At 38.8% G+C, this 288,358-nt stretch overlaps 2 protein-coding genes across 5 annotated transcripts in view; both read right to left on the bottom strand.

Moving 5' to 3' along the window:
* Positions 1-9,803: 9,803 nt before the first annotated feature.
* GRIN2A (glutamate ionotropic receptor NMDA type subunit 2A) lies at positions 9,804-201,434 on the bottom strand. Of its 2 annotated transcripts, XM_032197371.1 has the most exons (14): positions 201,158-201,434; positions 199,060-200,249; positions 91,377-91,969; positions 79,744-79,858; positions 66,708-66,913; positions 65,001-65,169; positions 64,723-64,876; positions 60,210-60,335; positions 57,425-57,654; positions 50,677-50,837; positions 31,622-31,809; positions 17,232-17,470; positions 14,106-15,766; positions 9,804-10,614 (listed from the first exon to the last, which is right to left on the bottom strand). In XM_032197371.1, exons 2-14 carry the CDS (start codon positions 199,462-199,464, stop codon positions 10,599-10,601), a joined length of 4,263 nt encoding a protein of 1,420 aa, XP_032053262.1. In that variant the 5' UTR covers positions 199,465-200,249; positions 201,158-201,434; the 3' UTR covers positions 9,804-10,598. The 2 variants fall into 2 exon arrangements, with proteins under 2 accessions (XP_032053262.1, XP_032053261.1); XM_032197370.1 differs by lacking the exon at positions 9,804-10,614 and having other exon boundaries at positions 13,522-15,766.
* Positions 201,435-280,013: 78,579 nt separating this feature from the next.
* The window catches only part of EMP2 (epithelial membrane protein 2), a 20,480-nt gene continuing 12,135 nt past the window's right edge, over positions 280,014-288,358 (bottom strand). For 2 of the 3 annotated variants that reach the window (XM_032198021.1, XM_032198023.1), the window contains exons 2-5: positions 285,117-285,228; positions 282,670-282,763; positions 280,865-281,011; positions 280,014-280,309 (exon numbers count right to left, since the gene is read on the bottom strand). In XM_032198021.1, coding sequence (XP_032053912.1) covers positions 280,125-280,309; positions 280,865-281,011; positions 282,670-282,763; positions 285,117-285,194 — 504 coding nt within the window. In that variant the 5' untranslated portion in view covers positions 285,195-285,228 and the 3' untranslated portion in view covers positions 280,014-280,124. Of the gene's footprint in view, positions 280,310-280,864; positions 281,012-282,669; positions 282,764-285,116; positions 285,229-286,909; positions 287,087-288,358 lie in introns of those variants that run through there. The other variant, XM_032198022.1, reaches the window with a different exon arrangement.

Here is a 288,358-nt window from a genome sequence, read left to right on the forward strand (position 1 = left end):
TAAGTAAGTTTTGAGCATACTGATTTGAAAATAATAGAGACAACTTCTGTAATGATCACAGAATCACAGAATCACAGAATTTCTAGGTTGGAAGAGACCTCAAGATCATCGAGTCCAACCTCTGAACTAACGCTAACAATCCCCACTAAACCATATCCCTAAGCTCTACATCTAAATGTCTTTTAAAGATTTCCAGGGATGGTGATCATCCTATGTAAGCTAACTAGTGGAAAATAAATTATCAGTAGATTAGAAGTAGACTGCAAGTTGGAGAAGAACAGAAGTGGTACAGGATAGATAGATTGCACAATAGACTTGATGCAATTTGTAGGAGCCATTATTTGATTTTTGTACTGGAACAAGTCCACAAAGGGAAGGTAAAGCTATTTGTAAACTGCTGGGAGAGGCAGAGAGACAAGTGGTGAGTGTGACCAATGAGGGAAAAAAACAACACAATTAGGGTGCTTGGGGTTCCTGTATATAGAGACAAGTTGACCTTAACAGTTGGCCATAAGACAGTTGGTTTTGTGTCCAAATTACTTGTGTTCATACCAAGCAAATGGCTTGCTTTGCTATGAACACCGCTGCCAGTACCATGCAGAGTATGTCAGACTTAAAATGCTTCTGTTTCCCAGTCACCACTTAATTTTATTTTAAATGAGCAAAGTTGTGGAGTACTTGCAGTTGCCAAAGGCACATCAGCAAAGATTCAAAAAAGGGTTCTGGGAGAACATGACTATCTTAGAAACAAATCCAAAGGGAACTAAACCTGAAGTTGACATGACTTGTATATGCACTGATGGAAATGAACTATTACAGAATCACAGAATCACAGAATTTCTAGGTTGGAAGAGACCTCAAGATCATCGAGTCCAACCTCTGACCTAACGCTAGCAGTCCCCACTAAACCATATCCCTAAGCTCTACATCTAAACGTCTTTTGAAGACTTCCAGGGATGGTGACTCCACCACTTCCCTGGGCAGCCTGTTCCAATGCCTAACAACCCTTTCAGTAAAGAAGTTCTTCCTAACATCTAACCTAAAACTCCCCTGGCTCAACTTAAGCCCATTCCCCCTCATCCTGTCACCAGGCACGTGGGAGAACAAACCAACCCCCACCTCGCTACAGCCTCCCTTGAGGTACCTATAGAGAGCGATAAGGTCACCCCTGAGCCTCCTCTTCTCCAGGCTGAACAAGCCCAGCTCCCTCAGCCGCTCCTCATAGGACTTGTTCTCCAGGCCCCTCACCAGCTTCGTCGCCCTTCTCTGCACCCGCTCAAGCACCTCCATGTCCTTCTTGTAGCGAGGGGCCCAAAACTGAACACAGTACTCGAGGTGCGGCTTCACCAGAGCTGAGTACAGGGGGATGATCACCTCCCTAGCCCTGCTGGTCACACTGTTCCTGATACAAGCCAGGATGCCGTTGGCCTTCTTGGCCACCTGAGCACACTGCTGGCTCATATTCAGCCAACTATCCACCAATACTCCCAGGTCCTTCCCTGCCAGGCAGTTTTCCAACCACTCATCTCCCAGCCTGTAGCTCTGCTTGGGGTACCCTGGGTGCAGGACCCGGCACTTGGCCTTGTTGAACTTCATGCAGTTGACCTCAGCCCATCGGTGCAGCCTATCCAGATCCTCCTGCAGAGCTTTCCTACCCTCAAGCAGATCGACACACGCACCTAACTTGGTGTCATCTGCAAACTTACTGAGGGTGCACTCGATGCCCTCATCCAGATCATCGATGAAGATATTAGAGGACCGGCCCCAGCACCGAGCCCTGGGGGACGCCACTAGTGACTGGCCTCCAACTGGACTTGGCTCCATTCACCATGACTCTTTGGGCCCGGCTATCCAGCCAGTTTCTAACCCAACGAAGCGTGCGCCAGTCCAAGCCAAGAGCAGCCAGTTTCTTGAGGAGAATGCTGTGGGAGACGGTGTCAAAAGCCTTGCTGAAGTCAAGGTAGACCACATCCACAGCCTTTCCCTCATCCACCCAGCGCGTCACTTTGTCATAGAAGGAGATCAGGTTCGTCAAGCAGGATCTGCCTTTCATAAACCCATTCTGACTGGGCCTGATCGCCTGCTTGCCCTGCAAGTGCTGCATGATGACTCTCAGGAGGATCTGCTCCATGAGCTTCCCTAGCACTGAGGTCAAACTGACAGGCCTGTAGTTTCCCAGGTCTGCCCTCCGGCCCTTCTTGTAGATGGGCGTCACATTTGCTAGCTGCCAGTCAACTGGGACCTCCCCCGATTGCCAGGACTGCACTGTCAGGACTATTGTGTCAGGTAGAGATGGCAGGAGCAGTCTGGATACAAAAAACAGCCCATCTCTTCAGCCAGAAAACTATTTCCAGATTAGAGTCACACCAACTGCTTCCTGCATCATCTGTTTCTTTTACAGGCCTCTGCTTCTTTCAGATGACTGGAGTACTTGAACTGGGCCTCTGGGAGACAACACTGCAGGGGAACAAAGCCAGTCAGATCACTGAATGTTATTTTACTTCATGAAGTGGGAATTTTAGACAAAAATTGAGAGAAGTCCCTTTAAAACTGTCTTCTGGCAGTTGAGCATAAGCCCAGCAGCCTTCACCCAGCAGTCTTTACTCATTAAAAACTTCATTAAGAACAGAATTTCAGTTTTATCTCTCTCATTTTATCTGTGCAGTCATGTTTATCATGGGAACAAATGAACAGGACTGTTCTATTCAGAGATCTGTGAGCAACTTTTCACCTCCCATCCATTACTTTTATATTCTGCTCATAGAATCATGGAATTATTTAGGATAGAAAAGACCTCCACAATCAAGACTAACCATTGCATAACACACTTATCAAAATGATGCTTAAAATTTATATAATGTCTTTCATCCTACTGTGTCAAAGAAATTATTCTAACTGCTGAGTGATTGTTTATGCCCCTGTTAGTGAGTAAAGGAAGACTTTCATTAGCTGATTTGAAATTCTGGAAAATGTGGTCATACAAAACTACCTAGGAGCTCCTTATGAACCTTGCTCCTTCAGGTCCACTGGCCAAGCAAAAGGTCAACTCTGAAAATACTTTTATTGCTTCACTAAATCCCCTATTTTAAGTTATGTCTTGATTAAATAGAACATTAAACAAGTTTGCTGATATCAAAGACACTGAACACATCTGCCATTTTCTACCCCTTGGTTTGCTCTCTCCCATCCTCACCTTATCCATCTGTGAGAGCACTGTCACGGCAGGAGCACTTCACACCTGCACCTTTTAGGAACAGAAGCCTTGACACCATTTTCTCCTCAGGCTGGATGCTGCCTCCACACTCATCCCAAAGAGATTTTATATTTCTGCAGACAATAAATATTTGTACATATATATTTGTACAGGCCCCTTGTATTTTGTGTGGCTGCTGTAGCTCAGAATACATGAAAATGGTGCCACACCATCCTGGACCATCCTTAGCTTAGCTCCTGTGCTCCCTCTGTCGAGGAGCATCATTCAAGCTAGACTTCTCACATTGAATGAGTTTTTCCTAACTTAATTGCCTCTGTCCTTTTCATGAATTAAATAAAACTGGGAGCATCAAGTATATGCTGTCAGGTTTAGCTTCAGGCATCTTCACCCTTAGATAATTTCTAACAGCAAAGGATGACTCAAAACATGTGCTCGTTAACACCTTTCAAATCAAATATGAAAAAATAAAAGGTAAGTCTTATTCATAGATGACACTTTATCTCTTACCATTTAACAAGGAACACAGACAAGAATGATTCAATTGTTCATTTTCATATCAATTGGCAGAAATTACCTTTATTAGAAAAATGAATTTTTCATATATTTACATTTTTTACATCTTGTTATACTTGGCACATGTGTTTTCTCCAAATAGTTATATACATTTCAGTACACACAGACATTCAAGTCCCCCATTCCCTTAATGTTTTTCTACATATTTAACAAAAATGAAGAACACAATACAATTTGTAAGACAACCATAATATTATATATTCTTCTATCATAAAAAGTTTGAAGCAAACATATGTTTTAGATATGTTTCAAAATATTTATACAGTATTAGCACTCAGTCATGCACAGGGTTAAAATATGGTTGGGGTGAACTGCTGTGAGACGGTATACATAATGCAGGAGAGAAGTGTATGACTCCCAGCTCCTCCAAGTTGCAATGTGTGCTGTTGGGGAAGTCCTACTGCCACCAGGGTTTTAAAGGCATGGATGGATGGATGGATGCAGGGATAGCCAGGTGTATGCATAACTTCATAGCACGGCAGTTTAAATTGTTTGTGCAGACACTTGCATGTTAAAAATAATTTCATTCTCCTAAACCTATCTAATAAAACAGGCAGTAATTGGAATGTCAAAACTAGTTTTTAATTATTCTCTTTTTCCCCAAACCTTTTCTTTTGAAGAATCCATTAAACTATCAATTTTATCATAAAATTCTGGATTCACTTAAAAATTATTTTTTTTATGCTTTATTCCAAAACCAATATACTTTTACTTCTACTGTAACATCTTGATTTATTTCTCAAGGTGAAAAGAGGACTTCAAACCTCTACTGTTCTTTGCTAGCAATTCGAATTTTATGACTTACCCTTTGTTTTGAAATATTACACTCTTGAGAATGTTACAGTAAATTGTACTAGTAAATAAAAGAAGTGATAGGGTTTTTAATTTACTGTGTATGGAATCAAGTGGTTCCAAGATTTCTGGTAAGATGTTATTCATGGATTGCAAATCTCTTCAACTACAATGTAGATTAGTGTTCTGTGTAACCAGTACAAATTGGCACACTTGGACTATTTTCCCCATCAGAATGCAAATATTTTTCCAAGTGTACTAATAATTAATTTTCTTTGTGAGCAAAATCTAAATCTAGTATTGTGAATTCTTCTCAAGATACACAGAAACTAACCCGAAGCTTTAGCTTGATGACCAAAGATCCAATACTAATTTTTCTCTCTTTTTTTTTTTTTTGAGTACAATTGCAAATAGCTTCTATCAAACTCAAAATATCAATGTGTTACTTGAAACTTTTAATAAATCTTTCTCACAGTGCTGCATTTTTCTCTTGCTCCTCATGTCTCCAAAGAAAACCCCACCTTTATACATATATAAAAGCTTATATATAGCTTTTATATATATACATGTATGTATAAAATTTTGCATTAAAATAGCATACTTAGTAAAAAATCAGGTAGGAGTATGCCTAACACATTAATGAATTCTGTTTGTACCTTCTGGCTTGCACAGGGAAGACACAAGATACACTGTGTATGTGGGTGTGAGGTGTGAAGACAGAGAGATCAAGCTGTTCTTCATCAGTGCAGAATGGATGTTCTGAAATGAATATGACTACTTCAAAATAGTAGGCTGATGTAAAGTATAAATCATAAACAGTTATTAAAAATTGCACAAGTTTCATTTCTAGCTGCACACAATTTTATATGATGCAACTGCCATACTTTTGCAACATGAGATTTGGTTTTCATATTTTAATTCCAAGCATGAATTGCACTAAGGATCAGCTGTGCCATCACTCACTCACACATCCCTGTTTAAGTCAAAAGGTGTTTTGGAATCCAGACCTAGGCCACGTAAAGACAAGGTAACCAAGATTTAAAAAATAAAAAATAAAAATAAAAAAAAAGCTCAGGTATGACTTCAAATACATCAAGCCAAGATATCTTTTATCACAAATTTTGAATCATGTGGAAATAAGAAAAAAAAAAAAAAAAGATGAATACCACTATCTGTTGGTCAGGATCTCCACATCATCAGTAATAACAAGTTCAAATGCCTATGCATTGAGAAAAAAACATTTTTGACTAACACAACTGCTAAATACTGCCTCTGTGTGCCACATCCATTTCGAAAACTGTGCAGTCTGCATGGACAAACACAAGGGCTGCCGCTGGTACACAGACCAACTGATCTTCCCTGGTAAGTTTTGGGTTTTAAGTATCCTTCCTCAGCTGCTTTAAGCAATGTGTTTAATGGCCAGGTGCGGGTCACATAAACTCATACAAGCTTTTAAAGTCAGAACCATTGGGCCAAAAGACCATCTCTGGGCATGAATCTTCAAAACAGCATGAGAATACATCCTTTTCCCATGCCTAGCTAGATGGAAATGATAGCGAGCATCATTTCCAGCTCTTTCAGACAGGAACTCTCCTTTAACATGTTTTTTCACGTGTCCTGGCACTCCTGATCCCCAGAAAGTCTTTTAGCCTCTTCAGTAAATGTTTCTAGGGAGTTTGGATTTAGGAGGTTTGGAAAGGAGAGGAGAGAATCACTTAAAATAAAGCACTGCTGAAATGCGTTCTACGGCTTGGGGAGATTACTCACACATGGCTAGGTGGGAAAGGGTAAGCACGCACACGTGTATACTGTATATATATTTAGGTTAACAAGTTTAAACAATTAATAAACAGCTTCTTATGTTATTTGGTAATTAAAATATCAGGTTTGTATCATTCAAAATAGTGCAACCTACATAGTAATATACAGGAAAATTACACGCATTGCTCCTATTACCATTAATATGCTTGTGCATATCAGGATGACAGGATATCCTTTTCCATAGGATTAACCTTTTGCATATTTAATTGTATTCTTTGGCCCATTTTCCTGTGAAACTTTGTATGACAACATAAAGACTTTGGCTTGGAAAAAAAAAATATTTAAAAAATCCCTTTTTTCTCAGTGACTTAAAAACTCAAACAGAATTCAAATCACCGTTGTTAATAATTACCACCTCCTCTAGAAGATGCCCATCACAGAACATTTGCTAATGTGAATAACTGTGAACCTCCAATTTCCTTTCTTTTTTCACTTTTGAAGATCATTTATACTTCACATATTGCACAACATGTCCTCCAATTTTATTTTTTTTTCCAACTCTCTTAATCTTGTCCCATCAGTGAACAAGAAAAGCCTCATTCCCCTCAGAGGAGGACATAGGAACCTTGTGAAGGCCTGCAGTTGCATAACTGCAAGTCCAGATACAGTTTGGCGATGTGAAACAGAACCTAGAATATATTTCCAAACTGTTTGTTGCTATTAAATGGGCTCGATAAAATATAATCACACTAAAGATTCCTTTAGTGATGATGTAACATAAATCTCTTCAAAAAGGCTATTCTTATGTACTGCAATGTACAATACTCAAATAAAAAACTATATCATCCTAATGTTGTTGCTGAAAAAAAAAAAAAAAAAACAAAAAACAAAAAAACCATACCATTTCTTTTAATAGTACTAGAAGTGCAAAACAAGACATTCTCTATTAAAATTTCATGTCACTGTCAATTTTACCATTTGCCCACAGTACAGCTTTATACCATTGATGAGAAGTGAGGAAACCTTCATCAATTCCCAAACAGTCTCACCTCATTCCGAACTTTACAGTGCATTGGATAAGTATCATAATATTTATTGGTATTTATTTTCACAGTTTTAGAATGTGCACATAGAAATATAATTTTTGAAATAGATCAGTGAAAACAAATACTAATACAAAAGGGAAAAGAGAAACCATCCAAGAGTGTAACCACTTATTACCACTACTTTTGAAGAGCTGAAGAGTTAAAACCATCTCTCTTTTAAATATGTAATACTATAGTTAATGTGGTTATCTACTAATAAAGGCATCGCATGACAACATTAGAGCATGGTTATATACTCTACTAATTTAATATAGGTAAAGAATTGAGTAAAAGGAGTAAAACGGTGTCACTTAAATGCAAAACAACAAAAGCCTTGTAAATAGTGAGGTAACTTAATTTTACTTGTATTATTTCTGGTTCTTAAATTATAGATATGACAAGATCATCACATAATCAGCAGTGGATTCTTACCACTGTTTAGACTTGTATTCATTTTAAAAACAATTTAAACCACAGCAGATACATCCTGCAGGATGTAACCAAAATGCTCCTGAACCTGCAAGAACAACAGAGTGCATTTTCACTGCCCTGCAGGGTGATGCACACTTGTAATCCTGACTTCCAAAGTCACAGGACATCGGAAGAGCACATATTATTCTTAGAGAGCATACTCTGTACACAGGTGCAGAGAAGCAGAGGGAAAAAAAAATAAAAATAGTGAAAGCTTGATTTGAGTGAGGAGCTTATTTACAAACAGTGCAGTAACTCTCCTCCTGCAGAGCAGAGAGAAGCAAGGCAGCATTTCTGCTCCCAGTTAACTGAGGAGCAGTCACCAGTGAACATGAACAACCACTTCTCCATCCCACGAACATTGCTGCTACACTGCAATGAAGGTAAACAGGTGAACATGGGATTAATTCCATGATGAGAGCTAAACACCAACAAGAATTTTACACTATGTACAATATGTGCACATCAGACAGAGAATTCTGCATGATCTGAATGATGGAAGAGATGTGACAGTTTTGAGGCTACTCTAATTTGTACTCTAACAACCTGTAATTTAACCACAGCTTTGTAGGTGACTTCAGCCAGAGCAGGTTGAGCCTTTTCTGTATCATATCTTATAGTTTCCTATATTGCATACAACTCCATGGATAAATACATAGTTGTGATTAAATTGTAATTCCCTCCTACTGGTAGCAATTACTAACATTTTGCTAATACATTTAAATGAGATAGTACAGGCAGGCTATACGGAGAAGGAGAATGGCTTGTACCATAAAAGTCATACTTAGAAAGGCCTTTGTGCTCTTTCAGATGTTCCTTCAGCACTGTTATATTTTGAAGGCTCTGCTCTCAATATGAAGGAAGTCTAGATTAAAAAAATAACATCAGTAAAATTATCAAATTAGGTATATCAGCAGAAAACTGTTTTTATATTGCAAACCAGATTACCCTATATAGGAAATATACCTATTTCAAAGGGGCTTTTGAGCTAAAATAGACTTAGAGCTGGGAAAGGTAAAGTTTAGAAAGGAGATACATGACATAAATACACTTTGTCTTGAAAGAAGCACATGATGTGATGACCAACACTTAACACAAACTACCCAAACCACACCATGGTTGCTGTTCTATATTAACTAAGAGATGAGTTTATCGTAAAAGATTTGTTTTCACTAGGTTTCATATATAACATATGCTAAAACAACAAAAAGATTCACCCTTTAAATTCTTCCTAAATCAAGATTGAATCTAAGACTCTTAGATTCGTATCACAATTCCTGTTCTGCATTGGTGAACCCAGGGGAGGAATAATACCAAGGTCTTCACCAACAGCGTTGTGTTATGTACCCTAAGATACATATGCTACACTGCCAAAATATAAAAATAGCAAGTTACTCTACAAGGAATAGATGCTAACACTCTTATTTCATGCTGGACAGTCACATGGTATAAAGAAAACAATGACACTGACTAGGTTAGAAGTACTGAAGAATCCACAACAGAGAGGTGCAACCTTAGTAACTACTTGAATAAGCACAGGAATCCATATGACCTGCAAGTTTTAAACTGTACTCACCTGCAGATTCAATTTAGCAGATTTAAAGGCTGGAGATAAATAGATCATTACTTTACTACGCACGCCTATTTGAAATGGCTAAGTTAGAAGCCTGTAGCTTCTAAAAAGTCAACAGAAAGAGAGAGAGGAATACTTTCAGGAAACATCACCAGCATAACTGCTTCCAAGCCTTTAGTGCTCTGAACTGCCATCAGGAGGGAGCTTTCTCTCTCTACTTCTCTCCCCCAGCTGGTGACAGAAAGAGCTTAGCTTTCCAGCACAGAAATTCAAGACTACACAGCTCTAGTTTTTGCTACCTTTGGAATTCTATGAGATTTATTTTCACCAGGAAAAAAAAAAAAAAACACCACCACCTTAGTTTTATATATACTAATCTTAGTTTTATACTGGTCTATATTTCCCTCAGTTTTATTGTAAGCCTTAATTTACCTCATGTTCCTGAAAGATCACAGAAAGAGAGACATGTTCATGAGATGCTGCCAAAACATGGTGAGCTGGTGGTGATTGGGTTTCAGTTTGTCCACAGCACTCTTTTTCCTAACCAAGCTTCTCAAATAGCAGAATAATGAATTCTGAGCAAAAGCTACCAAAACATTAAATGAAAGTTTCCAGAAATACAAAGAACTCTCAATTTTCATTAATTTTATCTTATATATTAACGTATCTTATTTCCATGCTTTTAAGTTAGTGGGTGGCTACACTGCTCTATGAAACACAAGCAGAACACAAAATCCATTTGAAAGAAAAAAGTAATTTTACTGTGGTGAAAAGGGAATGACAAAAAACATGAAGAAATTCTACAATGTTGTTAAAAGAGGAAAAAAGCAAGAGGCAGGCATGTCTATGTAGCTGTTTTTACCTCCATGTACCTACTCCATTCCTCAGCAACTCAATATCCTGCCTCCATAAAAGTTGTCGTCCAGGAGCAGTGTAACACTACGGGACATGCTAACAAGAATGGCCCATATCATTTACAGCCTGATTCAGTTCCAGCTGGAGTCACAGGAAATCTTGGTGATAGACAATCTGCTAGAGCTGTAATCAGGAAAATGTAACAAGTCACCAGCACCATCCAGAAAGGTACAGAAAGGATGGCCACTTATGCAGGAAGATTCTTTTCTCCTCTTCAAGAATAGCAGCAGCTAGAGTGAGAGAGAGGGAAATACAGAAAGACTTGATCTCAGTTTAATTGAAAGTCAACGCAAATATATCAACAAAGCTCAGGCAATATTCAGAATTCCACACGTCTGAGTCTCGCAAGCTGTGGCTTATGGCTCTACTCTTAAAAGCTTTTCCTTCAACTTCTCAGCTTCATCTTCTTTACATGTATACATCAACAACCTCACCAACTACTCATCTAAAGCCCTACATTTTAGCCTTTTCTTCCCCCTGGATTCAGTCATAATATATGCCAAGATCAAAACCACAAATGCATGCAGATTCTTATCCCTCTACTTTCAGTATCTTTTTTTTTTTTTTTTTCTTATAAGGCAGCATTTTTTATTTCCATGTGAGCAACTGCTGTGCAACATTGTCAAGTCTTCCGTTTGTCTCTTTAATTTGGTTTGGTGTGGGATTGTTTTACACATTTGTAGCTAATAACAAATCTCTACTGTCACCAGAAATCTGCTCAAATCAGAAACAGCAAACACTGCAGTATAGTTTTTTTTAGTTAATTTGCTTGTACATTTCACAGAAGGATAAATCCACCTGGGTTTAGGATGTTTACATTTGGATTTCAACAGTTTATTTAGAAAATGCTGTAATTGGGAATTTTTCCTTCCCAGAACGTTATATACAGTATTTGTCTACATATTGAAGTATGGGCATCTAGCTGCAGATAGAGATAATATTACAAACAACTTGGAGTCAATGTTTTGAGTGCTTTAAGATGATGTGAAACACATAAGCCACCACGGAGCTTCACGATTTGCTTGGTAAACTTCTCAGCAACTTACAACCTAGTTTTTTGGTATGACACCAACAAATTGCCGGTCTGCTGAAACACACCATGTGGTTCAAAATACTTAAGATTTTACTTAGTCTACTATGATTTGGATGGAAAATGAAAATTTGCCTCAAATATTTTAATTAATTGTTACAACAATATTTATACCTTTAGTGCATTTGCCTTCCTGTAGACCAAAGACAAATATTTTATACACATGGGAGAGGGTTTTCATTTATGACAAGTAGTGTTCATCCCACCCATAAACATCCTAGCCCTGCTTAGCTCATACAACTATTTCTATGAGATACGAATCTCTGCAAGGGCAGTCAAGGATCTTCTGTTTATAAGAACTGGAGGCAGTGAGGCACCAGAAAGCAGATCATGTTAATGACATAAAATAATTATGACTAAATGTTGAATAAGGAATACTCAGAAGATATTTATTCTGGACAGAGTGAAGATGGCCATACATATGCTTTCTGAACATAGATGCAATAAAATATACTAAGATTTTTGGAAGCTGGGAAGGGATTTGGAAAGCCCAATTCCCAGTGCATTTCATTCCTTCAAAAATATCATCCTTCACCTTTATGGTGAATGTACAATTAAATTTTTTAATACTAAGAACTCATTGTGGACTGTTTGGTAGTTAAAATCAGCTCAAATCTGTTTAATTAAAGAATTGTAAACAAAAAAATCAATAAGCCATATTTGTCTATCCCTATGCATCATCTATATTACTTCCCATTTGCAGCTCTCCTCTGAATTATGCTACTCCACACTAACCAACTTGCATACTGTACCTCTGGCGTGCAGATATACAATTACAGCTGATGTAAGTATTTTTCTATTGAGAAGAATTTTAGTTCAGGGAAAAGTTAGGGTAATATTTACATTTTCCAATTCACAGTGGTAATGGTTTCCCTGTTCACTGATCTTCAGTGAAATGTAAGGAATAACACTTGAATAATCTAAACTTCCTCTACACACACAGAAAAATAGATCAATTCTTAGAATACCAGGAGAATGGCAGAGCACCACCTGTTGATGCTTTCAGTATTTAAATATATTACCAATTTACTTCTTTAGTTTAAATAGAATTTACAACTATATACTCTACTCACAAAAGACTTCCTCTCATCCCTGCCACACTCCCTTATGGTTATAGGGCATGGAGAGAGGTGTGTACAACACATTTTGTTTTTGTAACATCCTGATTAACCTTTACTAAAAATAAAAGTCATCCTTGTTATGTGAATATCTTTACATATTGGTGAGTGATGATACTCTCCCTTAGCTGTGTGCACATATTCAATTTATATGACAGATTTGATTAGAGAGGTTAAGAAACTGGTCGGATGTTCAACAAATATGTATGATATTCCAGAAGGAACAAGTCCCTTACAAGGTGTTAATCCTTCACGGTGTGTGCAAATAAACAGTATTGCGTTCCTTGCTGATAACACTGAATATATGGCTGTTGGTGTTTGATACTGTATTAACAGCTTTAGTAATATTAACATACAGTTAATTAGATATCACTAACATGCTAAAAACAAAGAACTACTGTGGGTTGGGATTTGGTTTGGGAAGTGAAGAAATAAAAGAAATACTATACAACCCTGAGTAATCACCAGTAAGGGGCAAATGCAAACTTACATACATATTAGGTCTCAAGGTTACTAATGATGACCACAGCTCCACAATAAGTGACACATACTGCTTGTTAAAAATATATACTCTGGATTAGGCAGCTGTGAATTTTTTGACAAGATGACTGCAGACTTTTCAGTGAACCTAGCTTGTAATGGCAAGTGCATGTGAAATATAAGAACAGCATTTGTATATTAACATTAACCAAAATCTACAGGGCTTCCTTTTGGTACACAGCAGTTCACATGTTTGGGTCTATGGTCTTCCCATTTATTTTCTATCAGTCTAGAATGAAGGTATTAATTTTGTGCTAACATATTGTGTTATATTAATTAAGGTTCTGGGGCTTGGAGTTTTTTTTTTTCTGATTTTTTTTTCTTTGAAAATGATCATGAAGCTAAAATATATTTTTGAAAGCCTAGCTGTCTGTTTAATCTTTTTTTTTTTTTCTTTAACTGTGCAAATGCATTCCTAATTCTTTTTGTCTGTGTCATAGTACATGCATACCATATTGCTTATCCAGTACTAAAAAATCATTAAACATTTCTAAGGACAAAAGTACATTGAATGATACTTAGCAACAGAAATTAGAATAACCAAAATATAAAATAATTAGATACAAAACAGCATAGTTGCCAACATATATTGGGGCTATTCCCGTACAGCTCGCCATTTATATAAAGTATACATAAATGGCTATTTTTTTCTCCTTTTCAACAAGACATATTTTAAAAGGATGGTTGAGAGCATACTAGTTTACCTATTCATGTACAAAAGTACACTGAGAAAGGGAGAGGTTTACATATCATTTACTACAGCAGGATACTATTAAAGAAAATATTCTCCCTCTAAGATGGTGGCAACTATTTTTCCCTATAGATAAAGCGTTCATGGAAAATTTAAACATCTGATTCAATGCTAGGCATTTTCTTATACACACGTCTATTGCTACAGGAATTTGAAACCCTTGGAGTTGAGTACACGCTATTCCTATTTGCAACATAAGGCAAAACATGCTCTGAAATGTACATGTCATTATGGATCCGACCATCCCTCGAACAGTATGATGCTGTAGACTTTATGGATGACCTTAAATAATTATCATTTCTTCCTTTGGATGGTAATGAATATTTATAAAGATCAGGTGGATTTCGCCTAAGAGATAAGTGCTGGTCGTCACGATACGAGTGCAGAAAGGGATTATCTTCTGAGTGAACAGGATACAGGGACTTGCTCCGCTTACTGTCCTCCAGAGCATGAGTTAAAAGTGAGGCTTTGTTGCTCAACAGTTTGCTTGAGGGAACACTAAACATGCTTGCATATGGACTACTTTGTAGAAACTTTTCTTTTTCTTTCAAGCTTATACTACGAGCAGGTCTTCCAATATCAATTTCCCTGGATTTATCAGCAATATTATCAAAAGAATGTTGCCTGCTAATCCTCAACTTGTTTTTTTTATGATACTGCAGAGCATTATTATGTGACCAACTATGTTCATATATTTCTTCAGGAAGTGATAAGTTCGTTGTATCCTGCAGCATCTGATCTTCCTCAATATCATAGAGGTTCCCCATCCGCAAGCATGCATCACATTTATAGGGAGATCTGCCTGAATAATGTCCTGTATAAGTGGGCAAATTAGAAAGACAGCTCCTACAGTGGGTGGAATTCTGTCTGTATCTATCATTCATGTCAACTAGGGAAGCATTTTTATCTTTTAAACTGTAGTGCTTTGCATAAAGTTTATACTGGTCATTATTTGGAAGACTGTCTTCATTATGTAGGGGAGTCCTGTTAGCATGCTCTGCTTTCCTGTAGTTGTCATTGTGATCTTGATAAACATCAGGAAGTTCTATAGTTTCTGGAAGGACAATGTTTTCAATGTACTGAGGTGTGTCCAAGCGGAATCCTGGCTCATTGTCAGCATCAATTGTGTAGATTTTATCCCGTGGAGAGCTCTGCTTGGTTTTCAGATATGTTAGTTCCACTTCACTACAGTCTTTTGGGTATTTTGATGCTACTGTTCTTTTTTTAAAATTGTCCTTGGTTTTGTGGTGCTTGTTGTTATTTTCTGGTTCCATATGGCAAGTAGCTCGGCTTGATGTCTCTGATACATCTGAATGGACAACCTCTTCGGGAAGGTATCTTTGGCTTTTCACTGAAAGTTGCCTGTTTTCATCTGACCCATTTTCCCTCTGGGAACCTTGGCTCTGACGTACAGATTCTTGACGTAAAGATTCAACAGATTTCCTCCAAAGCTGCCTGGGTCTGGAGTTCACTTTTGTTTCTGCTGTTACTGCAACCTCTACTGTATTTGGATTGGACTCATTCAACGTGAGAGGATGCTGACCTTGGAAAACATAGTTGTTAAGATTGTCCTTCTGCCGATTGCCTGGAAGTGTCTGCAGTTCACTCACATTTTCACCAAAAAAGTTGTCCTTTGTCTGAAAGGATCTGTTATCAGAAAATACCAAGTTTCCCTTATCCATGACCATGTCCATAACCAAGGAACCCCTCTGAATAAAATCAGCTGTTCTTTTGGGGGAGTTAATTCTTGAAGGATTGATATTAGTCATATTTTTTGCTGTTCGTAGTAGTTTTAACATGTTGGATTGGGAATTGGTCAAAGTAAAGTCAGGAGATTTCTTTTTTTCTTCTATATGTACTCCATGAATGCAGCTGTAAATACCCTGTAATATGAGTAATATAAAACAAATTAATTCACTAGATGTAAATTTAAAATACTTTCATTCTATTTTTATTGGAAGTAAAGAAAAAATAAACAGTGCTTATTTAATTAATAGAAAGATTAAAAGTAGATATCTACCTTTCTGGCATTTGTTTTCATCTATTTGGAAGGATAATTTCTGCTATATCTGTTGGCAATGTAAAGGAGAAGGAATGCCAGTATTTTACAAACCAGTGGTCTGTGTTGGTCTCCCATGCTTATTCCAGAAAAAAATAAAAATAAAAATAGACTTGACCTCAAAAGGTTCCCTAATCCCATCACAAAATGTAACTAACCTTCAGTAATGGAAACACTATTATTCTAAACCAGTGATTAAATTACCACTCTAAAAGAAGCCTGCACTCAGGCTATTTTCTTTGATATTATGATATTCTTCACTTTCACTGAAAAGAAAAAGTTTCCAATCATGGCATTTTGCTTTCCTGTTTCCTGTCCTAGCACATATGAAAAAATCCTGATTCTTTCTAAGCCTGAAATTGAGTTCATTTTGAGCAAAACTGCTGAAGTCCATCCTGCGACTCTTACTTGAAATAAGTATTTATTTTTTTTTTCACCAGAGAGGTTAAAAGAATTTCACATGTAAAAGGCCAAAAGAATAAAGTTCATATATAAAATGTGGAGGAAAAAATATATATGCCTTACTAGGCAACCTCCAACAGGCTAGGGCAGAGTCTTTTTAATGCAGTTCCAATAAAGTCCAATTTATTCAAAAGGGTAATTTCAGTATATTTTTAATCAATTAGGCAATTTTGTACCATTTTCAATTATCCTCAGCTATATAGAAAAATCTTGCAAAGTCCATTAGCTAATGAAAGTACCACATTAAAAAAATAGACAAGAAATACTCATTTGTCAAAAAATGTAACAGCACCTACTTCCTTTATCTTACTATTCATGTAAGTTACTTGGATATGTAAATCCACTTTGGATTTGGTAATATTACCCCTAAAAACTGTCTTACTATCTAACCAAACGTAGTGACACTTGTGTTTGACCTCTTCTCATATGGGTTATTTGAATTTGCTATGAAGAAAAGCCTATATAAAAATTAGCTCAGTACTTTCATCACTTAAAATCCACTTGTATAAGAAATACAAAAACTGAGAGCTAATGTCTGCCATTAGCATCTCTACCTTTCTTTCATGAAAATTTCCTCCAAACATATTAGATTTCAGCATTTGATTTTCAATTATCCTGACAAATGTTCATTCATACCCTAGAATAATTCAGTGGAGAAAAGACTTCCCATGGAGTACCATTACATCCTAAGGCCACTGATCACTTTGTTAATGCTCTAAAAAAGTATTTCAAATGTCTAAGTGGGAATAAAAAAGAAAGGTGATATTTTAGGGAGGCAGGCTTATACTGCCTATTGCCTAAAGCAGGAAAACGAAAGCAATACTAACCCTGCTGATTGAGAACAATAATCCCGGTCTATCTGAGCAGATTCCAGTGAAGCAGAATCTAAGTTTCCAGTAAAATAAGTGTTCCCAGATAAAGGTTATTAAACTGAGTGCCATGGCTGCTGCAAGCATGTAAAACACTCCTGCCATGTTGTCAATATCCAGCTGGCTGCTCATGACTTCATTCTTCTCATTGTGGCAAATGCCAGTCAGCCAAAGGGTTTCTAACTCTTCCATTTCCCCTAGGGACAGCAAGGAGTCAAAACAGTTAGAATGCAAAATTTATGCATCTTATAATTTATAAAATGCAAAAATTAGTGCTCACAATAATAGAAAGCCTTTGCAAGTTTAAAAATACAGCACCTTTTAATGTCTCATTTGTGAAGCACTTATCTACAAAGTGTTTGCAAATATAACACATTTCACATCACAGCACCCTAGTCACAGATGTCCTCACATTTCATTAATTACTTCCTAGAGCTGGTTGCTCTAGGAAGCAGGACCTGTGACATTTTAACTTCTTTCTGCCTACTAACACTAGCACCACTTGTTACTGAGAGGGGATGCAGAGGGCTCCCACCCCAGGGGATTGGGGGCCCCATCCACCAGGGCTGTGGTTAGTGCCTGCTTAGACCCAGGAGGCTCTTCCTATTCCAGTCCAATAGATGCCATCACTGCTCCCACCTGCAAGTCCTGCCAGTAGAAAGCCTGAGTTTGTACTCCAGAGGTGCCAATGCACACATGGACACACGGAGACAACCTTACAGACCAGCACAGACAGCAGGGCCAGCAGCAGCACCCTCATAAAAACAAATTGCACTCATGTAAGCACAGATGGCCTGATCCTCTTCCTCCTGTCCAGCTGATGAGGACTGAAGCTTGCTGGTGAAGCAGGCACACACTCCCATTTGTGTGATTCACCAATATTTACAGATCCCTCAAACAGTGGTGTGGGCTAAGTCTGTCCAACATCCAGACTCTATGCCCCTTGCCCAGGCACTGGCTCAGTCCTTCCAGAAGTCCACTAATAAACCACATCTGTCCCCACACTTGTACACACCAAACAGAAAGTGGGATCACACCAAAACCAGCTAGGAGTTGAGTTTAGTAAAGAGATGGGACATACTTCAGTAACCAGACACAGGGCTCAGTCAGATAAGTACTTGACCAGCATGGTTACATACCAGCAGCCCTTTTTATACTCCCCTCCTCCCATTTACATACACTTGTTCCTGATCCACTTTGACCATTTCCTTTCCCTGCACTTGGCCCTTCCCCTAAACATCCTAAAAAACATTTCACACTTTCCCACAACCCCTTTAAAACATACTGTAAGAAGTTTTCTCTTTCCTATCAGACATCTGATAACCTTACTTCCCCTTCTCTTACAAAGTTCTGTTTGAACTTCTCCCGACAGGTGTGGGCTCTGCTATCATTTCTGATATCTCTTATTCCCTACAGTTTCAGTATCTGGGGATTTCATTACTTGTTTTCCTCTCTCATTTTATTTTATTTTTTTTTTATGTTGAATAGCCACTAATCAAGTAGCCTCATAGCCCCTTACAATCCAGACATTTACATATCCTTTATATCCACCTATCCCTTACAATAAATATTTTTACACCAGTCTCCCAACCAAAGAAGATAATTTTGGATGTTAAAACACAGACAATCCAATCAACAAAGATTAAATTCAGTTAAAAAATTCAGTGTAAGCAGTAACGACCAGGTTCAGTATTAGGCTGCCGCAAGGTGCTGCAACGGGCCGTCACTGCAGTGCTTACCAGTTACATTTCATCTCATAGTTGGCTTCATTTTGGTAGTAGGTAAACTGATCCAGAGATTTAGTTTTTAATCACTTCCTGATCTACAAGCACTTCAGGAGAAAACGATTCTATTTATCAAAACTTTGTGCCCCCACCCCCCCAATCCTTTTATGGCAAAGAAATGACAGTCACCAACACTGGATGCAAAATTACCCAAAGAGTTGTGTTTGCAGGTGACACTAATGTACAATTGGAAATATGAAACTTGGCTAGCATCCTATACATGCAGCAAATGAGGAAATATGGATGCATCGGATATAGTCTTAAGGAAAGTCTACTGTGTTCCATACACTGACTGCTTTCAGTAGAAAGCAACATTCTGACAGCAATGCCTGGGATACTTGTAATACACCCCTTTTTCTGTTTAAGTTTCTTTCATTTATTTATATATGCCTAAATCATGATTAGCAGTCTCTCTCAAATACAGTCCTTTTTGTGCTTTCCATCTGTTTTCACTTTCTCTTTACCCCCAGAGCCCTGGGCAATGCAGTAAACACAAACCCTTCCCACCTCCAGTGCTCACTTCTGCTCACTTCCAGCTTCTCTCTTGCTCAGCCCTGGACCTCTCCTGCTCCCTCCGTATCCCATGGACCATTCTGTTTCTTACTACAGCCTCCTTTGGCCTCTTGCTGCTGCTACTGCCTGCCTCCTGAGCAGCCACAGGAAAATAAATAGCACCATCACACCTGAAACAGCATTCCTGCTTTCTGGTTCTGACTATGCAATATCTTACTGCAATTAGACCACTTCATTTACTCAAAGCTAAGGAAGCAGATCAATTCTCTCCCCCTGATGCATATTCTTAGCCTTAGCATCTGTTTCTCATAGAAGAGATTTGGCCTTAGATGAAGGATGTTATCATTTAGCAGTGGTTACTGCTGCCAACATGGACAGATGTGTGCAAGAAACTGCAATTGTTACTGCAAAGATTGTTTTATTTATTGCACGATATGACATTTTCAAGCATCATTGTTCTTCTACTTACTGTAGCATTGCATATACATACATGCCTTTTTACTCTCTTGAGGATATAGTCAGCTGAGTAATTCTATTATTATTTTTAATGGCATAAACTTCATTCTGTCTAGAAAATACAGCAGGCAATACAGAGGACCAAAACCATTTAGGATATGCCTCCAATCTGGGGGAAGAATTCCCGTGCTACTGATCCATAATCTTTACCAAGAGATTAGGAAATGCATTTTCAGCACTGTAATCCATACATCATGGGAGTAAACATCAGGGAAAAATCGCTAAAAGCTATATTGACATTTCAGCTACCTTCAAACCAGACTATAAGATCAATGACCTGCTGTGAAAAAGCATTTTACAGGATAGAGTGCCAGGCCAATGGGAAAGCTGAAGTCCACTGACAATTTTCACGTGTGAGTTGGAAGTGGAAAACAAAACTGCAATGGAGAAGTCGGTTCTCAGAGAGTGTAGAAGAAACATTGAAGCAGAAAGGACAGGTATGGGGGCACTTTAGCAAAGGCATTTCACAAATTTTGCAAGAGATTAAACTCATAATTAACTAGGAACTGAATAGTTTTGTGCTTGAAGCATGAACTGAACCTCTACATCTGAAAAACGCAGAGCAAACCTTCTCCCACATTACATTGCTCAGTCTTCAAAACACCTTAGAGCATTCCTAAAGACAAAAGTCTATCCTAATGCATATTTAAAAGACTTCTAATCCATGACATAGACACACTAAATTATTAATTGTAACAGTATTGATATTGCACTGTCACTACATTGGTACTTGGGGTTTGTTGTTGCATTTCTATGTCCTGGAACATTTGGATTTCTTTTGTTTAGTATATATGCAAACATGCTAAATCTCAATGGATTGTTCCTCTTAAATGTCTTCCAAGCCCTCCCAAGGTCTATGAATAAAACTCACAGAGGCTATGGAACAGTCCAAAGAGAGAGCAATATTTCTGGTTTGGGTATTATTAGCTGAAGCTCTGACAATCAGCCAATATTACTTCCCAGAAGAAAATTCACATCTCCCAGGATTGTCAAACATCAACTTGATTTGACTGCTGTGCCCTTTTACAGCAGGAATACAAACCCCTTTTTCATTAGTTTTCCATGCATTTCTTTCCCTTTGGCTTGTACATCTAAAGTGACTATTGATAATCCACTAACCTTTCCAAAAACATCACTACAGAAACAAACCAAGCTTGTCCAGATAAATGACAGTGTCGTGGCAAGTTGTGAAGAGCAAAGCCTCCTAGAGTGTTGTGGACCATGCTGTTGTAATAGCCCTTTCATTATATGTGACAATGACAGAAAAGACTGTTAATTAGTAGTCAAAAGTAATGTACCACAGTGTTGTAGATCATAAAGCACTCTGAATCATTGGACTGTCATATTTATGAAATTATATTATCTAGGAATGGACAGATTAGGCTAATTCTGGTGTGTATATATAAAAATTACTCATTTCCAGTGTGTAGATATATATATGTGTATCTATATGTGTGTATATACATACACACATGTGCATGCACACAGACACACAAACAAAACAGTTATTCATTTAACTGTAATAACACTTCAATACAGCTGATTCTATAAAACTGAAAAAAAAAGCCTTATCTATTTGATGCCATTGCAGCCCACTTTTTTTAACCCAAGATATTTACAGAAGGCGAATATTTCATGTTTTCTTTGTTATAGTTGGCAATCCAAAATAAAATAGCTATGGTTTCTAAAATGCATTAGGATATGATTTTTCTCACAAATACCTCTGGTATAAGGAATTTTTGAATGGGGGTGTGGATTCATTCTTTACAAAAAATCAACCATTTAGAAACTTGGCCTGGAGCTAGAACTCAAAACATCATTGAAATTCAGTTCAATTTGGGGTTAGAAAAAAATATTTGAAAGTATCAAGTGCCTTCTGAGAAATTTTCTTTCAAATCCTCTTGGATGGTCTGACTTGTGAGGTGAATGTGTAGGGTGATGACACTTATAGCCATATACAGTCTCAGCACTTGAAAGACCAGAAATGTGGATTATTAGGCATTGGAGAGTGCAGTTGTCTCCATGTGTGCATGATCCTAATTAGCAAGCGCAAGCCTCAAATCTTCCATGAGACAAACCTTGGAAGTCAACAGCCTCAATATACATAAATGTCGGGCTTCAACAAGTCCAGTGTTAATGGAGTTCAAGTCTAACAGGGAGTCTCGAGATACTTATAAATATTTATCAGACTTATTTTAAAGCTTTTTGTTTTCATTTTTGATGCTTACTAGAAGCAATGTCACACCACAATCAATTTCTATATCCATCCATTTGTGGGTGAGATTAATGATTACATGAATTGTTATTCTGTGCTGCACAGGTGACGGAGCACTGGCACAGGTTGCCCAGGGAGGCCATGGAGTCTCCTTCTCTGGAGATATTCAACACCCACATGGACATGAACCTGTGCAATGTGCTCAAAAACAAAACAAAAAACAACAATAAAAATAGTAGCATTACAGTAAGTTTTTTTTTGTTGTTTGTTTGTTTGTTTTTTAATTTACATAGTGCTGTGTCATAAAAAGTTTGCCTCATTTACAGCATAAGACTCAATGTTAGCAATTATTATCAAGATCCATATTTCAGCAGTGTTGACACTCCACATTATTCATTTAAAATGCAGTATGCTCCTCTCAAGCAAACTGCAAAATTCTAGCTCTCAGTGGTAATTCAAGACTATTTACAATGTTTTTAGGTTACAGGGCAAACAGTACAAATATTGTTTTGACTTTTGACTTTCTCTTGGGTTTGCTTCGGTGTATGTGGTGTGCTCTGCTTTGGCTGCTATTTGCACAGAAATGTGCTGTTTGGCCATTCTGACTCTGCCTTCCCCAGAAGTGCCTTTCTGTCTGCATTTTAGTGCAGCACCTCTAGCATATTTGACACTTTATCACTCTGGGAAGGAATGATAAACTATCCAGCGCATCCTCAGAACAATTTCTTCACAATAAAAATGTCATTATCCAGACACAGACAAGGTATAGGTCCAAAGGTAGAATTACACACTTTTCCTCATCATAGTCTTTAACCTTTTTTGCAAGCTTTGGGAAGTGACATCCATCCCTGCCATCGTCCCCTCTGAGCCGAAAAACATGCTCCCCTCCTGCAGCCCCTGGACCTTTCCCTGCAGATGGGACAGCTCTCAGGGTGCCTTTTGGAGGTGCCAGAGCCCTCTGTTTCCTGGGCCTCTTGTAAGGGCCTGGCATCTTCTCCTGGTTCTCAGCTTTTTTCATTAAGCCACCTTCCTGTAAGAGCCAGCAACTTCCCCAACGATGGCCCAATCATGCTTAAAGCTACTTGCCTTATGCGTCATTTCACGGATGTTATTTCTGATGTTATTGATGCATCCAGAAAGATGTGCACATGCTAAAAATAAAAAATCAAAACACAACAAGAAGAACAAAACCAACCCAAACCATAATCCATCATTCACTATATGCACTTACAGAAAAGCAGTTTAAAGAAAAGCTTTTTGTTTGTTTTAGGGGAAGACAACAGCTTTTCAATATTTGTCTGATGTGTTCCTCATATTTAGTTAAAAGAAAAAAAAAATCATTATCATCCAAATAGCTCCCTAGTTAAAAACTTGCCAGAAATAAACAAGGACAAAGTTTTATAATTACATCCAAAAAAAGAACAAACAAACTATGATAGCCTTCTTTGCTGCTTATTTAAAAAGCAAATTATAAAATCAGTTTGCTGCTCCATTCAAGAGAAGAAAGCAAGACCTCAAACTTGACTGGCACCTGAGCACCTTCTTCCATTCTTCCTGAGGATACAGGTGCAGAGAAAAGGGTCAGAGATGGAAAAGGCAATGCCTAACCCTGTATCCTCTTGATGGCAAAACTAAGAGCATACTTCAATAGTCAAATGTAACAAGCACCAGAAATGATGCACACCCAATAGCGCCTTCGTCTACCTTTTCCAAGTCCACAGCCACAGGGCTTTTATCCTTCTCCTCCCCAAAACTCTGAGAAACACCAAAGGGCATCACCTCAGCCAGAACAGCTGTGGGGAGAGCTACATTGTGGAAGAAAACTACCCCAAAAGCAAAGCAAGCCTATGATTTACTCACTCTTTGAAGTAAGCCAAACCTGAACTGGGTTTCAGCATGGCATGGGAGCACAGCTAGATGAACCACAGACTCATGACAGTCCAAAATATCACACAGAAACCCGAGGCACCATTTACTTTTAAAAGTTGTGCTGCATTCAGCCAGCCCCCGGCAGGGAGCAAACACCACCAGGAGCTTAGATAAGGTGTTTGATGGAGGGAAATGGAAGAAATAATAACTGACAGAGATACGACTTTGGAATTAGCTCTACACATGAGAAATGCTTGTCAAGAAGCCATTAAATGAAAGTTGAGGGAGGGAAGAATAAGCAGCTACTTACAAACAGTCATCACAGTCAAAGCACTAACCAAGTGGAAAAAGAAACAGAAATGCTCCTTGTGAATTCACTATTTTGTTGTGTTTCACTTCTTTATATTCCCTGCAAAAACACTTATCCTATCAAGTAAGTAACTTACAGTGATTTTACAATATTTGTAATTAGAAAACCTGCCTTTATTCTCATTTTCTTATTATGCTCCAAATGATCAAAATAAAATGCTAAATAATGTGTTTTAATATTCTTGTATGCATTAAAGTCTATAACTCACTGAGTTCTTATTTTTCTTCTTTGGGAGTCAGGTGTTTTTCTGCTCTACTCAAACCATCTAGGTTCCTGTACATCCTCCCTGGGTTGTTGGCGATAATCACTGATGACTCACAGGCTGCTTCACTTTCTTGGGCACTCTAGAGGGATTTTTCATCAAGTCCTTACCTTAATTTTATTCTATTTAATTATTCTCACACAAAGAGGGAAGAAATCTATTTCATATCCCTTCTGTGTTCAAAAAAGGTGGAATCTGGCTTTGTTTTATTGGTGAATTATGGTGGACTCCTGGTTTCAGCACACCTCCTAGGCACAGTGCAGGAGGAGACCACCACAACAGGAGGCCACAGCACATGTGGCAGCAGAAGGCGCAAAAAGGCACAGGCTATAACTAAAGGCATGTATGATGGATAGTGACTCCTGTACAAAGTGCTAAGCTGAGGTTCAGCCTGAGGAGAAAGCATGCAAGTAAAGAAATCAAAATATACAAATTGTGTATCTTGAATGAAGGGGTTAAATATTTGTGTTCACATTGGACAGATGTGGGGGATCATTTTCAGAATACTGTCGCTGCACTAGCAGAATCATCTGCTTATTCGTACTGGGCAAACCAGGCAGTTATCAAACATAGGGACAGACTCACACTTCTCGTGATAGCTCCCACTAAGTGTTGGTGGAGGAAGGTAGCACTGCCTATTTTGCAGACCCCAAAAAAAGGGGCTCTTTAGCCTAGTCAGAAGCCAAATGGGGTGATGTGTGTTTGGTTCAATAAGCTTATCAATTTCAATTTGACCTAGTTATGAATGATAACAGCACGATGCATATAAGAACTTATATAAAAGCACCATAACCTCTCAAATTCAGCCTGGAATCCCCAGAACAATCTCTCTTACCATGGAAATCTTCTAAGTTATCTCCCCTTTTAAAAATAGTAAAAGGAACACAGATGACTGACAGCAAAAACCTTATGGTGAGCTAATGATTGCGCTCTGCATGCCCCCATTAGTCGCAGATGAATTAACAAAACTGTTAAGCACGACTTTCAATATTACAATTCCTCTCACTCTTGTTCAGCTACACAAACAGCCTCCTCTTATATGCTCTCCAGTCACATTTGTTCCACCCACTGCTTAAGAAGGACACTAAATATATAAACAGAAAATCACTGGGATTGTGGGTGTATTCTGCCTAAGCAGCACACACTGAAAATATGTCTTTATAATCAATCACATACGTATTTCCTTCTTGAGTTTTAACAGCCAGTGTGAGTCACACTGCTACACTTCCTCATAAGTGAGATTTAGAAGGCTTATGCTAAAATATGAAAAAAAAAAAAAAAGCACTTTCCTCTTCCAGATGTAAAGGGGCAAATCTTACTTCTACGGTTACCTATTACCCCTAAGGAGTGGGAAGCAATTATCCACCCAGGAAAATAAATCTTTGTGTATTAAGCCATCCTAAAAGCACATAAAGATTAATCAGAATTTAAAGATATTAGGAAGGGGATAACAGACTCTTTGTGGAAACTCAAACCAAAACCTGTTTTCTTCTTTACATCTTTTTGTCTCTAATTGCTCTAAAGGTTGCAGCTTTAAGGGTTAAGGATTTAATACAGAGATACCATTTGCCCCTCTTTTCCTGGAGATATCTTCCCAGATCTCCATTTGAGCTGAGCTCATTGCCTGTAGGTAGCACAGTAAGTCAAAAATACCTTACATGTAGTAGGTGTTCGATCTGGACAGCTGTTTGATATTCTCCCACTCCTCTCCATACTTGCCCTCTTTATGCAGCATTTTTCTGTCCTCCATTTCCACCGATTCCTGCTGTCATGAGTCTTTTGTCCCTCTGTTCCGATTGCATCCACATAATTAAAGGTTCCTTAATATCTTTCTCTTTATCCAATGCACCCTTTGAAGCCCTCTTACCCTCTTAATCCCAAATCAACTTTCCTGTTTGCAGTTCAGTATTCTCATTTACTCAAAAATGCAAAAGAGAGAGAGAGAATGAGAAAGAAATAAAAATAATTTCTCCTCACCTACTAGGCCCTAGTGATTCTGCTCCAAATCCCAAACAGCACTACAGAAGATTTCAGAACCAACATCTTGCAAGCCAGGTTGCAGTATGCTTTTATCACAGTACCACTCTGCTCTGTCACACCATGCAGCCCAACCCAGAGGAGCACAGGGAATACCTGGGCCTTCAGACAGCTGGCCAAAAGGCTGTAATACTGAAAGATGGAGGAATATGAGTGCCATCACAACTGTTGCAGTCCAGCAGTTACAGACTTGCTAAATTACTCAGCCTGTGTGCCTGAGTCTGTAGGAACCTATCAAACCACAAGCTAACACAGAATGACCAGTTGACAGCTCCTAGGGTAACAGGCTGGATTAGGGGTATGTCAGCCTGCCCAAATGCTCCTTCCAGAGGTTTATGAAAGAAATGAAAGCATGTATTGTGCAGCTCTTCAGTGTGCAACCTTTCTGTTCTGACACATCACTGCTGTTGTGGACAGAAGATCCAAACAAAACAAATGTGGTGTTTCTTAGCAGCCGTATCATAGTTGTTTTTGAACTTTTGGGTGCTCCTATTTCTCAACAAAAGATTGAGAAATAGTCTTCTGCATCTCAGTAGGAATATTTTTATTTCTCAGTTAAAAAAAAATAAAATAAATTTCCTCCTGGAACTAAAGCAAGACAAAAAGAAGCACAGCCACCACTGTGCCACCACTGTGCTTTAGAGAATTACCTCGATGATCAAGATGCTAGTTGTCAATTGCAAATCTACACAGATGAGTTGTAATGCAATGAGACAGTAAGATGTACAAAAACAGAAATTCACTGATACACTTCACTTTGTACAAGAAAAAGCAACTCCTAACGCAGTATATTAAAAGGGCTCAGTGTTCCCAAAGCAATTAAAGTTATTAATAACATAAAGTTATTAATAATATTAAAATGCATATTCATCTTGACTTCCAATGAACTTGGCTATTCATATGAAACTGCACAGACTGACCAAGTGAAGAAACACTTTGGGTCTAATCTTATTTGCAAGACAAGTAGCTATTCTCTATACTTCAAATTCCTCAGTAGCTCCTTCCCATGCTCCTTCCCTCTCTCTCTCATTTTCTGATAGTTAGAATAATAAAGTTGGCAACTTGTAGATTGCTTCCTTCCACTGAGACTTCAGAGTTGCTTTCCCAATGTAATTGGCAATTGGCAATACAATTTGTCCACCCAATAAGAACTGTCCTCAGGATCAGATCCCTACTCGTAGATACATATAACTCATCCAGTCTAAGCTTAAAGCTATCCCTAACACAAACTCATGTCCCTTTGTATTTACCTTAATTTTTTTTCTAGTACCAACAAGATACAAAAGAGGGTTCAAAGCCATTTATTTTAATGTAAAAAAAGCACTGTATTGTGGAAATTATGAAAAGATGTTCTTGCATGAAAAGTCAGTAATACTTGAGTTGGATGTTTTCCATCACTGGGGAAGAGGGAGAAGGTTCCTATCAACTGTGCAAAAAATTTCATTTGAATGAGTAAGTGAACTCATTTTGATATGAGAATAATGGAAGAAGAAAAGAAAAATCAAATGAGAAAAATCACAAGGGAAAGACACATGCAGAGGAAATTGAAAGTCATAAAATACATTTCAAGATCTCAGCATAGTGTAAATGTAAAAAAGAGATGAAATCAAGCTTTATGTCCGTGTAATCAGATATGCTTTTAAACAAATTACTTGGTCTTATCCAAATATCTAGCATCATATCATCCAAAAGGTTCTCTCCTTCACTCATTAACATAACAATTGTATCAATAAATTGTTTGTTCAACTCATTAGTTTTTTTCTTATATTTATGAAACTCATTAGATTTATAATCATTCATTGAAACCAGTCCACAGAGATGAACACCCTATTACATATATTGCATAATGATTCAATACTTCTAGGTGCTTTGCTATTTTATAGGCATAGTGTTAAAGAATAATAAATTCTGCAGAAACTAAAAATGTGAAAGAACTGTCTACTTTCATTTGGGTATGTCTATTTATTTAAAGAACCTCATTCAGATTCCAGTGTGAATTTCCCAGCATTTTCATCTTAAGATGAAACTTTCAGCCCAATCATACTTGCTTTAGTCTAGAAAACTTCAAAGAGATTTTTAGTGATATAGCAAAATGATGTTTGTCTGAACTTTGTGTTCATCCCTTCTGATTCATCAAAACAGAGTTATATAAGTTTATGGATAAAAAGATTGCCTACCGAACTACTCAGGTTAGACCTAGAATATCACTATTGGGTCATGCTAGTTCAAGGCAATCATTCATTACATTTAATTTCCTGGTGTTTTGTTCCAGTTCACCTGCCATGTGCTTTACAAAGTAGTATTTTCAACCTCATAATTATTTTTTGTATTTATACTTTTTTTTTTTTTAATTTATATTCTGAAAATTATAATCTAGATCTGTGAAACAAAGAAGTGAGATAAGGCAGCAAACATTTGTAGGGCTAAAGGAAACATACCTATTTCTACCCACAGGTATGTCCAACTGCTATCCTCTTACACCATGCATAAACCATTTTCTGAACAAGTTTAGGAATTCTTCACAAGAGAAAATGATCTTTTTAGAATTCCAGGCTCATTCAGAATACATTGTAAAGGTATTGAAAAGTACTACAGAAAAAATACCACAAACACTCATAATCCCCAAGGCTTGTGTATTCAAAACTTTTGCTTATCTTCTGAAGTAATCTAAGCATCATTGAACATGGGAACAGATATTTCATGATAAGCTTACATTCAACTGGATGTTATCTGTATCTATTGCTATTCTGTAAATTATTCATATGGAGGTTTTAATACCAAGTTTTGTAGATGACTCAATTGTTTTACTTTCAGCTACTAAAAATGGACTAGAGAGACAAGCATTCATATGCTATGTAAGTTCACAGGTCAAAGCATAAATACATGATAAGATTTTCCCCTCTTTCTTCCCTTCCGTTTTCTCCCTGATATTAAGGGACAACATGATACATATAAATGCAGTACCTTTGGTATTTTGAGGATTTTTTTCTCGAACGGGTTCAAATAATTTCCTTTCTATTTCATTTATTTTCTTTCCCTGGAAATTCATTTATTTTTGTTGGATGAGAAAGTATCATAAATAATGAAAGAGCAAGCAGGAAGAAAATGCAAGATGAAAAAACAAAAACCTCAGTGATGCTCTAACAAAATCTAAAGGCATTAGCCCATGGCCAAGAAAGACCTCAGATCCTCTTTCAGGATGAACCAGTCTTTTTCTCCTTTAGTTTGGGACAAATAATTCTATTTCTCTGATTCTGTTTCCCTATGTAAAATGGGTCAGAATTACAGCATCTAATACTTCTTAATACTATTACAAAAATAGAAAAATATTCTATTCACACAATACTCACAAATAATAAAGCAAATGTTTTAGCCAATTACTTCCAACTGTTTTAAAGAATGTCATTACTTGAAACCTAGTCACTGTGGGTCATGTATTCATTACTTAGCAAAGGAAGAAAATATTTTTCCATAAACGTCTCGAAGTACAACAGATTAATATTGGTGACACTAACATCTCTCCATATTACCCAGAAAAAATCCATCAGTCATGACTATTAAGTCTCTTCCAGACATCATTTAGTATTATAATGGAAATAAAATCCATGTCCTGGAACACTAACACATTCGGTGTTGTTAGTTAGTTCATTTTCTTTGTTGTTGTTGTTGTTTTGTTTTGTTTGTTTGTTTTGAACAGGAGGCCACTATGCTACATGTATTTAAAAATTTACCATTCTTATCCTCTATGACATGCTGTTAGTGACCATAAGTGCACATCTCTTTTACAATGAAGGCCTCTCTTTCACTGACAAAGAAATGTAAAGTTAATACATGTATCTATGTAAAATAATCAAAATGATAATGTAACACACACCATATTCTGATCTGAGGGAGGAGTTTAGCCAGTCATAATACAAAATACAGAAATTTTGTTAACTGTCATGTTTTTATTCACATGTACATGTGAAAGGTTTGAATTTTCACTGAGGCAATGTTTCAACAGTCAAAATGTACTCTGAAAGCCCCACGTGATGAACAAGCCATTATTACTCTCTACAAACATATCAAAGATGTATAGTGGTTTTTTTTTTCCAGTAGGGGAGAAGTGCCAAGAGGGCCTATGCATCTTCTGGTTTTGTGTTAGAATGACAAATAGGTGGTTTGAAATCCAATAAAACCAGTCAGCCTGCTTCAATTCCTACAAACAAAAAATTTGCAGTCTTTTTCTCTTTTTACCACAAAGAAAACCTCAAAGAACTTGTCAATGAGGAAAAAATTTACATGAATTCCTCTACCTACAAGTTAGGCATGGATGAGCTAACTTGGTCATTCTGAAAGAATACCTGTGTATTAAGAAAAACTCCCCAGGAACTGCTCATTAAAGAAAAAAAAAAAAAAAGTTTTTTTTTAAAAAAGGAAATAAATTAATTTAGAAAAATAAATTTAGAAATGCTCTTTAACATTGAGGACAACATTATTTTGTGATATATATGGAAACACTTTCTGAAAACAGATATAACTATCCATGGCAGTAAAATGAATTATAACCGGGTGGAAGAGAATTCCTGTCTTAGCATTGAGAAATAATTTTACCCATTTGTTTGTGTGTTTTGTTGTTGTTGTTTGTTTAAAAAAAAAGAAAAAGAAAAAAGAACAAAATACAACAACAACAACAAAGAGAACAGCAGTAAAAGGCCCAGAGCTATTAAAACTGAATTAACAGTGCATATACAAGAAAAGAAAAGAAAAAAAAAAAAAGAAGGAAAAAAGATTGGTCCCTACCATCACCAACAAATTGAAGGAGGGCTAGATCAATTTGTCTCTTCCAAGGTGATCCTTTCTGAAGTGCTATTCCATAGCCCGTAGTGGCAAAGATGTATCCACTGCCTATTGTGACAAGTTTGCAGCCTTCATCTCTTCCTGCCTTGTAATTCAGCACTGCTGCATCATAGATGAAAGCATCCAGCTTCCTGAAATAAAAGAAAACATTTTACAAATCAAATCATAGGGACAGCTGTTGTCATACTTCTTTTGTCCTTGATGTTAGGACCCTGTTGAATATCATATGGATTCTTTGATATCATTAATTACATATCCTGCTCTGCTGTATCTAAAATTAACAAAAGGCATCTATTTTAGTGAGGGGAAAGTAGGACACATAGTTTTGCTTTTCTATTTTAAGGGATGCTGTTAAAAAATACTGAGAGCAGGAGAAATGAAGCTACAGAATGTCTTGGCCTGTTATCTTTGTATCTCAAAATAGGTAATAAATATATTGAGATGCAAAATGGTGTCCAAACACAACAGAAATAATGACAGAGAATTTAGAATCAAAATAATAAGAACCAATTCATTTATTTAAAATATTGAGAAAGACTGAAAACGTGACTTCTACAGTTTTTCCCACAGACAATTATCATTACATCTTTTTCCAAAAACAAACAATAAGGTGGAAGTCCTTCTTACGACAAAGGAATGCATTGGAATATATCTGATACAGCTATGAAATTAAACTTTAAAATCATAGAAAATATTTCTTTATGATTTGCAGTTACAAACATATTATTTGTGTACCTGGAACAGAGCAGGGATAAAGTGACTTATGGAAAATGTCAAGTCTTTCAGCCCACTTACCTAAAAAATGTAAGAATGGGACAAACCCATTCTCCAAGATATACAGGGAACACAACAAAATAATGGGAAACAGAAAATCAACAAGGAAAAGAAAAGAGGCAGTGTCCTTTGGGGATAATTTTAAGGAGTACTACAAAGCAAGGGTTAGACAAGAGAAATGCATGGATATTTCACAAATGAAGCCAGTGCACATACATGAAGAGGGCATTTGGAAAGACAATTACTTGCCAACAGAAACCTCAATCATCGAAGACATTCTGATACCTACAGAAATTCATATGCACTATTTAAAAGGGAAAAGAGAAAACTTAGGTATGTTTTATATTAGGTACCCTAATATGTAGCCAAAACATTTAAGATTTGTACCACTTGCACAGACTAGCAGAATACAGAGGCAATAGGAAAAATATAGCATCTCTGCTCAAAACCCACCTAAATGATACACTAAATCAAAGTTATTACTCCCCAGTAACACTTTTCCTTTTCAACATCTTGGCCCATTCCTTAAGAGTCAGGAGAATGGGGAGGACACAGCGGCACAACTGGATTCACAGTTGGGGGTTAGAGGGCTCTTCTCCCACCCACCCCTACTGGCGCTGCAGCTCCTGGGCACTGTTGCTCTGCTCTGCCTCTGGAGAGGCAGATTACAGCACATTACTATGGAGCACTGCTGAAATTTTCTGAAGAGATGCAAATGACAGAGGCTGGCAAAACACTGTTCATAAACAGCTGGGACCTGTCTTCATGGGAACGGAACTGTAAAAATAAATTCACTGTGGCACAAACAGGTACGAGGGCATCAACTTCAGTTCTGTACGCCGTGTAGTATGTCCCAGTAGTGAACTCAGTTGCTGTTGAAGTTTTGGAGTCACACTTGCCACTATCTTAAGTTTTTATTGATAAAGCTTTTCATTTATAGCTGCAGAACAGAGCAATACCTAGGCTTATCAGATTTTGGCTATTGACAGAGGAAAACAATCTTTCATGCACAAAATAATCTGATGTTTGTTCTTAAATATTTAATCAACAGATTCATACAGAATCCTAACTTTTACAGAACTCTAGATCAAATAGCAACTTTGGCACTGAGGAAAATGCCCTATCCATCTCATGTTAAACCAAGGAAATACCAGAGGAGAGTGAGGTTGTTGGATACTGTCTGCTGTTATGAGAAAGTTAAGAGTTTCTCTCACTTCTTACTGCACTTTATTGTGTCCCTTCAAGGATATTTCCTCCAATAGTCACCATCCAAGTCATCAAACCAGAATTTAGTGAAGTAGTTACTTTAGAGAAACTGCAAATGGCTCATGCAATCATTAGAAGAAATAGCTGGGCCAACATTTTGTTTTCTACTCTTCCCTAAAACTCTGTTGGTGCAATCCTCAGTTTAAAAGTCAGTTTAGCTCCATTGACTCTAAATATATCTTACTGTCTCCTTCCTTTAAATTAATTAATTGATATGGAGAAAACAATTGTTAAACATCTGGAAGGTGTCATGTCACAACTTCAGTCTGGAAATGAGGTATGGCTTCCTAGCACTGAGGGGAGCTAAACAGGGCCCAGCTGGCCTGCTGGGGCAGAAGTCACCTCAACACAAGGCCAGACAGTTCTTTGGGCAGGCACACAAGGAAAAGAAAGAAGAAAAACTGTTTGCCATACTCTCAAGATATTTGTAACATTTCTGACCTATGGCAGGCAAGTACCATAATCAATATACTCCAATCTCATGCTTTCAGCCCTCTGCAGTTATCTGTGGGGAAGGAAGGATACTTCCCTGCTGGGTGGATGCCTTTGGATCAGGCAAAGTACTGGAAGGTGGCACTCCTCCTGGTGGGTGCCGTCACTGCTGCAATAAGCCGAACTAAATTAAAATACACTCTGGAGGTTCTCATCTCTTTATTCTGGGGTTTATTGTGTGGTTTTATTTTTTTATTTCCTTTTCAGTGTAAGCATGTAAAATGCATGCTGGTAAACATGATGAAAATATAGAGTCAGCTCTTCTTCTGTCAAAAGAGACTCAGTCAGAACTACAGAGGAAAGAAGTGTCTTTGCTAAAGACTTCAGGGCAAAAGCCTTGTGCTACCTTAGAAATCACATTCTATATGCAGCTTGTCTCAGCTGTTCTGCACTCTACCAGCACCTTGGGAAGAAAGTCAAGGCACAGTCATAGTTTCACTCACTCACTGTGGACCCTCCCCAGCTTCCCAGTAGAGCTTGGCGTCAGTCAGATGCAGTGGGTGCACAGCAAGGAACGGAGGTTCTGAAATCACAGGCAGCTTTACTTTGAGGAGCTTTCTCTCACTACTATGTCTAGAAGGTCACAACAAATCTTATTACGCAAACCAATTTATAAACATGAGGTGCTTTCCTGACAGGGGCTGAGGGCTGAAGGGTTCTGCACTGCTGCCCAATGACTGAACTGTAAATCAAAACGCTGATTGCCCTGAAAAAATCTTGCTTTCTACAAATACAAGCTCATATTCAGAGTATATTTTCTCCTATTCCAATATAAATCCTATAACCTCTCAAGGCTTAATTATCTCCTCACCATGTGCTGATTACAGAAGCACTTTTCCTTGCAAAGCAAAGCTTCGGAATGTGATGTACCCCTGGAGCATGGGTAGGGAATAAGCCATACATGAAACTCTCAGATATTAGGCAAACAAATCTTCCATCATTAGAAGGTGGATTTTCTGACACACTGAATTTTCAAGAACTTTCAAACAACTTTAAATATTCCTCAAGAAGAGTTTATGAAAACTGAGAGAGCCAAATCTAGGCAAGTCCAAAAATTTGACCCTTTCCCTTCCTCACAAGCACTGGAAAGCCTCAGCATCCTCACTCTTGTGGCAGCAAAATGCAGTTGAAAGCTGAGAAACTTTCAGATGGCTTGAGTGTCAATCACTCTTCTAAGTCACATAGCTTCTGAGTAACAGCTTACATGCCTAGAGTACAGCAACCCACATCAAGAAAGGCTCACAGCCTCTTGCAAACCTTAGTCTCATAAAGATGAATCAATTAAACCTGCTGCTTCAGTTCAGCCACTTCAGGGGGTGAAAAGCTTTGTCACATTGTGTAGGTTTAAATAAACTGCCAAGAATTACAAGAAAGATAGAAGAGAGCTATAGAAACTGGAATGCAGCAAGAACCAAGATTTATAGATACCAGATACTGGCCAAACATGCCAGGAATTTTCAACGAATGTAGAGGAACAGGATTACAGTACTATGACTCATCTGAGCAACTGGCAGGTTTGTAAGCTTTCTCTGAACTACTGCAATAATCCCAGGTAGGAGAGAAAATACACATCCTGAAACATTTGTGTAAGAGCATCTACATGGCAAGTGTCCTTCATTACCTAGCAAATAGAGAGGAATGGGTGGTGGGGAGAATTTTAGCTCATACAGCATAGACAAACAGCGGGTGTTATAAAATTATGATTTGGAATAGTTCTAAAATAACCAAAAACATTACTGAATGCAATAATTTGAAGTGGGTGATCTGTGAAAAAACACATTTGGACAGTCTTGTACACAAACATTTATAGGACTGCATGAAATATAAGAGTTGAAAAATCATTCTCTATGTGCTGCAATATACAGACCAAAAAAAATAAATAAATAAAAATATCCTGTTTAAAGAAAATTAAATTTAGATGAGGAAAAGGTTCAGAAGAGTAATTTCTGAAAAGATTAAAACACTTCCCCAATGTAAAAGTGATTTTCCTTATCTTCAGAATTAGCACATACTTTTAACAAAATTTGCATAATGGAAATTGAAAAGCAGGATTAGGAAAATGCTTCTTTATTAGTCATGGTTTCTTCCTCAAAAAACAAAAGGATAGTGCATTTGGAAAATGTTTCTTTTCTTCCTTAACCAGCCACATGATCATTCAGGAATTTTGTTTGTTGTGATGGAAAGAAGAGGGAATAATCAAAAATGACTATCTGCTCACAGGAAATCAACTTCTTCCAATTACTTTGTGTCCTACTACAGCCTGTAGTGAAGAATTCGGAAAATGAGAGGGATGCTTTTATGCAGTTCTGTTTATTCCCATTATTCTTCTTTATCTTCAGTCACTGAGCCATATGGAACAAATAATATTGTGTTTCCATTCAGGATCAGAGAAACTGGATTATGACTGAAGTCACCTTCCAGTTTTCAACTAGAGCAGTAAATCCAATCATTCAATATATACCGCAGAATTAATTTCTCGCTAAAGTGGGCAACACTCGATGATGAACAGTGTTCATCTGTCAGATCCACATTAGCTTCGGAATCAGTTCCTTTTCTTACATTTCTTTATGTTTTCTGACACCCCAAATATGTTATTTCATGATCACACAAAAGCTGTGTATTTGTTACTAACACAGATTTGACTTACACAAAACAAGAATGCATAGAATTTACTAATTGCACCATCACAGAGATTTGCTTGCACTGCATTTTGCTGTAAACAGCTCTATCTCAATGATTTTTCTACATTATTCTTGATGAAGAGTGCCTTTTAAATCAAACATGCACTTCCTGGTTGCAATATATGATGGATTTACAGATTTGTTTTGTTGTTTATGTTGTTGTTTTGTTTTTGTCACATCCACCAAAGAGATAAAAGAAAACATGACAAGAGTGCACAGTGAGAGACACAACCTCATCTGTGCCTCTCTAAAAATGTGTCCAGGAGTCTAATGCCAAAAGGTCACTAGAGAGTGATGCAGCAATCAAAGCAAAGGAACACTGCTCTAAACACGAGGCTTCAATAAAAGCACGCTAGCATGACACTTAGGCTCACCAGGCCAAACAACCCCAGTTCTCTCTGCCTTACTCCAGGCTATCTGATGGCACTTCATTACAGTGATTCTTGAATATATCCAAGTAGGTCCACACAAATCTTAAATTAACTTAATTAACATATACTGGGTGGATTCCTTGACATTCCGTGACATTACCAATTCATTAGGGGCTAACTTAATGACCACCCCTGTGCCACAACACAGGTTAGCAAAGTTCAACCCACCTAAATGATGAACTCATTAGCAGGGAGTGGATCTCTCCCCTTCCAAGTTCTCTCCCAACTCAAACTTGTCCTCGCTTCAATCTTCACACAGAAAATGCAGGCGCAAAACTTGAAAGGCACAAAGATCTGACAAACATTATTACCATCCTGCAAAACCTGAGAGATTGTAGAGGCTCACCTCACCTGTCAGGGCCATCTCAGGCTGCTGGAGGAGTTCCTGCCTGACTTGCCCATAGTTACCTGAGTGCACATATTCAGCCTCTCACTCACAGGAGTTCACAATCCCCACCCCTCCATGCACCCTGCTTCCCAGTCCCTATAATATTTGCCTTAGTGACAAAATGATGGAAAATGTTGCATGCCTTTATGTTAATTTTAGCAGTGGAATAGTGTCCCATTTCGGGTTGCAGAAGCCAAGCAATGAAGTACTTCTAAAGCATCAGTTTATCAAAACACAAAATTTGAAAAGTCAAGTAGGGGGGGATATATTTTTAGATTAAAGGTTTTGTCCCAGTTACAATAGCATAATGAAGGATGAAATCAGCACATTTCACCAAGCACCTGCTCTGCTGATCTGCTCCCCAAATCAAATGAGCATTAAAAGTTAGAATAGCTTCCTCTCAAAAGAAGAGCAGTTAGATGGGGTATAGTTACCTTCACCTGCTCATTTTATCTCCAGGTTCTTTTTAATATTTAAAGACACTAGGCTGATAACTACATTATGTAAAATAATAATAATGATGATGATGGTGATGGTAACGTTGACAAAATGAATAATCTTTTTAAAAATATACCAGAGGAGCACACTACAAGCCATTTTTTTCCTGGAGGCAACTTGTTCTGGATAAGCTCAACAGAACATTTATCTGAATGGCCATGAAGAAAGCCCTGATAATGTGGCCCAGCTTTACTGGACATGATGATGTCTGCTCCTGTTTATAGATTATTTGAAACTATTGAGGTATGATCCTCCCCAGACATTTCAGTGACTGCTTTGTCAGATCCCAATAAGCACCTAAATTGTTATTTTCCTCTTCATCAAAACCTGTAAAAAACAACCTCACCCCAGAGTCCCCTGGAACAGCACATAAAGTCCTACACAGTTCATTATTTATTTAGACTTTTCAATACATGGAAGAAATACAAGGATGTAAGAAGCACTGTATTTCCTGAAAGACTGGAAAGTGATGGGGAAATAGGGATAAAACATGAGAAAAACTGATGCCAGAAAATCCTGCTGTGAATGGAGATACCACAGGATGTCCTTATCACCATGCTACCAGCTTGGTGGGACTTTGTAGTACAAACACTGTACTCAGCTCACTTCAGCAGTAACACCAGCAAGAAGCAGGAAGCTATGCTGATTCAGGCACAAGTTTCTTTTAAGCTATTAGAATTGATCAGAATTGATCCTTGAGTGAACAGATCCCCAGGAGAAAAAAAAAAAAAACACACTACCACCACCAAGAAAAACATGCCTATGGAAGAGCAATCTTAAATGTCTTCATATCTCCACAGTCTTTCAGCACAAATAGAAGTTGCCCAGTTGCAAACTGGCTTTCCAATTCCTATTTTCAGTGTCTATGGTTATAAGTTCACTTCAGAATCTTTTCACCCACTGTAATAGCAAAAAAAAATATTAGAATGAATACTGAAATTGATATTAGAATGAAGTCCAAAAGAAAGCAGCATAATGTAAATTGAAATTAAACTACCCCAGCCATTGAATGCCAAACTAAATGAAGTTATTGATTTCAGAAGTTGACTGACCCTAGCCAACCAGGAGAGAAAACTGTTTAGCAGAGAGTTTTTTTACAGAATGTCAGGAAGGAGATCATTATTCACATTATTAGCTTCTTCAGATGGTTTTAAGGAGAACGTATTTGTATTTGTACAATAATTTAGTACTTACTGACAAAATTGGTAGGGATAAATAGACATTCTGGAACATAGCAAACATCTTGCTCTCCCAGGTAGTTATGGATCTTTACTCAGGGCTGTTTGACTTGCAACTTTACCCAGTTTGACTTTGACTTGCCCAGACATATCTACAGTTAGGAATACTTATACATAGGCAGTAGATCTTCACTGGCGTAGATTTAAGTCCCAATATCTCTGACATAAGCAAACTATAAATGTTTCAGAAGGAATAAAAGAAACAAGACATGTGGATGCCATTTTCCCTGCGTATCTTCTTGGCTTCAGATGAATGGAGATTTTATGAGCTAGAGATTGTATTAAATCCCCCAGCATGTTTTACAGCTGCCAGATAATTCACCTTCCACCAATTTTTTCAGTTTCTTTCTGAGCTTGTTTTAATATTGGTATTCTCGACACCTGATCTCCAGAACTATGCCAGTTTAACTCAGAAATTTCAGCATAATGTCAGTCACCACTGAACTTGAAAAATCTGGTGCCAAACAGGAAGGAGGAAAGAAAGAGACGAGAGAGAACAAAAAGCGGAGAGCAAGAGAAGGACAGTCCTATGTTCACTTTCACTTAAATAAAAACATCTAAAATGGTCAACAGTTGTGATTATTTTAACTTGTTGCCACTAAAGGCTTCTACAGAATTATAATTTCTGAAAGTATTTTTCACCTCTACTTCTAGTCTAGCTACAAAGCAGAAAGTATGAAGGCATAACACATGACACTCTGTATATTATTTAAGGCAAACATTGCCTGCACTTCAGATGTAGTCTATCTTGGTTTTGTGTTTTATTTGGCTGAGAAAATTAAAGTTCAGTTCATGTTGTTTTTTCTTAGAAGGAGTTCCCATGTTTCTGTCTCACAATCTACTGCCTTTTTTTTATTATTATTTTGTTTTTCAGACAAGCTGCTGAAATGCATGCTTCTTTTCCAAAAATGTCAAAAAGTTATAATAAAACGGTCTAGTGTGTGGCTTTTTATGAGAATAGAGCTATCCAGAAGCTAGTTATATCGGTCCTCTAAGCTATTGTATATTCCTTACTATTAGATATACGTACCATTGACAGAGAATTATCTGAGATATTAATTTCCCATCTTCTTCTAGACATTCACATTTTGGTTTTATCACGCCTCTAAAGGCATGATCACCTGGCACAATAATTTGGTCATTCAGGGACTGACAAAAGTCTCTTTAAGGAATATCTTATAGATCTGATGAAAATATGGACAGTGATTTTCTCCTTAATGAAATAACATTGAGAGATACAAATTAGATTCATCACTCAATATATTGCTTAAAAAAAAAAAAAAAAAAAAAGGCTAAAGAGCTAATTCCTAAAATAAAAATATTTATATTTTTTTTGTTGTTGTAATAAGAGCAGATCAATGAATATATTTTTCCAAATAAACAAGTTTCAGTTACAGTAATTTAAACCAGTGAATTCTGAGTATCCCAAATGGCTAATCTCTAAGACTTTAAGTCCTTGAAAGACACTTTGAAAGGAGAAGGAGACACTTTGAGGGAGAACCACACTCCCTCTTCATTAACATCAGCACATACTTAAACTTCAGATTGTAGTTTCAGTGGTATCTTAAAAATGTGATTGGAGCAAGGATCGCCCATCTGAATACTGGTTATTTCAGATGAGGTACTGCATTTTTTAATCCTGTTTTCAAAGATTTTAGAAAGCTTTGCAAAACCCAAGCAGACTTCATGAGTAGGCCATAAAAAGGCATGAAAACATCATTCTTAGAAAGAGAGCTGAATACTAAGGGTTTCATATATTATTTTAATATTCATTTGCATAAACTTGTGCATCTGGTAAAGACGTCTCCCTTCATGTATCGCAACAGGCACCCAGGAGGGTTGCAAGCAATAAATGATTACAGACTACAGATATCTCATGCTGTCCACTCACCTTTCCCTTCTTCCCTCAAAGCCAACCACTTTAGGTAGTTTTTCCAAAATTTGCTAAAACTATTGCTATATGAGTTGTAATATTAGAAGTCTAAGAAAAGGGTGAATAGTCTCAATTACAAATATTGGAAGGTGTTGTCAATCAGAAACAGTCAGAAAATATTGAGCCACTAGATTAAAAGTTTAAAAATTTATGTCAGCTGAATGCTTCTTTGAGTTCCAGTTACAAGCTGTTATTATCTGCCCACAAGAATGATGAAGATCTTGTGCTTTTTATGTAAAATGTAAAGATATAATTTTTCTCTCAAACAGGCAATTTATGTCATAGTTTTACTCCTCATTTTAGGTGAAAAGGTATGAACTTCAGAAAGAATAAAAACTAGAAACTTTTCCTTTGATGAAAATTTTGATGAATTTTTTCTGCAGAATAAATTGAGAGCAATTGTAAAAATGGGTTTGCATCCAAGCGAAGAAGTCAGCTGGCTGTCCAAAAGACAAGCTTCTTTTGTTGTTGTTGTTGTGTTTTTATTTTAGGCACACTACCATGTTAATTGACAGACCTAATGAACAGAAGGACCTGCCGGGCATAATCTGAATTGTGTTCCACCTGACAGAAATGGAGATGTTTGCCTCCTGGTTGTGCCTGTAACACACTGCAGAAGCTGCCAGCACAGCCTCTGACCAGTCTATATCTGCTCAACAAATAATGGGATGTGCAAAGCTGTGAATTGGACATGATTATAAGCATTGTTAACACAACAAATATCCAATTCAGGTCAATAAGCTTAGGGACTGAGGGTTAAAAGGGCATCAGAGCCTTCTGGGGTTTTCTCTTGCACTTTCTCTGTTCAGTACGATTGCATGCTTTAAAATAATTAAAACTTTTTATTGTTTTCAGGTGGGAGAGTGTGTGTCTGTGGGGCAGAGAGAATAACTTCCACACATTTCAGTTAGCCTCTTCCAGGTGTTTTGTCTAGCACAATTATCTGTCATTAAAAATGTTGAGGAGTAGATTGGTCACCTCTTCCTATCAAAGCAACTAACAGCTCAGGCCACATCTGCAGGTCAATAACATATTCTTAGGACAGTTCAAATTTGATAAACCACTGCATGCGAGGCCATACCTGTCCAGTGTCTGGCAGAAAGGCTGTCACCATGGCATTCATTTAAAGCAGCTTCATATTTCTGCCAGTATGCCACAGACAAGGAGGGAATAAGACACTGACCTTGATGTGCATAAACTACCAAATATTGCAGTCATTAACAGGAAGGCAGATGGAATCCCAAGTAAACTTCAGCATCAAATCCTTGAGTTTATAGTCACAGCTGTGGCTGCAAATAAAAACTGAAAAACGTTCATGGTAGCAAAGGGATCTGCAGGTGTATAGCAAGGGATTGCTTGCCCGTGGAACACAAGGGATTCATTTCCGCAGTTTCCTTGAAACAAGCTCTATTGACAGCTTTTTGCAATGAAACTGAAATAAAGTCCTCACATCAATATGCTGCCAGAAAACAGCATCAACTAAATAGGCCATCCTCTTTTCACAAAAAAAAAGATACACGCTGTGATGCTAGCCTGTGTTCTCCCTATCCGGCAAAATTAAGGAAGTAAATAATAATAATAATAAAAAAAAAAAGATGGATTCATCAGTGACGAGGAATAGGCAAGAGAAAGCTTCCTATCTTATTTGTATAGTTGGAAAAGAATATCCCAAAGAATTTTTCTCATTTCAGCCATTAGCAGTTAAATTCCAGACAATACACCACTGCAGCTGTGCTAGGGCAAGGGTGAGAACATTCAATGCACTTCCAGTATATTGCTGTTGAATGTTCTCCTCTTTACACTTTTACACGGCAGCACAACAATCATACATGGAGAAATGTTACATGCAAACACAACTCCAAGCTGACACAACCCACACCAAAGCATTATAACAAATAAGGTTGTTTGCCTTGGAAAAGGACAGCATTATCTATCTTTAACCTCGTCTAGAAAAGGTTGGAAAAATACAGCAAGGCAAATGGAAACAAACACACCCAAACAGCCACTGTAAAAACAACTTGGTTATGAATTCAAAGAATTGTTTTCTCTTCAAGAAATAAAATGTTAATTGTCTGTCCTGTGCAGTGGATTCAGGAAGGACAGTTTGATTAAACACAGCATGGACAGAAATACTTCTAGTGCATTTTAAAAACTTTGTATTATTAAGAAGTATCTGAAGAAGATGAAGAAGCCACCATGACTCTAACAGAGCTGGACTTCTCCCACGAAGAAGACATTGGCTAACATAGTCTCTTGCACTCTTCACTATCTGGATAATAACTGCTGTTTCGGTTTTCATTGAAGAAAAGGAAGAAAAACCTGAGGAAAATTCCTGAACTTCTGTCTAGAGAGATCTACAGGTAGCACATCTGGTTCAGCTGCCCACTTACGTGCATGAAGTTTGGAAAAAAAACACCAGTACATTTTTGGCAAGCTTGTAAAACTGTGACTACTTTCAATACTGTATGTTGTTGAATCTTTTATTTTACTGTTTTGAAAAAAAATATTAAGCAGTGCTCCAATAACAAGGTACATGAATTTTGTTCCTTGTCAACAGGCATAGGTGGAAATTGCTAGTTTTAATTAATAAAGGGAATACAAAAAGTTCTTTGTTTTGTTGAAACAATGTTTCGGCAGCTTTCTGAGAAATGTATCTCTGCCTCACAGGACTGAGACCCTATTGACAAGAGGTAGATATTACTGAGACTTTACAGATAGTATTTTTTAGTGTTGTCAGAATCAAAGATTGATTTTTTATCAAACAAAGGAAAAAAGCCAATACAACTGATAAATTTGCCTCCACTACTGATAGCAACAAGTCTTCACAGGTACATTGCAATGAACCAGGAACTTCACCTGCAGGAGAAGGTTTAACGTCAATGTCAGCCTAAAGCACAAATCGTCTTTCCCTTTGAGTTTGCAGTATTTCCCAGTCATTTCTTTCTGAGAATGATACTTTCCATGTAAGCTGATTTTGAAACACTGTGCATTTACTCTGTTAATGATGCAAACAGGAAGGGTCTTGGCGTTTTATTCAAGGCTTCCTTGACACAATAATGTGCACATGCTCATCTCTGCATGTACTGCAATCCTCCAACAACAGAACCTATCAAACCCCTAAACCATACACATTTCATACACATTCCTATTCATATTTCTGCCCCTGGATTTTTCCTGGCCATATCAGTGACTCAACTCAGACAGCTGAGTGCTCACTTCTTGTGAAAAGGCAAGAAAACAACCTTTTTTTTTTTCTTCCCGAAACAGATAGAGACGTGCATGTCTCTGACAAAAATTTATATATATCTTACAGAAATCTGCGCACCTGAAGTATTATGCCTGTCTCCTTCCTTCTTTCTCCATCCAGTTAAATTAAATGACCTTACATATCAAACATGATGGTCTCAAAGAAGAAAATATTTCCAACACATCCCAAGAGACTAACACTAATTAGAATCATAGAATCATAGAATCACAGAATATCCTGAGTTGGAAGGGACCCTTAAGGATCATCAAGTCCAACTCTTGACACCGCACAGGTCTACCTAAAAGTTCAGACCATGTGCCTAAGTTCACAGTCCAATCTCTTCTTAAATTCAGACAGGCTCGGTGCAGTGACCACTTCCCTGGGGAGCCTGTTCCAGTGTGCAACCACCCTCTCTGTGAAGAACCCCCTCCTGACGTCAAGCCTAAATTTCCCCTGCCTCAGCTTAACCCCGTTCCCGCGGGTCCTGTCACTAGTGTTAATGGAGAAAAGGTCTCCTGCCTCTCAACACCCCCTTACGAGGAAGTTGTAGACTGTGATGAGGTCTCCCCTCAGCCTCCTCTTCTCCAGGCTGAACAGGCCCAGTGACCTCAGCCGTTCCTCGTACGTCTTCCCCTCAAGGCCTTTCACCATCTTCGTAGCCCTCCTCTGGACACTTTCCAACAGTTTCATGTCTTTTTTATACTGTGGTGCCCAGAACTGCACACAGTACTCAAGGTGAGGCCGCACCAGCGCAGAGTAGAGCGGGACAATCACCTCCCTTGACCTACTAGCGATGCCGTGCTTGATGCACCCCAGGACACGATTGGCCCTCCTGGCTGCCAGGGCACACTGCTGGCTCATATTCAACTTGCTGTCTACCACGACCCCCAGATCCCTCTCTTCTAGGCTGCTCTCCAGCGTCTCATCGCCCAGTCTGTACATGCAGCCAGGGTTTCCCCGTCCCAGGTGCAGGACCCGGCACTTGCTCTTATTGAACTTCATGCGGTTGGTAATTGCCCAGCTCTCCAACCTGTCCAGATCCCTCTGTAAGGCCTTTACGCCCTCATTTGAGTCCACAACTCCTCCAAGTTTGGTGTCATCAGCAAACTTGCTCAAAATACCTTCTATTCCTACATCCAGATCGTTTATAAAAATATTGAAAAGTACCGGCCCTAAAATGGAGCCTTGAAGGACCCCACTGGTGACCGCCCGCCAGCCTGACACAGCCCCATTTACCATAACCCTTTGGGCCCTGCCCGTTAGCCAATTGCTCACCCATCGTATGATGTTTTTATTTAGCTGTATGGTGGACATTTTGTCCAGTAGGATCTTATGGGAAACCGTGTCAAAAGCCTTGCTGAAGTCCAAAAAAATCACATCAGCTGGTTTCCCTTGGTCCACCATACGGGTGATCTTATCATAAAAGGAAATCAGGTTAGTTAGGCAGGACCTACCCTTCACTAACCCATGCTGGCTGGGACCAATGACTGCTTTGTCCCCCAGGTGCGCCTCAATAAGTCCGAGAACCATCTTCTCCATGATTTTACCAGGCACTGACGTGAGACTGACAGGCCTGTAATTGCTAGGGTCTTCTTTCTGACCCTTCTTGAAAATCGGCACAACATTTGCCAGCTTCCAGTCTACCGGGACCTCTCCAAATTCCCAGGATCGTTGAAAAATAATTGAAAGAGGTTCCGCGATGACATCCGCCAGCTCTTTCAGCACCCGGGGATGAATCCCATCCGGACCCATGGACTTGTAGGGATCCAGGTGGAGTAGCAAATCCCGCACACGTTCAGGGGCAGTTGGGAGTTTGTCATCCCCACCGTCCCAGTCCTCCAGCTCAGGGCACCCTGGGTCCCGAAGCCCATCATCGGCATTGAAGACAGAGGCAAAGAAGGCGTTAAGCGTCTCTGCTTTGCATATGTCATCGTCTGTGAGGAGACCTTCCCTATCAAGGAGCGGCCCTATGTATTCTTTAGTTCTCCTTTTTCCATTTACATATCTAAAAAAACCCTTTTTATTTTCTCTCACAGACACAGCCAGCTTCAACTCTAGCTGTGCTTTGGCCACACGAACTTTCTCCCTACAAACACGAACAGCATCCCTGTATTCTTTCCATGACGCCTGGCCCTCCTTCCAGTAGCGAAACACTCTCTGTTTCCGCCTAATCTCCATTAGAACGTTCCTGGTCAGCCACGCCGGCCTCCTGCCCCGCCTGCCTGACTTGCGATATTTAGGAATTGCCTGATTTTGTGCTTCAAGGAGGCATCGCTTAAAGAGTGACCAGCACTGGTGGACATCGAGGCCTTCAAGAGCAGTTTCCCAGGGGACCTTGCTGACTAGTTCCCTGAGCAGCCTGAAGTCCGCTTTCCCCATATCTAGGGATGAGGTTTTGGTGGCACTTTTCCTTCTGTCACCATAAATTTTGAACTCAACCACTTCATGGTCGCTATGACCGAGGCGGCCACCAATCACCACATCTCCCACCAGACCCTCTCTGTTTTCTAGCAACAGGTCTAGGAGGGCACCTTTCCTAGTTGGCTCCGTTATCACCTTAATTAATCTAGAAACTTAAGAGTCTGAGAAATAGCAAAACTATACTAACTGTCAGAAGCAACCACTTAAAAGCTTTATTTTATTTAGATCAGATGCCATATGGGCAGTATTTTTCAAACTCTAAGTATTGCCTGATTGCTGGTATTTTTGCTACACCCTAAAACTGGAATCAAACACTGTATATGAGGAGTCAAATGTGACTAAATCTTATGTCTTAATTAAATAAAAGTAGTTTTTAAAGTGATATTCAAAATACATACAGGTTATATCAAAATTCTTCATGAGGAACACAGGCACTGTTTATTTTGACTGGCAGCAGCAATATCCATCAGCCAATCTTTGTAAGTCCTTACCAGGTCTATAGTCTAGGACTCTATAATTATCAAGTTGTTCATCTTCAAAAAGCTGTGCAGAAGCAGCAAGCTGCTTGATATGTAAGAAAAATTGTTTGCTATATGCTACCAATGATGACGATGATGAAATGAGAAGAAAAAAAAAAATCTAGGGATAACTTTGACAAGATATACAGATGAAAACAAATGAAATAGTTGCAATCAGGACACACACATGCTGAAGAAGAAAGTAGAAATTATATATTTGCTGGGAAGCAGAAAAAGATTGTGGAAGGAATGATATGTCATTCTCAAAAAAGCAGCAGCAACATAGACTCCAGGGGGCACAAAGGATCCAAACCCATGGGCTCCAGTGAAGTAGGGAAGGTGACAGCTTGATCTATTCTAGAGAAGGACGAGAGGGCAAACTTCATATGAAAGTGTAAAATAATCTGCAATCTCGTCAAAAAAAATCATGATGGAGAAAGGAAGATGATGGGAAGGATGCCACAGATGAGAAAACATATATACTGAGGAAGAGAACAACAACAACAACGACAACAAAAGTAGAAAAAGTGAAAAATGCTGTTTTTGAAGAATATAAGACTGGACAAAAAGAGAAGAGGCAGGCAATTGTGATACCCTGACAAATACCAGTTCATGCTTTTATTGTCTTTCCTACTGAGAATGCAAATTATTACAGTCCCATATTACACAGGCTCATCTCCTTCGCTCAGGACACTTTAAGCTTCACAGATTCCTGAGGTGTCAGCCACTGGAACTGCCTCACATCCTCACCAAATGTCTTTGCAAAAAGGAGAAGATGAGTGGGACAAAGGTGCAATTGACAAGGGACAACGACACAGGCTGATCGGTTTGGTCACCTAAATGAGATCATCTTTCTAGAGAGAAACTACTCTGAGTCAAAAAGAAGATACAGTCATGCTGCCTGATCCGTAACTGAGCTTATTACCCACAATTACCACAGAGATTAGGGCTTTGCACAGTTTTTGCTTGGCAGAAAGTACAGGGAGAAAATACATAAGCCCATTTGACACTACTTTTCTGCTGGAATGTCCAAAAATGTGATCTAAGCAAACTCAACATGACAATTGTATCATAGGAAATTTCAGCAGCTGATGGCATGCTGCTTAATCTTGTAGGTGCTATGGGACAAAATACTAAGGAGTGCAGCAGTATGTAGCAGTTACACTGATGCAGAAAACACCACACATGGCAGCTTATTTGTACCATTTGCTAGAGAAATGTCAGTCAAGAGGAGCAAGGTAGACACTTAAGAGTATTCACACTGGGAAATCACTTAGAAGAGGAAACTCCAGTGGAAACAAACATCTATTTACAAATGAATGGTTTATTGCTGTCAAAGGACTAAAACATTTAAGGAAGAGCAGCTGGAAGAGCTGGCACAAGAGCAGCCAGCCTGAGTTTTAGTGAATGTCCTGAACTCCCTTGCAGCCAGGCAGCTCACTCCTTTTCATGATAAAGTGTCTGACAATTGGCCTTATTTTAAATCTAACACTCTTTTTTCAGGGTCTCCAGTAGCACAAATAGCAGATGAAAAGTACAAAGAATATATATCCCCTAAATAAACCCAAACAAGCCCTAGAAATGGCTGAAATTAAGGATAGCTACCTGTTCAAAAATTCACAGCAGGAAAATAATTCAGCTGAGTATCTACAATGCACAATTTAGCTGTCTCCCAGGAAATACAACTTGCACAGGCTGGCAGGAGCAGTAATTCTGCCCCCAGTTTGGAAGACCTTGGGTGAGGTCCAACTCACCTTAGGATGGGACAAAGCCTGCTTGAGAAATGCCGTTTCAGAACACCTTTAGAAATGGCAATGCAGGGAGTACATGGAGACAGTGGCAAACAAAACTATACAAAGGACAACTTTTTAAGGAAGGGAACCTGGATACTATGAAAAAGTTTGGAGAAGTTCAGTTTTTTTCACAGAAGAAATATGTTACAATCCCCTACACATCTGGAGGAAGGAGAGCAAAAATTTAAAGGACAGGCAGTTCCCACACTACGGACTAAAAGTAACAGCTAATTTAGTATAAGATGACATATCCTGTTCTCATTGTAAGTAATAACTGTACCATCAAACAGCCACTGGGGCTGATGTACTTAATCTGCTATTGGTAATTTAGTCTTCTCACTTAAAATAAATAAATAAATAAATAAATAAATAATAAAACAAAAACAACACATGACAAACAAAACAAAAAACACTGATCTGGATAAATTCTGTAATCCACTATTTTAACAGAAATACATGTTATTATCAAGTCTGTATGTTTAGAAAAGATTATTAAAACCATTATACATGTATATCATGCTGATATATAATGATGAAAACTGTGAGTCATATTCAAACTTTTTGACAATTAAAATGAAAAATCTGTCATTTTGACCAACAAGGCAGAATGAGCCAGTTCAGAGAGGGAAAAGGATGGATAGCACCCAAGTCTAAATCGCTTAGCATAAGGAAGAAAGACAAAATTTGCCAGAATATTTGCCAAGATTGTCAGAAACAGAATTAGGTAACACGCTTTAGAATACCTCATCTCAACAGATTTTATTAAGGTCAAAGTCAAGACTTTAGATCTGACAGCAAGAGGCCATGCTGATTATAAGGGGGAAGAAAATCTAAGAGTGCACCTAAAAGCATGTCAAAAGGATGGGAAGGTGAAAAGAAATCTTAGGTAGTGCACGCTGCCCAGACAAACAAGCCTTGTCAAAAATGCACCTTTTGAAAACACATTGCTATGAGAGAGTCCTCCAATGATAAGCAGGGACTGTACAAATCATGATACGTGTTGAGCCCACACCCAAATCCAGGTGCAATTGTATCCCTTCTCGTAAAATTGGAATAGCAATTCTGTCCTGTGCATCTATCATACATTGGGCATTGAAGCTTCCATACAATTTTAAAACAGTCATACAAATCACAGGCGCTCAATTTCTTTTCTGATATCAGTACAAAGAAGTTTAAAAAACAAAGCAAAACAAAGCTCCATGGACTACACGCCATGCCTGAGACCACTGCTCAGTAAGTATCACAGTAAGTACAGATCAATTTTTCTCAGTTTCTGCAAAGTGTATAGTATTCTTTAAAACCCATAGAAGAAGCTTACCCAGTTTTCAAGCTGACCAAGGCATCTTCAACTCCTTTCTGATTATACTTTGTCATGTAAAGGTGCATATCAGGGTAGTTGTTTCTGATATTCCTCTCTGTGCTTCCATTTGGGACCGTTCCAAATCGAAAAGGAGGTGAATAATCATGTGGCCTTTGAAACTAGAGAGAAAAGGGAAAAGTAAAGTCTTTCAGGCCTCAAAATGGGTATCCATGAAGATGTCAATTAAGGAAGTAATATCTATCAGGGCGACTGGAGGTACAAAAGAAAAAAACTGTATAGGCTGCCTCAAATTTATTCCAGGCAAATAATGCCTGGAGTTAATTGCCAGCTCTATTATAACAGAAATTATCTTCACACTGGTTGAACGACACAGAAACATCTACATCCAAATTAAAAACAGCTCAGATTTGCCACTCAATACGACTTTCTCCTGTGCATTGCAATATGGCAGGACCACAGCATCTGGAGCAGAGAGCTACTGGAAGATACTCCCCATCTGCCAGGATCTCCCTAGAGAAACCAAACTCTAGGCAGACCTACTGGTACTTAATGATCAAAATAAAACAGTATCTTTGTTGAAATTCATTTCCAACCTTCATCTCAGTTGAGACATGGTGGGTCCGCACAGGCAAAAGGCCCATTTTCAGTACTTGACACAGAGCCTAACACTGCTCTGGAGGGTGACTGCAGGAGGCTGGTGCCCAGGGAGGGAAAGGGTGAGGACTAGCTTTCCTTCCACCTCTGTGATTCAGGGGGAAGAACAGTTCTTCTATCTTCCCAGGGGCTAAGCAGTTTCACCACTTTATATGAAGAGTGATTCTGGAGCTCGAGCACCTAGAATCCTAAGCACAGTTTATTCCTACAATTTAAAACTACAAACCAATTGCCTGAGGGCATATAGATTTTATTCTACAATTTCACCCTCTCGATCAGTATTGCATCAGCACAGACAAACAAGCCAGGAAGTATCTCAAAGGGATTAGCAACAGCTCAGGGCACACTCAGGTTTCAGACAGTCTCACACAAACACTTGCTAACAGACCTGAAAATTATATATGTGGCTTTTCAAGATCTCTCATTAGGTACCATGAAACACTTTAAGATCAAGGTAAAATGTTTCTTTAAGAAATAAATTTTAGAATGCTGTTCAACTTAGAGGAACTATTGGCTAATAAGGAAATGCAATTGAGTATTGATAAAAGCAGTCACCCATGAATTACATGGTAAAATGAACTCTATTTTTATTGTCAAAGTTAGAAGAGCAATTTATGTATCCCGTGCTGCAAGAGAGAGCTAATATTTATACAGCTGCTGCTTCCTTTGGGCTATGTATGCACTAGTCCTCTTCTTAAAGTTTAGTCTCAGGGCATTAAGAATTCTGAGGATCCAGTGCCAGTTTGGAAAGAGAATACAAATAGGCTTACACAAAAAGTGGGAATGTTTTCAATTCCATCAAACCCTGACTGTGAAATTATGGCTACAACAATATTTTCATGTTACAGAACTACAATTAAGTGCTCCATTTTAATTATGCAGATTTTGACAAAGCATAAAGGAATGAACTTTGTTTTTCTCTGTTCATCTAGCTAACGGATGTTGTACTTTTCTCATTTTCCCTTTTCACAGCTTTACCATTTAAATTATTACTTTACTAATACCTTACACATATTAATTGACCCATGCACCAAAATTGCACTGTATACCAGTCATGGTTCTTAGTCTATGTTTGCTGTCTCGTTTTTTGTGTTTAGGATGTGGCACTGAGGCTAACCCTGCTCTTAAGCTAATGTCCAGAGATTCCACTGATATAGATGTCACTTGCTATTAACTTTAATAAAATGGTCAGATAATTAATTCCTGAAGTAGTGAGATGGCTTTCAGTAACTCCTAATATATGTTTCAAGTTTTCCAACCAATAAAACGGGAGAGAAAAAAAAATCAAAGATCACTGCCAATTTCAAGATCTGTAAAAAAATGATGCTGGTCATGCAGTTGGTGGTTTTGGAAATTCAACTGTGGTGAGAATTCTGGAACCTCAGATCCTAATTCTGGGGTATGACAAGGGGATTGAAGAGGAAGATCATGGTGGAGTATCAGGGTGGTTTACAAATGGAGTTTTGGTTTGCGTAGTCTCACTTTTCAAGAACATTCATCGATGTGAAAGTTGTTAGGGGCAGTTTTCTCCCATGGGAATGGTTGGAGGAACTGAGGTATCTGTCCCAAACTGAACATTCAACAGAACACAAAAATATTTCTGCAGGAAAGCAGAGATTAATAGAAAGTGCTGGTTCATTTAAAGGTCATAAGGAGAACAAGTAACTCAATTGATTAAAAAAATTGTACGTGGAATAAGTACAGAAAATTCAGAGACTTGAATGGTTCCAAACACCATCCATTGACTAGATTTTTTTGGCACAAGGCACTCAACCAACAAATTTTAGCAGTCATGAGGAGTTTGTTTTTGTTTTTGTTTTTGTTTTCAAATGATTGTTACTACTGCCTGCTCATAGACTCTACTTGAATATTACAAAGAAACAGTTTACAATGTTTTTAAAAATGTTGCATTCGCGTCTAAGTTATATAAATTTCTTATCAGCAATTTTAAACTTGTCTTCTGTAAACTGACATGTCCTAGAGAAGTATGGAGGCTCTGTGATTCAGCACACATCTATGGGACAGGCATGAAAGAAAGAAAAAAGCATTGAATCTATAGATGCAGTCATTTTCCCTGATACCCCATGATGGAAATTAAAATATTTAATGTCTGTTAGGAAACAATTTCCTTCCTAGAATTCTTTTGAAATATTTTTGTTTTTGTTTTAATTGGTAATAAAATCCTTAAATATAATGCACAAACCCCCTACTTGAAATGTAATTGGGGAGATCTACAATTATTCAGATGATTAAGCAATTCATTCCTGTTTCCCCCTGCTATGCCTGCTGCTAGATCTGTGGCACACAGTCCTAATGATCTAGAAATCCCAAACAGAATGTTTGGGCTGAGAAAACACTCCTACCATTTTAGTTTGTTTTATCTACATGCATTAAGAAAAATGACAATTTCATTAAAGCTAGGAAAAATATCTTTCACTAATGTTTAATACTGATTTAGTATGCTGATTTACACACCTGTCTGAAAAGGCTGGTATTCAGAGCGGTTCATTATTGTTCTGAAGTATTTTAAGGAACTGTGAAGAAATTACTACAATAATAGCAAATGGTAAACATTTTCTGTCTGCTAACAGAGATTTTTATGGAAGTTATGGATGGTGATAGCGGAGAAAAAATAAATAAATTGAACTCTGTTTTCTCCCTTTACCAAATGGAAAGCACTGACATTCTGATTTCTGATCATGAAAAATATAGCTGCTGTATTTAGTATTTCCAAGATTATCATTATAATCATTGTTCAATATCTTTGTCCAACAAGTTTCAAAAAGTACTGCATAGGTCTAATATTGAAGTGGAGAGATGGACTGGGGTGAGAGGGTCACCCTAGCTACCTCATAATCCATACTGACTTTTGAGTTCACTCTGCTCTGTTATGACACAAACCAAACATCTCTCTAAGTAACTAGAGAGCTCATACTATCTTATTCCACAAAAAAAAAAATAAAAAAAAAATACTATGAATCTTGCAAAATTAAGGAACCTGCAAATGGCATAATTAAGGCTTCTTATTAAGGCTAAAGAGAATCCCCTTGAGCACACACACATGGGACACATTAAAATGTGACTGTGTGGCAGAACCACAGCAGACAAAAACAAAGGCTTGCTAGACAGTAGTCCAGTGCTTTGTACTCTCTCATAGTGATCTTGTCTCTCTTTTAACAGACGAGGTCTCAAAAGTAACAAGTGCCATGAGTGCCAGCTTTGCTTGATACTTTTGGACTCATTTTCTGTACCTTTTTATGAAGACAAAGCTTTTAGAAATCTTTTACATATACGAGGATGTCAAAATATAATTTTCTTCTCATCTTCTGAATCATTTGAATTTATGAACACCCACTTCCAGTAATTCCAGTACACGCTGTGCCATGTGTTTCTGGGTGACACACAGATGACACAGCATTCAGAAGTTCATTAGCAACATTATGAAGGATGAGGAAACTATCGAGAAGTCTTGAAGCCAAGGAGAAGGGTAAGCAGCATGTCACCATGTGTTCAGCAAAACGACGGAACTAGATGATGGTGGAATACATTCCCTGTATGGGAAGGTTTTGAAGGATGAGGGTCAGGGATGACTGCTCAGAGATGCTTATTTTCCTGGTTTATCTTCTCTATTATCTGTCTTGAATGGAGCTGGATTGAGAACCGCCAGCACCTCCAATTGGGAATGCTTTATCGCAGGGCAGCACTGACAAAAGTGCATGACTTTTCAGTTGTGGGAGTAGGAAAACGGGTTCAAGGGAACTGAAATGGGTTCAATGAACTGATTTACCAGCCATGCATGAGTTTTGGAAGGCCAATTCTACTAACAAAGATAATAAAGGAATCTTCAAGTTTATGGGTTAAAATTATGCTCAGTCATTAAAAAAAAATAAAATTAACCAAAAAAGATAGCTTTGATAGGTCCCTAGTTATGTTCCTATTTAAAAAGTTGTCAATTGTTCCAGAATTTTGTGGACTTCTAGATATTACTTCTTTACAATTAATTTAACTCATATTCACTTCTGTCCCTTCACACTGGCTTTTGCCCATGACAGCTTTGCTTGCAGCAAAGGACAGAGTTATTCACCAAGCAACAGTACTGCAGATTCCTAACTGATCTACTACTAACGGCATTGCAGCAACATGGCTGAGAGGAGTAAAATTATTTAACACGAATCATTATATACCCATAAATTATCCCTAGTTATGTGAAATTTTGAAAATCTGAAAAAGCTCAGCTTTGTAGAGGAGGCAAAACCTGTGTATGACAAAGAGTATTTTAAATAGATTATTGCTTTTCTGGATTTCTGGCTTGTTTAACTATTTTAATCACAAAAGGTATAGCTCCCCTGATATATCCCTGTATAATTCAGGCAGGATTTGAAGAACCATACAATAAAATAAATTAAAAAAAAGATAGAGATCAAACAAATCATGAGAAGACTGCACATAAGCAGATGCTGTTTTCCAATTCAAGTATTTTTCTATTTTTATTTTGTCCTTTTTTACTTTTTTATTTTTAGAAATAAAATCCTGTTTAGTAGACAGAACAGGAAAATTACAAAAATGAGGAAGATATTAGCCAATGGCTACAGAACAAATACTGAAATTTACCCAGCCCACAGGTGAGAGTGGCAAATGAATTGGCAGACCTGAACACCAGCACTATTCCAGGTGAAAGCCAAAGCCTGCCCTGATCAGGACTTATCAGGAAAACATTCTGTACTTAATCACAAATAGTTGAACAGATTTTTCAAATCCATCTTTTTAATCCTCGTTAGAAAAATACCTTTTATCTGTATCATATTAAGTAATATTTTAAAATAGAGGTATTATAGTATTCACATTCTTTCAAAGGTTTTGCTACAACACAACCTAATGAAAACAAAACTACTACCATTTTTCTTTTCTTTATATCTATCTTTCCCCTAGCCATGCTTGAAATTCATACTTTGATATTTCAGATCACTGAAAACAGACAAGTCTATCTGAGCTGTTGCCCTCTTTTGAATAACAATTTCCTTTGTCTTCTGTCCTTTGAAATAAATTCCCTGTAAAGTTCTCCCTTGTGCTATAGTCTATTGAAATATTATCTCTCGATGTTGAGATTTAGTTTTATTTTTAAACAACTGGGCACAAACTTGAGAACAGCGTGCCCTTTATGTGTTTTGTGTATATCCATCACTACAATAATTTTGCAAACAGACTTCAACCACTTTCTGCAATACCACTTCAACAAAGTGGTCACAAATGAAACAAGAAATAATTGCTGGGTTTCTGATTTATAGGACAATTGATTAAAATTCACAAGTACCAAGACCTTGAATACTTTCAGCAGATGAAAATTCAGTCAAGCTAGAACAATATGCAAAAATAAGCATATTTATTATCTATTTCTGTGAAACTTTAGCAAGCTTTAAGTGAACTATCAGAGTCTACTGCTCAAAACAGAATTCTCACAAAAAGTTCTTGAATTGAGGAAAGCCACTTCCACAATCAAAATTCTGTGCCTTATCCCAGGTAATGTACATCTCAACTTTATTTTTACTCTTTATTCTTCATATGGTATACAAGGAAAATATTCGAGTGTCCACAGGGAACACGTATGGATTATTATTGTTTCTATTTGTCTAGTTATGCTAGCACCACTCTAAATCTGAACTCTCTATGACTTCCTTCCACACTACATGAAAAGCAAAAAGACATATTTTTTTTTCAGGAGCATTGATTAGTAATTTGTATTAGTAATTAGTATTTAGTAATTAGTATTGATAGTAATCAGATGATTACTAGATAGTTTCTGGTTTAATGAATATTCTGCCAATTAATAAACTACTAACATTTTAAACAGAGATGTTTAAATATTTTTAAATGTATTCCATGCATTCAAGCTGACTTTTCAGTTTTTTCAAGCTTTTGTATGTTCATGAAGCATTACTTTTAATCTAACAAGAACTTATTTCCATTTTTTTCACAAAATTAATGTACTTTTCAATTAATGCAGTTTTAGTTAATGAGGTTTTAGTACAGAGTACAAATTTGTATAAAGATTACGAAGAACAGACACTGATGTCTTTTAAGGTAGAAGAGCTACCTTTTTATCACTCAGTCCAGTCACTTGGTCAACAAATTCCTCTTGAATCATAAATGCAGCTAAGTTGGCAGTATAACTAGCCAGGAAAATGACAGCAAAGAAGGCCCAAACTGACACCATGATTTTACTGGTCGTCCCTTTGGGGTTTTGCACAGGCACAGAGTTGTTGAATACCAAGCCCCAGAGTAACCACACTGCCTTGCCAATGGTGAAGGATGGTCCATGGGGATCTGGAATTGCAAAGAGCATTTGTTTTAGTTGCAAGTATATTTGTGGTAAGATACCACAAATACATAACTACACGATAACAACAAAGCACTCACCAACACATTACGAAAAATATTTTTATACATATTCATTGTCCTCCCAATGTAATCACAGAATTTAGCGTCGGTACTTTCTGCTGTAATGACATTTATTTCCATATTTGTTGCAAAAAATATTTCAACACTTCTCTACGTGTATTTACCTCAGCAGTTTTCAAATGGAGACTGCAAACATAGGTTTGGAGGAGACCAAACTGATGTCTCTTGCAGTAAGGTGTGTGCCACGCTATGTCCCCTTTCAGTATTCTGTACCAGCTGACATGTAAAATGGAAAACTGTGGATATAAGTCTTAATGATTTGATTCCAATACTTTTCCCACCCAAAGTATTTTTATAAGCTCCTATCTTCAACATTATATTTTTTGAACTTTATGTACTCTCAGATAAGCGTATCAAAATGGGTAAACATTTCACCTACTTTTAAGCAACACTGCACTCAGAAAATAAATCAACAAAAAAGAGCCACCTGTACAGTTACATAACTTATAGCTAGACTCAGGCTACCTCACAGGTACAAATGCACTGGTATTACAGGCAGAAACCTGGCCCAGGTAATCTGTGCAGTTCTGTAATTTTTTTCAGTCAGCTTTGAATTCATCCGAAGGCACCCAAAGTTGTCAGCATAATGCCCTCACTTCATGCCCATGGACTAGCAGAAGCAGGTTAGCAGAGATATTATCCACTAAAAAGACCATATTTGTTGAGTCCTCTGAGAATAAAGGGAAGATTCCTCTTACCCAGCTTTAGGTTAGTACAGTGCAGACATCATCTAGATCCCCTGTGTGTTCAATGGAGAAACAGGCTGCTCCTGAACGTGACTCATCCAACTTTTTCAAAAGTACTCATTTTTGAATTAAGGGACAATTCAGACAATAAGCTGTTATGCAGACTCCTCCAATATTACCTCTATTCCTGCCTATGGGTATGCACACTAAAACTCAGATTTACTTGTTAACTTTAGTTTACATTATTAAAAATAATTATTAAAGGAATAAAATCCAAAGTTGGTATACTCAGTGCATATTGTCATTTCAGTAGAAATGCTCCATGTAACAGTGCAAATTTTCTTGATAGACTCAAACACATCTTAGATTATCTTTTTTCTATTTTTACTGCATTGCTAAGATAGACCGCAGTAAAATAATCATAATGGAGCTGGCTTTTGGTTTATGAAGCTATCCTATAGGGCCATTTAAGATTGAGCTGATGAATAGTAAGTATTTTCTGAGCAGTAATACGAATGAAAGTATATACCAAGAAAACTACTGAAGATTTTACCACCATTGAGTTTCATCCTACTAAAAATACACAGAAAATACAATAATCTACATAAGGAGTCACATTATTTTTAAGCTTCCCCAGCTTCAAATGAATAGCAACTGGATTTGTGGCAAGCCTCTACTGCTAAGTTATGATGTTGCAGTGCCATAATATAAATTTGTAGCCACTACATAATCACATAATGTGACAGAGAAAAGAACAGCCCAGGCTGCAGATCCCCAGTGTCTGTACAAACTTCTCCTTTCCTCTTCCTAATACAGTGTTTATTTTGGACATAGGTTACAAATTTACCAAGTTATTGAAATGTTGACAATATCTGAACATTACAAAACCCTCCTTGTTCAGGGAACAAACCAACCACCAACTAGAAGAAAACATTAGCTTGTTATAGTCTCTAGGACTATGTTCACCAACCTGAGAGACATCGTTATAAAACAAGGTATGTTTCAGAAATTAAAAACTGTCCACACTCTGAACTGAAAGTGAAGAAAGGGAAGGATGAGGGCACCATGGTACATGAAATCATCATTCTCAGGTCAGAGTGTTAATAGTATAGAACTGTATCTTTCACTGAGAAAGACGTGTTCTGTATTAAATTTGTTGTGTCACTATATTTTCAAAAAGAAGTTTCTACAGCCACAAATGCTACAAAGTAAGAAATTATGCCCTTCTGCCACTGGCCTCATTTCAAGGATGAGTTCACCACAAGAGAACCATACCTTTTTATATGGACTATATAAAACTATATACAACGTAACAGCTGCTTTTCCAGATTAGCCACCAAACCTCACCATTGGAGATCATTATCTCTGAACTATCTGTGAATTCATAAGTCAGGAGACTGAAGAGTATTTCAATGCCTTTTTTTTAAAGCTGACGCCCTACAACTGATACAGTATACTAACATAATGCTGCCTGAATACAACTCTCTTTAATATCACTTATCCTTCTACATCTTTATTGCAATGAATTAGAATATAGACATGAGTATATAAGGCCTCAAGAAATCACATTTTAAATGAAGAGCAAGCATGCTTTCATAACTGCTTTTACTGTTTTATTCCTACGTTACATTTATTTTAAAAGATACAGGGTAAAGGATGGTAAATACATTTTGTTTGTTTGTTTGTTTTGCTTTGTTTTTATAGCCCTAAGGTTGTGTAAATTGCAAAGCTTACCTTTCCCTTGTGCTAAGTTCCTGTTATATCCTACAGGGCTAAAATACTCAAATATAAAGACAGCCATGGCGGACACAATGAGAAGCATCACAAACATCATCACCCAGACGGAAGCACTAAAAGGCTCTGCAGCAAAACAGACAAGAGAAACAGAAACAGTTCATTAAACCAGTCACATCACAAGAATTCTAGTGTCTCAGGCTAGGCAAGCCCAGAGGCTTTCTTTAAATTAGCTTTTACCAACAAAAATGCTAGCATTACTGCTAGAACTAAGCAGCAATATACAAAGAACTGCTGTTAGTATCCACAATCTCCATACATCTGAAATCATAAATGTGAGTTGCAATTCAAACATGAAGTCTATGTACTTGTCTTCTTTAACAAAGTCTTAACCGACACCGAGTGGCAAATAATTGGTTTGACTTGCGGCTCATTCAGTTTACAATCCTTTTCTATTAATCCTGTGATGCATGCTTTTATCAACAGAATACTCCAACCATTATGACAGTTTCTGTAGAGAAAAAGCAATTACGCATATGCTTAAAACATTTGGTGTTTCAGTGAAGTACACCTCTCTGATTTTCTATCCAACAGAAAGCATTAGGGAAAAAAGCCAAATGCTTGCATTCATTGTTTCCACTCATAGCAAAAACATTCTTTTGCAAGTTTCACTCTCATCTGGGAGCAAATTTCTGAAATCAAAAGGTTTTTATGGAAAACTGAATGTCAGTTTGAAAGGTAGAAAAAACATAACTTAAAGAAGTAGGTTGGAACAGAAAACTAAAAGTAGTTTCAAATACCAGAACAAGCACCAATTTTTTGAAAGGATTGGAAATACCATGTGATAACACAAAGTTCTTAAATTTCAGCTTTGACCGATTACAAATTCTCTGTCATTTCAGGTGTTCCTGTGGTAGCTGTATAAGGATAAATGCAACAAAAGTTTGGTATGGCAAAGTAATATATCTTTATTAGGTCAGCTTATCTGGGGGCATATTATACTCTAATTTTGGTAAATACTGGTAGCGTGAATGTGCTCTGAAATGTGAGAAAAAAATCTTAATAACTATTTTAAATTAGAACAGAACCAAGAAGCACTGAAAGTGACAATAAATGAATTTGCTCCCATGCTTTGCTTTTTTGAAAGCCCAAGAGACTCCTCCATCCTAATCTCTTCATCAAAAATGAAAATTCTTCTATCATTGTAGGAAATGACTCTGAGCAAGAGCTAAAGTGAGCTGAGCCCAATAGCCCAGTCTGAACCTTGCCCACGTTAGCATGAAGTATTCACCAAGAACTGGAATAAAGTATCATAATTTGGGCCTAGATGTGAAAATCTTATGAGATTGGTTTCGTTTGCTACAATTTCTTCATAAATTTGGAACCATGAAAGACCAAATTCCAGATAGCCCCACTTGTGAGTTTGAATGTGAACTGACAAGACAAAGCAGGGAATTTTCAAACCAAACAGTTCTCTTTTTGATTTTAAGAGATGATTAAGGAACAGGGGTTTTTTTGGTTTTGTTTCTGGTTTTGTTTTGTTGTTATCTTTTAAAGACAGTTTATAAAATTCTTTCAATTACTAAAGACATTTTTTGGAAGAGAATAATAAGTTAGCAAAATAACAGAATGTTTAAAAGACAAAAATAAATCCATTCAGAAACAGACAAGTAGATGCCACTTAATGATAAATATTCTATGTAATCACATATTAATTGGAATTAATTGGAATTCACATAAAACTATCATACAATATTGACAGCATTCTCATAGAAGACAGTCAGCAACCCTCATAAAACTCTTATGAAAAGCATCAGGGTAAAAGCAGCAATGGTAATTTGTCAAAATTTAAATTAGGCAAAGGGCAAAATAAGCTAAAGTGAAAAAGCAAGCTATAAACAACAGTTAATGCAGAATGGTCCTTAATAATTTATGCAGTCTGGTAATGAGGAGTAGAAGCAACAGAAGCAACAGCAAAATAAAAGCCATTTATAATAAGTAGCAAGATTGAACAAGTACAAAATCAATTGAATAATAAAGTTGATGTTCCTGTCATATTACAGATCAAATTGTGCATTCAGCACTGTTATTCTCAAAGGACAGAAGGAATTTTTCCCCAGGAGGCAGCAGGTTTTATAAAATTTTTAAGTAGAACAATGATATGACGGAAAAATACTAGCATATGACTTGTTAGTGTACATTGCAAATTACTGGCAGTGGAGAAAATAGAGCAATGAAAAAGATTTGCCATTTTACCAGAAGAAAAAAAAAAAAAAAAAAAAAAAAAAAAAAAAAAAAAAAAAAGACAAGTAGCCTCACCTATGAACTCTCTTTCTCTTAAATATATAGAAAAGTTGAATAAAGCCCCCACTGATTTTTTTAAAAACTAACGTCGTGGATCTAGTATACATGAACAGTAGTAATACATGAAAAAGTTTTATCATGGATAAAATTCTTATTTTTTATTCTAAAATTCTTGGTAGGAGACACCTTTGGGAACAGATAATGAGGGAGAGGCTGTCAGCCCATCAGTTACTTAAATCCATTAGACACAATCATTGAATGGAAAATCTAGTTCAGACAAATTTTGTACTTGCATACAGTGATGGCAGTAAATCATAAAAACAAGTATTTCGTAAACTTCATTGCTATTTAATAGTATTGTTTTTCACAGATTAAAAAAAAGAAAACATAAAAGTTACATAAGACAACTCAGTTGACACTCAGTTAAAAAAATTAAATCTGTCTATGAATAAATTCAGTTATCTATCTGATACTATTTTGCATGGCAGAGCACTTTAATACTACTCCCACAACATCGAAATACACAAGCAGTTCCAGTGATGTGACAGTTTCATCTATGTCTAAATAAACAGAAAGTACATCTGAGATCACAGACTTAATTTATCAGTGCAGTAGATCAGATTTCTACAAAAAAAAAAAATCTGTTCTATAGAGCTTGACAAGAAGGCATCATTTTTACTTTTTAAATTCTGTACATATCCAACTAAACCAAAAGCATTAAATTAATTGTAGAAATATAACTATGATGTTGTGAAAAAAGCACAAAAGCAGTCTGTTTTGATGATAGCTGGAAGCAGGTAAGAAGTAAGCAAAGTCCATTAAAAAAATTGCCAAAAATTGGAACATATTTAGGAAAACACCGTATAATTCAAATGATAACTTCAACACATAGAAAGTACAATTTAAAAAATAAATTAACTGTACAAGTCAATTACTTATAGAAATAAAAAATCATTATCTGAGTATTTTCATTTAAAAATGCAGCCTCTCATAATTTCATTAAACAGTCTTCTATTCAGTAAACAACAAAATTAATCACCAACAAAATCTGTTTAGGTATTAACAAGTTAGGTAAATTATTTGATTATTCACTATGTTACACTTATGAGCTATTGCTTCATCTCCGCAATGTGCATTTATGGAACAGGTATGAGAAATAAGCTCTGTGTATAAATGATGACAATGGCTATGAGAAAAAACAATTATTTGCCCACTTGTATCTGATACTCTAGTAACAATCAGTTCCTCAATGGCTAAAGGTGATTTGAATTGAGTGAAGAATTTACACTTAATCTAAAAAGAAACTATACTGATATAAATATATATATATATAATAAATATATAAAATAATAAAATGATTAAAATGTCATAATTGCTCACCATATTGAAGATGTGAAACTGTTCTGTAAGATACCTGTAAAATACTGATTTTTCTTCAGTTTCAATTAGATTATTTTATCTCCACTAGCACTATTTTTCATTTGCAAAATACCTTTGAAAAACTCAGGCAAACCACTAAATATAAAAGTCAAACATAGGCACTACAGTGGAGAGGCAGATAATGAAAGGAGAAACGAACAATAGAAACAAGTAGCAAACAAGGGAAGGAGAGAAGACAGAGATCTTTACTTCTTTGTATCCCACCTCTTTTCTATCGAGCCTTTCATTTCCATGCTGAATCCCCATTGCTCAACTCCATCATCACAACACAGAAAATTGAAGAAAACACTCAGAAGCTTTGCAGTGCGGTAATATGGTCTTTGGAAGCCAGATCTGTTGCCCATTTAGTGTCAGATCTATTCTAATAAAGTCTTCTTTTCTACGCTATTCTACGAGGGGGGAGTTCAATGATTTTGTGAATGTGAGTGCTAGAAAAATATGAGACAATTTATTATGGGCTAAAAAGCACGGGTTAATGTGTAAGCAGATCTTGAGGAAGTAATTTTCCTAAATGAAGGTGCTGGGGAATTCTTTTTTGTATTCAAATCATTATCATTTGGTTTCCAGTTACTGCATTTGAAACCAACAGCACTCTCTTCATGTGTTAAAAATCACATTAATCAGTTTGCTGACACCATACAAACTTCCTAACATGTAATTCAAAAAACTAAGAAACATGTCAACACACTATTTAGCTTAACTAACAATGAAAGCTATCCCACTCTACAGAATTGCAATTAAATGATCTTGAGGGGTTGAAGAACCATACCTAGAAAAGCAGATGGTGAAACTGTGCCATTGCTCCGTGACACCATGACACTAATCCCAGTCTCAACAAATGGCACTGAAAAGTCAACCACTTCAGAGCGCTCTTCATTAATAGTGAGAGACCCCACAGCCATAACTGCACGATGATATACCACCTGATCCACAAAGAGAAGACACCACCAATATTACTCAGTAGAGAACACCTCATTTCTCCAAATGAATTTAAAACAAACATTGCTAGGTTCTTACTTAAGAGCTCTTTTACCTAACAGAACTTACTTCACCAATCATTCCATTCCATACATTATTGACTTTTTTGCCATGTTTCCCATTAGTCACCAAATACAGGTCATACGTGAACTTGACAGTTTTAGACAATTTCTTCAAGATATCAATGCAGAATCCTTTGCAGCACTTCTTTACATTAGTTCCCTCATTAGTTGAGTTGCTGTTAAAAGAGAAGCAAGACAAACATTTCTCCTGGGAAAAACAGAACCACCACAACAGCAAGAGTCAGCATATTGTAAAAGAACAATTTTTCAAACTTCCAAGTGACCATTTTTTTTCTGGAATGATGGAGAAATAAAAAACCATGGGATGCTTTATATGGTGCTTATAGCTCTTACTAATCATATTACAGTGGCTTGACAAAATAAATAGAAGATGGTGGTAGACCTTGTACAACATTTTCTGCTTCAGTTTCTCTCCTACTGGACTTCACTTCTCCATCAATTCATACAGTCTCCACTTACTGATGTTTCTTTGATTTAGATTAAACATTTATTACTTCTGCTCTTAAGATATTATGTACCACACATAATTTAATAATTACTGAACTGCCCAACACATAAGCTGTGTAAAGGCATGGTAGTACACAGCTCTGGAAGCAGTGGGTGCTATTATATCTTTTCCTGCAGTTTGAGAAGGTGACGTTCAGGCTATCTTTGAGTGCAAAGACCACTCTGGAAGGTCAGAAAAATCCTGACAACAGAGAAACCAGAGTCCCAAACTGTGATCACCCATGTAGGTCTTAGACAAGAATTTTTTTATTTTTTTTTAAATAGGCAATATTTTACAGACTTTGAAGAAATTCAAATCACAAACAAAATGTTGCTTAGAACCTGACTAAGAAGTTCAGATATGTCAATAAAAATGTCCTGGACTTCAGAAAGTATTCAGCAACTTCTGGAAAACTTCAGAAACGTCAATTACATCTTCTAACACCTGCTCAATTAAAAATGTTATACTCATTTTGGAAACACGTAGACTGAAGCATATAATGGGTGAAGCATATAATGGGTGAAGAAGCATTAATGAATCCACAATGACAAATCTTCCACCGTTTTCTAATGATTACTCCAAAATTACAGAGCAATCAAAGCAATGGACTTTTCTCTAGCTGGTATGTCATAGTATTTTGTGCTGGAATAGTTTATCTTGTACCAAATTTAAGCATAAATGCATTATTTTCAATATATATATATATATATATATATATATATATATATATATATATTTTAATATATATTAAATAATATAATTAATTAATTAATTAATATATATTAAAATAGGTGCATTTCAACATAGCAGGAAACCATTCAAAGAGGACTCATTAAAACAATCTAGTTTTAGAATATGCTATCTTCTTTCATGTGACTGAGAAGGGCCATTTCTAGTTGATTTTGAATTTACTACATACATACTATCTTGTCATTGACTCAATGTTACTTATATGTATATAACCAGAACCTTCTGATGTATTGAAAGGGAAGATGTGCAAAGAAAAGCATGCTGTGCAGGAAAGAGAAAAAGAAAGAGGAAGAGAAATACAGAACAAAAAGCAAAGATAGGAATCAAGAACAGCAAAGTATGAGAAAAAATGTATATACAACAAAAGAAATAAGGGAAAGCATTAATGAGAAAATAGATGAACATTTTGCACTCAAAAGCAAACAAACAAAAAAGGAACACTGTGTATTTACTTACTTAATTTTGACAAATTTACGACATGGCACGGTGTTTTTTTGGCAACTTTCCATCAAAGGATCCACATCCTCAACAATGACAAAGGGAGCCTCCTCCAAGGTGACAATACTCAAATGGTTATCATCCGGTTCACTGTCTGCAAAAGAGCTGTACCTTGGCCAGACAGAGTACTTCAGGCTCAGTGAGTTGTTCTCCCATTTCCCCACCTGAAAAGCCAAGATACACAAGCTGGTGATATCTGATTGCTTGTATTTGACAAATAACATCTCATTAAATACACAGGGATATAGGTACGGGAAATTAGAGTAAAAAGACAGCAGTCCTAGGTTTTTATTATCAAATAAATTTTATTATCAAAATTACTTTAGAAATCTTTAGTAGTCATATGAAGTGGGAAAATAAAGTAAGGTAAAGTTATTTAAAGACTGGATGATACCAGTTAACATGAGCTTGGCTATAGGTGCACTGAAATTTGATATTGTCATATGCAATTAAACCAGAACAGCAACCAGACACTCCATATGTAATTGGGACCAATTTGCAGTAACAAGAAAATAGGCCTCAAAAGAAAAAAAGGACAAGAAAAAGAAAACTAATTCCCACCAGGCTAATGAACAAAGTATCCCAACATTATTTCTGTATGTTCTGTAAAGAAAGGACTCTTCAACCATTATTGTTTGAAAAGTCATGGTGAAAGTATTTTACACCCTAGTCCTAGGGTTCCCAAGGTGGGCCAGACGAGGGTTTTAGTAAACACAAGCAGAATTTTACATGACACGGTTTCATATTAGAAATAATGTATTTTATTCTGGTTTAGTTACTGTGAAATAATCCTAAGAGTTTAGCAAGTAATCAAGCAAACACCAACCTTTAGAGTAAATATGCAGTTTTAAGATTTTTGGGGGAGCATAACCAACTTTACTTTAAAATCATCTTTTTATTCATTATTATAAATTACCCAACCTTAATTAATCTGCATTTTTTTCCACTGCCAGAACACCAGCAAGGGGAATATGGTTAAAAAATTATTTAAATATTTTGAAAGCTCTACCATTTTATTTCTAATGGTTGTTTAACTACTTGATATCCATAAATCTAATTGTATGGCTTATCCGAGCAGTAATGACAGATAATATAAATGTGCTACCAGTCCACATAATTTACACCAACACATTTTAATAATCCTTCAGTTACTTTAGCTAAACAAATTATAACATAATCATGAGACTGATAAAATATTTGTTTTGCAAGGAAAACAGTAGGAATTAACAGTACAATGAGAGATTCGGGTCCTAAAAAAAAAAAAAACACAACTGCACAAAATTGTTATTTTCCTTCTGTCTTCTAAAGACTTTAAAATGAATCACAAAAGTTCCTGAAGAACAAGATTTATATCCATTCCTATTTGGGAAGCACATAAGTACATGCCCTTTTCAGTTTCCTTTCTGTCCTGTTTTTGAGGCAAGGTATTTTGCTGAACTTTAATGTAGGAGGCAGAAATGCCAAATCTCTATATACTTTCATTAGGAAATTAAAAATATCCCAAGGGAATTAGGAAATCACACCTAAATCACTGGGAATCAGGAACTGGATTTATACTGCTTAAAGTTTTAGCATGAAGTTTAACCAAAACACAAGGGATTAAGCCTTTGTGGAATAATAATAACAACAACAATAATAACAATAATAAAAATAATAATAGTAATAGTAGTAATAATAATGCAAAATAATAATTATCTACTTAACTCTATGAAACAGATACATTGCAAATAAAAAAGTTTGATTGTCAAGTTATGGTACATAATCTCATTCACAGCAGAACCTGTGCTGGTTTATGTTAGCTTACAGAACGTAGTTTATATCTACACCCTAAGTATGCCACAATGTTGGCTGCCTAGAGCAGGGACAATTCCAGACAGATCACTACTTTAATCTAACAAAAAACATGCCAAGTACAATGATGAATTTCAGCAGTGGAAAATGTGCCTGCCTGCCTGCCTTTTCCAACCAGCAATAAGAAAAGAGATGTGACTGGGTCTCAGTTTCACTTCCATGTCCCAGAGTATAGCAGTAGCAGCACTTGTCACTACATTACACTACATTACCTGATACAGGTCTATGTAATTCAAAGCGTTTCCCCCTGCAAGCCATCTCCACTGTATATTGTTGCCACATGGATCAACTGGAATACAAGCAGCCCACCATAATACGAGTTTGTCTGATCTTATCAAAAATGTGATGATTGCTTTGTTTTTAAAAGAGGACTCATGATATATTTTCAATAATTCACCCACATCTTATTGTTTTGAGGAGGATACACCCACTGATGATTTTAAAGGGATGAATTTGTTGAAATGCTAGTTTTTTAGACAGATGCATCTGTACAGAAGTGTGTGTTGAGCAGGTCTCTAAAGTTAGGTTCAAACATTTTTATCCTCTTCATTCCATTACCTCCATATTCACTGATTGTACCTTTATGAAAAAGTAATTAAAAATTAAGACCTTCACTTCGGTCTCAGGGCCATCCCTACTACTCTGCCTGAAGATGTCTACTGCTGCACTTCCAGGGAGTCACACTGAATTCATCAGGGCTTTATACAGGCACAAATCTCATGTCCATTGCAGGTCATCCCTACTTTGTAGTCAGGAACCCTCAGCATCAGAAAGCACAATGGCAAAAAGTACAAACAAAAGATTTCAAAGTCATGAAGAATAGCAGAAAAGCAAATGGCAGAAAAGTCCTGAAAAGCTTTGTTGTTTGGCTAAGAATAGTAAATGAGGAAGAGTAATGCCTTTGAGTCACTCCTTTTCCTTGGGAAATATTTGTGTTGGATTTGCTAGTTCTGATTATTAAATGGTTAGAATAGATGATGGATTTGCTCTGTTGCTGATACTAGACTTGGAAGTAAACAGTTTTCTTCATTTGGTATTTTGATTTTGCAATAGTAATATTGTTGAAGAACACATTGCACTTTCTATCTTTCAGCTACAGTTTTGAATGATTAAAATGCTTTTCCCTTTTTCGTTTATTTTAAAAGAAGGGTAAGAATTTAGTTTTATGCAATTAAAGCACATAGTCAAAATACACAAAGATTTTTATACTTACATTAGAAGACTTTCAGCCTCTGCAGAACTAATTATAGCATTGCGAATAAGAATCTGAAGGGTATTAATTATTTACATAATGTTTTGTATCCTCGTATATTATTTAGATCCTTCAACATTTTTGTGCTACCAATAGTATCAACTCTTTTACAGAGTGAAGGATTGAAATGAGAGAGGAAAGCTGTAGATTAAGGAAAACTAAAACATGAATATGTTTCTGTTGAGATTAAGAGAATTTATGAAGTTGAATACATATTTTGGTGTCTTGCAAGATCAGCATTTATGTCACTTCAGGAAAAGTCAGATCTAGTTCTAGATCCAATCAGTACCTGTTCTGAATGCCTTTAAAACCTTCAAAAGCTTAGGGAAGAAAAAACAAGTTATAACACATGTTGAATGATTTCAGAACTTTATATAGAGATATGTTTATAAATTGTAAAAATTTCTGTGCAAAGTCAAATGTTAAGTCCTTATTCAGCACTGACTGTTAAAGTGACTTGACTATAACAAATATATATATATATATACATATAAAATTAACTGAGTTTAAAAAAGCATGCAAGTCCTGACTTCACCTCTGAAGGGAAGGCCACTATAAATACTCCAGAAATAAATAAAAAAAAAAAGTTCATATGTAAAATACAGAAAGTAGGATATGAAAAGTTCAACTGCTATTTTCAGTAGGAGACAAGTGATATTTGAATAAACCATTTTACAGTGAAATAGCTTACCTACCTGGACAGCTTCAAAATTCAGCTGTCTCCAGTGTTTTGCAGTGCTTGTTTTTAGAACATGCTACTTCGTGTTCATGATAGCTACTCATGAAATGAACTAAACATGGCATCCTCCAACCAAGTTCAAGCATCTAGATTTGAGGTAAGAAAGTGCTCCTGTTTAAATTAGCATGCTTACCTAATAATACTGGTATCCCTGATACAAATATTCATGAAATAGCCATGAAATCTGAAGTTACCATTGTAATGCGGACTATGCTAAACCATTGATAATATGAAGGTAAAACTATGAAACAGAAAACAAAGATACTGCTGTTACATATCAATGAAATGCAACCTGATGCTACTAGTTTTTATCTAACAATTTTAATTGTCTCACATCTTGACTCATTGGGGTTGATTTTCAAAGAATTCAGAATAAAATCTGATCTATTTGAATCACACAGTACAACAAAATGAAATAACTGAAAAAAGCAAGGCAGGTGATTGTAAAAGTATAAAGGCTTAATATCTACATTGTTTCTTGTAAATTACCACATGATGCAAAAGTTGCAGAAAAAATGAAGCACTTACTAGAAGCTTTATATTTTAAAAGCAAATGTCAGCAGAATACTCATTCTTACAGAGAGAGAGAAACAAGAAGTGGAAAATACTGATCATTTGCTCAAGTCTGTTTAATCTTTTGTTCAAATGGCTGTTATATAAAAGGAATATAATATGCAGCACATAAAAACTATAGTGCAGTCACAGGAAATCTGCACGTTTGAAGCACTGTTGGCAATATATCCTTCATCTTTGCATTCTAACACCATGCAACTTAATTTCTCTGCCGAAGCCTTTCTCTGGTGAGTGCTGGAACCATATAGCACTAGAAGCCTTTTCACCTAAAAGTTCCAACTTGCACTGATCTCAAGTGAACTCTTTGACATTCAGATTGCCAAATTTCTATTTGATAAGGTGGAACAATGTTATAAAAGAACTTTCCTGAGAATAATTTCCATTTTCCTCATTTCTTGAAAGAAAATTGTTCCTCTAGAAAGAACAAAAATTGAAAGAAATTTGAATTTGAAAGAAAACTGAAGTAAAATTGAAAGAATTGTTCCTCTTGCCCTGAAGTGGTCAGGCAGTTGAACTAGGTGATTTTTGAAGGTCCTTTCCAACTGAATTACTCTATTCTATTGATCAAAGTGCACTTTTGTGATGTCCAAAAAGATAAATAAAAAAGGTGCTTTAATGAAGAATTTGCATGTATTGTCCTGGGCTTGCTATATAGAAATATATGGTCATTTATCAAAATATGTTGAGATAAAAGAATTTCAGCTGTCCCGACTAAATACTTTTTTTTTTTTTTTTTTGGCTTGAGTTATTAATTCATAGAATTTGAAATTTTAATTTATTTTTTTTTTCTCCAAGACAGACTAGAAACTTTTTTTAAGATTTCAAAACTTAGCGTGGGTCAGAGAAATAATTTCCACTAGCTCCTGGAAGCAAGACTACCGTTCCAAAGAATCCAGCTGAAAGCACAGCTCATTAATAGTAGGCAGCCAGAGACATATTCCAGCTGCATCAAGGTGAATCTCACATATTTGAAGTGGTGTGGCAGGCACAGCCATCCTGCATTTAAAATGAAGCCAACGTAAGATGCAACATCTATACTTGGTGTAGCCACTCTGTAATGACAGGAAACTTTGCTATAGATGAATCAGGATGGTTTTCTCTGTCTCATCTGCCTTCCTTTCCTCTTTCCTAGTAGATTAAGTCTATTTAAAATCAACCCCCATTTAAGTGTAACACATCCATCTTTGTAATACACAATAAATGTTTGTTCATTGTCTTTTGTATTATAAAACAAGGAGTTCCGTTTGAGGAGCGGGAGTTGCGAAAGCTTTCTGCTGAAGTAAGATGTATAATACTTGGCTAGACACTATGAAAATTCTTTTGCTTAATGTAACAAAAAAGAGAACCCTCTCCCCTTCTCTCCTTCTGCATCTCAGTTGCCTCTTTTGTTCAAAGACCCTGCTGCAAAGCTCATGTAACCATCTCCTGATAAGTTGCTAAACTAGTGTATCAACATCCTGCCTTCCTGTCTCACGCTGGGCCAACATGACCAAATAAAAAAAGAAGTTGAACCACAACGCTGAGGAAGACTACGGCCTTCATCTTCACGACCACCAGAGGGACAGAGACGACCCCCTAGCAACAGTGCGCGCAGTCGCAGAATATACCAGGATGTGCTGCGTAATCCCGGAATTACCAAGATATAAAAAGGGACCCTGGCGGGGGTGAGGTGCACGCCGTTGGTGGAGCCGAGACTCCCCGGCCGCCCAGCGCTGTTTTGCTTGCTGTTGCTTACTCAGTAAATTCCTTTCTATTATTAATGCAATGCTCTCTGAAAATTAATTAAGGGGGCAACTTATAACAATCTTCACCTGCAACCACGTGCTGTTAGAAAATCCCATGTGCTAAAGAATTATTTCCTTCTCTAGGTACATTAAGAACACAGGAAAAATATAGACTTTTTTTTCTAATATGCGTTCTTTAAAATCTCTGTTTTTAGAATGACAACCATTTAATTGAGCATTAAATAAAATAGAGAAGAAGTATTTGGACTTCTGGATTATGCAATGTGTAAAATGGAACTACTGAATAGTTCGATGAGAGGTCTGAAAATTTGATTTATTCTCCAAACAAACTCAATTAACTATATTTAGTTACAGTCTATAGCAAATCAAGCAAGCTACAAAGAAGAGAATAGCATGCTTAGAGTGCAAAGGCATAGAAGTATGTTTAGAAGGTGAGTTCTCATTCTGTCTAGACCTCCAAAGAATTCAATTAACAGTACTAGAGTAGCTATAAGTGAAATTGAGCTTATTTTCAGTGGATGCTTCATTTCAGATATCTGCATTGCTAGATTCAAAAACAGAGGGGGAATGTAAAAATGCATTGAGATGGAGCTACAAGTAATAAACCTGATAGTGTGTATTTATAAAGCAAACTTTTTTGAACCAGAAAATTCAAGCTGAGAATAATGTTCAAAAAAGGCAGACATGCTCTGCTATGGAACTGTCAAAAGCTGCACCCAACTAAGCTTTACTCTGCTGTATGGAAAAGCCAGGAAATATCCAGATGTTTCTCATAAATTTCTGTCATTCCTACCTAGATTGCTAACACAGCAGTGTGTGGCCTCAATCCCAGAGGAATATGGAAGATGACCCACACTTGAAAAGAGGGCAATAGGATTGTTTTTGGGAAGGATCCTACCCCAAATGATAAAACCTCTTATTTATGGCCAAAAGACTGGAACTCTTAAAATAAATACCTGCATACAAACATACATAAAGTTGCTTCACACATACAGGGTTTGTTTCACTATTGTCGGTGCAAAACCTATAAAACTTTCAAGCGTGGACTTCAAAGCAGTGCTCCCATTATACAAATACATGTACATTTATCGTTGTGTTTCTTTGAAACATCTACAGTCTTTCCTGTTTCCTCTTCATGTATGCGCTGGAATTTTCCTGTTCATTTAATCTCTACAGTATAGAGGACGAAAAACAGAAAATAGTTGAGAATATGGAAGAGTTTGTTTGATGTCTGCCTGAATTAGCAATGATAGGGTCCTCATCTCACCCTCCCTTCATTCATTTTCTGAACACTGCAGCAGAAGAGGGCAATAATGAACTATTTGGTGTGGTTTTGTGTAACAGCTACAGATACACAGCTAGCGTAAAGAGAGGAAAAAAAGTTGCAAAGCTACTTATTACTGTACCCCTCAGAGTTCCCTCTCCTGCTGCACCCTAAGCCAGTCTCTAAATAATGTCAGTGTTGGCATGAAAAGAATGTCTGTCACACAGGCATCTCAGAGAAAACAAACAAATAACTCAGTCCTATCACCCTCTTCCCAGCAGATGGGAACTGTACGCAGTAACACAGTCATCATCCTTTTGTAAGGAAAAATGTCACATGATGACACAGATGCTAAATGCACTCCCAGGATTACCCGACCAAACCTTTGAAAAGATAAAAAAAAAAAAAAAAAAAAAAAAAAGTGATGTTTTTTCTGCACCAAACACACACATATAGCAAACATACTTTTTGAGCTGTCACACTTCGCACTTTTGGGAAGAAAATAATGCTGAGCAAACACAAAATCTAATTCATCTTGCTTTATAGAAAAACTATTCGTTACTTTTATTTCACCACACTTTTCCACTTACAAGGGAGAGCTACTCTGGCAAGTCTTAACAGAATAACTAGGAAGCATAAATTGACTTTGTCAGGTTAGCAATAACAAGTAGCTGCGGAACAAAGCACACAAGCAAAATCCTTTCCCCAGAAACAGCATCTGTTGTATTCCTTCTGCTGCAAACTTTTGTGCCTCTGCATGTTGATCAAGGTCCACATTTCACAATGACATTCTAAATTTAAATGACAAAATACGATGAGAGCACTTTCATATCTTATTAATGGGGAATGGTTTAAAGTCCTAGTTGGTTTGAAGGCATCCATTTTAGGACTTTGACGTTTTCAAAAATTGCTGCAAAATCTCATATGGGGTATGCAAATGTACTGCTCTTCCCTCATGGCGGCTCCTTACACTGACAGGAAAGCACCAACACTGGGACCATCAGGGCTCAAAGGAAAATTAAGTACCCACAGAGATTATAAACAAACGGGAAGAAAGAAAAGCTACTAGCTCCTGTAGCCTCGTTTTTAATACAGAATTATTAATCAGCACTCCCCAGATCCTCAGTGGTTGATACAGCTTTGGTACTGGGAAATGTCCCAAATAACTTTGTGTAGCACAGGAGTTCAAATTTATGCCAGGGAAATCATTTTATAAATTAATTATGTCATTAGAAAGAAAGGAGATGAACAAATGGACGGCCTTTGCTCCACCTGCCAGGTAGGGAAGACTTTTTGTCACCCTCGGCACATACTGAATATCTTTCAGCTCTCCATGTGTCTAAATGGCCACACCTTTACTTCCAGAAAGGAAGAGCTGCTCTGAAAGCAGCTCCCACACTACTCCCATAATCTTAACTATTAGCTATAAATAACAGGAACAAAGTACACTTCACCACCCCTTTCCATGGCATTTACATTTCCTTTACAGCAGCAGAGAGAATCTTTAAATCCTGCATTGTCTTCTTGGGAATACAGGATTTAAAGAATGCTGCATAACAACTGGCACAATTCAAACAATTCAGCATAGTAAAAGCTTAAAGGCCTTTCCCTTAACCAAGTAAAAGCCACTAATACATAAACAAGATACAACTTGCATGCAACAGCAAGTGTTAGGATAGAGTAAGTCTTTACAGTAAGACTAAATACAGTAAGCAACATGGATGAAACACTGAAAGTAACAACCTAACACATGTTAAGAAGCATGCTGTATCTGCTGTAGCCGTCAGGTTAGGCCACAGAGCTACTGACAAAAGATACACTAGCAAATGGATCATGCACTTTCATCACAGAATCACAGAATCACAGAATCATCTAGGTTGGAACAGACCTCCAAGATCATCGAGTCCAACCTCTGACATCACACTAACAAGTCCTCCACTAAACCATATCACTAAGCTCTACATCTAAATGTCTTTTAAAGACCTCCAGGGATGGTGACTAAACCACTTCCCTGGGCAGCCTATTCCAATGCCTAACAACCCTTTCAGTAATGAAGTTCTTCCTAACATCCAACCTAAAACTCCCCTGCCACAACTTTAGCCCATTCCCCATTGTCCTGTCACCAGGCACGTGGGAGAACAGACCAACCCCCACCTCGCTACAGCCTCCTTTAAGGTACCTGTAGAGAGCGATAAGGTCACCCCTGAGCCTCCTTTTCTCCAGGCCAAACAAGCCCAGCTCCCTCAGCCGCTCCTCATAAGACTTGCTCTCCAGACCCCTCACCAGATTCAATGTCCTTCTCTGGCCTTGCTCGAGTACCTTGACATCCTTCTTGTAGCAACGGGCCCAAAACTGAACACAGTACTCAAGGTGCAGCCTCACCAGAGCCGAGTACAGAAGGACAATCACTTCCCTAGCCCTGCTGGCCACACTGTTTCTTATGCAAGCCAGGACGCTGTTGGCCTTCTTGGTCACGTGCCTTGTCAACCTAATTTTGCCACTGCTATTTATATTCAAGTATATGATTTTAATATTGGATTGATTGGTTTTATTTCAATTAATTTTCCAAATTCAAGAAAAAAAGGAAAAGACTAATGGACTGTGAAGTCTGCACCTCAGCGAAGTTAATAGGCTGGGTGAGATGTCCAGGTCACACCTCACTGAGATAAGCTTAATGGGGGACTTGCAGCTGCTACTGCTGGACCTCTGAGACTTTCTTCAGCACTAGCAGTGTTCCTGCAGACTTTTGGTGATAGTGGGGCAGCACTGTTAATTCTGGCAAATTTATCAAGTTTCATTGAAACAAGCACATTAAGCTTGTCTTCTTAAAAATCTCTTGCCTAAGAACAGCAGCCCCATCAGCTGTCAAGATATAGCAGGAAGACTATGAATGTTGATGTCAGAAGTTTGAGCAGCTGCTCTAGGATCTGTCAAAATAACTTGCTGGATGCCTGCTGAACGTGCCCAAAAGTGATTTTCAAACTATTATCATCCAACCAGAATCAGTTATGGGACAAATCCCCAAGTCAACCCCATTTACATATGAAGTTTCCGTTTCAAAGTATTGATACTGAGTCATTTGTAAAGGAAAAAAGAACTTATTTTCCTAAGGATAAGATATATGCTCTTCAACTATGCTTGAATGTATTTTCTATAACCTCAAGCCCTGAGTCAAATAGATCAATTTTTGAGACCAAGGAAAAAAATGTATTTAAATAAAAGCATGTTATTATACTAAAACCACAGGAAATTGAGTTTTCATATTAAATCTTGTATTTTCAGGAGAATACTGGGTAAAAAATTGTCCCATACAACACAATTATTCTTTCTTACATGAATAATAAAGTAACTATTTGCAATTTCTGTGTACATTAGTTACGTTACTATTATTAGCATCCTGTTGCATTGTCGGTTTTTCACATGAGTAAATCATTTAATTAGGTTCTAGGACTTGATGTTTTCCTTATAGGATTGAGAACATTTAATAAGACTGTAATATACTGTAATTAGAAATAAAAGCATGCACCTGTCAGGAAACTCAAAGCAGAAAATGTTGTATCTCCGATGACTAACTTTGACAGTTTTGAAACCAAGCAAAACAGTGCAAGGAGAAAGCCAATTTCTTTCTCCTTGTTTCTACAAGATATGGAGTGAGGAAAGAAACTTGGAAGGAATGTCAAGATGGCACTACAGATATGTACAAATAAATCAAGAGGTGGTCAAGAGTCTTCTCATGTCTAAGTCAGAGGAACATTTCTGCTATTTCTGAAGCGCAGAGTGATATTCTACTGCTATAAATGTGGGGTGCTCCAACATGGCCGAGCACTGCCTCCAGTTTGCCAGGATAATTGATTAGTCAGTTTATTTGTCTTCATCCACGGAGGCAGAGATCAGCTTGAGGTTGGAAGAATAATTCTGGTGGTGACAGCCCGTTCTTGGCTGCCTTTTGCTTCTGCCCTCTGACATAATTAAACCTGGCTGCCTTCCCATAGGACAGAGGCATATGACAGAAGCAGATACAAAAGCTGCAGCTAGGGGCAGGTTGTCTCTACCAAAGTAAGTTGTCTGGCCTGCTACCAGAAGGGCTCTAAAGCAAAGGCAGCAGCTAGGAGTAGATGCATCATATTTTCTGGGCAGCAGCACCCCTTCAGTTACTCTTCATCTTTCCAGAAACCCCTCAAACACGGAGGGATTTACCAGATGGAAGATGTAAGCCTCAGCCTACAGAGAGCCTTGTAGCCCAGTGCAGCAGGTGTACAACATGCTGTACAACATGCATGGTTAGATACAGAAAAAGCTGGACTAAATCTTCCATTCTCTCATATGGGAGACACTCAAGGGTTAACAAAGGCCCAAACTATTTACTGGAAATATTGTTGATTCATATATTCAGCACTTCTTCTCATTTGCTAGTTCATTTCAAGAACGTCTATGTCCTCTTGTCCTGTGAGCAGCCACTTTAGAGAAGTCTCAAGAGACTAAATGTATAAAGTTATGATACCGTGAGCATTGTAGTCTGCCTCTATAACCATTTTCTCCCTTTGGTGCCATACTAATATTCCCCGTGTAGAATAACATTTTTTTGCAGAACATTATATGTGACGTGCAGACCATTGCAGAATTATGAAAATTTCTTAGCTTATTTTAAAATTGTTACTGAGAAAGAGATTCCTCCAAAGATTCAGATTGACACATTTCAATAGAATTAAATTTGTCAAGAGAATTAAATTTGCATCAAATGAACATCAAGAAATACATAGCATAATCTACAACTACTCTCAGTGTTTTGCATGACTAGCATATTTACTGAGATGTCCTACAGTAATTCTTATTTTGTCATTATTATTCAACATCATGAAGAGCCTGGCAGTCTTACAAACTGGATTTGAACATTTATGGGATCCTAAAACTATAAGACAAAAGAGCTCATAGATTTCAGCAGCAATTTAGGTAATGCATGATCATGCTTTATGAATTTAAAATAAATTGGGGGTGGGGTGGTACAGCTGTATTTTTTTCTTATAGTGTAAACAGTTTCTAAGGTCCTGTATTTTTAAAACATGGGACTACAAATAATCCTGCAAAACATCAGAGCCAAAATTGAGAATAAAATCTGCTTAAAACCTGTAGAAAGATAAGAAAGAAGGAAAAAAATAATTTAATAAAAGCAAGTAAAAAGGACTTTTCTGTAGAGTTCCTGGAGTATGTCAAGATATATAAATCCACCCAAGCTTCAGTAGTTAAAGTTAGTTAAAATTCAAGTTTCAGGAAATTTTTCAGTTCACCATTTTATTTTACCAAATTGTGAGAAGAAATGTAATGTACATTTCACATAAATCTTCTGAAATCCATGTGGCCTACCTTCATTGATATGTTGCTTTCCCTATTAAAATTCATTAGACCTACTCAGAATAAGATAAAATTATTTTCTCTGAGCTGTTGTGACAAACCTGCTACAGCAGAATATCATCATTGACATGTGTGATGTTAATCTGTCTACCTGTCATTAACAGGGTTCTACCAAGTCTCTCCTACCTCCTCTCAATCTTTTACCTACAGATGATGCTCACCTTCTCCCATTCGCGATCTTTGTTCAGTACAATCACCACCAGCCTGGGATGTGCCTGATAACCATCAGCTGTGAAGGACAAATCTTTACCTTCCCAAGTCACATTCATCATAAACCTAGGAGAAAGGAAAAAAAAAAAAAAAAAAAAAAAAGGTACAGTGAAAAATTAATGAGCTGTCCCAGCAGTTAATGAGCAAGCTAATTCAGTCATCAGAAGCACTGATGAAGTCCGTGCATTAAATTCTGTTAACACTGTAAAAAAACATAAAGTGTTTCAGTACCATTTTAAGCACATCCACATCAGAACTGTGTGTAACATCACACTTTCGTCTCACTAGTATAATACTCAGAGGTCACTGTATCTCTTCTGGCTTCATCTGTTTAGACCTCCAGGAGTCCTATCAGCCCTTCCTGACACTGCAGCTTTGCATGCTGTCTCTGAGACACATGAATAACTTCCACTAATAACTTCAGAAAAAAAAAAAAAAAGACAGACATAGAAACTTTGAAGTTCATTCATTTCAATATTTTCAAGAAGAAAAAAGATTTATATTTTTATTTAGGTTAATTTTCAGTGGTTTACAAAACATATATAAGCTAATTAACATTTCAAATGAAAAAAAGAGGGAGGATTTTGTTGTTGTTGTTGTTGAAAATGTTGGTTCAATCCCAAATTTCCTGCCTTTACACTTGAGCATTGAATCAAGAAAATTGTTTATTTACCACAGGCTCCTGTGTAACTTTTCAGCTTCAAAAAGAAAACATATCCAACTGAAAATTTTGTGTAAATTTCTGTCAATGGAAGGATATTACTCAGGATACTACAATAAGAGGAGCCACAGCACTATTGCTTGCTTTCTCCATCTTCCTCCTCCTCTACTGCCATGCTAACCTATATGTTCTAAAGACAGAAAACTACTCCTTATAAGCAATCCTGGCATCAGCAGAGATTACATCATCTCTACCAAGTCATTCCCGTTGAAGGTCTTAAATGCCTTACTTAGTTTTTGCTAATTTTAATATAGTCTACTTTCTAATTGCTGCTTTCCATTCATCATTGAGACATGTAGCCTCTTTTCAAAAGCATTGTGCTTTTGGTGGTTCAGAAATGCCGGCATTCTGACTATCTAATAAACTCTTCTTTTGGTCTAGACTTTTCACACAAAATAATTTTCTCTCAAAATTTTCCATGGAATTGTAACATAATTCCATATTTATATTTGTTCCATTTCTACATAGCTTCAGTAAATCTCAGCAAGAACAGATTGTTTCCACTGCTCCAGGGTCAGAAAGAGTGATGAGAAACTGCAGTTTTTATTTAAAGCACAAATATGGAAACTTGCTGCCAAGAGTCTGCACACAGGCCAAGCTCTCCCTGGACTGTGATATTGCAAAAATCTATCATTTTGCACATTGTCTGAAACTCTCTCACCAAAGAAATTTGGGAACGAAAGGGAAGTGAGTAAAATTATGGTATTGGTGTTGATGTACTTCAGTCATATTGAAAAAAAAAAATCTAACTCTAGGTTGTCAACATGAGCCTGACCAAGCTATCCTGCGGGTGGGAGGAAAAACCTGAAGTCCCATCCTACTTGAAGATCTTATGGCACCTCCAGAAGATAATGTACCCTCCACCATATATCCACAGTCTGAAGAGACCTACACCGATTCTCAGGGTATTCCACTGGATGAATTCAGTCCAGGTTTTCTCTTAGGTGCTCTCCTTCTGGAATTCCCCACTTAACGCTTTCACGTCCTATCCCTCAGATGGGTGTGCTATGGAAGGTATTAAAGTTACTCTAGATATTCTTCGTACATTCTTCTGTAATGTTTTATCCACAAGAAACTGATATATTTTACATGGTGGGTTTTTTTTTCTAGTAGCAGTATGGTCTCCTGGTGAACCTGACATCGAAATAATTATTTTGTCTCTTGTTCAAAGGAGGCTTAGTATAGACTTAGCTGACCGAAAATCCCAGCAGCAACACACTAAATAAAACAACATAGACCCAGAAGAAATAATGACATTGCATCATAACAGTTAATAATTAAATGTGCACTGCCCTAAACAACCATATTAACACAATTCAGTACCGGTTTGACAGTAATTTGCAAATTCACCCACTGCAATAACACATATTTTATGACAGACTTGCAGCGTGAAAATTCTCCCCTCGGCAGAACTTTGCTTTTCAGTTGAACTAATTTCCCATATACTACATTTTTCATCCAGCACTAAAAGAGCTTGCTCAGGAATAAAAAAGCTTGTTTGCCACCTCAAGAGCAAGCGGCAAACCACTGGACAGAACTTGTGCATACACATAGAAAGCCAGCAAAACGCTCACTCACTGCTGAAAATCAAGTGCATTGTGACCCACGGAACAACATGCTGAGGAGAACACTGCAAGGGAAAAGTAAGGACATAATGTGAAAGCATGCGCTACTTGTATTCATATTTATGCACCCTCATTCACACGTCTCTCCTTTGAAATTCCTACAGATGAAATAGCCCCCCACAAGGAATGCCCACTTCTTATAGGGCCAGGCACAAATGAGCTCATCTCTACAAAACTGGAGGCTGAGGACTTTGTGTCTGGCTAAGGGCTGGACCACAAATAAGGCTTTGGTGTCCAGTCAGGATTTTAATTACAAAGCCTGGCGATCAGGCTTGAGTTGAATACTTCTTTTGTGAATTTTGTTGGGATTGTTACCCCAGATTTCAAACACCACTTATCACATTTTGGGGATTTATGTGCAGATCCTCCAGACTAGAAGCCATTCAATGGCCTTAAGAAGATGCAGTGCTGTAGCTGCAGTAATGTTCAAGCACTTCAAAATACAGATGAAATCTAAAATGAAAAACTGGATTCATTGTATATTTTAAACTGTGAATTTTCAAACCGTTGAGTAGTGAAATCTGCAAATTAAAAAATGGCCCCTAATCTGTAGAAGTCTCTTAAACACATATTGCCTGACTCATCTACAAAGGTATCAGTGAATGAGCAGTCTGAGCTACCCCAGTTTCTCAAATTGCAGCAATAAAAAAGAACTTCAAAGGGATTCTTGTTTTCCCAAGCAGGGTCTCCTGTACAAAATTCATCAATTGCCTGTGTTTTTCAGAAACCAGTGACTAATGTCTACATTCACTTTTGAATTGTATTTTTCCTCCACGAAGGACAAGACGTCCTGCTCTGCTTTTACTGGCAAGGATCCTAAGGTACCTGTCTCTCTGAAAAACAACTGCATGCTACTCTATTCCTGGATAGGAAGAGTGAGGAAAAAATAGCATTTATAGTCTACGTTATTATTACAAAGTTCTAAATTTGCCCAAGATTAGGTCTGTGGAAGATGTCTTTGGTTTCTTAATTGGTCAAAACATATTTCTGAAGTAGTTTTGGAATTGCCTATTCCTGTTCTTAAATAATTGCAGTGCTTGATTACTTGAGCTCCTTACTTTAATGGGGCAATTCAGCATACACCTTGGATTAGTAGTTAATCTGCTTTCACACCTCATTAATGCTACAACCTTTGCAAAGACATGATAGCAGGAGGCCTTGTGATGGTGGTATGATACTGAAGTGTTAATTGACTTTTGAAAATCCAAGTTCATGACTAAGACTCCCCAGGTGAAACATGTATGAAAGATGGGAATTTGGGGCAGAAGTTAAGCTATTCTCATACTGAATTCAAAACAGGCTTTTATCATAAAATGGGCCAAGCCTGTACTACATTTCATAAGCATTTTTAAACATTTATACTTTTTTTTTTTTCACCTTCTTCAACAAAACTGAAAAAGAGAAGTGCTAAAACACAACGGAAAACTGTTCACGTTGAATTTACAGCAACCATCTGAAGCACCAAGGTTACAAAACCACTCCTCTGAAGATTTCCAACTTAATTTTTATAGATTCAGAAAGATCAAGCGGTTCAAATAAGGCATCGGATTAATGCCAAAACTGTGCAATATTTACCCAAATTAAAAGTCAGATATTTTCCAGAAGAAGAACACATTTCAGTAAGGTGGGATTTCCTACACTTTAAATATTATATCACAACTTCACTGACTCCACTTTCTATTATGGGGGAAGACAGCAGAAGGATGAGAGTGCTACCTCAGTTTTTAGAAGACTGCTTTAACGGTCAGCTGAAACACCTGCAATGCTGTGACCACTCCTGGAGCAGAATCTTTGAGGCTTTTTGTTCTAGTTACACAACAGCAAACATGCTTCCAAACTGTAGGATTTCTTCTGATGTTTAACACATGTATGTATATGCAAGATACACAAGCATTGCCCTAATAGATTAAAGTATTTGAGAGCAAAAGCAAGGTTTAGTCTATTCTGTGGCAAGCATATATTTTAAGTAAAAATAATGAAAATTATAAAGATCGTTTTGTCGCAAACAAAGATCATTCCAGTATTCAGGGAAGTCCTCACTTGGGAGTACTTTTCCCCATGCTGTACCTCTGGAATGCCAGGCAGGGAACATCCTTGCAAATATTAATTCATAACAAGCAAGCATGCCTGGGCTGAAATCAGTGTGAAATCCACCCAGTGCCCAGCTCCAGAACAGATCACCAGCTGGGAAAAAAAGAATGGGTAAGGCAGAGGCAGTAATGAAAACTTATCACTCCTAAGCTACCTCCAAGCAAGGGAACTTTGTTATCAGACCTGAGAAACCCATCACAAGACCTGATGGCTGCATGGAGCAGAAAGCCCCCGGGACTCCAAGAGCTCAAGCCTGTGACTCCGGTCCTTACCCTGCAGCGGAAAACAGCTCAGCAAACCCAATAAATCCCTCAGATGCTATCACTGCAGACAATCATTTTTTTATTTAGCGCCTTCCGCACCATGGGGCAGTGTTTCAAATCTGTGACAACTGCAGGCAATGAAGAGAAACAGTGGAGACTTCGGGAAATAAAGGTTTCATAAAAGCAGCTCTCTGCCTCCTTTCCCAAAGAAGGGACTTCCAACATGAGTTTTAAAGTAGATGAAATACCTCATAGGTGCTGCTGTGAAATCTGGAAAATACTTATCAAGAGAAACCTGACAAAAAGTGATTTATCATTAAGAAACAGATTTCTTAAAAATGTCTATAAAATTAAATTGAGAAACTCTGTACATAAAATACGTAACAGGGTCTGAAGTATGTACAGAAACAGATCTGAATTAGATCACTATTAACCAAGGTAGTGATGCATTTTTCAAACAGATAAGCATTTTTTCAAGACAATTTTATATCTTAGGCTATGTGGGATTTTTTTTTCTAACTTCAGATCCTTCCCAATGATGCAAATACAGAGCCTCCTCTTCCTCTTCATGCCTCCTCCTCCTCCTTCACGTCCCCCAGCCCTCGCTCTCCTGAATATAACTCCTGTTCCTGGAGCTGCATCTCCCTAGGCCTTGAGCCAGCATGGATGAATCAAATTTTGGGAACAATATGCTCGGTGACTGTGAAAAAGAAATGGCACGCCAACTACTTGTACCTTCTGCCAGCTGCTCCTTAAAGCATGAGATGCCACCAGGTCTGAAAATGTCATTTTGCCCCAGTTCTGCCAGACCAGAAACCAAACTTTTGGAGAACCCTTCTAAAAGGGGGACAGGGTGGGAGCAAAATGAGAAAGGGCACAGCTGGCTGGGCAGGTGCCACAGACTAGCATAACCCATCAAACTCCAGAAGGTTTAGTAAGCTACTTTTATTAGTAGTAATAACATTTTGTAAAAAGTGCTAATATGTTTATATTTTGCTTCACCATTGCAGCAGCACCCCAGACTCATCCTTGAGAAGCCTGCCTGGTTCTCTACAAGGAGGCAGTCTCTTCAGCAACACCACCTCCAATACCCTTCACGTTTATATTTTTGATTTCAAGGCCTGCTTCCAGCCCTGAAAGCTGGCTGCGTTCAGCTGCAGAACACAGGCCATGCTTGCTCTTTTGTTGTTGTTGTTGATTTGCTTTTGTTTAGCATCCCAATAAAGGGTAAGTGTTCTAGAAGCCCTTAAGCTGCTACCTGATTCTGCTTCCTAAACTGATTTTGCTTCCTAAAATGACCTGACCTGGGAAAAAATTCTGATACAAATTTTCTATAATTTCTTCATTTTATCAGCGTACCAGCATCACATAAGGATGCTGGTGAAGTTTAGTTTTACTACCAGATGAATGTGAGTTTCATCAATTCATTTTCTGCTGTTTAATGTACAGAGCTGTTTAACTGTACAGAGCTACTGCACTATACAGAACTTTTATGCTATAAAAGAGGGCACTTAGAGCACATGAATTAAAATAAGCAAAAATAGCTAGTTGTTAGTGTTTAAAATATGCTCATCGGCAGGAAGTTAAATTTAGCGTATCCCTGTGTGCCAACCTCACTGCTACACCACCATACCATATCTCCTGATCAGAAGTCATTCCCACACAAACCAATCGAAGTGGGATCCTGCCACTACCAAAAATTCTCTTCTCCAGAGCATCTTTTCTCATTTAGTGTTTCACGTTGCCAATAAATTCTTGTCATCCAGGATGTCTGAACTCAGCTGGTAACATTGGTAGGGACTTGCAGCTTGATCCTCATTTGAAGACCCTCGTCTAAATGCACTGAGAATCTGAGTCTCCCTGCATCCTTGTGGTCTCATCAGCTTTATTCCTGCCATCAGCTGTTTCGGTTTTCTGTTTTCCCCTCTTTTGGATTTCTGTTTCTTTAGACCAGCAGATGCAGTGGCAAAGAAGCAGAAATGAGCAAACCCAGCAGTGTTCAAAACCTGAAATATCTTCAAGTCTTAAAATTGCCAACCGCATCCTGGGCTGCATCAAAAGGGTGGCTGATGGAGGTAATTATCTTCCTCCGCTCTGCCCCTGTGAGGCCCTGCTTGGAGTGCTGCATCCAGCTCTGGGGTCACCAGCACCAGAGAGATGTGGACCTGTTGAATGGGTGCAGAGGAGGGCCACAGCAATTATCAGGGGCTGGAGCACCTCTCCTGTGAACAGAAGCTGAGAGCATTGGGGCGGTTTAGCCTGGAGAAGAAAAGGCTCCGGGGAGGCCTTATTCCAACATTACAGTACTTAAAGAGGTCTTACAAGAAAGACAGAGAGAGACTTTACAATGGCATGTAGTGATAGGGCAAGGGGCAACAGTTTTAAACTTAAGGAGTGTAGATTTAGATTAGGTATTAGGAAGAAATTGGCAGTGAGGCCCTGGGCCAGGCTGCCCAGAAGTGCTATGGGTGCCCCATCCCTGTCAGTGCCCAAGGCCAGTCTGGATGGGATTTGGGCACCCTAATCTAGTGGGAGGTGGGAGGTGTCCCTGCCCACAGCAGGGTTTGGAACTGGGTAGTCTTTAAGGTCCATTCCAACCCAAACTTTTCTGTGATTATATTAAATAACACTTGCTTTCCTGCACAGCAAGTACATTAATAGTGAAAAAACATTTTGCTCTATATATAGTTATTAAATAACAATACATCTTCAAACACGCAATAAAGCAGATAATACTTTTTGTTATCTGCTGTTTGTTTGTGGGGTTTTTTTGTTTGTTTGTTTGTTTTTCCAAGTCTTTTGACAGAACTTAATGAAATGGACAAATCTCTGAAAATTGAAAACATTAAACAGATTTTCTGGATTATTCATCAAACCATCGTGTCCAAGTAATACTTGATTTCACTTGAAAGAAAAAGAGGAAAATTAATCTGTCATTGCTAAAAGCAGACATCAAAATATTGAACCTGATGAATGAATACCAGGACTTCAAGGAGAGCACACCCTGATCTTCTGGAGCAGATGTTTCATAGACACATTGCAACAGCAGCACAACAGCAAGGCTAAGGAGATGAAATGTGTGGTAGGCCGTCATCTGGCCATCAGACCAGACCCCTGTGAACTTCAGGATGCTGCTGCTCTCTGGCTTAGGTGATGATCACAGAATCAACTAGGTTGGAAAAGACCTCCAAGATCACAAAGTCCAACCTCTGACATCACACTAACAAGTCCTCCACTAAACCATATCCCTAAGCTCTACATCTAAATGTCTTTTAAAGACCTCCAGGGATGGTGACTCAACCACTTCCCTGGGCAGCCCATTCCAATGCCTAACAACCCTTTCAGTAATGAAGTTCTTCCTAATATCCAACCTAAACCTCCCCTGGCGCAACTTTAGCCCATTCCCCGTTGTCCTGTCACCAGGCACGTGGGAGAACAGACCAACCCCTTAGGTCGGTCTACAGGTACCTTAGGTAAGGTCTACAGGTACCTAAGGTACCTGTAGAGAGCGATAAGGTCACCCCTGAGCCTCCTTTTCTCCAGGCCGAACAAGCCCAGCTCCCTCAGCCGCTCCTCATAAGACTTGTTCTCCAGACCCCTCACCAGCTTCGTTGATAAATAATGGAAACAACGCCTGGTGAGAGTATGAAACCACAGCCTGCCCAGAGCTATTTGGTCAGCTTTCTAGTCTAACACCTTCACTACCAAAGGTAAAATAAGTCTCCAAATCCCATATATTATTTGGTTGTAATTGGAAATTGAATGTAACTAAACGTAAACACAGCATGGTCAACAACTGACCATGCCTATGGACAGGCACATCTTGCTTTCCAGGAGAACAACAGAGCAACAGCTTTGTCACCCCTCATCCATTCCTGTAAAAATCGGAGTTATTGTAAATGTTGGGAGATGTCACTCCCAGGGTGTTATGACTTTTAAACACAATGTGAATACACTCCTAGACAAAGCAGAAATTTCTATTCATAAAGCAGCATTTACTGTTTGTTTTGATTTTTTTTTTTTTTTTTTTTTTTTTTTTTTTTTTTTTTTTTTTTTTTGGAAAGAGGGCAAGAGAGAATTTGTTCAATTGACATTGCATTAGCGAACTTCTAATTCTATCTATCCTGCTGTGGTGGTGCCAGTATTTCACGCAATGATATTTTTCTGTCTTGGGTGATTCTAGGTCTTCCATGGTTGGGAAAAGAGTTGAATCAATACATATGCATTTAAAATTTATATATATATAGTGTTGGAAACAATATTTTGGATTAAATCTTTAATTCATATAGAAACACTATTTTATGTATAGATATCGGAAATTAACGTTGACTGGATCATCTCAAAAGCTAAAGCAAACTGGATTTTTTCAGGGTCTGGTCTGGAAAACCAATGAAAGCATCTTAGAATTGTAGTGGCAGGAAGAATAATTTATGTGCTTCAGAACATATATATCTTCAAGTTAATTTAATACTCAAAGGATTTAAGAAAGAGGGAGGAGGAGCTTTCACTTCAGAGCTTCCTTTACATAGAATTTCTTCATAAGTGGAGATGAACCTTGCTATCTAGGTGTGGGAAGCAGCACATAAAGCATTACCTACCTCCATTTACACACAAATTAGCTATTATGGCATAGCCTTAGAATACTATACTGGGTTTAAAGCTGAATTTAGACTGTCATTGTAGCAGATGAAGTCTAAAATCCTCTTTCCTGCTCTATTTTTGAGCTTGATTTTCCTCAGGCATCACCTTATAGGGCTACTTTCCTGCTCTCCACTGAGTGGTCTGCCCCTGAGTTTGCCAGCAGTGCTCCGCTGTGTGACCCCACTTCTCCTGCATGTTCCAAGCATGGACAGGGAGGCCCAGTACAGCAATTATTTTAGCCCTTTATCATTGTAAGTATGCTCTGAAATCCTTTCTTCAAGTTCGTTCCTTAATACAGCATCATATACATTTATCTTTTAGTTTAAAATACAAAGCTGCACTCTCTGTGGCCTTGAACTGTGAAGATGACATTTCAGAATAAAACCCCAATTTAGGCATTGATTTCTAGAGGACACTTTGACCTTCATGTAGGAAGAAAACTGCAATTGAGGAATGAGGAAAAGAAAACTCAATTAATTTATTTTATTCACATTGGCATGGAGAGACTGGTCAGCTCCCAGAGATTACTTAGCAGTGCTAAATGCTTGCATAAACTTGCTTTTCTTGCTGATTATATGTGACAAGAATAGTCTTGGGGAGTTATTACATAAGGAGAACTATTTAAAGTTTATACATTCTAGTGTAATTCTGACATTTCTAAATTAAAAACAGCCTGTTTCTTGTTCCTATGTTGTTGGAGTAGCTCAAAGCATCTTCTGTACGTTCTCACATCAGTGCTTTGCATAACAAAAAGACTTTATTAACTACAGTGCACTATATCCAAACAACGCCTATTAATAATTTCTGTGTGCACCATGCACTGCACACTGCAGAATCTTCTGGTGAAGTCTCATCTCACTACCCTAACACTTGCAAGCCCTGTTCTTGTAGTCATACACATTTAATGAGAAAAAATGATTGAAGAAAGACAGCTTGTGCTGAATGCCTAACTCAAATCTACAGCTGTGCACTGCCAACCCTGTGGGGTAGGAGCCCTTTTCAAAACAGGTTCAAGTTGTTATGGTCTGTCCAACTGGACCTCTGTATTTTAAGCACCAACACTTGTGATGACAGAACACTCTAAGTTTTATGGTTTATGAAATACATGTATGAAATGTTAAAATCCATTTACCTGTCAGTATTTGGCCTCTAAGAGAGCTTCTGAAGAATGCTGTGCCTGAAGATGCCGTTTTCATAGAAAACAACAACTGTTCCAGGACATTATACAGCAAACAACTCCTATTCTAAGTATGCACGTACAGCTCGGAAAATTAAAAACATCCCATAAACTCCTATATGAAATTGGCACTGAGTTTCCTTCTTGTGCCAATTCCAACCTCCTTTTCTGTAAAGTGCTGCATCTGGACTATTCAGTCAAAACAAATATAATAAATACTGCTTCATAACTTTCCTATGATATATTATAAAGAGTTATAAAATATGCAAGATTCCCTTTACTTCCTCTCACAAAACATATAAAGAAATCTATTTCTGTGGCATGTATTATGCAACATTTTGGATACAAGTAATGAGGAGTACTACTTCCAATGGGGATATATAAAAGGCCCAAGATAATAAATAAACGACAGAGAATCCCGATTTAAACCTTGTCAGTTCCCATATGACAAACTGTTTTGAGGAAACTCCTATACCAACTTGGATTAGTGCAGATGAAGTTTTACAGTTATTCTCGTAAAGGCAACAAAAATTAAATCCTCACAAGCAGAAGTGACATATTTCAGTTCCGGTTGTAAAAGCTGCCTAACTAATCTAATGCTTCTACAATTTCCAGGGACACCTCCTTTACTGCTTTTTTCCTTTCTTTCAAAATGTTACCAGCTTCCTGCAAGTGATAGTCCCAGAGAAACTGTCAAGGCCTTCATAGCATTTTGGAAATTGAATTCATAGTTAAGGTACACAATGGAGCAATTTTATTAACTAAGTTTCATACCCCCTAACACTAATTTCTATTGCCTTCTACATCAGGCCCAGAGCAGTGTCTATTCTCCACAGCACGTAACATCATTTCCATGTGCACAGTAAGCATTGTGGCAAATCTTGAGTGAGCATTGCACATTCTCTTGGAACATCTGAAAATCATTGCTTAAAAAGAGTGTGACAGGATCAACAAAACAAACAAAAAAACATTATTCTCCTTCAAGAAACATATAATGGCACTAGAATGGAAAATTATCACGGTTCTGTAGGAAAAATAAACAAATAAATAAGACAGTAATCCTTACTTGTGCAAGGTGTGAGATGGCCGGTCGTTTTTCTCCAGTTGACCATAGCAGCTAGTTTTTGCTTCAGGAATGAAGGAGTATTTTTCCAGCATGGCTGATGCAGCAGTGGCAATAATCCCAAGGCCGTCCCGCACCCGAGCTTCTAAGCTGTAGTCCCACTCATCATAAGATGCTGAAATGAGTCCTGAAGGAAACTCCTTGGGGGTGATTTCTGTGTTACCACTAACCAGGCTGGGAACTATCCAAAAGAAATCATAGCCAGTAAGGCCCAGGGAGCGAGCCTCATCCAGTATGTAGATAGCTTCATCTTTGGAGCAATACAGCAGGATGACAGATGAATGAATTTTCTTCAGCTGAATTTGCGTCTTGGCATCTCCAAAGGCAGTATCAAGTACGATGATGTTCTGCATGTCCCAGCCCACAAAACTATTTTCCACTGTGGTCTTAATGACATTGATGAAGTCTCGATATCCAGGGAAGGTCGTGGTCACCAGAGAAAACACGTGCCAGTCATAATCCTGCATGATCTTCAGCATGACAATGGCCTCCTGCTGGATAGAAGCCCCAAACTGGAAGAACGTTGACATCACATCCTAGAATACCAAATACAGCGGAAGATTACTACTTTGGGACAAGTCTAAAAAGAAGAGAATCTCTACTTCTTTTTTGGGTCCATTGTGGCTACCAAACTTTTGCTGTATTCAAAGACTTTTCTGTGCCTTATTGTATTCATATCATTAATAACCTATGCTGATCATAAGTGAGTACCACAGCAAATTAAAATATTTGCCAAAGAGTATGAACATATATTTACATAGGAAACTGACCCAATAAATTAATATCAATTTTCAGACACAATGTAAATAAATTGCAATGTGCATGCTGTACAGATATGAATGACCTCTGTTACTGCCAAACCTAATGTCTGAGTGATACTTCACTTCCCATAAGTCCGTATTGGTGGACACTGTCAAACTCCACAGAACTATTTATCGTCCCCACGTGCCAAGCTCACAAATTCTCACGAACTCACTACTGCTCATGCTCCATTCAGATCACATGGCCCATCGATGCCTATTGTAGAATTAACAGGATGGTACTCCAGGGACAACCTGCAAGCTGCTGGTGTACTCATTAAAGGGCTGAAATGGGAGAAAATTCAAACAATGATCTCTTAGTCTGTAACTGGAAGCTGCATTGCCTTCCTGAGGGATACAGCTGTGCAATCAATTTGCTGCACAACTTGTTTCTAATATTTGTCTTGGGCTTTTACGGTATTCACAGCATTCTACATGGCTTAAGGGAAGGTACCTCTTATTTTAACAACCTCTGTCAAAAATAGGGACACATATATTTTGTGGGCACTAAATTTAAAAAGTTTTCAATTGGTCTATTTTTGCCATGTTGCAATAAGTTCTAAATTTATTTCTGAATTTTGCATTCTGGATTTATATACATTGCAATTATTAGAGTATCAGTGTATACACCTTCTTTATTTTCAATTTACTTCAGTATTTTTTCCAGACCAGCAGAGGCAACTTATATGCATCATACATGAAATTATTCTATGCATCATACAGAAATTATGCTGAAAGAAAAGTTTATCATTTAAAAAAGGAACCAATCATATAAGATTTCTTAGGTAATGTCCTGGTTTCAGTTAGGAGACAGTTGGTTTTCTTCCTAGTAGCTGGTGGAATGCTGTGTTTTGGCTTGGGATGAGAGGAGTGCTGATAACATGCTGATGTTTTAATTGTTGCAGAGCAGTGCTTACACCAAGCCAAGGACTTTTCAGCTTCTCACTCTGTCCTGCCAGTGGGCAGGCTGGGGGTGCAGCAAGAGCTGGGAGGGGACAGACCCAGAGCAGCTGACCCAAACTAGCCAAAGGGGTATTCCATACCATCTGGCGTCATGCTAAACAATATAGAGGGGTGGCTAGCTGGAGGAAGAAGGGCCAGACTGCTCAGGGTTAGGCTGGACATTGTTCAGCGGGTGGTGAGCAACTGCACTGTGTTTTGTACACATTGTTATTAGTAGTACTTGTTTTGTACACATTTTGTACTATTATCATCATTATTGTTATTACTATTTTCTCTGTCTTAATAAACTGTCTTTATCTCAACTCACAGGCTTCACTTCCCTGTTTCTCTCCCCCATCCCAGAGAAGGAGGGGAGAGGGTGAGCGAACGGCTGTGTGGTGTTCAGCTACTGGTCGGGTTAAACCACAACAGGTAACCTTTAAAGGAGAGAGATTTTAACTCTATTACTAACACACAGCGTGTTTAATTTCAGTTTTATGAATGCGGTTGTGAACTGCTATCCTTTTGCAGGTGAGGAGAACAGAAGCAGATTAATTGACTTAGGTTTCAAAGGAAGGTGGTGTTAAACTTACAATTATTAGTGGGAACAATAACTCAGCTCTCCAAGTTCTGGCTTTTATCTACTGAAATCTATTCACAGGAAACTGAGTGCCTGTATGTTTTATTTTAATAGAAGATGAGGAGTGTTATTACTTTCAGAACATTAAGAACCTGACACCAGGATTTTATATAGCTTAACAGCAATACCAGTCTTGCAACTGGTGTCAGACCATGAAGACTGATGTCGAAGGTATAAAATACACATCACTGGTGGTAATGAAACCATCTGCTGTAGCACATTTGTCACATCAAAGGCAGCATTCTGAATGCCAGTACCAGATTTCACAGAATCATAGAATATCCTGAGTTGGAAGGGACCCATGAGGATCAATGAGTCCAGCTCCCAGCTCCACAAAGGACAACCTACATGCTAGATAAACCAAACAGCTGAGAACATTGTTCAAATGTTCCTTGAGCTCAGGCAGGCTCGGAGCCATGACCACATCCCTGGGGAGTCTGTGCCAGTGCCTCACCACCCTCTTGGTGAAGAACCTTTTCCTGATATCCATCCTGAACCACCCCTGTAGCAGCTCCATGCTGTTCCCTCAGGTCCTGTTGCTGTCCCCAGGCAAAAGAGATCAGCACCTGCTCCTCCGCACCCCTCTAACCATTTTTGTAGCTCTTCTTCAGACAGACCCTAATAGTTTTATGTCCTCCTTATATTGTTGCATCCAAAGCCCCATACAGTACTCGAGGTGAGGTGGCACCAGTGCTGAGTACATTGGGACAATCACTTCTTTCCAACATTAAGCTCTTCGGTGCTTGATAGACCTCAGGATATGGCTGGCCCTTTTGGCCCCAGGGCACACTGTTGACTCATACTGAGCTTGCCAACCAAAATTCCCAGATCCCTCCCTGCAGAATGGCACACCAGACACTTGTTCCCTAGCCTGTATGTACATCCAAGAACAATAAAAGTGCAGATACAAATATCACAAGCCAAATTCTCCTCTGAAGAAATTCCACGTAGCTCCACTAACTTCATGTGATGCTTTTATAGCAGCTGAAGATCTGACTCTATGTGTTTACAATGATTTTGAAACAGATGTTAGACTGCAAGTAAATTCTAGCTTTAGGAACCTTAGCAGATATTTAAACACCTATGAAGAGAATATTCAAAGACACATTATCCACTATGCTTAGCCAAAAATAAATTTAAAAAATTGTGAAGAAAACAGCAAATAATTAAAACTATAAGGGATTCTAGAGTTGTATCCTTAAACACCTACAGAAGTATTCATTTGGGATTTTTTAAAGCTTCACATTCCTCCCAAAGAGTACAATTATTACTTTGCTTTATACAGACTTAGTATTTTATTACACATGCAAAATCTAATTGGTACTTTTCTATATTCAAAAAACAAACTGAAATGATGTTTGTTAAAAAAAAAAAAAAATCAGCTATTTTCATTTAACTGTCATCTCATCACGCATTAAAGTCATTTCTAAAGGAGGAATATAGATGTTATATCAAAGGTGCTTTCGATGTACATCAAATGAATGTACTTTTTCTTTTGGCCCCATATTTTGAAATTATTGGTGGAGGATACAAGAAAGCTATACCAGTTACCCAATAAAAGAGACTTTTATACAAAGGAATTCTGTAGATAAATCTCAAAATATGAAAACCCCTAGATGTTACACTGATATGAGCAAAAATTTAGTTAGTAGTAGTTATGGAAATTATTAAGAAATGCTTTATTCAAACTGACTTGATTTTTCTAGCTTCTTAGCTGGATTCTAGCACAGCATTGTAAACAAAGAAACAGCAATGATAAGAGAAAGAAAAGAATAAATGAAAATTTTATTTTCTTCTATCTTGCACATTAACAGTTTATAGCTATACTGAGCAGTCAGGCATTGGAATGGGTTGCCAAAGGGAGTGGTGGAGTCACCGTCCCTGGGGTTGTTCAAGGAAAGGTTGGACGTGGTGCTTAGGGACATGGTTTAGTGGGTGACGGTGGTAGTAGGGGGATGGTTGGACCAGATGATCTTGGAGGGCTTTTCCATGGTTAATGATTCTATGATTCTGTGATCTCCCAGTATGTTTCACACCAAAAATAAGGAATCCTTCAACTGTTTTGTTGTTGCTATTGTTTTAACAGTATTCTTGAATTTTGTACACAATGTAAAATTGTCATTACAGACCATAATTTCAACATTCCCTTGTTCATGCACAGGACAGCAGCTCTCTTTAGAGCTGTCATTTGACAGATTAGTATATTAGATTAAGATGCTTTTTAATTAGTGTACTGAGCCTATAACTCAGTCGCTATCATCAGTATTGCACATTTCACTTCCCTAATTCCAAGAAATTACATGAGTATTTCTCTCAAAACCACATCCTCAGCTATATTCATGCCATCTTAGTTTCCAGCTCCAGCTTTTTCATGAGATCAGCAGGGCAGATTCACTGCTGCTGTAACAGCAGAGGTTAGCCCTGACCGTGGTTTATGGCTACTGGGGGAAAAGCTGCAATAGTTGGTTGGTTAGAGAAAGGAATGCTTATATAAAATACTATACTACTTTTATTAAATGAAAATGAAATGCTAAACCAGAACAAAATTGGGGTCAACTTAAGACCAAAATCAAGTTTCCACTCGGTGGGCTTGTAATATTTCTATTTAATGATATTATGACAAGAAGCAAGAAACAATATGGAATATGGTTTAAAAAGCAACCCATGGGATGACTTTATTCAGTTAAAAATATTATTATTACTATGAGACAACAAGTAAAACTTTAAAGATATCTTAATTACTTCATTCTTTCTCACTCTATATCTTCCAAAGAGATATAGAGAAATAATTGTTCTATTTTATGCCACTGTAATGCAGATATTCTGTTTTTATAACAGTTTTAAAGCATGTGGTGCTAGGTCTACATATACAGTGCAAGCTGTTTCCTGTTTAATGAATTATAGTAGATATTTGGCATTCTTATGAAGACTGAAAATTTTGAAAAACAGAGATTAGTCATGAATTTAAGCTGAATAATTTCACATCACATCAAAAATATCCAGAAGGAAATTATTTTTATGAATCTCAAATGTAGGTGAATAATATATCTTGCAGTGCATTACCTTGGTACCATTTATACCAGACTACTTGAAATGATGCAATGATTCCCAGGTAAAAGTGAGGTGAATTGTGTTTAGATGTGATTAATATCCAGGTTTCAGACATACAGTCTCTTCCCTCCATAGAGACCCATAGAAAAATTTCTGTAAATGCAGACACCAAAATAGAGGAGCTGAAAGGAAAACCCTTCCTCTCAAGACACCCTGCACACTTTTAAAGTCTCAAGTTATTACATTCCTGTCTCAATTCATTAAGAGTATGGAACATGCAATTCCCAACACAAACATCTCACAGAGGTGCCCAGGGAGAAAACTCCCCCATTATCACCATGGGACCAATTTGGGGGGAAATTATACAAAACTATGTACTTCCAGGCAAAACAGAGCAACATGTGACTGTGGAAATAATTTAGTAATTACTAAAAAGAGCAGAAGAGACTTTCTTCCCTAGGACTTGTCACTCCACTTCCACACATGGCAAGGCATGCTGCAGGATAGGCAGGGCAGGAACTCTATGGCCAAGGATAGATTTTATGTTCTCCAAATCTGCCCACACATACCTGTGAAGATTTTGTGTGTTCCACAATTTGGTACTGAGAAGATGAATACTCTCTGACAGAGCTAGAAAAAGGATGGAAAATTTCTTACCATGTAATTTAACTGTGCAAATGCAGAGCCACAAAATAGTAAAGGTCAACAGAAAGGACGAGTGGAGGGCTTTTTATTTTAAAAGTTTGCTCTGGGAGAGGAACACTCAAGTTAGAAAAGGGCAGTAGCAAGCAAGGGAGTACATTATGGCTTTCGTATGTCTGACATGTCCCCTTTTATTATTTCAAGGAATAAATATCAGAGAAGCATGATTGTCAAAGATTAGCACCAGATTAATCAAGCATGTTCTCTCCCATCTCCTGAGGGAGCCTGCAGGGATTCATTTTGTAGAGGTTTCTTTATTTTCAGGTCCTGGTTTTATCCTAAGAATTTCACTAGATAACATTTTTTCTTCATTATATCTGCTTAATTATAATATACTTCTTTGGCTTATCAGGGCCTGCTACAAGAGTCAATGTTTGTCACTGATTTTACATTTACAAAAATTAGCAAATAAATACCAAGGGATGGAAACAGGGTTTCTAACGATCATTGCAGAGTCCAATGGTTTTTAATCCTTTACATTCTTCAAATACTAGTGTCATGTCTAATGAATTTAAAGTAACTCAACATGCCATCATGCTGAAACAGCATAACGTAATTATGAAAGATGACTAGTTTTGTATAGAGGTCATGAACCATTCCCTAGGCTGGAACGCACCAGCTGGGTCTTCATTCATGGACTGCGCAAATATTGGAAATTGAAGTCTCAGCCTCAGCTCCTGGTCCACCACGATCAGGGAAGAATGCTTTCAAAGACTGAAATTACATCAACAAGCCTCTGACTGAACCTGATTAAGGGGGAAAAAAAATGATGTGAAACAGCGGGGATTTTCATGTTACTATTTGATAAAACATTTATTCTCAAGATGTCCCCTTTCCAGATAATTTTCATCTTCCACTATTACAGAAATGGCTTACACTTATCTCAATGAAGGAGAGAAGAGTTGACTCATGTAGTTCTGTTAAAAGCAGTGTGTAGCTGGCTGCACCATAGCTACTTGGATGAATGATGGCTCATAGAACTTCTGGAGTGAAAGAGAATCCCAACACATAAGTAGTACAGAACTGATGCCTGCATGAAAGGTAAGGGAGGACAAATATTTCCTGAATACAGATCAGTCCCTCTTTTACCCATGCGGGTCCATGACATGGTGCTGAACATCAAGGTGAACTGTTAGCACTAGCCTAATATTTCTAATTTTTGGAGAAAAAGAGATTTGTACAAGTTCTGTACTTTCTCTAAGTATTTCACCGTGAAAAATATGGCAACATATAGTATATCCATTTTTTAGCAAGAAAGAAAGATTTTATGCCATATATTATAGCAGAGTATGATTTCTCTTATGCCCCTTGTTGTAATTGCAGATTAATATTTTGCCATTTATCTAATTTAGATATCTTATTTTCTCATGGTATGTACAACCAGTATCCTTATGCTTTATTCATGTAATTAGTCAGCACTGATACAAGTAAATGGTTTCCTGAACGGTCCAGAGAGACATAATTTTCCATGGGGAAATGACTTGAAATTAGCCATTTTACGGAACACCTGAGTTATTTGGAGAGCTCTTGAGTCTGTCCCTTCAGTGAAAACCCTACAAACAGTTGTTATGAATGACTAGGAAATGATCAGGAAAGCTGATGACTTTTCAAAGACAGAGAAGACCATTGCTGGGAAGTTACTCCAAAGACATAGGGGAAAGTAACAGACTTTTTGATGTGTGGAAACATTAATCTGCCAACAGTTCACATTTGATGCATCACAACAAAATTGTGACAGAGCTAGAAGTAAATGAGGTCCTGTTTCTTATCATGTTGCTATGCAGAAAAAAAGTTTAGAATATGCTGGTGATGATCTGTTCTGTATGGGTTACCTACCTAGATGAGGCAAATAATTCGCACAAAATGATGCTATAAAATTAGGTAGAAAGAAACCTGAATGCATACCAGAAGGTCTTGAAGTGTTGTTAGCTACCATGATTTTACCACAAAACTTTCAAAACAGAGGAGGGGAACCAAAGGTCCACCTCTGGTGTCACGGGATCACAATAAATAAATAAATAAATCGTAAGTACAGTGGTTTTATTTAAGAATTTTTCCAGTTCTCATGGTTGTAGGGAAAAGTATCAAAATGACTCCAGAGCACATTAGGGTCTGACAAACCCAACAGCAGGTAACTTTACACCCAAATCTCTTTAGTTTCCGGGCTTGGATAATAAATTTTTACAGTTAAAGACTTAGGAGCAGCTCAGGATTACATTGCTTCTATGTACTTTTGCTGAAAACAAAATGATAAAATCCCAGATTTATTTTCAGAAACACAAAAATGCATTTTGCAAACTCATAGAAATCTTTTCACCAGGTAACAGAAAAAAAAAAAAAAAAAAAAAAAAAAAAAAACAGTAATAGAGGGCACCAAAAAGCTCGTGAATCAGCCTGGTGCAAGTCCAAGAAATCCAGCAGGCATAAATGCAGATGTTTCAGGAAGGAAAGTCTGAATAGCTTTCCTCTTCTAGTACTGGTATTTCATTGGAACTCACATAATTTACCTCCTCTAAAAATAAAACACCATAAAAATGTAGGATGAATGAAGGATATCAGCCAAATAAAGGTAAGTAGATGAGCCACATAAGTAAATAAAAAAAATATCTTGGGTCACAGACTATTCACACCCAATATCCTCACTCTCTTCTATTCACACTAGAGCATTATTTTCCAATATTCATGTTGCTTCTTATCAGTATTCAGATACTACATATTTTGCTAACAAAACAACATGCTGAGCTATGTGGAAATCCAATCTGTAAGCTATTGAGAGTTATCTATCAAATCAGTTAGTTCATTTACTTTCAACCACAGCTGCTCCTATAAGGCCATCAGAGATGAGCTTCTTTTGATTCATGGGCAATCTGGGGAACCTTAGCAGATATAAAAGTAAAGCATTTAGTTTAAAGCAGCTCATATGACTTCTTGGAGCAGACGTATAGTTCTAATTATAAATCTTGAGAACAATCCCATTGTTAATGGCCATGCTTAGTGAAAGCAACCTTATATAAGGTTTAACTGTCTGATTTTAAAATGAGACTGTGACAGGCAAAGTTCAGTACAAGTAGATGGATCAGACACAAAGGATGACTTCAAAATTTCCAAGGGGAGGGGAGGGAACATTTTATCTTCCTTTTTCCATAAGAAGTGAAGTGTGCTGATCTGTATTTTTCTTTTTAATTTTTCAACAAACAAAATATCATTCTAAGATTTTAATCATACAGATCTCATTGCCCCAAAGAGTTACATCTTTAAAAAGTGTAATGCCCAAACTTTGATTAACAGCTTTTTACAACACCAACCTAATTTATTTTTTTCCAAAATCAGCCACCCAAATCAATCTTGCTCTAACCTAGCCATAAGATTAAACATGCACGCAATTTACTGTGTGCCATCCACAGAACATGCTGGGACAGAATCCAATTTGCTTAGCATTTTAACAATCTGTTATATTAAAGTAAGTTGATTTTAAATTTTGTTTGTTGTTTTTGTTTAACGGTAATATTTTATGTGTTTACATTACTATTGCCATGGAATCAAAAATACATGGTGCTCAAATAGTTTATGGAAATTTTCAAGAATCAATGCTATGTGGAAATTCTTCCCTGGAACAAACTTTCATTCCTGCTTTTTGATATCTTATACACAAACCATTTTACGTAACTGTAAAGTGATATCACATAGGGTAATTAAATATGTACCTTAAACACCCAGCCTATAGGAAAACTGGTTCAGAACAAGGGGTTTAGAGTGCTTGAGGACAAGTAGGATTTTCAGTTAAAATTTTGTATCTTATCTAGTACAAGTATTGCACAGTAAAATTCTGCATAACCAACTGCTTGCTAATGCCTCACACATCAACTCCTTTTACAAACAGTTTTTTTTGTACAGTTTCTACTGTTGTTCAGAGCTTTAATACCCACACAAACCAAATTTATTAATCCTGTAAACAGAATCAAAACTTCACTTACCCATGATCCCATTAAAATACACTATACTCAAGAATCCAGTCTTAAATTCAGAATCTGTAACAATTTGTCATTAAATGGCAGCTGAACCAAGCCAAACAACCTGATTACTATTGTGTAAGTGCACTAAGAGTGCATAAAAGCCATAAATTATATAGAAAGATATGCATAATTAAATATTGATAAAAATGCCTGAAGACATCATCTCCTTATCTGAAAACATTTGGTTTCAGATGAATGCTAAAATACTTCTCACTTGTGTTGGGATGAGATGCCAGAAAACCATTAACTAAGTCATTTCCATACATCTACACTTTAACAAGTAAAAATGAAGGCAACAAACAACCTCCCCCACCACCCCCTTTCACCAAATGGTGAGTATAAAATATTAAGCAAATAAGGACAGTTTATTTTTTTATTGTGTGCTTGTAACTCTGTGCTTTTCCCCTGTGAGCCAGGAGTGTAGGACTGGCCACCTCTGTGCACCTATTTGGCCTTGGCCACATTGGACTGAGGAGAGAAATCCAGCAGCATGAGGCTAGCTGACAGGATAAAGACATAGGCAGATGGGTAGGAAATCTTTTAAGAGAAAGGATAAATGTAGTTCAAGGAGCCACTCAGAACAGCTACAGATTTGTAGGAGATATCCAAGTAACAGAGGATGACAATGATAAGACATGAGATTCAAGATCCCTCTTGATCTCTTCAGGAAGGGAGACGCATTTGGGTTTCCCAGGTAGTTTAAACAAGAAGAGGTGTGAACTTGATTCATCTGCCTTTGGAAGGTAAAGTCACAAAAACTTCACAATTTATCCAAAACATGCATGCTGCTTTTAAATTCTCCAAGAAGGAAGTGATACTTTAAAGTACTCAGAATGCTCCTCTGCTCTGATGTACAATCAGCAGATCTGAAGAGCGTTCTCAAGGGAAATACCATTTATGCTTATCTTCTTTATATTCTCACTTCAGGCATATTTGGCCTCTGGGCAAAGCTACATCTGCTCTTTTGTTATGCTAATAGAAATTACATGCTTTCTCAAAGGGAGTGATCAGCTCATGGCAACAAATACCTTTTTCCATTCTACGTGTAATAGCAGCAAGTCAGAAGTAACTTCAGTTACAAAAATTCTAAGATGAATGATCTGTATCAATACTTACATATCAACCTAGCTTGAGCGGAGGGTGGCTAACTGTGAATCTTAGACTGAATCCCACTGATGAGAACATAGCCCAAAGTACCAGCAATTCATCATGTTCCTCTCATATTCATTTAAGAAACTTTGAATAATCATAGTTCAAATCACCCTTGCTGAAACAAACAAACAAAACACAATGGTGTTGGAAAATCTCCAGTACTCAGAGCTCCCACATCCATATGAGAAGGAAAAAAGAGTGGTAAGGAAGGCTCAGCTATACGTAGATACAACAGTTTTACAGTATCAGTGTGCTAACCAGACAAGGACATGGTGCACACTATGACGGATGGTAAGTAAGACAACAGAGATATGCAGAAAAAAAAAAAAGCGTTGCACATACTTCTTCCAACTACCCACACAGTTCCACACCTTTGAGCTGAAACTACATTTTATTTTTGGCATTCTGTTTAAGGATGCATTGATTTATTTAGTTTCAATAATATCACACATCAACAGCTTTGCCAAGCATAAGCATAAGCAAATAATATTCTGGGCAGAAAAGCTTTACCTACACATATTCAAGTCACTGAGATTTTTATGCAGGCAGTAAAACTATTTCTTGTATCAAATAGCACAGTTCAAGTTACTATTCGTTAGTTAAGTAGAAGCAAAATATCTTTAAGCATGTTTCTGATTTGCAATAAATATCAGCAGGAAAGCAACTTCAAGAAAGGAAATGTTCAAACTGCTAAGCTTAGGTCCTTGCAAGGCACAGTAATTCTTTCTGGGAATGCTTTCAGATTTGACAGTCATACTAGATAGAGCAAATACTGCGCTGCTGTAGCAAATTGAGTATCTCATTTATAGCCATAAAAAATAAAAAACATGTTTGCACAATGTTCAGTACAGTACGAAGAGGAATGAAGCTCTCTTCTTTAGCCTGCACAATAATGTTATACTTTGAAGAGAGTGTCATGGTAATCCTCATAATGAATATGACTAAGCAACCATACATATTAGTTAGGTTGATGTTTTTAATGCCAGAAATTTCAATTAGTTGCTCTTTACAACACTATGCATATAGCTATTTACTGAAAAGATACAGTACCACACAATCAGTGACTTCAATAGATTCATATTAAACATATCCAAATAAGCTTCAGAGTTGTTCTAACATATGTAGGAAACATGAAAGCTTTTTAACTAGTCTCAATATAGACAACAACAGATAATAGATTTTTTCAAATATTCATAATGCAACTAAATTGTAAGTGCTCTCCCATCTGAAGTCAATGGGAGCTCAAGGTGCTCAGCAGCCTACATGGGTGGAGATGTTCACACAGGAAGGAGAGTTTGTGAGAGTCATGTGAGAGTTTGGCTGTGCCCATTTTATTTACACTGCTACATGAGTCCCAAAAAAAAAAGGTGTTTAAGTACTCACTTAACTGAAATAGATTGTCTACCAGTATGAAGTGTGGGCACTTGCTCATTTTCTTTAATGGGCCTGTGCACCAAAGGAATTTAGATGCTTGTTAAAGTTGCAGTTGCAAATTAGATTTCAATATAAAAGGCACAAGGAGTTGTGCTTTGCCTTAAACTCATATATCTTGATTTGTCTCCATGCGTGTCCCCTAGTGCCATACTCTAGAATAACATTTCTTAATTTACAGACTACAGGATTGCTAATGTTTTGCAAGTCCTTTAGAAATAACCCATGGATCTTTCACTGTCCAAAATCCAGTCTGAAAAATTAATACCGAGACCTGAAAGCAGCACCCCAGCCATCTCCATCCAATACTTGCTATTCAGAGCAGGTGTAACATTTCACTATGATCAAAAAATTATTAAAATACAAACTTTAGGTCTGATCTTCAAACTTGTCATGGCTTACTGTCACATGATGTGACCAAAAAGAAAGAGAGAAAGCAGTGACATTACTCTTTGCAATATACTCCACCAAAGGAAAACTCCTGGAATAAGGCAGAAAAACAGAGCTAGACTTCATTGCACAGCTCTCATTGGGCTCTCCTGGCACTCCTTTCCCTGAATCACAATCATCTCTTTAAAAGCAATGTGTCTGAATTTGCCAGATTATGATATTTCATGTTACATTAACAGATAATTAAAAGAAGATGAATAATAATACTGAAATGGATCTCCCTTCTTTTGGGCAAGGAAGGTGGATTTGTGGTGCAAACAGGAATTGTGCTGCGCTCAGGAGCAGATACTGCTTGTTTTATTAAGAGAGGTGTTGATTTTTCAAATCCTTACCAAGTAAGACAATCTTTCTGCCCAGCATATTGACAAAATGAGAAAGAAAAATGAGATGTATAAACTCTGCTGGTTGTTAACAGTCTCCATTCCACGCAATAGAATCACTCTCTAAAACAAAGCTCTTTGGGAGGCACACACTTGGCTAAATGGAAGTTCGTATGAGATCTGTGTTTCTTCTCAGTGAGCAAATATTTATTACCACAACTGCAATGAATTGTCTGTTCATTAGAAAATTCAGACAAAGAAACAGAAACAAGCTCATATAGAGAAAATCTCTGTTTTGACCCTCACTGGTTTCTATGGCAGTAAACTCAGTTGCTGATGGAACAGGTACAAGGATCAAAAATACCAGTGCAAAGGATGCAAAGAGCTGTGTTTGTATTACCAAGCACATCCTGCAGGGAATGGGTCAGAGTCGTGCAACATAAACCTTTTTTTCTTCTCAGCTGTCCTTGCACAGGGCAGCCTGTCAAGGACTTCAAAATCTGAGCTCCTGCAAAGGACCTTGGAGAACAGGACTGGAGGAGAGGGGCAAACTCCTGCCCTCTGAAAAGCAAGCAGTTCATCTGCATCAGCCTGGACAAGAAGGACAGATGTTAGAAAGCACCACGAGAGGGGTGGAGTTGGGTGTGCAGGTACCTACAGACCCACAGCTCAGCTCCCCGCTCCCAACCTACGCCATTAGAAATTGATGAATAATGCAGCAAAAATTATATCCCTAACAGGCAGCAGCAGATATTTTCTTTCAATATGTAAGGATCACATATTATTAATAAATATTTAGACACTCACTGGTTCTTGATAGAAATAATTACTTTGAAATTTTTACCGATTTTAAACAAAGCACCTTGATAACACAGACACGAAATCCTGACACTGAACACATACTTTTCTTCAGAAAATACCAAAAGAAAAAAGCAGAGAGCAGAAGTAATACATCGTGACGGATGACTAGACACCATTGTTAATTTCCTTAACACCATTGTTAAGGAAAGTCCTTATTACTAAGCAAAGTCCTTATTATTAAGCAAATACTAAGAGTAACATGATTTCAGATAAAATCAGTGAGGGTCACTATAAGTATAACCCACTGAATTAGAGCAGTAATTAACAATTATTCTCAGCAATGCAGCTCAGCTAGCAATAATCTGTCACTTCAGATTGCACAATGACCATTTCATAAAAAGGCATTTACACAAAAGCTGCAGTTCAGCAGCTATCAATTTTCAAAGATATAATAGTTTCCTTAGTAATTAAGAGTACAGCCTTAGAATAAGCAAGTATAAATACTTTCCTTGTAAACTTTCCTTTCTGGAACACTCATTTATCCCCAGGTATACATAGAATAACTTGGTGCAACTCATGCTCCAGTGCCACACCTCATGAAAATATCTTGAAATCAGCCATACAGGAAATAGATTCTAGTATCCTCTTTCACATGGTCGTAAGTCTAGTCCAAAAGTTGTTTTACTCCTACAGACAGATGATATGTTGTATGTATATATGCCTATGTACAGGATGTGGCTGTACTCAATTTTATCTCAGTGTATCAAATGATAACATATGATCTGATTGTGGGATAAAAATTAAAGCCAAGTTTAAATGCTAGCTCATTTACAGTGCTTAGATCAGCAACAGCTTTCCTCTGTCCAGAATAAGTTTTCTTAAGCTGAAAAAAAAAGTTGTAACTTCTATGCTGATAAAAAATTCAAACCTGTGAAATACATGATGTATAGAGTTATGTGCACTGAAAGACTTCCGCACACCAAATGCTTCATTCCTCTTCCGCAGATGAAGAACATTTTCCTTTGATTTTTGCCCAACTAATCACATCAGAGAACAGATTTATTATCACACAGTCACTCCATAGAAACAAAACACATTTTCTTGCTTACTACAAAAATATATAAAAATATCAATGTGCTTGGGGAGATCCGTTAAAACGTTACATTAGATTATTACATTAGATTAGATTATTTCTGACAGCCTCACCTAAACCTCCAGGAAATAACAGATTTTATAGAGCATTTGTAAGCAAAATTGAATGCAAAGCATAGAATGAAGTATAAATAAAAATGGAATCATTAAAGCAAAATAGAAATGTTTGGTGCTATGGCAGAAATAAGCATATAGGGGAAAGTAGTGCCTGCTCCAAAGGAAAGACTTAAATTATTACTTGAAAAGTAAACAACTATATCAAAATGAGAGTTCAACAGAGCAATTATGCTTATACATACATCGGTACACTTGGAAATCAACTGGATGTATAAGAGAAATTCTCTTTGACTCATTCATATAAATTAATATACAATGATTAAAAGAATTTGAGGAGGGAGAGTGCTAAAAATGGTGGTAGTTGCTTCAGCAAACAAGCAGAAGAGGTACAACTGGGGCCTGATTGATATCACTATGTGGGAAGACTAGGTCATCCCTTTGGTTTCTTTCAGATAGCTAGTTAAGTGCACACGTGCATTGTAAAGCCCAGAACTAGGTGCCTATTCCTATTTGTGGATATGATGTAATTTCACAAGCTATTTAAATATTTTCATGGTTTCTTAATGTCTTTAACACAGACTTCTTCCTGTTCCCACCAAGCAGCAGCTGAAGAGAATGTTTCTATGAAAACAGGAACACCTTTGTTAACTGCAAGACTTAGGACAAATTCCTGCCCGCTTCAGAAAGATTGAGCCCGTCACTTAACACTTCCAAATCTCCAGGCAGACTCAGGGGTATTTGATGGCCAAGAGAAGCAGAAGTTTATTCAGAGAATGTGATTCAGTCAGCTATATACTCATACATAGCATAAATCAGTTTCATTTATTCCCTTTGCAATACAAATTAGGGAATTCAACCTCTTTGTTGCTCACCACCTGGTTTCCAGAGCTCTGTCTCTACACAGAGACCCATACGCAGTCTCATGGTTAATGGGACCTTAATGTATCTTTGAAAGAGTGTGTTGATCAATTTCTATGTACTGAAGGACTTAAAAAAATTTGGTTGAGAAACAAAATAAAAAAATCTAAGTCATTACATGTAAGCCATGGCATTTAAATAACTGCTGAGATGCATAGCAGTCACACCACTAGCAATTTACAGGTAACTGTTGGTTATCCCATTTTAATTGAACATTCTACAAATTATATTCATCTTTGCATTATTATTTGAACTACCTTTACTTTCTTGCCAAAGTACATGGTCCAACTGCTAGAACTTCAGAACACCCATTTCAACTATGAAACAAAGTTTGAAATAGTTCATGGCCCCAAGGCTGTCTCCTCAACACCTTTTACCACTGCCCAAGTTCTATACTCCACGATCTACTGCAAAAACTTACAAGTCATGAGAACAGATAGTCTGGCAGACTTTGCTCAGGCTTCTCAGGCCAATGAATGATAATCAGTATTAAAACTGGCTGTGTTCAAAATTGTTTAACTGATTTGTCCCATTCTCCTCCTCTCATTGCCCTCTAATTTGTTACCTCCCATTGGCAGCTGTCACCCTGATGGTGCAGCTGGAAGAAAGATTCCTGTGAATTCTCGTTGGTTGCTTCAGTGCAAAGTCAGTCATATTATTTTAAACAGGCTCTTGTGTCTCATTCATCTCAAATGGCCAGATCTGCTCTGAAGAAGATGAAGAATGTTCAGTGATTTTCAGTGCTGCCAGGGCTGTTACCCCTAAAGAGAGGGATGGTATTGAACACTGCAGGGATTGCAGCAAAGGATGCTGACTGAAGTGAAATAAGCTAATTCTGCAATTATTCTTTGATCACAGACTTAATCTCCTATTACTGAAATCTATTAAAGTTGTCTACACCTCTGTAAAGTTTAGGTTAGATTCAGAGTCTGGATAGATATAAATGAAAATTTCCTAGTGATTCACTGACATTTGTAGTGATATAAATAACTACCTGCAAAGCAAAGAAAAATTATATCTCATTCCAATTCAAAAAATCAAATCAGACAGACTATCTTAAAAATTACAGCCTCCTATTTAAATTCATTTTAAGGATTTGTGTTTTCCATTTTTGAGTTGTAGAATTAAGAGACTATTTGGAAACATAAAACACTTGAACAAGCTTTGCATTTATTTAGTGCAGTTTTTACAGGTAAAGTATTACATGTCATCTGTTCAACTTCCTTTTGCTTTGTTCTTTTATTGAGCAAGACCTTGACATCAACCAATGATTATTTTATAGTTTTTCCTGACCAGCATACACATATGGTGTCCTCTTTTCATATTCTGAACAGATAATCCAAGTAACACTGTTACATTAGAAGACAATGCAGGTCTCTCTCACCATCCTTTGATACTTCTGGTTTTGGCCACACAGATTGCACATAGGTGCCATTTATTTTTTAATATCTTTGCAGAGAAATATGAAAATCTCGACTTTTAAGAACAAATACTAATGATGTAATTAACAAATCAATGCAACTAATTGAACATATCAGGGAAACTTCATCATAAGAATAAGCAAAAAAAATAAGAAAATGTCATTTCCGTCAAAACAGATCACAAAATGCACACCACCTTCCAAAGAAGCACTGGTGATGGCTGTGACATAAGCTCGTTACAGTTCATTAGGCATGATTAACTTACTTCCCCCTTGCATAACAGAGTGCTCACTAGTACCCAATTAATTTAAGTTATGAGTAAGTGCCATCCTCTGATTGGAGTTATAGGATTAAAAGTGAAGCCTGAAGTTACAACCACCTCTGGAATTATCTGCTCCTCGACCAAGTTATACTTTCTAAATGGTCATAAAGCTATTCTATTCCCTGCAGGATAGTCACTCTTTTCCATGTCACATCATCACACATATCCAGGTGCATCCAACAAATGTGTTTCAAAACAATTTTGTGGACTCTATTTGTTACATAACAACTCAATATAAAAAATGCAAACAACAACACACACAATATACACACACAGAAAAATCCCTATATGTACATGGTAGTATCTATGTGTTTTAACACACACACATATACATATGGCAACAAAATATTCCTAATGTCACAGTCACTCCATCATAGTAAGTGATGCTTTAGCAGTCATTCATCTTCAGTCCTTAAAAACTTAAATATCAGACTTCATTTTAATCAAGCAAGTTTTATAATGCCAAAACTATTTCAGTTATTTTCCACTGGAGGACAGAACAGTGATTTCTAGGTCACTTTCTACCATTGGAATGTTACCTATAATATACCCATCAGCCAAATTAAGCACTGGCATAGCAATGCTAATCTAAATGGGTGTTTTGAAGACTTCTGATGAAGGTAAGCAATGATACAGCATTTTGTATGTTGTTTGTTTGTTTTGATGTGTTTGGTGTTTTTTTTTCAGAACCTAGATCATGTCCTGAGCTCTGCAGGTATCAGCTATCCAACACAAGCCACAAACTCCCTTCATATCCCAACTCCCTTTCCACAGTCCTGCTCCTTCAAGTTTTTTGGCAGATTACACCTCAGACTTGCCGAGGCCATGTAAAGTTAATGAAGGTGGACTGGCTGAAGTTTTCTTCAGGCTACAATTCTTCCACAGTGCCTTCATCCCTGTCTCTCATGTCAGTAATACTCTATGTACTCAAAGAAATTTAACTTGGCTTTACTACACTTGCACATAGGCAGACTGATGAAATACTACAGAAACGAGTAGCAAATTTCATAACACATCATGCAGATCAAGCATACATATCCACATATAAGATTGCAATAAAGTTCTTTCCTTTAGTGCTGCTAAGAAATTAGACTTCTTCAATTTCCAGCATAGCTTTTCTAGCAGTTTTCTAGAAGCTAGAACTCCTATCACAGTCGAGACCTGATCCAAAATTCCACACAATTCTAGAGCTGACCAACATTCATGGCTGTAAATTTGCATTCCTAATAATAAAAGGAAAGTAAATACTTGCAAATACTCTTTTTAATTTTTTATCTGTTACATGAATTATGCAAGCTTTTTCTATAAGACTTTAACCTAAATTATTTTTGAATTTCTAGATCTGAGGGATCCCAGTAAAACCACTCAAATTATTAATTACTATTAATCTATATATTTGTACTATAACATACTAAATAATACTAAGTAAATATACATATATATTATTTAATAATGTGATTTACCATTTCTCCAAAATATAGAGGCCCTTTTCTTACAATATATTTATCACATTCATCACTACTAACAGTCTTAGAGGTGTTGACCTATTCAGACTTGCCTCTGGAAAAAAAAAAGACCCGCCAGACCCAGGAGATCGGCCTGTGCCACCAGAAGGCAGCAGGGAAGGCAGTGGACTCTACTGGAGTTCAGTAGAAGGACTATCCCAGAACTGGCACGTTTGTAACAAATTCCAGATGTAACCCATTCTAAATTTTCTTGATGAGGAAATACCATATTGTGGTGGTGTTTTTTGTTGTTGTTTTGTTTTGTTGAATTGAATGACAGATCAACTCAAGATTTTATAAACATATAGGAACACTTGCAAATTGGTATATATGAACAAAAAACAGGGGAAAAAAATACCTTTTATACATCTATTCAGATCTTACATGCCCTGTTTCAATGTATGACAATTCCTTATTTATTAGGAAACGAGAGTCCAGATTTAAATGCAAAACCTCACCATACCTGAGTGTTTAGCTGGTTAACAAGCAGGACTTGGAAGAATTTACTTCTGCTAAAGGAAAGCAAGTATCCATCTCTCCTTTGTGACAAAAAGGAAACAAATCTCTTCCATGAAATGTTAAAATAAGTGAGTATTTAATTTCCAGATCAGTGAGGGACCCCACTAAAATCTGGCATGATGTTTCTTGCTTGAGGAACCTTTGTGGAAGATCTGTGGAAGGCTACGACAGAAATCACTTTTGGGCTTTTTACAAATAATGAAAAGAAATTAAATTCCTACGCTTTTAAATGAGTTGTTTTAATTACAAGTGGAAGAGAAACATAGCTCCCAAGTGACCAATAGTGCATGGATCCACTTTTCATTTGAGACAAACAAAAATGTTGTTTCCAGCAAAAAAAGCCTGTTGTGGGTGTTAAAATCCACATGCACTGAGCCATAATGATGATTTCTGGAGTGCTCAAAGCTAATTTACAGGCTTTCCATGAGCATAGCATTACAGTGTTTGAATTCTTCCTAAAAACAGAGAAGTTCATCCCAACATGTCTGTCGGTAATTACCTTGCTGAAGGAAAGCAAAGTGGAGTGATCATATCTCAGGAAAGCGATTCACGAGAAAATGGTGTAAAAGCCTTTCCTATTTGTTTCTTTCTTTGAAAGCCCTTTCAAGTTTTTGTTACTTAATACATTTTAAAACCTCTAAAGCTTTGCTTTAATTTTAAAACCATGTGGCTTTTCTCTGGGAAGCTCATTGCCTAAGGAAAGGTCTAGCTAGGCATATCCACCTTAATATATATCGCACAGAAACTTCCACAAAAAAAAATGGATCATGCTAAGTTATTTGTTTTGGCTTAAGATAAAATGTCAGACTGAAATCTCTAATTTTCCAGCAAACAGGAAGCCTTCATTTTCACATTAGAAAAGCACCCACTGATTAATATCGGTGATTAGAGAGTGATTCAGCTTAAGATACAATGCTTGTTGCAGATTGATTGAAAACTCTCTCAGCTCAGAATTTATTATGTTAGGCTGTCCAGATCAGCTTGCTCACAGGCTTGCCAGCTAATGGATCAAGAAAAAGATGAAGCAAGTTCTCAATTAAAGATGAAAGAGTTCTGAATCACTCCCATCCTTCTCCTCGCTACCAGACACTGAAACTTGGAATGTATATGTCTCGGGTGGCCAAGGCAGCTCTTTGACTGAAAGACATACTTGAGAGCACAACTTTCTGATGTGGCAAGCAATCTCCCACCTTCAAAGATAATGCAGTCGTGCTCACATTGTGCAGTGCCAGCCTTAGTAGTCCCCAGAAATGACAATTTGGATAACCGCAGCCCAAATATCATGAATTTATTTCATTTAAAATATAAATCAAAGAACCAAAGATTATTTAGATCCTCTCCCCTCCTGGTTCGCCACTAATTCTTGCTGTTTTCAACTCACAGAAATAAACTTTGGCAAATCTAAATCACAAACTGAAAAACTTTACTCTCTGTTTTTATAGGAACTAAGTAGCAAGTAGCCAGGTTTCTACTCAAGTCCTCCTTAAATTTTAGAAAAAAAGCAACTTCAGCATTGGTCAGATTTTTCACTGCCACCAGGAAAAATGAATACTGTTTTTATGAACCTGCATTTTCTAAATTAATCTTAAATTAGTTACTACTATCTATATTATACATATATATGTACTAAATAATAGCAAATAAAATTATTAATAATGTATTATGTATTACAGATGTATTACTATTAATGGCACCAATTAGTGTGATCTTTGCTATGCACTGAATTTTAACTATTGCATGAGAGAATCACAGAATTTCTAGGTTGGAAGAGACCTCAAGATCATCGAGTCCAACCTCTGACCTAACGCTAGCAGTCCCCACTAAACCATATCCCTAAGTTCTACATCTAAACGTCTTTTGAAGACTTCCAGGGATGGTGACTCCACCACTTCCCTGGGCAGCCTGTTCCAATGCCTCACAACCCTTTCAGTAAAGAAGTTCTTCCTAACATCTAACCTAAAACTCCCCTGGCTCAACTTAAGCCCATTCCCCCTCGTCCTGTCACCAGGCACGTGGGAGAACAGGCCAACCCCCACCTCGCTACAGCCTCCCTTGAGGTACCTATAGAGAGCGATAAGGTCACCCCTGAGCCTCCTCTTCTCCAGGCTGAACAAGCCCAGCTCCCTCAGCCGCTCCTCGTAGGACTTGTTCTCCAGGCCCCTCACCAGCTTTGTCACCCTTCTCTGCACCCGCTCAAGCACCTCGATGTCCTTCTTGTAGCGAGGGGCCCAAAACTGAACACAGTACTCGAGGTGCGGCCTCACCAGAGCTGAGTACAGGGGGACGATCACCTCCCTAGCCCTGCTGGTCACACTGTTCCTGATACAAGCCAGGATGCCGTTGGCCTTCTTGGCCACCTGAGCACACTGCTGGCTCATATTCAGCCGACTATCCACCATCACTCCCAGGTCCTTCTCTGCCTGGCAGCTCTCCAACCATTCCTCTCCCAGCCTGTAGCTCTGCTTGGGGTTATTGCGCCCCAGGTGCAGGACCCGGCACTTGGCCTTGTTGAACTTCATGCAGTTGACCTCAGCCCATCGGTGCAGCCTATCCAGATCCTCCTGCAGAGCTTTCCTACCCTCAAGCAGATCGACACACGCACCTAACTTGGTGTCATCTGCGAACTTACTGAGGGTGCACTCAATGCCCTCGTCCAGATCATCAATGAAGATATTAAAGAGGACCGGCCCCAGCACTGAGCCGTGGGGGACTCCACTAGTGACTGGCCTCCAACTGGACTTGGCCTATTGGACTATGACTGTATTATCACACCTTTGATTTGGCTGCCCAATAATTTAATACTACCAAAGCCCAAGATAATGCATCAAGCCAGGCAAAACATACACTTAACACCTAAGAGGTACCCAGGCCTGAAGGCCTGGTTTTTCTTGCTACAAAAAGCTTGCAATCCTGTTCTCTTGCTAACATCCAACTCTTTGGTCATTGCCCTCCTTTAGCTCCCTTCTGCTTTCCATTAGAGAGGAAAACATAAGCAAGCGAGAAATGTAAGGTTCCGAGGTTTGCTGATTTGTTTTTTAATTTTCCATGTATTCATTTATAATTATCTAATTAAATCAGTAAATGTTGCCACATAGCAAAATATGTTCAACAAAAACACATGATTTAAGAATGTACCCATTTTTTCAAAACTGTGAACTGATCTTTCCATTTAACATCTATGATTCTTTACATTGGAAAATAAGGTGGAAATATGTACGCAAACACAATTAGGTTGCATAAACTTTCATTATGAGAAGATGCAATGATGCTACTTTATTCAACAAATCTGTTAAAAATCCAGATGCAGAGTTACTGATTTGTCAAGTTTTCACATGTGGAAAGTCCCAATCAAGGTACTCGACCACGGAACTTTCTAATATGCCACCAGGAAAAATTGCCTTTTGCAAACCATACATTCTGTATTTATACAGATACTCTTTCCGTATGTATATACACACTTTACGGAAAAGAAAAGAAAAGAAAAAAAAAAAAAAAAAAAAACACTTATGACAGATAATAGATTTTAAAAACCAGGCAGTACTTTCCTTTTATAACTCTAAACCTAAATAGTGCCTCCACAAACATTTTTTATGACTGCATAAATTAAGTTTGCAAGGTCTGTAAAACAGTCTAAAAATCGATGTCCAAACTTCAGAAGACATGTACGTATTTATCTGTGCTTTTGCAAAACACTACATGAATGCTGAACAGTGCAATAATTTAATATGATATTAGTATAACCTATCATTACTCCAATCAATGAACAAAATTAGAATAATTTACTCTCCTACAACTTAATGCTGAATTTAGCAGTTTTTGCAGATACAGAGACAGATGAAATCAGAGATTTAATTTCATTGAGTGGTTTTTGCTGTGCTCTTCTAGAACTTTCTCATGAATAAGCACAGCCATTTAAGACTGCTTTGTAATTTTAGAGAGCTGTTTTATAGCTAAATTGTCCATCAGAATAATAATAAATAGATCGTATTCACTTCTTGTTTCACCAAATACCATTCAGAATAACAAACATGGAAGAAAAAAGCTCACAGCACTATTATTTCAATGTTATGGAAAATGTTGTATTTGCCCCATTTCACTATGGTGGGACTTGATTGAACTCTATTATCCTTGCATCCAACGTATTTTAAGTTGCCATGCACATGAAGCATCACCAGGACCAGCTGTGGTTTGAATCAGGCCAAATGAAGGAATTTGTCTGCCACCACTTTCAGAGTGGAAAGCTTCCCTCTAAAACAGGATGTTGGCTGTCACTTAGCACAGCAGGGAGACAAAACTATCAAAGAACCCACCCATCATTATCTTTTTTCATTTGTTGCTTCTAACTCTGTGCTTTGCAAAATAGAGTTTGTTACTTCTAACTATAAAGGTTTTAAATTCTTTCTTCTGTAGGAAATTGTGTCTTACAAGAATAAATTATTATTCAGTTTAATCCACTCAACAGGAGAGAAGTTCTTCTGAAAGCTAAATGCTGTTCCCAAGGCTACATGCACTGCAGGAGTAAAACATCCTGAGTCCAAGGCTCAAATTCTCAAAGATATTTAGGTAGGTGCTCAGTTTCATGAAGTCCAAAGGGAGATAGGAGCCCAAATTCCTCCATGATCCAGACCTAGGAATATTGCTAACAGACTGGTATTTTCAAAAAGTACTCTGAGTAATCATTGCCAGTATTCCCCTGAGAGAAATTTCACACTTACCTAGTATCATCTATATCAGCCAACAAAATACAATAAACATAAAATTGTGTGTACCCTATGGGTGACATTTCAGCATCCAGAGAACTAAGCATATAGAGGCTACAGACTTGAGGTAAATCCTACAGCTAGCTGCTTTTGTTGTGGCGATAGCATCTCTGAAAGCTGCCAAATGGCAACTACAGAGCCTTCAGGCCCTCACAAACTTCAGAAGAACAACTGGAATAAGCAAAACCACTATTTGTAGACTTTGCTTTGGAAAGCTGCTGCGATTCTTTACTCTCATCCCTGGTAAGTGCAGGTTCACAGTTTATGACACCCCCACAAGTGCCTGACCTCCTCTATTGCCGTTTATCTTGTATGTGACATATGCTAGATGTTTGATATAATTACAAGTTGTTTTTTTTTTTTTTTTACCACATCACAATGAGCTTTCAAGCTAGTTTTAAACATGACAACGTGGGGCTAGAGATAAGGAAATACATGTTTCAGAATTACAGAAATAATACATTTTAAAAAGGAAAAGAGAGGAGGGAGACCAGGAATACCGAGTTTTTTTGTTTACCTTAAGTATTTGCTGTCACTAAATCCAACTCTGTATGCAAACCACAGCCTCACGGCCCTCCAAAGGCTTGGAAATTTTGACAACAAATCAGCCACAGACTTCTGAATCTTAACAGCAGCTGATGCTTTCAGAAAATAGTTTCTTGGTCTGCTCAGCTACCACAGTCACAAATCTGTATCTTAAACACATACTGAGAACTCTCTCTCACAGTCCAGCCCATCAATCAGTCCTTAACTCCTGTATTTATAGCCCTGTCCTCCTTCACCCACCCTCTGCACTAAGCCCTAGGGAAGACCCAGAATAAATCTAAACAAAATTTTCTTTTGCAAGCTCAGAAATGGCTAGCTCAGGAACTACAACACCTTAGTACAGGGGGTTCTAAGCTTCTTGGGGTTACTCACATTTGAATTATGCATATATGTATTTCTCATCCTCAACAAAATCCACTGCTGTAGATGCCCTATAGCCTCATCATTGGAGGCTCCTTCACCAGAGGGACAAATTAAAATGCATTGCAATGCATAATCTATTAATTGGTATGATGAAAGGCTTTCGGTATTAAAAAACACTATTACGTAAGACAAAACAAAGGAAAATGGGTAGCAATGTGTTACAAAGCGAGATCTAATTAAGAATCTTACTAAAAATCATTTCAAGTAAAAGTAACTTCTCTTGCTAGAAAATAACTAAATCTTTCCCTGATAGGAGAAAGGAAATGTTTGAAACATCAATTAAAAACTTTATTTTAAGAAAGAGAAGCTGTGGCATCCTTTTAAAAAAAAATAAATAAATAAATAAAAAATAAAAACACATTCAAATCCCTAACTGGACTAAGGTGAGGGATGTCTGTTGATCAATCTCTTTATTTTTTTTCTTTTAATAATACTCTCTTATCTCCAGAGAGAAAGGAAACTAAAAAAAAATTCTGTTTATCGTGGAACAGTCTCAAATACATACTGTGACATGAAATATGTATATTGACAGGTTACTTTTAAGTCTAAAGGAGAATCAAGTTACTGGATATGTGCATTTATAGGCACATGGAAAGACATATTAGAAGATACAGAAAATTCATGGTATTGATTAAATAGTCAGGACTACAAAATAACCCTTAAAAATAGACCCTTTCCAGCTAGGCAACACAATTCTTGTGGAAACAATATAAGCAACCTGAAGCTTTTATTCCAGTTCCCTGGAATCTTAAAGTTGAAAGAGATATCAAACTGAGCATCATCTGAGTGTCCTGTTCCCTGGACCTTCTGATCCAGCCTGACGCAGCCCCATTTACTATAACCCAACGGGCAGGGCCCAAAGGGTTATGGTAAATGGGGCTGTGTCAGGCTGGTGGGCGGTCACCAGTGGGGTCCTTCAAGGCTCCATTTTAGGGCCGGTACTTTTCAATATTTTTATAAACGATCTGGATGTAGGAATAGAAGGTATTTTGAGCAAGTTTGCTGATGACACCAAACTTGGAGGAGTTGTGGACTCGAATGAGGGTGGAAAGGCCTTGCAGAGGGATCTGGATAGGTTGGAGAGCTGGGCAATTACCAACCGCATGAAGTTCAATAAGAGCAAGTGCCGGGTCCTGCACCTGGGACGGGGAAACCCTGGCTGCACGTACAGACTGGGCGATGAGACGCTGGAGAGCAGCCTAGAAGAGAGGGATCTGGGGGTCGTGGTAGACAGCAAGTTGAATATGAGCCAGCAATGTGCCCTGGCAGCCAGGAGGGCCAACCGTGTCCTGGGGTGCATCAAGCATGGCATCGCTAGTAGGTCAAGGGAGGTGATTGTCCCGCTCTACTCTGCGCTGGTGCGGCCTCACCTTGAGTACTGTGTGCAGTTCTGGGCACCACAGTATAAAAAGGACATGAAACTGTTGGAGAGTGTCCAGAGCAGGGCTACGAAGATGGTGAAAGGCCTGGAGGGGAAGACGTACGAAGAACGGCTGAGGTCACTGGGCCTGTTCAGCCTGGAGAAGAGGAGGCTGAGGGGAGACCTCATCACAGTCTACAACTTCCTCGTAAGGGGGTGTCAAGAGGCAGGAGACCTTTTCTCCATTAACACTAGTGACAGGACCCGCGGGAACGGGGTTAAGCTGAGGCAGGGGAAATTTAGGCTTGACATCAGGAGGGGGTTCTTCACAGAGAGGGTGGTTGCACACTGGAACAGGCTCCCCAGGGAAGTGGTCACTGCACCGAGCCTGTCTGAATTTAAGAAGAGATTGGACTGTGCACTTAGTCACATGGTCTGAACTTTTGGGTAGACCTGTGCAGTGTCAAGAGTTGGACTTGATGATCCTTAAGGGTCCCTTCCAACTCAGGATATTCTATGATTCTATGATTCTTTTTGTTAAGCACTTGGTGAAACAAGAGTCCATAAGACACAAAAATAATGCATTTTCTAACACTGCAACAGAGGCATATTTCCTCACTCCCACTCTCCATCTTTAAAGCAGCATATGGTTGAGGGGGAAATGACTTTGAACCTGACACTGAAGGACTTCTGCCCTAAGCAGGAGATGTACAGTCTGAAAACAGTCTGATGCAGGAGTGCTTAAGAGAGCACAGTACAAGAGCATTACCCAAACAAACTTTGTAGTCACTATCACTTCATCCCCAACTGCTTGTTAATTCTTCCCCATCTGCTTGTTAACAGGTTCTGAGGTTATTTACTTACTTTACTCTCTATCATTTGCATTTTCACAAGGCACACAAAGGGGCTCACATTTCATTATACTTACGAGAGAACTACATGTTAAAATCTCCAACTTCTGGATTGTTGTGGTTGCAGCATGTAAAAGAGAGAGGAGATTCTGCTCCCTCAGCAGAATTTGGAGAACTTAAATCAAAACAACACAAATCAAATACAGTACCAAATCTTATCTTTTTTCCTTGGCAAGAACTGAAGAATTCAGGCAGTACATTACCAAATACCCAAGTCTAAAAGGCTATGCTGGCTGCCAACACTTCTTGACCTGTTTCTTCATGGCTTGCCAGAAAAGGACAAACAGTACAATGCTTCTGATTTACTGCTATGCAAGGTCCAAATGTTTGCTGACCGCACAAGATATAAATTTTACCTCCATTTCTCATACATATTTCAAGTTGTTAAATTGAATTATCCTCAGTAAGATCAACTGTGCCTAAATAGAGCATTCGTGATTATAAATGGCCTTAAATAGACCATTCTGCAGTGGAATGCAAAGTTGGTATCACAAGTTTCACAAAAGCAATTTCTTTTGCTCAGTGTCCATCTTTCTAACAGCTGGCTGCCTGAAGCACGAGTGTTTCTCCCGCTTTTCCCACTAAACTCTCAGGGAACAATTTAACCTCTGATATTCCAACTTATGAAAGAAGGAAAAATGTCACAATACTGAGATCATTGCAGTCAGAGCTATGGATAGATTTCAGGTAACAAGACCTTTAAAGGAAGGTTCAGCATTGCTAGCTATCTAGGTGGGGAAGATTGAAGAGAATCCAATAAAGAGGAAACTGATGGAAGACTGCAAGCCACCTCATCTCCAGTCAGAACCACAGAATCACAGAATCACAGAATTTCTAGGTTGGAAGAGACCTCAAGATCATCGAGTCCAACCTCTGACCTAACACTAACAGTCCCCACGAAGCCATATCCCTAAGCTCTACATCTAAACGTCTTTTGAAGACTTCCAGGGATAGTGACTCCACCACTTCCCTGGGCAGCCTGTTCCAAAGTCTAACAACCCTTTCGGTAAAGAAGTTCTTCCTAACATCCAACCTAAAACTCCCCTGGTGCAACTTTAGCCCATTCCCCCTCGTCCTGTCACCAGGCACGTGGGAGAACAGACCAACCCCCACCTCACTACAGCCTCCTTTGAGGTACCTATAGAGAGCAATAAGGTCACCCCTGAGCCTCCTCTTCTCCAGGCTGAACAAGCCCAGCTCCCTCAGCCGCTCCTCGTAGGACTTGTTCTCCAGGCCCCTCACCAGCTTCGTTGCCCTTCTCTGCAACCGCTCAAGCACCTCGATGTCCTTCTTGTAGCGAGGGGCCCAAAACTGAACACAGTACTCGAGGTGCGGCCTCACCAGAGCCGAGTAGGTTTAGGGAGGTGATCGTCCCCCTGTACTCAGCTCTGGTGAGGCCGCACCTTGAGTCTGTTCTCCCATGTGCCTGGTGACAGGACAAGGGGGAATGGGCTAAAGTTGTGGCAGGGGAGTTTTAGGTTGGATGTTAGGAAGAACTTCTTTACCGAAAGGGTTGTTAGACTTTGGAACAGGCTGCCCAGGGAAGTGGTGGAGTCACCATCCCTGGAAGTCTTCAAAAGACGTTTAGGTGTAGAGCTTAGGGATATGGTTTAGTGGGGACTGTTAGCGTTAGGTCAGAGGTTGGACTCGATGATCTTGAGGTCTCTTCCAACCTAGAAATTCTGTGATTCTGTGGTTCTGAGTACAGGGGGTACAGTGTTATGTTGAGCAAGTGATGGGAACAGACACCTTTCAGAGGTCCTTTCAAACCTGTTTTTTTCTTTGATTAAGCTCCTCAGTGACTAATGAAGACCTTTGTAATTAACAGAATGTGGTCAGACTTAGAAACCTGTACTGAAACATCTTGAGCAATCACAGTACTCTGATTCAAACTATTACAATTCTGCCCTATTTGATACCCTTTTCAGTTTTACACTTCGATCTTTGAAGAGGGATAGTTAATGGTACTGAACCAGTCTGAGGATGGCGCAATAAAAATTAGTTCTTAATGAGCTTCAGATACTTCACAAGTGGTTGTTCCACTGCATCAGAATTTCAAATTATTTTAACATCAGTACATGTGTATATCAATATGAAGTGGTACATCACCCATAACTCCTATTACTTGAGCCAGTTTGTCAACTCAAATTTGTGGGAGTCTCTTCAGAGCATGGAAATGTAAACTAAAATTATAGCATCATGCAAAATCTCTGCAAAAAGTTCTGTCACTGAGATGACACACCATTCTCCCAGCCCCAAGAGGGCTGGTGGTCTTGTTCATCTCACAGTGATACAAGCACTTCCCCATAATGCCAACACAGAATTAAGTCCCAAAGTTGATTTAGTCCCTGCAGACTAAAGTAATAATATTTGGTTGAAAAACACTAAATTTCCCCATGAAGCTTGCTTTTATTTTTTTATTTTTTTTGCCAACATGGCTTCGAAAGCTCTTCATTCTTCCAGCCTTGGTTCCTGTTAGTTTTGAGGTATGACCAGGAGAGTTACATTAAAAGTCTAGCAATATTAATAAAAGGGGGGTTGCTGAACTCCATAAGACAGCAATGAAATGTGGAAGATACTTTCTAATTGCTGAGTGGTATTGAGCCCACAGTATTCTCCCCATCCACAGGTGATAGAAATAATGCTCAACAAATATTCAATGAAAGGAAAAATTCCTCTGCACCTGAGATCAGTGCCATAAGACAAAACAAAAAAATCTTAGCTGAGAATGCAAAATGGAAGAAAATACTTGTCTTAGATCTGCAAGGATATACCGAAAGTGTTGAATACACTATAGCAATAAAAAAAAAATACTTTTCAAATAAAGTAACTTTTTCTTAGAATATTTGTACACACACAGAGGAATTCTCAGAATGATGGGGTCATTCTTGCTGTTCTCATATCAAAATCTTTTAGTCTTTCCTTGTGAAAGGACTGATGAATCCATTAATAGTTGCATCCATCATGAAATACGTTTATCTAGGAAATACCTATATGGGCACATTCAAAGTTCATTCACATTTTGGAAAGAGGCCAGATGTCATACAGTCTTCACAAGGTTGCTTTAAAAGCTAGCTCAGTTCCTTGATCTGGTTCACAGCACAGCCGTACAAACATTGTGCTGGCACAACAGATGTCTGAGGGAAGGTGAGGAAACAGGCATGCTTTATGTCATATTGCTATCAAAAACAACCTACTGTGAAGCCATAGCCCCTGTGTACAGACAATATACAGATACCTTCAGGATGAAGTCATCTGAAAAGAAAAATTTACAACACCCTACAGGAAGAAGGCAAATCATAAGTTCTCTATCTTCCATTTTCTGTAGCCTATTGTTAAACAATAGTAACCTTTCCAAGTATTAGCTTAAATGAAAAGAAGCTACCTGATACAAAAAGGGGATTAAAAAAAAAAAGGCATCCAAATGCTATATTAGCATTATAATCAACAGGAAAAGCATTGCCATAGGCATGATACCAAAAAAAAGAAAATCTGTCAAAATTGCATATCAGAAGTGATGCAACTACAAATCTATTATCTAACTTTGATATTAAGCAGCGCTACTTCCTGCCTCGGACTGGACCAAAGAATGTGCTATTTTTGTAAAAGGCATGTCTATCTGAAGCCCAGAAAGGGCCACTGTTATCTAGCCAGATTTCTGGCACACAGTCCTGACTTGGATTTATTCCTACCGGGACTACAGTATGTACTTTGGAAGGAGATCAACCTAGATTTCCACATTTTCAGTGGAGTATTCATCTCAGTCCATCCATCACAGCAGTAAAATCTTCCAATATTTAATCACTCTCGGAGTTAAAACCTGCCTGTCTTCTGTCAATTTAAACTCAAATACCTTTCATCCCAACCCATTGTTACTCAGCTGAGAGAAAGGTCTGTTGTCCTGTTGATTACAGGTCCAGACACCAGCTCATTTTATTTTGCCTCCCCACCCCAAAAAAAAAAGAAAAAAAAAAAAAAAAACAAAAAAAACACTAATAGCTTTGAATTCTTGCTGAAGCAACATTTCCAGTTTAAGTCTCCCGTGGTTCACATGGGAGAAAGTGAGGTTGGTTGATTTTGTTCCTGATGGATTTCCTCAATCAAGTCAATGTTCACACTTAGCCAGGAACAGGTTCACTATTCATTCTCTGAACTCCTCCACTAGTAAAAAGATTACATTAGCTCTTTCACCTGTAACAGAAGAGTTTCTGGTGGGCAATCAGCAAATATAAACTGTTTTAAAAGTCAAAGAGTGACCTTTCTGAACGTGCACCCACAATCGTTGTTCTAAATGTCCAGACTAGGCTGGTCCCAGGCTTGCTAGAAGTACCTCTGCTGAACACACATTTCCATTTGGAAGCTATCCATTTGGATATTTTGTAGTGGTGGTTTGTAGGATATCAATGCTGTTAGTCAACTGAGTGCATGACTTCTGGACACTGTAACTTTCTCAAAAACTCATGAAGCATAACCAAATTAAAGGTCTTACAGAACCATATTTAATCAATACTATTACTTTTAATCTCATTACAAATTATAATTAGCTTATTCTTCATTTTTATTGACACTAACTATGCTACTCTCCTAATTCTCTATTAATCAAGTCATATAACAGCTGTTCCACTATTTTTACCTGAAACTGATGTAGGGTTGAGGCAAGAAATCCCTGCCCCATTCTGTTTGCTTTCTTTGGTACACATTTACTGTTCCATAACTTATTTGCTGAACAGAATCCATCAGCTTTAACACTACAGAAAACTCCTTGTCCAGTTCTTCAGCGTCAGATGCACAGAACTACTGATTTTTAAGTCTTTTTAATAACATTCATGTAGCTTGAGAATTACTGATAAAAAGTATTTCACTATAATTATATGAATGAGTTTACCTGATTATTTTTCAAAAGATGAGCAAAAATAGCTTCTAAATACTTCTGCCATTTCTCATTTAGTCCTTGTGTCCCAAGGTTCAAAGAGAGGAATGCCACTAAAATACTCCAGTTCTACTGATAACCTACTTTTGATTTTACTGAGATCTATTTATATGGAAGATGCATTCTTACCAGTCTTCTGTGCAATTACACACAATGTAGGGCTAAGCAAAATTTATAATAATCTCAAATAAATGTTTTTTATGGATAAAAGCTATAAAAAAGCATCTATCTTCTTGCTGTCAACATGCCACAGGATGCAGGAGCACCTTTGGGAATGGTTTAGCTGTAGGTTCTTTCTATGGATTGTCTCAGCATCAAAACACATTGCTGACATAGTCCATTCTCTCAAAGATGTATATGTATAATGATGAATATACTGTTAATTAGCTACTGCTTAAAACTGTTCATTATTGATATCCAGACTGCTGACTGGAAGAGAGAAAAAGTATTCTGGAAGGGAACAAAGAAACAGAACCCACTTATCCAGCCTGCCTACAATGAGAAGATAAAAAAAATAAATAAATAAATAAATAAATAAATAAATAAATAAATAAATAACTCAAAATGTACTGAAGCTTCTCCTTTAGCTGGTGCAAATGACTTGCTCCTTAATTTAACTATAAAGTGTAGTACATTTATTTTCACTTCTGGAATGGCCCAAACTAGGATAAAATAGAGATTTACCTCTTGGCCGCAAAGCCCACCAAGAGATCTCTTTTATCCAAAAGTGACTGATTGTACCCAAATGATGCACTGGTCTTAAGAAAAACTGGGGATTTTCACCAATAAAACTTAGATTTGCATTATATACACTATCAACACTGTTATTACTAAGTCTTACCTGCTGTGTAAACTACCTCACTGCGGGACTAAGGTGGGGATCGATCTCTTCTGCCAAGCACCAAGTGATAGGACGAGGAAATGACCTCAAGTTGCACCAGGGGAGGTTTAGATTGGTTATTAGAAAAAAAATCTTCACTGAAGGGGTTGTGGAGCATTGGAACAGGCTGTATCACCTGAACAGGCGAGCCACCATCCCTGGAGGTCTTCAAAAAACATGTAGATGTGGTGCTTAGGGACATGGTTTAATGGTGGAGTTGGCAGTGCTACATTAATGGTTGGACTTAATGATCTTAGAGGTCTTTTCCAACCTAAATGATGCTATGATTTTAAAAAGTCATGGAGGCATCCAACGAGATGCTGTTGTGGAAAATATCAAGTATACAGCAATCAGACACCATCTTTGAAACTCAATTTATATATATATATATATGTAAACAGGAAACAATTGATGGAAGGAGGAAGAAAACAGTTTGTAAGGAATATTCTACAGCCTGTTTTCATTTGTCCATGGAATTGTTTAAAGTGAGAAATTTCAAAAAATTGACATCCCCAAAAGAAAAGAAAAGATGGTAAAAAATTGCAATCAGACTTAAAAAAGAAAAAAAAAAAAAAAAAAAAAAAAACCTCTCCCTGCTTCTGCACCTCACAGAATCAAACACATAAAAGAATAATAATGGGACTGAAATAGCACCTCAACACATTCAAGCCTAAAATGAACATTAAAAAAAATAAAAATCCATTTTGTCAACATGCAGACTATTAAGAAGTTCTCACAAAAAAAAACAAACAAAAAAAGAACACTTGAAAAGACACACGCTCAGGTTATGAATATAGATGAAAATCAGGTGTGCAGGCAAATTATCTGAACAAGCTGCTTATGCTGATCTCCCATTTCTCTCTGTTCTGCTGTTCTTCTTGCACCAAGCCATGCCCCACACCAACCACCGACTTTATTATGGCCTCATTATGATGAAGAGCCAAGTGAGCTCAGTGCCCCGTAAGCCAGCCCTGAGCAGGACACAGCTGCTGGTGGTCCACAGGCTCCCCTCTGCTGCTTGGCACACAGCAGCAGGACCCATGCCTGTGTGGGTTATTCAAACAAATATTATTCACAGGGTATTCAAACAGATTTTCCTCCTTGCTACTCAGTATATCTTCAGTCAGCAAATACCATTTGCTTCATTGAAATTTGATAAGAATGTTTCTGGGCATTCACTATCCTTATTTATTTCTCATCTCTCCCTACCAGGGAATGCCAGCTTATTTATACCAAGACCCTGATAAAATCTGTACAACACCTGTCATACTGGAGTCTTCCCCAACTTTGGCTGAGCAAGAGTCTAATGTGACTTGATATACAAATTTCACTTTCTACACCGCTGCTAAAAACTGCCACGCTGGCTGGAGGATTGCCTAGCCAACTACAAAGATTGCTTGCAAACCTGTGGCTCCCCAAAAAGCCATTTTTAGACTGGTTTGTGATCCAGTGGCTCTTCTAAGCAGCTACCATCAAACCTGACAGCAGCAGAAGCCCCTGTCACACAAGCTTCCCATTTGATAAAGTCTGCAGTTTGATGGCCCATCCTACCCACAGGTGCACCTGCAGCACATACAGCTGCCGCCACAACACTTTTTATAAAGCTTTTTATAAATATTTATACATATATATATATATAAAATTATATTTTTTATAAAATTTTATAAAACTTTATAAAAACATTTTTAAGTTTATTTATAGCATCTGTTATACAGATGCTATCTAAATATATATACTATCTACAAACTTCCAAATACTCATAATTTTTACAGAAACGTACTGCTCTTTAAACTGTTTTAATAAAATGAACCTATAGCATTTTTTCAGTAGAGAATGAAAGAAGTTCAATACTTTTCTTCCTTTAAGAGAATTCCTTCCAGCATTGGATAGAAATCCACAAATAAAGATAAACCAGGAAGGAAAGGTCAGCATTAATCTGAAGTACAGAGGGTTAAATGACTAAGACAACCTCACAAAACTTCATAGTCACCACTGCACCAGGAGCCCAGCACTGCTCATCTTCCATGTACTGCTCTGGCTCCTTGAGAAAACATCCACTTTGCAATATTTAAATTATTTGCAATAACTCTGTTTCCTAAGCTCATGAGTTTCCTGCTCATAACCCTGCTCCCCAGGAGAAACATAATTTAGAGAGAGGATCTCAAACGAACAGAGCAATACGCTAAGAAAATAAGAAGACTGGAAAAGTTATGACTAAAGAAAAACACTCTAATGACTACTCTGCTAGCTTGGGATGCAGTAGATCTGCTTCTTCTCCTATTTTCCCTTCCCATCGCATTAATAACTGCAAATGAAATGTTTTGATGTAAGTTACATGTAAAATCAGATTACCTGATTCTTTCCTGCTGCTATGTCCATCTAGAAGTGCATCAGATGCAGGTGACTACTCAGCTCCAAGGACAACCTGCAACCATGTCAGCTGATGCGCCCACAGGTGCTGGACTGGGGCTTGGAGGGGAAGTGCTGACCTCACCATCGTGACCTGGAGCATGCCATTTTCTCAAAACTATTAACACTTCACAGGCTTTCGTACAATTTAGTTCTTGCAAAGCAGAGACGTTTCCAGGAAGACTCAGACATCCTGCACAGGCACTTTCAGAAGCACGGGTTAAAAAGTTCCAAATGAACAGTGGTACCACAATGAGCAATAATTGTTGCCACTTTCTTCAGAATGCCTGCAACTTTAGATTTCAAATCACCAGCATTCAATGTTTATGAAAATTATAATCTTAAACTGCTCAGTGTTAAGGTGTACTCCTCCAAGACTTTTAGAGTGTTTTATTATTATTTTTCTCAAAGGGAGACAACGCTGAGCTGTATGGTTTGTTATAGTCACAGTTATCAATACAACCATGTGAAACATCAATTCTCATTTTTACCAGAAAATTCTGTGATAGGCCAGTCCACTCTAAGAGACATGTCAATCCAAACAAAAATATCTACTGAGGATGTAGGGACCAAATTACGTTGTCAGTTCTACTACATTATTCCTGTGTATCTAATAAAGCTTTTAACAAAAAGGCACCCTAGGACCATTGTCTTTTCATTCAAAATTAATGAGCTCTATTAATCTATCAAATATGTATTTTTATTGGATCTCACATAGTTCCCTCCAGGCAAGGGCACTTTAAAACTAATTAAATAGAAACCACCTCATTCACTGCAGTCTGTGCTCAGCTGAGGACACTGCTTCCATGCTCTGCTACTCAGCCTTTTCCATTAACATGCCATCAAACTTTTTCAAATTATGTGTAACTATACAGACTGATATGAATTAACAAATCTGAAGTTAATCCTTCATTTTTATCCATCTGCCTATAAAAAGAAGATAAGTACCAGTTTCATAGAAGCACAGAATATCCCAAATTGGAAGGGACCCACAAAGATCATCAAGTCCAACTCCTGGCTCCACACAAAAAGCGTAACAGCAAAAAGCATAAATTCTCTTCAGGAAAGCTTAAGAGTAGCCATGAATGCCCTAACAGATCAGACAATTAATTAGCTATGGTCTTTTGGGGACAGCAAACACATCTAGCTGGAGCATACTATGAAGTGATACATTCATGCTAATTCCTAAACCTTCATCCCATCTTTCCTCTTTCACACACCAATGGTAATGCTATATGCTGTGTTGTTTATTTCTCTAGATTACAGACAATGAGCATACTGAAGCAATGAAGGATATTAAAATACAACCAAGCTGCTGTGCATCTGCAAGGGCATCTGACCAGCATGACTAAGGTAGGCAGTATGCTTATAATGATTCTAGCAAACAAACACTAGGAAGATGCAAGATAAAATGAAATTACACAGCCAAATCTCACAAGCAGACAGTGATGTCTTCAGCTAGGGCATTAGACAGACAAATGCACAGAAGTACAAAGGACAAGCCCATGCTCACTGATGTCCACAGGACAGGGGAGCCAGCACTGTGTCAGCTGAGACAAGGGCAGGCAGTAGGGATCAGTTAAGACCTTTGAGCTCACTGGCTCTGTTGTAGGAAGCCAAATAACAAATAATTCAACTGATTCACCTTCCCTGATATCTGTGAAGAGAAAATGTTTCACAAATAATGTGGAAAGCATTAAGATAATACTTGCAAGTTGTTTAAAATATGGCTTAACAAAATTGCTAGGTGTCAAGCTTGCCTTGTGAGGATAAGCAGACAACAACATCAGACCCGGATGGGAAATTTCTTAATTTATAGAGAGATCATTTTCACATGGAACTTTGAAGTTTGTTGAATTCTTCTTTTCTGAAAGTGATCCTATGACAAAATAGTGCTTTCCTGTGATACAGAGATTTCCTAACTGAGACACAGAACATTTCTGAGACATTTTGGCAATCTGAGGCATAGATTTGTTGCCACTCTTAAGGAGATTTTCAGAGTTTGTATAGCCAGGTCACTTACATTGTAAACAACAGAGGATTTTGCTGTGGATCCCAGGATTTTACAAGCAATCTATCCAAGGAGAGAAACTTTAAAGTGTGAAATCAGGCCTCACCCAGTCAGATGGAATCTCAAGGCACTTCCCAAAACTCACCAACACACTCAACAGAAAACGTCACAGTTCCCTATTACAGGTGAGACGAAAGTGCTAAACAGCTTACCAAGCAGCATCAGGCTAATTAACATCATATCAGCTCTAATTGGAAGTGATTCAGCAATCTCAGCCTTGCAGTAAAAGTCGTTTCAGGACTCACTGATGTGAAAGGCTAATACTGACATCAAGAAGTGTGCGGTTATCAAGTGCTCGAATCCCAAAAGAAAGCTGTAATTATTCACTAGAGAGCGGTCTGCAGTCACCAGCAAGAGATAAACCAGGCATTATGTTGCTATTTCCTTCATGTTACTTTATTCAAAGTTGCTTTTGCAAGCACATGGAACAATGTGTGCCCGCTAAAGCACCTCTTTCGTACTAGTGAGGGGGACCACAATGGAGAACAAGATCTAAACGTCAGTGCCTGTAACATTTGGAGGTTCACTGTTCTTCCCAAGTTCTTTCACACAATCCAAGACCCTCATACATGTATTAACTCAACTGTCCAGGCCTCATAGAACAACATCCATCAAAGTTTTAATGAAGATACAATTGATGCTTGCGTTCTTTAGGTCATGCAAACTCTGACCTACATCTATGCTATGAGTAGTGAGAACCTCATCAGTTTGACAAACTACTTAAAGTTAAGTTCTGATGAGCATCTTTGTCTAGAGTGTGGACATCAAGGATGTAGCCAAAATAGGCAAAGAATGAGATACTTTTAAAACCAAATAAATTTCAGCCGCCTCTTACAGCACACACTTTACTAGTTACTGCTGTTTAGTTAAATGCAGAGGGATGAGGAAAACTAACAAATTAAACAGCCCACCACAGTCATTTTGTATTAAATCATAATGAATTATCCCTTCTTTGCTAGCAGATAAAATTTTTAGAGGATTTGTTCTGAAGACTGAGCCCTTCATACAAAACTATATAAAATCCACCTTATTGTGCTGTGGTATAAATACGGCAATACTTCCTTTCTAAACAAGCTATTTAAGCTGAAGTGTTTAAACTCCAGTTTAAATACTCCAGTTGTTTTCCAGAGTTGCCAACAGGAAAACTACTCTCAGGATGTAATACAACAGCTTAAACCCAAAACTGCTTCCAAACTCAGGAGTCAGTGTGTGGAGGCACACAATTGAGTGTGAAGGTATCCCACGCCCCTTTCATCCCACAGAAGCCTTGCTTAATACATAACAAAAACTGTTCAGAAGAGAAAGTTCAGAAGTACTAATGGAAGCCTGAGCTATTTCCAGGGTACTCCATTGGTTTTAGCAATTACTTTTGCAAAAGGATATCTTACACAGAAAGAGTATAGCACTGTAAAAACAAGCTCCAAGGACACATTTCACATTTAAGTATAGTCTATTATCAAGATATAACATTTTCATGCATGATTTTATATTAAGGGAAGTTGTGTAGTCTGGGAAATAGCAGTGTAGCTCTTGCTGGCATAAAAGTCCTCATCTGTGCAATGACAGAAGAATAATATGAGTCACAGATGAAAATTTAGCTTCTCTTATACCTGTTTTTGTACCAAGTATATGTAAGTCCATAATTTTATGACTTATTTCAGAGACAGCAACAGATGGACAAAACCTTTGCTTCCATCATGGTGTTCACATGCCCTGTGACAGTCTGGTCCTCCACTGAGGCGTCAGCAGTCCTCTGCTGCCATGCTTACCCCAGGGAGATGTGTCACAGAGCAACATCATCACAGAGCCCTGATGTCTGCTTTCCCCATCTCTGTCATTCCATACGGTCCTTAGATATCCACATTAACTGTCTTGCTCCTTGTGTGATATCTAGTTTAAGCTGTATTTCAAGATGAAGCAGTGATTTAACAGAGGAAATATTGAGCTAAAAATCTAGATCTAAATTCTAAAGATCTGTCAGCTGGAGTAATTCTTCTTGGCCCTGGTCTCTATTGCAGCCCATTAAATCACTGTGATGGCAAGTTATCGCAAGTAGCAAGGAAGCATATGATGTAAAACACCATCAGAGTAAAAAGGTTAGAAAAGAAATATGACAAAAGAACAGAAGCCCATCTCAAGAGAAGCAAAATGAAAAGGTGAAAGCCAGCCTGCTCCATGGAACAAGAGTGACTCAGAGTCACTGCTTCCTCCTTATCATGCAGTGGACAAGCACCACTTTAGTGACAAGCTTTTGCTTTTAATGTCTAATACTGATACATCACTGAGGAAACAATGGGAGAAATCTAAATGATTTAGTACTAATGCCTAAATGATTTAGTACTAATCACACAAATTCATTTGTCATTTTAGGAAATCCCACCCTAAGTGATTTAATTAATTAGCTCTACTAATGTTATGGAGTTCTTTTTTGGCCTTAAAATTATACAAGGCAAGGAGAGGGAGCATCATGTACTTTAACAGGGCCAGTGCTATTTGCACAATCATTCTGAAATACTTTCTCTCCACCGTTGTTTCTCTTCTACAATCTTACTAGCCCATTGGACAAAAAATACTATCTCTATGATGATGAACAGTTAAATCGGAACTTTCCACTGGAAAAATCTGGAGGTCCCAATGCACTTCCAAGCACCAAACCCCTCTGCTGAACACTTCTTGCTACGCAATGCAAGGTCCAAAACTGAATGACCAGAAATACTATTTTCTCAGAAATTTTAGAATAGGGCTCTGCAAGTCAGACTTCAGGAATACAAACAAAGTTGGATAAAAATAATATAGCCTGCTATTGCCGATTTTGTATCTCCACCTATACCGAAATGACTTCAGTAGGCAGAGTGTGTGATTTCATTAAGCTGACAAACCCAGCAGCTAACATGCAAGCCAAAACTTTCTTGGAGTAGTATGCAGTCTCAGAGGAAAATGCCAGGAGTGTAAATGTTCTGTACCAACACACACACAATCAGCTACAAAACCCTTGCTCTCCAAGCCAGGAAGGCTTATGCAAACTAAATGAAAGGAAACTAAAATGGACACAACAGGCTAACAAAAATATGCTTCTTTCAATGAATAAAACATTCCAGACTTTAGCATGTAAAAATTAAAAAGTTAATATGACAATAGGCAAGTGAAGTTCATTTATTTTTGGATTGTGCATTTGTGTCACTTCAAGTGCGCATAAAAGGTTCTTCCCTAATTCATATGGCATTTTAGTAGTCTGCATAATACAAGAACTAACTGTAGAAACTAGGAGTCTAGAATGACTTCATTGCAGGTGATAGAAATGGAACAGCGAATGAAGTATCCATCCAATATCTGCTCTGAACTGGAAGATGATAAGACTTACCAAATTATGTTAGCCTAATTTGGAGGAAAAAAAAAAAGTCATTATAACTTAAATCTTTGCTCAAAATTACTGTCAGAAATCCATGTAGTCATCGAAACACTACTAGAATGAAATCTTAAGTCCTGCTTCATTATTAATACAACTTCATTAATACCTTTTGTAGTAGTGATTTCTATGTATATGAAGAACAGGCTTTTCATTTTTAATCTCTGTACATCGCGGCCTCTCAGTCTATTCTGTGGTCCTGTGGCAGAGCAGTTAATGCTGTGCTGATTTTACCTTCATACCTGTGTTTTGTCACATTGACTGAAAAATAATCAAGACAAGTTTATGCTTATTTGAAGCTAATATCTAGGCTGCCTCACTTGTAAATGAAGGTGTAAATAGACTGCTTAGCATGTTAATAAGATAACATTCCTACTTCACTTCCTGGGAGTCTCATGCTCTGAGCATTTCCATCGGTGATTAAAGTATTAAAGCTACAAAGATGTTGAAGGGCCTAGAGGGGAAGACATATGAAGAGTGGCTGAGATCACTGGGCCTATTCAGCCTGGAAAAGAGGAGGCTGAGGGGAGACCTCATCACAGCCTACAGCTTCCTCACAAGGGGGAGTGGAGGGGCAGGCACTATTCTATTCTCTTTAGTCACAAGTGATAAGAGCCAAGGGAATGGAGTCAAGCTGTGGCAGGGGAGGTTCAGGCTGGACATTTGGAAGATGTTCTTCACCAAGAGGGTGGTCAAGCACTGGAACAGGCTCCCCAGGGACACAGTCACAGCACCAAGCCTGTCAGAGTTTAAGAAGTATTTGGACTGTGCACTTAGTCACATGGTCTGAATTTCTGGGTAGACCTGTGCGGTGCCAGGAGTTGATGATCCTTGTGGGTCCCTTCCAACTCTGGATATTCTATTATTATATTACTACAACAATTAATACTTTTCAGTTTCCTGACAGTCTTCTGACTATTCTGTTTTGGATTTCAAAGCAATTTAACAATATAAATGAACAAATTCTCAATACCCACATTGTAAGACGTATATTTGTTTTTCCAGAGAGGAGAGTGATGTCCTGAGTGATGCATGCAGACACATTTGAAACTGGCCTCAGCTTGCATAGCCAGAGAGCTGACAAAATACTTCACTGCTCCCACTGTGGTTCAGGATTTGTTTACAGTCCACATTTCTGAGTATGAAGGCCTACATTTCTCACTTCACAGGTTGAACTGGCAGTCAAGAGGGCAAACTGCATTTTAGGATGCATTAAACACATCATACGCAGCTGGTAAAAAGAGGTGGTTCTCCTACTATATTTAGTGTTGGTGCAGCCCTATCTTGAATATTGCAGACAGTTCTGGGCTCCACAATCTAAAAAAAAGATGCTAAAGCCCTTAAAAGAGTCCAGAGGATGGCAACAAAACTGGTAAAAGTGCTGAAGGCATGTTCTGTGAGGAGAGGCTGAGGGCACGTGGGTTGCCCAGTCAGGAGGAGTAGAGGCCGAGTGGTGGCTTCATGACTCCACAGCTCCCTGAGGAGGGGAAGCGCAGAGGGAGGTGCTTGTCTCTCTGTTCCTGGGAACCAGCAATAAGACGCAGGGCATGGCTCAGAGCTGTGCCTGGGGAGGGTCAGACTGGGCACCAGGAAATAATTCTTGCCCAGGAGGGTGCTCAGACACTGGGCTGGGCTTCCTAGGGGGTGGTTGGTGCCCCATGGCCATCAGTGGTCACGAGGCACATGGATAATGCCCTCAGGAACATGCTTCAACCTTTGGTCAGCCTTGAAGTGCTCTTGAAGTGCTCAGGCAGTTGGACTTGGTGATCTTTGTAGGTCCCTTCCAACTGAACTGTTCTATTCTGCTCTAAAATAAGAAAGGACTAAGGAAAACATAAGAATCAGATGAATAACAAATGACTATTAGATTTCCCAGCCAAATTACTGTGTTTTTTTTTATTTACCAAATTATGATAATACTTAATGTAACTGGAGGTAGGGAAGTTATCTCATTTCATGTGTATTCTCAACTCAGATAATTCAGGGTAAAAATAATAACTACCAATCCACAATAATTAAGACTCTCCCTCAAAGACTCTTCCTCAAAAATAAAATTGTGTAAATATCAGCAGTTGCAAATTTTGAAACTTGAAACCAAATTAAAAAAATAGCTCCATGTGTGTATTTTTTCTAATGCAACTTTTGGCATCTATAGACATCCAAAAGAAGACAATTGGCTATCTTTTTGATATGCCCTGTAAGTTCAGAAATAATATTTAAGAATGCATTAGCACACAGGTGACCCAAAAAACATCAAGCACTTTATCACTGTGCTTCCCTACCCTATTAACAGAAAAAGAAGCCCCCAAGCAAGAAGAATATAACTGTTGCAAACAAATGCCAGTAAAGTTGACTAACTTCAGGCTGCTGTTCATTAGTCAGCACTAAATGGTGGCTCTCTCTGACATTGTAGCCAAGTGAAATCTTAGGTATAGCTTTCCAGACCAATAGAAAGGGTAGGATGACTGATACAAAGATGACATCTCAGCGTCATGCAGCTTAATGTGCTGTGCACCTTCTAAGGAAATATCTATTTAATTAGTCAACATATTTTAAGCACCTGCTACCGCTTCCTTTAAAACCCCAGTTTCCTTGTGCCCTTAGTAAGCCCTGTGGCTGTTTCAGGAAACATCAGCACAGATAGAAGATAAGGTTTGATGCAGACAGACCACGAGTGGGGAAATCTAGGAATATTTCAAGGACCTATAATTTCAGTGAACATGATATGTGGCTTCTAAGTGACTGTGATACGTTGCAAAATGAATATCCTCTCTTTCCTAATAATGAAGCTCATCTAATCCTTAGCAAGAAAAATGTCTTAATGTAGGGAGGTAGGGGAAGAACATCCTGAAAGTCTTAAGCTTTTGGAAAGGCTTTCACTATTGCTCAACAAAATATAGGATGTATGAATGCCTGAAAACTCTAGGTATACAAGAATTCAGGCAGAGTAAGTAGAACTATAATGATGTCTGTGATTATACCAGATGTAGAGTCAGAAATTCTTTCACCAAACATCTAACCAAGTAATAGGACCAGTAACTGATCTTATTAATTCCTGTTTCCACAAATAAATACATGTCTCACAAATACAATTATCTCATGCAGTGTGGAAGGAAAAAAAACAAACATATATATGCCCTGCTAAAAGTGGAAGTTGTAAATTACTAAAAAAATGCTACTTATATTAACTATAGCTTTGAAATGAGTCTTAAGTCACTGGACTATGAAGCAACTTCAATTTATTATGTAAGCAAAATGCCAAGTGCTACTTCTATGTTTGTATAAAAAGCTACTAAGAAAATGCCATCAGTTAACCACTCCTGTATGGATTTTCATTTGAGAGTGAAAGTAACTAAGGCCTCATCAATGCTGCCATCTACAGAGCATTTCTCCTTCCTAAAAGGATTTTTCTAGCTTTAAATTAGGACCTTGAGATTTTGCATTCCCTGATAACAAGCTGTTTGGGAACCAAGTGCACATCACTTGATCTTTCCAGTTGCAGCAATCCCAAATAAAGCTACACCCTATGCTTTTTTTTTTTTTTTTCCCTTGAGAGAAAAAAAGAGAAAAGCCAGGGCATAACCATGACTTCCAAACAATCTCAGAGACAGTCATACCAACTCACACTGCTGCAGCTAACGTCACCTGCAGTAGTAATGCATCACAAACCTCAGCAGTTTACAGAGAATATAAAAATCAAGGAAGAATAGTGAAAAAATAGCACATAGATAGCTGAATGAAAACTATAAATAATGTTTTCATAGTAGCCAGGAACATTTTCACCTTTCTTATGCTTAAAAAAAATACATAAGTAATAATAGAAGATTTGTAAGTAAAATAAATGATTCTTTCTGATAAATGCATTCTATCTCAAAACATAACTTTTTCTATCTCAGCTACAACTGCTCCATGAATTCATAACTTTCAGGAGGTACAAACAAATTTCTAAGTAGTAAAGAACTAAGTGATGAATATGATAAAATTAGTATGTAAATACAAATAGAAACAGATAAAAGGATCTCTAAGGCATCATTCTGTCTTGTTTTACAGTTGATATAACATATAGTTTGAAAGGGTGTTCTGAATTACATTAGCTACAAACCCAGACAGCTTCCTGTAAATACAGAGAAGTCTAACTCTGGGAGGTACCATTATGGTGAAAAACTTTGTTTTGCTGTGTCTCGTCTTCAGTCAGCTCTTCTACAAACAGGTTTCACTTGATTAAGGAGACGTTGGGGAGGCAAGGATAATAGACATTGGGGAGGCAAGGACAATCCCCAGACAAGGACTGTATATCTCGAAACAAGACACTGGAACTCATGATAAGGAAGCGGCAGACAGACAGAGAAACAAATGTAAGGACTATAAATCTCGAAACTGGACATTGGAATTCATTATAAAGATACAACAAATGGAAGAATTAGCAAAAGCCAGCTCTTGCAATTAAGAAACGTGCCAATTCAGCAGAATCCTGACCAAAGGTGAAAAGTACATTGTGAGGAAGACTCAGGGTCTTCCTCCCAGTGCCCACGTCCCAAAGACCCCTACCCGCAATTCTTGGGAGGCTCAATGCAGGCACAAGGTGCGAAAAAGCTAATTAGCATGAGAAGCGAGGGAAGACGGGGTGGGGGGGGGGGGGGGGGGAAAAGGTGATGAATATGTATAGGCGTTTGTAGAATATTAATAGATTGATTGTATAAATTCAAGACTGCTTTCCGCTTTGGGTATGCACAATAGGTGGAGAGATCCCCCGTGCATCCAGCACGGCAATAAAGAATATATCACTTAAAGGAATTTCGGCTTCGATCTTTGAATCAATCTGTGTAAAAACATGTTTTAGCCCCAAATCACACTTGATGTGTTCTCTTCCATAATCACAAAAAGCACTGCAATTAGGAAATTAAATCATGCATTTCCAGTGCTAAACCTTTACTAAATATACTATATCAGCTTAGCTCCACAGCCCCAGAAGTGTTGTTTGTTCTGGCAGAGGGAGTTGGCCCCACTCCTCACCTCGCCAGTCCACTGCAGACATGGCAACTGAACACAGAAAAGGTTGATTTTCTTTCGTGTATAAGGTTCCTGATGAAGTATAATTAGTTATTCAAGCTGCACACTGCCACTGCCAGGACAGGTTGAAAAGCAGGAAAGCAAATGAAGCTTTTATCATGGAGCATTTCCAAAGGCTACTGCTCAGTGAACCAGGTGTATGGCTTGCTTGGGCTCCTCTTTTGGGAGCAAAACACTTCCAACCACAATACCGGAGCTGTTTCCACAGCTTCTGCTTCCCTTGTTGTACAGCTGACTCTGTCCTCTTCCACCTACAGCTCCTTTTGTCCAGAGGATCCCTTAGGAAAAGTGATCCTGCCTTTTCCAAGCACTACTCCTGCTGAAAGGCCTTCCCAGTTCTGGAAGGGGAGTCAGCAGGGTCCTGTAGTGAGCACACACACCTTGGAAACTAAAAAATATTTATGAAAATGTTCATGGAACTTCAATAATCCCCAGTATAAGTGAACCCAGCATGTAGGTGCTTGACTTCCACAGTGGATTTTACAGTCACACATGTCCTGTCACGCTGGCCAGGATTTCCAGTGAATGACACTTAAAAGCAGAACTTGTCAGTAAAAGGAGTGGCATTAACAGACGTGTACATGCAAAGCTTATATTCATTAGTTTGCAAAATTCAGCTACTAGACAGTAGTGTTCCAGTCACTTCTGTACAGCAACATAGATCAGAGATCTGAGCTGCACGTGGTAATGAAAACATAATGCTGCTGTCACACACGCCGAGCTACTGGACATCAATACCTTCCCATTGCTACTAACCAAAATAAAACTTACAGTGTCTACCGGGAGCTATTTTCTGCCATTTGGCCTGCAGCACCACACACCTGAGGCTGCATGGAAGATGCTCCTGCAGAGCACCATGCAGATAACAACAACCCAGCTCATGTGCAAGGACGTTTTTCCATTTTACTGCAATGTTCAACAGGGCCTGAGCAGAAATAAACAACCTGCCCCTGATAACTTAAAGAAAGAAATCAAGAAAATTTAAAAGATCATGAAGGCCCTTAAGAGCCATTTCTAGCTCGTCCCTCCATTCATGATATACCATGGCATGGAAACATGGAAGAAGATGAACACAGGTGGAACAAGACATGTCCTCCACACCATGTATCACGCATCTCACAGAAAACGTCAGCAAGCCCAAACAAGCAAAGTTGCATTTGCTTTAATTTCATATATACAGTTTTGCACAAATCAAATTTTGTAGAGGAGTTGCTTCTATTCAACTTCATATGAATTTCAAATACCTAGTTTTATTTTTAAGATGATGGATATCTAGGAGCCAAAGATTTAGGCAGCACATCTGAGGCTTGAAAATACAAAATCTGTTGAAACCAAAATTGGCTAGTCCAGCTCTGAAATTATCAGCAGAGAGAATACGCTTTAATTAGATATTTTCACCAGCAGGTTCTTGTAGACAGCAAGCACCTGCCTAAAAAAATACAGTGTAAGAAGAAAAGCTGTCAAAAGTTTTCAGCAGACATGCAGGCATCAGATGGATGAAAGGGACAAATATTTTTGTAAAAGGTCATTGCAATCAATCATGCTTGCTGCTACTTCTGCTACTAAATTCCATTTGTCTTTCTTTGCTGCTGGCCTTCCAGGGGAGTGGTAGGAGCTGGGGTTGGACTAAATGATCTTCAAAGGTCCCTTCCCACCCAAACCATCTCATAACTCTATCATTCATTCAACTTTTCCTTGTGTATTTATATATTTGAGTCCCTGTACAAACATTCAAAACTGGAATGTCTAATGAAAGCCATTCAGGCACTACTTTGCACCTCCAGCCCAATAACCTGCAGCTTTTCCCTTTTATTACATTCTCAAACTACAAAGGAACAACAAAATGAAAAATCTAACTACATAGACTGCTAGGAAAAGTATGCCAGCCCTTATCATATCCATTTGTTCAATTTAACAGCAAAGGATGCCCTTTTGCAGTTCATCCCTCAAAACAAACACCAACTCCGCTGTGCAAGTACATGTGCAATCTTTCTTAACCTTTAAAAGGCTTTGAGCACAGAAATGTAAATAGTTACTAACAGCATTACAAAACAAAGTCAAATTATTTTGCTCTATGCGTGCCAGACAATAAGTGTGGAGGAAAATGCAAAAGTAGATCTTTTTGCCAAGGGTCTGGAACAGAAGGAAAACCCAACAGGTATGGGTACCTGTGTCTGCACTGAATGTTACTTCTGATCTGCACTCTTTTTTGAGCTTTCGTTTTATTGCTAATAGCATTTTGCGTTCTCTGGTTAATGCAGGGTTAAGGAACAGAAGATATTATGAATTGTCACTAAAATGTATTATTAAAGGTAGTTTCCAAAACCTGAAAGCTGTATGGAACAAACATAACAGTAGACAGCCCACTACATCTCAATTAGGTAGAAAAAAACTCTTGTGTAAAACTTTATGAACATAAGTTTAAATGATTCCCCCTCCCTTCAGGAAGCTGAAAAGCAGCAGCAAGTAATCAGTGAATTCTGACACCACTGAATTACCATCTGCCTAGAGAGATGAGAGAACTGGCAGAGGAGCTGGCCAAGCCACTATCCATCATTTATCAACAGTCCTGGCTATCGGGGGAGGTCCCAGTTGACTGGTGGCTAGCAAACGTGACGCCCATCTACAAGAAGGGCTGGAGGGCAGAACCGGGAAACTACAGGCCTGTCAGTTTGACCTCAGTGCCAGGGAAGCTCATGGAGCAGATCCTCCTGAGAGTCATCATGCAGCACTTGCAGGGCAAGCAGGCGATCAGGCCCAGTCAGCATGGGTTTATGAAAGGCAGGTCCTGCTTGACGAACCTGATCTCCTTCTATGACAAAGTGACGCGCTGGGTGGATGAGGGAAAGACTGTGGATGTGGTCTACCTTGACTTCAGCAAGGCTTTTGACACCGTCTCCCACAGCATTCTCCTCAAGAAACTGGCTGCTCTTGGCTTGGACTGGCGCACACTTCGTTGGGTTAGAAACTGGCTGGATAGCCGGGCTCAAAGAGTCGTGGTAAATGGAGTCAAGTCCAGTTGGAGGCCAGTCACTAGTGGCATTCCCCAGGGCTCGGTGCTGGGGCCGGTCCTCTTTAATATCTTCATCGATGATCTGGACGAGGGCATTGAGTGCACCCTCAGTAAGTTTGCAGATGACACCAAGCTATGCACGTGTGTCGATCTGCTTGAGGGTAGGAAAGCTCTGCAGGAGGATCTGGATAGGCTGCACCGATGGGCTGAGGTCAACTGCATGAAGTTCAACAAGGCCAAGTGCCGGGTCCTGCACCTGGGGCGCAATAACCCCAAGCAGAGCTACAGGCTGGGAGATGAGTGGTTGGAGAGCTGCCAGGCAGAGAAGGGGAGCATCCCGTTCTCACAAGGAGGGGAGCATCCAACACCACGATGTGCTCAGCACACATAGGGTGCCAGGCACAGAGCAGTCCCTGTAGGTTCCTGGGTAACGCTGTAACCTTTGATTAGGAGGCTGGCCACTTACTGTCACTGCAGGCTGACGGCTAGATTCAGCATGAATCTAGTGTAAAACTTCTATAACTGCTCGGTCATAACCAAATATCTGTAACAAGATCACTGCATTACCACAACTCTTCCTCTCAGTCTTGATATTCAGTGAAATGTTTCCTTGGAGCCGGCCACACCTCTGTTCTCCTCCTGACTGCTGGATCACTGCCTGCTGCTTCAGTAACACTGAATCCTTCTCATCTGTAAGCTCCTTTGAGGTCTCCAAACAAAAGGCACCTAAGCAAAGGCTCACTTGCTTTAGGATCGCTGCCCATGCGGACAGAAGCAGGCCCATTTGTTTCATTGTAGTGAGTAAACAGCCCTTGCATTAGCACTAACACATGCATCTTGCAGCCTGGTCCCACTCGCAGTCACTGAAGCATCATTTCTCTGAGTCTTTTTCACATTCACGTTACCCTCTTCCCCAAGCAATATAAAAATACATGTGAGAGTAGCCAGCCATGTTTCAACAAATCTTTTTTTGTATTTTAGATGGTATCAATGCACTAGCCTTTTAGCTATTTAGACATAAGTAGCATTAATAGCTTTCCTAATCACATAATTTGGGAGATTTTATATGAGACATTAACAAAAAAGGGACTATTTAATCTTATTTGAAATTCAGAAAATACTAGTGAGAATTCAGTTTAAAGGAAATAGCCAAATAAATCTTAATATCTTGTATAAGCAACCTCAATTTTTACCTTATAAAGGGATCGCTCTCTTCTGTTAGAACTAACACAAGCTAAGACTGACACTAGTGACCAATCTTTGCCTGCTTTCATTTGCCAGAACACTTAGTAATCTTAATAATTGAATATATATTGCATTTTTGTTCTGTAATAAAATGCACTTGATTTCATGGAGTATTTATAGGCTTTGGCAAGTTCAGAAAGAAATCATAGTCTGCATCTAGGGTAACATTTAAGTATTTCAACATAAAGCCGCGCCTACGGAAGATGTAGAGGCTTTCAAGTTTGGGCTGTGCCTTGCCTCTGCCTCTCGGGTATCTTTACTTCCACAAGGTTGCACTTCATTGCAGGGTTGACTGAGCAAAGGCTTGCGAAGTTCTCCCTTGAGTGCTTCCTCATCTCCGATCATGCCTATCTAATCATTACTTTTTTCTGAGGTAACCATGTTCTCTATCTTTCTGTCATAAGAAGGGGGGGGGCGGGCTTTCAAGGTTATTAGAAATGCTTTTTAATTAATAACTATAGGTTTTCTCCTCAAAATTTGCTTGCTTAATAAAAAAAACTCATACTCATTTTTCTCTGTTGACTTTTAAGCAACTTCCAATTTCACCTTTGTGTGAATTTGTTGTAAATAAAAGATTTAATGGTCTCTTTCTTTACATAATGGTAATACACCATATAGTTATAGCACATTAAGTTTGCATAATAGCTCTTCTGTACTTTTATCTGCACAGCTGTTTGAAAACACCTTTAATGTATCTCAGAAAATATAAGAATAAACTGAGAGCAGGCAGAAAATCAACTCCCGTCCCAAGCAAGCTTTGAAATAAGAAACATCATAATCTCCCAGTTCAGCAAGAAAAGAATAATTATTCCCAGTGACCTTTACATGGTATTTTTTGAACATGGAACTCACATTTTCTCACATTTCCCAAACTGTGTGTGTGTTATACAGGTTACCCATCCAAACAGGCTATCTGCACATCTGAACACAGTGAAACAGGTCATCTGCACAAACCAGCAGATTACCAAGGATTTCCAGATCGCCTGAGCAAATATCCCAGATGCTCCGAGTCTAGCCAGATAAGATTTTTGGATGAAAAGGCATGCATTGAAAACCTGGATGTACAGTAGCCCTAGTCAGAGGTATTTTATAAAGACTCTCTATTAAAGCAGAAATTTTCCTAATGCTAAATATTTAATCATTAATTTATTCCTGTTACAAACTTACAAATCTGTTTTACAAATAAGACTGGGTTTCCTGGGGAAGGACCTCTATAAATTCTTCTCACTACCTTAATACTACTGTTCTACTACTTTCATTACATTTTTTTTCAATGTGTTTTGATTTTTGGCAATAGTATTTCACAGAATCACAGAATTTTCTAGGTTGGAAGAGACCTCAAGGTCATCGAGTCCAACCTCCAACCTAACACTAACAGCCCTCCACTAAACCATATCCCTAAGCTCTACATCTAAACGTCTTTTGAAGACTTCCAGGGATGGTGACTCCACCACTTCCCTGGGCAGCCTGTTCCAGTGCCTCACAACCCTTTCAGTGAAGAAGTTCTTCCTAACATCTAACCTAAAACTCCCCTGGCTCAACTTAAGCCCATTCCCCCTCGTCCTGTCACCAGGCACGTGGGAGAACAGGCCAACCCCCACCTCGCTACAGCCTCCCTTGAGGTACCTAAAAAGAGCGATAAGGTCACCCCTGAGCCTCCTCTTCTCCAGGCTGAACAAGCCCAGCTCCCTCAGCCGCTCCTAGTAGGACTTGTTCTCCAGGCCCCTCACCAGCTTCGTCGCCCTTCTCTGCACCCGCTCAAGCACCTCAATGTCCTTCTTGTAGCGAGGGGCCCAAAACTGAACACAGTACTCGAGGTGCGGCCTCACCAGAGCTGAGTACAGGGGGACGATCACCTCCCTAGCCCTGCTGGTCACACTGTTCCTGATACAAGCCAGGATGCCGTTGGCCTTCTTGGCCACCTGAGCACACTGCTGGCTCATATTCAGCCGACTATCCACCATCACTCCCAGGTCCTTCTCTGCCTGGCAGCTCTCCAACCATTCCTCTCCCAGCCTGTAGCTCTGCTTGGGGTTATTGCGCCCCAGGTGCAGGACCCGGCACTTGGCCTTGTTGAACTTCATGCAGTTGACCTCAGCCCATCGGTGCAGCCTATCCAGATCCTCCTGCAGAGCTTTCCTACCCTCAAGCAGATCGACACACGCACCTAACTTGGTGTCATCTGCAAACTTACTGAGGGTGCACTCAATGCCCTCGTCCAGATCATCGATGAAGATATTAAAGAGGACCGGCCCCAGCACCGAGCCCTGGGGGACGCCACTAGTGACTGGCCTCCAACTGGACTTGGCTCCATTCACCACGACTCTTTGGGCCCGGCTATCCAGCCAGTTTCTAACCCAACGAAGCGTGCGCCAGTCCAAATCAAGAGCAGCCAGTTTCTTGAGGAGAATGCTGTGGGAGACGGTGTCAAAAGCCTTGCTGAAGTCAAGGTAGACCACATCCACAGTCTTTCCCTCATCCACCCAGCGCGTCACTCTGTCATAGAAGGAGATCAGGTTCGTCAGGCATGACCTGCCTTTCATAAACCCATGCTGACTGGGCCTGATCGCCTGCTTCCCCTGCAAGTGTTGCGTGATGACTCTCAGGAGGATCTGCTCCATGAGGTTCCCTGGCACTGAGGTCAAACTGACAGGCCTGTAGTTTCCCGGGTCTGCCCTCCAGCCCTTCTTGTAGATGGGCGTCACGTTTGCTAGCCACCAGTCAACTGGGACCTCCCCCGATAGCCAGGACTGTTGATAAATGATGGACAGTGGCTTGGCCAGCTCCTCTGCCAGTTCCCTCAGTACCCTTGGGTGGATCCCATCCGGCCCCATCGACTTGTGCACATCTAAGTGCCGTAGCAGGTCACCAACCAGTTCTTCATGGATAATGAGGGCCACATCCTGCTCCCCATCCCCTTCCACCAGCTCAGGGTACTGGGTATCCAGAGAACAACCGGTATTGCCGCTAAAGACTGAGGCAAAGAAGGCATTGAGCACCTCCGCCTTTTCCTCATCTCTTGTAACTAAGTTTCCCCCCGCATCCAGTAAAGGATGGAGATTCTCCTTAGTCCTCCTTTTTGTGTTGATGTATTTATAGAAACGTTTTTTGTTATCTTTAACGGCAGTAGCCAGATTGAGCTCCAGATGAGCTTCGGCCTTCCTAATTTTGTCCCTGCACAGCCTCGCTACTTCTTTAAAGTCCTCCTTAGTGGCCTGCCCACTTTTCCAAAGCTTATAAACCCTCTTTTTCCTCCTAAGATCAAGCCACAATTTATGTTTGGTATCGGATTTGTATTTCCAATTTCAAGCTAATAATCCACAAATCTACATCCAGCATTTGTGGCTCTATGAGCCATTTCCAAAGCCAAAACAAGAGTGCTTTCTGATGGAAGAAGGTCTGCTGAGCCAGCTGGACCTGGCTGACTAAACGAAGCAGACTTCTTTCAGTCTCCTTGGCTCCAAATGCTAACTGAACAACAGCAAGTACTGACCTGCTGCAGAGGCTGGGAGTAATTTGGACTCCTACAGCTGGGGTCATGCACAACTGCTGAACAGTTTGCTCACAGTTCACATGCAAAGAAAACTCCATTTGGCAGAGCTCTGGTCTTAGAGTCAATGAGTGCTCTTGTCTTCTGCTCTCCCCTTCCCTGACCTTGTCCCCTTTGCTTTCCCCGAAACACACAAACTGATACATCAGTTGGGAAGTCTGTCTCACCTCTGCCAAGCCAAAGAATTCAGTACAAACCCCACCGTTCTCTCAGACATTGTGATTTTAAAGGTCTGGATTCACAACACAAAACACAGACATAATTATATTAATAATAGCAACCCATTTCTTGTAAAGTAAGAAATCATACTGTTACAACTCTGTCACTACATTTGCAGTGAATCAAACACAGCATAACTAGTTTTGGTCTTCTAACAGAGCTCACACCAGCAAATTACATTAGAAAATAGAACAACAGCAGTTCCACTGTTGGCATGTGATATCATTACCTTTCACAGGAAAATTTTGCTGCAGCCCTACAAGGAAACATACGTTTCAGAACAGAAACTCCTTCCAAGAGGAAAGCAACAATATAAATGATCAGCTACATAAAGAATCCTTTACTGAATCAAATATTTTAGTTATATTTTCAACATGTGGATTCTGGCTAGACTTCGTGAGGCCTAGGGAACAGGATAACTGTAAAGAATTTTTTTTATTTTTTTTTCCAAAGGCTGATATGTAACAAATCCATTGGACGTGGCACAGTAGGTGGTGACACTGAAAATCATCTCATGCTGTTATTAAATTTCCATTTTAAAACTGTATCTTTGAGGTTTCTGATATTAAAAAAAAAAAAAAAATCCATCTGCTTAGCACCATTCAAGTCTTTTAAAATATATACAATATTACTCCTGATAATAAGATATGAAATAATAACTGTGATGACTTTGGAGCAGGAGTCTCTTGATAATTACCTTTTTAGTAGACTCTGTATATTGGACCAGCTGATTTATTGTCATTATTTTAGTGGAATACTTACAGTTTATCCAGAGGAAGGAGAGTCCAGAAGATTTATTCTTGTTCCACCTCTTGTGGCTGCTAGCACCTGCAGCACTGTTCTCAAATGTTTCCTTCTCCTTCTTTCTCTCCTGACAGATATTAAGCTCCCAAACAGTACTTAATATTTGGTGACCGCTAAAAAATTATTAGTAAAATCACAAGCGTTCTGTACTTCCTGTTTTAATATTTTGCTTTTAGCTGAAAGTGGATAATCTGTTTGGCCAGCAGTATCACAAACTAACTGTTGGGTACCTGCACTGGTACACACTGCTGTGGGAGAGATACTCCTTTCCTGATGGAGGAGACTGCAATTCAGACCCACTTCCCCACAGCATCTGCAAAGGCTTCAAATTAGCCAGCATACGTTAAAAAATAAACACTGTTCTTCAATTGCTCCTTATTAAGTACTCTTATGTGTGAATAATTTACTGAATTTTATCTTGCATGCTCCCTTAACAAGTGTACTACTTATCCCATTATTACATCTATTATAAAGAGCTACTGCAATGTCACCAGTTTTCATCTCCCTTCTCAAGGCTGTGAATGAGATAAGCTCTTTGGCATCTCACCTTAAAGACCTTGAAACAGTTAGGAGACACTTCGGTCACAAAGGATTTACAACTGCTATGGCCTTCTCTTCCTGAATGCAAAGAGCAGTGTTTCTGCAGTTAGGCTGCACATTTTATTTTTGCCCACAAGCTTATCTCCCACACTGCTTGCCTCCTTCAGCAATGAGGGGCGGGCACGGACACCGTGAAGTGACAGCCAGGAGGGGCACCACAGGGATGTTCCTGGTCACTCACTGATCTTGCACCTACAAACCCAAATTCCTGAGCAAATTATCTTTTTTATTAAAAAACTTTATCACATAGGGCCAAAGCAACACAGTTTGTGTTAGCACATGCATAGAACATCAGACAGGTTTTTCATTTAAGCTCTCTTATATCCTCTATGTTTTACCTGAGAGCAAATACAACTATCTGAAGGAGTGATATACGCATTATTTGCATTATTTGTTATATGCATATATGAACTATTTTTGTAGCGCTTTGTACAGGCCTCTATGCACTACCATCTATTTGTACAAGATAAGCACATCATAGCAATTGAATAATTTGAGCCTACTATCATTTTGGTCCAGAGAACTTTAATGGAGACCCAGAAAATACCACCTCTAAACAGAATTCAGAAAGACAGAGACCTGGTGAGGTCACTATGGCTTGCACCAAAGAAGCATCTGCCTGAGGTCAAGTTCACTGATGAAAAGGTTGTGTGTACCCCCTCAAATCTATTCCTGGTGACAGCAGAAGCACAGTTCTTATTCCAGGTCACGAAGCAGGGAAAACAATCCACAGGCGAACATCGCTGCAATCAGCACACAGGGTGAGTGGCCATGCCTGGACAAATGAGAAAAGCCACTTCTCTGCAGACGAGTCATAAACATTAACCACATGCTTTGACTGAACCTAGACAACCAAAAGCAGAACTGGCACAGCCTGACCAATGCAGCACTTCAGGATTTTGTGCTACACACATGTACACAGCAATAAAAATAGAAATCTGATTTCTGGACCTGTACCTATGCCATTTCTTGCCCTCTGAGTGTGGAATCTGTTCCTAGAGTTAGGAAATAAACTGTACTACATATGAGTCAAGTCCTTTTTCTTTGTACCAGAATCAAATGCATTAAAAATTAAAAAGATTCACTAAACAAGTCATTGAACTTGGCTCTCATCATTCAAAGACTTAGCAATGCTTTTGAGGAAGGCAAAACTAAAGTATTTCCCATGTAAAAGAAGGAATTACACAGTCTGCACAGAAGGAGACTTGGAGATCAAGTTGTATAGCAGCTAATTTTACTGGAATCACACATCTTAACTGCAAGATTTCCAGTGCATTAGCTAAGAAACTGGGCTGGTTACTGGTAAATGTTACTTGGCATTGTAAATAATGAAAAAAAAAAATGTTCAGGGTACTTCACTGCTCTTCTGCTACCCATGGTTCACTCATGCGATGAATTAGTTAACCACAGCTCAAACATGCTCCTTATTTTAACCTTTCAGTAAGACAGGGAACAGAAATCACAGTTTGGAAAGTTTTCATTCATATCTTTTGTGTCAGACAAACCATATACAGCTTGTAGACATGATACCGCCAGTTTGGGAAGGCATGCTTTTCTATTAAAGCACCTGCTTATCAGAGTTATCTATTTTATTAATGGCAGGGATTCTCTTTTTTAATGAGTTCTTCACTCACTGATGACATTTAACTTTCTTCTCTTCCTTGCTGTGGTGAAGGGTAGCAGAAGGGATGAGGGACACCTGTAAAAATATTTTGGCCAACTATGCATCCAAATAAATATCTTCAAATGCCTATGGCACATAGATGTAATTAGACAATATATTTCTTCCAAGGCTGTTTAGAGATGTGGTTGAATAAACACATCAAACTATGGAGTCTCTCAAGAGCTGAGCTAGAAAGGTCAGGAGAAAACTATTAAAATCTCTGACTTTTCTCTTTGCAAACCATGAAGAAGAAAAGGACAAAAAGAAGAAAGAGATGAAAAAAAAATATGTTATTATTGAAGACATACCTTTGTTACAAACTGAAACTGAACAAGGGTGTTTCCAATATTACTAATTCACCTATATTAATTTAACCTCCACCCATCAAACCTCTATATGCACCATCAAGGTTTTACAGCCTCTTCCCCTTCTCCTGGGGTCTGGTTGCATGCACTGGGGGCCAGCTAAGACCTCACAGCTCCATAACATTGGGGCAGACTGCTGGGAAAAGAGCAGTGTGAGAAGGAGCTGGAAGAAGCCTTCTTGGGGACTTACGCTCTTTCACATGGAGCTGTGCTGAAGCTCAGGCTCTTGCTCTTTCAGGCTCTTGCTCTTGGCCCTTGCACAAGCCGTGTTCTAAGCATGCCCGTGCAAGCCACCTCCCTTCCTTTCTGATCGTGGCACTGACTGCAGAATGACTTCCCAGCCTGACCTCCAGCTTTGTCCCCACAGATTTAACTGGCAGCCACTGGAATGTGGCTGAGCCTGGGAACTGTCTCCAGAACTGACCCCAGCCCTCCTTGGTGGGGTATTGAGGAACTGCACACCTGGTGACAACACTGCCTTGCCCTCACTTGTGGCTCCCCTTCCATCACAGCCTCCCTCGCTGCTTGCTGACATCTGCTTCCAAATAAAACAATTGGTATTCTCTTGTTCGTTTTTCTACATTGTTAGCATCTACACAGTGGTATCTCCCAGTGGTTGGTAATCTCCTGCTTCTAGTATAAATTCTGTCACCAAAACCTTGACAGGAGGAAAAGAGTTCATTATTTATTGAAGTCAGTGAAGTCTTTGAGGAGAGACTGAATATGTTTGTATACTTCTTTATGCAATCAGAACTTTGATTTGTGGTAGATTATGGTAATTATAGTTGCAGTTGTAATAACATGGTCCTGTTCTGGATTTGTGTGCAGCAGAAAAATTCCATACACATCAAATCACACAAAGGCTATGAGGAATAGAAACTCTATGTGTAGATTCACAGGATACTCAGAAGACTAGGAATCAAGCATACATGAAAGTCATTAAATAAACATGAAACCCATGAACAGACCTGCACTTTTGAATAGGCTGACAATGTGATACAGCTTGAAGTAAAAGGTAGGACTGATAAACCAGCACACTGCCTGGCAGATCACAAATACGCCGCTTGAAATACTAAATATTACTGTGCAACGATTGTCTTGAGAACGTTTATAAGCAAGTATGATTAGAAAAGTAAAATCAGAACAGAGAAAGCAATGTTGAAAAATTAACAATTCCACGTAAACCTCAGAGAGGAACATGTGTGCATGGTCAGTTGGTCAGGTAGGCAATGGTATATCAGAACATTTTCTCTTCTGTTAAGATGCCCAACTCCCTTAAGACATTTGTCTTTGCCAGTCACTTCTATTTCAGATCACCAGTCTAAAAAAGAAAGAGCTATTATAAACTAATGTGCATGCAGCAACAGAGCTAGTATCTATATAAATAACCCTCAGAAGATAATTGCCCACTCCGTATCATCTCATGAGAAGACACATGAAAATTTGGCAAGAAATCTGTTTCAGTACAAAATTCTGCCTGAAATCTTTTTGAAGTAGGTGGAAGGACAGAGGTACAAATATGAGAGAAAATAACTTCTCCACCCAGTTCATCCACTGGCAGCATGGCTTTTCCCCTCTGTCTTCAGCTTCCTTCAAACCCAGCATTACTTTCAGATCTTTGGATTACCCAAGACATATTCTGGACAGCACCCACGTCACCAGCCCACAATACCTGCAGCTAAAGATTTGGTTTGAAAAAGGTAAGAGCAGGAAACCAGCTAAACCAAGCCATCATGGAGGCAATGTTGAAAATAAAATGAATGCCTTGAGCTGAACTTATTTATGTGGCTGCATTTTTGGTGTTCTCTGTTTTCTCCATAGCACTAGGCAGATTTTTCCTGGGACACAAAATGGTATTTTCCCTTAGCCTGCTTCATCAAGCCTGTTCTCTATAGTGCTGAACTCTGACACAGCCATGTGGATTGTCAGCCACATCAACATCAAGGAGGATCCTGCTGTGCTATGGAATCAGTCACAAAAAGGATAAATTTTGCTTTTAAATCTTGATTCCTTAAAAATTAAAACATTTTAATTTCGTACATTTGTACGTTTTATTAAGTATTCTGCTTTTGGCAGTGAAATTAAATGAAATACAGCTTGAAAGAAAAAAAAAAAAAAGAAAACAATGAATTAAAAAAAAAATTACTTTAGATTACAGGCCATGAAATAGTGACAGCGGTAACTACATCACTTGAACACTTGAATGAGGCTACTCCTCAGAAGGATATTTTCTGTAACATCCTGAATGCCCTACAGTAGTCAACCTGAATTCTCCTACCATTGAAATGGATGTGTACACTGCAAAGAGGTAACTATAAAAGCTGCTAAACAAAGAAGAGTTCCTTTTTCTGCAGTTATGAATTCCAAAAAACAGCACTGTTGTGCAGAGCCTTTTCATCCAGACAGAGTTGTCTTGGTCACATCAAGAAATTTCTTAAATGACTGACTTGCCTGTCTAGCTACTAACCTCCATAGGCTTTTTACCTATCTTGCCTAAGAAAAGTGTTTTTTGGAGGGTGCTGAAGACAGAGGGTGCTTTACTAATAGCTATAATTATGTGCTTGGGGTAATTTAGCTGAAAATAAGCTGCATAATGTTTTCATGTGGCTCTAATATTGCTATGTCTCACAGTTAGGAAAGACACAGAAGTCACAGGGAACCTACAAATTAGATAAATTGGATCAAAGCTAAGAAAACCATCTGCAGATTTACCTGTGACAACCGGTTTGCCCAACAAGACAGTCAGTGATGAAGCAAACAAGCAAAGCACTAGCATATGCTGCTCTAGAGACAGCAGTAAACCACAGTGGAAAGCAAATTTTATTGCTATGTCTTATCCACAAGTACCATCAAAATGTTTTCTTAGTTCATCACCAAAAGTGTGTACTGTGTGTTAACTAAAAGTGGCAGAAAGCCACAGGTTAGTGCTGCGGATGGGGCTTAATCATCCACCTCTACTGCCCACCTAGACCACAGGTCCAGAATAATATGAGAACATGTCTGTTTTTACTGTTCAGCCTTAAAATATGAAAATAATATCACTGAGTTCCTGAACCAGATTAAAGATGCACAAAACTATTCAGTCTTAACCATACCTTTTATTTCTCCACCAGTCTAACACTAATCCTTTGATTCAGGATTACTTAAAAACCATGCTATACTGGACGTTCTGGAGGATGAAGGACAAGGGTGGAGGGAACAGTGGCAATACAAAACAAAAAACAAAGCAGAAAGCAGCAAACATCTTCCAAGGAAGGCTTATGTACATTCCAGGGTGGTTGCCTGATGTCTTGCCTGACTTTAAAGAAGAAAAAAAAATTACTTCAAGTATCGCTGAACTCCCTTGAAGCTGCAAATATCTCGAACCAGCCGCCTCCATTCACGGGAGGAACTGCACCAGTATCTTCCATGGAACGATCAGAGAGCTCTCTGAAAATGTATGATAAAATGTGTGATGTTTTCTTCAACCTCTCATGGTGTGCATTCAGTATGATTCAATGTGTGGTAGGCTCTGTAGGCACACAGAAAGTATTGTACTCACTTTTGGCACGGAAGGTAAATTAGCATGGCTTGCCCAGGTACCAACGAACAGATAACACTTCAAAAACTCAGTATCAATGAGGACATTTAGAAAAGTGAAATCTTTCTTACCAAAATGCTCTTTGGAAAGAACAAAGCTCTCAACAGAGAAAATGCAGGAAAAGTGAGGAGTTATCCAAGGAAGTGGGTGGCAAGAAAACATTTCCTTCATAGTAAATGATATTCCTTTCCATATCATTAAAGGGCATTGCTAAGCATAATGACTAACATTTGTGAACAATTAGGTAAATCTCTGCTGAGATTGCTCCATGTGAAAACAGTTTTAGAGGTTAAATGTTTTAATTCCAAGAGGCTTAAAGATTAAGCAAAAATTGCATCATGAAGTGCTTTGGGTAATAGCATCTTGCAAACACAAAACACACTTCCACATATCTGGCTGCATGTACATATACAGGTGTGCTTGTGTGCCTATGTAACGGTTGTTTTTTTGTAACAGAAAAAAAAATACATTAATAAATTTAGAATTTTCTCTCAACTCTTTCTATAAATATTGGCAGATGTTGTTACCTTTGTTGCAGAGAGCTTAGGCTCTGGCAGGTTGCAGACTTGTCATTTAAACGAGAACACTGCATAATCATGGGAATACCATCACTGAAACAGACTTACATAAATTCTCCAAAAGGAATTTCAAACTTTTTGAATGACTAGATTTGGAGTTTGACAACTGATTATGGAGTTCTCATGTTGGACAATGTTCTGGAAGACCATTTAGAGATCTTGCTTCCTCCAGCTTTGCTTTTGCATCAGCCAGTATTTCTGCAGTTGGTGTGAAAAGCAAATCCAACACTGCATCCAAAACGATCATTCAAAAACATTTCCCCAGTCCTAGAAAAAAACGTTTACACTAGCCAAAAAATAAAAATAAATTTAAAAAAAATTACAGTGAGTTGACTATAGTCAGCAGTCTCAGCATTTACTTAAGTATTTTAAGGGCTATAAGGGGAACTAAAAAGAATAGAGCTCTTATCAAGATTCACCTCAGAACCATGTGTCAATATGCTTCCAGTAACTAAAGCTTCAAGAGATTCATTGGGCTAGAAGAAGGCCCTTTTTAAGCCAACAGGTGCTCCTGGATATGTCATTGAAACAGGGTTTTCTATGGATTTCAGTGTATAATTTTGGCCAACAGGACACAGACAAAACTACAGAATGGATAATGAGAAGGGTAAAAAGTTCCACAGAGAGAACAGATGTGCCTTTTTTTTTTTTTTCTTGTAAGGCCTAGGACTCAAAAGTTCATATTGATAATCATTCCAACAGCTGTGCATCGAACCATGTGTTTTCTCAATGCTACATAAAGACTAAAGAACTTTAGCATTTGAATGTGGGAATATTTCTGTAGCCATTTAATATTAGACACACAGTCAACAGTATAGTTTCAAGGCTTGCCTGTGCATGAATCAGGGCATCTAATAGAACAGGAGAGGCTAGACACCAACTACGGAGCAACCCAGCCAAATGCCAGTGATGGCAGTAAGACTAACACATAAAGCTTGGAGTAACTGAATACACAATAGAAAACAACGTGCTGAACCTGGATTGTCATAGTAAGAAGCTGTAAGCCATTTTGAATGGAGCCAACCAGAAACTATCACCAATTGCGACAAAAACTGAATTATCTGATCATCAGTGAAGGTCAGAGAGAAGTTCCCACAGATGTCTTTCTATGTCTCATCCAGCTAAAGGATGTACCAAAGATAGGAGAAAGCCATTATCATTTTGGGCCATGTTTATAGGCACAGCACAAATCAAGTAAATCTGGGCAGCACTGCTAAAATTTCACCTCTAAAACTGTCTGGCATTTCAAAGCTCAGTGGTAGAAGTGTCGGACACAAGGAGGACACTTAAAGATTGAAAATTACTTAAATGGCTAAAGACATTGAATTACGAGAATTGCGTTAAAGAGACATCTATACTGCTGTAGTTAATAAAAAGGCTAAGGGAGAACTAAAATTTGATTAACTGCTTTTCAGATCTCAGTATGCTTCATGTACTACATTACAGAACTGAAGGAGGCTGCTCTATGTTCTGATCATTATCAATGCGGCTAAAACACATCCTTCTGCTAAGAAAAACAATCCTGGCAAGACAGAGAAAAAAAAGATTTCATGCTGTGCATCCACCAATGAAAAGAAGAAAGATTTATTTGATAAACAGAGAAATGAAGATAATATAAATCCACCCCTATTTAATTAAAATCATATTAAATCTAGCAGATAATAATACACTGCAATACTGAATTAAACTCTGGTAGGTTATTAGATTTTCTTTGTGCTTTTGTAATCAAGTACACTGTGTATGTGTACTTGATTACATTCTGTCACTGAATTCCTGCTATATCGTTTACTTCTTTAAAACATTAAGTCTTCTGTTTGCAATATTGGTTTATTATATTATTATATAAATAATATTTTATTTATATTATATAATATAAATATATTATTTATATATAAATGTGGTTATTTCCACATTTACTTCTTCACTTCTTCCAAATTACTAAAACCTTATTAAATATATCCAGAGGCATTCTATATCACCCTGTACATTAGAGCAGAGAGAAAGGAGGAAGTTTAGAAACTATATTGCTGATATTATTTACCATACTAAAAAGATTTTTGAAGGAATTTACGGAGTCACACAAAGGAAACAATGAAAAGTATTTTATTTAATATGTCTTTTAATAAGTACTCACATATTCAGACCATCTTTGCTTGAAATATCCTTCAGAGCCTGCTGGAGTACTGAGCTGACCTGCGTGGAATTTGATGTTCCAAGTTATCTTCAAAGCTGTTATTGTGTTATATTTTTTCTTGGAGATGATATCATCTTCACCTAGAACTTTTATTTTCTAGCACTTGTAAGAATACCATTACACTTAGATTACATTATTGCTAAAATATCAGGTTTGGGGGGATATTTTTGCGCTCTTTTTTCAACCTTTTTAATTTCATGATAAACAGTTAACAGTCTCAACACTTAAGTTATGAATTCATTTCTTGTAGCATTGCAGTTCTCCACTTTTTGGCAGACAGTATGCAACTGATATCACACTATATACTGCCATATAAACCCGTTGAGTCTAACTTTCTGTCTTGGACACTAAGTTTAAGAGAAGTTTAAGTCAAGTTGGAGGAAAAAAGGTATAAAAGATTCAAAAATAAATAAATAATCGAATATCCCCAAGACTGATACAAGATTCTTATTCAAAGTCACCTGCAGTCCACTGTATTTTCATTTCTGCTCCATATAAAACCAATTTTGAATAAAACTTCTGCTTGAAAGACAAAGGAAACACACTGGATTCAGGCAACAACAGCAACTGAATGCAGATGCCTTATTCCAGGCATAGAGGATTTATTCCTTGGTTAATACTGCATTCAGTTGAGTGATTTCTCTTTTATGTCAATAGATTTGCAGCACTCACCACATTTCAATCCTCACTTTGTTTTGCTCTCTCTCACTGAAAGCACATCATCCTTGAAAATGCTCAGTAACTAAGTCAGACAAGAAAACTAGGACAACTGTAGCACTTGATCATTCCCATATTGTAATCTCAATATAAACAGAACGGTAAAAAGATAAAAATACATTCACTTCTTATGTCAAAATCTAAGGAAGGTGTTACCATCTGTATGTATCAAATACCAAATACTAAGATAAAGCCAGATTAAGACCTCAAGTCAGGCAATGTTTTCTATCATTTAAAATGCTGAAAACTTTCCTACACCTACAGCAAGCTGCAGCTTCCTCTGTTCTCCCACGTCTGTTTCACTGATCCAGCAAATCCTTCAAATGCTCAGACGCATCAAGATGAATGGCCCATGGTTAATGCAGCAGTGTTGAAATAATGAAATAATGAAACCATGACTGACAAAGCCACATAAAGAGAAGGAGGAATCCTCGGCCCTGATACAACATTTTATTTATTAACTTATTATTAGGGCAAATTAGGCTAAGAGTTGAACTGCAGAATGTACTGATTTATACAGGGCTGCTTGCCTGTCAATAACATGGTAAAACACATTTGTTCTGAGGTGTATATGTCAGAGGTTATTTCCTCTGAGTACCAAAAGAATAAAAGTGCAGGACAGTGCTGTCATTTCAACTTGGATCAAGACTCACATTTTATATACCTTACAAGATTCTTTGTAAAAGTAGGTGACAACAGTATTTTGTTATCTAATAAATTAGATATCTTTATTAATTTAACTGAACAGTGCAAAGGTCTACAAAAAAAAAAAAAAAAAAAAAAAAAGCTGGCACATTTATAAATGGGATAATGTTTTCCAAAAATATCTTTTAACTACTGAAGGTCAGGCTCCTGGTAGGTGTAAACCTATGCAAATGTGCATGCTATAACCTAAATTTCTTATTTGACATCTAAGTTAGTTTCAAGTGAATCAGAACAACCAAATTCTTTTTGTAATAAAAGTGACCACAGAATAAATGCAACCATTGAAAAAATAAATGGTTCTGTAATTAAGCTGTAACTACAGGAGAAGACTGATGTAACACACCAGGAGTGCTCCTCATTTATACACCTGAATTATAAGGAAATGTTCTACATTTCCCCTTGGGGAAGAGGTAAAATATGCTCCACTGAGCTGGAAACTCACTGCTCTCAATTTTTTGCCTCAGGTTGACTTGGATATCCCCTCTGTAAAGCTGGCAGAGTTATAGTGGGAATTTCCAAAGGAAACAGTCACATTTTTTGCTATCATGTCATGAAGGCTTGCTTTTGTGTGTGCATATATATATATGCATGTATTTAGTTGCACACGCACTCCAGCACCACTTCATTCAGCCATCATCCTGGTTTCCTTGTAAGCAGATTCACCACCAGGACACTGACTACAGCCCGTCTATCATTCAGCAGCCAGCTCAGAGCCAAAAGATACAAGCATCTGTCCACAGGGGAAGTGGAACCCATAGGGGAACATTTTAACCACCTGCCTCCCGTGTGTATTATACACAGCATCACTTGCACTCCCACCACACACTGCTCCCTTCAGCACAGCTGTTCTAGTTGTTTACCCCTAAAAAACAGCTTTGCCTATAGCCTTCTGCAGAGACCGGTTTTTCACTCTTATTCTTGGAGCTGACACTTTGGTAATGCTGATGTAGGTGCAGACCTGCACAACACATCTATCACAGGCCAAGAAGCAAAATATTCCAGGACTTGTTCCAGGTTACACCAAAGTCCTTAAATGCTTTGGATTCATTCAGTACTTTACCACTTTTCTTTGACACATATGCCAGACTTCAAAAAGTCAGCACTAGTCAGCATCGCACGTCCATACGAACAGATGTAACCTATATTGTCACCAGGGCTGTCTGGAAGAAAGAACAAATGGTGCCAAGCCCTTTCTTCTACTACTTCAAGACATTTGTTAACTTGTGAACATGAGCTCATCAAAACAGCACGCAGCTTTGAGGTGCTAAACTGGTGAATTCTTTCTCCAGCAAACTGTCACATTCTTAGGATATGATTTTCCTTGTAACTTCAGTTTTTACTGTTGCTAGATAAGAGTACAGTACTTCTGTGTTAACAAGGTTTCCCTGTATTCTCAGCCAGAGGACAAAACTCAGGGTAGGTTCTGCTATAGAGAAGAACTTTGCATCATATAAAATCTTGACCAAAAATGATGCAAAATTAAAAGTATGCTGTCACAAGAGAAAAATTATTCAAACTATTATGGTTCTCAATTATCTGTTTTACAGATAGGAAATTTAGGCAGAAATTATTCAGGCAGAATTACAAAAATCCAACATGGCACTGCTACTACTAGAACTAATGCATGTAACCTACTCTTCTTGTGGAACTGTAAAATATTTCCTCTTCCAAGATTTCTATTATCTCTGATTCTACTAACAAAACACCATTATTCTTTCCCTCTACTGAAAATAAATAAATAAATAAATAAAAATCAATCTTACATCTGAAAGCTTAAAAGTTACAGGGTAGTTTCCCTCCCCCCATTATAAGGTCCTGCTATCCTCTCTAAATCACTTTGTATTCTAGACAGTCTGACTACATTAGCAACACATCAATTACACTTCACAAGGGTTGATTGCTAGATTTATTAAATCCAATATAATTAAGTGTGAACTTTTTAGTCTGAAACCCATATGCTGTAAGTACTGGAACAAGTATATCTGAAACTTTTAGAAGTGAATCATTAGTAAAACAAATGTATTATTCTAGATCTGTAAAACAGTTAGACAGAATAGACTACGTTTAACCTTATGGGAGCACAATGGGCCATGAAGTACAAAGCAAAGATCAGTCTTCCATGAAGTGACAAATGAGGCCAAAACACAGACAGACACACTGACTCCTGGAAGATCCAAATTTAGTCCATTACAGATTGTGAGTAGACTAGAATAGTAACTGATATTTTCTTCTAGAAATAGCAAATTATGGATTCAGAACAAAGTTCAGCAAGCTGTTCAATTACCAAAGCACAGACAAATTGAATGATTTCAGTTGTTATGCAGTTGAGTACAGGAAAGACCAAGGAAAGCTGGGCTTAGCACTTGTAAAACTATTCTTAAATAGTCTTATTTTTGGTAAACAGTCATTAGTAGCATTATGAGTGCAGTGGCAAAGAGACTGACCAAATGAGATACGTATTAACATACGGTTTAATTTGTTGTTAATGAGTCCTTAATTTCACAAATCTTGTGTCAGAATATGAATGCTAGCTTATTAAAGCAGATATATCCATATTTTATTATTTCTTCTTTCAACATGGATGCAATTGGTGCTGTCACCAACTGTACTTTCAATTAAATACATATTATGCCCCTTTCAGTGGTATTTATTATCATTGTTACGTCAGTACTTTAGGACCAAAGTGGTCAGTATGATTCCCTTTCAATTATTCATATTTTACTTTAGTGCACAAGCTGTTTATAAACATGTAAGACATACACTGAAAACTCGTAATGTTTAAGTGATCTTAAATCACCTTTTACGATTCAATATTTTTCCAATAAACAAAATGATCCCTTTGATATTTTTTTTTCAGTAGTACGAACTTCCCATCAACTATGAAAATGCAGGGAGGACAGAACTAATGTCATTAATTTCACAGTCCTGACCAATTCCACACAGGCAAATCAATGTACTCTTAAGGAAAATAGCACATCTCAGAATTTTCTCAGAAGTTCTACTCAAAAGCAGATAAAAAATGTTAATTGCTCTTAAACCATCTAGGGTTTTTAAATTTTCTTCTAGCTGTTCAGCTAGAACCATAAAAGAATTGTCAATTTCCAATGATTTAATAAAAGAAAAACAGCCTATCTTTATCTGAGACACTGAGTCCTCAAGATACCAATCTCAAATGAACAGAAGAGTGTGAACTTGCAAAAGCCAACAGCTACAACTTGGCTACAACTTAAAGAAAAAGGAGAACAACTTGAAGCAGAACCAGGCTCCCATTTCGTTCCCTCCAAATAAAAGAAACTGCAGCCTTTTACAATGAGTATTTTCTGGTGTAGTATACCGAATTCATAGGAGAGCTGTATGTTCAGCTCTATCTAACCTTGAAAAATCATGCCCTTTTAAGTGGTAAAAAAAATACTCTTAGTAAATAACATTTATTGCAAAAATAAATATCATAAACATGTCTTTGTAGACATGGTGAGCAATATTAAGATAACACATTCATATCACTGAATGTTATTTTATTCCCAAAATGGAAAGCCAAATATGAATTTTATTATCACTGATCATGATATATCACAGTCCTGGAAAACAAAAAGTTCATCCCAGGATGCACTGATTATAGTTCCTGCAGCACACCGACAGAAATATTAGTGCTTGTCTACAAAGCACTGGTGAACAATCATCAGAAGTATTGTCTTACACAATTCTAGTGACTCTTCTTCGGGAAAAATACCTGAAACTGGGCAAGCATAGAAAAGAGCTATAAGATTAACAGAGAAAATCAAGAACCAAACATGCAGGGGAGAACTTAACTGGTTTAACACAGGAAACTGAAGAAATCACACTAGTCTACCATGTGAATGGGATAGAAGATAAGCATTTGAAAAGTGCAAAAGCTGTCGGAATTTAAGAATGCTGCTTACAAAGTCACGGTGTATGCGAAGTAACCCTGAATAAATTTAGGTTCAGAAACACAATCATAGAGTCCTAAAATATCCCAAGTTGGAAGGGACCCACAAGGATCATCAAGTCCAACTCCTAAAGAAAGGTGTCTAGCCATGAAAATATAAAGGCTATCAAATGTCATTCTTCTGAAAGAAATATTATGCACAACAAGCAAATTTTAATGTAATATTTGCACAGTTTTTGGGAGGGATTTTGTTATGCAGTTATTGAGATAGAAGCTGAGTGGAGTTTATGAACAGGAGGTAACATTTCCTGATAAAAACTAGTAAGGCTGCAATGTAAAGAGCTAATTTTGGTCTTTGACTGTAAGTCACAGCCCGCTTGGAAACAAGCTCATCGTTGGCCTTGCCTTCATGGTCATAGTGCAAAAGTTCTCCAGACCAACCAAAATAATCCTCTCTAATCTAAAGAGGAAAACAACAAAGATGCTGTCAGCCTCTCTAAACATTCATCAGCAGACGGAATTAGAGGATAGCTAGTCTAGCACTACACTGTGCTACTATTTTTAGATTTTAAACCAGATGGACACTAATACTTAACTATTAGATTTTTTTTGCTTGATTTATTCTAACTGATCATCTCAGTTCTGACTCAACCTCAGACAAGTGGTAGCAGTGGCACAGAATTTACAAAAAAAATCAAAACCAAAACTGATTACAATTATAATGAGAGCAAAACACACTAAAATTGAGACTGAAAATTGAAAAGCTTGGCACAATAACCTGAAATACAAGTAAAAGGCAGAGAGCTTTCAACCAAAGACAATATTTCAAGGCAGTAAGACCATGGTTAGGAAAGTTCTTATCAAAGCAAAATTATTAAATATATATATATAAGTTATAAACTGTACAGAAACAGGTGATGAAACAAAGATCTTATTCTGTTCTGCTCCATTAGAAGACAGCAGTAGTTTGCAGATAGAACTGCAGAGAAAAATCAAGACACAAACCTTTTGCTTGCATTTTATGCCCTTCAGATTTGCTTCTATCCCTCTCCAAAGTAAAATGCTCTGTAGTCTAAATCATGCATAGATATATTTGCAAATACATTGTCAGTCATATACAAAATTCTGTCCAAGGTCAAGTTTGCAGAAGCCTCATGATTCCAGTCTCTAAAAATTCATATTTTACAAATGGCCTTCATTTTAAGCAATGAAGACATCTGTTTGTACAAAATGACTCAACCAGCATACTTTTATAAGCATCCTTTCTCAGTCTGCTTTATTGGTGTTCTTTACATTTAACATAATGTTAAGAAACATTAGAATTTTTCTAAATTTGTTAAGCCCATTTGAAGGAGTATAGGCTTCGCTAAGACAGCTTCCAAAGCCAACAATGACATCATTTAGTTTCCACAGCAATTTATGACACACTAGAAACTATATGCACTACAAAAAGTAGCTAACTATTGTACTCTAACAACTAATGGTATACAAGGCCACAATTTAAAATTCAGTGTGTATCCTAACAGAAATATAAGGGCTGAGTGGAAAGGAAGCAGTAATCAAACATAGCTTACCAAGCTTGCTTATAATAATCAAAATCATTCTTTATCATAAGACATTGTCTCATGAACTGTAGCTCTATAGAAAAAAAAAAAAAAAAGGAAAAAAAAAACACTCTTATTTTACCAATATGCTGAAATTAATAGCTAAACTAGACCTTCAACTATCAAAAGCTGTCTGCCCTCCTACTAGTAGGAGATATAACACTGACTTTTCTTTTAACTTAGTTTTCTGTAGCCAGTGCTGTGGCAAAGGTTGAAATGTAACTAACAGCAGATATTGCAGAAAAATCCTTTAACATTTACAAAAGAAATTTTTAAATTAGCCAAATTTGTTCAGCCTCTCCTGAAGTGATTATGCAACACTATAAAATTTGAGCAGTACCATCTGGAAGGAAGATGTACAATGCACATGCATCCATTATTCGTACATTTTCACGCTATACCAAGCCTCTGGGGGAATGTATTTTACCATGATATTTGAATTGGAAAAACATCATGTAAGGACTCAAATTTGAAAGGAAATTGGTTGCATTTAAATACATTTACAGAATTAAAAGCTAAACTCAAAATATAAAGTAAAAAATATATGCACATTTTCTAGCAAAATGGGTAAAGGAACAAGGGTATTTATATAGCTGCTTTAAACATCTAGTTTAGGTAGCTACATTTTCCACATGAACACTGCAGAAAGTCTGACTGGTCAATCACCTCCTACCCTTTAATATCTGCTTGGGGAGCATGAATTCTTAGCTTAAGCACAGGCAAAATGGCTAAAGGAATTGCAAACGCTGTGTATTAATTAGATCCTCATGTCATAGTACTGAAGGCTTACTTGATTTCAAGATCTCTTTCCTTCGCTATGCAGAAATATGAATAGGTCAGTACCAAGCAAGTCTTGGGAATAAAGTCTAGGAGAGACTGTAAGCATGCACTGAAGGACAGAGGGAAAAGAATGGCTTGTGAGAGCCACACAAAGATACCTCTTCATAATGCATTTAACAGAAATGTGGCCGGTATTGCAAACATCAAAATGCTAGGCAATTCTGTTTCTCTGGATACAACCAGGTTCCTTGGAATTATGTGGGCCAAGTACAACTTATTCACCACATCCCAAATATATCTGTAACCACACACTTACACGAACCAGCATATTTCTGTCTGAATGCAGCATTTCTACTTAGCTGACTAAACTATGTCCTATAGATGCTGTTGAGTATTACTCATTAGATTTGTGGATAGGAGTGAGATCTTTACTCGCACCAGTTGAGTCGACTTCATAAAGTGAACTACCTTTAGCAGCAGATCTATTATGATAATAAACCTTCTTCCTTGTGCTACTCATAAATTATTTCCCATTCTTGTATTTTCAGAACTCAGAGGCAAAAGTGGCTTAACAGTTGACTCATGTCTTATTTAAAAGTGCAGAGAAGAGAGCAGCAACAAACAAAGCTTCACTGGAAAAATCCAGCTCCTGTTTGCAGTGAAGATCTAAACTGATTTCCTATATACATGTAGATGTATGAGACTTTCTTTGTCAACACTTTTTCCTCAGTTACCACACAAGTACAGTTGTGCAACACACTCTTCAAAGGATCGTGCTGAAATTCTGCACTGAAAAACAACACACGGAGCATTTGGGTTCAGACAAAATTATGTGGCTCACAGAAGAAGGAAAATTTAAAAATAAATAAAATAAAAGAATTAAAAAAAAAAAAAAATTACATGTGCAATACATTTACAGCTATTTTCTGTCCAGCTAAATGTCAGAAGTTGGAATATAAAAGAAAAACCGATACAGCTTTTCCTCTCTGACTATTTATGTGTCAGTGTACAGTTTATACTGCACAATCCAACAAATAATTGCTGAGACTTAAGCAACAAATCATCAGACTAGCAATGGGCTTAATAGCTAGTGTAGCAGCCTGAAGGCAAGCAGTCGCTAAACTTGACTTTTTTCCTATCCAAATTAAGAAAATGATGCATGACCAGGTTGAATTTCAGATGGACATTTAAGTAACACTTACACTTACAAAATTGCTTCTGTATTTCAACTACAAGCTACCATTACTTAAAATGTAAAGTTTGCATTTATTAAAATTTGCATCAGAGTGTTCTTGTAGAGTCACAAAAATTTAGAAGAAGACAAGAATGTGTTGCAAAACCTCTAGTGACTCCAGCCTATTTTGCTACAGAAGTCTGCTTCACACCTCTCTACAGAGTAAAGAAAACACTATGAGAAAGCTCTGAGCTTATCTGTTCAAGAAGGTGTAAAATACATTAGGGAAGTGTGAGAAGAACTGGTAAGAGAACCATCGGGATTTTCTCACTGGGTGCATTTATTTGAATGTCAGCAGTTTTAATCTAGATCACTCATTATACAACAGAACACACCACATTCAATGGTGATATGGGAAGACCAACTCTTCAGCCTGGCTGTGTCGCTTCTGTTAGCTCTCAAAGCTTGGAAAGTCAACTATCTTTATAATAGGAGTAATAACCACAAATTAATGAGTTGTATCAATAAATACCCTCCTAAAATATCACTAAAGCTCATGGCTATGAAATGTTTCCCTGAAGTGTAATTTTTGTTTGCTTGTTTTCATATTTCACAGGTAACCTTACTCATACTGCAGTGAACTTCCTTGAATCAACTCATATTTAATGTTGTTTTTTTTCACTCCCTTTCCCTATTAATGCTTTTAGACAAATTCACTGCACATTAATTTTCATTGCTTGTTCTCTCATGCAAAATAGGCAATTATTTCTCAATCCCAGTAAGTTTTCTAAGTGAACTAGTTTCTAGCAAGTTGGTTAGCAAAACCTGCTACAAGGTTCCCATTTTAACGGGTGCATGCGCAGCAGTTGGAATATTACCTTAGTTTAGCTGATATGTTCACAGGTTTGTCAAGCACACCTGATGGCAGGGTAGTAAGCAAAACAGGGTGCCCTTCTTTACCAGGACATTACCTGAGAAAACACTACCTACTGTTGTTAGAACTAACACAGAAAAGAGTAGGGTATGGGGTTCCTTTTCCATAGTTTTTGAAGAGGTTTTTTTGGTTGGTTGGTTTGATTCTTTTTTTTTTTTTTTGAGCCATCCAAATAGAACAGAAGAGACTTCGAGAAATATTATTGCATAATTTTTCAGTGATAGGGAAATCATATTTGACAGTAGAAGTAGCCCAGTGAAACAGTTTATCAGAACAGGCGATTTACAAAACCTTTCTCTCGCTCTTTCTTCAACCCAGGTGGAATTCCTGGAATTAGATATGTATTCTCTGTCCTACCACAATTCTGTTCCTACATGATCCTAGACACATCTGTACAAGTCCACCCACCCCCATTCCAGCCTGGAGGTTATGCACATTGCAAGTGTTGGAGCTACTTCCCAGCTCACCTTCCTGCTTGCCAGGTGGGTACTGATATTGTTTAAACTCACTTTAGGATAGAATAAATCTTGTGGTTAAAAATTAATGAGAACAAAATAGATGACATCTTGTTATCTGTCGACCTTCTGTTATGTTGAAGCATCTTGTTAATTGAAACATCCCCTTACCTGTCGACCCTCAGGCTGAAACTTGAGATAGCTTGAGCCAATTCAGCATTTCTGCAGCTTGGAAAACAACTGATTCAGCCAACCTGGCATTCTTTAAGCAAAAGGTGAAAAGTGCATCATGAGGAAGACCTACAATCTTCCTCCCAAAGACCACTGCCCACGTCCCAAAGACCCCGGCCCACAATTCTTGGAAGGCTTTGCGCAAGCGCAAGGACTGGTAAGCTAATTAGCATACAAAGCGAGAGTAGGCGGGTTTAGGTAATGAACATGTATAGGCGTTAATAGAGCATTCATTGTTTCGCTGTATAAATATGAGATAGTTTGTTACTTCGAACATGCACGATAGGTGGAGAGATGCCCTGTGCATCCAGCGCTGCAATAAAGAATATACCACTTAAGGAAATTTCAGCTTCGATCTTTGAATCAGTATCTCAGTCCCCTGCTTATTGGTCATAGGTCACTGGTATTTAACAGAATACTGTGAGAAGCTTTTAGGAAACTGCAGAAAAGCTTTGTAAAAGAAGGATAACTGAAGGTGGGTGGTGATTTCTCATGCATGACAAAAGCACTTCTGATTCCTGACCATCCTGTTCCTTTGCCTTTAACACTTCTTGATCAAAATTCAGACAAAGCAATTAACAGTAGAAAAAAAAGGGTACTTGCTTTGTGAAACAGTAGCTTCACAGCATATGACACTGCTTTGGCATTTGTAAAACTTGAAAATGTCATGAGAAACTTCATAGTTGGTAAGCCTTTTACAGCCACTGGCAATCTTAATTACACACATAAAGTGATCTGTAGCCAGGGAACAGGTATCTGTACATTTGCATTGCAGATAAAAAGTTTAAAAACTAGAGCCCCAGCCAAGTAAGAAGTGTTTGCATGGGTACCAGTCTGTCAGCAAAGGCGGCAGTTACTAAGATGTCCTTAAAAGCATCACTCTTAATTTAAGCATCAAAACCAAACCTCTCCAGTGATCCACTTCATAAGCAACTTATCGGAATAGATACAGACTTGCTCTCTTTGCCTTCTGGTCCACAAAATGGATCACAATGAAGTTTGCAGTGAGGCACTTATGAAATACCAACAATAATTTACACTCAAAACAAGATACAACTTGTTTTTGATACAGATGTCTATAAAGATGCAATTCTTCCTCTTCTGGAATTTTCAGATGGTTACGTATAGCATTAAAGTATCAAGAAAATAAATATAAAAGTTTTTCTTTTTGGTTATTTCTTCAGCCACTTTAACAAGCTGAATTCAAACCAAGCAAACCTACGCCTTTGTCCTTCTATGAAAAATGAAAACATACTTCCAAGGGAAATGCTCAATCTAAGCTGATCCTTGGCCACAAAAGTTACTCTTGAAGGTTAATACTGATTCTTGGACAGTCTTCATTTCATCACATTAATGCAGAAGGCAACCCCGTAGATACCTATAGGTACCATAGAGACTATAGGTAATTGTTTATGTTCTCTCAACAGCAAATTAAGTGTATTTACACATATGAAAACTCACTGTAAGCTGACAGATTGGAGCTTCTGTGGGAAATATGCACATAAATTTTAGGTTTCATGTGAGCTGTAGCTGAAAACAAGCATGCTGCCTGAGACTGAAATCTCCCAGCTGTATTGATTTTCAGAATGGAACATGACTATTAGCTATTCGCAGACGCTCTCTTCATGCAGCAGCAATCTGCTCTCCCTCCTGTCACAGGAAAAAGGGCACTGAGGAGAAGAGAAGAGCTACCAGTACAGCTGGGGGAAAAGGATTCCAGGTATTTGCTACAATGGATCTGAATGAAGACAGAAGAAAGAGAAGAAAAACATTTGTTTAGTAGTGCAGAAGTTCATTACGTTTTCAGACTGGGCCTTTTTTTAATTAAAAAAAAAAAAAAAGCAATTTCATCAATCTCTCCATACCCATCCTACTCTCTTCATCGTATATATATATATCTAACCCCACTATGCAGCCTGTCTCTCCTCTCCTCACACACAGCAGCATTAATCATCACCCCTGTCACCCACCCCAAAAGCATCTCAGCTCCAGCTTCCAGGAGGAGCTTCCTTCATCCTTGTCATTGTCTGGTCCCGTGCAACCATCCTAAAAGCCTTGCACTGAGGCTTTCTCCTCTCTGTCCCAGTCCTTTCATCCACTGCAGGTTCACTGCAGCTCCCACAGTGCATTCCCTACCTGAGCTCTGCATTTACAAGGGCAGAGGAAAGCCAAGGACATGGGCCTGTCCTTCAGACAGGTTCACACCAAAACAGCTTGCAACCCAATCCCAAATCCCTGCAGCTCTCTTCGGGTTGTCTTGTCTGCCACTTTCACAAAGTAAAAGGCTCCTTGCATGGTTGCCAGAGAAATTTAAGAAGGGATTGTGCAGCCAAACAAGTGTGGCAGAAAACAAACATTACTGAAATAATGATGTAGAACTGCGTACATCCTGAGTTTGGCAAGCTTGCTGAGAGAGCCCTGCTTAGATTCATGGCACTGGTGATTTACGGGGGATGTACACAGGCGACCTCTGGCTTTGTTTAGATCCATGACCTCAGTTGGCACCATCCCAGCAAGTGAACAAGTACAGAAGCCTACTCAACTAATTAGTCCCTTCTCACCAACAGCCCTGTACTATAACTTCAGGCATGATTCAGTAACGATGGCATTGAGCATCTCCATCGATGGGATGTCCGCATGTACTCTGTGCCAAACTGCATGCTGTAATAGTCTGCAGGAATTGCATTCACGATCTCAGGCAAGAGAAAAGGATGTTACTCAGAAATAAATTATGAGCAGAATAATTTGATACAGTTTCACAACACTCTGACAAGGAAGATTTACTTCAGTAAGTAAGGTACAAGACTAAATGTGCTAAGGTTCTGTCTCCTGGGCAGTCAAAGTCCATAGCACCTCCACAAGCTCTAAGTTTACTCAACTAGAAAACACACAAATAAAACCTAACATTAATGATGTGGCAGACTGACATTCATGGATGCTGAAAGCCAATGCACATCAATGCTGACCTAGAACAACTAGCTACAAGGGAGCGTGTTGTCATCTCACAACCCACAGATTGCTCTGTATAACACAGGGGCACTTCACTGGCCATAGCTTGCAAAGAAAACTAGCTGTTTTAAGTGCTGTCACAATCACAACTCTTTTCTCTTCCTGTAGTCCTCATAGCAGACAGAAATGAGAAACCTGTCATTTCTCCCAAGGTTACTCTGCACACTCCCACACGTGTGAGAATTCCTAACCCCGTGGGCACAGATCTGAGCAAGTTATAAATCACCCAGTTTTAGGAAGGACCAGGAGACACTCACAGTTGGTACAGACACTGATCAACAAAAGTTTCCCTTTTAATTCCACTGTCAGAGGAGCTCCTGCCCCAGCACATACTTTTAGGATAGTATCAGGACTCCAATGGCAGGAGCAGTCCACTTAACTCAAACTCCTGTTGTTTGTGCCCAGTACCAGCCAGCCCAGGGCCCCTCCTGGAGATAGCTGTCCTGTTACACTCATCAGCACAAAACCCACACACCAGATCAGCTGTGCAAGAAACAACAGACAGTGGATCCTACCATTACAGAGCAGCTATTGTTGCAGTAGCAACAGCTTCCTACAGACTGAGTCAGATGTTCCTAATGGATAGTATCTTAATTCTTTTCCATGAGACAAGCAGTTCTTACAGTCCCTGAAGTTTGTAGCTAAAAGCCTCATGCAGGCAACAACTGAAGCTTCAGCAGAGAAATGATGGCTGCTAAATCATCATCTTTAGAAGCAGGAAGCGGAGACGCAACATTCCTGTGATAGCATTTTCAAATGCCCATGAGCGCTCATGCAATTTGTGTCACAGAATTAACTGTGAGATAGGGCTCCATTGTAATAAACCAGGGGATTCCTTTTGTTCACCTTCAGTGTACAAAAGGATTCAAAACACAGTGCTTAGAGAACTCTTCTGCATGAAAAGTCCATTTCCCCCACAAAATACTGAACCCAAGTCCTAGATTTCAATTTCTGCAAGGAGTTTTATGGCTAGCATTATACCAATGAAGCCATCCTTAAATATATCAAGCAGATGTAAAATGATATAATAATATCTGTCTGAATATTCAGAAGATCAGTTATTCAAAACTGTTCATCTCAGCGGGATCATTAGAAAGTGCATTCTCATTTCTAAGATGTAACTTCCAATCACTACTGATCATTCAAGCAAATAGAGCCAACTATTATGCTTATCCCACAGCTTAAGTCACCTCCCAGCTGCGTGCTGCAGCCTCCAGTTCCACTTATTTCCTCAGTGCTGCAGTTATGCATGAACATAAATAATTATGGCACAATAAAAAACAAAGAACTTTAAATAAATGGGATTTATTCAAACCAAAATAGTTTATATGAGGTAAAGCATGAAATTCTTACAGGTATAACGTTGCATCTATTTTTAACATTCATTTTCAGTTTAAACATTCCAACTTAAAAATAAACCTAAAAATTATCTGTTACGTTTCATCTTTCTTAATATTAGCTTTCCACAGCCTGAGTTTCCATTTCAATTGCATAAGTGTACAGGATCTAAGTTAAATCTGTTTAAAAAAAAATCATAACTATTTCATCTGAACTAAAGCATTATAAATACAAAGCTCATTAGATCCAATTAAACTTATTTTTTGCAATCAGGCCAAATGATTTCAAGCAAGTTTTTAAATAAATGGTAAATTTTGCAACTTCAGCTTTTTTCATCAACGTGAGGTAAAAAAGATGGTAGCAATGGTCAGTGCTCTTCAGTACTTAAGAGAAATCAACAACACTTAATTTTGCTTCAGATTAGATCCTGCATGTCTGAAAAGGTTCAATCCATGTTCAGTCCAAGAACCCACTTACCCTTTCAGTGGCACACAGATTCTCTAACACAAATTTTAGCTTCACATAATTCCTGTGTGCGAGCACTTGAGGTTGAGTGCAGGAAATTGCAAATGCAAATGGAAATGCAGAAAATTACTTACTTTCAGAAACCCACTCTGTCCCCTGAACGCAAACCTTGGTACACCTTCATACACTGCCCAAAACATTGCATATTCCCATAAAGGAATTGGTGTACTTTAGAAAAATACTCCTTCTGTTCAGGCAGTCTTGACTGCGTCTGATAACATGGTTGCTTGTAGTAATACTAGCATGTAACCACATTTTGGAAACAGGACAGATAACAGTGGGGAAAAAAAAAAAAAAAAACTGCTTGCTACTGCACAATGTAGTTAGACAAATCTATAGAATAGACAAGGGGAAAAAAAAAAATCTTTACCTGAGCTCTTAATTTACATTAAAATTAAAAGTGGAACATTACAGTTGCCACTGAACAAATTTGGCTTATCTTCAGTGTAGCTGCATATGAGAAAAAGCAAGTTTCATTTATATATCTTAACAGAAAGACAGAGCCTGGAGAAATTCTGTCCCATATACCAAAGACAAGATGCTCCAAAAATGGGCTTCTTAAATTAAAAACAAATGAACAAAAAACAGTGAAGTTCACAGAAAATAGAAGCCAGAAAATAAGCTACAATCTAAAGTTTTACTTCTTCTGTACTCTCAGGTCTTCCCTCTACTCACCACTACGTGAGACATCTGCATGCAACATGCTGAAAGCTTGTAATCTGGTAAAAAAAAATTGGTAATCTGTACCACTGGTCTAAAGGACACACAAGTTTTTTAGCAAAATCTGTCTTCAAGAGTGTTGCTAAATATTCTACAAGCCATCGGTAAATGATACTGCATGTTATATTTTGAATGTGGGACTCTGAAGCTTTACCTGATTAAATAGTCTTGAAGATCAGCTTGAGTTTTGGAGATGTTGCTGCAGGAGATCTATACCTGAGAGTACTGTCACTGCAAACTCCTGGCAGGAGGGACCAAGAGGGTAAAACCCTGACATTGTGAGAGTCAATTGCAGGAGACTATAAAGAGATAATGAACTTGCACAAACAACCTCCCCAGGTGCAGCTGTGTGGTATAGGAGGCGGTAAGGCACAACCCAGATCAACAGCTAACAAAATGTGGGAATAGAAATGTTTTTGCAGAGTTACATTGTTTAGAAGGAGGGAATGTGGTACTGAGATATGCTTACAGTGATAAGAAAGCTTAGCAGGCGACCTTGTAAAATGCAGACAATCAGACTCCTTAGGACAATTAGGTGAAAATCACGGTGTCAAGTCAGATAAGTGAAGAAACATTACCACTTCAAGCAGTAAAAATGTCAAAAGAAATTTGAAAGTTAACAGGCCGGCGACTGAAGGCCATGCATTGTTTGTGAAGCATCAGATAGATTGTGAATCTGGATTACCCACTCAGTGGGGAAACAGGGGAGGGTCCTGCCATCAAAAGGTATATAAACTGTGTTTTGGAACTAGTAGATGCGCTCTCTCCCGCTTGTGGGGCGCCCGCCATTGCAATCGCGAATAAATTACTACTTCACTGAGATCCTCGCCTGAGCCTAAGTTATTGGCTATGGAGTGTTTCTCACAAAAATACTGGAGTCAGAGAGGAAGGCAGAGTCTAACCATGAGGAAGTAAGATCTGAATTTCCACCACTTTGCGGCATCTCGGCAGAGAACTCGAGTGCAGTGCAGAGCCCTGAGGCCTCCCATACTGCATGGGAAATAAAAGCTTCTAACGCTTCAACAAGAAATGCAAAAGAAGAATTTTAAGGAAAGTCAGTCTAACATGAAAAAGAGAAACACTCATCCCACATTTTCATGCCCTCTTCTATACATCCCATCTGAAAAGCTAACTCTCATGCACAAAATAGGAGGATGGTTTCATATATTACATTTCACAAGTTGAACTAAGAATGTTATGATCCTCGCTTTTTTGCTACATATTTAAAATAATTAAAGCTGCGAAAGCTACTGGACTCCAAGACACACGCCGTAAGTACAAAGCAGCAGCTTGTGCACAGCTGTACCCTGCAAGGCAAGTCCCAAGCAGACACGGCTTATCTGTTTTCTTTGTTAAAATAAGGCAATCTCTCTGAAGGAGCTGTCACCACTAATGTAGCTGTAACTTGCACTTGTGACATGTCATCGATTTGAATCACGAGAAATGAAAGTTAAAGACTGAAAATTTGGCTGTGTTTACATAGAAGAAATACTTTGCTAAAAGCACTCTACTGTAAAGCCTCTGAAACAAAATAACCACGGGCTGTTGTCTTAGTTCCTATAGGTGTGTTCAAAGAAGCATTCAAGTATCTGTTTACTTATCATTTTAACACTTGTTTTGTTTCCTACAATAAACTATGGATGTGCAAATGACAAATGCCAAGTGCTTCTATTATCTTCAACTTACACGAAGCATATGAATAATCATGTTATCATGCATATGCAAATCCAAAGCCTGATAGAGGCAATTGTTTCAGTTCTCTCCCTAAAACTTCCCTTATTTAAGTCATTCTGGAAATCTTCCCAAAGATTTAGCCACAGCTCAGCTGCCTCCCCTTGACACATACCTTGTTACAAAGCACAAATCATAAAATATCAGAGGTTCTGCCCCATCTCAAAGACTGCATGCTGTCTAAATTCAAAGAGTGTTCAAACTAGTTTGTCGATCCATAGGCTATAAATCCCAAACTATTGGGATAAGAGTTATGCATTGCCTATGCTAGCTGGCAAAAACTTGGAACTTGCTGGCCCCGGGCTCCCAAGGCTGGGCAGGAGGTTCTCTCCCTCTATTTGTGGCTTGACTGACAGTCCTGCCAAGAGAGATTCCTCCTCACTAACCTAACTGTTTTACTGAAATGCTGCCAGAAAGAGACCTCTGTTACACCCCTGATGTGCAAGGGGGAAACACAGCTTTTATTTGGACCCTCCTGAAAACAGCAGAGTAGTACATTCCAAGATGGGATCCTGTCATTATTCCCAACTTAAAGAAGGCAAACTAGCAGTTATCATTAAACAGAGTAGTGTTCCTCGTTCTTATAAGAAAAGGATGAGTACAAATTCGAAGAGAGTGGCAGTGAATTGGAACTGCCACTTCAGTGGCATCCTGGACAACAATGAGCTTTTGTAAAGCACAGAATTATGAATTACCTGCCCCAGCACACTAGTGGAAGGGCCGGCTGAGATCTATGCTTAGAAACTTCTTCAGTACATAATGGTTTTGTGCTCTTTCATGTAGATACAGACCATTTTCACCTTTTAATCACAGAACAAATAAAACACCTTTAAAATGCCACAAATACTGCTTATTTTGCATTTGCATAGCCTGTGCAGATAAATTAAATGATTTCATAGTACAAACGACATAAAACACATTTTTATCCTAGTAATTATAAAACCTATTCATGTGATAAGCAGAAAAGGCATTTATGCATACAAAAATGTCAGTGGTTTTCTCCCTCTGTGACAGTACTTCACATATCCATCATTCCTCCTGTGGGAATAGAAATGTTGTTTTTGCAGAGTTACATTGTTTAGAAGGAGGGAATGTGGTACTGAGATATGCTTACAGTGATAAGAAAGCTTAGCAGGCGACCTTGTAAAATGCAGACAATCAGACTCCTTAGGACAATTAGGTGAAAATCACGGTGTCAAGTCAAGTCAGATAAGTGAAGAAACATTACCACTTCAAGCAGTAAAAATGTCAAAAGAAATTTGAAAGTTAACAGGCCGGCGACTGAAGGCCATGCATTGTTTGTGAAGCATCAGATAGATTGTGAATCTGGATTACCCACTCAGTGGGGAAACAGGGGAGGGTCCTGCCATCAAAAGGTATATAAACTGTGTTTTGGAACTAGTAGATGCGCTCTCTCCCGCTTGTGGGGCGCCCGCCATTGCAATCGCGAATAAATTACTACTTCACTGAGATCCTCGCCTGAGCCTAAGTTATTGGCTATGGAGTGTTTCTCACACTCCATAAACAAATATTGCTCCATAGTTTCACCAATACCATCATTTTTGACTTTGCAGTCTGAACTACAATTAATTATCATTAAATATGATTAGCAAGTTTGGAGGAAAAGCATAAAATAGATGATAAAAAGAGGCAACAAGGTATCTATTTGTGGCCTAACACCGTGTTATATATGGAGTGGTAATTCGTGTCGAGAAAATGGTTGGTATTAATAAAGAAGGGATTTGGGAATGTGGCCATGGGGGTCAGAAAAACCCGTGGTTGAGATAACATTAGACTCTTAACGATGAGGCCATCAGGAATGTGAAAGAGTTCAGAGAGAACAAAGAAGGGTGATTCAGGAGACTCCATGCAGTCTCGGGTTGCTTGTTCTCCAGCCGTTAAGGCATGGAAGTTTCTGGGTGTTTCCTGCTGTTGTTATATTCAAAGTTGTTCGACCAATGAAAAGTTGTTTTGAAAATAACTGCTGTGGAGAGAAGGGTATAAGAGGGGAGCCTGCCCTCAAGATAAAAGGAAAAAAAAAAAAAAAAAAAAAGGCAACACGATGTGATGAAGTTATGTCATCAATAAAGAAGCAGGAGAAAGGAGTGAAGAGGAACAAGCTGGCAGAACGGAGACCAGGACGGGAACAGGCACATCGATTGCCTCATGAAGATAGGTTCGGCCAAACTCAGCAAACTGCTCAGAGAAGCTCGTACTGAAAGTTGCTGGAAATAGGCGCACCGGAGCTGGAGAGAAGCTCAAGCTGAGAGAAGCGGACCCACGCACACAACTGCCTCTCGCTGGTAAGACGTTGCGCATTATGCGGAATCATACGTCCTTAGGAACAAAGACTGTCCTGGTAACCTTACAGCTTATTCACTAACAATCGGACAGTTTATGATCCTGAAACATGGGACCAAACTGAGGTCAAGTTGTGGGACTGCAACTAAAAACGACAAGGTTGCAGTGGGATTGCTTGACACCTGGCGAGCAGTCTCTGAGGCCTTAAAGAGCCCTGTGGGGCCACAATCACAAACGTGTGGCTTGCCAGACAGTGAGGGAGCTGCGGGCTCCTTTACTGATCCGACTGCTATGCCATCGGCCCCTCTGCTGCTACAGCCATGGAAGGCTTTTGCTGTTACGCCCTGTCGTGGTTTAACCCGGCCGGCAGCTAAACACCACGCAGCCGTTCGCTCACCCTCCCCCCTCCCTCTCTGGGACGGGGGAGAGAAATGAAAAGTGAAGCCCATGAGTTGAGATAAAGACAGTTTAATAAGACAGGAAAATAATAATAACAAAATAATAATAACAACAATAATAATAATAATGTTACAATGGTGATAATAGGAAAGTAATAATAATATGTACAAACAAGTGATGCACAATGCAATTGCTCACCACCCGCTGACCGATGCCCAGCCTAACCTCGAGCAGTCCGGCCCCCTCCCCCCCGGCTAGCCACCCCTCTATATTGTTTAGCCTGACGTCAGATGGTATGGAATACCCCTTTGGCTAGTTTGGGTCACCTGTCCTGGGTCTGTCCCCTCCCAGCTCTTACTGCACCCCCAGCCTGCCTGTTGGCAGGACAGAGCAAAAGGCTGAGATGTCCTTGGCTTGGTATAAGCACTGCTCTGCAACAATTAAAACATCGGGGTGTTATCAGCACTCTTCTCATCCTAAGCCAAAACACAGCATTCCACCAGCTACTAGGAAGAAAATTAATTCTGTTCTAACTGAAACCAGGACACGCCCCCTGCTGACCTGGACGTGCCTTTTGACCCAGGCCTATTGGCCTTGAAAAGGAGATGGATATGCTTTTCTTCGACCCGGGAAGAACAGGATACATAAGGCCTGAAGGCCGAGTTGCTTGACAACTTAAAGCAAGACATATTGTTCAAAAGGAATGGAAAATGGAGGCTGTTAAGGCATGGAACATAAAGGATTGTTTGTTACCTTTTCTGATTGTACGTATGTATAGGCATACTTGGGTTTAGCATGTAAAAGCAATGTTCTGTATATGTAGAATGTTTGATGTTTGTGTGTGAGTGTTGGTGTAGACTTGCCACACACCCAGCGCTGTTTACTTGCCTTTTATACCTTTTATAAATATTACTAAATTCAGATTGAGTTGAGACTTCATTTATAACAAAGGTTAACTAGGGTCACACATGATGTTCTGAACTTTTCCCAAACAATTCAGTAAATTACTGATATTATGCAAGAATTGTGATACCTGAAGATCAGCAAATGGATTTACTGATTTATTTTAGCTTTTCACACAGACATAAATACTCTTAACAATGTGAGAGGAATAAATACTTTAAGTGGAAAAGCATCATTCAAGACTCCAGGGGCTATTCTGCTTTTTACATATGACATGCGTATCTCCAATTTCACTTGCAGTAGATTAATGCAGCCTCACATCAGTATAGGAGTACTCACACAGAAGAGCATCCTAACACTCGCTGAATAGCTTACATCCTCAATATGGTGTAACATTTCAACATTTTTCAGCATATTCCTCTGGACTGATCTATCCTGGTGAGGTGTGTCTCAGTATTAAAAAAAAAAAAAAAAGGTATTTTCTAGCTTTCTTCTCAATGCACACACAACCATGTTAATGCCAAGTTAAACTATGGAGAAATAAAGAACAGTTCAGTTTCTTGTTTGTTTTGTCTTTGCCAGGAACCAAAAGCCGTGCTGTTCACAAGGAAAGGCCCAACCAGATGATAGAGAAGGAAGCAAGCATTTCACTACCCATACGTTACCTCATAGATGTTTGTTGCCATAATGGATTACACAGACATGAAAATTGGGTTACTTGACAAGAGCTAGGGCTATGAATAGCCACTGGATTAAGTGTCTACTGGGAATACTTGATAATGCAAAATTAATGTTCATACCCAGTATCTTATTAGGACAGTTGTTCTCAGTTGGGGTTTCCAGCTTATTTACCTGATGCTCTGTTTGCAGCAGCAGCAGGCAGCTTACTTCACCACTTGAAACTTCAACAAGGCAGTTACCAAGGAGAAACAGATCAGCAGGAATTAATCAACATGGCAGATAGTATAAATTCCAGGGGAAAGAAACAGCTTTCCATATACCTGTTGGGGTCAATAAGGGACTGCACCCACTGGATCAGCCTGGATGAGATGAGTAAGGTTAGAGAAGTGCCAGAGTGGGAAAATATTTTGGGTGATTTATTTATGTTTTCCTAAAAAGACTAAACTCTTACAATTGGCAGAAAGCACCTTTCTGTCAGTGCTTTCTGTCAATGTCAGTAGTAGAGTCCTATGCTTCATTGTCATAATGCTTTGTCTAATTGCTTCTTCCAAATCTGCATGGTCACAAATGTCTACAGCTTTAAACCTGGATTATTACAAATGCACAAAAATTCTCTCCAAGCAGAAAAGTACATGGAATAAGCTAACACTGCAGCATGGTCCAACAGTCCAAGTCTGAAATAATCAAAATTTCTGGTATTCCCAAGCCACAAATTAAGTTTAAGTAAGCAGATTTACTATCACTTGGACAAGCTGCCAGCCAGCCTGAGATGCAGAGCTCTTGGCACCTATAAGAGTGAAGGAGGCTGACCCACAAGAAGCCATGGCTGCAGAAATCTCTCTTTAGTAGCAGCACCACATTTTGAGCAAATTTATCATCACCAGGGCTAACTAATCCCGTCTTAAATACAAACAAAAGAAAATACATGAGTAGAAGACGACATCTCAGAGGGCAACTCATTTAGCAGTTGTTCATATGTGAGCACCTAACATATTAATTACTTATACACTAACATCGGTATTGCACTTAAGTCCTCTGTTGATTAAAGATATTCTTGGATGTCTATTTAGGTACTTAGGTACCTATCAACTTAGATGGTTATCCTGGGAATAGTCAAGTCTGGAAATCAGGGTGTGATGTAGAATGAATATTTTACTTCGACTAAAATTAGAAACTAACAATACCTCAGGGTTCTTTTGTTTTCTTTCTTTTTTTTTTTTTTTTCCAAAAGCACCACTGAACAAGATAGAAAATAATTTGCTGACTTGCTAAATGTTTCTTGCTCCTTTGCCCTCTCGGCAGCATGTCAAGCTTCACTTCACAAAGAGCACATTCCGAGTCCTGCCAGGTTCCCCCAAAACACTGCACAAAGCACAGCTGCCATTCAAAGCCATACCCAATGAAACTGAGGCAGGAGGCCAGCTCACGTTTTTAGCTGAGGCTGACCATGGGCAACTCAGCTGAGGCCCTGAAGGCTTCTGTGTGCCAGTCAGATTGGATCAGATGCAGCAAACGAACAAGAGAATGTAAACGACAACTTCAACTCAAAATACCTTTCCAAAGCTCCCCCTCTATCTGCAGTACCAGTCAGCCTGAGCAAAAAGGCAGTGGCAGCGTGGGGGTGGAAGAGGGGAATCAAGGCACAAGACCTGAGATGAAGAACATAAAGCTGAAAGTACATGGGCATTGCCTCAAAATCAGAAACCCTATACCTCAATTGATAAAGGAAATGAGAAAAAAAAAAAAAAAAAACTAAAATGGTGAATGCATTCCCAATGGCATGCTTATAGGAATCAGGGGAACAGTAACATTAAACAAATAATTACTAACACACCATCAGAGCTATTTTTATGAGGAAAACCACATGTGGGCATGATTCATGAAGCAGATGAGGAGCAGAAGCTGTTATAACAAGCAAGCCCCATGCGGTAAGATACCAGCTGCCCTGCAGTCAACGGAGCGAAGAAAGCCAGCCCTGGGTGTGCAGAGGAGCAGGCATCGTTGGCACGCACGGAGGCACTTCCACGAGTTCTGGCTATGCAACACAACCTTGTTCTAATAATTTTTTTCACTTTGTTCACTAATTTTTTCCAACTCTTCATATTGCCTTATTTAAGGATGTGAGTACAAACAGAACCCGCATCTATTTCCTTATCCAAAATCAGATGCATTCTTTATTTTGCACCTTCAAATCCACTCCTCTTACCTCAATCCTACTGCAAGAAATCAAGGGCCAGCACACAAACAAAAAAACCACTAAGAAGCTACTTTGAATTGTCATTTTTCTCTCTTTCACTTGTAAGTATCTACAAGTACCTTAAAACACCCTCTGAAATGCTTTTACACCTGCACAGGCCTCTTCTTTCCACATGGCCACATATTCTCTTTAATAAGCACTTTATCACAAAATAATTGCCTTCTGCAGGTCCCTGAAAATGAAACAGCTGCAAGAGGCAAATAGATTATGATAATTCTGGTATTAATGAAGTCTGGAAGAAGCTTGAATTGCTTCAGGGAGGAAGTAAGCTTGGTCACTTTGAAATAGAATTTTATCCAATTTGCTGTTCGGTCATTTCTAGAGCAAAAATTTATTTATAAACAGTTCTTCCCATGTGTTGCAGACCATATGTAACATTCATTAGCACATCACTTTAACCTTGCTTTCCAACCACACTAAATTGTCAGTAAGAATTTAGGCTATTTCATTAAAGTATTTAGGAAGAACTCCTGCAAGGACATCTTTTCAGTTCTTTAAGCACCACTGCACAGAATGACATACAAATAATGCAGCATAACTACTGTCTTTATAGTCTCCCCTTGCTAATGTTCTGCTGTATATGTGTATCGTGTCCTGCATTTGGAGCAGAGCCTCTCGAGTACAGAGAATACATTCTCACCCTGCGCAAATCTGCACGGTTTATGGATTCTGCAACATGTTACCTTCTCTAGCCTTATTTAAGGTCTATTCAGCAACAAAATCAAACTCTCGGTGATAGTAATGCTCATTTGCAGTCGCTCAACAAGACCAGAGGGGAAGCATGCTGCCTCTGTGGAGCCCTTCACAGCCAACAAGCGGGCAAGCTATGTGAGCAGACACCTGGAACAGCAGTTCCTCGGGACAGCTGCAAGCAAAACACACCAGCCTAGGGGAAAGACCCAGGAAAGACTTTCAAAGTTTAAAACTGTACTGGTAACACCTCTCTCACTGAGTCTTTGAAACTCTCTCACACTTTAAGTCAGCCCCAGATAGAAGCAGGGACACCTGCAGCCCTGCTGCTCTGGTGCCACAGCACCAGTGCTGGTCTCTAGGTCCAGCAAGAAGAGCTACACATGCACCAGGTAAAAGGAGTACACCTTGGAGCAACCTGTCCTTCATTTCATGTTTCATGCTCAGGTTTCCACCTGGAGGGAATTCGTTTGCTCCAGGTACAACCTCAGGAGTGAAGTTAACAATTACAAAGAGTGGCCAGACAAGGGACTGGTACGAGGACCCTGAAATGCGATGAAAAAATACATAAATGTCCAAAACCAGAATTATTATCTGTACACATATCTAGGCTTAAATATATATATATATATATGTATATCCTTTCCCACATCTGAAGAAAGACATTTCTTCTATCTCATCACAGACACTGTTCCATCAGCTTTTCTACCTCACCACAAAAAGAAAATAAAATAAAAAATTCAATGTCCTTATACAGCAGTTTCTACTTCCTTGACATGGTTACTTACAACAGTCATACTATCATTACCTCTCTATATATTCACTACATGCATATGAACTCATGGCACATTAAGTTTGGCCTTTGTGTCATGGCACTCACTAAAAACTTTTTCTTTGGAGCACAAGCAAAAAATAATGGAATTTTCTTCTGTAAATCAAACTTTTGAATGAGTCAGCACTTTCAACAAGTCATTTCTCAGTTTCAAATGAAGGTTGCTTGGCCTAGTACTCCTGATCATTTACAGAGACAGAAATACTGGCTCAAAATTGAACCTGAAAATATTTATTTGAGCATTAAGAGATTTTAGATGTTCCTCTTTGGTACTTGGAGATTGTGGATTGGACCTTTGGAAGAAATGATCACAGTAACTGGTACTAGGTAGAAGCAGTTAGATAGGAGTAGGAACTTGTTGAGCCTGATGATCTGCAAGAACATGAAAAAACATGCATGGCAGTTTTTGATAGCTTTTACATGCTTATGGAGCATAGAAACCAAACACAACAAGACTAAAAACAACTCATGGAAGATATTTGTGCAAGCAGGGTGCTACTGGTTTGGTTCTCCAAAGCAAAACAAAACCACAGGAAGAAAACACAAGGACCTGCTTTTTATATAACTACATGCCCATTGGCAGTAAATCATCAGATCTTTTTCATGCTTTCCCACTTCTGTCATCAATCCACAGAACAGCAATGAATTCCCAACACAGCCACTAAAAAACATAGCATTCTGGGTGTCCAGCTGCAACTGCATCCCAAACTGCCCACAGAGTTATGCAGCGTAAACCCCAGGGCAACCCTAGCTGTGTGTTTCTGACTGATGCACAGCCAACATCAGCTGCAGATTGTGATGAGATTAAACCACAGAGCTCACAAGGTTTTCACATCTGCGAGTACTGTGGCCTTCTAACCATGCAGTTCCATGGCTGTTAACAGGTTCTCCTTTTCCCTAATAAAAGAGGACGACATGCAGCAAACAGCTCTTTTTTTTTTTTTTTTTTCCAGTCGAGTGTGTCTTCATCACATTGCTCTTGAGAATTCTGCTGCCAGCCCAAGGCACAAGGGAAGAATGAAATACAAAAAGGCAAAAATGGCCAAAGAATAGCCACAAATTCTCCTATAAAAAAATAAAAAAAAATTCCCCAGGAAATAAAATCTATATCCTTTTTCATGAGCTAAAACTTTAGAAATTCTTGCAACACAGTCTTCTGTATTCCTACCAAATCCCAAGGCCCATCTCTCTTCTCCAAAGTTGATCAGCACAGTCATTAATTTTAGGACCAGTTGCACATTAAGACTCTACTTGACACACTTCATCTTCACTAAATGTGGCATTTATATATGCCTGGCTAGATTTGGAGAGAATCCTATTATAGCATTGTATAGTTATATCCAGCATTTTATAAAAGTGAATAAAAACATTGGGTTGGAAAGAGCTTTACACCACAAGTCCTCTTCCCTCTTCATTCATTTATCAGTTTCAATCATAACACTAGCTGGCTTGTTACCATACCCTGAGCTTCTCAATTTCCCTTCTAAATACTATTTAATACAATTTCCTATCTAAGTTACTCCCGCCTTAGTTCCAGTCCCCCTGTCTTATTTTATGTTGTTTAAACAGCTTTTCTTCATCCTGCCTCTAGCTATCACAGTCCTTTCTCAGGCTCCCTTTTACCAGATATAACAAAACCAACTCACCTGCAGGTGAGACCTTCCATACCTCAGTCACTTACATAATCCATTTCTGAATGACTGTACCAGCCAGGGCTTTTCAGAGTGAGGGAGACTAATTGCAGACAAGATTCCAGAAGCTTCACTTATTTCCTGCACAGGAAAGTAAAATCATCTCTAAAGGCAACATTACCAAAAATAAATCAATAAATAAATGCAGGAACACCCTGCCAGCTGCTGGCCCTCATCAGCACTAAAGTGTTCATTGATACAACCACTGCTTCAGCAAGATGTTACAACTGGTCCAATTAAACCTAATCCTGTTCTTGTTTTACCTCGCTATATTTTTCTAAAGTATGTATTTTTACCATGTCTTCAAGCTGATAAATATACTGCAAACTTTAAAATCTGGAATATAATAAACTGTACATTGCCTTCCCATAAGCAGGCAAAGCATGCTTTTTTTATTGAATTACAATGACATCCAGCAAATTCAACATGCTGTCCTTCAGTTGTGCTCTCACTCTCGGAAAACTTCCATAATTCCCAGTCACAGTCAACAGACCTAACTGTAATGCCTAAAAACTGAAATAAACATCCACAATGAGCAGCACATAGATTTTAATCCTATCCACGCGGTCATGGAGAGAGCTGCTAAAATCTGGGTTAATCCTTCCAATCCTTAGTCAGAAATGAAAGTCTGTGCGATTGAAATAGTATGCCAGAATTAGATTTGCTTGTGGTAAGGATTTGATTAAGTCAAAAATTAAGATCTTGTCCACAGTTTGAAATAGCTTCAGTTAAAATCGAAGTAGTGCATTTCTACTGACATTATTATCCAGAAAAGTCATTATAGTGAGACCAAACTCATAGCCCCTCTCTCCACAGGAAATTAATTTGGGCAAAATCTCCCACATGCTGACTTTCAGCTAGGAGTTCTGTCAAGAAAAGAAAAGAAAAGAAAAGAAAAGAAAAAAGAAAAGAAAAGAAAAGAAAAGAAAAGAAAAGAAAAGAAAAGAAAAGAAAAGAAAAGAAAAGAAAAGAAAAGAAAAGAAAAGAAAAGAAAAGAAAAGAAAAAGAAAAGAAAAGAAAAGAAAAGAAAAGAAAAGAAAAGAAAAGAAAAGAAAAGAAAAGAAAAGAAAAGAAAAGAAAAAAGAAAAGAAAAGAAAAGAAAAGAAAAGAAAAGAAAAGAAAAGAAAAGAAAAGAAAAGAAAAGAAAAGAAAAGAAAAGAAAAGAAAAGAAAAGAAAAGAAAAGAAAAGAAAAGAAAAAAGAAAAAAGAAAAGAAAAAAGAAAAGAAAAGAAAAAAGGAAAAATCAAGCATCTCTCCAAAATGATGAGAACAACTGCTGGACTGGAGTGCCAAGAGTAAGGCACAGTATTTACTGAGAAAGACCACAGAAATAAAGACGTACTTACACTGAAACTTTATGAAGCAGATTCTCACAGCCACGCTGATGACAATTTGAACAGCTTTACATTTGTTACTGTACTCAGAAACATGACATATATATTAGATATAAAATATATTTATCTGTAGTGGTTGGGGCATTGTTTTTATTTTTTGCATATTATAGATCTCAGCGTAGAAAATGGTAAAAGTGAAGGAGGAAAGATACCACTCTCCCAGGAGCAATTCCACTTCAAGTTTCTTCAGTTAAAGCCTGCACGGATCAGGCTGGATTAAGTCTAAAATATAACATGTTCTGAATTTTCTGCTGCAAATGTTTTATTGGCAACTTATGCCAAGCCTGAAGTTTGTGGTTGCTTTGTTGACGAGGTGTCTGTCACCTCCAGACCCAGAAATTCCCCTTGTGCCGTTAGATGCCACATCTGTGCACCTGCGTAACATCATGCTGCGCACAGGTACCACAGCAGGTAAAAGCAAAGCGGCAGTAAATTTTTCAGTTATAAACCTTTAAGTTTTCTAGTAACAGAATAATAGAGGCAAATACTCAGATTTCACCTCCACGCAAAGATAGCCAGAGGTTTCAAACTATTGCAAAAGCATATTTCTGTAATCGTTGCTGCTCCAAAGCTGGAAGCTTTTACTCAGGCAGGGCTCTTTGAAGTTACTTTGGGAACTGGCTCTCTGCAGATGGAAAAACAAATGATTAAACCAGCTCTACAGGGAGTCAGACTTATTGTACATACTTCATCTCAAAAGAAGCTAAGGGAGGGAGAACATTTTTTTTATATATACAACTCTAGAAAGCTTGTTAAGAAGGAAAACATACCACCATCTGAGCTGAATCAGAAAAGCTGTTTAATAACACAGAATTTTTAACTGGGTCAAACATGCAAATGAAACCTTAAAGTGACCCAAGGAAGATAAAAATTTTCATATTCAAAATGAAGCTTAAGTAGAACATCATGTTTAACTTAAGCAAAACCAGATAGGATGCCAAAAAACATTTAAGCAGCAGTAAAGTCAGTCATCTGGAAGAGAGCACCCAAAGTGGCATTAGCAGCTCCTAACACCAAATCATTCTTTTAACCAGAGACTGATCTTTAAAGCAGAATATGCCTCAAATTAAATGTGTTGCTTAGAGTTTCAGCCCCATATAGTAAGAGGCTATGTCTGCATCTTTATGTCTTTTATATAAGGAATGTACTGAGCACCTTCTAAGAGAGGCAAAAAAAAACTCCATCTTCTTTTTACCTTGTAGCATTCAGATCTTCAGGAGAAGCATTTAAGTAGGCATTAAAGGATATTTTAAGTATTTGCTTGCTTTGCACTTGCTCCTTTACTTGATAATCAGGTCAACCACGCTGCAGCAGGGAGACCACGAGCAGGACTTTGCTCTCCTTGTGGGCCTCACGCGTGACCTGTATGCTGTAAGCGTGGATGTTCCCCCTTTCTGATAGAATTATCACCCGGACATTTGGAAATACCACTGCTGACCTGAAGAACTGGTTTCATGATGAGTTGTTAAAAATTAAGATTTCACATGACTATATCTTATTGGACATGGTGAAAGAAAAAAAAAAATTAAAAAACAGTAAATGTTGGAGAATGAGCAAAGTTGTGGGTTTTGTTTGTTTGTTGTTGTTTTCCGCTGCTTTCAGGAAGTGTCCAACTGAGGTGTCCATTGCAGATTAACAAAGCAATAAGATTTACATTGGAATACAAATTACAGAGCTGGACTGCTACATTTTATTATTGGATGAAATTACTCACTGCTCACTAGTTTGACATTTCAGCCCCTTACTGTGAACAGGCTGAAACACAGAACAGCTCTTCTCAAGCCAGCAGTCACTGCATAGAAGGAAACAGGGAACAGGCCACGCTTACACAGAAAGCAAACAACTCATGAAAGCACACAAGTAAGGCTTTCAAAGACCATTAAAGGCACACATGCTGCAGTTGACAGCTGACTACTGTATACGCTATCCACAAGTTCATTTAGATTTTAATTTAGAGACCATAAGATGCATTTTCATGACAAACTAGAAACCTGAAAATATTGTATATAGTGAGAAGCTATTGAACAACTGTTCAGGATATTTTAAACATGAAGATTATTTACTATTTATACCTGCCCCAAGTCATTTGCACCATTCCTAGTGCCTTATCACTTACTCACTGACCACTGGAAAAATTCCAGTAATTTTTATGCTACAAAATGGTAATAGAAAAGCAACAGGAAACTGAAAGAGATTGTAGCCAGAAGCCTGTGTCTTGATGTGGAAAAGGTTGGGAAAAGAAAAACATGACAACTTGACAACTTACTTTTTTTTTGTTTGTTTGTTTGTTTTGTTTTTTGAGAAAGACAGAATGAGCATATCTGGAAAATGCAAAGAAGATCATTTGTTTACTTTAGCCAATGTGAGGAAAAGAAATCATACAAACATGTATTTTTCTTTCTGCAAGTGAGCTTAACCTGGTATGAGCCAAAATTTTCTTAATCTGACACTTTCCAATGCTCTGTTCTCAGATGTTGCTTGTTTGCAACCTCATACAGACAGTTGTTTAGACAACATCAGCATTTATGTAGTGAATGATCCATAACGCTGTTCTGTGCACATAGCTGCAATTTAAGTTATAAATGCCAGTAACCGTAAGTCTCAATATTTAAAGCAAGCAACAGCAAAGCACAAAGCACCTTCACAAATACCATTATAGAGGAAACTGCATAATCAGCAAGCCACCTAACACCGTGGAAAGCAATTTATTTTCACATATTTTAACTGACAGCCTGCCCTGCTCCCACATATTCTGATGCCCCTAACGGGAGATCTGAAATTCTGATTAACTGCATTGAAAATCATTATAGAAGGGAATCGTCAATATATTTTCAAATACCAGTTCCTAAAATCTGAGGTAGCAGGAGCCACCCTAAAACACCTGAACACAACAAACACACATGGAAAAAGGTACATCTGTTGCCACAAAGCAGAGAATTATTCCAAAAATAATTCAATTTTATATAGAAATGGATGCTTGTCTAGAAGCACACCAGTGCTGGACACACTAGCCAGCCAACTGCATGGCACTAAAAAAAAAGAAGGGTGGGGCGGGGAAGGAGATTGTGTGGTTTGAAAGCTTCTAGACAGACCTTGTCCCAGGTTATACAACAGAACGAAGATTTTTAAAAAAAGTCGGGAAATAGAAAATGTCTTTAGAAGACAGGCATGCAGACTCCATGATACATCAACTTTGAGATACTACAGCCCAAACTCCCTACTATGAGCTGGGAAATGCCGTTTTAGAAAAGTTCCCCTGTATGTGTATGCAAAGCTGCTTAACGATAGCAGAAAGCACTCAGCAGAGCAGCAGAATTATCCAAAATCCCAAGGCCAGGAATCCTGAAGAAATACCGATGTGGAAACTGGAGTTTTGAATCCTTTTGGTTTTCTCATATTCTTTCTGCACAAATAGACCCCTTTCATCGGTAATTTCTGGCGCTGTTTAACCTCAGCTCTCCACCTCTATTACCCTGACTCACCCGATCTAGTTTCTCGTCCTTCCTCTATTTGCTATTCTTAAATAAAAACAGGCTTGGCTTAAAGTCGCAACAGTTCTGTCTGTGTTCTTGGGATTCCAGAAAATTCTCATTTCCTCCAATGCATCTTATTTTAACACAACTAACATTTTTTCTCTATATTGACTGAAAGAGTGCCGGTCCTCCTAACATGAAGGGACACACAATTTAGGTGGAGAGAGACGTGTATTCTTTCTGAGCCACCCTTGTCTCTATCAGAAGCGAACTAATGCATTGAAGAAATAAATAAAACTAACTTTAAACACTAGGGTGATGGCCAAGCATAAAGTAGGAAAAGCAAATAGAATGGATGAAGAGGAAGGCAAAAAAAAAAAATAAAAAAATACAATAATGGAAGTGTTTGGAGGAAACCAGTGTCTGGAGAAAGAGGTTTGCATATGAAATAGACTGGATATTAAAAACTCAATCTCAGAGCAAGCAAAGGAAACAAGTGTTTCTTTTACAGCTTTGGTATCAGTTCAATTTGTTGTCACATAGTTAGGTGACAGAGCTTTACATTTTGCATCAGAAGCACTGGATACATCCACAGCTTTTGCCAGAAACCAGACTGCACAACACCAAGTTTCAGCCTTTTGGCAGGTGATAGCTGAAATGCAGATCAAGAGAGGAGAGGTGAAGGGACAGCAAATGGATCAAAATAAAGAGGGCAGGGTTAGCTTCTTTACTACAAAAGTAGTGTGACTATATAAAACAAAACAGATGATCCTAACAAAATTTGAGTAGAATACAGGCAGTTTCCATAGTTTTTGCATCTGTTTTCATATGACTAATTTACAAACCTAATCTTGTCCCAATTAGGTACTTCACATAACTCTGATGCTTCTGCCAACACAATTTACCCAGAACTCTTAATTAGCCTCACACACACAGAAAAAAATAACATACAATTTGTCTGGTAATTATATGTTTCTGTAACTCCTAAAAGCAACTCATTACAGGAATGTTGTGCGTGTGGAACAGATTACCTTAATTCTATTTTCTGTTCATCCAATTATAACTGTCGTTCCTAATTGTATTGTAAATTGTGTTGAGCTGGAAGGTGGCTATAAAATCCTTGCTCTTTCCTCTTTCATAATGTCTTTACATACACAATGCATTTCCACTAGACAACAAAGCAATCTTATTGCAAGTCTAGTCACATGGAGAGACAAACTGGTAAACACAAATGCTTCAAACTTCATATCAACAAAATTACAAACACCACCAAGAAACGAAAACTAAAACAAAAGATGAGCAACTTCCCACCCAGCAATGCCTTGAATGAAACATCTATGGAAGTGACCTGCTCCGAGATGCACAAAAGACAGGTTCCAGGTAGCTGTGTACAGCCAGCAGGGGCTGAGCAATGAGCCCAGCAGCAGCGTTTGGCCTTCTCTTGCTTTCCTCTTTGCTGCAGCTGTGGGCTGCTTGTGACAACAGAACAGCCCAGCCTACTGGCAAAATGAAATTACTTTCTCAGAATTATGATGGAGGCAGAAGACTCCAAACTGACTGATGGGTCATCTGGCAATGAAGGAGATCCCCAGCAGAGCTCACTCAAAGCACAATGTTAAGGTATACATAATTATATAGTTGAAAGGTGTACGTCTCCTTGCTGACTTTCCTAATTAGGTCTGAAAAACCTACTTCGTTCAGGTTACTTAAAGATGGACGTGCATCGTCCTACTAGGAGAATACATTACCTTCAGCCAATCCAATACACCATACCACTACAACTTGTAGACTCAATCCTGAGGAGTAGGTAAATCAATGTAGTTCCACAAAAAACATTAAAGCATGAAGATGGTCTTTATTCTCTCACCCTTTGCAATGGGATCCCACCTTATGCAATAGGATCTGGAAGAAAGCAGGGAGAATGTACATATATACAAAAACAAACAAACAAACAAAAAACAGCTTTCTCAAAGCAGCACATGCCTAAATATGAAGCAAAGGATGACTTTCAAGAAAAGTCATTTCAGATCTGTAGAGAAAATATTACTATGTTTTAATAAATTCCCATCTACATCCCTCCAATATGCTTCTTGGTGCATTACAGTCAGAAGTGACAGAAATCAGACCCAAAAAAGGGGACAACCACAGCCTAGTACTTTCGCTTTGAATTTTCCCCGTCCAAACACAGGTTAATCTTGCTAAACACTCTCCATCTGGTAAACATACAAGCAAATGCAAGTGTTTCACTGCTGCCCATGCACCGGAGGTTTAGGACCAGTTCAGGACCTCAGATGCCTTGTTGGATTTCCTAAGTCAGTTTTATTTCAGTCTCTGTGGGTGCTGAACAGATCGGGAGAGTAGGAACGGCTCAGGAAAAGAGAAAAAAAAGAGAAAAAAAAAGGAAAGAAAATAGTTTTTCTGTTGGTTGTTCAGATTTTATATTGCTTTTATTCTACACACTTTCATTTCATTGCTCTCTGCAACTTTCCGCCTCCTAACCAATCTTATTTCCAGTTATGCTTTCACACAAAACTTGCGAGTCTCAACCTTTCCCTGACCTAATATATCAAGTCTTACAATAGAGGAAGATGCAGACAGATTCCTCCTAGCATGGCTTCATTGAGTGTAAATACTTTAAAAATAAATTGCTAGCTGCTGTGCATTCATACAGAAGCATACAGCCTTTTCCTTAAGTCTCTGGGGAGACACTCAGCTTTACCATGAGACCCCCAGGGAGGTCTCTGCCTTGAGAAGTGGGGGGGTCTCGGTCAGAGGTGGGACGTGCAGCACAGATGGAGCTCTGCGATAACAGAATTAAACCACGTCCATTTCTTTTCAATTGTGCAGCTAGTTTACACACCTCAGTTGCAAACACAGGGTTGGTTTTTCTCCTAAGAACAGTAAGTGAAAATCAAATATAAATAGCCAATGATGCCACTACAGTTCTACTTATTCCAGTAAAGTGCAGAAGAAAATATCTCAAGGATTTAAACGAACAATGTGGTGACAGATGGCATGGAGACAATCCAGGCTGGGTTCCCTCAGTAAAATCCACACAACTTCACAGCTCCAGGAACAAGGGGAGGCAGAAGGGGGGCGGGGGCTGGAGAAAAAAACACATGCAAAGCTGGCCTAGATGACCACAGATTTCTAACAAACTGTTGTGGACAGCAAAGATTCTTTGCTCAACTGCAAAAAGCTGTTCGTATCAGCACAGATGTCAGTAGGTCTATCAAGGATATCTTCAAGGAAGTCCAATATAATTAATACAAAAATCTTAAAGAAATTATTCACATTAAACTGTTAGTTTAAATACGTGACAAATCTAAAATGCTATTAAACTGTTCATTCAAGTAATCTAATCAAGCTCTCAAAAATAATTAATAGAAAAGACACAAAATGGCTTTAACACGATACCAATACCCTTCCCTTCACTGCATAGTTTTATTAGGATGAATATTTTCAGGCATGTTCTCTGGATATATTCTGATTACCAGAAGTGTCTTATGTGCTTTAGAATCGCTCCATTATTATTTTGTAGCTTAAAAGAAACCATCTTCGGTTTTATGTTTGAGAATGCCCTTGAAAAAAATAAATAAAATAAAATAAGATGCCACCAAGAATGCCTGCAAGCAGAAAATTATGCTGAAGGTCTGGTGTCCTACTTTTACAGCTTGGGAGTCTGCCGTGTTGTAATTTCCTATATGCAGGCAATAGTTTGGATAGCATGGATGATCTACAACATTGACTTACTAACATTTTTAAGACGTTACTGCGCAAAACATACTGAGGCACTTATGGATTTCTATTTCCAAGAACAGACAGTTGGAGGAGAAAGAAAATAGTACCTTTGAGATGAAAATATATTACTCTTACTGCAAATGACTACAACTACATCTCAATGAAACCAACATGTCACTCTCCTCAATAAGAGCTGTTTATAGGATCCCATCCTGCATCCTGGGCTCAGCTGCAGTAGCGTAAACTCCAACAAGCCCAAAATAGGAAATTTGCCCATGCCTGAGCTGCTTCAAAAGCCAGGTAAACTTTAGGATGTGGTATTATGCAAAAGATGTCTACTTTTCTACAATTTGATTATTAGTGACAGAAATTCCTAATCTCTTCAAACCTATCTTCCTTCTACTTGGACTAATTACACCAAATTTGTCTCCATCTCCAAGAGGAACAGTTCAAGTTTACTCCCACAGTATTTCAGGAAATCAGCCTCACTTTATTTCATCAAATTAAGAAGGGGACTTTTGTGAGGACCAGAACAAGGAAAATACAATTGTCTCAGAAACAGGTAGGGAAATCCCATAAAACTTAGTAAAGAGCAGGAGAGAAAGAGAGCAAGAAAGAAAGGCACATACCATGAATACATGTATAACACTCCTCCAAGCTCTGAGACAGAGCTCAATGCAGAGAACACCACGGCTCTCGCTACTGAACTTCACTTTCTTGTAGCAATGACAGCCCACGAATAGCAATGTACAGCAGCAGGCTGCATGGTAACCACCCTGTGCTCCCAGAGCGATTCCAGATACAGAAAAGCACAAGAAATTGTATCCACTCTGTATGCCTCAGGAAGACAGATTTCAAGCATGTTTTAACCATTTTATTACAATGGTCCTGGTGCCTGTGCATAAAAGGTGCACTCACAGATTACGAGCCCAGTTCTAAAAATCTTTACTGATGTGCAAGACAACTCTTTTTAAAATACATACTGATTTTTTATGGTTATGGTCAAGTAAACACAGATTCACAAGAGATCGGTGCTTCATTTTTGTTGCAGTTCAAAATACAAATGAGAATTTCTGAAAGTTATGTTTCTCATGGCAGCATTAGTACAGGACAAAAGAAGGAAAATCCAATTCCCCTGCACCTTTACAGGAGGCAGAAGCTGGAACTATTACTTGCATGCAGTGGAGCAGCGCAAGGTACCTAGACATGAAACGCCAATTGATATAGGTATTTTTGCACTAAAACGTTTAACTACGGTTTAATCTTCCAATCTTCAGCAATACTAACCAAATCCAAAATTATTAACATGCTCAGGAGCACAGTGCCATATTCATGCTAATACAATTATCAGTAAGGGAAGAATGAGATGTTACAAAACTTAAATTTATTTTTTTTCTGTAAAAATATGGGACTACTTTTACAATGAGTTAGAAAAACATCTATGTAACTCACATGGAAGGCATACAAATCAGTAAGCACATGCCATGAATTACGATATCTAAAGTGATTCTACAATAAAAAAGAAACCCTACATCCCCCTGCTTCCTTGCCACAATTTTTAAAGCATAAGAATCGAAGCACTCATATGCACAGTACTAACGTGACATGTAGCTTTTGAACTTTCTTTTTTTTAAAATAATGGCCACTGCCTTATGAGGATATGTGAAAAAAAAATAAACTTTGTAAGGCGTGTAGAAACAACTTAACAGCAGTGAACAAAGTTATAGGTGAAACAGGGAACAAACTGCCAGCACCAGAGCCAGGAGTCTGGGTGTGCTCTACTCCCAGCAGCAAGGCTGTGGTTAGATCCTGGTTTGCACAAGTGCCATGTAGTCTTTGGATCTCAGGAACGAGGGAAAGGAAAGCAGCCCCAGGTTGTTTCTACAGCAAGCTAGAAACAACAGGTAACGCAGAAGTCTGAAACTACTTCATCAGAACACCTGAAAAATATCCTCTGAAAGAACAAAGCAAGGCTTTAAAAGTTCATTTTCCCTCAGTATTTATTCACAGCAGGTGCCTAGATAAATACCCTGCAGCAGTCCAGGAGGCAAGAGCCTGCAGAGGGGTGGAACAGGAACCAGCAGTGGGATGGAACAGGAGCCAGCAGTGCGCCCTTTTGGTGACAAAACGAGCCCAGCCAGCTGCTCAGGAACGGGGATTATCCCCTCTGGGGGACTCAAGAGGCCACTGCTGGAGTACCGTGCCCAGTTCTGGGATCCCCCCGTACAAGACACCAACACCTCTGAGTGAGTCCAAAGAACTGGAGCACATGAGGTTGTAAGGAAAGGCAGAAGGCACTGGTTTGTACCCGGGGATGGGACAGGTACAGACAGGTGTAATCACAGCCTAAACTAAACAGAGTTCAGCTTGGAGATTCACCACAAAAAAAAAAAAAAAAAAGGAGGTTGTGGTCATGGTGCAGAGTTGTATCCTAATGAGATATAACAAAAATATTTGCATGGTGAGAGAGCTGAAATGCTGGAACAGATTGCCTAGAAAGGCTGCTGTGTTGATACTCACTACTTGACTGGAGGGGGCCCTAACCAGTCCGACCCCAGGCACTGAGCTAGGGTTGGCTTGGACACTTCCAGAGATCCTTCTAACCTCAGCTATTCTGTGGTTCTGGCCTCACTGCTATGGAAGGAGATGAGGAGGGATACAAAAAGGAAAGCTGAAGGTGGTGATAGACACAGAATGGATTTTGTACTAGGCAATTAATGAAAGTGTTAATTGCCAATGTTAATTTATCAGCACAGAGAATAACAAAGAAAGATAATTTATTCATGCATAGCACTTTTGGAAAAAGACTTGTTTTGTTTAACATTCCTAGAGCTCTCTCAAGAAGCTTCACTTTGCAATAGCTCTAATGGAGAATTACCCTCACCTTTCATGCTGCCCAGCTATGCATTATGACTCACAGTACTTTCACAGCACTAAAATGCCTCAAGTTTCTATGTCTTTCAGAAAGGTTTCTAATGAGAAATTAGACTCAATTTTGCAGCATGCAAAAGATGCTCAGTACTCCTGGATGTGTTTATGATACATAAGGGCCTCTTCCCACTTCTGAATGAAACCAATTTTTCATTATTGTCGCAGAACTAACCATGATGTTCTGTTTTAGAAAGGTATCATGATTACAATCATTATAATGATGGCATGTGGTGAAACAAACGTAACTAAGTTTAAAACCAAATGCTGAAGTCAGGAAACAGTTCCTAAGCAGTGTTTGGTTTGAGATCGCTCAAATTTCAACAGACACAAGATGAATAAACAGCCAGTCTGTTTGCAGCATCCTCCAAGGGCTGCTGATGCACAGCAGGTTGGCACAGGCGCCCCAGACACAATTCTCATCTTGTTTCAGCCGACTGTCTCACATCTGAGCATGCCTGGAGCCCATAGCAGAACAGGGGCCCAAAGCCAAGGAGCACCTCGCTGGCAGAGGAGTCGGTGCCAGCAGCAGGTGATGCAGCCGGTGGGAGGCAGAGCACATGGCACAGCCCAAAGGGCACCCCCAGCCAGTTCATGTAGGTACCCTGCATCCTTACCTGTCCCACTGCTTTATTGGTAGCGTTTTGACAGCAGATGTCAGGTCAAGGCAGGGTCAGAAGCCTTCACATTCCTGTCCTAATACTCATAGTCTATATGAAGCAATGTATTTCCAACATATTTGAGTGGTACAGCCAAACAGGAACCAAACCAAAGCCAAGTACTGGCTACTGAGAGGCAGGTTAAGCTACGCACCCTGCACAGATGAGGTTGGCACCGGGACTCAGTACTTCAGAAGCTGTACATCCTGCAATAATCACTGCATGCTCCATGTGTGTGCACAGCTCATGTTTATAAACCTAGAATAACCTGTTGTTTTTTAGGGATGGCTCTTTGTATGGCATTCACATTGCCGCAGTGTTTGTTAATACAGAAAGCGGTGAGCTTTTCTACCCAGAGTCATTCCAGTGAAGCACACAGCATTATAGACAATGACTTCTTGTTCACATCCCTCCAGCCCAGCTCACATTTAGGACAGTTAGGCATCATATAACTACCTGGCTCAGAGTTCAGTGAATCATTATGCTGCCTTTGTGTCAGCCACACTTGTAGACTACAAACAAGCAGACACAACACATGGACACTTATTTAGTTGTAAAAGACATCTAAAACACAGTATCAGCATGATTCCACAGAGAAGGAAAACAACTACTAGAGCCACACAATAAGGATGTAAATTAAACGGTCTTGTTAGAGTGCCACAGGTAGGAACTTCATCCACAAGCAGGAGTAGGACCAAGCACCTGTTTTTGCATATCCAGCGATCTCAATGTGAGAGACAAAAGAGAAGAGTTTGTAAATTGTTATCAACTTTATAATTTAAGCCAGCATCCATGTGTTTCAGCTGAAATCCTGACGCTGACTTGGCAGACAGATTTTACACTGGGAGTTTCATCTCCTCTGCCTTTATGACAGCACTGTGAATTCCACCTTTGACTCACAAGAATTCATTCCCAAATGAACAGTTAATTGAGTGACACATGCAAGTCTTATTACTGTAGTGTGCCAAGCCCAGTTACAAGATATAATGTGCATTGGAAAACCACATTTAAAAATTAAGGCAATTTTAGTTAAATGAAGAAACAATATCTTCAGCCAATTCAAGCCGCTAAAGTCATCTCTGTTAGATGTCTTAACACACAAGAGAATGATTTTGATTTCCTAAATGGAAATCTTAGAAGCTGAGTTTCAGCACGAAGATGTTTTATTATCATACTGTGATAACCTAAAATCAAAGTCAGTGTCATACTAACGACAATATTAGCATACATTGGGAACCCTGTTAACTTCCTGGGATAGGAAAAAATATGGTTTATTTTATGTTCTAGAGGCTTCTACATAAAAGTAAAAAAATCTTCATCAGTAACATCCTGCATTCAGCTACTGAGCATGAAGTTGATGCTGTACAAATTACTGCCTGAGTTTTATCACTCAACACTCACTAGTATCTTCAGTTTCAAGAGTTTTTATGCTGGAATAGGAAGTTGAGTGAAATGTATATCACATAAAATTCCTAAATATACCTAAAGCTAACTTTGGAAAGATGAGAAAATCTGTGTAGCAATTTAAAAGCTAAATGAAATAACAGTCTCTGTTACTTGGTCACTGAATTTACACTCAAGATAGTAGCATTGAATGGAAAGCTCTCTCCATACCAATCAAGCTGTCAAGCCCATTGTTATAGAATCTTTGCTATAATTCAGAATCTATTATTGTCGCCATTGCATAACAAATTCTAAAAGAAGGTAATTTAAAACACTAAGAGACACTGGATCCCTTTAATCCCAATGAAAACGTTTCCCAGAGATAAGAGTTTTCAAAAGTTTGGTACTGATTCCTCAACTGTAACTAATCATTGCATCTTCCCTGCTTCTTTTCCCCCAGGTTATGAAAAAACCTATCCGGATCACTTCATTTTTAGAAAGATTCAGAGAGGTCTTTAAGTGCTATTCAAAAACCATCTATAAGGTATAACAGTATTTAGTGAATAAGGAACCCTAAAGGGTACAAGTATTAGGAAATAAGTTACAATCAACATTGCGTGCAATGTGTGCAATATAAGCATATATAAGTGCAATATATGTGCAATGCAGGAAAATCAATAAACCATTTCTCACTCCCAAGCTTCCTCTTTTACACAGCACGTACTCCTCAGCATCGGCAGGAGCTCCTCGCAGACTTTCAGGCCAAGCAGCTGTCCACACCAGAATGCTTAGTCCTGCGAGCTGCTAAGCACCTACTGTTTCAGAAACAGCAGTGATCACTTTACAAATTGGAATCTGCAGTGCCAGATTCATCTTCTTCTTTTTTTTTTTTTTAATTGTTACAGCGCAAAGGCAGATGAGCTGCATATGTGAGTCACTTCTGTCTGTCGTCCCACAGACTCACAGAGGGTTACATAAAGAAATGTTTCCCAACAAAACAGTTTGTCATTACCTCCAGACTTCTGACAATGCCATTGTGGATTTTCATGAGCTACAGTAGGAAATTAGAAGTATCCAGATAGTGAAAGTCTAATTCAATAAATACAATGAATATAAGTGGTATTAAATTAAATTAAATTAAGAGCACTTAAATTAAAGTGGTCTTGCAAACTTGAACCAGACCTTATATTCATATAGACCATAGTGGATCACAAAACTCCATCCTAATATAAATGTCCTATAACTTCTATTGCCCTTAAATACATTCAGGTCTATAGCTTGGTAGCTGTTATAAGCATGCCAGAACAGTATCTAATTATAATTTTGTAATAATCATTATAATTTATCCCCTAAATCATTGTATTGGCCTATTTTGTTGTTTACAGCCATACGTCATATTTGCTAATAAAATTTTTAAGGTGATAAGCATTCAGTTTAGTGAAGAGTAAAGTTTAATCAGACTGCCTTTACAGCAGAAGGAAAATTGAGTTTCAAGCATGAACCCCAAAATATTTCAGAGTATTTGATGAGTAGTCAATGAGTACACTGTTCTGTACATTTTTTTTTTTTTCTTTCTTAAAGTACATATAATTACAGGCATCGTGTTTGAACTGCTTGTGGTGACTATTTGCAATAAAAATCAACGCGGTGAAGTACTTTAGACTAGCAAAAGGTTTTAATAATTTTCCTACCTTATCTGCCATTATCATGGAGGCCCCACCATGAATTCCAAGAATTGGAATAGAAGTCTGCGATGAAATAAAATCCAAAATCTGAGCTACCGCCTCCTGATCAGTATCATCTCCAAAAACCACTCCATGGATCTTGGTGCCGGACATCAAGTCGCAAACATGTGTTATGATGCTTTTAGGGTCAGTCTGGTTCACCAGAAGGGTCACTACATTGACATCAACAGTCAGGTCTGCAGACATTTCCCTGGTCCACAGACCTCTGATATCTCTCTCTGTGATATACTTTGTTCTTCCCAGAATCACTGCAATGTTCAGGATGGGATAACTCTTCTCTGCTCCATGAACAAGATCCAGAGGCGCAAGAAGAGCTTGGAGTACCAGGAGAGCACAGCCAATTTTCCTCATCTTTGCCAGCTTTGTCCCCTGTAAAACTGATCACATTGTATAAGAAAAATAGAGAGGAAAACTGTGTATCTTCAACAGAGGTTTTAAATAGAAAGATTCTGGACACAATGCAAACTTTAGCAGCTTTTTATAACTTGTTCTTCATCTTAGTTTCAATTCAAGCCTCTTACATTCCCTCAGAAAGTTGACTTGCCAATGATAGGTAGTGTTACAACTGGTCTCCCACATGCAAGGCAGAAAATGAAGCACAAGTTCAGAAGACAGACCCATTAAAATTCTTCCTGGATGGCTAACAAAATTAGAATGGCAGAAATCATTAAAAAAAGACATTGCCATCCTTCTTCTTAACCTTGCTCTCCTAAAATAGGTAAAAAATGGAAGTCTATTTTCCTTTGTTGCAAACGTCTATTTAAAACTTAGTCCCAGTCTAATAGGAAGAAGTGCTTTAGCTTATAATGATAGAAGTAAGCCAGGGTCTGCTGGAAACCCCAGTCCACATACTTCGTACATCTCGAGGCATCCCAGAAACATGCTGTTTTATTTCTGGAGCTCTGTCCTAGGCAGCTGCTGCTCATGCACAGTCTAACTGCGTTTCTGGAAGAGGTTCAGAAGCACGATATTCTGTCTTAATTCTTCTCCCTCCTCTGACACAGCATTCACTTGAGCATCTCAGAACTGCTGATATCAGATGCGAAGTTGCCACTGGTGCTGAAGGGGAGGGTGTTCCACGAACGAGCATTGCTGCATCGGTTTACTTCATCTCTTCACTGAATCCCTGTAGGGCTCTGAATACGGAGAGAGAGTATGACGGAGAGAGTCATACAGAAGTGCTCTGAACTAGCTGAAGGAGGGAGCGGCGGTCTAACTGCAGATATCCCTCTGCTGCTGCGCCCCGAAGGGTTTCCACCCCCGTAACTGCGAGCGGCAGGAGGGGACTCCCCGAGCCGCGTACAACCCGGCTCGCCGCAGAGCATCGCGCAGCCGCCACAAGGAGACTCTCGGGGCTGGCACCCCCAGATCCCCCCTCCCCATGTCTCCCCGAGCCCCCCCCAGCGCCCAGCCCCACGGACGGCACCGGGCGCGCCCCTGGCCTGTGCCCGCGCCCGCGCCCCCGCGCCCCGCCGGGCGCCCCTGGGCGGAGGCGCAGCGAGAAGATGGCGCCGCCTGGCGGCCGCGCGCCTCAGCACACGGAGCGGCAGCGGGGCGGGGGGCTCGGGAGCGGCCCCCAGTAGGGGGTCGAGGGCTGGGGGAGAAGACCCCGTGCCAGGCTGGGGGCTGGCGGGGCGCGGGGACCCGGACGCACTCCGGGAGCGACCAGAGGCAAAAGTTGCCCTGGGAACCCCCAGACTCCCTCCGGGAAGCCCCCAGGCCCCCTGAGAAACCCCCAGGCCCTCCCGGGAGCTTCCCCGTCAGGATCCGTCCAAGCACGGTCCGGGAAAGAGTGGGATCGGGTGCGGGCAGGATCCCTTCGCGATCCGGTGCCGCTCCCGCTCCATCAGCACCGACCCTGGGGGAGCCACGCGAGGAGGTCGCTCCAGCAAAAGCTCGACTCGCTTCGGATTTTCGCCGGTGGCCGCGAGGCCACTGCTGGTAGCGGCCCCGGCTGAGGCAAGGCGAGGGACGCCTGGGGGCTGCCCCTCACGGTCGGCCGGGAGCCCGCAGCAAGCCCCGCACCAGCGCCCGGTACACTCACCGCCGCCTCCGCTCCGCTCTCCTGCTCGTGCCGCTCATCCCAGCAGGTTCCTCCTCAAGCAGCCCGGTGGAAAACAGGGTCCCTGGTGCCCGGGCGGCCGCCCGCAACTCGTGCCCGCCGCAGGAACCGCGAGGCCGGCAGCTCCGCGCCGCCCGCATCGTCAAGTTTTAGCAGAGCCAGCGCAACTGAGATTCGCTCTTTACTTTTGGCCGCAAGCATTTAGGCATCTTCATGGCTTTCCTTTTTTCTTTTTCCTTTTTTTTTTTTTCAGTTCTTCTGCCTTTTTTAGCTCTATTTATTTATTTATTTATTTATTTATTTTTCTGGCTGTTCAAAGGGCAGTTGCAATATTGCTGCGGCAGTTCCCCAGGACGGCACCTCTGAGCCCCGGCTCGTCTCAGTCTCTTGCGAGCGCCGGGGACGGGCAGCGGCGCCTCCTGAAGGCGCCACGGGAACCACCCGGCGGCCGATCCGATCCGCTCCGCTCCGCCGCCCCCAGCCCCGCCGCCCCCCTCGTCAGAGCAAGCTGAATCGCGGCCACTTTGAAGGCTCCCCCCCGCCGCCGCCACCTCCCCGTTCTGCTTCTGCCGGCACCAGCGAATGAGTCAGAGCCAGGCGGTCGGGGGAGGAGGTGTTGGATCTGGGGAGCAGCGACAGCACTGGGTTTGGGGCAGAAGAGTGGCGAACTTGAGCGCTCGTCCCAACTTAACAGCCCCAGAGAAAGGTTGGTGGCCCCGGGAAGCCCCCGAGTATTCTCCTTTCCCGTGACGCAGGGGCTGCCAACCAGAAATCCCTGCCATGGGCTGAGGGGAATGAGCGTGGAGCTGCAGTTTCCACACTGAAACCAACCCTAAAAGCTCCAAACTGCAGCCAAATACCACAAAAACACTCCAGAGAAGCTGGCTGCATTTGAGCATTCCTGCTGCTCCATGATAATTGGACACCCCCCTTCCCAAGGCACCGTGGCCCCGTTTCTCCAGCTCCCCCTCTCCTGGCACTGCCCAGGTGTCAGACCCACACAGATGTTTCACGGCCCTTGCCTGCACCGCACACCCTGCCTTCCTCCTCCCTCCCTCCGCTGCTTTCCCCTTCCCACTGTGAGAAACACTCCGTAGCCAATAACTTAGGCTCAGGCGAGGATCTCAGTGAAGTAGTAATTTATTCGCGATTGCAATGGCGGGCGCCCCACAAGCAGGAAAGAGCGCATCTACTAGTTCCAAAACACAGTTTATATACCTTTTTATGGCAGGACCCTCCCCTGTTTCCCCACTGAGTGGGTAATCCAGATTCACAATCTATCTGATGCTTCACAAACAATGCATGGCCTTCAGTCGCCGGCCTGTTAAATTTCAAATTTCTTTTGACATTTTTACTGCTTGAAGTGGTAATGTTTCTTCACTTATCTGACTTGACTTGACACCGTGATTTTCACCTAATTGTCCTAAGGAGTCTGATTGTCTGCATTTTACAAGGTTGCCTGCTAAACTTTTCTTATCACTGTAAGCATATCTCAGTACCACATTCCCTCCTTCTAAACAATGTAACTCTGCAAAAACAACATTTCTATTCCTACAATTCCCCCCTTTTCTTTTTTTTTTATAAACTGTTGATTTTTGCAAAAACTCTTTTTATTTTTATTTATTTATTTATTTTAAATGTAATTTGGTAAATATCTTCCTGTTCTTCACTTTCTTTGCTCTCCATTTCCTCTAATATCATTTTATCTGAGTAGGGTGGTGGATCTATGGTCATTTGTTTCAATAATGTGGTTTCAATTAACCGCTGGACAAGTCCCCTTACACAGGGGATAACGCAACAGCCAATAGCTGTCAAAACTCCTGCTACTATAATCAAGGATGTAAATATGGACATTACCATCCCTTTCCATTTACCAAACCAAGATTTCAACCATCCTGTGATGGAAGTGTCTGCTCCCGAATTTTCTGCTAATTCATTGGCAAGGGTGGTAAGCCCTTGCAATGCTCTTGTTACTGTGCCATCCGGGGCAGTATTGTTACGGATAAAAGTACAACGGTTGCCCAGCATCACGCATACACCACCCTTCTCCACAAGCATCATATCTAATGCTATCCTGTTTTCCCAAGCCATTTTGCTGATGGCATCTAGTTGTTCAGCGATTCCTCTCATCGCATCCTTGGTATAATTGATGAATCTCTGCTGATTATAATAGAAATAATTAATCCAATCCACATTTTTATTGATTGTTACCCACCAGAACAGTAACTCAAACCCTGCAGCAATTTAATTTCTGGCTTTATATTCATCCCGAACTCCTCTAGGTACCCCAATAGAATCTATGTATACTCTATCATCAAATGATATTCCTAAGCCTCCTTCACTTCTTCTGGGTATTTGTGATGTTTCTCTTTCAAATGCCAGGGTGAAGGGTATAGCTGATTGAACAAGTGCACAAGTGCCTTCCCAATTAGATGGTAGGGTGGACCGTAAGATCTTCCCTCCACCGTACCACCAGAGATCTGCCCTGGGGATCTCTAGTCTTGAGCAGTTTCCCATCAAGTCCTTGGTAGCACAAGGCAAATTCTCCAAGATGCCAGGTAGCACTCACACCCTGCCGTGAGAGGCAAGCTGTATGGTTACCTATAGCTGTAGAGAATGCAGGGGGAACTGTGATATTGTTATCATGCAAGAAACAGCAAAGAGAGACTTACAGGCCTCATTTCCCCAGGCAGTCTTTTCTTGGTACAATGCAATCATACATCGCATCCCTTGGGAGTCTTTGGTCCACCCCCATGGGAAGGGCACTATCTGGGCAATCGGTCATCCCGAGGCACAAGCATAGCAGTAGCTACGATTGAGACTCTGGACAGTATATTTGACCCATTCTATCCAGGCATTCACGTCCCCATACCCTGTTTGAATCTCAAATGTTTGAACTGCCACATTTCAGAGGGCCTCCTGTTTACTCTCCTGTTTTCTCCTTGAGTTTCTCCCTTTCTCTGATGGCAATAGAGGATTGTTTCCATACAGCTATTCTCAATCTGGCTGTTGTGTCTCTCCCAGTTATTTGTTCTTTCTGCTCAATTGTCATTGGGCATTTAAATCTCCACAAGCTAACACCTCACAAGCATCAAACGTGACGGCTTGTGGTACATAACCCTCTGTCACAGTCACCCATATTTTGATGGGGTATCCCATTTTTGCTATTATCTGGTCATGCCTTTTCCAAGTTACCAATTGACCAAGGCCTTCTCTGAGGCCTAGAATCACTAAAAACAAAATTAGTAATCAATTTTTCCCTGTCATTATTTTTAAACCTTAGGTTTCCAAATAATTATCGATACAAAAATAAGATGTACACTACTACTATAACAACCCCCCCCTTGGGAGCACTGCAGTTCGCTATAGGTCTGTCCTTTCTCTCAATCACAAGTCACACTCATTAGTTACCTGTGAAAATAAAAGGTTAGTTTACAATTGTAATCTCTTATCCTGCTCAGAGTCCACTACGAGATTTTTCTCTTCAATTTCAACTTCCAACAAGTCTTTTGTAGGAACAGCTTCCCAGGTACTAGCGTCGACAGATGCCTTCACTCGAGTATAGTGAGTCCAACCTTTTTCCGCAGTTCTTACGGCTGTTTCAGTGGTCAGTAATTGTCCTTCCCATTCAGGCCGGAGTTGACTCTTTCCAGGTCCGAATCAGGACCCAGTTTCCTGGATGATGGTGGTGAATGGGGAATTCCAAAGGTGGGGTTTGAGCCAACAACCCACAGGTCCTGAGAGATGACAAAGAAGAAGACAACCCCAGAATACAGTTCTTAAGGAAACTCTCTTATTTTGAATTGTGGTATCTCATCCCTTCTGCCCAGATAGGGCAATCTGAACAGCATCTCATATGGTGAAATTCCTATATCCTTTCTTGGTGCTGTTTAAACCTGTAGGAGTAAGCATTTTACCAAAGGAAGTTGGGTTTCTAACACTAGTTTAGTTAATTGCTTCTTTAATGTCTGATTCATTCGCTCCACCTTCCCAGAAGAGGAGGGGTGCCAGGGGCTGTGAAAATCCCACTCAATCTCTAAGGCCTGCTTTAACCCTTGCAGTAAAGCTCACACCCATCTAGTCACGTGGTCAATTAGGACAAACAAGTAACTCAGTAAAGTTTACCTGTATACTTTGGAAAGGTCAAACCCCTGGCTCCCGTCCCCCTCTAAATGGGTTACAGAACACCTTTTTATTTACCTTTTGACATATGGTACATCCTCTATGTATGTGCTTCCCTAAAGTGTATATTCCTACACAGACATACTTTCTTAGCACAATATCACACGTTGCTTGCACCTCCCAATGACTCTTTTGATGTAAAACAGTTAATATTTGCCTCATTATCACTTTATTCAGCATTTCTCTCCCATCAGGGAGTATCCTTTTTCCTTCAGACTTCATGGCTCCTGATTCCTTAAAAAAATCATTCTTTTAAAACTTTTTAGTTCTTTCTTAATTTTCAACAATTCCCTGAATCCTCTCTGGATTTATTCTTCATTTTCCCTCAGACATTAGATGCCTTAAATACCTGACTTCTCTTTCTCCATATTGTAACTTTTTTTTTTTTTTTTTTTTTTTTTTTTTTTAATACTCTCAAGCCCTGCTTTCCCAGAAAGTTGAATAGCTTGTTAGTAGCTTTCTTCACAACTCTTTTCTCCTGTCCTGACAACAGAAAATGATCCACATATTTGTAACATTAATACCTCCTTGGGAGGTTGTAATTGCTCCAAAATCTTTTTTAGAACTTACCCAAATAGATAGGTGGCCCTGTAAACCCCCCAAGGTAAAATTGTCCACCTATATTGTTGCTTCCGCCCCCATTTCAGGGTCTTCCCAGTTAGAGGTGAATATACGTTTGCTCTCAGGGCCTGAGAGCACTCCATTAATTACACTGTTATTCCAGTCTAATAATTTACTAGTTGAATGCCCAATTTAATCATCAAATCCCTTCCCAACAAGTTAGTCTCTGCCTTGGATACATACAATAATTGCCCAGTGATCATTTTATCCCCTAGTCTCAGCTTGGTATCCCCCAAAAGTGGCACTGTTATCCCAGCCCCTTCTACCCCCATCACTTTTTAGGGTTTCATTAGTTAATTTAATCCCTGATACTTTACAAGTCAGTAATGACCTAGTTGTTCCCCAGTGTATTGGGTTTGATGGCAAGGTTCGGGGGCTGTGAGTAGGGGGGGTGGGAAACTGCAGTGGCAGCCCCCGTGAGCAAAACCCAGAAGCCTCCCCGTGGCAGATAAGGGACAATTTCATCTGGCCCCAAAAGGGGCCCACTGCTGCCCAGAGCCAAGCCATGAGCAATACAGTCCGTGCCTCTGTGAGAGCACATCCACGAAAACAAACAAACAAAGAAACAAACAAAAACCTGCTGCTCAACAGCAGTTGGGAGAGCGAGAAACCCCCCCCACAGACACCAAAGTCAGTGCAGAAGGAGGGGGAGGAGGCGCTCCAGGCTCTGGAGCCGAAGCCCCCCTGCGGCCGCTGGAGAGGCCCCTGGTGGAGCAGGCTGTTCCCCCCTCCCCGATGCTTGGGAAACTGAACAAACACCACAGCAAATATGCAAATATACCAAAACTTCTAGACTGTTACTTAGATAACGCCTACATCACCTTTCCCTGCTCATTCAACTTCAAACAGCTCTGTTAAATATTACATGCCACACCTTTAACACCTTCGGCAAGACTTTTAACACTTCCTTTATCTTTCTCCAGCCCGCACTTTTCTAATACCAGCACCAAAGGCTCAGTCAGAGTCCAACTTAATTCCATACCTTTTCCCTCCAAGATACTGAAACAACATATCAATATAGCATATTTCATCCCATTTTCCTTCTTTCCTCCTTCTTCCACTCCAGATATTCCTATTCGAAGTGGCCAGCCTGGCCACACTTAAAACATCTTATCAAAGCCTGTCTCTGCTAGGACTCGGGCCACAATACAGGCAGCCCTCTTTGCCTGCCATTCCTTCATCTCTCTTCCTCTCCTTTCCATCCTGGCCCTGACTCCCCCTGAAGATTTTCTTCATCTTTCTCCAACCCTCTGCCTCACTACCCGCTGCACTGTCAATACCATTAGTTTCGATCTCTTTTTTTTTTTTTTTTTTTTTTTTTCCTTCTCATCTCCCCTCCAGACACACACCTCCAGGGCCTCCCGCAGGAGGGTCCCCCAGTGACTGTTCACTACATTCCCCCACCTTCTGAAGCATTTTCTGCGTATTTTGCAAGACTTTAATCACACAATGAACTTTCAAGAGCCCTTGGGATACTGGGTCCTCAGGTCTCATCCCCAAGTACTTTCTCATTCTAACCCGAAGTCTCTCATATGATTTCTGTGTTGCACACTATTATTATTCCAGCCAGGATTGGCAAGTGGGTATTTCTGCCCTGCCGGTATTACCCCTGGTCCTGGAGGATGAGCTCTTTCCCATTCTTGTATAGCAGCTCTCCTCCTGATCATTCCCATTTCTTTCCCTGTAAACAACATACTTATAGACATAATTCCCTCCCCCAAGAGTATAAATCAGGTCGTAGGAACTGGTCTAATTGTTCAGCTAGGCTGTTGGGGTCCTTGAATAAAGACTTCCTCTCCTTCTTAAAAAGTCCCAACCTCTCTGCTGGTAAGGAGGAGGGGGTAGTTCACCTAAGAGGATACACAGTTAGTGTTAGTACTGTTAGTATCAGGGAAGGCAAAATTCTCAACATATCTTCTACCTTGTTCTAATTCTTGCCAGAGCCTAGAGTACAATCCTTCTTTAGGGACAGTGTTAATTACAGTCCCTGTCTCCCTTCCCGGAGTGACTGCTGCTGCCACCAGTTCAATATTAAGATTATAGGGAGCATAACTTGGCTCCTTCTCTGAAAAAGGAATCTTATTGTTTACACATAAATTTAAAGCCTGAATTTTCATCAGACCCGTATTTTGGCCAAAATACTGCTGTTTCCTTAATTGGTTCTTTTGTCCAGACTGATACACAATATTTAACCCTTTTTTTTTTTTTTAATTATTTTTCTTTTACAATCCCTCTAATTTTGGGATTATGTTTCCAATTTCTTATCATTTTTCAGGAAGAACTATTAGTAGGCACTCCCCCAGGGATATCTCCCTGTCCCCTGGAACTCATATTTTCCCATTTTTCCTAACCCTCGCCAGTATGTGCTACAGAATTTTCCCTTCTGCAGTGTACCACACACCAACGTACTGAAAAATGGGGGTGTACCGCAAAGCACTTCCCCGTGCAAGCGTTACCGCACACCTATGAGTTTACCAGATTCCCTGGAACTCGTACTTCCCATCTTTCCTAACCCTCGCCGGTATGTGCTACAGAATTTTCCCTTCTGCAGTGTACCACACACCAACGTACTGAAAGATGGGGGTGTACCGCAAAGCACTTCCCCGTGCCAGCGTTACCGCACACCTGAGTTTACCAGATTCCCTGGTGTACTTCCAAGCACTTCCCCGTGCAAGGATTACTGTACACCAGATTCCCCTGGTGTAGTGCCAGCACTTCCCCGTGCAAGGGCTTACCATACACCAGATCACCCGACCCCCAAGGCAATACTCAATATTTCTTACCTTGGTCTGTGCACAGAGTTACCGGATCGATTCTTAAAAACCCGGAGTGCCTACCTTCTTCCTTTCCCCACTACTTCACGGATCCTGCCTCTTTAACCAGTCTCGGGCCCTCTGTCAGCTTTCCGCAGAACCGCCACCGTCGATGCACAGGACCGCTGAAATCAGCGGGGCATGCCTTCCTGCAGCTGCGGCGGTGGGGCTCCCCAGTAGGTGACTGGATCCCGGACGAGCCCCCAAATTGTGAGAAACACTCCGTAGCCAATAACTTAGGCTCAGGCGAGGATCTCAGTGAAGTAGTAATTTATTCGCGATTGCAATGGCGGGCGCCCCACAAGCAGGAAAGAGCGCATCTACTAGTTCCAAAACACAGTTTATATACCTTTTTATGGCAGGACCCTCCCCTGTTTCCCCACTGAGTGGGTAATCCAGATTCACAATCTATCTGATGCTTCACAAACAATGCATGGCCTTCAGTCGCCGGCCTGTTAAATTTCAAATTTCTTTTGACATTTTTACTGCTTGAAGTGGTAATGTTTCTTCACTTATCTGACTTGACTTGACACCGTGATTTTCACCTAATTGTCCTAAGGAGTCTGATTGTCTGCATTTTACAAGGTTGCCTGCTAAACTTTTCTTATCACTGTAAGCATATCTCAGTACCACATTCCCTCCTTCTAAACAATGTAACTCTGCAAAAACAACATTTCTATTCCTACACCACCACCCTCCTCCAGCTGCCACAATGTACTTGGTTTTGTACGAATGAGTATGCCACACCACAGAGGTGATGTGTTTGTGCTCAGTCCTTTACAGCCACATGCACTCCTAAGCTAAACACTTGGGAGTAGGGCCACGCAGACCCACTCAGCAAGGCACATATGCAGAGGAAAAATTTGGGAACAATCAGGAAAAAGCCAAGTGGCCTTGCGCGCTGAAGTTTGCTTCTCACTGCATTAAGGCACACACCTCAGAGCTTAGTCCCTAAGACACTTAATGCACCAGTCTTACTGCTCTTGACAGTCTTGTCATAAAAGTCCCCAGGTCTATGCCTTTTTTTTTTTTTTTTTAAAGATCTTGTCTCCTAGCTTTAGAGATGGCTTCCTTAGACATTGCATTAGTCCTTGAAGCAAAGCAATTAAGCAGCTGCAACTGTACCAGTTTTTAAAGTTTGATGTTTAAATGCATCCTTGCATTTCACCCTTAATGCACACTTCTCTCCTGTAAATATTACAGCAATGTTTGTCACACTTACTGGAGATGAGGCTGCATCCCCAGCCCGGTGTAAAGGTTATTTCAGTGTTATCATTCACCTGCAGATTTATTAAAGCAGCAGCAAAAACAGGGATTCAAGACCATAAGTATCCTGAATGCGAGTTAAATTCACAATGGGGAAACATAGCTCTAACGTTAGCATACCTTTAAAACACCAAAAAATGTCATGGTGTCTTTGGAAAACAATAAGCACATGTGTTGTGTACAATACATGCGGTGAATTTGGTGGTTTGAAAGACCAATAAAAGAAATAATCAAGATGGTGGGGCGGGTATTTCAGTTGTTTGTCTTTTTTTATTATTATTATTATTATTTATTTTATTTTAAACTCTAATAGGGCTATATGACTTTCATGAATCAAAGTTTAGATATATTTTGGCATCATTTCAAATATTTTCCTTAATTATTTTTACAAAACCTTCAGAACCCAATAACTGAAGTACTGAATTTAAAGCAGCCCAAATTAATTTATGAATTAGAATTAAAGTAAAACATGATTAAAAGTTTGTTCAAACACAGAGACCAATCTTGGCAGTATATAGGCAGTCTTTCCAAAAGCCTCACTGAATTCAAGTAGATTACTGCCTACAGGGTTGAGTAAATGCTGCAAAATTAGACTGCTATTACAATATACATCCGTAGTCCATTTCTAGGCATTTTTGCACAGTTTAATTTAAGATTAAAGAGAGGAGCTGCAAACATGGTAAGACATCAACTTCACTCAGTAGAAACAAGAAAGCACAATTTGCATTTAAGTGTCTGTAATTCACCCTTGTAATTTACGTGTAAAAAAGAGAACAGACACTTTAAAAGCAATATAACAAACACTAACATCCCTGCACTTGGGAGATTAAGTTGCAAATTTAGTATTTTCATGGGGATTTATTCTGAAAGGCAGATGGATTGAAATATATGTTATTGCCTTCTCCCCACCAACAGCTGTATGCCCATCTAAAAGAAGCCACAACCTAACTTCTATAAGTTAGGACTCCTGCCCTTCTGAGAAGGATTTCCAGCTGGGGTTTCTCTGCCTTCTGCCCACTTCACAAACCCTTAAAAGTCAAGCTTTCCCCCACAGCAACATCAAATTACAAAAGGTTTCCCATTTTCACAAATTGCCTCTTTCAGAGTACTCTTGTCAATAGAAGGGAGCAGCTGAATTGTCAAGTACAAGAAATAACTCCAAAGGGGGCAGAAGAGGCAGTGGGGAGTCATGGTCTGGCACAAGGGCCGTTTTTGTCTCTTGCTGACTTCACCATTGTGTCTGTTACTTTTTCTCTATTTGCTTTACTTGACCATCTGTAAAATGCTTACCTCAGAGACAAACTAAAAGCCAAATTTTACCCCCAGATTCAGGCAAACATAATTTTCCTCTCACTTCTGGATAGAGGAGCATTACACAGAGTAATTATGGTCACGCTTTTAAAAAGGGAATTGTTCTCTTGTAATGACACTCAAATCAGGCAAGAAAAATACTTCAGCACATTGAGAATGGAATGGCAAAAATTGGATGTCAACTGAGTCAAATTTGTTTGCAGCACCAATTTAAGCTGTGATTCAAGATTTCTCAAAAACAAACTGCAGATCCACCCAGTAATTCTTGCTTCTTGGAAGCACCATTCTGAAAAACTCCATTAGTTTGGTGAAACAAAAAGGTAGGAAGAAATTACCTGTATCTGGCTAGGTTCAGAGAAAGACTATTACTTTGAATTTATTCTGCCTTTAAAATCATCTCTAGTTCCAGCAGTAACTCTTCTTGTATTTAGGGGATATTGCTGCAACCAGTAAGAAAAGTATTTACCTGTGTCTTATGTGCTACTAATATCTGAAGTCTCCCTACCCTGACAAAACTTCTACAGCAAGAACTGAAAGCGACATTGATGGAAAACCATTTTTCAGTGCCACATAGGATCAAGTCTGTAATGAAATCACTCGACTCAGCAAAAACATAATGCAGAGCAAACAAGTATGCAGTAGCAACCTTAATTTGGGGTGGGCTGCAAAGTTATAGGCATATCAAATGAACTGTAAAAGTAAAAATAGGGAAAAACTCAATTGTTTGCAGCCCACAATAAAATATTTGGTCACAGATGGCCCTCTTATTGGAAACTGGCTTAGCTCCTCGTTTGGCAGTGTCCTTTCTTGTACAATTTACCAAATCATGCATGAAATGATGGCCTTAAGCTACTCCCAGTTCTGCAGAGGACATGAGCTGGCTGCCACAGCAAAAGGAGGTGACATCGCTGAGTGGAGCCAGAGGCTGCTACAGCACCTGGGGGCTGAGCAACCCACCCCAGCAGGGAGCAGCCCAGACAGAGGTGCTCCTTCCCACCTCACCCCAGCTACCAAAGAGTTAGTGGAGATTGGCCAGCACTGTGCCCAGGGAGCTATTTGAAGTTCACCAGCAGTGTGTCTTTGCCTCTTTTGTAATTATTTTTCCATACCAAATCAATCTTCAGCTTTATTTCCAAACTGCTGTGCAATTCTCAGAAGGCAGACTGTTTCTCTGGGAAATCACTGAATTAGCCAGATCTAGCGCAGGGTCAAGCCAGAATTCCACTGTGAACCCTGTACCTTTTAATTAAAGCTGCTCAGTTAACAGATCTGTGTCACAGTGTTGTGGCCCTGTGAAGACTGTCAGGAGCAACCCCATTGCACATCCAGCAGCTTGCACAAGGACCAGATTTCAGAGAATCGAATTATCTGTAAATACCTAGCTTAATGCTGCTTCTCTTTCTCCCCCTCTTCCCCAGCAGAAATTGCTAAATATCCATATATTTATAATAAAACCTTCTAGGAAGCACCCTAGTAAACACCTCGCCCTTGCACTGCCAGCTTGCTCATTAATGAACAGCAGAGGAACAAGCAAAAGATCGCCCTTAGCTGTTTAGGGCCAACATATGATCTCCTCATCTGCACTGAATTCAGTAGAAGTGACAAGCCTTTATGAATCAGATTTTTTAAATACTATTTTAAGTCATCTTTTCACTCATGCCCTGAACCATATAAATCTCTTTCATGTCTATTTCTGGGCAGCATGATGGGCCTTGTATTTACCAGCTTATATTAGTTTAGCTCAGAGTCTTTAAGCATATAAAGAAGTAGTTTTGCTGTTCACATGGAGCACTTTGTGTCTGTATTTGAGACAGTCTACATTTATGTAGACAGATTATTTACCTAAAAAAGCTCCCGTGTATACAAGTGGGGTATATTTTCAGAAATATTACCAAATTTTGTTTCAAGACACAGATTACTGTCATTTGGATCTTCTGAAGAAACAAAACTTAGCTCCAAAGCCCAGCCCCTTGGATAAATTAACATGTATTTTGTAGTCATGGTGTGGGACAGACCTTGAGGGTAGGTGAGCTACTACAGTCTTATCAATATTAGCATTACTTGTAAAACAAACTTTTGGGGAATATTCTGAGGTTATTTTGCTCAAGATTTGATTCATCACAAATATTACATTCATTACAAATATTACTACTTGGGCCCAGCACAGACAGCAGCGACCCCTCACACGTCGCTCACCGGTGGCACTTGCTTGCCCAGTGCAAGCTGTGCTGAGTAGGAAGCACCGAGATGCCTACACTGCATCTGCTGCCGAGTGCTTCACTAAGCACATTTTCACTTAGGGAGTTCAGACTTTTCTAAGTCCAGAAAATCAGATTTAGTAAAGGTCGACGGAAGCTCCTTAACACACAATTACCTCAGCCATAGTTGGAACGTATTTTTAAGATGAGTAGTATTTTGCTCCTTGCATGCAGCCCGTTTCTCAATTGTAGGCACTAGCGCTATTAAAACTAGGTGCTAAAGGCTTATGAGACATCTGAGCCAGTAGGAATAGATCCAAAACAGAAAAATCCCCCTTGGTCTTAAATTACAGTTCCACATGATGAGTCAGAGCCTTCTGTTACCTATTTCTGCAGTACATGTTCTGTGGCTTTTGTTCATACACAGGGATGCTACTGAGCCCTTTGGGAGTTAGTTCCCTTTCAGGCTCAATTGCCACGGTTCTAGGTTTTGCATTCCCTCAGCTCTTGCTCCCACCCATGCCCACGTGTTCCTCCCCTCCTTCAGAGAGGAAGCCTTTCATTTTTCCCTGCCTGAGGAGAATTCTTGGCCACAGTGCTCTCTACATCAACCATGATTATTAGATCTAATTAGTTTCATTAGTTTCAAACTTTGCATGGATTAATCTCACTGGTGGGAACAAAGAGGAAGACAAAGGGGCTTTAAATAAAATAACATATTAAAACACATTCATCTACCTTATGCGCTGCAGGCTTAGCTTACCCAGATGACCCCATTTCTAGGAGCTGATATCCAACTCAATCATGCCTAAAGTTCTGGAGCCTGCACCTAAGGAAAGTAAATGCTGTTTCACCTTCCTTTAAACTTTTGTCTGGCTGACAGGAACTCCCAAGCCTGAAAGAACTGGCTTCTGCCTTGTACGGCAGGGGAGGTCAGGTCGGAGGAAGGAAAGGAGGATACAAGGGCTTTCTTCAGGTTGCTGGCTATACAGGAACTGTCTCCTCTCTCTTGCCTACTGCTGTCAAGATCACTCATATGAAATTAACCCTTAGACGTAGACATGCCTTTTGCTTTTACTTGTGGTGATTTCTAAGTTATTTGTAATGCTGTCAAAAGTTACAGGTTTAAAGAGGCCTTTTCCCAGAAAAGTTACTGTTGGCAATCAGATTCTTTCCTCCTTCCCTGCCCTAAGGGGACAAAAGAAAATCCACTCCTGTATGAATTCTACAAAGAGAGGTCCAGGCCAGCACAGGCTCATTTCTAGCTTTTATACATCGTTACTTCTAAGCCCCAAAGGTCATGCTACTGCTTTAAACACTTGGCTGGAGATGTGAAGCTTCTAGTTCTCCAGGTGCCACACAAAACAGCTCTATGCTGCTTTGAAAAGAAAGTTGAGCTCAAGAGGCTGGTATTTATGTGAATCCTATGCTTGGGAGCCTCAGTTGACTGGGGAGGATTCTGCTGACTGCAGACTTTGCCCACAATATTGCTATGATCTGATCTTCAAAAGCTGCTTCAGTGTTCAATACACAATTCTGTTCGCATTCAATGACATTAATCTCCTGCACAAAGACTTTTTTTTGTTGTTTTAATATTTGAGCATAGAGGCCTACATAGATTTTGCATTTAAAATCCACATAGATGAATACTCCCAAATGAACTTTTTAATGATAGCCATTAAGAAATTAAGCAACTGAAAGCAAAAGACAAGTGACTTTTCAAATAAGAAGCTTTCCATGATTTACTGGAATGACTTCGTGATCATGACCTCATTATAGCAACTTACATATGTATCAGTGAAATCCTTGTTTACCGCTGACATTCTTTAAATTGAGCTCAACTACTCTTTGAAGTAGCATCTGCTAAACAACAGCACTGATAGATCAACACAGGTGTGAAACCTTTTTAACTGACAAGATAGACTCAGGTATATGTTCAAGTATATGTTTTAAACTGCAAGAGTCCTCAGTTTTGTTTTATCTGCCCATCTGCATAATATACGCACATTCAATGACAAACACATACAGGGTTAGGTTTTTTAAAGTGACAACTAAAAATACAGAGTCATTAGACAAATATAAACATCTAAAGGTATTTTACCAACCTATTGAAAGGATTGGTCCCAGACCTAATTTCTAGAAACAATATATAACTGCTTAAAGCCAATTAACTGGAATCTCTCTTGGCAGACAGTTGTATGTTAACTACTTTCACACAACTATTTCTGTTTCCACCAGTTCTTTCTACAACATATTCCAAAATAACTGTGATATATGTAGGAACAAGAATATTTTTCTTGTTTAAACCTGCCAAATCTTATCTTTCATCTGCAAAATTATGACAGATTTCTTGCTTTCTTGATGTTAGCCAGAAAGCCAAAGTCCTGGAATATGACAAGCAACAATATAAGGCTTTATATTTAAACCTTCTTAAAAGGTAGGGAAGAATGCACTATACCAAGGCACTGAACACAGGGCAAGGGGTTCAGGAGGTAGCGCCTCTGCATTTACCCTGCATTATGTTTACAGCTTCCATCCTTCCATTCTTGACTATGCTCCCATGCTCCCATATCAAATTCCACAGAATTGTGAATATTTGCAGGAGAAAGAGCATGTGCTGCCACATTATCCCTAGTAGTTATTTAACGTAAAACAGCTATATTCTTCAAGAAATTTTGGGTTTATGTTCTCCTATATAAGCATTAGATTAACAACTACTTGATCTCAGTGATCTCACTGTTATCCTGATTCATCACAGAGATTTACTTCATGGTCTCAAGTTCTCCTTGATACAAGTCTGAAGAACTTTACATTATTTTTTTCTCTACCAATTGACATTTCATCTTCTCTGGTTATCAACACCCATTCTCAATTGCAACTGTAAGGCTCATCCCAGACAAACATTTCATTTTGTTTTTGAATCCACAAAAGTAAACTCTGTATTTAGTCTGCAGATTTTCCAGCCTTCATATTTATCCTAGTTAACCAAAATAAACTTTTAAGTAACACCAAGTCCTAGACCAGCAGTTTACTCTAGGAGTTAATTAGAGCGTTTGTAGTGTAGAAAAATTCCTTATTTTTTCCTCACTCCCCATTCAGGGTTGGATGGGACAGATGCACATCTTAATGTTTTGAAATGGGAGTCGTCTCAGTTTCTAAATAGGAGCCACAGTGTGGGGTTTACACAATTCGTTTTAACCCTTCACATTCATTTGGTGTCTATCTTCTTCAAGCTTTCATCAGCTCCACTAGCAATCAACATGTGTACATGAATAAAAATGGATTTACAGATATTCATCTTAGGTCTACTGTCAGTTTTCATAGCAAGAACATCTGCTTCCCTTGAATTGCTTTTCCTTTGCTAACCTGAAGGCATCTGAAAGAGGCTGACAGTTGACATCAGTCCTGGATGCTAACAACCCTGATTTTGGAGTAGCCAATTCCTCTAGATTTAGTATCATTAAAACATAACTAATGTCAGTAATACAGCCACTCTAAGTTAAAGACACCACTTACAAGAGCAGTGCTACTGGAGAGAGTACAGGAGGATGGAAAGAGACTTCTGCTGGCAAGGTTTCTAATATAAGTATCAAAAATGTTATATATGGAGTGGTAATTTGTGTTGAGAAAATGGTTGATATTGATTAAGGAGGTATTGGGTAGGCATTGGGAAGGCAAGGACAATCCCCAGACAAGGACTGTATATCTCAAAACAAGACACTGGAACTCATGACAAGGAAGCAGCAGACAGACAGAGAAACAAATGTAAGGACTATAAATCTCAAAACTGGACATTGGAATTCATTATAAAGATACAACAAACGAGAATTAGCAACAACCAGCTCTTGCAATTAAGAAACATGCCAATTCAGCAGATTCCCGACCAAGGGTGAAAAGTACACTATGAGGAAGACTCGGGGTCTTCCTCCCAAAGACCCCTGCCCAAGTCCCAAAGACCCCTGCCCACAATTCTTGGGAGGCTCCATGCAGGCGCAAGGTGCCAAAAGGCTAATTAGCATGAGAAGCGAGGGAAGGCGGGGATAGGTAATGCATATGTATAGGTGCTTGTAGAATATTGATAGACTGATTGTATAAATTCAAGACTGCTTTCTGCTTTGGGTATGCACGATAGGTGGAGAGATCCCCCATGCATCCAGCGCTGCAATAAAGAATATACCACTTAAAGGAATTTCGGCTTCGATCTTTGAATCAATATTAATAAAGAAGGGGGAAATTTGGGAGTGTGGCCGTGGGGGTTGGAAAAACCCGTGGTTGAGATAACATTAGACTCTTAACGATGAGGCCATCAGGAATATGAAAGAGTTTAGAGAGAACAAAGAAGGGTGATTCAGGAGACTCCATGCAGTCTCGGGTTGCTTGTTCTCCAGCCGTTAAGGCATGGAAGTTTCTGGGTGTTTCCTGCTGTTGTTATATTCAAAGTTGTTCGACCAATGAAAAGTTGTTTTGAAAATAACTGCTGTGGAGAGAAGAGGGGAGCCTCTGAGGGGAGCCTGCCCTCAGAAAAAAAAGGAAGGCAACACGATGTGATGAAGTTATGATCAATAAAGAAGCAGGAAAAAGGAGTGAAGAGGAACAAGCTGGCAGAACGGAGACCAGGACGGGAACAGGCACATCGATTGCCTCATGAAGATAGGTTCGGCCAAACTCAGCAAACTGCTCAGAGAAGCTCGTACTGAAAGTTGCTGGAAATAGGCGCACCGGAGCTGGAGAGAAGCTCAAGCTGAGAGAAGCGGACCCACGCACACAACTGCCTCTCGCTGGTAAGACGTTGCGCATTATGCGGAATCATACGTCCTTAGGAACAAAGACTGTCCTGGTAACCTTACAGCTTATTCTCTTCACTAACAATCGGACAGTTTATGATCCTGAAACATGGAACCAAATTGAGGTCAAGGTGTGGGACTCTGCAACTAAAAATGACAAGGTTGCAGTGGAATTTCTCAGCACCTGGCAAGCAATCTCTGAGGCCTTAAAGAGCCCTGTGCGAACACAGTCAGAAACGTGTGGTTTGCCAGACAGTGAGGGAGCTGCGGGCTCCTTTACTGATCCGACTGCTACACCATCGGCCCCTCTGCTGCTACAGCCATCGAAGGCTTTTGCTGTTACACCCCCTGTTGACCTTGTGAGAAACACTCTGTAGCCAATAACTTAGGCTCAGGCGAGGATCTCAGTGAAGTAGTAATTTATTCGCGATTGCAATGGCGGGCGCCCCACAAGCAGGAGAGAGCGCATCTACTAGTTCCAAAACACAGTTTATATACCTTTTGATGGCAGGACCCTCCCCTGTTTCCCCACTGAGTGGGTAATCCAGGTTCACAATCTATCTGATGCTTCACAAACAATGCATGGCCTTCAGTCGCCGGCCTGTTAAATTTCAAATTTCTTTTGACATTTTTACTGCTTGAAGTGGTAATGTTTCTTCACTTATCTGACTTGACTTGACACCATGATTTTCACCTAATTGTCCTAAGGAGTCTGATTGTCTGCATTTTACAAGGTCGCCTGCTAAACTTTCTTATCACTGTAAGCATATCTCAGTACCACATTCCCTCCTTCTAAACAATGTAACTCTGCAAAAACAACATTTCTATTCCCACAACCTGAACGTGCCTTTTGACCCAGGCCTATTGGCCTTGAAAAGGAGATGGATATGCTTTTCTTCGACCCGGGAAGAACGGGATACATAAGGCCTGAAGACCGAGTTGCTTGACAACTTAAAGCAAGACATATTGTTCAAAAGGAATGGAAAATGGAGACTTGTTTGTAATCAAGAAAAGGAATGGAAAATGGAGACTGTTAAGTCATGGAACTTAAAGGATTGTTTGTTACCTTTTCTGATTGTACGTATGTATAGGCATACTCGGGTTTAGTATGTAAAGCAATGTTCTGTATATTTAGAATGTTTAATGTTCGTGTGTGCATGTTGGTGGAGTGTAGACTCTTCCTGCACACCCAGCGCTGTTTACTTGCCTTTTATACCTCTTAGAGATATTTGTTTTATAAATATTACTAAATTCAGATTGAGTTGAGACCTCATTTCTAACAAAAAACAAGTTCAACAAAAATAACAGGGACAAGACTGCTCTGATATGCTTTCTAATGTAAACCTCTTGCTGTCCACCTACCACCACTCCGAGTGGTATTCTTTCACCCTTCCCTCCATCATCAGCTGCCTCACTCAAGTTCATTTTATTTAGATTGTGCCAAATACAGAAAGTTTATAAACATTCTCACTAATACCTTGCACTGTAACTTCAAACCACTGTCACACCCTGCCCCAGGTAAGCAGTGCCTCCAGCCTGCGCTTTCTCTTCCATTTCCTGTTCTTCAGAGGATTATTAGCGCTCGGATCTTAACTAGTCTACAACAGCATGAACATCCTTAGGTGCGTGTACATGGAAAGATAACAACACTTAGCCTCAATTTTCAAAAAATTACAGCCTTCTATTCATTTCTTCACACACCTTATTTGCAAGTGCATTAGTTAAGAGAAGCAATGAAAGCCTGAAGACCATCTGACCATCTTTGTTCAACCAGAAACCACCATCACAGAGCCAGATAAGAGATGGATTTGCCCTCTATTACATACCGTAGGGAGAACGTTTCCATTTCAAATCCAGCAGTAAGGACTCATTAACAACTTTGTGTATTTGAGGTGTGCAAACGTATGCATATGCATGTTTATGTGTATATATGTATATTTACATATACATATACATATATATATATATACAAAAATGTTAGATCTTTGGTCTTCAGAAGCCAGACAGCTTAATGTTTGACAACACACAGGTGCCACACACATCTAAAAGCCAAAGGAAGAACCCCAGAGCAAAAATAGCTTTGAACTCTAGATCTCTTTCATTTGATGCAGGGTTGTAAAAAGAGTAAGAGAGCATTTATCTCTATACACTGAAGCAGCTTGTTTAGGGAACAGCTTGTTGAATTTAATGGAATTGTACTTTTGATAAATCATTGAACTATAACTCTGATTTTTAAAGTCCAGGGTCAGATTGAAAATCACAGAGCATAGAGCAATGTATAATACCAAACACTAATAGTGTACAACTAGGAAAGTAGTCAAGACAACATTTTATCCTTCTAGAGCAATGTACAATTTCAGCCCAAAGTAGACATCCTCCAGGAATCATAGTGGAGCATGTTCTGAAGGAAAAAACTCAGCTATTCTCTTAAAATGACAGATTTTTCGTTCCTCAAGAGATCACCTAAATAATCCACATGTATGCATCCCATATGCAAAACTGCTATATATTTACTACTTCAAAATAAAAAAAAAAAAAAAAAAAAAAAAAAAAAAAAAAAAAGTTTCATGCACACAGTATAAAGTATATATTGTAAACATCACATCAGACAAGAAAGCTGAATTACTTTTCCAATTTTTCTTGTCTCCAACAGATCACACTACATCCATAAAGGTTTGGTACTTTTAGTGCATGCTAAGATTTTATAGTTCACTCTCATAAGCCTTGAGATAATCTGCTTCTTATGTAGATTTAATCATTTGTTTTGTCCATGAATTGTTAAGTCAATACAGGGGAGCAGTGGCACATCCAATGCCTTCATCACATGAGCAGCTGCACTTTTATAAACAAAAGTGTGTTTTGCTCCCTGATGTTCAATTAACTGCTGAGATAAACCTCATCTCAAGGTGATTAGTTAAGGCACTGATGAAGAATCAGTGACGAGGAAGTTAAGGCACTGTTAAGGAGTGAGTAAATAGTATTTTCTCATTCAGACTCCAAATAAGTTAATTTTATAAGTATGAAGAATATACACGCACAGATCATCACAGGTCCAGAAACTTTGGTTTTATATCTGGATCCATAGCAGACACTAACATAGAGGAGGGAATAGTAAGACAAAATTCTGAGTTTTGAGACACAGTATGAAGCACTGTTTCTAAAAAAGACAGACTAAAAAGTTATAAACTGCACCAAGGGGATTGCTGCAGGAAGAAATTATTTCACTTACATTTTCTATGATCAATTTATTTATTTATAGTCTTCCTGTAGAAGGGCCTTGGGACATCACAACCCAAAGAATCACTTACAGTAAGGTCAGGCCTGACAGTTGAGTTGTTCACTTGTCCTAAACTGCAGATTCAACCCAAATAGCCCTAGCTCAACAAACCTTGCCCTGTCGTAGCTAAACAAATGCACTGGTAAGTGTCACACAAAAATGCATTTCTAGCAACTACAGAGAATGCTGAGAGCCCACCACATCCTGTCTTAAAGAAGCACACACAGCCAGAAACAGTACTTGTATCACCTGCGGAGCATGCAATTGTTAACTTAAGTACACAAAATCACTTCTATTTTTAGTATTCAGTACATCACTGTATGAAATGCTCCTCTCAAAGTGTCATATTCTCAGAATAATTTGCTTCACTCCCAAGGCTTCTGAATAGTTAAAGCTCTGGCTAAATCCCCAGATCCCCACAATGGCTACTCTTACCAAGCTTAACAGCATCCTAGTGTCTGATCTCCCTCCAAGGAAAGGAGGGGAAACAGCAGGTATAATCCACTCCCTAAAATTAACAGAAAGATGGTCTGTTAGTGAAAGACCATTAGAACTACTCAAGTGGGCCAAAATCAACTTCATACATTGCCTGGGATGGCAATTACCTAGCAAAGGCTGCATGTCACTGGAGTACAGCAGTCTTGCATAAGCACAAAGCAACTGCATGCAGCACATTGTTCTATATGAAAGGTAAAGCAGAAGATGAAACCAGCTGTTTCAGCAATCATCGTGCCTCCCAACCACAACAGCAGAATGACTAAGCTCACTAAGGCTGTGCGCTGCTCGGGCTGTTGGTACCAATTCCACCCAGTGAGAACTCCTCTGTGGTGTGAATGTCAGTCCTCAAGCTTCTCACACTTCTGCAGGCAGATGCAAAATGATGTGCTGAAAGCTTACTTTGTGCTCAAAACAAGCACTTAAAATTGTCTCAGACTAGCTTTGAAATCCAAGCCTGCATCTGTACCACAGTATCAGTTTTATCAGCTGGATATAGAAGACTCTAGGTCCACAAAGCTTCCTGGCTGGGTATTTCTTTACAGCTCCTGGTGCGTGAGCTAAAGAAAAATTTCTCTGTGGTTCTGTCCCACTGTCCAAAAAGTCCAGAATGACACCAAACATATGGTTGGAGCATATTCGCTCCATGAGCAAAAAACAAGTCACTGTAGAGAACTCCCCCCAGTCTGTATAAACATTTGCAGAATATTGTTTGGACAGCCAGAACATAAAACAGTTGATTCTAGTCAACAGCACTGTTTTGCAAAACAAAACCTGTCCCATGTGAAAGAGCCCAAAGTTAATGTTTAGCATAAGCAAGTTATTTTAGTTTGTTTCTGCATGGAAACTACATTCAAAACTGGGTTGAAGATTTCCAGTGCACAGCTATATTTATATTGTTTATATAAAAATTGTTTCAGAATACTGTCCACATCAAATTATTTGTCAAGGAGTGATCTGTAACTACTCTTGGAGTTGTTAGCATGCAGCCCTGATTACTTAACAGGCATCTAACCACAGGAAAGGAAAAGAAATCAAGTAACCTCATGTTGATTTAAAAATTGTTACCAGTGTAATCTGATATAAACTGACAATGCATTGCAGTGGCAGCACTGCATTGCATCAGAGGTGAAACAAGCAGTCAAAGAAACAGATAGAGCTAAGAATAGCACGTTTAACTCTGCAGAGACCAGCAGAACAAATAGCAAACACAAACAAATTAGCCAGAGTGTAGCTAGCATTGAAGAAATCCCATAATTTAGGTCTTCTCCAGACTGAACTGCCTGGGGCAGAGGAACATTTATAGAACATAACAAGCATACAGCCATGGCATGTGTTCACATGAAGTGCCTTCAAGTACTCTGGAGCATGCACACAAGCAAAACAAGTTACGAATGAGGCTCGCCTTCTTCCCTGACCCTGGTGAAAACTGACAGCCAAAACCTTTCCAAATGCAGATTATCATTTCAGGTCACTGCCTGAAAATTTGAGGTTCTCTGTTTTGTTGAGTGTAGCACTGGGAAGTTCTTTGTTTCTCAGGATGCTCTTCTACCCACTTTGTGAAAGCAGTGGGCATATATTCCAACCCTGGTCATTTATTTAAGGACATGGCAAGCTCAAAAGTGCACCTGTAGCTTCTTTTCCTTAGTTTCCAGTTACATTACGTCCATAGCCTTCCTGGAGGGGAAAACCACACAACAGAAAGCAGATAACACTTTTTAGGTTCCTTTCCCGTCCTTCTCTTACAAACACAAAGAGCTGAAATCAAATTATTCAGGTCATCCCCAAGTCATACCTAAGTTTGTACCTTCATTCCATGATTTTAAATACAGGTGACTTTTCTTTTAAAAGGTTTTTAAGGAAGACTTGTCAGGGAGCCTAAGGTATAGCCAAAGCAAGCTATTGCTTTGAAGCACTATTTCACTACTTCTTATGAAGAGTTAGCACCACCTCTTGTAAAGAACCAACTCTGTCCTCTCTGTATGCCAGAGGGAAGATCCATTTTTACCTCTTTTACCCCATCATTGCCCCTGCTGCTTCAGCACTGGGACCATGGACTCACTTCAGCAAGTCAGAGTTTGTACCTTCACCACAGCAACAACATCATTTGAGTTAGGTGAAAAGGCACAGAGTGGAAGGGAACAAGATGTTGCAGCACAGGTAGGAACCCAGTCAACCTACAGATCCTAATGGTTCTACCTCACATCCTTCTCTTTCCAGCATATTAACATTTCTGCACGTGTAATCATTGTGAACCAAATCTGTATTGCTTTTACAAAAAGTTAAACTACGGCTCAAAAGCTAGGTCATCTCTGAGGGTTACAACGTAAGAGAGAATGTGTGGGATTTTCTAACTAGAAATGTCCCCCACTTGCATTTCAGCATCTCAGAGAAAATGGGCAAATGTTTTGTGATCAGCTTTCTTGGTGATGAGTCACTTAGCCTCATTTTTCCCCTCAGCCTCTTTACTTTTACATAATATTATAAAAATGTTTTTTCCCATCAAGGAGTGTCTTGCGTGTTTTTTAAACACATTAAAGCAGATTTACTTTGAAGCTTTGAATTGTCTGTAGCTTCTCCCAGTAGAAGCATCACAGATACTGCTGTGTGAATGGAATGTATTCTGAGTTCTCTGGTTAATCCAAGATAGCAAAACGATTTTGTTCCCTTTAAATCAAAAGTTTATTTTGAAGGAAGTGCTGCACATTAACTTTTTTTACTGGATACCTAAGCAAGATGACACCATTTCAAAAATACTAGGCCAAAATCACTTCTTTAACAGCTGGACAAACTCAATAGAATTAGATAGCAGTATCATACCTTCAGCTAACCCAAATCCATATTTTCTACTAAATAAACAACCACAAAAAGACACAGCCCAGTTCTTCTCAAAAGTAGAATGCATTAGAAACCTTTTACCTTGCGTATCCCTTTTTATCTGTCTTCGCTCCTCTAAAGAAATATTGTGGTCCAGTAGGGTACCAGTGCATCCAGTGAAGTTTATGCACTGCTCTGCCTTCCTCATGAAGCATTTTGAAAAGATCAGAGAGAGGACTGATGGGTGTCAACCACCAGAATTACACAACAACCCTGTAGCCTCACTACCTGGGAGGACAAATTTTTAGGCACAGACTATGCAATAAATCTTTCTCCACCATTTTTGATAACTTTAACCCATAATAATCTATGAACACTGCCTCCAACATCACTGAAAAGATGAACAAAAAAGCACACAAATACATTATCTGTAGAAGGAACTAACACTGACACCTTAGGTAATAAAAATATTCCCCAATAAATTCTCATGTCAACAGGGAAGAAGAGGATGCTTCATTTGTACGAAATTTCGGTAGAAGACAAGCACTACATTACAAACCCTGAGCAACAGAATCAACATCATTATTACAAATGTGAACTTTTATACAAGTATACAAAACTAAAACAAATTCTCCAATATTTTATTTTGCTCAGAATAGCTATGCTTTAAACACAAATGCAACAGAATTACAACTCCAAGATGCAATCTCAAAGAGGGGACAGACTTATTAAGGATGTTACTGAGATATTTAAAAACATTTAACTTCTTAATGCACAATCAGAGGAGATTAATCTCCTGATGAGCAGATTTTCACTGTTTATACTGTCAATTGGTGTTCATTAAAGGAGGTCAGACAGCTTCTCTTTGCTAAGTTCATTTCTATTCTTTGTAAGCTGCAGTAATATTTGTAGATGTCACTGCTCTGCACAAATTGAAATGGAAAGACTAAGCAATAAGGAACTGAACAATGGTTACTAAAGAAAACTGCCTGAGTGGGTCTGTACAGCTTCATTTGGTGAAGAGCAGTAATTTGTTCTCTCAACTCATGATGTGCTGGCTATGTCTTTGTAGTGGATTACTTCCCTCTCTCCATATTTGAAAAGCTGCATTTCGTGAGAGGGTTTTGTTTTGTTTTGCCCTAGTTCCATTATTATAAATTATTACGTTTGAATCAGCCTCTGACCTAGATCTTAAGAAACTGGATATTTCCAAGCTAGAATTTACAGCTTACATATTCTCAGTGACAGCCACAATTCTGGGACACAAACTCCAACTAATGCAGTGTGCTGGGGGGGAAGCTGGAAAGTGGGTCTTGACTTTTTTTTTTTTTGGCTAAGTGCCTGAAACCAAAACAAGCTAAGAAACCACTTGTTATAAATGAAGATACAAATCAATATGAATTTAGTAATATTTATAAAAGGCAAGTAAACAGCACTGGGTGTGTGGGGAGTCTACACTCTACCAACACGCACACACAGCCGTTGAACTTTCTAAATATATATAGAACATTGCTTTTACATATTCATAAGAAACCCAAGTACGCCTATGCATATGTACAATCAGAAAAGATATCAATAGAAACATCAAAGTTTTCCAAATTCTGGCAAGTGTTTAATAAACAATCCTGTAAATCCTATTAATGTCCATGACTGGGGGAGCATAGTTGGAGTTGGTAATCCTGGTTGAAGTGCTCCCATATCTTCCATGACTTCATTAATTTCTCTCAGATCATATAACAGTCTCCATTTTCCATTCCTTTTCTTGATTCCAAACACCAGAGAACTCCAGGACTAGTCGTGGGAACAATATGTCTCACTTTAAGTTGTTAAGCAACTTGGCCTTTGGGCCCTATGTATCCTATTCTTCCCGGATCGAAGGGAAACATTTCCATCTCCTTTTCAAGGACAATAGGGTGTGGGTCAAAAGGCATGTCCAGGTCACCAGGAGGTGGAACAGAAAAGGCCTGCAATGGCTGTAGCAGTGGGGGGGGGGATGGTGTAGCAGAATCGGTAGCAGGATCAGTGGACAAGCCCACAGCTCCCTCAATATCTGGCAAAACACAAGTTTCTGATTGTGGCCCCACATGGCTCTTTAGGGCCTCAGAGACTGCTCGCCAGGTGCTGAGCAATCCCACTGCAATCTTGTTGTTTTTAGTTGCAGAGTCCCACACCTTGACCTCAATTTGGTTCCATGTTTCAGGATCATAAACTGCCTGATTGTTAATAAAGGAAATAAGCTGTAAGGTTACCAGGAGTCTTTGTTCCTAAGGACGTATGATTCCCCATAATGCGCAACTGCTCACCAGTGAGGGGCAGTTGTGCGCGTGGGTCTGCTTCTCTCAGCTTGAGCTTCTTTCCAGCGACTTTCTATATGAGCTTCTTTGAGCAGTTTGCTGAGTTTGTCCAAACCTGTCTTCATGAGGCGATCAGTGTCCCTGTTCCTTTCCTGGTCCCTGTTCTGCTAGCCCGTCCCTATTAATTTTTTCTCCTGCTTCTTCATTGATGACATAACTTCATTATATTGTGTTGCCTTTCCATCTTGAGGACAGGCTCCCCTCTTATACCCTTCACCCCACAGCAGTCCTTTTCAAAACAACTTTTCATTGGTCAAACTTTGCCTGGCAACCAGCAAACATCCAGCAACTTCAGTGCCTTAATGGCTGGAGAATAAGCAAACCAAAACTGCAAGGAGTCTCCTGAATCACCTTTCTTTGCTCCCTCTAAACTCTTCACATTCCTGATGGCCTCATCGTTAAGAGTCTGATGTTACCACCAACCATGGGGCTTGAACCCCATGGCCACACTCCCAAATCTCCCCCTTCTTTATTAACATCAACCATCTTCTTGACACGGATTATTACTCCATATATCACACACTAGACCAATAATGAAGAAATAAGAGAAATTGGCTAGTAAACCAATCATACTGAATAGCTGCAACCTAAAATGTTGCATTGGAGGCCATGAAGGAGAAATTCTTGTAACTTGTAACTGCTCAGCAAGGGTAATCTGTGACCACAGAATGACATGGGGTGATGCTTCCCTTTCTGATAAGCGCCACAGCAGTGCCATGTAGCAAGAGCAGAAGGGCAACATGCAGGGGACACCCCAGAGCTAGCATTGAGGCACCAATCCAACATCAGGCTGAAGCACCCTATGCCTGTGTCATGGGATCGGTGCTAGTGGCAGCGTACTGGAGGATCTCACTTGTCCCACACCTTGGAGGACTCCCTCTAGAAACACTTAAGGCAGTGGCACTGTCTAATGCATTGCTCATTGAATCTTTTTCTATTGAAACAGGTGTTCACAATTCACCTCAAGGGGTACAACAGAACGTCCCTGACAGCCAGATAGAAGAAACCTCTTTGCTCACCAGGAATGAGGTCTACAACAAAAGCACGTTTTGTTTTCAAAACCTCAGTCTTCTGTGAGTAATTTCCAGTGTTAACAAGATCACAGAAACAAGAAGCCAGACATATCATGGTTTGTTCAGAACCCCAGTTTTCTTTTGCTAAAAAAAAAGTCAGTTACACACAGTCAGGTACCCATCTGTGTTATTTGATATCTTTAACTGGCCATTCACAGCCCGTTTCCATAACATAAATCTTCTAAAAAGAACCAAGTAGGGACACAGCCTTGGTGATGCAGTAGAAATGCCCGTTTGTATGTACTTTCATCCTGTTCATTATGGATGAGGATAAAGAGAGACAAAAAACAAAACAAAACAAAACAAAAAAAAACCTTCCCTTGCCAACACAACACATATTCTACCACTGCAGCCTCAGCACAACTGGCAAACAGCAGGTGCTATCCATTCACTTGACTGAAAAATACTCACCATCTCCCAAATTAAATACACACTGAGGGACTCAGCAGTTTTTATTTTGCAGATTCTTTGAGACTGGCACTAAAATCACTAGGTTGCTACTTACCTCTCAAATATGCACAAGTTCATTCTAGTAAAATTTACTCTTTTTGATTTTTAAATATGTTTAAGTAAGAAAACATCATACTGCAAAATACTTGGAGAGTGACTTTTGCCAGTTCATTCATTCCTTTTCAACAAATATCCACGAGAACCATCCTCTAGAGCAAGACGTTGTTTAATTTCTGGTGGACATGTCAAAGGTGACTGTGGACTTCAGGTGTGGACACAAGCAAGATGGCAATGTAGCCTGTTTTCTCAGGAGTTACAAAGATTGGCATCAATTCAGTTCCAAGCAACTCTCTTGTACCTTCGTGAAATTTGGGAACGTTAAACTGAAAAGTACCTGAAATCCATTGAACGCTGGAAATGAGAGGAAGAGATTCCTATCACTGAAAGCAGACACAAATAGTGATCATTTCAGATATGCAGGTTCCACAGCTGCACTGTCCAACAACAAAAGCCAAGATACAACATTCTTTCACAATGCCAAAACAAAAAACAAACAAAAAAAAAGACAGGCCTGTGCCAGGAGCCTCACCCTCTTTGCAGCAGATCTGGATGACATAACTCCTCCATTTCTCCATTTCAATATTTGCAACGTCATAAGCTGTCAATCTAACTTTTCTAAATACCTCATCTGCCTCTTGATTGCCTTTCTTACTGTTTTCCTCAGATGCAGCTCTTTCTTGCATTTGCTTTCACTATGAGCTAATAACAATTTCATTTCCCTTCCAGTTTCTTTTCCTCATCCAGGTGTTCAGTATCTACCCATCACTTCACAACAGAGAGAACATAACAAAAAATTCTCGGCAGGAATTTCTTTGAGAAAAAATGTTTCCATAGGAAGTACCAATGCAAAAATAAATAAATAAATGAAATGGGGGGGTGACGGGGTGGGAGGACTCTATTTCTAGTCAGAAGCAGAAACTGGCCCAAAGAAAGACAGTGGTTTATTGACACCAACATGGAATACAAAGTCGTGAGTCAAAGTTTCAGTTTCCATAATGCTGAATAGACTGGCTCCCTGCTTAAGAGTCTTGGAAGATGTTTTATCTCCGTGTAGGAGAGGTAAAATTAACAAAGCCTGAAATCAAATTATGCAAAATGAAAGAAAACTCCCTGTCTCTCTGTACCAGCAGGGAACTACCATTCAAGAAGATAAAAGGAGGCCGACAACAACAAAATATCTAAATTCATATTCCTCATAACCAATACAACCAGGAAGAATTTAATCTTCACCAATGAGTCCTGTGAGCCTCCCTTATAGTCCCACTCTTTCCTGCCTGCTTCTCCCATTGCTCTGTGCACTGTATCTATTTGTTCTATGTAGTTTATGAACTTTCTCAGGTAGAAGATTATTTTCTAACGCATCTGTAACAATAATACACGTAATACATAAAACAAACTGCAAGCCACAATTTCTGTGTTTGCTTCCCATTTTGTTCCAGCATTTTGCATTAGAAGCTACTCTCAAACAAATCTGTTGCATGCTTTGAACCAAAGTCATTACTGTGATCATCTGGGCTGTCAGCCCAATTCTGTGCAAAATTAAATGACATGCAACTAAACCCCTTAAGACTAAGTTTAAAAATAGCCAACACTCATTCATTCACACCACCAAAAATGGCATTAGACTGATTTAAAGATCAAAGCCGAATTTCCTTAAGTGGTATATTCTTTATTGCAGCGCTGGATGCACGGGGGATCCTTCCGCCTATCGTGCATATTTGAAGTGACAAACTATCTCGTATTTATACAGCGAAACAATGAATATTCAATTAGCACCCATACATATTCATTATCTAACCCCGCCCACCCTCGCTTCGTATGCTAATCAGCTTATCAGTCCTTGCGCTTGCGCAAAGCCTTCCAAGAATTGTGGGCCAGGGTCTCCAGGATGTGGGCAGTGGTCTTTGGGAGGAAGGCCGTAGGTCTTCCTCGTAATGCACTTTCTTAATCAGTTGTTTTCCAGGCTGTAAAAATGCTGAGTTGTCTTTCGGTTTAACTGGGGGTCGGCGGATAACAGGATGTCTCAGTTAACAAGACATAACAGACAGTTGACTCAAGTTATCTCAAGTCTTAGCCTGACTGAGTGTTAACGGATAATGGGGTGTTTTCAAATAACAAAATGCTTAAACGTAACAGAAGGTCTACAGATAACAAGATGTTGTTTACTTTGTCCTTGCTAACTTTTAATCACAAGTTCTATTCTATCCTAAAGTAAGTTTATACAATATCAAACCACAAGCTTTATTCTATCCTAAAGTGAGTTTATACTATATCAAGACCAAAAAATTCCAAGTCACAGTCTAATGCCCTTCAACAAGCAAGGAATTCTGGCTTAATCTTGATCTGAGATCAATGGCAATACTCTTGATTGCAAAAACATGAGATTGATTTTCAGCTTAATTCTGTGAGCAAAAAGTAATGGATTTTACCTTCAACTGTTTCCTCTGAGAACTGAAAAAAAAAAAAAAAAGGAGGGAAGGGAAGGGAAGGGAAGGGAAGGGAAGGGAAGGGAAGGGAAGGGAAGGGAAGGGAAGGGAAGGGAAGGGAAGGGAAGGGAAGGGAAGGGAAGGGAAGGGAAGGGAAGGGAAGGGAAGGGAAGGGAAGGGAAGGGAAGGGAAGGGAAGGGAAGGGAAGGGAAGGGAAAAAGCTGTTCTGTTCCCTCCAAAAAGCTTTACCTGATACCATTGATTATTGTATTGAGATGTTAAATGCTCAGATCTTCAAAACTGCAGAGCACAAATATCAAATATCATGGTTAGAAGTCATCTTAGATCTCTGTGATTGTTTCAAACATTCCCAATCAGGTGCTGATTCAACAGCACTAGAGAACATTTATTGATGACTAAAGCAGCTGTGAAACAAGTATACAGTGAAAGCACTTACTCATCACTACTAACATATTTCCAAATATTTTTCAGCTACATACAAGTTAATTTTTAATGGTTTATTTAGCTTTTCTAAATTCATCTAGAAGGTAATTTCCAACCTGTGTTCAACAACCCATCCCAATTCACAGCTGAATTTTTTTGAAATAAAAGATGGTTAATGACCTTTAATGAATGATAGTGCTGAGTACTGCAGCTGTGCATGCTTCACGACACAAACTATGCTCCACCTGAATTTACGTTATTTCCTTGAGATGCTAGGGACCTATGCAGTAAACTGCTACTGACTAATGGGCAATTTCTCTATTTTATTGGCAGGACAGGTAATAATACAAAGCAAATGATTTTGCATTGCAAAAGGATTTTGTTCCCTAGCTAGCACACACTCTCACTTAGATACAGTTACCTGTATGGTGAGGTATCTATATAGAAAAATCACTGAAAAAAAGGGAAATGAATTGTAGTCCTTCCTCGGTCAAGCTGTCCTGCAGTAACTGATAAAGCAAGAGCCACCTGAGCACTTAGCTCCACACCTATCTAGACAAAAATATATTAGGAACTGTACTTAAAAGAGCATTTATATTTTTGCTGCGTACTATTTCAAGCAGAAAAAAAAAATCGACATTTCTAATTAAAGCAGCTTCTCAATATAAACTTTACCTGAAGTAAAAATTGAAATGTGACATCTTGATATTTCCCATAAAGTCATTTCAGGAGACAACTTGTATTTTCACTAGTGGAATTTTGTGTGTTCTTCAGCCCATACCTTGTCTGGCTCATTTTTTATATTTGGCCACAGGTAGGGGTTGGACATGTGTTTGGATTTTTGGCCTTCACCTATTCCAATAAAGTGAAGAGTGAAGATTTCCACCATGCCTATTCAAGCATTAACAAAACTTGGACTGATGATCAGTTAAGAACTGCTGATATTCAAGAAACCCTGATTATACACCCATGCAGTTAAATAAATTAGGTAATAGTTCACAATTATGGCTATACTCTCAAATTTGAAAGCTAATCTAAATGTAGTCATTTGCCTCATTCTAATGTGTATTACTTTTGTTTCACGTGCCTCATTCTGTTACAAGTTACAGCTTAGAGATTTTCAACATTTAAGCATTAATTATAAATTGACATTCTTCCAAAGGCTGTATCTAGAGACCTTCAAGAAGCATGTCAGAAATGAGTGCCTCATATAAAGCATTCATGAGATGAGATTTACACAAGATATAAAAGCAAAGGATTGCTGTACAGCAGAGTTAATCAGATGCTTTATATTAGTATGAAAAGGGACATAATTTAGGATACATTGAAAGATAAATTGCTTCAAAACTCAGTTGCTTCTACTAAAGGGTCAAAACTTACATCCTTTGAAAATGTCTTCCTCTTGTCCATGCACCCACAAAACCAGAATGTCAAGGAACTCTAAGAGTCTTGTATAAATACAATAAAATTATCTTACCTGGGTAAAGAGGTGTACTGCACAGATTTGGGGGGTTAGATTTCTTTTTAATTTCCTTGTCAGTTTGTATTTTTGTTTTTAATAAAAACATGGAAAAATCTGCCCCTCCCCACCCCCCCAAAAAAAAAAAAAAAAAAAAAAAAAAAAAAAAAAGTAGATGCTTATAGTGATAGCTGTATAGTATAGTCAGAGTTAGAAAGTCACAGTGGCATCAATGCAACTTAACTACAGCAAGTTTGGATACCTGGCATAGAGAATCCTTAACCTTAACAAAACCATCATGAGCTGTACAACATTGGAAGTCTTAATGCTTATTGCAGCTCAAAAGCACTTCTAAAATGTCTGACTCTGAAACCACTGTCAGTAACATTTACATCTTTATAGCAAAATCAGAACTCAGGCTGAGGACATAGCAGTAGAAAAAGTGGTCCAAAGTTGAACCCTCAAAGCTTTTAACAATTCACAAGTGTAGGACAGAGGATGATGTTTGTAGGCTTTGAAATCCTCTGCCCAAAAAAGAAAATGAACAGGAGAAAACTTGAATGGAAGAAAACTGCTGAGGAAACCACTGATAAAACAAAGCATTTTCACCATTCCATACTCTGAAGTACATTATAACAGCCAACCCCATCCAAAGCACACTCAGGTACACACAGACACTGTTTCCTTCTAGAACCATAGACAGATGAACTTGTTATTTCTGATTGATGGCAACCCTCCATTTACACTGCAAAACTCCAGTATAATCTCTAATCAGTCATCCCATCCTTAGCCTCAAAACTTTGGGCAGCAAGTTAACCTATGAATGACCTGCTTTATGCTAATTCTGAGGATGAGTCAAGGAGGTTGGCAGGCATGCAGTTTCTTACTGGCCCATAAGCAAAACAGGAACTTTAATACCCACTTTACTAATTTAACTGACCCAATCCTCAACAGCACATTTACTTAGAGCTCTAAATCCCATAAAGAAGTTTATCTTTTATTATAATCGCCCATTATGACCACCAAGCTGAACAGATTGCAAAAACTGCTTTACTACTAGTTTCTTCAGACAGTATCCGCATCTCTTCCATAAACATTAAAGTATAACTTGTCTCTCACCGTGTATTAAGAGTGCATACAATTAACTTTGTATCAAAAGCACAACCAAGACCTTCAAAAGTGCTTAGCGTTTTTATAATGAGATACAAAAAATATAAAATAAAATACTCAGGATTTCCCCTAAAATTGAGATCCCTCTCAATGAATCTCCAAAGAGGCTCTACAAGAATAAATACACTGACAAATGAAAACTTTCTTTTCAAAAAGCTCCTGGTGTGTCCAGATTAAATGAGCAGAAAGGAGCGATCAGAACAGAGAGGTCAAGTAAACCAAAGGTTGAACAAGAGGATGCAAAAATAATTGAACTGTGGCCTCCCAGAAGAATTTGAGGGAAAAGGTACTTTTACTACCTCCTCTATCTTACATCAGATAATGCAACTGAAACATGGGATTAGAAATTACAGAGCGACAGATTAAAAATGAATATGTAGGCAAGACTCATTGTTTAATATGTGCTACATTTGCGACGTGCCTGTGCTGTGCTTAGGCCTCCAGATAACAGGAGCCCCTGGGGCCCCAAGAACCAGATCAAACCAACCATATGGTTCCAGAGTGTGACCAAGGGCTCAGAGATAAGGAGGACTGTTCTTAAAAAAGGATGTCAAACATGCAAGGCCTCGAGATAACAGGAGCCCCTCAGATCCAGAGAACTGGACCAAACCAACCTTATGGCCCCAATTGTGACCAAGGGCTCAGAGAGCATGCACAAGGAGACAAGGTGAAAAGTTCAACCCTGATGAAGACATCTTACTTCATGCTCACGACCATCAGCACCCACCACCAGAAGGCACTGCACAAGCGCAGAGGGGAGGAGTTTATGCAAATGACTTCTTGGAGCTAATTTTAATACTAAGTGGGGACAGATTATGAATATGTATAGGCATACTGTGAAACCTCATATGTAAACCACATATGTAAATCTTTACTGCATATAACCAACGCAACTTGCCGTGTTAGGGGTGCATGACTTTGGTGGGACTACCCCCTGTGCTGCCCAGCACTGAAAAAACATACCTACTTCACAATCTTACTGATTGTGACAGCCAGTTTCTGTGAATCACAACTATCTTGGCACACTTAATACAGCTGAGGTAGTTTTGTTTGTTTTTCCCTTTCTTCACTGTTTTGACACAAGTAGTACCAAAACTAAAATCAATCTCTCTAATTATAGGCCCTTTCTTTTCAACCATCTCCAGGCAGGTGGGGAAAAGCACCCCAGTGGAGCAGTGCTTACACCAAGCCAAGGACTTTTCAGCTTCTTGCTCTGTCCTGCCAGCGGGCAGTCTGGGGGTGCAGCGGGAGCTGGGAGGGGACAGACCCAGGACAGCTGACCCAAACTGGCCAAAGGGGTATTCCATACCATCTGGGGTCATGCTAAACAATATAGAGGGGTGGCTAGCTGGGGTGGGGGGACCAGCTGCTTGGGGATAGGCTGGGCATCGGTCAGCAGGTGGTGAGCAATTGCATTGTGCATCACTTGTTTGTACACATTATTATTATTATTGTTCTTTTTCTTCTTATTATTATTATTATCCTGTCTTAATAAACTGTCCCTATTTCAACCCATAGGCTTCATTTTCCCATTTCTCTCCCCCATCCCAGAGAGGGAGAGGGGAGGGTGAGCAAACAGCTGTGTGGTGCTTAGCTGCCGACTGGGTTAAACCACAACAGTCCTTTTGGCGCCCAATGTGAGGCACAAAGGGCTGAGATAATGACAGATCTGACCAGAGTGTGTTAAACTAAAATTGGTATAAGTATTAGACCTTCTTAATTGTTGATAGTCACAATGTTGATTGCTTTAATCTCAGGTCTGCTGTGCCTGTTTTCCAAATTAAGTTATATAGCACATTACTTACTGTATGTGCTCCCTACCATGCTGTTTATCCTTTCTGGGCCCTGGTTTAAGATCATTATGGTACTGTGCAGTGTAACACTGGCTTATGATATGATGAAATTTGTGGTCATGAGACTAACCTGGTATTTGTACTCAGCACTGTCATCAACTCAGTACTTTGGAAACCATATCTCAGAAACTATTAACAGTTACTCCTATTGCCTTTTTCTTCAGGAAGCCAATCTGTGGAGGGGACGGGGAGATATTTTTTCCTACTTGTTCACTCTCCCTTTCTCCTTCGCCCCCCTCTTATCCTCCAAAGCTAGTTAGGATAGTTCTCTAAGATGTTGAATATCCTTGGCATGTTCAGACAAGAATGGTGTTATTGTTACATGTCTTAAATGCACTTCAGGTTTTGTTTAAGGTTAAACAACTACTTAGGAATGCCATTCAGAGATCTGTCCTAAGGCAGGATAATCATGAGTGGCAGGGAGTGTGGGAGGATAGGGGCAGGTTTCTAGAGCAGTGGGCACCTTCAGTGTTTTGGAAATTCACCCCGAACAACTGCAAAATCCTAAAAAAAAATGGTAGAACGCTTGAAAAAGGGGCGTCATGACTGGCAGTTCCAAAGAGACACAAATCACTGTAGCGTGCTGGGGTCTGTCCTATGCCTATCAAGCTGTAATCAATGCTACTATAAACCTAGTGACAGAAACTGCAGCTGCTCCAAGTCCTGTGACAGGCACAATGGCCACTTCAACTCCTACAGACACTCCAACCTCTTCGATGGACCCAGTGACCACTGCAGCCCCTGCAGCCACTCCAACCTCTGCAACCTCTCCAGCTCCTGTAGTCTCTCCAGGTTGGTAGATACATAACTCCATACTCAATACTGGCCAAAGGGGTATTCCATACCATCTCGTGTCATGCTAAACAATATAGAGGGGTGGCTAGCTGGGGTGGGGGGCCGGCTGCTCAGGGATAGGCTGGGCATCGATCAGCGGGTGGTGAGCACTTGCATTATGCATCTCTTGTTTTGTACATGTTATTAGTAGTAGTACTATTATCATTATTATTTTCCTGTCTTAATAAACTGTCTTTATCTCAACCCACACACTTCATTTTCCTGTTTCTCTCCTCCACCCCAGAGATGGAGGAGGGAGGATGAGTTAACACCTGTGTGGTGTTTAGCTGCCAGCTGCATTAAACCACAAAACTTTTGCTCACCTTGGTTCAGTTTTAGCTTAGCTTTGTGCAATTGTGTAGTGTAAGACCTGTGGTTACAGTAATTGAGATATTTCTGTGACCAGTAGAAAGCAATGACAAGTAGTTTATTCTATACAGATTAACTATTTATTACCCTAAATAACAACATAGTGCAGAGTAGTTCATGCACAGGATAACAGCAAAGAACTTGAAAGTGTGGGAACAGGAAGGTAAGAGAGGTCCTACCTACATTCAACTCATGAATACAGGTGATTGATTACTGTTCATTAAGAGTATGTAAATTCAGGAGGTGGGTAAAACACGTGAAGAGAGAACAAAGAATAAGCATCCAACACATATATACAGTATATTTTACATACAGGAAATTCAGCTTTTATGGGGCATTCCAGACATACGAAGAAAGTAAGGTGTAAGCACACATTAGAAAATAAGAATAGTCCCAAGTGGATTGTAAATTAAGACAACTGCCATCGTCCTCCTTGGAAAAGCTGGCTGGCTGTAACTCACTCCCCACTCCTTGCTGAGGGAGGTTGCCTCTGTTGACCTTAGGAGTCAGAAAACTAACAGCCAGGTGAACATAACTGCAGGGAAGAGTAAGGACTAGGGTGCATGTGAAGAACAATTTTAACTAGTTATTAATGACAGATTTTTTCCTCCAACAATACTCTTTCTTTACTTGCAATAATTATTCCTGGACTAATAATAACTCTGATTAGACTGTTAAAACTTTAATTAGGGTAACAAACCGCTGCCTTTGCATATGAAGAGTTTCTTCAGCCTACAAACTGCACAAGGTGCACTGCAACAATTCATGGGGCCAGAGAGAGAGTGTACCAGAAGAAAAACATCAAATGGAAAATCACAAGTGCCAACTCGTATTTCTAAAACTGCTCAAATTTCAAGTTAAGCAACCAGATAAAATAGGCAACTTGGCAAACAGTTGCGTTGCTGAAGATAAATGCTTTAATTTCAAGGCTTTCTACATATGAACGTGGTGTCTAAAAGTGGTTAAAATCACATAAGTTGTATTTTTATTACTTAAGAACAAGTACACAAACTTCTTGTCACCAAAACTAAACTGACTTTTAGCACTTAACTCTAAATGAAACAAAATCTGATGCCAGCTGTGCAGTGAAGACACTTGCTGAAAAATGAAAGTTAGCTTACTTAAATAGCCATTTCTCTATAAAGTACTTATTTCGATGATATTCACTTAAGTATCTCTTGATTCTTATCCTCCTAAAGAGTTCTCAGAAAACCAGTGATTTTACTCATAACTGAAAAATGGATTATGAGTAGAAACACCATCCTTAAAATAATACACAGGGTTTTTGTGGAAATGCCTAGCAAAATAGTTGTCTTCTGCCTTTGAGTAGGTGTTCCTACTGTTTGAGATATAATAGTTAAGTGATTAGCATATGAGTGTTATATATGGAGTGGTAATTCGTGTCGAGAAAATGGTTGATATTAATAAAGAAGGGGGAGATTTGAGAGTGTGGCCATGGGGGTCAGAAAGCCCCGTGGTTGAGATAACATTAGACTCTTAACGATGAGGCCATCATGAATGTGAAAGAGTTTAGAGAGAACAAAGAAGGGTGACTCAGGAGACTCCATGCAGTCTCCAGTTTCTGGTTCTTCAGCTGGTTGCTTGTTCTCCAGTCATTTAGGCATGGAAGTTTCTGGGTGTTTACTGTTGCTGTTATTTGCAAAGTTGTTTGACCAATGAAAAGTTGTTTTGAAAAGAACTGCTGTGGAGAGAAGGGTATGAGGGGAGCCTGCCCTCAAGATAAAAGAAGGCAACACAATGTGATGAAGTTATATCATCAATAGAGAAGCAGAAAGAAGGAATGAAAAGGAACAGGCTAGCGGAATGGAGACCAGGACAGGAACAGGCACATTGATTGCCTCATGAAGATAGGTTTGGCAAACTCAGCAAACTGCCCAGAGAAGCTCATACAGAAAGTCGCTGGAAATGGGCGCACCAGAGCTGGGAAGAAGCTCAAGCTGAGAGAAGAGGACCCGTGCACACAGCTGCCCCTTGCTGGTAAGCAGTTGTGCATTATGCGGAATCATACGTCCTTAGGAACAAAGACTATCCTGATAACCTTACAGCTTATTCTCTTTACTAACAATCGGACAGTTTATGATCCTGAAACATGGAACCAAACTGATGTCAAGGTGTGGGACTCTGCAACTAAAAATGACAAGGTTGCAGTGGGATTGCTCAGCACCTGGCGAGCAGTCTCTAGGAGTCTAATGTTATCTCAACCACGGGGCTTTCCAACCCCCATGGCCATACTCCCAAGTCTCCACCTTCTTTATTAATATCAACCATTTTCTCTACACGAATTACCACTCCATATACAACACCCTAAAGATTTTCTTCCTCTTTCTCCAACCCTCTGCCTCACTACCCACTGCACTGTCAATACCATTAGTTTCACTCTCTGCTTTTCCTTCTCATCTCCCCTCCTGACACACACCTTCAGGGCCTCCCACAGGGGGGCCCCCCTATGACTGTTCACTACATCCTCCCACCTTCTGGAGCATTTTCTGTGTATCTTGCCAGGCTTTAATCACAAAATGAACTTTCAAGAGCCCTTGGGATACCAGGTCCTCAGGATTAATCCCTGATTATTTTCTCATTCTGACCCCAAGTCCTCATATGATTTCTGTGTTGCACACTATTATGATTCCAGCCAGGATTGGCAGGTGAGTATTTCTGCCATGCTGGTATTACCCCTGGTCCTGGAGGATGAGCTCTTTCCCATTCTTGTATAGCAGCTCTCCTCCTGATCATTCCCATTTCTTTCCCTATAAAGAACATACTTATAGACATAATTCCCCCCAAGAGTATAAGTTAGGCCCTAGGAACTGGTCTAATTGTTCAGCTAGCCTGATGGAGTCCTCAATTAAAAACATCATCTCCTTCTTAAAATCCCTAACACCTCTCTGCTAGTAAGGAGAGGACGGAGTTCACCTAAGAGGATACACAGTTAGTGTTAGTACTGTTAGTATCAGGGAAGGCAAAATTCTCAATCTCTCTACCTTGTTCTAATTCTTACCAGAGCTTAGAGTATGCTCTTCTCTAGGGACAGTGTTAATTGCAGTCCCTGTCTCCCTGGAGCAACTGCTGCTGCCACCAGTGCAATATTAGGATTATAGGGAGCGTAACTTGGTTCCTTCTCCAAAAAAGGAATCTTATTGTTTACATATAAATTTAAAAGCCTAAATTTTCATCAGACCCATATTTTGGCCAAAATACTGCTGTTTCCTTAATTGGTTCTTTTGTCCAGACTGATACACAATATTTAACCATTTTAATCATCTCCACTAATTTTGAGATTATTTTTCCAATTTCTTATCATTCTTCAGGAAGAACTGTTGGTAGGCACTCCCCCAGGGATATCTCCCTGTCCCCTGGAACTCATATTTCCCATTTTTCCTAGCCCTTGTCAGTGTGCTGCTACAGAAGTTTCCTTCCTTCAGGGTACCACACACTAATGTTCCGATTCTGGAAAATGGGCGTGTACTGCCAAGCACTTCCCTGTGCAAGGGCTTACCGTACACAAAATTTCCCAAGACTCTTCCTTTCTCTTCCTTATCTCATGCTCCATCTGTCTCTGGCCATGCCTCTCATGGAGCTATGGTACCGCGAATCAGGACTCCACACTCGCTTCGTACAGAAGTACATCTCAATCACACATCACCCAACCCCCAAGGCAATACTTAGTATTTCTTACCTTGGTCTGTGCACAGAGTTACCAGATCAATTCTTAAAACCTGGAGTGCCTACCTTCTTCCTTTCCCCACTACTTCATGGATCCTCCCTCTTTAATCAGTCTCAGGCCCTCTGCGAGCTCTCCACAGAACCGTCACCACTGATGCACAGGGCTGCTGAAATCAGCAGGGCATGCCTTCCTGCTGTTGCGGCAGTGGGGCTCCTCAGCAGGTGACTGGATCCCAGATGAGCCCCCAAATTGTGAGAAACACTCTGTAGCCAATAACTTAGGCTCAGGCGAGGATCTCAGTGAAGTAGTAATTTATTTGTGATTGCAATGGCGGGCACCCCACAAGCTGGAGAGCACCCCTACTAGCTCCAAAACACTGTTTATATACTTTTTGATGACAGGACCCTCCCCTGCTTCCCCACTGAGCAGGTAATCCAGGTTCACAACCTAGCTGATGCTTCACAGACAATACATGGCCTTCAGTTGCCGGCCTGTAAAATTTCAAATTTCTTTTGACTTCTTTACTGTTTGAAGTGGTAGTGTTTCTTCACTTATCTGACTTGACACCATGATCTTCACTTAATTGTTCTAAGGAGTCTGGTTGCCTGCATTTTACAAGGTCGCCTGTTAAGTTTTCTTATCACTGCGAGCATATCTCAGTACCACAATCCTTACCTTTAAACAATGTGACTCTGCAAAAACAACGTTTTTATTCCCACACAGTGACTACTGGAAAAGTAGTGCCATTAACACATTTGAACACTTTTAAGTGTTTGTTCACTTTTATCAGGATGCTATGAGGAAATTTGTCTAGAAACTGAAAAAAAAAAACCTGAAGATTCAAGAACATTATGACACACCCAGTAACTCTGCTTATACTACGTATTTTTTTTGCCTAGAATAATAAGTATATGAATCTAATCATGCAAAAGGAGGATGAAAAGGCAATTGCCTGTAATTTCTCCTGATGCAGATTAACACACAAGTTCATCCTGCCAAAAAAAAAAAACAAAAACAAAAACAACCACAGCAAACAAGCACAAATGCAGCCCCCAGCACAAGGCAGCACTGTGCAATCTGTCCTTCACGATACAGGAGTTACCACAACCTGAGGAATTGATAGAGGAAGGAGAGCTCCAACCTACTCCCCCACAGCCATTAAAACTATATTTAGGACAGGCTGAACGATTTTGACAGAAAATGTGCTGTGCCAATTCTATAAGGTGTATATTACAGAAGCATACGTAGACCTTTGCTCAAGCAAACTTGTTGCTGACCAACCCGGTCATCAGCTAAGCACCACACAGACGTTTGCTCATCCTCCCCCCTCCCTCTCTGGGATGGGGGAGAGAAATGAGAAAATTAAGCCTGTGAGTTGAGATAAAAACATTTTATTAAGACAGGAAAATAATCATGATAATAACGATAATAGTACTACTAATAAGAACATGTACAAAACAAGTGATGCACAATGCTATTGTTCATCACCCGCTGACCGATGCCCAGCCTATCCCCGAGCAGCTGGTCCCCCACCCCAGCTAACCACCCCTCGATACTTAGCATGACGCCAGATGGGATGGAATACCCCTTTGGTCACTTTGGGTCAGCTGTCCTGGGTCTGTCCCCTCCCAGCTCCTGCTGCACCCCCAAACTGCCCGCTGGCAGGACAGAGCAAGAAGCTGAAAAGTCCTTGGCTTGGTGTAAGCACTGCTCTGCGACAATTAAAACATCAGCATGTTATCAGCACTCTTCTCATCCTAACCCAAAACATCCCTACCAGCTACTAGGAGGAAATTTAACACTATCCTAACTGAAACCAGGACACAATGGCATCATTTATGTAGAGCTAGACTCCTCTGTGCTGTGTCTTATATTCATGAAAAGGAGGGCTGTGAGAGAGCCATGCTAATATAATTTTATTAACCCATTTTACTTACACTTTCGTAAAGCAAGCCCACCTGACTAGCAAAAACAAAGTCACCTTCACTGTCTGCAAATATATGTTTCATTTACTAAACTAAATAGAATAGCTAAATGTCTGTTAAGCTTCATTATAATACCAGTAAGCAGAATAACATCTCCGCATCACTTGAATCTCTGAAATCACTACACATTCTCCAAAAGCTCCAGCCATTACACAGGGGAAGCATAGTGTATTTTAAGTGATGTGACAACTTCTACATTATGTTCTTCTGCAATCAAAGCTCTGAGAACAAGAATAAGTAAAAAAGGGAGAACAATAAAACAACTGTTAATAGAAAAAAAAAAAAAAGATAAGGAAGGACAGTACTGAAGACTGATTAATAAGCACAACTATTGGTAGACTAAAAGAAAAAACATGGCTGCTGGAACTTGGGGGGAAAAGGACAGAATTAGAGGACAACACCTAGACAACTGTGCTGCCAGCTAGCAGATCACCAAAGTATTATCTCACCACTGTGAAAGGCAGGAGCTCTTGGCTCATATTAATTTCAGGAATAAGCAAAAACAATTAAATCTGTACTTTGAAGATAAAAATACAGTTTAGACTACTGCCTTTGAAGCCTTAAGGCTCCATACTTCTGGATTCTCATTCCAAGTAACTCCATATCTATCTTCATTAAAACTTTTGTTTTTTAATTATGAAAACTGTAATAGTCAACAAAAGCAAAATAGCCAGATATTCAATGCAACAGCAAATCATATAATGATACGGAAGACTGAGGATGTAGCTAATTCCAATGCTGCCAAAAGCAAACAGTCCCAGCTCCTCCTGTTTCTAATCCTGTGAGTCTTTGCTGAATTGATACAACTCCCTGACCTAGCAAAAACATGTAACTTTTCTTGGCTGTGCAGCAAAGTAAGCTGAATTGGCTCAGCAATGGGTCTGACAGCACACTGCTAGAGAATAGGAAGGATGCATACCTGGAAGTTGTGGTGGGTGCAGGTGGAACATTCTTTAGTCAGGGACATGATGTTGTTAGATCATCTGTTGTGAAAATGGAATACTTCATCCTTTGAGATCTATGAGAAAATGACAAAATCGCATCATTTCATTGCTCTATAGAGAGCAGTCACAGTAAGTAGGAGACATGATTAAATGAGGAGAGGACAGAACATCAATAATATTACCAAGAGATCTGTTTGGCTATCATGTACTTTCAATAATTCATGAACAAGTTAAATTAAGTATTTTAGAGAGGCTATAATCAGCCAACTATTCAGTGGCAAGTCACTGCAATCTCACCAAAGTTCATTTATCAGCAGATGATATGTAATGAACTGACGCTTCAAGTTTAAGTTACATTATCTATGTTTCGACATTTCAATAAAATTGGAACCTGGTTTTCAGTGCTTTCCTGCACTCCATCTCATTGGAGAAATGTAGTGAGTTTTTTTTTGTTGATGTTCATTTTTTTTTATTATTATAGTAACATCACTGTGCAACTGACCCAAAGAACCCATTTTTAAATCATTTTCAAGCCTTTTTTACTCATGGATCTTCTTTAGGATACTTGTTCTAGAGTGACTGAAATTGTATTTAATAAAGCTCTACTTATAGTTTCCTATCTTCTGGAATAGGAAAGTAGAGTTAAATTGTAAAAACACTAACTTGCTAACTTCCCACGAAAGACCATGATCCAGTACTGCTGGAAACGCTAGAAGGGTAGAAGACAAAACAAAAGGTCCCTGTTCCTCAGGGTCATGAAAGAGAGCAAGCTTACAGACCCTCCACTATTACTCTATGTGTTTACAAAGTACCGTACACTTCACTAATGGCACTAAAAGAAAGAAGCACAGGAAGTCTAAGAACAAGTCTGTAAGTTACTTCATACCCTTGAAGTATAAAGAAAGCCAGCCAGAACTCAGGGTCCTGTCATGAGACATCAGTACCAGAAGAATACCAAGATCAGCTGGCAACGAAATATAGTATGTTTAATGGCTCTGGATTTTTCTTGTAGGTTGACAGCCCAAAAATCAAATCATCAAGATTTTCTTCAATATTGCTTCCTGGAGAAGCCCTAAGGCATGAAACTAAAGTTCCCTAGTAGCAGCACAAATGTTGCTCCAATTTTTACTTTTTGAGCTATGGTTTTGATGAAATACTGTTCTTATTCATAATTTCTCACTAATCTTAAGTTTAAGTCATTTCTCCTGCTACAGCTGATGCCTTCACTATTACTCTATGATTTCACCCCTCCACTGTAATAGGCAGTGGTAATGAGTGTGTATTGCTTATTATTCAGACAATAAACCAAACAAAAAAGTTTGGAAAGTGGCAATGTTTGTTGTATTTGTACAACTAAAAGAAAATGAACCCTTGTATGGGACAAGCAAATCAGCTCAATACTGAGTCCTTTACAGAGTTAGTTCATTTTCTGACATTCTCCATCAGACCTGAAGTGCTGTATTACTCCCAGAACCACCCTCCCGTATCTCACAAGGAGATGAGTAAAGTTACTGTTTTTGTGAGTAAGCACATAGCTAAAAATCAAGAAACAATTTAAGTAATTGCATGTCTCTACAACATGTTCATAACACAGCTGAAGCACGCACTGCACCTCCGAAAATGGAGAATGGGCAGAATCAACTACCAAGGCCAGAATAAAGATAATGCTACCATTAAACAATAGCTACTGAACTAGAAAGCAAACTCAAGTCTAGAAGTGATATTCTGAAGCACCAGTACTTGCAATGTCAGAAAGAGTACCAGTTAATATAAACAATTTAATCAACACCTGCATGTAAAACAAGGGCATAAGAACATGTATTAGCAACCACATACCCTATTTCAGTCTCCTAAACAGACGATTCACAAGGCAGAGCTTGCATATCCAGCAAAAGTTGAGGGTCGTGGTTGATGCCTGTTATCGCTTTATCTTCATTTTAATGCAGCCTAGTTAATAGGACAGTTTACATAATGCATCATTGGGACAGAAAAAGCTGGTCTGGGAATGGAAATGTTTGTTGCATTTTATAAATTAGAAGTAATAGAAGAGATAGTTGAATAAGAAGTGTTCAATGTAAAGAAACATCTCGTTAAGCGTTTAACATAAAACCAGGTATACTTCCTCAAGAAAGTAGATGCACTGTAAATGCAAGGAAGGAAACTAGATTTAATATCAAGGCTCTCTCCTAATAAAATAAAGAAGAAATGAATACAATAAGCCTTTTGCAAGAGAATAGCAAAGGCTGAAGTCTTTCTTGCGGCAAAGTCATATGTTACTAAAATAATAGAACAGACTATAGAAGTGAATCACTGCAAAAAGAGCTCTGTATAGCTGTTAACTGTTAAATAAACTACTTCTCAAGATGTAGAATTATACCAAATTATTGCGTGGTGTGCTAATAAAAGAGTTAACATGTTAGTACCTACTATACAGTTTCAGCTGAAATCTCCAAAGATATTAAGAAACTGTTTTCACACACCAGGTAAGCTGTCCTAAAACATAGTACTTAACATCTTTGATCTAAGGTCTTGGACTACAGAAATATTACTGCCTTTTGATCAACAAACATCTACTGTTGTATTCCTCCAGCTACTACAACAACAGAGTAATGCATATTGCCATAAGAATCATCTCATTTTAGTGGACCTGTAAACCTGGGGGTGGGAGGGGCATTATTTTAATGGAAGTATAATATTTGGGAAAATAACCAAATACCATTTATTTTTTCTTATTTTATTATGCAACTAATTATCAGAGAATTGAAAAAAATGTTAAAGCAGTTCACATCTAGAGGCATACTGACTCCCCTCTGCCAACCCAACCTAATCCTTTGAAAGGATAAATAAAAAAGAAACCAGCAATTTTCCTTGACCCTACCATATTCCAGCTAATAAAGCAGCCATTGAGATGCAGCAGAGGCTAGTTGCTCCCTGTAGGCTAGGGTGCCAAGCACAGAGCTCAGGCAGCAGGACAAGGGCCTTGCCAGCCGAGGGCCTTGCCACCCAAGCAAGGGAACAAGGCAGGCCATAGCCATGTTGGGCCAAGAGCCCAGATCCTTGAACAAAGCCATAGTAACAACACATGCCAAGCTAAAAAGTCAGTCCATGCATCAGGACCAGCCCTGGTGATGAGAGCCAGGTTCAGACACAGCCCAGTAGCAGCCAGATCTACAGAAACAGGCCCAGAGCACGGCATCAGCCTACAAGCTAGGGGCTACCTCAGCGAGGCCCACAGCCAGGCCAAACTGCTGCTACCCTCAAGGCCCTGCACCTGCACCTGCACCTGCACCTGCACCTGCACCTGCACCTGCACCTGCACCTGCACCTGCACCTGCACCTGCACCTGCACCTGCACCTGCACCTGCACCTGCACCTGCACCTGCACCTGCACCTGCACCTGCACCCCCCCCAAAGTAGCAGCACACTAGGGCCTGAAAGACTGAGCTTAAATAGGGCCCCAGGTATGACTGGAGGCCCCAGGTGAAGCTGGTCAGGGCAGTTAAGACCTACTAGTGCCCTGGCAGCAACAATCAAAGCATTAACTCTAAGACCTGCATTATCCTCTTTGCTGGTTTACTTGTTTCTCTTTAAAGACTGCCTGACTGCTAAAATAAGGCAAAGACAGGAGTTTCATTTTGTCTTTGATAATACAGCTATGGCGTGTCAGCTTGTTCTGACTCATCTGCATCGAAGTTTGTCCTGGATACTGTTTTCCTGCTCCATTTTGCTCTTTACTTGCCTATAATTTACTCACATCCATCAAAATCTTAAACTTTTCTAATCTTTCGCTTTCAGTTTCCTCTACATGTATACATTTTTTTCATTGCTGTTGTTGCCTACAGCTACAGTCAACCACTTTCTGCCCTAAATGTTGTGTGCATGATCTGTCTTTCTCTTCTCACCTCATCTTCTCTAATAATATATCCACTGAAGAGGAATATGTATTTCTTAATGCACGGGTGAAATAGACTTCTTAAAACCAGCATTTTTTCCAGGGACACTCTTAATAATACCCCTAAAAGCAACCTGCACCACTGATTCTTAGTTCTGAATACCAATTCAGATGTTAACTCATGTAGTAGGTGGACTTTTTTCACACTATTTAAAATAACCAATTGTTAACACACTTTAGTTTCTCCCACTTCCAAGTCTGAGATACATTATACTATATTTCAAGAAATTAAAGACATTGCTAAACAGTAACTCAGTGGATTAACATTTTACTTTTTCCCAAACTTACTCTTCAAGCAGTTTTCAAAGCCCTAATGCTATTTCAGTATATAATTCAACAGACATAATTTGGAAACTGTCTCATATAATAGCATCTTAATTTGAACACATTGAAATGAATACCTGAGGCAGACTCCAGAGCTTTCCTAAGAACAGCAAATGTTTTCCTACCATTGTGAATCTTCTTTACAAGTATAAACAATATGCATACAAGCCCTTGCATTTTCTTTCACTTCTAAGTGATCAAATTCTAATTAGTGAATGCCCTAACATTGAACTGAATGGTACCGTGCAGTGGCAATTTGACTCAGGCAATCAAAAAGTCTCTCCTTCCTGGGCTACAGAATCTGCTTGGGGATTAAAAGTCAAGACTTCTGTATTCCCTGACTGCTGCTCAGCCCATTAGCCAGTGCGCTTCCATGTCTTTATTTGGATAACTTATGGAAAAAGAACATACAGTGTAGCATAAATCTCAAAAGCATAAAGTGGCCTAAACTCAAAACAGGGGCTTAAAAGATAAAGACACATATGATCCTACCCACACATCCATCTTCCTGATTATTCCATAGTATTTCTCAAGAAAGCTGTACACTGTACACTGATTCTTGCAACTGTTCTCGCTTTTTTTTACCCATAATATATTTTATGCATGCTTTTATGACCATGTGACTGGAGACTCCAAGTCCCTTATAGGAAAGATTGCAGCAGAGCTCCTTTGACTTTTGCAGCCAAAGGAGGGCATACACAAAAACACTCTGATCCCCAAGTTCCCTGCATGAGCAGGCCTGTCAGGCCAGGCCAATTCAAGGACATGTATCTCACAAAGCTTGACTCAATTTTTCTTTTGATTTTTGATGTTGGTGGGAGATGAGAATTTTCATCAGTCATGGTGCTTTCTCAGTCTTTAAAAAAGAGGCATAAGCCCTCTACCAAAGCTTTAAGTGGAGTATGGCCCGAGCTACATTTTGATCATGAACTTAGACAAAACCATCCCACACTTCTTTTCTTTATGCTATTAAAACCTTTGAAGATAAAGCTTGAAAAAGAAAAAGCAGTTAAAATACTTGCACTGTTTAGCACCCTTAGAAGGGATTGGGAAATATCTATAAATCAAAAAGCAATCAAGATCATCATTCCACTGTGCAAAATAATATGCAAATCTGCAAATCTGCATGAGATTGGGGTTTGTTCCCATGATGACTTCCCTATTTTTCTGGAGCCAGAAAGCCTCTTCCAGCTGCAACAGTACAATAGTACCCTTACTAACATTTACCTTAAGTCAGCTTTCATATGCACACATGACTTTATTTACATTGTACTGCAGGAATTTTCTACTTTATAGTGACTCTCCAGTCTTTGATTAGCTATTATGTTAATATACTTATGGTTTTCTCAAATAATTTTATTCTGTAGAGTATATTTGTTATGAATGGCCATGTCAATCCTTGGATGTATTTCATCTGGGTGTATCTCTAGCACTTCTAAGTAATAGGTGAATTTAATACAGAATCCTCAAACCATTCCAAGCTCTTCTCAATTTAAAACTAATCTTATTTTTAGTTTTTCATTAAAATTTTAACTTGATCAGTCACCAGAAATATGTATTTTTTTCTGTCTCAAGAGAAGATATATATTTTGAACTAAATTAAATTGAAATGAAGCTGAGCTTATTCCACAAGAAGTTATCCAAGTATCACATACTTCAACTGCAAGACTAGCAATTGTTCATTGGTTTTTGCAACCAGTGTATCACATTTGTAACATTGGCTAAGTCTGCCCAGATCTATCTGAAAGCTACCTTGTTCTTTGTCTATGCTGATATTTATTTATTTATTTATTTATTTATTTATTTATTTATTTATTTATTTATTTATTGGGCAACAGCCCATTTCCACATTTCCTTTACGTGTTTTTTTTTTTTTTTTCTTTCTATAAAAAGTAAGATACATTATCAGTTTCACAGCTTTAAGTGACATCTCTGTCATACTGCAGTGTTTCACTATGCTCATTAACTAAGAATATAAATTCTGATAACTGAACTGTACTTCCTAGAATTTCCTACCAAAGTTCTTGATATAAAGAGTGGGGATAGCTACACATCTCACTGTAAAATGTAGCTAGACAGAGTAGTTTTAAGTTAAAACACAATTTTTGAGTCTGGTCCTAATAAAGATTGAAGATTTTTTAAAATATTTCCCTTAAATACAAGATCACCCATTGCTTATATGAAAGAAAAAAAAAAGTTTGTTTTATGAAATTCTGTAAATTTACATAAGTTGTCACAGTTTTTAACACCATGTTAATCACAGGGAGAAAAAATGATCACTTAGAGGACTTGGTTCACTACTGAATGTTGCATCCGAAGTCTGTTTCCTGCCTTATTACTTAACATATTCCCAAAAGCTTTAAACTTACAGTCTACATACACTGTGAAAATTTTTACCACCTCCTTACGCAATGTATTCCCGGAAGTTTACAATCTATGCTGTTCGCTTACAATCTATGTGTTTGCTTACAATCTATACTGTGAAAACTTTCTAGTTATTACAAGCAGGAATGTGGAGAGGATACAACTGTTACTAAACATAGCATATTCTACAAGATAGGCTTTCACTTTGCTAATGAAGCCTATATAAAGCAAGACAGATGACTGGCATCTCTGTACCCTGCAATTTCTGGGATGACTGTCTAGTCAAGAAGAAAGCATGCTGAATTCAAGACATGAACAGTGGCACACCAATACACGACAGCCAGGCAGAAAACTTCTGGACCTATTTGAGTTTACAGTATAAAGTGCCAAGTTAACTGTTCTAGAATGACACATCAACTTTTCTCCATCATACAAGGCCCAGTCTTCAGACGCCAGAAATGTATTAACTACTAAATTGTATAAGGTAACAGAAAGTAAGGCAAACAGGAAAAAGTAGGGGCCTAAATTGCATTTATTCTTCAAAGGCCAGTGATTTTTATTTATTTATTTTTGAGCAGCAACTAGTCCTATCTACTAATGCTGTGTGACAGTATTCTCTTGAGATTTGGCTTCACACATGGGTTTTGCGCTTGTTGTTTAATACATCTTTTCACTTGCTTTGAGGCTGGCTCTGAACTACTCCTTAAAGCCACAGGCCAAATGCCATAGATCTAAACAGTCATGCTCAAGCTTAGATACATTTCCTAACTACACTCTATTTACTAGTTCACTCTCATTCAGAGGGAGGATCCTGTTACCTCCTCTTTCTACCTACTTTTTTTGCACTGGCTCTGGAGTTAATTTGAAGGCATTGTAAACAATGTTATTCTGCTAACATATAGCAAGCTACTTAACATCTTGGGTTATTTTTCTGCCTTCATAGCAAATTAATCAGCACATCAGACCGACTTGAGAAGTGACAATGAAAGCAGGGAGGGAACATAACCAGGTTTTTGCCTGATTGGGAAGCAGGAGAGAACTACTCCTCCCTCCTTCCTTCCTTCCTTCCTTCCTTCCTTCCTTCCTTCCTTCCTTCCTTCCTTCCTTCCTTCCTTCCTTCCTTCCTTCCTTCCTTCCTTCCTTCCTTCCTTCCTTCCCTCCTTCCTTCCTTCCTTCCTTCCTTCCTTCCTTCCTTCCTTCCTTCCTTCCTTCCTTCCTTCCTTCCTTCCTTCCTTCCTTCCTTCCTTCCTTCCTTCCTTCCTTCCATTCATGCATTTCCAAACACCTGTAATAATGTAAGTCAGCATTACCACAGCCCACATTATCAGTCTGTCCATCACCTGGGTGCTGGCACTATACTCACCCAACAAAACAGACTTGGAATGAAAACATAATCCACATCCTGTTAGTAGCTCCCTGAACTAGCTCTACACAGATTACACACATGCCCTGTAAAGAGAATATGAGACTGCATCATAGGGAGGGAAGGGGAAAGGTGGGACTGCAACAGTGCTGACTTGAGTTAGCTTAAGCTGTTGTGTAATGACATGTATAGCTACTTATTTAGTAGCTTAAAGTGATTAGAAAATGAAGACTTGAATGAGTCAGATTCCATCAGACTATGCATACACAAAAATTGCACAGATGATCTCAATATGCACTTGTGCTCAGGCTTGATGTTTAATGTTACTTAACTTACAGTATTAAGGACAAGCCATGTTGTGCTTTCTAGATGGTAACAAGTCTTTCATTCAGACCTTTATTTTAAAGAAAAGTGTGTCATTGATTTCTATTTCCCTAGCCAAAAGCCCAAAGTTTTAAATGGTTTTTAGATATTATTAATAGAGGAAGCAAGTTAACTACTGAAAGATGTGACAACACAGAGGAAATGGCTACAGCAATAAATCAAAGATATGAAAACTTGCAAAAATGTTGAGAAGGTCAGGAGAGGAAGTTCTTCAGCCTCAAGTACATAGATCCATGTTAGGTTTCCCCAAGGAAGGCAGCCATAAACACCCAAGACAGAAAGAGACCCTAAGACTCAAACTGTCATGGTCACCATGAGAAAGGCTTAGCCGCAGCGACTTGGAGACTTGCTAGGACCTCAGAAACAAGCATGTCCTCCCCAGTCTGACAACATCCTCATTGACAGACATGTTTAAGCAAGAGTCTGGGCACCTGTTTTTGAAGAGCACTGTCAAGCCTTCTCCTTTACAAAATTGCCAAATCCCTAGTTATTTCTCACATTTACTGCACAAACATAGCATTTAATTGGAGGTGGCCAAAAAACACCAAACTCCACAATTTAAAATATTTTTACTAATTATCCACTGTTACGGATGAAAAAGTTATAGTTCTTTTGAAATGTATGCAGTTGAATAGCATATATTATTATCAACAGCTTACTTTTATTTGCAAAATGAAGGCAAACAGACCTTCATTTCCTTCTGTCACAACAGTAACTGATGTTGTAAGAAGACAAAACAAACGAACAAAACATATATAGAAAGCTTGGAAGTTGGTCCTAGAAGAATGACAAATCTATAGAGACAGTGGAGCGTGCCAATATCCACTACTAGTGTAACAGCCGTTAGAAGTAGAAGTCATATTGAAGGTGATGATATTATTGGAAAGCATCCATAAACAAAAAAAATACAACAATTAAGCATAATTAATCCTACCCAACACAATTTCAAGGAAAGTTACTTAATATGTCCACTAATTTTCTGAAGCACAAAGTTTTGCAAAGCTTTGAAATAAACATCTGTAGCCTACAAATTTATGTATGACATCTAATTACTAAAAATAATAACAATAACTGCTTTTTAATCTGGATAATAAATGTTTAATTAGTTCTCCCTTAGATGTATTATTACTATTCCAGGTCTGTATTAAGTATTTAGACAAAAGGTTAGAGTTGGTAGATAACAAAAAACTGTTAAATTATTTATCATACTGCCACCACGTTTTGACTTATATTCTCTTTCATGTCTCTTCTCCCAGCTTACTATGACAATCACTGCTTGGTAAAAACTAACAGCACTAATTCTAAGTGAGATGCTTGATGGGCAAAAGTGTCATGCAAAGATCTGTACTGGGCTTCTGTACAAACCAAGTTCTACTTACCTACTTACCATTTAAAGTTTGCTTTCTTTCTCCATCCTCCACTCCCCAAGAGGTAAGGAGGGAAAAATCAAATGCATTGTCTTATCAAACATTCACACTACACTGAAGTGGACTTCTGCAGTTAGTGCAATTTGTTACAGTTAAGGGGAACAACTGGATGTTTTCTTTTTCTAAAAACTTTTCTTTTTTTCTAACACTTCTCTTTTTTCTAACACTTCAAATGCCACCTAGTTTTAACAGATTATTCCCAAATAAATCATCATATATTTCTCTTATATCCACCAGTTTTTTATCTACAAAATAGATTTCTAGCAGATGGGGTAGACTCACAAATATTAGAGTCATGTTTAAGCATCCTCTTTTGCTCTGTCATATAGATTCTGACAGTCATAGAGATTTCTCCTGCAGACACTACATAGTTAAAGCACTAATAAATATGAGCCATCAGTGGATGTGCTCAATCTGATTTGCGTCTCACTGGCACTTCTGCAGCTCTATGGCTGTTAACTCAAATCTCTGTCTGATTGCCCTTTCTACTATTATACCAAAATCTCCAGTTTATGACAGTTAAAAACAGAAGCACGTTATACCCTCTCTTAGAGCTGCGGAGCTGGAGGGAACAACAGTTCTCAGATTTTCTGCATGAATGGCTTTATCTTTATCCTGGTTGCCTATTGACCTGTGCTGTAGGGAAACAAGTATTTCCCTAGCTCCTAGGAATATTTTACTCAGCTCTGTATTATTATTTTTTTTTAATCTTTTGGACAGCAACAAATTTCAGAATAATGTATCTCTGAAAACCTCTTAATAATAATTTTGAAAAAAAGCCTCATGTGATACAAGGCTATTTCATATAAACCTTTTGAGTGTATTTTTTATACAAAAGCTACAGAAAATTATAATTTCTATACAAACTACTCCATTATCATTTTATCTCTTTCCTCCCACACAAGAAAATACCTCAATACTTTTAAGTTCATCACCAGAATTGGGAAAAGTAAGATGTAAAGGTTTAATCTGAGCAATTCTATTTCATTTAGGATGCTGAATGCTGTCTTCAGTCCTAAAACAGAGTACTTACTAGTACCTTGAATCTTTGGGGCAATTCTACTAGTTCATTCTTGACTGTTAAGATCATCTTCTGCCCTAAAAATTGTTACAGAACAACTGATGCTTATATGACAGATTAAACTTAGTTTACTTGCTGCAGGGTGGCATTTCTTTGAGCTGGCTTTCAGTACATTATAAGAAGAAAACTCCATTTACTTCCCTGCTCCCAGCCTTTGAAGAAAGATCTTGTATCCAGCCTATGCAGCAATTGCACCACCTGATGGAGTTAGGAGTGGAATCCCCAATTATCCTGTAGCATTTCTCAACAGCACATCAGAACTTACCTTAAATTTTTATATATTAGCTGACTAATCATGGCTTCAGAAAATTTGTGTGCTGACTCAATTTAAGAATAGAAATGCATATAGAGAATAGCATGTAGTGGATTTTGTTTATATTTCTGATGTTCTGCTTGTCATTACAGCTGGTAATCAATTGACATGAATTTGAAGCACAGCGCATGTTTTGAAGCACTGTCACATGAAAAGGTACAGGATGGAAGCTCTGTATTAAGGTATGCATCATACAATACAATACAATACAATATGATAATATTATGACCGGAACGTAAAAAGCAGAAGTCAGGAACACATATTCTGTGTTCGGGACTATGAATATAAGATTAATGTGTTTTAAAGGCAATGTGCCCATGTTTCCCTAAGACCTAAAATCCCTCTTACAAGATGAGAGTCTTGTATAACCATAAACCCAAAAATTAGTTCAGAAAAATGTAATCAAATGTGATTCATAAACAACTGGCAATGAACTGCATATTTTTCCTAAATGTCACTGCCCTGTTTTAGTTTCATATAATTCTGCAGAGCTATTTATAGAAATCTACAACATCCCAGATTCAGTCTTTCTGAAAACTAACAGTTTTGAATTGACTCATATAACATTCAACTAGATTACTTTTGTTAACCATAGTTCATATCATGCCAGTACTCCTCTGAAGACATTAAGCAAAGACATTTTAGTTTTTGCAGACAAGGAAGTGTAACTAGGAATATTTCTGTTTTTCTTATGAGTAATACTGACCCTGGGAAGGAACAGAAGATACATTCAAAAACTATTGAAGGCTTTAAAACACTTTCTCTTGACTGTGATCAGTTTTCAGACCAACACGCGTCTTCAGGACTTCCAGGCTTCTTGTTTTCAAGGAAAGCTTCCTGTCCAGCTCTAGAAAGTAATCTGTGAGTATATCCATAATTGCCACCACAAACATCTGAATTTTTTTCCTTCCAAACAGTTAGGCCTAAATCTGAATATAAATACCACAACATAGAACCACTCCGCATCTCCATGCAGTATTCATCTGCTCTTTCATTCTGCAAACCAGGCGTGCTTCTGCAGAGAAGCAGAGAATGAAAGCCCAATGTGAGCAATTGAAGCCACAGTGAAGAAATAACTCTTGGCTAGATCTCTTCAAAAATATTAACATATTGAATCCACTGTGGACCCAAGCATATCAGACATAACTTGCTTATCTATTTCCATAGTAAATTAAGTAAAATTAAATGAGATCCTCAGACTGCCACTTTGCCACAAATTAAGCATAAATTTAACTATCAAAAGTCAGCAGTATTGCAAACAGCATCCTGCATTAGAAGCGATATATGAAAATCTGGAAGTGAGGAGGAGGGGAGGAGAAAAATTCCCATTTTCTGACGCAACGAACCTAATTAAAAATCATAGAATCACAGAATATCCAGAGTTGGAAGGGGACCCATAAGGATCATTGAGTCCAATTCCTGGCAACACACAGGTCTAACCAGAAATTCAGACCATGTGACTAGTGCACAGTCCAAACGCTTCTTAAACAATGACAGGCGTGGTGCTGGTGACTGTGTCCCTGCGGAGCCTGTTCCAGTGCGTGATCACCCTCTTGGTGAAGAACTTCTTCCTGATGTCCAGCCTGAACCTCCCCTGCCACAGCTTGACTCCATTCCCTCGGGTCTTATCACTGGTCACTAAAGAGAATAGATCAGTGCCTGCCCCTCTTCTCCCCCGTGTGAGGAAGTTGTAGGCCGTGATGAGGCCTCCCCTCAGCCTCCTCTTCTCTAGGCTGAAACAGGCCCAATGCCCTCAGCCCTCCTCATATGTCTTCCCCTCTAGGCCCTTCACCATCTTTGCACCCTCCTCTGGACACTCTCCAACAGTTTAATGTTTAATACTGTTTAATACTGTGGTGCCCAGAACTGCACACAGTACTCGAGGTGAGGCCGCACCAGCACAGAGTAGAGCAGGACAATCACCTCCCTCAACCGACTAGCGATGCTGTGCTTAATGCAACCCCAGGATACGGTTGGCCTTCCTGGCTGCCTCCTGCCTGGTTGACACTAACACAGTCAGCGTTAATCAGCACATAATAGGACATCTAAAATTTTCAAGATTTAATCAAAAGAACATTAACTTGCCTCAGCAACTTCAGTTACTTTGCCCAAGTGCTTTGGGAGCCTTCTGTAAGTTGCTGTTACTAGAGGCCATTTCAGAGCTTCCTTCTGTCACCCTGCCCGACCGGCCTGCTCAGCAGGCAGCTTGCAAGTACCTTTGTGGATGAAAAGTAATCAAATACGACCTTGACTACTACTTCATACTTTTAATACAGATTTGGAAAAAGTTAAGAACTATCTGGGACTACTGTTGTAAAATTATTTTTGTTTGCTTCAGGGTTTTCTTCAGCAAAGGTGATTTCTCATAGCATTCAGATACCACCTTCAATTCTATTTAAAATGTTCTTTCCATCAAATTCATGTATCAAGAACTGACCTTGTTATTGTTTCTCTTTTTCCCTATACAGTGGGATAGACCATTATAAATGTGACAGAAGTCTGGTATGAACTGCAGGCATTAGGGCCTCCGAGGATCAGTTTAATATCATAAAAATGACATTCAGGCCCTGGGTTTGAAACCTGGTCAGAGCTGAATCTCCCACTACAAAATGGGCAAACATTTGGGGATTTTGTCCCTGAGGCTGGAGAGATCTGTTACACTGCCTCATTAACTAATAACCTAAGTTTATGTTTTTAATTATATTAAAGTTCTTCCCTGTATCTTTCTTTTTCTTTAACATGTTGTGACTGGCTGAACTGAATGGAAGCTGGCAAACATCTGCTTTTTTACCAATGCAAATTCAAAACTCTTTGGCACTTTTTAAATATCATGTCGTCACCAAAATGTTTGGCCAGAAATAAAAAGATTAAAAGAAATTTAAAAATCCTAAAATAAAAAAATAAAAAAATACAGTGGAAATTGGCTAATGGGGATCAAAAAACACATATAATAGGAAAGGATGCAGAAAACCATGTATTACTAGTAAATATATTTCTCAATAAAAAACCTCCAAAACTAGGCTCAGTATGTTTAAGGATTCTTAATTTTTAGGTAAGAGGAAGGAAAAGCCAAGGAGTCATTCTAAGCCTGTCAAATGTCACCTCTTCCATCTCTTCTCCAGAAGATGGAGTATCGTGCTAAAACATTACAAACCAGGACACTGTAATTGAACTTCATAACATTATCCTGTGGATCTTGGCTTGTTTCAATTCTGCTGAAGTGAACGTGTCGTAAGCAGCAAGCACAATGCCTGAAGATGCTGAGAGGAAAGGAGAAGAGAACACCTGGCAGTGCTCAAGGTGGTCCAAGCCTGCCATCACACCTTGTCCTTCCAGTAGCTCCTGGAGCTGTGCAGTGGGCACTGAGTGCTGGGCCAGGCTCATTTCTTCTCTGATTCCTCCTACAGCTGCCCCAGCACATGTGCCTTAGATGCAGGGTTATGTTCACTCTACAGGGTAATGAAACATTTCCAGAAAGAGCTCTGACTACTCCTATCCCTACTCCAGAGGCTCTATGGGCAGATTCAGACCCCAATGGGCTCATCAGGCTTTAAAAATAATTTGAAGCAGAGCTTCTGGTTTCCTTTTGTTTGAAAATAATCTAATTTATGCATGCAAAAACTGCATTAAGAGCTAAAGCAACAGGACCCTAACTAGAAGTAATCAGGGGACCCCCTTAAAAACTGCACTACTCTTCTTAACTTCATTGCTAATGCAGAGAGAAGCCAAAGTCTAAAGTGAGGGGTAGATGCGTATACTGAGGAGACACAAGTGCTTTTACCTCCCTCCACAGAACAGAGCAGAGGAAATGACTGCATAACAGAATAAGGTGAGGAGCCCACTCAACTGCTGCTAACATATCCGTATAAATCATTTTATTCTTTACAATATTTAAAACTAGTACTTAAATGATATATTCAGTGTAATACAGTGATTGCAAAAGTTTATCAGGCATGGGATACAACACAAACATAATCCAGTTTATGAGGTTGCTAGTTTATAAGCCTGTATACTTAAAAGAAACAAGTTGTGAAAGCAGCAAGTTGAATATCTTCCCTGTTCTTTTTAAATTTGTAAATAAAAACAGCAAGTAAGAGGGTATTATAGTTCTGCCCAGGAGGGAAAACAAACAAACAAACAAACAAACAAACACAACAAAAACATATACTATGCATTGCAAAACAAATTTTTGCAAGACAAACTTTATTTTGCAGGGTTAATAATAGTACCAAGAACTGGCAGGTGTTCAAAGCACAGCCTGTTTCTTGGAGACTGATTCCTTAGTCGGTCTGTCATATATCAGACTTGAATAGGTCCAGATACAGGCTCTTCTGCTTAACAAGCAGTTATTCTTCTGGTAATAAATCCTTTCTAAAGACATTTTCCTCTAGAAAGGAGTTAAAACACCTCTTATTTGGTCTATTCCAATGTTCATTCCCTATTTGCTAAAAGGGCCAGCCTCTCTGCTTCTGTTCTCATGTTTAATTGGTTTAAGTTCACTGATTTTTGGAACCAGGATAGTCATCATACAACTAGAACAAGTTTAAGTTCAAAATGTGAATTTCAGGGGTTTTGTCCTTGTCAATGTGTACTGCTAAACGTTATCATGATTAAACTGATAAAAATATTAACTATCATTTACAGGTAAAAATGCTGTTCTTCTAGATATTTTCTGAAATCATGTGGGTCTCTTGTCTGTAAGCAGGAGTTTAGAAAGGTTAGTGCTTGTGCTCTGGACATATTTTTGGTTCCTCATACATGGTTATGTGTGTGGGACATCCTCTGAAGCCTGCACAAAATCTGGGCAGAATCTTTTCTCATTGAAAGATTAAAATATTAAAACCAACAGTCCCTTTTCTAATACAGATTTTGAATATAGTCAACATCCCTGTTCATTATGAAGATCCAGACTGCACAGGGAGGACCATCTGAAAAAATTGCTATAGGGATGACAAATGTACTCAAAATGTTCTTGTTTCCAGATCAATTATTGGGCTAACACATTAATGCCTTACAAGCTTTAATGCACTGCTACAACTTTAATAAAATATGTCAGTGTTCACTGTTTGAGACATACTCTGTTAAGCAAGTAACATATCTACCAAAACTAGACCTCTCGGAAGCCTAAGTGTTTTCTTCCTGCAATATCAAATCACAGAATCACAGAGTCATTAAGGTTGGAAAAGACCTCCAAGATCACCTGGTCCAATACTTCAATATTAGCAATATATCATAAAAAGTTCACTGGGTTTAACAGAGAAATGAAACTCTTGTAATAAAGACTAGATATCCTTTAATAATTTAAAGATATTGGAAAGGATTTCTAAAAAGACGTGGGAAGACTAGCTAATAGCCACCATAGTTCCCAATCTTATTAAATTAAATACCACCTATATTGCAGTGAGCGGTGATACAGCAACAGATTTAATCAGCATTTAACATATTGATAACGTTAAAGTCTTACTTTAAGACTGGAAAAGCTAAAGAGCCTGTTATTTTAAAAAGTGGCAGGATATGATAAGATAGTCTAGGTAGTTTTGAAACAGAAGACTGATCACTTTTAGAAAAGAGAATCCAAAGGAAAGGCTGAAGAAAAAGTCCTTGGTCAATAACAAATATTTGTTGTCCTTGACACAGGAAAACTGTTCTAAAATTGACCTTTATTGTTATAAGAAAAACAAACTGATGGTATATGGTATGGAAGAAAACAAATAGAGAAGGGAGACCCCCTATTTCAGTAGTTCTTCAAAGCCAGCATATAGATCATTAATCAAACTTCTTCAGTCACTAAATTTTATCTTTAAAATAAAATAAAATAAATAAATAAAACTCTCACTTCTAGATTCCTTCACAGATAATCTTTCTATCCTACATCAGGTCTCTGATTTTTCCTGTGTTCCAAACAGGAAAAACCTTAGGCTGTACCCTGAGGAACACCTCAACCACATGCTGGCACTGCTGCTGAAAGAAACAGCTCTGTCCACCCCTGTCATCCCTGGAAGCAGCAAATGCCAACAGTACCAGGAGGAGACAAAAGGGTCATATTTAGACATTGGAACAGGCTGCCCAGGGAATGTGGTGGAGTCACCATCCTGGAAGTCTTTAAAAGACGTTTAGATGTAGAGCTTAGGGATATGGTTTAGTGGGGACTGTTTTGCGTTAGGTCAGAGGTTGGACTCGATGATCTTGAGGTCTCTTCCAACCTAGAAATTCTGTGATTCTGTGATTCTGTGATATTGTAGATATTGATAAAGTGGCACTGAGTTTTAAAAATTAAGGTTTTACAAAAAAAATTAAAGTTTTTCTTTTAATGTTTTAACAATATTTGATAGTATTTTCTGTTTTCTTGAATGTGCATCTGCTTCATGTAAGACAGCAGTAAATTACAGAGATGAGCTCTTTTACCTTTGAATTACACCCAGAGGGATTTACCATGCCTGGAACCAGCTTAGGACAGCTGGAGCTTTGCCTCTGCTATGCATTTTCTCTTGAGAGAGGTACCCTGGGTCTGAGGTAAGGGACCCCCAGGTCCCACTGAAAAGCTGGTTTCTAAGCAGTTTTTATTCTGCTCCCAAGGCAGGGTTTTACACCTGCCTTCATCATACTTCATCAGGTTCCTGTCAGCCTACTTCTCCAACCTGGCAAGCTCCCTCTGAATAGCATCCCTATCACCACTGAATTCCCTTGTGCCCACAGGGAAGTCAGACTAGTGAGGGAACCAAGGAGCGTGCCTCTTTCTCCTGTCTCTGCCAGAACCCTAAATCTGCCAGATTCCATCAATCTCTCTTCATCACCTACAGCTCCTCTGCCTGCAGTTTGCTCTGCTCCTATTACCACAAACAAACTGACTTTTATCACTTAAAGCGTGTTGACTATGGTAAGAAGCCTTGAAGCAGCCTTCTGATAACGAACCCATGGAGGAGACCTTCATGACTCTTTTGATATGAGTGAGAGCAGAAGACAAGCTGCTGCCAAGGGAATCAGCATGCCGAGCTAGCCCCTCAGCTACATGGCTGGGCTAGCACAGGGTGAGGATAGGAATGTGAGCATAAAAAGCGTATGTGAATAGAATATCCTAAGCAGTCTGTTCAGAGGGGATGTTGCTCAAAAGAGGATGTTTGCTCAAAACCTGGTAAAGCTAAGAGGAAACTAGCAATGATGAAGTTTGCCTAAAACATCCATCAGCTGCATCCAACAGTAACCCAGGGATTACCAAGAGGTTTTTGAAGTCAGCTTACAAACAAGTGTGAAATAAGCACAAATACTTGTGATTGCAAACTCTTTGTGGTGAGAGGAATGTAACAGAGAAGCCACCAAATCAGGTTTGGCACTGCCATGAGTCACCCTGCTGGGATCACAACCCCTGCCTAGGCCCACAGGGCATCCTCCCTGTGGTAACATCCCTCAGTAAGTTTGCAGATGACACCAAGTTGGGAGTCAGTGTTGACCTGCCTGAGGGTACAGTGGCCCTTCAGAGGGATCTGGATAGGCTGGACTGCTGGGCTGAGGCAAATGGGATAAGGTTCAACAAGCCAAGTTCCAGGTCCTGCACTTTGGCCACAATAACCCTATGCAGCACTATAGGCTTGGGGCAGAGTGGTTAGAAGACTGTGAAGAGGAAAGGGACCTGGGAGTGTTGATCGACGCTCAGCTGAACATGAGCCGGCTGTGCTCATACGGCCAAGAAGGCCAAAGGCATCCTGGCCTGTAGTAGAAATAGTGTAGCCAGCAGGGCCAGAGAAGTGATCATCCCTGATACTCAGCTCTGGTGAGGCCGCACCTCAAGTACAGTACTCAGTTTTGGGCCTCTCACTACAAGGACATCAAGGCCCTGGAGTGCATCCAGAGAAGGGCAACAAAACTGGTGAGGGGTCTTGAGCACAAGTCTTATGAGGAGTGGCTGAGGGAGATGGGATTGTTTAGTCTGGAGAAGAGGAGGCTCTACATTGTGCTCTACAACTTTCTGAAGGGAAGTTGTGATGAGGAGGGGGTCGCCTCTTTCTCCCAGATAACTACTGACAGGACTAGAGGAAATGGCCACAAGTTATGCCTGAGAAAAGTTAGATATCAGAAAAAAATTTTCTTTCAAAGAGTGGTCAGGCACTGGAATGGCCCACCCAGGGAGGTGGTGGAGTCACCATCCCTCTTGGTGTTCAATAAGCACCTGGACAGGGTGCTACGAGATATGATTTAGTAGTTTAGTGGGTAGTATTGGCGATAGGAGGACAGTTGGACTAGATGATCTTGTAGGCCCCTTCCAACCTTGTGTTTCTATGAATCTGTGATTCTCCCTGGGCACAACAGCAGCTTCAGCAGCAGGGACCCACAGCTCCAGTGTGTGCATGTGAGCTCCTGGAGTGCCTCCTTAATACCCAGTCAGTTAGCAAAATGCAGAGAGCATTATGAGCAGATGTAGAAGCAGAACACCTCCACACCTCCATGGGCAGACACATAAAGAGAGGACGCTGCACTCTTAGGAGATGGGGCCATGACAAGGGGTGTACATGCAGCAACGTGGGTGGAAGGTTGAGATGTTGGAACAGTTTGTATCTAGTTGCAAAATGGTGTTAAGGAATTGGTGTTTATCAACATGTTGGAAGTGCATAATATTTATGTTTATGTGCTGAATGGCAGATAGTGATCTTGCACATACAGCTCATTGGTTGCTGGCCCGTAATTTAATAAATCACTTCATCCCAAGCTTAATTTGAACCAGATGAGTTGAGCATTTTTGCCTTGAGACATGAACTCTTTGAAGCACTGCATGGACTCTCTCTTAATTATGGCTGCTACATGTCCACAGGCAACATGTGCTGATGTAAAAATAATTGTTTAGAGTGCATTTTCTTTCACTTATGCATATTAGAAAACATAAAATATTAAATGTGGTAATGCCTTTTCACTAGAGAGGATTCATGTTCACAGAGTGAGATCATGTCATTTCAATTTTGGCTAAATGTACAGTTCCATTCAAATGTAGGGAACTTGAAATGTTCTGAACAAACTCTGGCCACAAAAGTTTCACTTTGAATGAAAGCAAGATTTGTAATGAGGTATCTATGCTTCATTTGAAAAAGATGAATTTCTAAGCCTTGGAAGCCATCCCATCTTCTTATGACTTTGGACTCCCCCTCGCAGTGATAAACATATGAAATACTACTTGAATCCAAACCTTGAAAGCTAATGCTACTGACACTTAAAAGAATAGCAGATAAATCAAAACTAATACGAAATGACTGAATATCAAGGGCAAGGCTGAAGCAATGAGAAGATCGGGCAGCCTTAACTTTTCAGGTAAGTGAAGGAACGCAGTGTCTTGAGGAGACGTCTGCTTATTGTGCACCGTGAGCTGCAGGGACATACATCAGACCTGTGTTTGTTATTTATAATAACAACAAATAAGCAATAAATGTTATTTTAGAAAGAAAACAGAGAAAATATTCTGCCCAGAGGGGACAGAGAACAGGAACTGGTGGCCTTGGCTGCGCCCGCAGCAACGTTTCATCACTTCAGCCGGCCGGCTGTATGTCACCGCCTCGGAGGCGTCATTGTCATGGCTCTGCCAGGCAGCACGGAATGCCTGTGGCCGCACAAAGCTCGCCCGGCTCCGCCAACCGCTCGCCACGCGAGGAGAAACAGATGGAGCCGCCGCATCGGCGGGGCGCCGGCAGCGACCAGGGCCCGCAGCCCCAGCCCCGGGGCCAGCCTCGGCCCGCCTGCTCGGCTCCGGCTGAGGGCCGGGGCTCTGCGGACAGCGGCGGGCTAGGGCCCGGGGTGAGAGGAGTGGCGGCGAGAGCTGCGCAGGACGCGAGAGGTGGGCAACGGGACGGGAGCTCTTCTTAATCATCACCAAAGTATAGGTGGTAATTAAAGTACATCTTCAGTTTGAAACATGTTTGTTGTATATAGTCCTAATTATCTTGTTTTGATTGTGTTTGCTTAATAGCACTCTGCATCTTAATATTCTATTTAGAAAAAACAACTTCAAGTTTTTCACCCTTAGTATTGTAATGGTAGTTTAGTTATGTTTCTAAATGATCAAATATTCAAATATTTTGGAGGTTAGTATTTTTACTAGCCTATTAATTTTCAGCTAGGTTACTGGCTTTTACGTTGTTCAGGGTAGGGAGTTATTCTTCCAGACCTGCCTGTTACTTCAGTAACTGCCTCTACTGCCATTGCTGCTGCTTTAGTGGTGATCAGTGGAGTAAAACAGAAATGCCCCATTCTCTGGATGTGCTTCTGCTTGGGTATGATGCAAAACACCTGTTGTATGGTCATTAAATTTACATAGAGCATGGCCAAGTAACAAGACAGGAATAGTTATTTTGGCAAGGTAAGTAGAATCTTTAAGTTTCAGGTTCAAGATTCTTTCTTGACTACAAAGTATTACCTCATTGAAATCCCTAAAGATTAATTATCTATTTTTCATTTGAATGTGGCTTAGAGAAAGAAGGGTAGGAAGAAAGTTCATTTGCTGATGATAAGATGACGGTTCCTGACATGCCTCAGAAGCTGACTTCTCAGGTGATAAGCCTTAAGGGATCCCTGTTCCCAAGAGAAGGGCTTCCATGGTATGTCAAAGAGCTCTTAGTAAAGGAGAGCTGAGAGGCACTAACCTAAAATAAGGTAAGCATAGCCCTCAGGCAAATTTTGCTGTTTCAGCAAAAGAAAAACATTACTTTCTTTATTTGCTTGTCTCATGAAGGTAGAAAGAGTGCTGTTGTCAGGGGGGGAAAAAAAGGAGGGGTAAAAAGGAAAAAAAAAAGGGGGGGGGGTAAAATAGATCTCAGTATCTCTGATAAAGTTTAGTAGTGAAAAAGTTAATACTAGCAAACAAATCTTGTTTCTGTCATTGTCGTCGTCATCTTCTGCTACCACCACCACCTCCTCCTCCTTCCCTCCACACTTTTTCCTGAGTTCCTGATTTCTGTGCCTTTTTGTACAAAATACTGTGTCCCAGTTCTAGTTCAAACTACTGCAGTGTTTTTAGGGGGGCACATCAGGTGATTTGATGGATACTGTTCCTTCGTGTGTTGTAATTCTTATGTTGTACTTTAGAAGGAGGTTTGAAAGGTTGATGTAGGTTTCTCTTTTTTTTTTTTTCCTCCTCAGTGAACATTCAGAGGAAGAGGGTAAGCTTCGTAAGCAAGGAAAATACCGCTTGTAAATACATGAAAACTCTAGTGAAATCACACAAAAAAGTATTTGTACAGTGTCAAAAAAGAGAAAAACTTTTGGAAAAGGTAATTTGCAGTGCTTTTGAATGTTTGAAGTGTTGTTTTGTGTGTGTTTAAACAGATTCATTAATGTTTATAACAAGGTGTGTTTGTGGCGAGGACCTAATGACTTCAGGGGAGGACTAATGAGTTGGTGACAGTCTTTCTAGGGAGAATCATATGGGTGTTTGAAGGGGGGATTATTTTGAATGGATTCTCTGTTTATCTGAAATTTAAAATATTTTTGATGCCATATAAGGCAAAATTTCACATAAAATATGCAAGGAATTGGATGCACTCATATATAAGTAACATTTTCTTTGTGAGTGGATCTTGGTATAACTTGAAAGTGTGTCAAACAGTAGGTTTTGCTCCTGCATTGGTAATTTGCTTTAGGCAAACCAGACTTATGTTCTTTCCAGAAGATAGAAGTAGGAATAATTACTTGAAGTAATAACAATTTTCTTTCTCCATTTGCAGAGAATATCTGAAAATTCTCCTTTAGCTCCATGACTGCTGCCTTGCCCTGGTCCAACATAAAAAGGAGATTTTTGTTAGGAGGAAAATGTGCTCAAGACTTGGTAGAAAGGGGGGAGGGAAATACTGAAGGGCTGTGGAAACAGGTTAAGTGGTGTTCGGTGCTGGTAGGAAGGGATGAGGAACCAGAACTGAGTGAAAAAAAATAATAAAAAAATAAAATAAAATCATGTGATTATTTATGTGATTTCAGCAGAATCTGAAAGAAGTAGTTGTGTTTATACAAAAAAAAAAAAAAAAAAAAAGACACGGAGAGCATGGGGTTGTGGAGGTGCTGATGCATTCATCAGTTAGATGTCAGGAATCCTTGGGAGATGGGGAATTTAAGGGATACCAGCTTAGTCCTCAATTGACAGCAATTTCTGCTAGCTACAAGCTTTCTCCTCTCTGCATTGAAGCTGGAGAGGAAAGACTGACAGATTCTGAAGGAGGGGATAGAGTGCAACTTTCTAAATTTTAAAATTAACACTGTGTATATATGTGTACACATTTAAATGTTGATCAATTTTTAGATTTGAAATATTTTTTTTATTTTTATTGTAGATCAGACTTATAACTTATGAATGGATGGATATTTTAAATAATGACTTCTTTAATCAACAATTAGAAAGTTTAAATAGAAGACTTCTACAAGCTCAATGCAAAAAAAACCATGGAGAAATAGCTATGACGTTCCTAGTAAGTTTCTTTGGATAACTGTGTGAATGTTTTGCTTGTATTGCATATGATTGTTATGTTACCTTAGAGAAAGAAGACGCTAAGGTATACAATCTTTTCATCTTGTGTGACATAAAGATAAGTTAATAATAGCTTTATTCTCAGCCTTTGTTTGTTGCAATTGTTTCACCATCTACTTGTCTTATATAATAATAATAATATATAACTTTATTTCAGGTGAACATTTGAAGTAATACTGTTTTTCTTTTCTGTTGCAGAGGAAACTATCAAAACTTGAGAGACATATTAATGCTGTGATAACACTTCATGAGGAAGTGTTTCAAAAATAGCTGTTCATCGGGTATGATGTAGATGCATATGCTAGTATAGGCATTAATGCCTAGTTGTAACCTGCTAGATAAGTGTGGATGTTTACAGTGACTGCTACATTGCTGTCACTTACATTAAGAACAGAAAAATCTGTGCAGAGATGTTAGGTTGATCTTTTGAGGATTTGTTTATTTTCAGTTGATTATTATATTTCTTTTCAGTCATCATGATTAAACAAACTCAGAACAGCATAGATGCTGCATGTGTTGACAGCTTTTGCTTTGATGCTGTTTTGTTGGAGAGACATTGGAATTCTTTCTGTCAAGGGTCAGACTTCTTTTTTACAAAGCCAAAGCTAAGTGCAGCATACTTACCCCTTTGCATTACCTTTGATCAGCCACTTAGCTATAATCTGCAGAATTGCAATCAAAAACTAATTTCTTAGGTGATTTTCAAATTGAAAATACGATAAATTTAAGTGTTAGCAAAATAGCTGTTAATACATGTGTACTTTCATGGAAGGTATGATACATAGTACTAAAAGAAGCTTACAAAACATCTTTTTTTTGTGGGAATATTTGAATATTAAGAAGAACAGAAATTTCTCGTGATTAGGTTGACCATATTTTGTTGTGTTTTTATAGGAGAACGAGTTCTGTGAACTGTCAACACCCTCTTCCATGCTGACTGTATGTTTCGTGAAAAATCTCACTTTACAGGAATATGCTTGTTTAAAAGAAGCCTTTGGAGTCTAAGGTCTTTTGGTCTTTCACATCTAAATTGTAACAAGAGTTGCATGTGACAAACATAGGCTTGTTGTTTTGTTAAAGGCTGTTGTGCATTTTACAAAATTCTCTTTATATCTTCTTGGTTTCTGCCCAAAATCTTTAAATGGAAAGCATAAAATAGATAAGGTATACTAAGATGCTTATTTTAAAATTCTTAAATATATTAGGATGTCTGGGTTTATTTATTTATTTAACCAAATTAAGCTTCGGTATTTTTTTTAACTTACTTCGGCATCACTGTGCACTTTGGGTAATTTTTGTTTGTGCTATGTTTAAATACATCTTGATTACTTTTGCACTACAAATATGACCATGTTTATACCGTAGGTTTTATGACATGCAGTATTGTTTTCTCCTTCATCAGATAATGCTTCCAAGTTCAGACGATCAAAACATGATACTAAACCATCCTGGACACTCCTGCTTTTTTTTCCTAATATCATAAACACACAAGGAAGTTTCTCAAATACATTTTTGCTGTCATCTCATACTGGTTTCACTTCAGCAAATGTTTCAGGATATAAAAGGTACATATTTAGATTTGAATACTGAGATGTAGTTAATATCCATACATTGCTTCAGACTATTTATGATGAAATTTATTTTCTTAAAAAAATAATAATACTGTTTTTCCTTTTTTTTTTTTTTTTTTTTAATTTAATTTTAAATTCTTTTTAATAATTGAATTTAAACTTGATTGCCATTGGGTGTCCAGTGCTGTTCCTGGTATCTCCAATTATCCATTGTAGCTGACACTAGATCATCAGTTCTTAAAGTGCTTCAAGAAAAATATCACAGAATCACAAAATGGTTCGAGGTTGGAAGGACCTCTGGAGATGATCTAATACAACCCCCCCACTCAAGCAGGGTCACCCTGAGCACGTGCACAGGATCGCATCCAGGCGGGGTGTGATTATCTCCGGAGAAGGAGACTCCACAGCGTCTCTGGGCAACCTGTTAAGTCTGTTAGGGCAGTGATTTCTTATTGAATGTCAGGAAAAAAGTCTCTATAAAGGTATTTTAGTATTCATAGATGGAAAATTTTCCAGGTAACTTCTTAATATGAATGTTTTCTTCTTAAAAAAAATCACAAACTTACTTTAATTTTTATCACACTTATGGAATGAGAGAAATCCAAAATCCAATAAATACTTCTATTTATTATATTATGAAACATTAGGTTAGAATATATTAAATCATTGATCTCAAACTTACATTGATGAAAGAATGCACAAGATTCCTTAGTTTGTTCTGAAAGGTAGTAATCACTCTTATTTTTCCATGTTACTTCAAGTTTTATTTTACAGAAAAATGTTTTGTTTTGTTTAACCAAATTAATCTTTGCTCATGGCTAAAATAAAATCAGAAAGGAATTTGATAGTTCATAATCAAAGATGAGTAAGGTCAGTAATTTAACACAGCTGACCAGTATGGTTGTAATTTCCTTGATCATAACAGAGTATTTAGAGGAAAGAGCTGATATTTAACTGAGCTTATATGGTTTAACTGTCACAAAATCTGGCTAGGGTTCTTCTTTGGGGAAATCTTCTGAGTCTGCTGTGTTAAATTGCTTTTCTTTTGATCAAAACAGATGCAATAAAACTGGTGCATCCTGGATACTTAAAATTTCCTCAATTTATATAATATCTGCATGTGCAGAACCTGTTTATAAAGTAGCACTGCCCTGCTGATTTGATGTCTGTTCTTCCTGACACATGGCATCAGGAAGTGCTAGATAAAATGCACCTCAAAAAAGGGCAGCACAAATGTAGAACGGATGGCCCACTTAGGTATCTTTTTCTCTCAGTAGAATTACACATAATATGTTTCCTGTCCATCGTAGACAGATATTTTACACCTCAGATCAACTGGGCTAGCTTAGCCATTAATAATAAAAGTAAATAATATATATCGTGTATATATATAATATATGAATGTATTATAATATATATATATTATAATAATATAAATTCTGCAGGAATTTGCTTTGCTGTCCACACTATAAAATTGACCTATTAGCAGGTATGCATTTTGGTTTGCATAAGGGCATCTATTTTTGATATTTTTGAGTATTAAATGACCTTGGAACTGAGACAGCAAAATATGCCTTCATAGATCCCCGTGTACCTGCAATTTACTATTGCATATACTAATGCCATGAAGTTGTTGGGTTTTGTGCAGTGTGAGAAATTAATGGTTACAGTTTAGAGAGCACAAACTGTAGTACTAGTGGACAGAGTTTCAATTAATGCATACCCCTATTTTTAAGAAACAAACTGAATAACTTGTTATTTTACTAAGATGGAAGCAAGTAGAATTTATATCTATAAAAGATGTCTAGAATATGAATGCTCCTTAATTGCATATTTCACTGTTAAAAAAATAAAATGTAGGAATTCACAATTTAGTCAGTAGAATGGATTCAAAATGTTTTGTTGGTGACATAAATTATATGGTTTATTAATGGTTGATTTACCGAGCCATTACTTTGTTATTTTAATTATGTTTTAATCAACAAGTTCAACTTTTCATTGTTGATGTATTTGTGTCACCATATTTAATGCCTGTTTGGAAATGAATTGATTCTTATACATCTCTAAGTTTTATATTTTTTGTTTTATTAGTTCTGATGAAGTCAGACTGAACTCTGTGGAAAGACAAAACTCAGCAACTACAAAAAATTCAGGTATTGAAATTTAACGTGGAATTCATGTATGCTAATTCCTATACTGCAGAATATACAAAATACATCTAGAATATTGTCAGCAACTTTTTTTCTTTTAAAATATCATTAAAATACACTTGTGTTTCCAAAATATTTATAGGCATGGCAGTTGTTTGTTTCTTTGTTTTTAAGTTACATTAGCATGTCTTCACTGATGATGATGTCCATCAGCGGATTTGCATTACTTTAAAATTCTGGAAATTAAAACAATTGAAACTCTTGTATGATGGGACACAACAGGAAACTTGTATATATTCAACACACTGTTTTTCTACTACATTAATTTCTTATGCCCTGAAAGTAATTTAATTGCCTCTGTAATAAATTGGTATAACAATAGATGTTTCAGAGCACTACAAACTCTAGGTTGTTTGTTTGTTTGTAATAAGTTCAACTGTCATATAAACAGTGTAAGTGACAGTGTGAGAGTTCTGAGCAGCCCTTCCCTCATTCTGAGATTGCTACTTAAAGGAACTAAATATCACCCTTTAACCAAGAATAATGCACAGTAAACGTTCGTTACAATTGGACAAATTTACTGGGGGGGTGGGGGTAATGTCAAGAAAAATGTTATTCCAAAAATCTTGACAAACATGCTCAGAATGCAAATTTTCTCATGCTGCTTCCCTACAGAGATGTGTTTGATTTTTAGAACCCCTCTGAGATGGTTCTGGGAGGGTTGGGTTGACTTGCTAGATAGTTGCTGCTTAGAGGCAGCACCAAGTGTTCCTGGCAAGTCTATCACTTCAATAAGACTGCTGTCCCATGTGTTCTGGGAGTGGGGACAGGTAATATTCTGCTGCTCTGACAAGCTCTAAAAAGGATTCTTGTCACAGTGTACATTAAGATTTATAGATCAAATGTGTTTGCATGTTTTAAACTTCTTTGGAAATTTGTATTACAGTGATTCTACATTACCAAATACCCACACAAGCAGAAATGACAAGAAAAGTTCAGGTAAAAACAATAAACTAAGATTTTTTTTTATTATTATTCAAATAAAACCTATTTTAGTTGATGGTGCATAGACTGCTTCAATATCCTGACTTTTGAGTTAGTTTTATAGGTGCTTAAATTTGAGGCAAATATATGAACACCATTATGGGAATGGCAGTATGGGGACTGTCATTACCTCTGGCTTGTATTATTCTATCACGTTCTTAAAGGTGAACTTACAAGGAAAAGAACGATGTGAAAAGTGATGAAGAAATACCATGCTGCTTTCCCCTTTGGAAATTGAAACCTTGTCTCCTGGATGATTGTAGTGAATGAAAAACTGCAGAAACAATTGGGTTGTGGGCACAGGAAGCTGAGCAAATGAGAGATGGAGATGTTGGTCAGTCTTGAACCATGTTAGTTTTTGTATCTACTTATTCAGTTCATTTATTCTTCATTTTGGATAGAACATGAATATTTCAAGGAAAAAAAATCAAAACTATCAGTCTCTCTCACCATAGACAGCTTAGTCTGACTTGTTTTTCAATCCCTTAAACCTTTCCCATCTGAAAAGCCACTTGGTAGTCTGTGTGCAGAATGCTTTTTCAGTAATTTTGAATCTGACTCTGTAGTCCATCCTGGCTGTTTTTTATTTTTATTTTCTTATTTATCTTTTTTTTTTTTTTTTTTTTTTTTTTGAGAAAATCATAAACAATTGCAAAAATTTAAGTCCTGAGGAACATGGATGGCTTTTACCCCAGTAATCTCTATGTCCTCAGAAATCCAGAGATCACAATGGGACTGAAGTTTGTTTAGTGACCTCTTTCTTACCAGTGAGTTAAGTCAGTGAAATAATATTGGTGACAGCAGCTTAGTCAATGGGATCAAATTAGCAGTGCTTTTTCTTCTTCTGGGAAGGGGGAGTAGACAAAATTGTATTGGTCTAAATTTGTATATACTGGTATAAAAACACATAGTGTTTAATGGTTAATTAAATTGATCAGCTGAGTAACTATTTTCCATGAGAATATCAAAGAACATAAAAAGGTACAATTTAGCTCTTAAACTGTTAGGTCCTATATAGTTTTTGTTTGTGTATCTAGTACTGAGGACACTTTCAAGAACAGCAGGACCCAAACAATTAGATGACTTTCTAAATAGTTTGTTGCTAAACATCAGGTATTGCTTTTACTTCTTTGAATTTCTGGGTATATACTATGCCTGGCTCTACAACTTTACATTTTTACAAGACTTTTCTTGTTTTAAGAAATCTAACCTAATATATAGAATTCTGTTCTGCAAACTGTTAAATAATCTTCTTATTACTTGATCTTTAAAACCAAAAGAGAAGCTTTATCATGAAATTGTATATTGTTTTATCAGAGTGAAATGAAGGGAGGAAAATTCAAAGTGATGGGTATAATTCAAGAAAAAAGCCATAACTGTAGCAAAGGTAAAAGAAAAATGTTTTCATTTACTTTTCAATATTCTCATTTTACTTTTCAAAAATATTTTCATTTACTTTTTCCTTATCTCTCTAAACTTAATATCTGAAGTATAGCTATGTGTTATTCAGTTTATTTAAGGATAAAATAATTTTATAAAATCATAAAACTGTATGCATTTCTCAAAAAAAAAAGCACTCATGCAATAGCAGCTGCTTTTGCATGTCTCCATAATAGCAGCAAATGGATTTTGGAGATCAAAAGCAGTATTTATAAGAGATATCTGTTTACTGGCTACAAATCCTGTCTATTGCTCTCACAACCTCTACTCCTAACAGGAAAGTTATCATATTTATACTTTGTTGCTGTTACGCTGAACAGTCTTGTTAACTGCTTGGTAATAAAGTTAGTCACACTGTGTCATTGGAAGGGATAGTGTTGAGTATAAACAAAAGCGACTCCTGTTCTTCAGCCAGCTAAGTGTAGGCTTGTTCTCAGCGTGATAGGAACTGATTCTCATTCTTGCTACGAACATGTATTAAATAAGTACTTCTGGTGAAGGTAGGCCTAGTTTTTGGTGGTTTTGTTTTGTGCTAATTTTAAATTGGGTCCAGATTCTTTGCAATCACTACTAAGCACATTCCATATTAGAATAATTTTTAAATCCAGTGACGTGAAAAATCTAAACAAATGTGTTATTGGATCCACACATCTGTATTGTGTCTTTTAGTTGGTTTCACAGCTTTGATAACAGGTATATGTCTTTGAGAACAATTTGAAAGCCATTTTGCTGGTGGAAGAAATTTGCAGTTAATTCTGTATGGGATGAAGTAGTATCCATCTAGTATCTATGACTGGAAGATAAAAATCAGTGGTTACATGGATTCAGGATGACTGATTCTGTTTCACTTACAGTTTAGTCCAGCTAGATTATTGTTAACTAAGACTAAGCAGTCTGCCAGTTTGAAGAAATTTTTGCTTGGTGGATTGATTTGTAAAGATAGGAATATTAGCCTGAAATTGACACTTCTCACAACAGGGAAAAAGTCACAACCTGTGAAGAAAAATCATTTGTAAAATCCTTACTTTGTATAGTAAAGCTGTCTTATGATAGTTTATTGGGATAGAAAAATAGTTTTTAAAGCTTGCTTCTTGTTTGCAGAGCAGAGAAAAAGATCAGAAATTTTTACCAAACTAATGGCATTCAAAGCCAGTGTGCCTCAGTTAAGGGTTCCCAAAGCTGGGAGAACAAGTATCAAATGAGTTACTTTCAAACTCAAATGATTTTACTCAAACTTAGTATGGTATTAATTGTGGATTTGCGTATTGCAGTATGCTTTAGAACTGGATGGCATGTTAAAAGATATTTTCAAATGGGAAAGGAATGGTGTTTAAGTAGTTGGGCTTTGAAGGAGCGGGCTGCTCTTTCACCACGAGGAGGCTCTATTGTAATGCTCAAAGAATAGTAAAAACTCTGACAGAAGCAGGCAAATAAGTAATGCTAGGAAGTATTATGGCTAGAAATAACCCCCCCCCCCCCAAAAAAAAAAAAAAATCCTAACCCCTAAACTTGTCCCAGTTTTCCTTCCCATTTCCTCTTCCTCCCCTCTGCTTCTCCCTCCTCCAAATTTGTCATGACTAAAAATGTGTTAAAACATTATTTGCTAACAGGATTTAAATTTTTACTCTATGAACAAAACAGTTTTGATTCTTCAACACAGATATTTAATCATGGATATGACTTCTGCTGCTGAAAATATTTTACTAAAAAGTAAATAAAACTATGTAAAGTAACATATTAAAAAAAAAGAGAGAGAGAATATAGTACCTCTTTTATTTTACCTCTTGCCTATAATATGTTAAAAAGGTTGAATCTGTGAAGCAGTGAACACAGGCATTATATTCCTACTTTGTCCTTTGTATTAATATGTGCATATTCAGTTTGAATGAAGTTTTCTGAACCTTAGCGTTTATGACAGCAGCACAACTGCTTTTTATTTATTTATTTATTTATTTATTTTATTGGGGGGGGTATTTGTTTTTGATTCAAATTTGCTGACTTGAATCTTAAAAATACAGCTTCACTTGTTTGGTACTGGTGGTTTTTGTTGTTGTTTTGTTTGTTTGCTTTGGAGGAGAAATAGAACACAAGCTTTCTTCTCAAAGCAACAGCAGTAAAATAGAACAACATCTGCACTACATGATACAGTCCAGACATCATCAGGATTGTTTCATATGTGTTGAAAATGATAATAATAGTTTAATTTTGTGACAGCGCCTGCTGGTTTACTCAGCCATGCAACATACACCTGTTTTAAAACTAAGCGACTACGTACATGCATGTTTTTTTTTTTTTTTTTTTTTTTTTTTTTTTTTTTTCTGAATTTGTTAATGGGGGAAAGGTTCAGAAATTCAGTTAGTTAGCAATGATCCATGGTAAACAAATATCCCTCTAGATGTAAGGCACTCCCTTCAATAGCACACAAGTTTTTGTTTGGTTGGTTTTTTCCTAAGTTGTTATTATGAGCATGCAAGGAGTATTTTCTACTTCAGGTAAAAACCTACTGGGAAGGTAGCATGTTGCTGACATTTGGTTTCTGAATGTTAATATGCAAACATGAGATAATCTCTAACACTTGTTAGCTTGGAAACTATAGACAGTAATAATTCAGAAGTTTATGTATTTACGTGAAGGCAAGCTTGTATGAATAAAAATTAGTGCATTTGGCTTCTTCTTATTGTTGTTAAATAACAACTGCTTTTGTTTTGGTGCCTAGACTTTCAAGCAGTTTCCACATCAACCTCCACTGCCAAGGATCCTTCCTTCTCCAGAGCTTGCTGAAAACCAGCAAAACTGCTCTTCCTCAGAATCCTGAAACTAGAAGAGGCCTATGTGCAACTGTTGTCATGGACACTTAACGGAAGTTGATCCAAAGTGTGCTCCCCTACCCAGTTATAATTTGTGTCTTCTCCATGAAAACCTCAATAGTAGTTCTGCATCACATTGGAAGAAAACAGGCAAAACAAGGACCTTTTCACTTCCAGTGGCAGGTTATCACCCAAAGAAGTACTAATTTGTCATTTGATTAAAAAGAAATGTGGAGATTACAGATCATTCTGTGGTAATCTATAACTCCTCTCTCTCAGTCCCGGACTACCTTATGAACTGGTCTTCTATTCTTCCATTATTAATTACTATATTCTTACTTGCAGTGAGTTTTGAGTCACGTGAGGGCAAAAATGTCAAGGTGGATTCACAACTGCTAGGTTATATTCTAATAGTTTGGACTTTTCCCTTTTGTCCACTATGATTAGAATGCTGAAAGTTTTATGAAGTTTGGGAAATTGTTTCTGTGGAGTTGCAGGGAGGGGAACAGGGTTTGCTTTAGAACAATCTATAGGAACCCATCTGTGCTTCTGTCATTTCAGTGCAAACCCAAAGCTTGGACTGCAGCAGATATGGAAGCACTGGCTTGTTTCTAACATCTCTCACATAGTCAAGGCACTCAGAATAATCTTAAATGCACAGCTGTTTCTGCAAATGAGGAAAAGAGAGTTTACAAGTAATCTTCCTATCACAGCAGGTGTGGATGTTGCATTATTCAATAGCTATTCTTGTGGGGCCATGCACTTACATGGTTCAATACACTAATGTTTTCTCTGCTTACCCTGAAAGGCCTTCAACAAAGGACAAAAATAACCAGCTTATGGTTCTAGTACAGGCAGGAAGAATTTAATTTTACCTGTTCACACAAATACTCAACTATTTCTCATCCAGCATTGTGTAAATATATCCCAAACTTAAAAACAAGGTCAAACTGCTAAATGTATCTAGCTTGCTATTACAGTACAATAATTTGTTTTAACTTTATTTTCATGTACAGCTTCAGAATATATAGAGCATAGAAAACTGTATATTTTAGAGGCACATCAGGTAGAAATAATATCCTAAAGTATGTTTATCCCATTAACTCTAATCCAAGCTTTTTGGCATTTTCTTGGTACTTAGAACATTCACATCTGTTCTATGTGGAATCATGTATATGCTGCTGTTTGTATGCTACAGTGAGCGTGGTTTTCATTTCTAACTAAAGGGACTGCACTTTTACTGTTGAAGCTGAGTTCAGGTATATATACATCTTTATTTTAAATATTCATTCTATAAATGACCTAAGCATTGTCAAGGCAATAAACTGAAGAAGCATCTCTTCAAGTCATAGTAGCTTAAGTTATAGTTTTATAGAACTATATTCTAGATACAAAAGTTTAAATCCCTATTTGCTTTAGAATTTTTGTTGTACTATTTCATGTTTGAATAAGGCTAGCAAAATGTCTAGCTTATACTCTATCTACTCTTAGCCTTAAACCTACATCTGTTTATTTAAAACAAATTCTACTTGCTAGCAAAATTCAGGCTTTGAATCTGAAATGTATTCAGCAAACTGTAGAAACACTTTTAAAAAGTAGGGTAGTAATGCTTGAATTTCAGAGTGTTCACACTAAGAGGGAAAGAAAAACTGACAAAATACTAGTGTCGTTCTAGACTGGTGAGAACGCACTTTGCTCAAACCGATTTATTGCATTTTTTTTAACTACTATTACTTTTATTTGCTCTTCTACTTACATGTGTAATTTCTTACCAGTCTTGTTGGGCTTTCTTCGCTCCCTAAGATAAGTATTACATTTCAAAGCATTTTAGGATATTCAAGGAATAGAGATGGAACTATCGTTAGTTCCATCTCTATTAGTCGTGTTGGAGACCATTCCTATACTGGTTCAGTTTTGTAACTGAACTTTTACTCTGTGAGGAAATCAAGGATGAATTATCTGCAGGAATGGGTCAAACCATCAGCTGATATATAACAGCGTAAGTTATCAACTTTAATAGAGCTACGCTATTTTGTAATAGCAACTTTATTCTGTATTAAGTGTAAAACCTCATCCAAGACCTATTTATTTTTTATTGCCTATGTATTGGGCCAGCTGTAGAGAACATACTGAAGTAAATACATGGTTAGTGCTTTTACAAAGTCAAATCTGTATTTAAACATCAAAACTGTGACTAACCAGAAAAAGCAACTTCATTTATTCTCCACCTTGGTCTCCAAACTCTGAAATCACCATTAGCCAAAGCTAGTATTATACTGCTGAACAGTTAAGCCTGGTATTACAGTAGAGATTTCTCTCACAAAGTTATTGAGAAATAAAAATCACCAAGTCGTTTTATTTTGAAAAACTATCCTGGAACTCATAAACAAAACTATTACACTCTGATTTCTTTCCTTTTCAAGTAAAATCCACAAAAGAATTTAGAATTAGTTTGGTAAAGGCCAATTTCCTAGTGGGCAGACTCAGGGAATGCTTTTGTAAATGATATATTAGCCAGGAAATTACTATCTAATCAAAGCCCAGTGTAATAAACATGTTGACTTTGGCCATTTTTTCTTTCTTTCTTTTTTTTTTTTCCCCCAGAAAGACTGCACAATGCAAAAATAGAGGGATATAGGACTTGAGTGGAATATCTCTTACTCCTCAGACTACTCCAGTCCCAAGTTGTACACTGCATTTGCTGGTAACTTCTCTTGCCAAAGGCTCTGTATGCTTAAATGAAATGTGAAGGAGAATCAAGAGAATGATTTGCTGGAGTACAAAAAGGAGTTGTTTACTTTTGCAAAGCAAGTGGTTTTAATAAAAGCTCGATGACACTTACTGCATGTTATAAATAGCAGAACACTAGTCTTCTGCTAGAACAGGCATGCTGATTGCAGTTTTGGGCTTTTAAAATTGTTTGCTTTTGCACTGTGATTTTGGTCTAATTTTTGACTCCCCTATATTTTTCCCATCCCAAAGGGCTAGATCTGGGCCAGGAATATGGTTAGCATATTGCTTACAAATTAATTTGCAGAGGTTTTATTTGTAATCTGGCAGAGGCCAAGAACAAACTGTTAATGCCTAGTAAACAGAAAGCCATTGATGATGATGAAATATGTTTAAAAAAAAAAAAAAAAAATGTAAAAAAAAAAATTCCCTCTGTCCTGCTCAGCCCCCTGATCTGCTGGTGCCAGGCATTCCATTAAACCTGCCATTTTTTGGTATTCTGTTTCATATCAAGAACACAGTACATTTTTAGAGAAACAATACCTTTACTACAAAACCATGTAAATGATTATATACAAAATGGTTATTGGAATTTGGTTTTGTACTGTAGTGACAGAAATAACTAGCTGCTGACATTTATTTACGCTTCCTTAATATTAGGTACATAATGCCGCTGATCAGAGTAAAGGCAAATGCAATCCAGGCTAAGACGAAGGAATAGCCATATTGGCCTTCAGAAACTTCAGGGATATATTCATTGCTCTTGTGCAGTTCTTCATGCCTATCTGTATAAATGGAAGCTGCAATCATAACACACAGACCTAGAGGAGAAATAAAACAGCAAGATTTAGTAACCTTCGATACTGTCAATATGCATAACTATTCACTGACTTCCACCAGTGTCCTTTTCTGCAAACACTTATTTTCCATTCTCAGACTAAACTGGGAGCATTTCAGGACACATTTTCCATTTCTTTGGCAGGAACTAAATGTGAAGTGCTGTTGTGTATTCATGTCATTTGCAAAGAACACAAAATGATTCTAAACATCTGGATAGTTTTAAGGACTAACAAAAATTAAGGAAGAACCTGCCTATAACTATTGCAGAGTTATTCAATTTTATCGAGATGTTCAGAATCTTAGATATTTTCCCTTCAAAATTTAAGTTACTTTACTTCTGATCTGTGATATTATCCTTGTTTTAACTGACTAAATAGTACAGAATGGAGCAGTTACATTTTTAAACAAATATGCAGGAGAATATATGACCTCCAGAGCCCTACAGATTACTCATGCAGCTCATTCTTTTGGAAACCTTTTTCCCTTTCCTACTTTTATGTAATCATTAAATTCACAAGTGTTGAAAAATCACTTACATGACAGGAGCTGGATAATAGAGGTTAACACAAATCTTTCTCCTTGCTTTAGACGGAAGAGTTGAAGAATGAAAACCAGAAATGCCACGCAACAGAAAATAGTAGATAGGATCATGGAGGCCTGAACAGCCTGAATTGATTGATACTCTGCAAAAACAAAAGCAACCTTGGTTAAAAACACAATCTCTCTCTCTGCCTGCTCCTGCAATGAGCAGAGGGGCAGAGCTATGTTCTCTAAACAGGAGTTCAGCACATATAGCAAATCAGTTGGGCATGTGTTGCCTAGGAGGGCCCTTCTCTGCTTTCTTAGTACTACCTCAAGGGAGGCTGTAGCAAGGTGGGGGTTGGCCTGTTCTCCCACGTGCCTGGTGACAGGACGAGGGGGAATGGGCTTAAGTTGCGCCAGGGGAGTTTTAGGTTAGATGTTAGGAAGAACTTCTTTACCGAAAGGGTTGTTAGACATTGGAACAGGCTGCCCAGGGAAGTGGTGGAGTCACCATCCCTGGAAGTCTTCAAAAGACGTTTAGATGTAGAGCTTAGGGATATGGTTTAGTGGGGACTGCTAGTGTTAGGTTAGAGGTTGGACTCGATGATCTTGAGGTCTCTTCCAACCTAGAAATTCTGTGATTCTGTGATTCTGTAATACAGCCAGTGGATTAAAGACTTAAAAGCTTTTTATAACTCTGAATAAAACCCCAGATAGACTAATTCTCACATACCGCATCCTTTTCTACCCTCTATATACTAAAAACACAGTGGAAGTGCCAGGTGTCCAAAGTGACTTGCAGCTGCAGAACCAGGCCTCTCACCAGAGCTGAAGACAGCTCTATTCCATAAGAAGTATCCAGATGTGAGAGCCACTCTCAGCACAAAAGATTCCTTACAGGTTTTTCCTCCTGCCAATCATCCTTTATAACTAGGAGCTAAAATAACCAATAAAATTTTAACAACATGCAGCTAGTTTGCGTAACTTGGCTGCAATGATATGGACAAGCCGACCTGCAGAGATAAGCTGCTTATAGCACCTCTGCTTTAGCATAGCTGTCAGCACGTCTGTGAACAGCAGACATACCTGAGCTACATTTAATCTACCTAGTTCTGGTACCTAATTTCAATGAATGCATAGTAATTCAAACCTACCCCAAGCATGGGGTAATTCACGTTACTTTAGATAGGCCTGTGCATAGCAGGATTGTCTCACTGCAGTATGGATATGCCCTAAGCCAATTTGACATTCAAGCAGCCAAGTTACTTTAAAGCTATATGGCTCTTCATCTACTTCGTTAATATACACAAAGACTGAAAGTGTGGGAATGCAGCAAATGTAGCACTTGAGAATAAAAAAAATATTTATTTTGGTGAAGCAGGGTAAGTTAGGCTGTGCTATGTGTTAATTTATCTTTGTTAAACTTCAGATTACAGTCTTAGTTTCCTCCCATCCCTGTAAAGCAGCCAGTACTCTCATGTTCTTCCAAAGCTAAACTTCAGTTCTGAGAGGCAACTTCTATCACTGCAGAGCCACTTTCAGATGACTTCACTGTTTTTACCTGATCTAGAGTAAGAGTACTTTGGCACTCATTCACAATTGTTTGTGTTTACTCTCTTGTCCTGGGCTACAGTTTTTTCTGTTTTCCTCTTACAGAAACTGTTGCAGTAGCTGGCTTTTCCAAAGAGCCACTACTAAAGATTTTAGAAAACAGGAGCAGTTAGCATATGCATTTTTTTTGAACAAATGTATTACTTTGCAGTGATTTTACCAATCTCCCACTAATGGAACCGCGACATACACATGCAGAAATACTCACCTCTGAATTGATCAGTTATAGCTCTGCAGGTGCTAGTGTTTGTGGTACACATTCTCCAGACATCTGTAGAAAAATTATCTCCTACCCACCAGGCCTGCAAAATAAAAGCAAAGGGCTCTTACACAAAAATAAATTAAAAAATAAAAAATAGGGGGGTGGGACGGAAGTGTTTCAAAACAAAAAACCTTCCCTCCTTAGTTATCCTAGTGGCTCCTGATCAGATGCAACAACTGAACAATGTTCATTTTGCTACTTAACCACTCAAACTAAATTTCAATTCTAATGTGCTTAAAAGCATTCATACAGGTTAGGTATCAAGAAAGTGAGGGCAAGAAAGGTGTTACTCTACTGTATCTTTAGATGGGAGGGGAAGCCAACAGCTTCAGGAGTTAGAAAATAAGTTTGTGTTCTCAGTATAGAACTGAAAGCCTCAGTACCCCTGTTTGAGATCTGGATTTGGGGAGTAACAAGCAGAGAAAAGGTATCAGATGTCTTTCTACGTTTCCTGATAAATTTCATGCTGAGTCATCTAGTGACCAAGAAACTAAAGGCTGCATCAGTTGCTATCTGTTTGAACATGAGGAATTTAAAGCCAGACAACTCTGAGGTTTCCATATTTATTTATTAGGTATTTTGGAATAAAAGGTATCTCCTTATTTATGTATCATTTTCATTTTAGAGCTGTGTAAGGTAAAAAAAAAAAAAAAAAAAAAGGGAATAGATAGAATAGATGGCAGTCCTGAAGCACAAGGGATTTTCTATGTTTGGACAGAAATCTTGGATGTTTGGTGATTGCTCGCTCCTTAAGATATCTAGACAATGATGCTTTTGTTCATCCGTAATACCCTCTTTGGGATGCACAGCTCTTTAAAGGGTTGGGAAATAGCAGGGTAATATGCAGGTGAAACAGAAGCCCTGTTTATACATTTTCTGGTTCCTGGCACTGACATGAACTAATCTCAACTTAATGAAGCTGTGCTGACAATGTGCAAATGCAGTCCATAGACTATGGCATCTGACTGGCAGTGACAAGTTCTCCCTGTGGTAGTTCTGGTTTGGTCTTTTAACATTTAATGCAAAAGAGAACTACAGTGACTGAACAGATTTTTTTGGTAGCCTGGGAAATACAGCAAGCATTCCACAAAAGTGGCATTTCCTCAGGAAATCCGTTCCAGTTCCAATAGCTACCCAGGCCTTTGCTTTGACTAGATTTGGAAAAATATGACTTTTAAATATGACTCCTGGTAGCATCTGCTGCTTATGCAGACATTCCAGAAACCTCACAGAATACCATGCAGCTTAGCAAACAATACACTAATAAAAACACTAGCGTATTACGACAGCAGCCAAATGTGTCATAGTAGCACTGGATTACTGGCTTTAGGAAAAAGCATTACTTTCTCTAGATGTACTAAGCCATTTTTTTTTTCAGTCTAAGTGATTAATTTCAGTCCAATATATGATTTTTTCAGCTTTGAATGCTTTTTAATCCTTTCAAAATGATTTTCATGACAACATAAAACCTGTGAAGGTGATATAATGTAATAGGAGGTAGTTACACAGTTTAAGTTTGCAGTTGTTTTAAAGTAGTCAATGACACAAAGCAGAGTGTGTGGGTTTGTACTTCTATAACAATTTTTTGTTGTTTTTTTAATCTAGCAGACCTGAACTAAGAATTATTCACTTGTCCACTGTCTTAGCTTTCTAAATATCCAAAGGATCAGGTTAAGACAACCTGGTTTTAGTGCTCAGTTAATGACCTACTTCAACGTACTCAATCAACCACCTGACTGAAAAATAACAACTCAGTCTGTACAATTTTGCAACACAAAGTTGTGGCTAATACATCATTTCACTTAGAGCATAGTGTCTGGAAAGACTGGGATTGAAACCGGCTTCAGTGAGTAAGGTAATGTATTTCAAGCAGACAATTTTTTTTGTCAAGCCTGTGTATTCACTGAATCTCTTAAAGAAATAAAGACTCCAGTGTACTGTTAAGAGGACCAATCATTGTGCTTCAGAAAGAGGTCATTCAGATTGAGAGTTAGATATAAACATTGGAAGATAAATTTCTTCTGGTCACAAAAATAAAAAGGAAATTTGAAAAGAAAGCTGCATGATTCAGAAACTTTGTGCTGAAATCGCTTCAAGTGGATATAGACAGTTAAATTCATGTCTGAAATTATCCTCATCTGAGGCTGGTTTGAAGAAAAGCTGCCACCTCTTTATTTAGTTGCATGATTTTAAGTGTTACACAAGAACAAACCTCGGGAATAGATTTTTTTTTTTCTTATACATGTTTTTGTTCTTCTACCAGGTTGGTGGAAGACCTTTAAGATTCAAAACATACCTAGAAAATAACTTGAAATTCTGTAAGTAAGAGTACATTGTATAAAACAAAGAAAAACCTGGGTGTTTGAAGGACAAAGAGAAGAAATGACACATACATTGTCAATAGTTGAGATGAACAGCAGTGCTGCTGAAGTTATGTGAAACACAATAATGAAAGCCAGAAGAATCAACATCCTTGAGCTGAGGAGACTTCAGTCCAAGATAGATCTGTTTAAAAAAAAGAGTATATATGATCATTCTTTAAAAGCTGTTAACTGCTCAACCTGTCATTACACTATTTCACAGTGGCTGTGAGTGGTCACAGTCATCACGAGTGTGTTTGATGCTGTTTGTTCGGAACATCGCAGGCAGTTCAGCTCCAGAGCACATATTCTGTCTCCAGAGGCACAAGATTTCACTTAATCAGACTTTTAATCAGTGTTACAGCTTTCAGTTTGTTACCTGTGACAGGTAGCCAGCACCACTGGTGTTAAGATGAAGCTCAACTTGAAGTGAAGCCAAGAGGTGTATTAGGTAATATGCCAGCGAGATGGCTGCAGTGAGCAAACAGAGAAGTTTCTGCAAGCTTCTCCAGCAAGGGTATAAAACACTCCTTCATGTTGACTTTTAGAGAAGTACTTTTCAAACTATGGCCTCATTTTCATTTGATGCCAGAATTTCACTGGCTTTAGTCCTGTTTTAGTCCTGGCATTTTCACTGGCTTTGGTCCTGTTTTCACCACGCTTTCAAAGCAGGAAGAACTGCAGATTTCAATAGGATGCTGATAAAACAAAATTAAGTGTGTAAAGAACTACCTCCTATGTGTAGGAACAGGTGTGTTGTACCTTAGGCTTCACACAGGTTGTCTTTTGTTCATACAGTCACAAGTTTTACCCACTGGTGAATGATTTAGGGCTACCATTTTCTCCAATAAATTTCTCGGACAGATAGAGTGGAATAAATCAGTTAGCAGCATAACAATCCAGTTAGTTATTTCATGTTCAGTAACTTAATACTGTCTCTAGTGCCCCTCTTATCTTCTTACCTTATATAGCCCATTTCAAATCTCAAATGAAAAAGAAATAAAAAAAACTTAGGCACAAGGGAACTTTTTTTGATGTGAAATCCCCAGGAAATCTATGGACAGATAACAAATAGTTATGGCAAACTAGTTATTAACAGATGAGAATATGCAACTGCTTGGCATATTCGTTATCTTTTTCTTATTGTACATAAATTCTTAACAATTATCATATGCAATATTCTACAAAGAATCCCCAGTTTTGCTGATATTTTCTTTGTATTTAATGTGTACCATCTGTGTCACTATCTGCATGTTATCACTCATCAGTACATTAATGTATGTTTCTCCACTTCCTTAGCTTTTGAAATTTTCTTGTATGTCAAATGATCATATCCATGCAACACACTAAAATATGTTATTTTTTTCATGTCTAACACTCTCTCCCCTACTGCTGTGTGCTACACTCACAGACTACACATAGCGCAAGTAATGCAGACGGAGAATTTAACCAAATAAAAGGACTACTTTGACAGCATTTTTGAAGAGAATAGCAGCTCTACAGGCACTCTCATCAGTCCAAAATACAACTACTCTGCAAAACTTTAACAAAAAGTTAACAGACAGCATATAAACATGCTAAATACAGACTAGAAGTTCCAGACTAATCCTTCACCCTCTGCACTGCAGGATAGCACTTCACTGCAGCACCGTGTTTAACGAGCAAAAAGCCAAACAACGTTAAAGAGCTTTTGAGAAAATGATCCAAGAAATTTACTTCTATATCTAATTTGAATGATTGCATTGGAAAGCTACATCAAATCCTAAAACAAGGAAAGCAGCTAGTCAAATTTTTACCCCTTCCAACTTTCTCGCTATTAAACTTGCCTTTTCAGCCACAACAAGAACCAGAAGTGGTAACCTCCTCCAAAGAGCTGATTCCACCACATGACTCAAGATCTTCTGAATCTACCAGCCGCATTCTGCTTCTAGAAATGTCATTCATGGCTCTCTACTGAGCCTTACTTGAATGAAAGGAAGGAAGAAGGAAAGGAAGATATTTTGTGGTTTTGTATAATGCCACATCAAAATATTTTCATTGTAAAATGTACCAGTCTTCTCACTGCACTCTCTTGTCTTGTGGTTAGTTTTTTTCCAGAGTTTCATTTGTTGCACAGATGGCATCTAAGCAGACAATAATGCAAGTCATCTGCCCTATAAGGAGAGAGAATCAAATTGCACTCTATTATTTTAAGGCTAACAATATATCTTATTACGTGATGTGTCATGAATTAAGAGAGACAGAGAAAATGTAACCTAATTAAAACCAATCTTCTAAAATCGAGACCTGCCAGCCCAGAAAAAAATCCACTTAATTTCAATCAACTGAATGTTTTTGTTTTACTGCTTTCAGCCATAAACAGAAGTGTTTCAAACAGGATGGATAAACATGTATGGGTGATGAGAAGATAGTGTATGTTTCTCCCAAATAAAGACAAGATTAAATGAAAGAGCATTCAGTTTTGTTTTCACAAAATAAAACCACAAAGGCCAGTAAGAGCAATTTCATGCTTCTCTTCTAAATAACCTTCCTAACAGCCATTTTTAGACACTTCCTCCTGGCTTGCTGGCCTGGCTCCTTTCATGAGCTGCTACAACTACCCAGCACACAGTACAACAGCAACCGCACACAGATACAGGTATTAAATGCCCTGGGGGGAAGGAAGCAGAGAGACCAAACCGAGGTCGTTCATACTAAGGGAAGACAACCACTGCTTGCTCCCAGGACAGCAGAGGAAGACCTGCAGATTTCAATCTCTCCTTTTCTCCTATGATGCAGCTGGTGCTGATGCAGGAGCTCCTACAGTATCCACACCCCTCTTGAGGCAGAAAAGACTTCACCTCTCGGCCCATTAGCAACCAGTCCTACTTCAGCCCAGACAAAGCTGGGATTTAAAAGTTTATTTTGGATATTCAAGATTCTTTTACTCTCTAAGTAAGAAGCTCTTCCTCCCCTGGTCCTCTGAGAGCAGCCTGCCTGGGTACCTCTCCTAGAAGAAGGCAGCTCCTTTCCTCTCTTGTGAGCTGGCAAATTATGTCCTTAAGTTTTTGCATGGAGAATTTCAGAGAACGCTGTTTGCATTTGCATTCAGAATTCTTAGTGTTTTAATTATTCATTGCTATCAAAATGCTTTGGTAGCATCCTGGTCTGCATGCTAGCTGTAGTCCTCTCTGCTTCTTATTCATTGCTAACTGTTCCTCAAGGGTTCTCTTCAGGCTCACAATTGTTTCCAGCTTTTAGCAGCAGTCTGAATGCCTGCTGAAGCTTGCCAAGCC

Source organism: Aythya fuligula, chromosome 15 (genome assembly GCF_009819795.1).
Source record: "Aythya fuligula isolate bAytFul2 chromosome 15, bAytFul2.pri, whole genome shotgun sequence".
NCBI classification, from domain to species: Eukaryota; Metazoa; Chordata; class Aves; order Anseriformes; family Anatidae; genus Aythya; species Aythya fuligula.

Coding starts and splice junctions, on each gene's coding strand:
- GRIN2A (XM_032197370.1), bottom strand. CDS start 199,464: ATGAGGAAAATTGGCTGTGCTCTCCTGGTACTCCAAGCTCTTCTTGCG. Junction 91,970..199,059: donor CCATGATAATGGCAGATAAG/GTAGGAAAATTA, acceptor TTGGTATTCTAG/GATGTGATGTCAACGTTCTT. Junction 57,655..60,209: donor GAACTTAGCACAAGGGAAAG/GTAAGCTTTGCA, acceptor TTGCAATTCCAG/ATCCCCATGGACCATCCTTC.